At 51.2% G+C, this 222,227-nt stretch overlaps 1 protein-coding gene across 2 annotated transcripts; it reads right to left on the bottom strand.

The window, feature by feature from the left end:
- Window positions 1-80,813: 80,813 nt before the first annotated feature.
- LOC144817659 (uncharacterized) lies at window positions 80,814-220,091 on the bottom strand. Of its 2 annotated transcripts, XM_078674387.1 has the most exons (4): window positions 219,366-220,091; window positions 194,461-194,550; window positions 190,053-190,151; window positions 80,814-88,330 (listed from the first exon to the last, which is right to left on the bottom strand). In XM_078674387.1, the coding sequence occupies exons 1-4, from the start codon at window positions 219,859-219,861 to the stop codon at window positions 85,563-85,565; spliced, it is 3,453 nt and encodes a 1,150-aa protein (XP_078530513.1). In that variant the 5' UTR covers window positions 219,862-220,091; the 3' UTR covers window positions 80,814-85,562. The 2 variants fall into 2 exon arrangements, with proteins under 2 accessions (XP_078530513.1, XP_078530514.1); XM_078674388.1 differs by lacking the exons at window positions 190,053-190,151; window positions 194,461-194,550; window positions 219,366-220,091 and adding an exon at window positions 104,974-105,253.
- Between the last annotated feature and the right edge of the window lie 2,136 nt (window positions 220,092-222,227).

Genomic DNA, 222,227 nt, shown 5'->3' with positions numbered 1-222,227 from the left:
GGTATCTGCAGTCACTGAGGGATATCTGCAGTCACTGAGGGGTATCTGCTGTCACTGAGGGGTATCTGCAGTCACTGAGAGGCATCTGCTGTCACGGAGGGGTGTCTGCAGTCACTGAGGGGTGTCTGCTGTTACTGAGGGGTGTCTGCTGTCACTGAGGGGTATCTGCTGTCACTGAGGGTTATCTGCTGTTACTGAGGGGGTGTCTGCAGTCACTGAGGGGTATCTGCTGTCACTGAAAGTAAAAGTAAAGTCCACATTTGTAAAGCGCACAATCACCCGTAAGGGTCTCTAGGCGCTGGGGGCCGTCGGGAAGATTAAGCGAGCTATTGCCCAGAGTCACATGGTGCTGGGCTAACCTGCCGCCGGAGCTGGGGATCGAACCGTGGTCCCCAGATTCCAGCGTCAGTCGCCCTGGCCGCGGCGCCACACCTCTCCCCTGAGGGGTATTTGCTATCACTGAGGGGTATCTGCTGTCACTGAGGGGTGTCTGCTGTTACTGAGGGGTATCTGCATTCACTGAGGGGTATCTGCAGTCACTGAGGGGTGTCTGCAGTCACTGAGGGGTATCTGCAGACCCAGGATCTGTGAGCAGGAAGAAGCCAGTGAGGGTGTCTGCAGTCACTGATGGGTATCTGCAGTCACTGATGGGTATCTGCAGTCACTGAGGGGTGTCTGCAGTCACTGAGGGGTATCTGCAGACCCAGGATCTGTGAGCAGGAAGCAGCCACTGAGGGTGTATGCAGTCACTGATGGGTATCTGCAGTCACTGATGGGTATCTGCAGTCACTGAGGGGTATCTGCAGTCACTGGGGGGTGTCTGCAGTCACTGAGGGATATCTGCAGTCACTGAGGGGTATCTGCAGTCACTGAGGGGTATCTGCAGTCACTGAGGGTTATCTACAGTCACTGCGGGGCATCTGCTGTCACGGAGGGGTGTCTGCAGTCACGGAGGGGTGTCTGCAGTCACTGAGGGATGTCTGCAGTCACTGAGGGGTATCTGCTGTCACTGAGGGGTATCTGAAGTCACTGAGGGGTGTCTGCAGTCACTGAGGGGTGTCTGCTGTCACTGAGGGGTATCTTCTGTCACTGAGGGGTGTCTGCTGTTACTGAGGGGTGTCTGCTGTTACTGAGGGGTGTCTGCAGTCACTGAGGGGTATCTGCTGTCACTGAGGGGTGTCTGCTGTTACTGAGGGGTGTCTGCTGTCACTGAGGGGTATCTGCTGTCACTGAGGGGTGTCTGCTGTTACTGAGGGGGTGTCTGCAGTCACTGAGGGGTGTCTTCTGTCACAGAGGGGTGTCTGCTGTCACTGAGGGGTATTTGCTATCATTGAGGGGTATCTGCTGTCACTGAGGGGTGTCTGCTGTTACTGAGGGGTGTCTGCAGTCACTGAGGGGTATCTGCAGACCCAGGATCTGTGAGCAGAAAGCAGCCACTGAGAGTGTCTGCAGTCATTGAGGGGTATCTGCAGTCAATGTGGGTATCTGCAGTCACTGAGGGGTGTCTGCAGTCACTGAGGGGTGTCTGCAGTCACTGAGGGGTGTCTGCAGTCACTGAGGGATATCTGCAGTCACTGAGGGGTATCTGCAGTCACTGAGGGGTATCTGCAGTCACTGACCGGCATCTGCTGTCATGGAGGGGTGTCTGCAGTCACTGAGGGGTGTCTGCAGTCACTGAGGGGTATCTGCAGTCACTGAGGGATTTCTGCAGTCACTGAGGGGTATCTGCAGTCACTGAGGGGTATCTGCAGTCACTGAGGGGCATCTGCTGTCACGGAGGGGTGTCTGCAGTCACTGAGGGTGTCTGCTGTTACTGAGGGGGTGTATGCAGTCACTGAGGCGTGTCTTCTGTCACTGAGGGGTGTCTGCTGTAACTGAGGGGTATTTCCTATCACTGAGGGGTATCTGCTGTCATTGAGGGGTGTCTGTTGTTACTGAGGGGTATCTGCAGGCACTGAGGGGTATCTGCAGTCACTGAGGGGTGCCGGCAGTCACTGAGGGGTATCTGTAGACCCCGGATCTGTGAGCAGGAAGCAGCCACTGAGGGTGTCTGCAGTCACTGAGGGGTATCTGCAGTCACTGAGGGGTATCTGCAGTCACTGTGGGTATCTGCAGTCACTGAGGGGTATCTGCAGTCACTGTGGGTACCTGCAGTCACTGAGGGGTATCTGCAGCAACTGAGGGGTGTCTGCTGTCACCGAGGGGTGTCTGCAGTCACTGAGGGGTGTCTGTTGTCACTGAGGTGTATCTGCTGTCACTGAGAGATATCTGCAGTCACTGAGGGGTGTCTGCAGTCACTGAGGGGTGTCTGCTGTCACTGAGTGGCATCTGCTGTCACTGAGGGGTGTCTGCAGTCACTGAGGGGTATCTGCAGTCACTGAGGGGTGTCTGCAGTCACTGAGGGTTATCTGCAGTCACCGAGGGTGTCTGCAGTCACTGAAGGGTGTCTGCAGTCACTGAGGGGTATCTGCTGTCACTGAGGGGTGTCTGCAGTCACTGAGGGGTATCTGTAGTCACTGAGGGGTATCTGTAGTCACTGAGGGGTATCTGCTGTCACTGAGGGGTGTCTGCAGTCACTGTGGGGTATCTGTAGTCACTGAGGGGTGTCTGCAGTCACTGAGGGGTATCTGTAGTCACTGAGGGGTATCTGCAGTCACTGAGGGGTATCTGTAGTCATTGAGGGGTGTCTGCAGTCACTGAGGGGTGTCTGCAGTCACTGAGGGGTATCTGTAGTCACTGAGGGGTATATGTAGTCACTGAGGGGTGTCTGCAGTCACTGAGGGGTATCTGCAGTCACTGAGGGGTATCTGTAGTCACCGAGGGGTGTCTGCAGTCACTGAGGGGTGTCTGCAGTCACTGAGGGGTATCTGTAGTCACTGAGGGGTATCTGTAGTCACTGAGGGGTGTCTGCTGTCACTGAGGGGTATCTGTAGTCACTGAGGGGTGTCTGCAGTCACTGAGGGGTATCTGTAGTCACTGAGGGGTGTCTGCAGTCACTGAGGGGTGTCTGCAGTCACTGTGGGGTATCTGCTGTCACTGAGGGGTATCTGTAGTCACTGAGGGGTGTCTGCAGTCACTGAGGGGTGTCTGCTGTCACTGAGGGGTATCTGTAGTCACTGAGGGGTGTCTGCAGTCACTGAGGGGTGTCTGCAGTCACTGTGGGGTATCTGCTGTCACTGAGGGGTATCTGTAGTCACTGAGGGGTGTCTGCAGTCACTGAGGGGTGTCTGCTGTCACTGAGGGGTATCTGTAGTCACTGAGGGGTGTCTGCAGTCACTGAGGGGTGTCTGCAGTCACTGTGGGGTATCTGCTGTCACTGAGGGGTATCTGTAGTCACTGAGGGGTGTCTGCTGTCACTGAGGGGTGTCTGCAGTCACTGTGGGGTATCTGTAGTCACTGAGGGGTGTCTGCTGTCACTGAGGGGTGTCTGCAGTCACTGAGGGGTGTCTGCTGTCACTGAGGGGTGTCTGCAGTCACTGTGGGGTATCTGTAGTCACTGAGGGGTGTCTGCTGTCACTGAGGGGTGTCTGCTGTCACTGAGGGGTGTCTGCTGTCACTGAGGGGTGTCTGCAGTCACTGTGGGGTGTCTGCTGTCACTGAGGGGTGTCTGCTGTCACTGAGGGGTGTCTGCTGTCACTGAGGGGTGTCTGCTGTCACTGAGGGGTGTCTGCTGTCACAGAGGGGTGTCTGCAGTCACTGAGGGGTGTCTGCTGTCACTGAGGGGTGTCTGCTGTCACTGAGGGGTATCTGCAGTCATTGAGGGGTATCTGTAGTAACTGAGGGTTGTCTGTAGTCACTGAGGGGTATCTGCAGTCACTGAGGGGTCTTCTGAATAAACAGGAGTCAGTGAGCTAGTCATGGCCCTCGTCTCCCTGCTGAAGCACTGTCTGTCTGCAGGAGGCGCTCCTACCCATGCAGGAGGGATCACAGCTCCCCTGGGGCCTGCAGAGCGCAGGACGCTGATGTTGAAAAAGAAACTCCAATACTACGCAGGCGCAGCACGGGCAGCCCTTAGTACAAGGACCCCAGTGATGGCCGCCACGTCGCTAGACTAGACCGTAATGATTTTGTTACCACCACCAAGATGGCCCTCACGACCCTAGACTATAGCATTAGAGATGCCGTATCCCACGGAAAGATGGCCGCCGCCGCGTCAGAATAGACCGCGGGGATCCGACCCCTCACAAACATGGTCGCCGCGGCTCTAGAACAGAGCGCAGGGATCCCGTCACCTCACAAAGATGGCCGCCGCCGGACTGGAATGGACCACAGGGATCACGTCCCCTCACAAAGATGGCCGCTTTCCCTTCCAGGCCCCGCACGTCATCCACAGCGAGAGGTTCCGCTGGCGCTCATGCTCCAGGGCATGTTTGTTGGTCATGTGTGGCGGGTCCATGTGCACCCATGTGACACACACTGGGGTCAGGACAACAAAGCTGCGCCGTCCACGCAATGAAAGAAATATCAGAACTCGCTAATTTTAAGCTTTTTAAACAACAAAAGACAGCGCTGCCGGGCTTGAGGCGGACTGTAAACACAGCTGCGGCCTGACCCCTGACCCCCTGGGGCCTGACCCCCTGCGGCTTGACCCCTTCGGCCTGACCCCCTGGGGCCTGACCCCCTGCGGCCTGACCCCTGACCCCCTGCGGCCTGACCCCTGCGTCCTGACCCCCCTGGGGCCTGACCCCTGACCCCCTGCGGCCTGACCCCTGCGGCCTGACCCCCTGCAGCCTGACCCCCTGTGGCCTGAGCCCTGCTGACCCCCTGCTGCCTGACCCCTGCGGCCTGACCCCTGCTGACCCCCTGCCGTCTGACCCCCTGCTGCCTGACCCCTGACCCCTGCTGCCCGAGCCCTGCTGACCCCCTGCGGCCTGACCCCTGCGGCCTGACCCCTGTGGCCTGACCCCCTGGGGCCTGACCCCCTGCGGCCTGCACCCCTGCGGCCTGACCCCTGTGGCCTGACCCCTGCCCCCCTGCGGCCTGACCCCTGTGGCTTGACCCCTTCGACCTGACCCCCTGGGACGTGACCCCCTGCGGCCTGTCCCCTGCAGCCTGACCCCTGCGGCCTGACCCCCTGCGGCCTGACCCCCTGCGGCCTGACACCTGCGGCCTGACCCCCTGTGGCATGACCCCCTGCGGCCTGACCCCTGCTGCCTGACCTCTGCGGCCTGAGCCCCTGCAGCCTGAGCCCCTGCGGCCTGACCCCTGCGGCCTGACCCCCTGCGGCCTGACCCCTGCGGCCTGACCCCCTGCGGCCTGACCCCCTGCGGCCTGACCCCTGCAGCCTGACCCCCTGCGGTCTGACCCCCGGTGGCCTGACCCCCTGCTGCCTGACCCCTGCGGCCTGACCCTGCGGCCTGACCCCCTGCGGCCTGACCCCCTGCGGCCTGACCCCCTGCGGCCTGACCCCTGCGGCCTGACCCCCTGCGGCCTGACCCCCTGCTGCCTGACACCTGCTACCTGACCCCCTGCAAATGACCCCTGCAAATGACCCCTGCGGCCTGAGCCCCTGCGGCCTGAGCCCCTGCGGCCTGACCCCTGCGGCCTGACCCCTGCGGCCTGACCCCCTGCGGTGTGACCCCCGGTGGCCTGACCCCCTGCTGCCTGACCCCTGCGGCCTGACCCTGCGGCCTGACTCCCTGCGGCCTGACCCCCTGCGGCCTGACCCCCTGCGGCCTGACCCCTGCGGCCTGACCCCCTGCGTTGTCACCCCCTGCGGCCTGACCCCCTGCTGCCTGACACCTGCTACCTGACCCCCTGCAAATGACCCCTGCTGCCTGACCCCTGCGGCCTGAGCCCCTGCGACCTGACCCCTGCAGCATGACTCCCTGCGGCCTGACCCCTGCGCCCTGACCCCCTGCGGCCTGAGCCCTGCGGCCTGACCCCCTACGGCCTGACCCCCTGTAGCCTGACCCCCTGCGGCCTGAGCCCTGCGGCCTGAACCCCTGCGGCCTGACCCCCTGCGGCCTGACCCCCTGCGGCCTGACCCCCTGCGGCCTGACCCCCTGCAGCCTGACCCCTGCGGCCTGACCCCCTGCGGCTTGCCCCCCTGTGGCCTGACCCCCTGTGGCCTGACCCCTGCTGCCTGACCCCCTGCTGCCTGACCCCTGAGGCCTGACGCCCGGTAGCCTGACCCCCTGCGGTCTGACCCCCGGTGGCCTGACCCCCTGCTGCCTGACCCCTGCGGCCTGACTCTCTGCGGCCTGACCCCTGCGGCCTGACCCCTGCGGCCTGACCTCTGCGGCCTGACCCCCTGTGGCCTGACACCTGCTACCTGACCCCCTGCGGCCTCACCTGTGGCCTGAGCCCCTGCGACCTGACCCCTGCAGCGTGACTCCCTGCGGCCTGACCCCTGAGGCCTGAGCCCTGCGGCCTGACCCCCTGCGGCCTGACCCCCTGCGGCCTGACCCCCTGCGGCCTGACCCCCTGTGGCCTAAGCCCTGCGGCCTGACCCCCTGCGGCCTGACACCTGCGGCCTGACCCCCTGCTGCCTGACCCCCTGCGGCCTGACCCCCTGCGGCCTGACCCCCTGTGGCCTGACCCTTGCTGCCTGAGGCCTGACCCCTGTGGCCTGACCCCTGTGGCCTGACCCCTGTGGCCTGACCCCTGTGGCCTGAGCCCCTGCTGCCTGACCCCTGCGGCCTGAGCCCTGCGGCCTGACCCCCAGTAGCCTGACCCCCTGCGGCCTGACCCCCTGCGGCCTGACCCCTGCGGCCTGACCCCCTGCGGCCTGACCCCCTGCGGCCTGACACCTGCAGCCTGACCCCCTGTGGCCTGACCCCCTGCGGCCTGAGCCCTGCGGCCTGACCCCCTGCTGCCTGACACCTGTGGCCTGACCCCCGGTAGCCTGACCCCCTGCGGCCTGACCCCCCGCGGCCTGACCCCCCCTGCGGCCTGACCCCCTGTGGCTTGACCCCCTGTGGCTTGACCCCCTGTGGCCTGACCCCTGCGGCCTGACCCCCTGCGGCCTGACCCCGTCCGGCCTGAGCCCTGGAGACCCCAGGTCACACTGAATGACTCTAGAAGCCATCCCAGCATCATCGAATGATCATCCGACTACTGTAGACGTCATCCCAGCATCATCGAATGACCATCCGACTACTCTAGGCGTCATCTCATCATCATCAAGCTCTTGAAGTCAACAGCAGGGTTTAGAAACTCAGCTTGATGATTTCAGGATGACTTGAAAATGACTGTGATTACTTTACAGGGTGTGATTGCTCTTGATGACTTGAGGATGGTTCGGAAATGAGTATCTGATGATATTATCTTTGAGGCAAAGGGTAAACCTATCTTATTTATAACACAGAGAGGTATGGATACAAAGAGCACTCCAGTGCTTTTGAAGAATATACTTTCAGAACATACTGTTCGAAGTGTTCCCCAACATGTAATTATTAATTTTTGTTGCATTGAAGATCAGGATAGGTGGTATTGGTCTTACGCTTCTAACATCCAGAGTAAAGCAATTTGTCTAAAGCAAATAAAAAGTTGCACTTAGCAATCAATGCCCTCTAAAGCACGACTGTGATTCCCCCTGTGAGACTAACCTTCAGTGCTCACCGATGCCCTCTCCATCTATATTAATACAAAATTGCACGTAAAAATTGTCTCAAAGTATTAAAATACATCCAACGAGAATGATTACTTACTAAAATGTCTCAATCCTCCAATACAAGCCAGAATAGAGACATCAAAAGTCCCGTCTGCTAAATGTGGAGTGGTGTGGCTCACTGGTTAGAGGCGGCAAACCCAGAAGCAGAAGTCGGCCTGGGACCAGGGTTCTATCCCCGACGCGGCAGGGTCGTGGACCAGGGTCAGCGGACTCGATAATTCTCGCCTCGGTGCCTACTCTAACCAGGGGTCCCACTCGGCAACTCTGGGCATTAGCTTGCCACATCTCTACAACGGCCCCCCCACAGACGCCGGGGATGCCTGGCTCCACCTTGGGGATTCCCAGCAGGGACCATCCCACAGGGAAAGCCAGGACGGGTTCTCCAGCGGTATACAGCGCCAGGACGCCGGCTGGCAACAGGGCGCTTTACAAGTATACACATTACATTCTAAATAAAGGTTAATAAAATAAAAATAGGAAATACTTTTGTGGGGTTTCGGGAGGGTTGTCAAAAAGGTTGGCCGAAACAGGAACTCTGGGTAATGAAGCTTTTATTATTTTATATAGTCTGCGTTTTTGAACAGGTACTCTGTAGAAAGGGAGGGGTGGATCCGTCTCCTCCGTCGTGGTTCTTCCTGCTCCCGGCCGCCGTTCCCACTGCCTCCTGGGAGTCGTAGGCCGTCTCTCCGCCGTCTCGATAGCCTCTCGATACCGGCAAAGGAAAAATAAGAAGTCTGAGTCAGTCTGTCCTTACTTTGACTCGGTACAAGGAAAAAGGGGTGAGGATAACACACGTGCACTCAAATACCCTGAACGAGTGTCGGGACCCAGTGAGGGGGGGTTTAGTGCAGAGGGGATTGTGTGTGACCTCAGGGTGGCTTGTTCCTTCTAATGCCCGCCCACCCGCTGAATCTTGACTGTACCTGGTCAAGCCACACTTCTCGGGAAGTGTGGCTGGGCGATGCGTTATCCCGTTGGCCTCCTGGCTTGTTGAAGTAGCTGCCGTCACTGTCTCCCGCCTTCTCCGACGTCGGCGTCTCTATCCTCGGTTCCTCCGACCGCCGATCTTCCTGCTTGTACTCCTCCTCCGAACTCCGATCTTCCTGCTTGTATTCCTCCTCCGTCCTCCGATCTTCCTGCTTGTACTCCTCCTCCGTCCTCCGATCTTCCTGCTCGCTCAAATCCCACTCCGCTCCGCTCTCTCTCCAGTCTCGCCACCAGTCTCCTCCGCCGCCTCCGGGTGTCTCGCACACCTGTGTGGATTCAGGGAAGGGTTTTACCTCTGTACCGAGGGCGTATCCCCAGTCCGGCTCCGCCCACTTAAAGGTGCAGGGATGCAGCGTTTCCCACCCGGGTCGGCAACCGATGACGTCTGGGGTTTTCCAGGACTCCGTGTGCTGCACAAAGAGAGGAGACACATAAATAGGCAGGCCAGGGGGCCCCGCATCCGGGTCCCCCTCGTCACAACTTTGAAAATGGACATGTGTTTCAAAGAGAAAAACGTGGATCTTAATGTTCGGCAGAATCTGAAGGGACACAAGTAACTGGGCGTGTTGATTTCATTACCAACTCCACCCTAAAATACATGTTGGCAGTCACACTCACAAGAGATTAGAAAGTGAAAACATTTATAAGGTTGCCGACTGGCCGTATTTTTAATGGCCTGTCAGTAAAAATATTGCGAAAAGTCGTGATAGGTGGTATATTTTCTCTTTTGAAGCATACACCTCAAACAGGAAACCCGTGAAGAAATCAGCAGCTAATGATTTGTGATCTGTCTTGATAATTTCTAAACGATTATTAGAGCAAGTACAGGTATAATTGCAAAAGATTAGTGAATATTGTATATACAGCTAGATTCATCAAAGTCCCGTTTTGCGAGTCTGTTATAGCGATTCATAAGGAATCGCTATTAAGGACTTGCAAAACGGGATTCATGTAGGAATTGCAAAAAATATTGCGATTCCTACATCTTCCTTATTTGCGATTAGCTAATTGCTAATCGCAAATAAGGAATAACTCTGCATTCATTCCTATGGGCTAAAGGCTCATAGGAATGAATGGGGAGTTAATCCTTTTTTGCGATTAGCAATTAGCTAATCGCAAATAAGGATGCGATTTCAAGGGAGCCAGGGGTGCCCAAAGGACACCCTGTAGCACCCCTGAAATGCAAATGTAGCCAGATGTTGCGCACACACATGTCCAAAGGACATTTGTGTGTGTGTAACATACCACTCAGAAAAATGCACCAAAAGTGCATTTTTCTGAGTTTTCGCTATTTACCACGAAGTTAAAATTCGTGGTAAATAGCGGCCAAAAATTGCAAATTCGCAAATTAAAAATGGTTAATGAATTGCATTTAAGGAATCTCAAATAGAGATTCCTTAAATGCAATTCCTCGCAAAAATGCAATTTCGCAATTAGCGATTTTTGCATTTGGGATGATGAATCCCAAATGCAAAAATTGCGCTGGCAAAGGGCCGGATTCTGAGAATCTGGCCCTTTGTGAGCCGATTTTTCGTTCATGAATCTAGCTGATAGTTTCTATTTTATTTCCCAGCTCTTGGTCCTTCCAGGGAACAAACGTAAACAAACAGGCACCATTCTTCTCGCAAGCAACAGCGGCAGGTCGTTGCTTCATAGGGAAGGCCTGGGATACTGAGTGCCGTCATTAGGAGTGCTGAGCTTTGGCTTCTTCGCTTGCACGGAACACCCCAGGTCCTGAGCATGGTGTGTTGTCGCCCCGAGATCAGGGATAGACGTTTTAGTGACAGGAAAAATGAGAGATCGGGTCAGCTCTGTTGAGAGTCGAGCAGGTGCCCTGCAGGTACACACACATCTCTGCAGCAGGCGCAGTAACCCTCTGAACTTTCTCACCTGTTTCTGAGCTCCTGCCTTCGCTTACTTGCTTTCATGTTTGCAGGTCGAGGCGTGGGGTGGACATGTCACGCCCAGCGGCATAGGTCTCAATAATGCAGCGGGGGCAGTGGCACCGGGTCCGGAGGAACCCACTTCACCACACTTATGTCTGTCTGTCTTTCACTGCCAAAGCGAGTGACCCAATTGCCTGTGTTCCATTAAGGCCCGGGGCACGATTGCAACGTAACTGTTATCGCCCTTCTCGGTTTTTACTTACTGTGAAAACAAACCCTCGACTCAAGAATAGCCCCTTCGCTGCGGAGGTTAATCCCCCGCTGTGCTGGGGGGGAGGGGGCGCGCACAGCGCCCGCATACTCACGAGGAGCTCAGCTCGTCACAGGTGCACCGGCTCCCGTGGAACGCTCAGCACAGCAGGGGAATTATCCCCGCATGCGAGCGTTCCACGGCTCATGACGCACTGAGCACCGGAGCGCCGTGGCTCATGACAAGCCTCGAAGAGGATAACCAAATAGTGAAAATGCTCTCCAAACTGTTTTACATGATCTCCTTATTGAAAGTCCCGATGTTGCAGAACGCGGCAAATAACCTGATATAACATGTACTTCTAGGCGCTATACGGAAGAAGAAATACTATTTCCAAATGTTATTGATTTTTCAGTTAACCAAACCAGTAAAATAATTTTAGGCCTAGCTGTTCCTTTGGGGTCAAACAAGTCGTAGACGCATCACAGCAGCTGTCAGTGGTGAGCGCGTAACTCGCCGAGCAGTTCTCTATATATACCGCGTTACACTTGTCCAGGGACTTGGAAATGCGTCTAGACCCAGGGCTCGGATAAATAGCGGCGCAAACCCATATATGGGGCATGGGTGTCTGTGCCAGCTGAGACTTAGGAGTCGAACAGTTTCAGATAAATGTAAATGTCGGAATTTGTAAAGCGCACAGCTACCTCCACCGGAGGTGTCCCGGCGCTGTCCGTATACCGCTTAGGAACCCTTCCTGGCTTTCCTGGGAAATGTCCACTCCTGGGCACCCCCCAGGTGCAGCCAGGCATCCCAGCGCTTTTGGGGCCGTTGTGGAGACTAAGCAAGCTATTGCCCAGAGTTGCAGCGTGGGACCCATGATCAGAACAGGCACCGAGGCGAGAATATCCAGTCAGGGGAATTAATGAGCCGGAGACCTGCCGAGGCGGGAATCGAACCCTGGTCCCTGGCCAGAGCTCTGCATCAAGGTCTGCCTGCTCTAACCATTGAGCCACACTTCTCCATTACATTATTAGTGATAGATACATATTGGCAGGAAAGGAAGTTTTTTTTTAACCTTTCTAGGTGCTGTGAAAACAGGTTGTTCTATTTACAAATGAGAGTATTTGAGTTAATGGCCCTGTGATGATGAAAGGCTGAACGGGCCGCGTCAGATTTGGAAGCGGTGCCCTGCACCCCTCGAAGCCTGCAGTCGGGCTGGGGGTGGGGGGCCTGCCTGGGCCCTGGGAACGCTCACAGGCGGTCGCGCGCTTCTGACTCCCCTTGCTATGAATCCTCGGGAGATGGCACTACAATCTAACACCATTAAAACGTTATCGCACCTAATAAACAATCAGGTGGCACGAGCAGCGCCTCAGGTTGGTTTGGGGACAGTGCGGCTGTCGGCGTTGATGAGTTTGATTTTAGCGCATCGGTGTTCTGGGATATTTAGGGGCATATTTACAATAAGTGGCGCATCCCTGCATATCAGCAGGGAGGCGCCACTTATTGTGTGCCACGCCTACGCCAACATGGTTGCGCTGCATTTACAATGCGGCGCACCATGGGGCAAAAACGGCACAGATGTGTCACGCATCTGTGCCATAAAAGTGTTGCATTGCTGGAGTTGCGTCGCAATCACGACGCAGCTTCAGCAATGCTCGGGGGGGGCCCTATTATTCCACTGCTGTGTCATTCCTTACGCGTGCTTCAAGCAGGTGCAGGGTTTTGACGCAGCATGGGCTCAAAAGTGACTGAGTGAAATATTGTAGATTTCACTCAGTCACTTTCAGGAGGCGTTCCTGCGCCGGAACGCGCCCCCTGCGCAGGAACGCCTCCTTCTGGCGCAGGGCTTTACAACGTGACGCATCTCCCAGATGCGTCACGTTGTAAATACCCCACACCTTGGCGCATCTTTTGCGCCGCCGCTGCGTCACAAAAGTGATGCAACAGCGGCGCAAAAGTGGCGCAAGGGGCTTGTAAATATGCCCCTTAGAATGTGCACTGCCATGACGATGGAATCTGTCTGTCTCGCCGCCTATCAATGTCTCTGTCTGTCAATCCGTCTCTGTCCGTGTTTCTGTGCGTTTATCTGTGTCCCCGTCGATCCATCTCTCCTCATTATTGCTCCTTGTATTGTATAATAAGATAAACATAACTACAAGTCCCAGAATGCAATGTTGAAGTGCTTTGATATACACTTCCGTTGGCGCCAGAAGTGATGTCATGTCTGAGCGTCGGGCAGTCGCGTGAGGTCATCACGCGTGGGTCAGCCAGATGTTTCCAGAGTGGCCCTGGCGCCTTCTACAGTGTTGCAGATGTGTTAACCCTTTGCGTGCTTGTGTGGGAGAAACCTTTATGGGGGCAGGAGCAAGAGATCGGATTCCTGCTCCTCAGGTCATTGAGGGACATGTGTCTCTGATGCTTCGGGGAGGGTTCGCTTCCTTTGAATCCGCCTCTGATGGGACACGTGTGGCTCTGATGCTTCGGGAAGGGTTCGCTTCCTTTGAATCCGCCTCTGATGGGACATGTGTCTCTGATGCTTCGGGGAGGGTTCGCTTCCTTTGAATCCGCCTCTGATGGGACATGTGTCTGATGCTTCGGGGAGGGTTCGCTTCCTTTGAATCCGCCTCTGATGGGACACGTGTGTCTGATGCTTCGGGGAGGGTTTGCTTCCTTTGAATCCGCCTCTGATGGGACGTGTGTCTGATGCTTCGGGGAGGGTTCGCTTCCTTTGAATCCACCTCTGATGGGACATGTGTGTCTGATGCTTCGGGGAGGGTTCGCTTCCTTTGAATCCGCCTCTGATGGGACATGGGTCTCTGATGCTTCGGGGAGGGTTCGCTTAATTTGAATCCGCCTCTGATGGGACATGGGTCTCTGATGCTTCGGGGAGGGTTCGCTTCCTTTGAATCCGCCTCTGATGGGACATGGGTCTCTGATGCTTCGGGGAGGGTTCGCTTCCTTTGAATCCGCCTCTGATGGGACATGTGTCTGTGATGCTTTGAGAAGGGTTCGCTTCCTTTGAATCCGCCTCTGATGGGACATGGGTCTGTGATGCTTCGGGGAGGGTTCGCTTCCTTTGAATCCGCCTCTGATGGGACATGGGTCTGTGATGCTTCGGGGAGGGTTCGCTTCCTTTGAATCCGCCTCTGATGGGCCATGGGTCTGTGATGCTTCGGGGAGGGTTCGCTTCCTTTGAATCCGCCTCTGATGGGACACGTGTGTCTGATGCTTCGGGGAGGGTTCGCTTCCTTTGAATCCGCCTCTGATGGGACATGGGTCTGTGATGCTTCGGGGAGGGTTCGCTTCCTTTGAATCCGCCTCTGATGGGACATGGGTCTGTGATGCTTCGGGGAGGGTTCGCTTCCTTTGAATCCGCCTCTGATGGGACATGGGTCTGTGATGCTTCGGGGAGGGTTCGCTTCCTTTGAATCCGCCTCTGATGGGACATGGGTCTCTGATGCTTCGGGAAGGGTTCGCTTCCTTTGAATCCGCCTCTGATGGGACATGTGTCTCTGATGCTTCGGGGAGGGTTCGCTTCCTTTGAATCCGCCTCTGATGGGACGTGTGTCTCTGATGCTTCGGGGAGGGTTCGCTTCCTTTGAATCCGCCTCTGATGGGACGTGTGTCTGATGCTTCGGGGAGGGTTCGCTTCCTTTGAATCCGCCTCTGATGGGACACGTGTGTCTGATGCTTCGGGGAGGGTTTGCTTCCTTTGAATCCGCCTCTGATGGGACGTGTGTCTGATGCTTCGGGGAGGGTTCGCTTCCTTTGAATCCGCCTCTGATGGGACATGTGTCTCTGATGCTTCGGGGAGGGTTCGCTTCCTTTGAATCCGCCTCTGATGGGACGTGTGTCTCTGATGCTTCGGGGAGGGTTCGCTTCCTTTGAATCCGCCTCTGATGGGACGTGTGTCTGATGCTTCGGGGAGGGTTCGCTTCCTTTGAATCCGCCTCTGATGGGACACGTGTGTCTGATGCTTCGGGGAGGGTTTGCTTCCTTTGAATCCGCCTCTGATGGGACGTGTGTCTGATGCTTCGGGGAGGGTTCGCTTCCTTTGAATCCGCCTCTGATGGGACACGTGTGTCTGATGCTTCGGGGAGGGTTCGCTTCCTTTGAATCCGCCTCTGATGGGACACGTGTGTCTGATGCTTCGGGGAGGGTTTGCTTCCTTTGAATCCGCCTCTGATGGGATGTGTGTCTGATGCTTCGGAGAGGGTTCGCTTCCTTTGAATCCGCCTCTGATGGGACATGGGTCTCTGATGCTTCGGGGAGGGTTCGCTTAATTTGAATCCGCCTCTGATGGGACATGGGTCTCTGATGCTTCGGGGAGGGTTCGCTTTCTTTAAATCCGCCTCTGATGAAAGATGCTACAGCAGCAAACACTGTCCTCTGGTTTGTCTTAAGCACCTGCTGGGCCTAGAAGCAAAGGACAGGTAAACATTTACAAAAAGAATCTGAATGATATACATTAGTAAAGGAGCGAACCCAACGCGCTGCACTCAGCAGCAATATGGAGATAAATATTGTGCTGCATTTGCATAAAAAAAACTAAATAACTCGACATCTTCACCTCCGGATCGACCTGTAGTCATGCGCAACGCAAAGGGATTTTTTTTTTTTGGGAGGAAAGAAATAACTGTCCTGCAAGAAGATGATTCACCCCCAGTCTGCATTTGTGGGGCTACGGAACCGTGCCTAACAGAGCACAAGCATTGGCATAGCCAATAGGTCTCGCCTTCGGGGCCTTATAAGTGTTTAGCCAGAGCTATTGACTTTGCCGATGTCTTCAAGCTGTGCTGTAGAGAAGTGTGACCGTCCTGACTCCGTCAGTAGCGGTCGCTCCCCTTGCTCTCCTCGCTCCCTGGCTCCTGCAGAGATCGTAGCGCCTCATCTGTTACACTGATTGGTGCTGGTATCGTAGCGCTTCATTTACGCTATTGCCTTTTCATATTGTAGCGCTTACTGGTGCTGGTATCGTAGCGCTTCATAGACGCTACTGTCTTTGCATATTGTAGCACTTGTGTACCAGCGTAGCGCTTTTACAGGTCGCATTGTGTTGTAACTGTGTTGTAACTTTGTTGTAACTGTGCCTGATTGTGCCTGCGCCCCTGCCCACCCCAACCTCGTCCGGTCTCCTTTCATTATTGCTGCCATCTTGTTTGTTGTTGTGCCTTCCAGCCCGCCCCTCCCCCCGCTCCCGCCTCCCAGCCGACCCTCCCTCGCCCCTCCACTTTCCATTTATGACAGATGCTTTTGCGCGCAGCGTTCACGCGCAGCGGACGCGCCCTATGCGCACCGAAGGTGCGCCAAAGGTAAGCCCGTCTACGCCTGTCCGCGCCTGGACCGCGCCCAGCGCCAGACCCCCTGGTCCCCGCATTAGCCACCCCGCCCGCATAATGTATGACGCCGATACCCTCCTGGCCCTTAACCCCAGACCCTCTCCACAATGCTGCGTAGCTGCCCCAGGACACACCCACGGACCTTTCGCCTGCAACTCCTGCAAGTTCACCTGCATCAAGACCCACACCAAATCCACTAACTCTAAACACAGCTCTGACTCTAACAACCTGAAGTGCATCCTGTTGAACACCCGCTCGGTCCACAAACACGCCACGGAACTCTGGGACCTACTCGACACTACATCGCCGGACGTCGCCTTCCTTACAGAAACCTGGATGAACGCATCATCTGCACCCGACATCGCCATAGCCATCCCGGACGCTTACAAGATCATCCGAAAAGACCGCTCCAACCAAACAGGAGGGGGCATCGCCATTGCCCATAAGAACTCCATCCGAGTCACGACCAGCTCCGACAATAACCTCTCGACCGCCAAACACCTTCACTTCCAGATCCACACCGACCCCAGGACCTCACTTAGAGGCACCCTCATCTACAGACCACCAGGAACCCGCACACAATTCATCGAGGATATAACTGACTTCATCAGCCCACACGCCCTCACCTCCGAGAACTACATCCTACTGGGAGACCTCAACTTCCACCTGGAAAAGAATAACGACAACAACACCACCACCCTTCTGGACAACCTGGCCAATCTCGGACTCAAACAACTTGTTGACACCCCCACCCACGCGGCAGGACACACGCTCGACCCTATCTTCACCTCCAGCAAACACATCTCCTTCGATCACACCACAGCTCTCCATTGGACGGACCACAGCTGCGTTCACTTCAACTACAAAAAGACCACGACCCACATCCCTCCACAACATATCCCCCGAAGAAACTGGAACAAAATCACCACCGACCAACTCTTCACATCGCTTAATCAAAACCCCCCCGCCACACCATCGGACCCAAACCAAGCTGCCACTAAACTCACACAATGGATCACCCGCAGCGCTGACAAATTAGCACCCCTGAAAAACCACCAGATCAAACAAGGTAACAAAAAGGCCCCCTGGTTCAACGATGACCTTAAGAAATCCAAGAAGTTATGTCGCACCCTCGAGAAAACCTGGAAGAAAAAACCAACAACTAACAACCTGACCACCTTCAAGGACGCCACCCGCAAACACCACCAACTGATCCGATCCACCAAGAAGTCAGCATTCAAGGATCGACTCGACAACAACACCCACAACAGCAAGGAATTATTCAACATCGTCAAAGAATTCACCAACCCCACCGCCGGCACCAACGACATCACTCCCTCCCAAGACCTCTGCGACTCACTATCGTCTTTCTTCCACAACAAAATCGCCGACATTCATAACAGCTTTGAGAACCTGTCCAAAGAAGAACACACTCCACCCACCTCTGAACCAAAACAGCACTCTCACAACCTTTACGCCTGGAATCCAATCACGACTGAAGACACCATCCGTCTGATGAACTCCATCCACTCAGGGTCACCAACCGACCCCTGCCCCCACCACATCTTCAACAAAGCAGACTCCATCATCTCACCCCATCTCCGCGATGTCATCAACTGCTCTTTCAACTCCGCTACCTTCCCAGAAAGCTGGAAACATGCCGAACTCAGCGCACTACTGAAGAAACCCACAGCAGACCCCAGTGAACTTAAGAACTACCGCCCCATCTCGCTCCTCCCCTTCCCGGCCAAAGTCATCGAGAAAGCTGTCAATAGTCAGCTCGCCGCCTTCCTTGAATCCAACAATTCACTTGACCCCTCACAGTCCGGCTTTCGAGCCAAACACAGCACAGAAACCGCCCTCATCGCTGCTACAGACGACATCTGCACGCTACTGGACAATGGAGAAACTGTTGGCCTCATCCTACTTGACCTCTCTGCCGCCTTCGACACAGTCTGCCATAACACCCTCATACAACGCCTCAACAACATTGGAATACAAGGAAAAGCTCTGGACTGGATCATCTCGTTCCTCACCGGAAGAACCCAGAGAGTCCGCCTCCCCCCCTTCAAATCAGAGGCCACCGAAGTCATCTGCGGCGTACCACAAGGATCTTCACTCAGCCCCACCCTCTTCAACGTGTACATGAGTCCCCTCGCATCCATCGCACGCCAACACAACCTCAACATCATCTCCTATGCTGACAACACCCAACTAATCCTCTCCCTCACCAAAGACACTAACACCGCCAAAACCAACCTACACGAAGGAATGAAAAAAGTAGCCGAATGGATGAAGAACAGTCGCTTAAAACTAAACTCGGACAAAACGGAAGTCCTCATCTTAGGATCATCCCCCTCTGCTTGGGACGATTCATGGTGGCCACCAGCTTTGGGCACAGCACCCACACCTACGGACCACGCACGTAACTGGGGCTTCATCCTGGACTCCTCCCTCTCGATGACCAGACAAGTCAACGCCATCTCATCATCTTGCTTCAACATCTTACGCATTCTCAAAAAAATCTTCCGCTGGATCCCCACCGAAACAAGAAAGACAGTTACCCACGCACTAGTCACTAGCTGACTAGATTATGGAAACACCCTCTACGCCGGAACCACAGCCAAACTACAGAAAAAACTCCAACGCATTCAAAACGCCTCAGCCAGACTCATACTCGACATACCCCGTCAAGCTCATATCTCCGGTCACCTGAAAGTTCTCCACTGGCTTCCCATCAACAACAGAATAACGTTCCGTCTCCTCACCCACGCACACAAGGCCCTCTACGACCTTGGACCCGAATGCCTCAACAAACGACTGTCCTTCTACACACCCACCCGCCAACTTCGCTCATCCAATCAAGCCCTAGCCATAACTCAGCGCATCAAAAGATCCACCATGGGAGGAAGATCCTTTTCCTATTTAGCAGCCAAAACCTGGAACTCTCTCCCCACTCACCTACGCCTCACACAGAACCACCTCTCCTTCAGAAAGCAGCTGAAAACCTGGCTATTCGATAAGTAATACACCCACCCTCCCTCAAGCGCCTTGAGACCCTCTGGGTGAGTAGTGCGCTATACAAATTTATGAACTTGAACTTGCTGTGCAGCTGCTGAAACGTTGTAATAAAAAAGTGCCAGAAGAATTTTTGTTTTGAACAACCATAGTAAATAAGCATTGGCATAGCCAATAGGTCTCGCCTTTGGGACCTTATAAGTGTTTAGCCGTGCAACAGTTGATGTTGTTGCACCAAGGATATTGTGCTGCATAACTAAATACTTATAAGGTTCCAAAAGCGAGACCCATTGGCTATCCCACGAAGGCATGGCTAAGACGGAGTTAGGCGCCATCCGTGTTGCTGTGATATAGTAACTGTATCTAGGGGACCTCAACTTCCACCTGGAGAACAACAACGACCGCAACACCACCACCCTGCTGGACAACCTCGCCAAACTGGGACTCAAGCAACTGGTGACCACCCCCACCCACTACGCCGGACACACACTCGAACCCGTCTTCTCATCCAGCAAGGACATCGCCTTCAGCCACGCCACCGGACTCCACTGGACGGACCACAGCTGCGTCCACTTCAGCTTCGGTAGGACCACGATCCACCACCACCAGCTACAGGTTGCACGCAGGAGCTGGAACAAGATCACAGCCGACCAGCTCACGACCTCCCTGAACATGAACCCTCCCACCAGCACAACGAACCCTAGCCAGGCGGCCACCAACCTCACGAAGTGGATCAGCGACTGGGCAGACGAGCTCGCCCCCCTGAGGACCCCGCCCAGCAGACCCGGTAGCAAGAAAGCCCCATGGTTCACCGACGAACTCAAGAGCTCCAAGAAGAACTGCCGAGCCCTCGAGAGAACCTGGCGAAGAGACCCAACACCGGACAACATGACTGCCCTCAAGCTCGCCACCCGAAAGCACCACCAACTCATCCACGCCACCAAGAAAACTGCATTCAAGGAACGACTGGACAACAACGCACACAACAGCAAGGAACTCTTCAACATCGTCAAAGAGCTCTCCAACCCCAACGCCGGAAACAACGACATCACCCCTTCGCAAGACCTCTGCAACTCCCTCGCCTCCTACTTCCACAACAAGATCGCGGACATACACAACAGCTTCAGCACTCAACCGACGCACGCCACGACTGAACCACCGCCCCCCACCACCACCCTCCGCGCCTGGACCCCGATCAGCACCGAAGACACCGTCCGCACGATGAACTCCATCCACTCCGGATCTCCGACCGACCCCTGCCCTCACCACGTCTTCAACAAGGCCGACGCTGTCATCGCACCCCACCTGCGGGACATCATCAACACCTCCTTCGACACCGCCACCTTCCCGGAGAGCTGGAAGCACGCCGAACTCAGCGCCCTACTCAAGAAGCCATCGGCCGACCCGACCGACCTCAAGAACTACCGCCCCATCTCGCTGCTCCCGTTTCCAGCAAAAGTCATCGAGAAGACCGTCAACAAGCAACTGGCCGCCTTCCTCGAAACGAATGGATCCCTCGACCCCTCGCAGTCTGGCTTCCGAGCCAACCACAGCACCGAGACCGCCCTGATCGCAGCCACCGATGACATCCGAGCGCTACTCGACAACGGAGAAACAGCGGCCCTCATCCTCCTCGACCTCTCCGCGGCCTTCGACACTGTCTGCCACCGCACCCTAGTGCAGCGCCTCAGCAACGTCGGAGTCCAGGAGAAGGCACTGGAGTGGATCATCTCCTTCCTCGCCGGAAGGACACAGAGAGTCCGTCTCCCTCCGTTCAGATCTGAAGCCACCGAAGTCATCTGCAGCGTCCCTCAAGGCTCCTCGCTCAGTCCAACCCTCTTCAACGTCTACATGAGCCCCCTCGCAGACATCGCACGCCAGCACAACCTCAACATCATCTCCTACGCCGACGACACCCAGCTGATCCTCTCCCTCACCAACGACCCCGCCACCGCCAGAGCCAACCTCACGAAGGGATGAAAGAGGTAGCCGAATGGATGAAGAACAGCCGCCTGAAACTGAACTCAGACAAGACGGAAGTCCTCATCCTGGGATCCTCACCCGCCGCGTGGGACGACTCCTGGTGGCCCCCCGCCCTAGGCAGCGCACCCAAACCAACAGACCACGCACGCAACCTAGGCTTCATCCTGGACTCCTCCCTCTCCATGACCAGACAAGTCAACGCCGTCTCCTCGTCGTGCTTCAACATACTGCGCATGCTACGTAAGATCTTCCGGTGGATCCCCACCGAGACCAGGAAGACGGTCACCCAGGCCCTCGTCACCAGCCGTCTGGACTACGGCAACTCCCTCTACGCCGGAACCACCGCCAAACTCCAATAGAGACTCCAGCGGATCCAGAACGCCTCAGCGCGACTCATCCTGGACATCCCCCGTCGCAGCCACATCTCCGGACACCTGAGAGACCTGCACTGGCTCCCGGTCAACAAGAGAATCACCTTCCGTCTCCTCACCCACGCACACAAAGCCCTACACAAACAAGGCCCAGGATACCTCAACAGCCGCCTCAACTTCTACGCTCCCAAACGCTAGCCTCGATCGACCAGCCACGCCCTCGCCGCCGTCCCCCGCATCCGAAGAGCCACCACAGGGGGACGGTCCTTCTCCTACCTTGCCGCCAAGACATGGAACTCCCTCCCCACCCACCTCCGCCTGACCCAGGACCACCTCACCTTCAGGAAGCTACTCAAGACCTGGCTGTTCGAGCAGTAGCGGACCCCCCCAGCGCCTTGAGACCCTCTGGGTGAGTAGCGCGCTATATAAATGCGATGATTGATTGATTGATTGATACGCTATCATGCCACAGATTGCTTTGTACATAAAGGACGCCAGGCTCGCGCGGAGCTTGGATCGGCGAGTATGTTTCCATGTACAGCGTACAACATGGGATTGGCGCACTATATTCCAACTTAGTGCAAATCTTGATTCTGCTGCTGTGAAAGGTGCCGGGCTTGTAGAACAAGAGCCCGAAGGACCTGCAGGATTCTGACGGATGGACTACCGAGCTGCCCAGACTGGCGAGCTCAGAGGCCATGCATGACCATCCATTGCTTGGCCTCCCTGCTGAAGTGCAGAGCTTGTTGTGATGGTGGTTTGGAGGATAGAATGAGAGGCAGATGATGCTCCTGGCTCTGTAATGCATCTGATAACATTTACAGTCACACACTAAAGGGAAAGGGGGATACAAAAGTGTCCTGTTTGCGCCAGTGAGTGAAAGACGGGTAGAGGTAGTCAGCAGATTTCAGGCAGGAGTTAGTCTGACTGGCAGGACTCGAGAGTGATAGTCATAGTTCAGTCAGTTTGGTGAATTCAGATCTAAGTGAGGTCTCTGAAAGGCCTCTGGAGTGAGTTCTCTTTCGGACATGCGTCTTTGAAAGATGGGTAGCGCAGGTATCACCTCGACCCTTGGCGGAAGGCAGGCTCTCTTAACTTACTCGCTCCAACCAAACATCGGGCAGTATCCATGCCAAGAGTGATATAGCGCCAGTGTTGAAGCGGGTGGTGGCCTCCTAAAAAATGTTTGGGTACCTGCACTTATTTATATTTATTATTACGCACTGAAGTCCACGAATTTCATGGGGAATGTGAAAGAGGACGAGGCGAGTGGTGGACTGGGCAGGAGAGTGTGAGGTAGAATAGACAGGAGAGGGTCAGGTGCAGTGGGTAGGAGTGGGCCAGGTGCAGTGGGTAGGAGTGGGCCAGGTGCAGTGGGTAGGAGTGGGCCAGGTGCAGTGGGTAGGAGTGGGCCAGGTGGAGTGGGCAGGAGTGGGCCAGGTGGAGTGGGCAGTGGTGGGCCAGGTGCAGTGGGCAGGAGTGGGCCAGGTGGAGTGGGCAGGAGTGGGCCAGGTGGAGTGGGCAGGAGTGGGCCAGGTGCAGTGGGTAGGAGTGGGCCAGGTGGAGTGGGCAGTGGTGGGCCAGGTGCAGTGGGCAGGAGTGGGCCAGGTGGAGTGGGCAGGAGTGGGCCAGGTGGAGTGGGCAGTGGTGGGCCAGGTGCAGTGGGCAGGAGTGGGCCAGGTGCAGTGAGCAGGAGTGGGCCAGGTGGAGTGGGCAGGAGTGGGCCAGGTGCAGTGGGCAGGAGTGGGCCAGGTGCAGTGGGCAGGAGTGGGCCAGGTGCAGTGGGCAGGAGTGGGCCAGGTGCAGTGGGCAGGAGTGGGCCAGGTGCAGTGGGCAGGAGTGGGCCAGGTGGAGTGGGCAGGAGTGGGCCAGGTGCAGTGAGCAGGAGTGGGCCTGGTGTAGTGGGCAGGAGTGGGCCAGGTGGAGTGGGCAGTAGTGGACCAGGTGGAGTGGGCAGGAGTGGGCCAGGTGGAGTGGGCAGTAGTGGGCCAGGTGCAGTGGGCAGGAGAGGGACAGGTCGAGTGGGCAGGAAAGGGTGAGGTGGACTGGGCAGGAGAAGGTGAGGTGGTGTGGGCTCTTCCATACTTCCGTACACGTAGAAACCACTCACAGTTTCCAGCCACGAGAAATACCTGCTTAAACTGAAGCTTTTTAGGTTAAAAAAGTTACAGTCGCGTGACCTACCACTGCACAACAAGATGGTCAAAGGAATTCTGTGCTATCTATAGTAAATCCCACGTCTCTGGAAAGCAGAGTATTCTGGCCTCCCTTAAAATGTCCTGCTAAAATGTGGGCAGGATTCGCAAAATGAACAAGCATTGGCAACACCAATGGACATGACTTTACAATTGGAGTATCAACAAACGTAACAAAAATGCACGCTCCAGTCCAAAAGAATTGAAACAAAACGAATGCACTGTTTGTACATTGGCGGATGGGAAGAAGAGTTAAATGAAGGATGAAAGCGTTTCCTTTTCAGATGTAAAATAAATTCCCTGTGCATTATAAATAAGGCAAAAGACAGCTCTCAAACAGCCAACAGAATAAGGGAGTAGACGAAGATGCAACCAAAGAATATAACAGAGAAAATAATATATTTACCATGAATGACACAAGCACAATGTAAAGGCTTATCTAACAGATATTGGCAAAGTCAACGGAGGAAGAGATAAGAAAGGCAGATGGCGAAGTAATGGCCTGAAGGAAGAGATGAGAAAGGCAGATGGCGGCTGCGCGTGCACGCTCTCGTGAACGCAGGCATTAGGCCAGCAAGACCCTGTGGGTAGCACTTTGGAAACCCACTTACTATAGTTGAGCAAGCAGCGCATGCGCTGCTCTAGGCTCGACCTAAAAATTGGTTATTTCTGGCAGAACACTAGTCTTAATGATGACCAGCTAAAGGGTGATTTCATGCAGTCAACACCATGTTCTTTAACCGTCGTTCTGTAGGAGGGCATTGAATGTTTATATGATTTTTATACGCATTGTTTTACTCTTCTAGTCTCTTAGGCACTGAAGCCGCCTGCTGCATTATCTAGCTGGCACAACATGCACTTTGGTCTGGACAAGGAAGAGTGGACATTAACTTCTGGGTTTCGTTCTGTGACAAGAAGTAGGTGTTGCATATCTTGAAACACAGTTCCTGCAACATTACTGAAACGCTTAGCATTGCACGGTTTGATATCAGCGTATTTACTCGCTTCACCCATCAAGCATATTTGATGTTTGCATCGTATTACATTCAAATTGTTTCCCTTTTAGGTACTTGCGTAACTGAGATCGAAAGGTCCTTTCGGTGCCAGGGATGTATGACGTTACAACGCATACTTTTACAACGCCTACCTTTACAGCGCGGTTTTTACCACGCATACCATTACAACGCATAGCGCTTTGGGGTGCTGGATAGTGAATAGTTTAATTTACTATTCCAACTCCAGTCCCCGTGGATAGTAGGGAAGGTTATTGGATAGTAAATTAACCTATTTCCTATCCTAGAGTGCCCCCCAGAGCAATGCGTTGTAATAGTTTGCGTTGTAAAAGTTGCGTTGTAATGGTAGGTCGTTGTAAAAGTTTCATTGTAAAGGTTACATACCGGTGCCAGTTATGTTGACACTTGAATGTAATTATCACGTCACTCACTCTGGTATGCTTTTTCATGGACAGTGGCAACACCTTTTAACGCGCTCTCCTGGGGCTATTGGAACAGTGTGAGACCACATGTTGGCGTAGCTTGGACATGGGCTTTCGCGGTTCCCCAAGAAGCAAATTATAAACCAGTAGTGCTAGAGAACATTTTCTAAGATTTGAAAATTTGAGGATGCGAGGTATCACATATCCTGTATTGCATTAATTATTTAATGGCTTCAATATACACTTTTGTTGCTGAACTGTTCTATCTCATCATTGATAACTCATGAGGGCAATGTTTTGAGACTGAACACTATTAAGGTGGCAGGAAGCTACTAGAGAGAAGCATTCGTTATTTCTCAGTTCTCTCCCCATCCTTTTACAACTCACCTCCCTCTTGCCCCCTTTTCAGCTCTCCTTTGACTAAGATAGTATGACATTCATATAATTTTCTTTTAAGTAATGACGTGAAAATTCAAGCATTATGTGTCATTTATGTTTTGACACAAGTGTAATGTGAAATTTGAAAAATTGCACATGATTTAAATTTCACCCAGGCTTGTTTTTGACCCTCCACTCTCTCGAATGCAAATGTAACGGACAATTTCAATTGGAAATGTGTTGTCTTTAACCCCTTCCACGCTCATGACGAGCTGAGCTCGTCATGAGTTACGCCTGTCGTACGCTCATGACGAGCTGAGCTCGTCATGAACCGCGGCTTTTTAAAAAAGTCAGCGCACAGCGGGAAAACCCGCAGCGCGCATGGGGTTAACGGCAGTGTGCTATCACACCATACATACTCCACACTATGCCACTCCACTTGATACTACTCCTCCATACACCACTTCACTCCATGAAACTCTACTGTAAGACACTTTACAAGACGGCTCTCCACTCCATTGTCCTCCACTCTGCGACCCCACTCGACTATATCCAACTCCACCTCACTAAAATCTACCCCACTCCAATCTACCATACTCTAATCCACTCAATCTACTCCACTCCAATCTACCATACTCTAATCCACTCAATCCACTCAATCTACCCCACTCCAATCTACCATACTCTAATCCACTCAATCTACTCCACTCCAATCTACCATACTCTAATCCACTCAATCTACTCCACTCCAATCTACCATACTCTAATCCACTCAATCCACTCAATCTACCCCACTCCAATCTACCATACTCTAATCCACTCAATCTACTCCACTCCAATCTACCATACTCTAATCCACTCAATCTACTCCACTCCAATCTACCATACTCTAATCCACTCAATCCACTCAATCTACCCCACTCCAATCTACCAAACTCTAATGCACTCAATCTACTCCACTCCAATCTACCATACTCTAATCCACTCAATCCACTCAATCTACCCCACTCCAATCTACCATACTCTAATCCACTCAATCTACTCCACTCCAATCTACCATACTCTAATCCACTCAATCCACTCAATCTACCCCACTCCAATCTACCAAACTCTAATCCACTCAATCTACTCCACTCCAATCTACCATACTCTAATCCACTCAATCCACTCAATCTACCCCACTCCAATCTACCATACTCTAATCCACTCAATCTACTCCACTCCAATCTACCATACTCTAATCCACTCAATCCACTCAATCTACCCCACTCCAATCTACCATACTCTAATCCACTCAATCTACTCCACTCCAATCTACCATACTCTAATCCACTCAATCCACTCAATCTACCCCACTCCAATCTACCATACTCTAATCCACTCAATCCACTCCACTCCAATCTACCATACTCTAATCCACTCAATCCACTCAATCTACCCCACTCCAATCTACCCAACTCTAATCCACTCAATCCACTCAATCTACTCCACTCCAATCTACCATACTCTAATCCACTCAATCCACTCAATCTACCCCACTCCAATCTACCATACTCTAATCCACTCAATCCACTCCACTCCAATCTACCATACTCTAATCCACTCAATCCACTCAATCTACCCCACTCCAATCTACCCAACTCTAATCCACTCAATCCACTCAATCTACTCCACTCCAATCTACCAAACTCTAATCCACTCAATCTACTCCACTCCAATCTACCAAACTCTAATCCACTCAATCTACTCCACTCCAATGTATGCCACTCCAGCCTAAACTACCTCAGCCTACTCCACTCTACCCAAATCTCCCCACTCCCCTCCTCTAATCCACCCAATCTACCACACTCCACTCTACTTCAATCCATTCCATCTACCCCTCTCCAACCTTCTCTACCACACTCCAATCAAACCAGCTCCACTCCAATCTAGCCCACTACAACAGTCTGACTTCAAACGAATCCACCCTACCCCACTACACTCCTGTCTAACCCGCTTCAAACTACCCTACTCCAACCGTTCCCAGTCTACCCACTCTACCACAATCTACCTGACCCTACTCCAACCTACCCCACTCCATTCCAATCTAGAATCCACCCAAACTACCCCACTCTATCTGCCTTACTTCACCCACCCTATTCCATTCCACCATTCTGACCCTTAATATGAGAGATCACTGAGGCCAAGCACTTCCGGTGCATCGGTGGTATGTGTGTTAGGCGGCACGAATAACTCTCAGTACTCCTAGCAAGAGGTGAGAGGATGTAGCCTTAAGGCTAGAGAGGTCGACCTCGAAGCAGGAGAACTGGGTTCAAGTCTTGGCAACGACGCTCAACATCCTGTGATTCTGGGCAAATCACTTAATCTCCCCAGTGCCTAACAAAAATGAATGTGCCCATCTGTAACGAAACTGGTGCTCATGTAAAGCGCTCTGGTACCTGAAATCTTCGGGTCGAATCTGCGCTATATAAAACTCTTTAAAAAAAAAAAAGGTAAGTTATTACTTAACTTCCCAAGTTAGTTCTTCCTAACCCTACAATGCTACAATGTCCTTCATTTAGCCTCTTATACCTTTTTCCTCTTCACCGGGTACGTCTTCTTCATTTCTCTTGCTTCTTCACTTCCACTCAGTTGTTTCTTGCTAGCATTCTTCGGTCTTAGCCTCTCCTTCACTCCTCTTCAGCCTCCCTTCTCCCCCCTTCAGCCTCCCTTGTCCCCCCCTTCAACGCTTCTCTCCCCTTCTGCTCAGCTCTGCCTCTTCTGTCTGTAGTCCTTTTTAGGTCTCGGCTAGAAGCGCGCGAAGCGGGTTCTCGCCGAGAACTATAGTCGTCAGATCAGCCGACAAGGAGCGAAAGTGGAGACAAGAAATGGGCACGCGCAGCAGGATTTGGTTGCGCGCTTGAACACGCGCTTGCTGTGCCCATCTCCCGTCTTCACTTTTGCTCGTTGGAAGCCTCCAGTTGCTCGCGCCACTAAGACCGCCTCCCCCTGCTTTCTCACACACACACGCACACAAACACACACAGAGACACACACACACACACCTACACGCACGCACACACACAAGCGCACATATACAGACACACAGCACACCTCCCCCCCCGCCGCCGCCGCCGCCCCTGTCGCTCGTTTTATTACTTGTTTTTTCTACCAGTGTCGGCTTGTGCGAGCTGTATACGTCCTCAGAGGTAGAATATAGGCCGCCCCTTCCGAGTGTGGCTTCTGTGCACATTTGACATTTCTAGAAGACTTCTATTTGTTCTTTATCTCCTTATTTATCGAGCACAACGTAGGTTTGCCCTTATATTTTGCTTTGGGTTTGCAAATCATTAACGTGATTGTTTGAATCGAATTGCTTCACTTCATGCGATAGACTATGTTATGCAGATTTGTCGATCGTACTGTTACCCTGGATGGTATTCTGGTGCTCAGCAGGTGTGAGTCTATCTAAACCTAGGGCTTAGTGAGACTACTCAAAGCCATGTCTTAAGCTTCTTGTGGAAAACAGACATGAAAAGGGGGCTCTTTTATGCAGTGACACGTTGTTCCACACTTTAGGAACGCTGAAGGAGAATGCTAGACTGGCAGGTCTGGTTTTCTGTGTGCGTGGGGTGTGTTCAAGTAGAAGTCAAAGTGAGCGGAACTGGAAGTGTCTGGAATGTTTTGTGAAAGCAGATTCAATGGTTGAGGTATGCTGGGTTTAATCCATCACCGTTCTTTAGCCCACTCTGCCACCCGAGTTTAGACATGGCCATATGCAAATCAGTCTGACCCTGTGCCTCATGGGAACAGTCCAGCCCGAACTGCCAAGCCATGCCTTCCCTGGACCGGAAACAAGCTTCCGAGGACCGGTTTCTGGCATTACAGCCGTCTTCAGCCCGGCTTGCTTGAATCCAGTGGCAAAGTGAGCAAGGGACTCACGTCTGAGCATACCCTGCCACACTTAGGGCAAAGAAAGCAATCTCAAGGAGATAATAAACACAAACATTTCAGCGCTCCGTCCAGGGAAGACCTGGCTTGGCAGTTCGGGCTGGACTGTTCCCACAAGGCACAGGGTCAGACTGATTTGCATATGGCCATGTCTGAACTGGGGTGGCGGAGTGGGCTAAAGAACGGTGATGGATTCAACCCAGATCTGTGACTGGGGGTGGGTGTCGGGAAAGTTTCAGTGCTCTGTGCATCATCTCCTTGTGTTTGTTTTGTTTCCCTTAAACAACCTCCATGGACATTTGCCCCTGACTCTGCTGATGCGCGGCGGCGCTGATAGAGGCTAAACTAAAACCAGGGTGCTGCCTGGCTGGTGGGGGTGCATCTGACCTGTGTGCGCGGAAGGGAGGGGGTGGCTGTGTGTGTGCCCGGGATCTGTCTCATCCCGGGCTGCCACACACGACGGGGGGGGGGGGCTGAAGCCCGGTGAGTCCAATGGGTGTTGCGTGCCTGGCCTGGATGGTGGGGGTGCATCTGACCTGTGTGCGCGGAGGGGAGGGGGTGGCTCCCCTCAGACTCAGTAATTGCCTTTGTTTTGCAAAGGTGCAGGCTGCAGAGTGCTGGCACATCATGTGACATCCATTAGTACTGTGCACAAAAGGGAGGCATTGGTATTTTCCCTGTGGTTAGTATAATACTGATATAACCTGCTCCTTCTGTGCCCTACAAGTACATCAAAATATAAATACGAAGTGCCTCATATGGTGCCTGGTGCCCAATATCGTTAGTTGGACAACACACTTCGTGGCCCCAAGCTTGTCCATCATGCGTAGAAGGCCGTATTGAGTTTGCATAGGCAACATCCCTTTAACACTGTGTAGGTATCTCCTCATGTTTATCAATAGTACACAAAACGTCCCCCTTTGCCTGTCCTACGTTGGACCCTATGAAGCTTAAAACAAGCAGCCTATCCGACTGTGTATACATGTAGTGCAGCTGGGGGAACTACTACTTCCTCACTATTACTTCCTGGCCTGCGAAACTGCAAAAGGAACTCTACTTCGGTACCTGAAAAAACCACGAAATGAAATACTGGCAGGTAACATCTTCCCCGTGGACATCGCCACGGGCCCTCCCAGCGTCCCTTCTCGTACAAACAGCTAAAGCAATCGTCTACATGGCCGCGTAAGTGCCCACATGTGACCCACGGAATACAAGTAGAGGCTGAAACGTATCAGCCTGAACCACAGTGGAGCCATAGCTGAGAGGTCTAGGTGGGATTGAGCAGGAGGGGGAATGTGTGCAAAGCAGACCCAAAATTCTGTGTAAATAGACAATGCATCACCAGAGTGCCAATTTTCCGGGGTATAGAAAACGGTCGAAGCTGCCTACAACTAAGCGAGTGTCTCAGCGTGGGCCAGAAGAAAGAGTTATACGTGTGGCAATGCAGGCAAGATAATCTGCAGGGCTACACAGCTTGCTCGGGCAAAAGTGCTGAGAAAAGCTTGGTAATTGGCCGCTATGCCAATGCCTCGTTATCTTTACTTACAAACGGAGCGCTCCCATACAACAAGCCTGTCTGTTGGTTTAGTCAATGCTGCTTAGTGCATAAGATAACTAAGCCACAATTATATATTTCGTGCATAGCCAACCAAGAAATAGCCGTCCCCAACCATAGCTACCAAGGTGTCAACTGCTAAGTGTGGCATGTCCATCATTGCAGTGCACAACGAGTGACATGAAAGACCTGAAAACACTTTCTTGCCAGCAATAGAAAAGAGAAGCTGAGTGGGACCCAAATCAGTAAAGACACCCCATTTACTAACAAGAGACTCTTGGAGGCCAAGGAATAAGGCTGTTTAAGTCAGCTAATCCCGAGCTAGAAGGGTGCCAGTGTGAAACAATAACATATATACGCTACATAGGGAGTCAAAGTGCCAGGTATGGTCTGAGACTGCGTAGCTCAGAACGAGTAGGGTAACACAAACTTACACAATCAGCTGACCTGCCTGGCACCGTAATACATGAGAAGGGCAAATGCAAACTATGCCTTGTGTAAAGACACACCTTGCGCAGAAGGGGGAAAACGGCGTGCGCCGGCTTCGCCTCATCCTGAGCACGCCAACCCAGTCTATAATCAGCATGACGCCGACCAAGTCCATAATCTTCTCAACCTGTGAGAGTGGAAACAACACCAATGTTCGCACTACCGCCCCACAGCGTAAAGATAACCGAGCCTGGTATACCTCCCTGCCAAGCTGCCCGTTGCGCCGCCAGGGCAAAGAGTTCTACTCTTATAACATCCTTAAAGGTTTCTTTTAGATCAAAACTGAACCTCCAATGCAAGTTGGAAGAGTCACCCAGAATATCCATTACTATTAGTGACTGCTGCGTAAACGTGTTGCAACACGTAACCATCCCCGAAAACTGTATGGAAACACATTCTGAGATAGAAAGAGTATGCCCGGGCACTGTCAGTAACTCTTCCCAAAGAGGGCATGAAAGAGCTGGACTGTATCAAAACGGGCAAAATACATATCGGGCAATAGTGACTCCTGGTGAGAACCTGGGTGTCCCTTACCCTAGCTCACTGGCCACAGTGTGCTAAGACCCTTCTACCTGTTGATAGTGCGGGCGGCCCCAAAAGAGAGGGCGGTTCTCCAGCGCTGTTTCTGTATATGAGACAAAAAACAACCATTATAAGCCCCCCCGCCCTCCAGGTAACAATGAATTCTTTACAATGAGACTGGGGCAACTGCCCCCTTGCTACCAGGCCAAGCCTGTCAGTCAGATAGGAGAACTTATTATTCCAAGCACATTGTCGTAAGAGATGGGCGGGGCAAACCATAGCGAATCTACAGCGACTGACGCAGTAGTAAAGGGAAGTGTCATGCTACTAGGTCCAAAGTTCAAATACTAAGCTGAGAACGGCCATAGCACATGGGAGAGAGTGTAAGGATTAACTCATGCCTCGTCCCCTTCCCCTTCTACCCAGGACACCTCCTCATCCTAACATACAAACTGTCCTCACCGTACTCCTACTAAAAAGGCACTACCCAAATTCCAAGATGCCCTTTCTCTATCTGAAGGAATACTTGAAGTTATGGCCGGTTCTCATCTCCTTGACCGGGGAAGGGTCATCCTAGTGAGCACATGTGTTTAAATGTGTGCCAAATAATGCATCATACCTACTGCCAGTGTGGGGTACCCTATGTAAAATGCGCAAGACACTTAACTCTTGTAACACACTGATTGCTACATCTACATGAGTTCTGGGAGATAGTGGAGGCACAGGCTAAGATCAATGCTCGAGAGCTAAGTCAAGCTAGACCTTGTACTGGTTTACTCTTCCTCCCATAACCCCCTCCGTCTCCCAGGCCATCAGAACAGACCTCGACCTTCCACTCCTGCCAAGCCACTTCCAACTTGTCATGCCCTATTCTCTGTAAGACCTTTCATACTTGAGAAAGCAATTCTCATTGACTATGGAAGTGTCCTCCGAGTGGTTCCTCTTGTTTAAGAGTCTGCCAACAAGGTGTCAAACCTTCTCCCTGTGTTAGGTGCTCTAAACAACATGCAGACTACTCTTTACTCTTGTGCCGCACTGTTAGTTGCCTCGTGCATAGATAAAGATACGTAACTTAGCCCAAGAGCCGCCCTTGCCTACGTGATGTTTGACCTAGTGATTGAGGGCCCACCAATTCTTGCAGTATAACTCCCCTACTATTGTCACATGCATACCTGTCACCTTTCCTCCTGTAAAGCACCGTTTGCAACTCCTTAATGTTTGCACACAATATCACTAGGTACATGTAACTTATCTACAGCATGAAATGTGGCCACTTGTAGTGCCCTCAAGTGAAATATGAAACTTATTGTTGCATAACAAAAAATGTCATGCGCACGTGTCCCCCGAAAGTCTCGATGCGCTGACTGAGCGCTGAATCTTGTTAACCAACTCAAAGGTACCCAACTATCGACCTCAGACGGTTGAAGCTGGGTAGACCTACCGGGACTCGCTGAGGCCTCTAACACCGGCCCGGTCCAAATCCCGGCACAGCGACAGAAAGCTCCCGTCCCGTGTCGCCCCCGGTGCGCAAAACGCGCAAAATCCCCCACAAGGGACATACTAATAAATAAGTCGATGAGGCCAACGAGGGGACCGTGCAGGTGTCATAGCCCCCTAAACTCTCTTGCCCTACGCTCCCTCACCTTGGGAGCAGGTACTGTTCCGTAGAGCTCCGGAAACAGAGGACTTGCAAGGAAGATGGGGCGGCCGCCAACTTCTCACACACCCGGAGACGCGTCAAGAGTGACGGTGTGTCCCAACCTTGGAAATGCTTGGCGGGAGTTGGGGACAGTTTGAACCACTTAAACTCCCCTGTAGAGCCCGGAGTTACCCTTCCACCCAGGGAACACCGAGTCACAACCTGCTAACAATAGATGCCTGACAACCTACCATGCACAGACTGGCACTGCCCAAGAAAAGATAAAGGATATCTAAGGCCCGATCAAACAGGGTAGCAGAGCGGGTGGCGAAAGTCCCCTGCCAGGCTTTCGCCAGTCCTTCGTTGTAGCAATGCCGGGCCACCTCCTGAAATTAAACAACTGTTAGGCCAGCATAATTCCAACATGTTACCTGCGCGTTGCACATAATTCTGCCAGTGGAACCTTACAAAATGTTTGCGAAAGAATTGACCAAAAGAAGTCCCTTCTGCAAGATCCACTAAGCTAACTAACGCAGTTCTGGCAGGACAACATGGGATGTCCTTGGACGCACAGAGGGCATGGGATAAAAGCCTCACCCTAAGGAAACAAGACTAAGCAACCTCTTCGAAAGATAAACTGGCCGCGCCTGTGGCCCCTCCGACAGGTCGGTGTCGGTAGGCCCAACACTGTGAGAGGCGCAGGAAGCCCGGTTCCGGAGGCACCAAGCATGCCCAGGGGGAGGGGAGATGGCTGCCGCCCCTGGCGCCATAGCCCCCCCCCGAACGAGTGCGCAAGGAAGCACGAGAGCCGTGTGAGGCATGCTGGTCCAGCACGCTGAGCAGCATCCCGGGGGATGCGCCGCCACCCCAAAACATCGCGACTGGACAGAAAAAATTCACCAGGGATGACCCCGAAATCCCTAAAACCTTCCGGCACATGGGACTAAAGTGCCGTGCCCAGAATCGCCGGAAGAACACGAAAACACTAGTCTCGAACCCGGTTACCGGCCCAGCGTTCGTAGCTTACCCAAGGGGCCACCTGTATTGGGCATGAAAGACCACCAGATAAACAACCGACCACCTAGCGAAATTCCTGTGACCTCCCGCACGGCCGAACTCATACAAAAGCTGGCGACTGCATGGGAGCCATTTCCCCCATTTGCGCGTAGACTCGATAGAACGAGAGGCCACGAAGACAGAGTTCCGTCTGATAAGCTTGACCCCTTCGCGAGACACCGCCTAAGCAAACAGCGCCCAAGAAAGCACCGGACAAAGTAACGTAGTGCCTGGCGGTCGTGACCTGCCTAAAACCAGCTGCACGGCTCACGGGGGGGGGGGGTGGAAAATGGCCGCTGCACCTGTGCGCCAGTTCCCCAAGGTCACCAAGACAATGGAACCATCTAGGGGGCCAGCAGCCAACGCAGAAGGAGTGCCAACTTGCCCTAACGTACCAGTGGAGAAGATGGCCGCCAGGTGTGGGTGCCATTTTCCCCAGGCCATGCCAGGGCAGCAGCCTACCCCCTCCCCCGCGTGCAGCGCAATCCACAAATCGTGACGGTGAAGGGAGTGAGAGCTGATAGGGCCGGTCCTACAAATCAAATGCCCGAGCCTCCTCACCCAAAAGGGGAGGAGCCTGAACACAACCTGGCAGGTACCGGGCAATGTAAGCATGGTGGGAGGGGGAGAGGTGAGAGAAAAGACTACTTGCACGCTCCCGCCCTGATAAAGACGCTCCCCCCCCCCCCGTTACCAGGGGAGGCTCCTGTGGCGTAGCTAGAGCTCGTGGCGCCCGGGGCTACCCCTCAGAGTGCCGCCCCTTGGGGGGGGGGGCGGCTGCTGGGGAAAAAGGATGGTGAGCACTTGAAAGATGTCAGAGTCTCCGAGGAGAGACACGTAGTATTGCTACTAACAGTTACCTCGATCATGAAAGTTACATTTAGTAATTTATAAAGTTTTATATAGCGCGAACTTGAACCCGAAGGTTATCAGAGCGCTTTACAATTTGAGGCAAAGGTAACAAATCAGAACCTTAGTCTAAAATGGGGAATCTAATGGGCATTGAGATGTTTACTCCTCTCAAAATCGGAATGGTTGTTTGTTAGAAATGGGGGTCTCTAGTTAGCAATGGCTGGCCACTGTCCAACTGGGGACCCTTCTTCCTAAGTCAGAGTAAGGGGGCTACACCCTTTGATAACCCCTGCTCAACCCTGTGGTAACGTAGCACGAGCAGCTAGGCTTATCTCAGAGGCAGTGTGTAAAGCATTTATGATCATACACAGTAACACAGTGAAGAACACTACAAAGGGACACCACATAAGTAGTTATAAAAAAAATACATATCTTTATGCATAGACTTAACACAAGCCCAATAACCATAAAATGCAACAATACTGTAAACTAGGGATGCTCTTGAGATGATGGAAAAATAGTTCAAAGTGTGCAAAAATGCACATACATGACACGGTCAAAGGCTAGACAGTTGAATACACCGGTGACTGGCAGTACAAAAGAGAACACACAAGACTGCATGATCTATCTGGGGACTCAGAAAAACCACATGTGACATCCATCAGAGAGCTGTGTGAACAATTACCCCTCAGCACAAAGCAAACATGCACATACATGACACTGTTCAGGGATCCATCATCTACAGCTGACCATTAAATGACCATACATCATAGTCCCCCCATTAAAGCAGTGTGGATCTTGAGATGATGGAAAAATAGTTCAAAGTGCAAGATTAGCAAACTTTCCCCCTAAATTGCACACAAATGAAGCCAGAATATGACTGGACCAGCATTCACCATCCCATACTAGGTGAGGTGAACCAATTAAGAGGATCTCCATTTTATTGGCATTGCACTGAAGGTTTCTGGGTTGCATCCAATGGAAGACTGCTGTCAGACATGACTTAATTCTGCAAGGAAAACATTGGGGGCATTCCTCTCCAGACTCCAGGGCAAGAAGAAACTGAGTGTCATCAGCATGAGACACAATCTGGATGCCAACATATTCCACCAAAATTGACAGGGGAGTCGTGTACATATTAATTAGCGTTGGGATTAGGCCTGATTCCTGGGGGACATCAAACTTTAAAGGTTTGGAATCAGAAGCAAACTGAGCCATTCAAACTGAATGACTCCTGCCTGTCAAAAAGGAACAAAACTAGGCTAATGCTGATCCACCACAGCAGTGTTCTCTAAATGGTGTAAAAGCATGGGATGGAACACAGTATACTGTGTTACATTCCATTCTCCCACTCTGCAATGCGGCGAGCGCAAGGTAAGTGGTTTTACTTATTTTTTATTTTACTTTCCATATCCAGTTGTCTGTCCACTTCTGCCCCGCCCTGCCCCCACCTCGCCCCACCGGTTACCTTGGCCGTCCATGCCTGGTCAATGGTCATCAAACAATCATCCTGTTTATCATCCCTCCAAGGCCTGTTCAGTCTCCAAGCATGATGGGATGATATACCAAATCAAAATGGCGTCATAGATGAACTAGTACTTACAGGATCCAAATCACAACTGTCTGAAACATCACCAAGGGCAGTAAGGGGATTGAGAGTTTGAGCAAGTCGGATAGTTGTTCACACAAATTGAGGGAAGCCACTAATGGCTGGGATAAAGCACCCTGATGGGAAAACCTCTTCACTATTTTAAAGATATCTTTCGATTTATTGCTAGTCAAAACAATTTGGTTGGAGAAAAAGGCTTGGGCTTTCATGGAACGGTGATAATCAGACCGAGCTTTTTTGTTATGGACTTTATCGGCGAGAAGAATAAGATAATAGCTAGCCCTTCCTCCAAACTGTTTCTAATTAAATAAATAATTAAGATGCAGCCCTGTGAAGATGACGCCGTCAGACACTAGCGATTTGAAACCTTGGCAGTTGGCAGCCTTATGCATCATTCATCATCACCCCTGGTGTCTGCCCCGGGCGGCGGGCCTGGGCCCCCATCTGACTCATGGACTCGACTCTCCGACGTCCGACCCGAGTCACCCGTGACCCACCCGAGACAGACTCTCTCTCTCACCTCAATTAGCTGTTTTCTTTTCTCGCTGGGCCTGGCCTGTCGCGCAGAGTGCCGCCCACAGAGACAGACAGTACTGAGTTGACTGCAGTCTGCACTGCAGTAGTACTGTAACACTAGTAAGGGCCAGGGCCAGGGAAATGGTGGCAGGTGGTCTCGGTGACGGTCTCCCGAGTCCTCCACACTACACGACGGGAGGGGCTGGCTGGGGCGGGTGAGGTCACGTGAGCGCGCGCCGCGCAGCGCCAGCGCGTACCGCGTCACACCTCGCTACGAGGGCTGGCACAACATTTTTTACAGGGCCGTCATCGGTGATTGGTTAAGGCAGTGCGCACCGCGCACGCTACCACTGATTGACGGCCCTGTCTTCTGTTCTGAGCGAAGCTGGGAGGAGGTGGGGCGGGGGGCCCCAACAACGGTCGACTGGGCAGGCAGCAGGCTGCACATGAGTGTGAATATTTTGTAATCTGTAAACTAGAGCGCCACGGCCACGGGCCACCGCACCGCCTGCCTGCCGCCCTGCCTACAACAACGCACTCTGACAGCAGGGCGGCACGGCCAGGCTCCGCGGCCGCAACTCAGATGATGATCACTCTCCTCAGTCACAGAGTCAGTCAGTAGTGCAGTGCCGCCTCAAAAAAGGTGCCGCCTGGGGCGGACCGCCCCCCCCCCCCCCCTGCCCCCCCTAGCTACGCGCCTGGGAGGCTCGAAACGTGGACCGCCGCGATGGGGGTGCCAGACAAAGAAGAAGAGAAACCCCCGAGTGCTCCGCCGGCCAAAGAACTAGGCCGACACAACTAGATAAGCCGAGAAGCACCCCCCCCCCCTTCGGCGCCACTGCTCCCCTAGTCACAACCATACAAGGCAAATTTTCGCCGAAGGAAAGCGTTCCCCACTCACTGAAACATTCTGCACAAGACAAGGAAGCAATTAAACACAAGCGCGCCCTTTGCTCGGATGCAACCTAGCGCCTTGCAATAGTGCAGCACAAAGGTAGCACACAGCGTGCCACAGATAAAAGGAGACACATGTGCAGGACACAGTGTAGGGAAATACTGCCAAGCCCGGAGGGACACCCGGACAGTCCGTCATTACTCATAAGCCTCTGTGCATGCACCCGTCTGAAAGCCCCGCGTACAAAACGGCCGAGCCATAGGCGCAAAAGACCACCAAAATCCGGTATAAAAGCTGGGAAAACTCCCGAGGAGCAGGGCAGGAGCATCACAAAGGCATCCGAGCCCCCGCTGCCCCTTGCCATGAACGCGCCAAAACACACCTATTCGTCCGACTCATCGCATAAGAAAGCAAGCCGGCGAAGCACAGCCCCCAACGACAGACCAGGCCTCTGAACCAGCTTCCAGAGGACACACCAAACGGCATCAGGGTGAGGGGACGGCAGACAAAGAGGCTGTTAGGTGGGTGGGGGAGGAATATATACTCTCCCCCGCCCACACCAGACCGGAAGTGACGCGCGGGACCCTCCGGGATCTCGTAGCGCTGGGCTGCCCCGTGTGCCATCTTGTGGCACTAAGGGGGCCGCCCTCTTACTAGTGTCCCCTGCGGGGACGTGTCGGTCGGCCGCATTGGGCTCACGGGGCTTCAGCCCCCCCCCCCCCCCCGAAATTTGGCTCTAGTTGCCCGCCTGGGTGAGTGCACCAATAAATGAATTTAATTCCTCAAATAGCAAAATATGAAAGTGGTTTACTGCTATCAAACTGAATTGGTACTAATTCGCTTCTTAGCTGGGTGACAGACGGCTGGCATATTGAAGCATGATCTGGGCCCAGGTCATATCAATCAATCAATCATGCCATTTGTATAGCGCACTACTCACCCGGGAGGGTCTCAAGGCGCTTGGGGGGAGGGGTATGATACTGCTCGAACAGCCAGGTCTTGAGTTGTTTCCTGAAGGCGAGATGGTCCTGGGTCAGCCGAAGGTGGATGGGGAGGGAGTTCCAAGTCTTGGCAGCCAGGTAAGAGAAGGATCTTCCTCCGGCGGTGGCTCTTCAGATGCGTGGTACGGCTGCGAGGGCGAGGCTGGTGGACCGTAGCTGGCGGGTGGGCGTGTAGAAGGTCAGGCGGTCGTTGAGGTACTTGGGGCCCAGGTCGTGGAGAGACTTGTGTGCGTGGGTGAGGAGCCGGAACGTGATCCTCTTGTCGACGGGGAGCCAGTGCAGGTTCCTCAGGTGGCTGGAGATGTGGCTGCGTCGGGGGACATCCAGGATGAGTCGGGCGGAGGCATTCTGGATGCGCTGGAGTCTTTTCTGTAGCTTGGCTGTGGTTCCGGCGTAGAGGGCATTTCCGTAGTCCAGTCGGCTGGTGACCAGTGCCTGGGTGACAGTCTTCCTGGTCTCGGTCGGGATCCAGCAGAAGATCTTGCGAAGCATACGCAGGGTGTTGAAGCACGATGAGGAGACGGCGTTGACTTGTCTGGTCATCGAGAGGGAGGGGTCCAGGATTAAGCCCAGGTTGCGTGCGTGGTCGGTTGGCTTGGGTGCGGTGCCCAGGGCTGGGGGCCACCAGGAGTCGTCCCAGGCGGAGGGCGAAGATCCCAGGATGAGGACTTCCGTCTTGTCCGAGTTCAGTTTCAGGCAGCTGTCCTTCATCCACTCGGCGACGTCTTTCATCCCTTCGTGTAGGCAGGTTCTGGCGGTGTTGGGGTCTCTGGTGAGGGAGAGGATCAGCTGGGTGTCGTCGGCGTAAGAGATGATGTTGAGGTTGTGCTGGCGTGCGATGGCTGCGAGAGGTTTCATGTAGATGTTGAAGAGGGTGGGGCTGAGTGAAGATCCTTGCGGGACGCCGCAGATGACTTCGGTGGCCTCGGAGCGAAACGGGGGGAGGCGGACTCTTTGTGTTCTTCCGGCGAGGAACGAGATGATCCACTCCAGTGCCTTCTCTTGGATACCGATGTGGCTGAGGCGCTGGACTAGGGTGCGGTGGCAGACCGTGTCGAACGCAGCGGAGAGGTCCAGGAGGATGAGGGCCACTGTTTCCCCCTTGTCGAGCAGGGTCCGGATGTCGTCGGTGGCTGCGATGAGGGCGGTCTCGGTGCTGTGGTTGGCTCTGAAGCCGGACTGCGAGGGGTCGAGGGATCCGTTCGTCTCGAGGAAGGCGGTCAGCTGTCTGTTGACGATCTTCTCGATGACTTTAGCAGGAAAAGGGAGGAGCGAGATGGGGCGGAAGTTTTTGAGATCGGTGGGGTCCACTGTAGGTTTCTTCAGGAGGGCGCTGATCTCGGCGTGCTTCCAGCTCTCCGGGAAGGTGGCGGTGTTGAAGGAGGCGTTGATGATGTTCCGGAGTTGGGGTGCGATGGTGGAGTCGGCCTTGTTGAAGACGTGGTGTGGGCAGGGGTCGGTCGGTGATCCGGAGTGGATGGTGTTCATCGTGCGGGCTGTGTCTTCGGTGGTCACCGTGGTCCAGATGCGAAGGGTGGCGGTGGGGGGCGTTGGTTCGACAGTTGGGTGCGTGGGTGGGGCGCCGAAGCTGTTGTGGATGTCGGCGATCTTGCGGTGGAAGAACGAGGCGAGGGAGTCGCAGAGGTCTTGTGACGGAGTGATGTCGTTAGTGCCGGTGCTGGGGTTGGAGAACTCCTTGACGATAGTGAAGAGCTCTTTGCTGTCGTGGGCATTGTTGTCCAGTCGTTCCTTCAGGGATTTCTTCTTGGTGGTGCGGATGAGCTGGTGGTGCTTGCGGGTAGCGTGTTTGAGGGCGGTCATGTTGTCGGTGGTCCGGTCGAGGAGCCAGGCTTTCTCGAGGGTGCGGCAGGTCTTCTTGGAGTCCTTGAGGTCATCGGTGAACCAGGATGCCTTCTTGCTTCTGGGTCTGCTGGGAGGGTTCTTTAGTGGCGCGAGGTCGTCGGCGCAGGCGGTCAGCCACTGTGTGAAGTTGCGGGCTGCTTCGTTGGGGTCTGTTGTGTTGGCGGGTGGGCTCTGGCTGAGGGAGGTGGGGAGCTGGTCTGCGGTGATCTTGCTCCAATTCCTGTGAGGTACCTGTTGCGGGTGGTGGTGAGTCGTGGATCTTTTGAAGCTGAAGTGGACGCAGCTGTGGTCGGTCCAGTGGAGTCCGGTGGCGTGGCTGAAGGTGATGTACTTGCTGGAAGAGAAGACGGGATCAAGCGCGTGGCCGGCGTAGTGGGTGGGGGTGTTGACCAGTTGCTTGAGTCCGAGGTTGGCGAGGTTTTCCAGCAGGGCGGTGGTGTTGCGGTCCTTGTTGTTCTCCAGGTGGAAGTTGAGGTCCCCGAGGAGGATGTAGTCAGTGGAGGGGAGGGCGTGCGGGCTGATGAAGTCTGTGATGTCTTCGCTGAATTGTTTGCGTGGTCCCGGGGGTCTGTAGACGAGGGTGCCTCTGAGGGTCGTCTTAGGGTCGGTGTGAATCTGGAAGTGGAGATGTTCGGCTGCGGCGAAGGAGTCATTGGCATCGGTCGTGATGCGGATGGTGTTCCTGTGGACGATGGCGATGCCACCTCCGGTCTGGTTGATGCGGTCCCTCCTGATGATCTTGTACCCGTCCGGGATGGCGATGGCGATGTCGGGTGCAGAGGAGGCGTTCATCCAGGTTTCCGTGAGGAAGGCGACGTCCGGTGATGTAGCGTCGAGGAGGTTCCAGAGTTCCACGGCGTGTCTGTGGACGGAGCGGGTGTTGATCAGGATGCACTTGAGGTGGTTGCTGCTGGTGTTTGTCTTGGCGGGTGCGGGGCAGGTTCGGAGGCAGGTGAACTTGCAGGTGCAGCAGGTGAAGGGTCCGTGGGTGCGTCTCGGGGTGGCTCGGCAGCAGGCGTGGGTCCGGCCGGCATTGAGTGCGTTGAGAGTGGCGGCGTCGTAGGTCAGTCGGGTCGTCTTGCCTCGGCGGGGAGGGCCAGGCGCGGACGGGCGCAGACGGGCTTACCTTTGGCGCACCTTCGGCGCTCAATCGGCGCTCCCGCTGCGCGCGTCCGCTGCGCGGTCGCTCTGGGGGCGTCATAAGTAAGGAGCCGGGAGGGAGGAGCAGCTGGGTGGCGGGAGCGGGGCGGCGAATGGAATCACAGGGGGTCGGGGCCGCAGGGAGGCAGCGGCGGGAAATTCCAAGAAGCAGCGGGAAAACTGAGGAGCACCAGTGCACTAGGGCTTGCCTTCCTTATAGCCGTTGCGTAAACACTCTTGTATGTATCTTTAGTGATGCTTTTCTCCAGTCGCTGCTTCTGCCCGTTTTGATTCCCCGTCTGCTTTGCATTACAAAGCCCTCCCCCCACCATACGAGCGCTCACAGCAACTGCAGCCATCGTCTTTTCCCCCGTCATTGCTTAGGTTAATTTTTAACTCTTTCTGCCCTCTTCACGATGCCATGCTTCTTGTTTGGACGGCATTTGCCAATCTGTGTGTAATAAAGTAATGCAGCAGTAGCGCGGACGCAGCCTCCTTCTTTCCGAGCCCTTTCTTTCCTCCACAGCAGGTGGCAAGCTGCAACGGATGGGTATGATTGAGACGCCACCCAGCATGCCACGCCCACCCTGGCTTCTGGGAGAGGCCTTGCCCAGAGACCAGGCCGTTCGCAAGCACACTTTAGGTAAACCTAATCAGTGCAACCATTAACACATGCATTTCAGCTGTTGCACAGTTAAAATTGACATTTGCTGTGGCAGCGCACAGTTAATTATGTTTATAAAGCTAAAGGAAAAAACATTGCCTTTTAAATTGCACGAGAGGAGAGGCAAGTCAAGGTGGTGGCCCAAATAATTATTTTTATATTGGAAAAAGTGTGTATAAAAGCAAAAAGTAAAACTTTGTATTGTGATGCTGTCCTGCGGTAACTCCACTAGCCCCTACTCCTGGTATCAGGGCTGCTTCACTGAACGCAAACCAAAAACGTGGCACTATTTATTGTTCTTTTGTCCCCCTAAACGTTACTGTGTAACATAGGCTAGTTCTGTCGGTGAAGCCAGAGTATGAAGCACGGACCAGGGACCCAAAATGTGAGCTCGTGTCTGGCACAGATCAGTGCTCCACGTCTAGTGTATGTAGCATGAATTAAATGTGTTCTATGCAGCTAAGCACTGGTATATGGTACTTGAGCCTATGTTATGCACCTTCGGCCAGGGCCCTGCTTTTTCTTAGCCTGGTTATGCAGCATGGCTGAGGCCCCACATCCTTGTTTGCCTGGTTCTGCAGAATGGGCAGTGGCCCTTTTTTGTGAGCTTAGTTATTCACCTTATGGTAAAAGAAGTTAGATGTATAATTGCAAAAAACAATGAGAAGGACTAACCTTAACAAATGCCACGGTAGCACTCCATTAGACCCCAAAATATACATCCTAATTAACACTAGACAAACAAGATATTTTCCTAGATAGGATGTAACATGAAAATCTACACGAAAAAGGTGCTGGGTCCGATAAGAATAAAGCGTCTCCTTAAGAAATCAAGAAACTAACTTACATCTATTTTCTCTTTATATCCTGCCCGTGTTAAATAAGGGAAGCAAAAGAATAACCGTTTTTCCACTCTCGGTGGATCAGATAAATCAGATAGGTAACTATGTCCTTCTAACCATATATAACATCATCATCCTACCATATACCTGATAGACGAGGATTCTTTGGTTAAATATATCTTTCTTATCCCATTGTATTGGGTACAGGACGAGAGGCTGAAGAGATTCTGGTGCGAAGAAACAGAGCTACACAAGCAGGTACCTCCGGCGACGGGACATGGATGCGGACAGGAACCCGGAAGAAGAGATCAACAACTTGTAAGAGGAAGACCCGCATGAAGGAGCCGTAACATGTTAGAGACGTCCAATCAAGCAGTGGCGTAGCTAGGGGGGGGGCAGTGGGGTGGGGGGGCGGTCTGTCCCAGGCGGCACAATTTTGAGGGCGGCCGCGCGGCACTGGTGCATTCCTGCCAAGCATCACGCAATAGGTGCGGCGCCTGTGCACCGGCTCTGCTGCTCGGAGGACGTACTGCAGCAGCTGCTTGCCGGGTTGAGTTCATAAATAGTTAAGGAGCCATGATCTGGGCTCAGCTCTGAGGCGGCTGAGAGCGCTATAGTGTAACAATTCTGCCCGGCTGTAATGTGTCGTGCCTGGCTCCAGGCTGCTGTAGCGGCGCGCTGCGTGGTTTAAGTTTAACACACACTAACTGTTGGCAATTACCCGGGGAAGGGGGGAGCGGAGCCTGCCCTGTCGGCAGTGGATGCTGTCAATCACTGTGGCACACGGATAATAATCCGGATGTGACCGCCCGTCCCGTCCGGAGGAAGAGGAAGTGAGGCAGAACGGCGGGGGATTCAATCTGAGTCAGTCCTCGCCAGGTGCACAGTGCTGACTGTCTTGGCTCTGCGGTGCCGCAGCGCTGCAATAACCCCGGGCTTGCCGCCTTCACAATTCATAACTACTTATTAGTTGTCAGCCCAGACCGGCAGGGAGCCGAGAGTGACCCAGTGAATTAATTTCTCTCACCGGCGATGACACAGGACACTCACTGACTGGTAATCTTAATGTGTTTAAATTACACTCTGCTTGTAGGTCATTATAATCAGGGCCGCCGCTGCATCCCTTCTTTAGTCCATGTCCGAGCCGGCAGAGGGAATAAGTGCAGTGGGCGGGTTAACAAAGAGCCATGACTGACCGTCGTCACTGTGGATTTACAGCGCCGGCTGGACAGCCAGGAGGACAGCAGCAGCCCGGACCCAAGTCGAAGGCAGATGCCTTGGGGGAGCTCACTCGTGGCATGAGCACCCAGCAGCCCCCCTGCAGTGTGAGCCACCGACGTGCCAATCACTCTTCCGGCTGAAAACCATCACTGTAAGTAGACAGCTCTTTCAGCCACTTACCACCCTGTTTGTCAGTGTTAACCATCACTATAAGTAGACAGTTCTTTCAGCCACTTACCACACTGTTTGTCAGTGTTAACCATCACTAAAAGTAGACAGTTCTTTCAGCCACTTACCACCCTGTTTGTCCGTGTTAACCATCACTAAAAGTAGACAGTTCTTTCAGCCACTTACCACCCTGTTTGTCAGTGTTAACCATCACTAAAAGTAGACAGTTCTTTCAGCCACTTACCACCCTGTTTGTCAGTGTTAACCATCACTATAAGTAGACAGCTCTTTCAGCCACTTACCACCCTGTTTGTCAGTGTTAACCATCACTATAAGTAGACAGTTCTTTCAGCCACTTACCACACTATTTGTCAGTGTTAACCATCACTAAAAGTAGACAGTTCTTTCAGCCACTTACCACCCTGTTTGTCGGTGTTAACCCTCACTGTCAGTAGACAGTTCTTTCAGCCACTTACCGCCCTGCTTGTCGGTGTTAACCATCACTATAAGTAGACAGTTCTTTCAGCCACTTACCACACTGTTTGTCAGTGTTAACCATCACTATAAGTAGACAGTTCTTTCAGCCACTTACCACACTGTTTGTCAGTGTTAACCATCACTATAAGTAGACAGCTCTTTCAGCCACTTACCACCCTGTTTGTCAGTGTTAACCATCACTATAAGTAGACAGTTCTTTCAGCCACTTACCACACTGTTTGTCAGTGTTAACCATCACTAAAAGTAGACAGTTCTTTCAGCCACTTACCACCCTGTTTGTCCGTGTTAACCATCACTATAAGTAGACAGTTCTTTCAGCCACTTACCACACTGTTTGTCAGTGTTAACCATCACTAAAAGTAGACAGTTCTTTCAGCCACTTACTACCCTGTTTGTCGGTGTTAACCCTCACTGTCAGTAGACAGTTCTTTCAGCCACTTACCGCCCTGCTTGTCGGTGTTAACCATCACTATAAGTAGACAGTTCTTTCAGCCACTTACCGCCCTGCTTGTCGGTGTTAACCATCACTATAAGTAGACAGTTCTTTCAGCCACTTACCACACTGTTTGTCAGTGTTAACCATCACTATAAGTAGACAGTTCTTTCAGCCACTTACCACACTGTTTGTCAGTGTTAACCATCACTATAAGTAGACAGCTCTTTCAGCCACTTACCACCCTGTTTGTCAGTGTTAACCACCACCGGTGTCACACACTTCGCAGATTGGCCCCACAGACAGAATGACGCCGGCGGCATCTTTGTTTTTCTTTTCCACGCCACCGTCAGCAGATTTTGTGCCATCTGATCCGACCCTTACAGTGTGGTGGTGAGGGTCATGGTCGAGGGTGTTGGTTTGCAGCCTGCTGGGCCCATGCCTTCCTAAGCCCCCACAGATTACTTACCTCAGATTGTTGTAAAAAAAACGCTTCGCAGCTCTTGCCCTCCGATCACATATTGTTTCAGGAACGGGGGCGCAGCATTTGTTTATTCTTCCGATCCCGGGCCTTTTTCGGTCAGGAGACCGCACAAGCGTTTGAGTGTGACCTTGACCTGCCCTATCTGTCAACAGCCCCAGTCCAGGCTTGTGACGTGTACTGTGGTGTATTTAATCCAGTTACTACACCACTTACTAAAAAAAAGAGATTTTCGTTTTGTACCTTACATTTTCTTAAACCACTGCTCCTTATAAAGTATCACTGAAGGTGTTGCACAGGAGATGTGAAAATCACTTATACCTGACTTGAAAACATAGAAATGTTACTCGTGTATACTGAAAATTTGGCAGCTATGTTTGGGCCGCGCCGGTGATGGTCAGGTGACACTGGTCAGTGGTGAAGGAGATAGTGTCACTCATAGTCATTGAAATGTCACTCATAAAAACACTGAAATTATGAAAATGTCACACATAGCAGTCTGAAACCTTGGCAGCTATGCTGGTGGCCCGTTGCGGCCGTTATAATTTATTTGGGGATACAGTGTCCCCAAATAAATTATAAGGGCCGCCGCGTCCGCAACGGGCCACCAGTGCCACGCGCGCGGCCCTGGCAGTTTGAAAGTGCACACTGCACGCACATGACCTGTCACCTGCTTTTGTTCCCAGCTCGACTATTCATCCGTCCCAGCCTTCAGGGCCATCAATCAATCTTGTAGCGCACGAGCGCTACCAATGACGGCCCTGGGTAACATTAAATGCTTTATTTTGGCCGGGCCAGCCCTGCCCCTGTGATGAGAACAACGTAGCAGTGACGCGCACACTCTCTCGCGCTCATTCTGGCCTGTTGGGGCAGTCAGTGGCATTGCTGCTCTCTGGGGATTTGCTTGCTCTGGCTGCTGAAACAACCACCCAAACCTGCCATAGAGACCCTGGAGCGAGTCACGACGAGTGAGGTAAGACTGTCACTGGAGAGTTTTCAGAGGGGATATTTAGAGAGTGGCAACATAGCTGTCAACAGGGCTTTAAGTGGGATGAAAAAACTGGGGGGGTCTCTCAAAGGGGGTGGCCGATTTAATTAAGGCATGGCTTTAAAACACTTATGCTGGGGGGCGTGGCCGGGCGAGATGGCCGTGCGGACGTAGACCGTCTCGTCTACCGGTCCGCGGGCTTCTGGCGGGTGAATTTTGGCGGTCCTAGACGGCATGCGCGACAGGCAGTGGCACCCCCGGATGCGGAGAGAGTGCGGTGGGGGCTGAGCTTACCTAAATGCCCCAGTACCACGGGAACACAGAGTTTTTGTTCCCGGCTGCTCCGACGTGATCCAAGATGGCGGCCGCAGCTCCTGACTCCCCGATCGGAGCAGAGAGCTAATGTGGTGCAGGGGTTGAGGGGAGACCGGTGGAGAGGTTGCGACGTGCCTGGAGTGGGGGTGAGTCTATTGGTTCGCCCTGGAGCCCCCCCCCCGCGGTGCGGTGCACAGAAGGTCCCCACGACACTCCTGCCTGACCCTAAGATGGCGGCCGTGCTCCTAACACTGATGCAGCAGCTACCCCCAGAAGCATGGGGCTGCCTTCAGGCTGCTCATGGGGAGTGAGAGCCTCTGCTGTGCAGCATCTTGGGCCCCACGGGGTCTTGGGACCCCCTACTTGCTGAGCTACCTTCCATCGCTTCTGAGCTGGGGGCTCAGAGGGCTGTACTAGACGCCGGAGTCCTACCATATGCCTCTTGGCTGCCGACATGGAGTGACTGGACACGAGGCCTCTTCACACTGCTGCGAGTCCTGTTCAGGAGGGGGGCGGATGGCGGATCGCTACGAGGGCCCTACCATTCTGGAGTATCTTGCTACTACCACCCTCCCACGTACTGAGGAACCAGAGATGGTTTGAGCCGAACAGTAGAGACTAGCGAAGCGCCCGAGAGACACCTACGGCTCTCCTTGCGACGACCCCAAGGAGGGAGTGATCTGCCTGAGTGCCCCACGCTTCACTTCAACTGGGCGTTCCGCGGCAAGGAGTGGACGGGGCCGCTGGAGCAGCAAAGTGTGGGAGGCCTTGCTCATATGCCGCCGAAGAAAGTGACAAGCAAGAAGACCAGTGTTAGAAAGGCGAACCCGGGGGCGGCCGAAGGTGTCGGACTGACCACCCCTAGGTCTACCCCTCCTTCAGAGAAGGGACCAAGCGATGTCGAGGTGCCTCCGACGTGGGGGCCCTCTTCTAGAATCGTACAGCAGAGTAACTACACCACTACAAAAGTACACAACACGTAGATAGAGTTTTCAAGCTTTATCTGACAATAAGTATTGTTTCAATATATACAGTCGATCCTGGGACCGGGAAAGTCTTGTGACCAGGGGTCAGGTAGCGGGACAGTCTTATAGATGGTCGGTGGTAAGGAGACCCTACGCACAGCTCTCAATCCTCGAGCTGGGGGTTTCGGAAGGTTGGGCCGCGGCAGCGCCAGCAGGCTCTCAGATGGTTCAGCGAGGGTGGACCGCGGCAGCGCCAGCAGGCTCCAAGGCGGTTACAGCGAAGATGGACCGCGGCAGCGCCAGCAGGCTCCAAGGTGGTTACAGCGAAGATGGACCGCGGCAGCGCCAGCCGGCTCCAAGGTGGTTACAGCGAAGATGGACCGCGACAGCGCCAGCAGGCTCCAAGGGGGTTACAGCGAAGATGGACCGCGGCAGCGCCAGCAGGCTCCAAGGTGGTTACAGCGAAGATGGACCGCGGCAGCGCCAGCAGGCTCCAAGGTGGTTACGGTGAAGATGGACCGCGGCAGCGCCAGCAGGTTCCAGGTAGAGCAGCAAGGTGAGTTCGTCTCAGGGTCAGCCGACAGCGTCAGTAGGGCTTCTCGACTCCGGGATACAACTGCCGTCTTACTCCGGGGCTGGCCCAGATATAGGTCTGGAGTCCTTTGATGTCCGGACCCTCTCGCCTGGAGGTCAGAGGGGCCGGGATGATGGTGTCCAGACACCCAGCAGAGGGGTGGAGCCAGCACCCAGGGAGGCCGGAGGGCGATCGATACCAGGCATCCGGGAATGGTTGGAGAGCCATCGAAACTCCCCTCTCCTTGTCTCTGGTTGAGTGGCCAATCTACCACCCGGAAGTTCTTGGTGCCTCGATGGCGGGCTCGCTGGGGCTGTGGTCGCGGCTGGGCCGGGACCACGTGTCTGTGACGTGATGAGCCCAAGATGGCGTCGGGCCTGGAATGTGGGTCCTTGGTGGGCACCGGACCGGTAACACTTGGGCGGCCCAAGGGTGCCGTGTCAGTGGTGGTGGGCCGCCGGGGGGCGGATCTGGTGGTTTGTAGGTCGTGCAGAGGTGTGCCCAGGGCCGACCCGGGCTGGGTGGAGGGCCGATGTCGTCCGGGGCCCGCCATGCGGGAGGGGTAGGACCACGCCATGAGGCCGGGTCCAACAACCAGCAATCTTTCTGACTTTTTTACATCTCTTGATAAACGCCTGACTTTGAGGGGAGACGCTGGTGGAGAAGCAATGGCCCTCACGAAGACGGACTTGGTGGCTATGCTTAAAGACTTTAAGACGGAGCTACGTGCAGAACTGGGTTAAGACATTAACGCCTCAATTGAGCAGTTGCGATCTGATTTGACGAGCCGCCTGACCTCACTCCAGCAGGATGTGGACTCAGTGGGTACTAGAGTTTTGGACCTGGAATCTCAGACTCAGGAATTGGGTCAGAACTCCACTGAATTACGTGAAGACGTCCGTGTACTGAAGGAACAACTCCACCAGACCCAGCTAAAAGCAGAGGACCTTGAAAACCGGGCGAGACGTGAAAATATTAGGGTCCAAGAACTGGATGAAGGAGCGGAATGGGCCGGACCTGGGGGCGTTTATGGAAGGCCTTTTTGCAGAAATCCTGAGTCCACAGGTCTTCAAGATTAAACTGGACCGGGTTCATCGGGTGGGCCCCTCAGGGTCCGGTGACAAGAAACGACCCCAAGATGTACTGGCGAAATTCTACTCCTATAGAGTACAGGAAGCAGTCCTGCAGGCGGCTCGCTCGAAGGACTCCGTCTCCTTCCAAGGCTATTCCTGCACTGTTTTTCAAGACATCGCCCCGTCGACACTGATACGACGACAAACCCTCTGGCCAGTTACCACCAAGTTGCAGGCTGATGGCATCAGGTACCGGTGGACTTATCCATTTGGGCTCATCTTTGAGTTCCAAAATAAGCGACGCCATATTGTCGACCTGAAGGAGGGGTTGGAAGTCCTGGGGCTTTCCCCCGAGGTGGAGGGCCCATCATCTGAAGCATCCGGAGGACCATCGCAGGGTAAAAACTCCACTTCTACCTGGGTAACGAACGCGTGCAGAGGGCGCAGGTGATGGTCGAGGGGGAGAGACATGATGAGCTTTTTGGAGTTTTCACCCCACTACTGGAATTTTGCTGGAGCCTGTGGTCCTCTACCGGGAGCAAGGAGACAGGAGGAGCGGCATAAGGCTCGGACTCGCCGCTGATGCAGTGGCCCTTCCCTGGACTCTCAATGGGCCAAGTATTTGGAACGTTTGGGTCAGGCGCTGGCCTGGAAGAAAGGACAAGATTACTGAAGCGGCCTATACGAGGACTGTCGGGGACCTTTCCTACATTGACTCTATGTATGGGGGGATGTTGCCCAGCAGGGGTTTAGAGTTGAAGGGCTCCTGGGTGGCCACAATGTCTCAAGCTGTGGGGGTAGATTGGGAGAGATCTTGAACGCTGCCTGACTACTACGACAACCTGTTGCGATATCTTTGCCATCCCGCCGGAGGGGGGCGCGGACCGGGCCCTGGGCCTTGGTGCCCCTGTTGATCCATGTTGGGGCTTTTTAGTCCCACTGGGAGACCTACTCAAGATGTTTGTGCAATTCTTTTGTTCGTGATGTTAGTTTTTCTTCTGTGGGGGTTGAGGGGGCGGGGGAGGGACGTGGTGGCGGTGTTTTAATGGAGCTAGTTGAGGGGACCTTTAGACTAATCTGGGGCAACACTGGGAGGCACGGGCGGGGGGACTTTCTTCTAGGAAGCGTGACACTGGCGGTGGTTGGGGCAAGATGGCGGCCGCTTGAGCGGCCGATGCAGAGAGCTTGCGGCGAGGACCCAGATAAAATGCCAAAATGCCAAAAAGTTTTGAAGCTCTGAATATAAGATATACGGACTAACCTGGAGTCCATCTGGATAAGTTATGCGGTAAACCCTCGCTCGGTTTTGTTCCGTCGAGTCCTTGGGACGGCGTCTGTGGTTCATGCTACGGACGCTACAGGCGCTTGAAGCTGTCATCCCCGGCTGCCTCGAGTTGAGAGGTGGGCGGAGTCAGCATGCTCGGCGGCGAGGCACAGATCGGCTCAGGCAGAGACAGAAGCGGGGGAGAAAGAGTGATTCCTGCTGCCTCGAATGCGGGTCAGTTTCGACTCGGCAGAGTCAGCAAAGTGTTTGCAAAAGGATAATGGCCCCAAAACAAAACCTCGGGCTAAAATCTGGCAATACTAAAAAAAAAGCCCAGAAAGATGAGGAAGTGGCTGCGAGCATGGAACAGCAAGGCAAGAAACAGCTGTGTGCTCCTAAAACCCGCGCAGCTACTGCTACTGCTACTGTTCTGGATTTACTGGTAAAGGCGGGTAAGGAGAAGGGGCAGAGGGCTCCTGATGATAAACTACAAGATACATTGGTGACTGAAAATGCAATGTCGGAGAGCCCAGGCTTACCCCCTCAGTTGCAAGATCCTGTTGCAGTTTGTGGCCCGAAAGATTCACAGCCTAGTAGCACTGAAACTGCATCAGTATTGCGCAATTTGGAAGATAAACAGGCCGGAATGGTAGGAATGGGAGTAACCCCCGGTAAAGTGGTAATGATGCCAGAGCTCTCAGAGTCAGATCCTGAAGATAAGACAGACGGGGGAGGAGGTGCAGGTGATAAGGAGAGCGAGTTTAGTGAGGCTTTCTTCTCGGTCTCAGGAGGAGAGTGGTCAGAAGAGGGTGAAGAGCAGAGCTCAGGAGGAGAGTCGGATACTGACCCTGAGTATGAGAAGGACCTACCAGCGACGGCTTTGAAGGCGAAACAGTCTGCTAGGAAACATGTGCATGAGTCAGAGAAAAAAGAATTCGTCTGGGATCACTCTTCCACGCAGCCTTTAATAGGAAGTCCTTTACTGGAACAGACACAGCTGTCTCTGTTAGAAACTATCCATCAAGAAATATTGGCACACACGGAGGAGACGCGGCAGGATAGTAGGAAATCACAGGCGGCAATGAGGAAGATGCAGGGAGTTGTACGTAAACTCTCCAAGGCTATTGCCACAACTGGGGACAGAGTAACCAACTTAGAGGAGCGTGTAGTGGCAGTGGAAACCGAGGCTGCAGGGGCTGTTTCTAAAGTAGATGCACAATGTGGTCAGTTATCGGATATTCAGTGGAAGCTGGAAGCGATGGAGAACAGGCTTAGAAGAAACAATTTGAGGGTCCTGGGTGTCCCGGAGGGGGCCGAAGGCAATGATATAAGAGGTTACATGATTAAATTGTTTCAGCAAGCCTTCCCGGAGCTAGTCAGCTGGGACTGGTCAACAGAGCTGCAAAGAGTCCATCGCTTTCCCTTTAATTTAAGAAGAAATGCAAAAGAGGGAGACAAGCCCAGGGCTGTATTGATCTTTTTGGGCAACTTCGTTCTACGACAGGCAATCTCGGATAAGGCGAGACCCGACGCAAAGAGAACTGTAGATGGGGTGTCATTTTTTGTTCGCCCTGACTTTTGTCATGAGACTGTGGAAAGACGGTGGCATCTTAGAGAGATGATAAAGCCTTTTCAGGATAAAAAACTTCAGGCCTTTCTGATTAATCCTGCACAACTAAAAGTAATTAACGATGGGAAGACGCTGTATTTCTCTTCAGAAATTAAAGCCAAAGAGTATCTGGATAGTGTGACGAAATAGAATCTATAATCTTTTGGCTGTCTCTTAGAGAGTATATGGTTGATAATCCTGCTGTGATGGATTCCCAGATATTCTTTTTTGGGCTGGGAAGGAGCTTCAATGTTTCACGAATTCAAGTTTATTTTGGGTTTTTTTTGGTTTTGAAGTTTAAATGGCGGTATATTTTCAATGTCCTCGCCGTAAAATCTGCAATTCCATCACATGCACAGACTAGCTCTGTGCGTCTCACAGTTTGGGGGGCGGGGGGTGGAGGGTGTCGGGCTGGGTTGTAGGGGGGTGGGATGGGTGGATAGGGGTAGGTGGAGGGGTAGGTGTAGCAGGCAAAAAATCGAAAACGGGAATATAAAATGCACTACTGTTTTGGTGTTGAGAAAGTCCGGAAGAAAAAGGCAGATAACTATAAATATGAAGCAACTGGGCCTACATGGTAGTCAATGCAAAATATATGATGGCAAACTGTAATATTTGTACATTAAATGTGGGAGGTCTAAACGACTGGAGAAAGAGGCAAAGGCTGGCTCATTTTGTCAAATTTAATAAGATTGATGTACTCTGTCTCCAGGAGACCCATCTCCCTTGGGCGAAGAGGAATCTTATGTTCTTAAACGGTTTTGAGTTGATTGCATGTTCGTCACAAACCACAATGATTAGGGGGGTTGCTGTATTGGTTAGGAAATCGCTTGGCAAGGCTAAAAGAACGAAGGTCGATAGTCATGGGAGGTGGGTCATCATGGAACTAGAGATGGGTCTAACATTATGTTCAATTTACGGTTCAAATGGCGATGACCCAGAGATTTTTGATTTCCTGGAGATAGAGTTAGCGGGATGGCCAGGACCGTTAATAGTCTGTGGTGATCTTAATATTTCGGCCAATTGGCATGATAATTCAAAATATGGAGGTCGGAAACCTAGAGTGTTTAGGGCGATTAAGGCATTGATGAGCTCATTGGCACTAGTTGATGTTTGGGTCACTAAAAACCCATTAAATTCTGGCTTTACGTATTTTTCGAACCCAGCCCAGAAATATTCTAAATTGGATTATATATTTATCTCCTTATCAGAAATTAATAGAGTCACCATTACTAGATTACCAAAGGTGTTGTCTGATCACAATCCTCTGATAATTCAGTATAAAATGAATGGGCTCAGAAGAGCAAAGTCCTCGTGGACTTTTGAGAGAAGATTGTTGACGGATTCTAGGTTTGTAGCCCACTTAAAGCAGTGGTCCGAAGCCTTCTTTGATGCCAATCGATTTAGTGCCTCCCGGAATACAGTCTGGGAATCTTTTAAAGCAGCTTTAAGAGGTGAGACCATTAGCTTCTCAGCCAAATTGAAAAAAGAAGATAGAGTAGAAGAATCCAAAATAACTGACAGACTATTAGAGATCGAAGGGGATCACGTTAAAGTTATAGCTTCTGGTGGTGATGGAAGTCATTGTTATAATACTCTGACTGCTATTAAAGCAGAATTAAACAAAGTGATCACACAAAAAGCAGCAGGGGAGTATAAAGCAACTAGGGTCAATCGCTATGAGTCAGGTGAACATGGAGGTAGAGCCCTCGCTCTCCGCTTAAGACAAGAGAGGTCTAAAAATGCTATTTCAAAGATTGTGGATAACGATATTGAATATTCTGAAACCAGGGATATTTTACATGTCTTCAGAGGATTCTACCAAAAGCTCTATGATGACGAGAGTAGAGATTGTGAGCAACAAGAGGGTATTGAAGACCAAGGCCCGCTCCTAGATAAGGTATTACAAGAAGAATTAGATAATGATATTACTCAATCTGAGGTTATAGCTGCTTTACATGAGCTGGCCTCGGGGAAGGCAGCAGGACCCGACGGCATTCCCTTAGAGGTCTACAAAAGTATTGAAGCGGAAATTATCATTTTACTTGTAGATCTTTTTAATGGGATAGTTTACACAGGTCAAACCCCAGAGTCATGGAAAGAGACGAATATTATAATTTTCCATAAGAAAGGAAAACCTACCGAGAATCCGGGGTCTTACCGTCCTATCTCATTGATTAACTCGGATACCAAGCTCTATTCGAAGATATGGGCTGGGAGGTTGGGCAGGGTCATAGGCGGTCTTGTCTCCCACTGGCAGCATGGGTTTGTCCCGGGACGTGGCACGACGGACCATACTAGCAGAGCTATAGCCCTGTTTGATGCTCATGCTGCTACGGGGGGAGGGATGGCCATGATCCTGCTCGACGCAGAAAAGGCATTTGACCGGGTGGTGTGGAGTTACTTATGGGATATTTTAGCCGGTAGAGGGTTCGGACAGAAAATCATTAAGGCATTAAAGGCGATGTATCTAGATCCAGTCGCCAGTGTGACCGTTATGGGGGAGAAATCGACTCTGTTTTCTATAAAGAGGGGAACAAGCCAGGGATGTCCGTGTTCTCCGATCCTCTTCTCCCTATATATCGATCCGTTAATACAGGCTATATTGGGAAGCCCAAGGTTAAGACCAGTAATGTTTAATGGGCATGAAAATAAAGTTCTAGCTTATGCGGACGACATTGCGGTGTTTTCTCCAGTACCACAGCAGGCAATGGAGGTTTTGTCCGACTTAACAAAAAAATTTGGCGCTAGGTCAGGATATTTATTAAATGAATCCAAGACCCAGGTTATTTGTACGAAAAAGATCGTGAAGGCTGACTCCAGATTTGTAGAAGCAGCAGTTTATCTGGGGGTGACAATCAACGCGTCAGTCGAGAAAATTGTGGAGGAAAATTATACCCCACTTATCAAATCAATTAAATCTGAGCTAAAAAGGTGGGACGGGCTACATTTATCTCTGATTGGAAGGGTAAACGCAGTTAAAATTACAATGTTTCCTAAGATTCTGTACCTATTTCGAGCTATTCCTCTGTTTTTAGAGGAAAAAATTATTACAAACCTGGAGTCAACTTTTATTAAGTTTATCTGGCAATTTGGAAAGATAAGACGATCCACCAACCTGCTGTCTCTCCCCAAGGATAGGGGAGGCTTAGCTCTCCCTAATTTAAGGATCTATCACTGGACGTGCCTGCTGACACAAATGTCAGTACTTTTTCAGGCAGAGTCTAATGGCAACGACCCAAGGGGAGGAGTAGAACGCTCCCCTCCGTCCATATTTGAATTGCTGTTGGGCAGAAAGGCCCAGGGGTTAATGGTATGTGAAACAAATCGTAATTTCTTCAAGAAGACCAGATTCAAGATTGTAGATGGAGCTTGGAGAGTTTGGACGGCTTGTAGAAAACATTGTAATATTCCAAAAAATAACCCATACTTACATATTTATAAGTCCAGCCTTTTTTCTACAATTGATGCTGATAGAACTCTTGAAGTATGGAGAGAGCTGGGCATTAAAACTTTGCAGCAATTGATGGATGGAGAGGGAGTGGTAAGCTTTGGTGACATACAAAGTAGATATGGTATTCCAGATACACATTGGTTTGTTTATACACAAATAACTCGCATAATGAAGGCCCAGAGACCTAAACTGCTACCTCCAGACGTCTGCCCCTTAATGGAAGCGCTTACCAGAGGGCGCAGCAAAATTAATATCATATATAATCTTTTAATATCAGAGGTTAAAGATGATGTTGATAAGACCGAGGTAGCCTGGGCAAGCAAATTGGGGAATCCTGATGCAGATGTTGACAAAGCCCTATTTCTGAATAAGAAGATTTTCAGAGCTACTAATTTAAGGGCCCAGCACTACAAGACGGTGTTTAATCTTTATTACACACCGGCAAAACTTTTCTCTTTGGGAGTCAGGGCGGACGATACATGTCCAAGATGTGGGAACAGACAAGCAGACCTACTCCATATGTTTTGTAACTGTAATCTTTTAACACCAGTTAAAAAAGAAATTGAAAATTTTTGGGAGGGGCTGCTAGGACATAAGATCAACCTATCCCCTACCCTAATGATTTTAGGCACGGATTCTGAATTAAAACTTGCAAAAGAGGAGGAAGCTCTGATCTTTATATCCGTGGCCGTGCTTAGACTACTGATCTCAGCCGGCTGGAAGGATAGCGTGGCCCCTCCTTTCAAATGTGGCTTACTAGACTGCTGGGAATCCATAATATCGAGTCGGCACTCTATGAACTGAAAGGAACTAGAACTAGAGATTTTGGAAGAAGGCTCTGGGCCCCAATCACAGATTGGAGGAAATCAAAAATGTAAAAAGCCGAAACGTGGTAATGTCTTTTAGAGCCGGCTTTTAGCTTTTGATTGATCAGTGTACATAGATGTTGAAATTAATAACAGGATGTAATTATACTGAAATTGTTTTAGTCATATTTGATATCATGAGTATATATTTATTGCCACATAATTTATTTATTGAATTGTCTAGTTGCGTGATGTTCTGTCTGTTAGTATACCTTGTAAAAATTGCTGCTTTTCCTCCGGATTTTATATGAACAATGCTTCTTTTTATTAACTGTAACTGCACTTATATTCCCAATAAAAAAAAAAAAAGGAAGCGTGACACTGGCCATTGGAGAGGAGGGAGGGATGGGGCTTCTCATGGCACAGAGGGGTATTTTTTCATTATGATGCCGATTACTATCGAGACATGGAACATCAAAGGGCTTAATTCCCCCCAGATATGCCAAAAACTCTGGAAATATGTAATTGACCACCATCTAGACATAGTGGCCCTCCAAGAGACCCACCTAATCAAATCCGATGACACGTGTCTTAAACACAAACAGTTTCCACTTATTTATCGTTTCTCAGCCTCCACGAAGCAAAGGGGGTTGGCTCTTATGTTTTGTTCTGCCCTACAATTCCAACCCCTGTGAGTCCAGAGTGACAAAGATGGTCGATGGGTCATGGTTAAGGGACGTTTGCGGGGTGAAATATGTACATTCATAGTGGTCTACGCACCTAATTCCGGTCAGACAGGGTTCCTTCAAGCCCTTCTGGGGAAGATCACGGACTTTGCTGAGGGACCGTTGTGTCTCATGAGAGACTTTAACCTAGTGTGGCAGAAGGACCTCGACAGCACTCATCCGCATCGCTCGGATATGGGCTCGTTCTCCCCAGACATACAACAACGGTTTCGGGACCTGGGGCTATTAGATACATGGCGGGTCCTGTATCCCCAATCCCGGGATTATATGTTTTTTTTCCCCATGTTCATCGCTCCTACTCCCGCCTAGACTATATCTTTCTTAGCCAGTCCCTACAGGGTAACCTCCAGGATGCCAAGATTTTTCCACTGTCAGTCTCTGATCATAGTTTATTTTCTGTCTGTCTGGATTGGGGTGTGGGCAACCGCTCCTCCCCACGATGGTACTTTCCGGCATCACTAGCCAGAGACAAAGTCTCTCTTAATAAGTTGCGAGAAGCCATCACTGACTACTTTGCCCGTAACGATCCCGAGGACACGTCCATATACAACACGTGGGACGCCTTTAAGGTGTTTTTAGGGGGCAATGTGTAGCTCTCAATGCAGCTCTTAATAAACAACGTGGTCGAGAGAGAGAACAACTGGAGGGGGAACTGTCCACTCTTGAAAGGGCTCATAAAACGAATCCCACGAGACATACGCAGCGTAATTTGACGGCGGTCAGGTGCAAGCTTTGGGCGCTCTACAACAATAGGGCGGAGTATACCCTAATGAAATTAAGGCACCTGTTCTATTCACAGGGCAACAAGTTTGGTAAACACCTCGCCAGGCAGCTGAGGGATAAGAGATAGTGGGAATACATAGGGGGTATCCAAGGTCCTGCTGGGGATATTATACATAGAGATGAAGATAGGTCTGAGTTTTTCGGCGCCTTTTACCGAAACCTATATTCGGGGGAAACTTTGGATAAGACCACACAACAAGGATACTTGCCCATGCCTCTGGTCTCAGCAGAGTGGAATGAGGAACTCGCTGCCCCAATCACCAGAGAGGAAGTTGTCTCTGCTATTAAAGCTTTAAAACCCTATAAAGCTCTTGGTACAGTTGGCTATACAGCTATATTTTACAAGACATTCACCTCGGATGTTAGCCCATACTTAGTACGGCTTTTTAACTAAATGGCCGACGAAGGCAAGACTTTCGGTACTATGGCAGAGGCCACGATCTCGGTCATACCCAAGTCTGGGAAGTACCCTAGCCGCTGTGCCTCCTATAGGCCCATTGCCCTTCTCAACCTCGATGCAAAGTTATACTCCTCCAGCATCGCAAAACGGCTTAAGGACCTTATGCCGGCCCTCATTCATCCTGATCAGTCCAGGTTCATCAAGGGGCTCCAGACCCATGGCATCACTCGGCGTATTGCACACTTGATTGAGAAGGCTAATAAATTTCAGATCCCGGCTGTGCTCGTGGGGCTTGATGCCGAAAAGGCATTTGACAGGGTGGACTAGGGGTTCTTGTTCCAGACGTTAAGAGGGATGTATGACGTTACAACGCATACTTTTACAACGCCTACCTTTACATCGCATTTTTTACAACGCATACCATTACAACGCATAATGCTTTTGGGCGCTGGATAGTGAATAGTTTAATTTACTATTCCAACTCCAGTACCCGTGGACACTAGGGAAGGTTATTGGATAGTAAATTAACCTATTCCTTATCCTAGAGCGCCCCCAAGCGCTATGCGTTGTAATAGTTTGCGTTGTAAAAGTTGCGTCGTAATGGTAGTGCGTTGTAAAAGTTTCGTTGTAAATGCTGTTCACCGTTAACAGCATTTGGCTTTTCCTCGAAATTTCTAACTATGATTCGGGCTAACTATTTACTTCCTTGGTCCAGATTCGCGGTGAATGGGTGCCAATCCTCCTTTTTTAATCATTCCAGGGGCACTAGGCAGGGTTGTCCCCTCTCGCCCTTGCTTTTTGCTCTGAGTATTGAGCCCCTGGCGCTGACGATTAGGGCTAACCCTGATATACGAGGTCTGCCCTTCTCGGGAGAAACGCATAAAATTTCCCTATTTGCGGATGATGTCCTTTTATCCCTCTCCGCCCCGGCCACTTCCCTCCCGCAGGTGCAGATGGAGCTTGATAGATTTGAGGCGGTAGCCGGTTTTAAAGTCAATTTAGATAAATCATACATACTTAACCTCACTCGCCCTCAGTCGGAAGTTTGTAGACTACAAGCGGTCACTCCTTTACCATGGGATGCCTCCTCCATCCAATACCTGGGGGTACTGCTGACATCAACAGTGGAGAAATTATCCCCGCATTCACTCAGATTCAAGCTGAGCTTATAAAATGGAAGCCTCAGTTCTTGTCCTGGATGGGTTGGATTCATGCGGTAAAGATGTCCCTTCTCCCTAAACTATTGTATTTATTCCAGGCCCTTCCTATTGAACTTGATGGGAACTTTTTTAGGCAAGTGAAGACCATGATCCTTCGCTTTATTTGGCGAGGGGGTGGGCACGTTTATCCTCTTCTATTTTATGTCGGCCTCGCAAGGAGGGAGGGTTGGGTCTTCCGGATATCCTCATATATTATAAAGCGGCACAGCTGCGGGTGTTAGTGGAATGGACACAACTGAAATCTGAAAAGCATTGGCGGCACATGGACCGCAGTGTGTCAGGGAGGACCATTTGGGACCTAGTTTGGAGACCCAAGTGTGACAGACCCAATAATGCCTATATTAGTACCCCCACTCGCACGACTCTTCTAGTATGGGACTCAGTCAAAAGAGATGACAGATGGACGACCTTTCCCTCCCCATTCACACCGCTTCACTTCAATCCAGCTTTCCCTCCAGCGTTACACCAGGGCCCATTTAATGCGTGGAGAGAGGGAGGCTGTATAGCTGTAACACACCTTTTACATAATTTCGATCTGGTCTCGTTTGATAATTGCAAGCGAGACTATGGGATAGGAGACTCGGAACGGTACCATCATACACAATTGCTCCACTGGGCGCTTAACCCTCAAGTACGAGAGGCGACTACCAGGCCTCTCACGAAATTTGAGGTTTTTCTGACTAGGACTTCCACGATGAAGGGAATAATCTCATTTATATATGACTTCCTTCTAAGCACGGCACTCACACCCCGGCCAAGGTACATGCACAGGTGGGAGGAGACTCTTCAGAGGGATATTTCAGATGCGGAGTGGTGTCATTTGTGGTCCGATATCTCAAGATTTGATCACTCCATAGAACTCAGGGAGGCCCACATGAAGACCGTGATGGACTGGTTCTTACACCCTTCCAAGCGCCACCAGATTTTCCCCGATGTCTCGGATAGATGTTGGAGAGGTTGTGGGTTCCTAGGGGACTTCCAGCATATTTGGTGGGACTGCCCCATTATTCAACCCTTTTGGGAAGAGATTTTAGCCCAAGTTAAGGAGATGCTGGGTTATCCCATTCCTACATCCACGGGTGGTATCCTTTTGGGCCTACGAGATCCGTCCCTAGAGCATCAGACTAAAGCAGACAAAAAGATCATGTGGCTCAGTATTGGAGCGGCCAAGATAACCCTGGCGGCTGCGTGGAAAAGGAAACAAGCGCTGGCCATTTCCATTTGGCACTCCCGTTTCTGGAAGCTATTGAGACTAGAGCGCATGTCTCAGATTTTTTGAGTTGAGTTCCGATGGGGACCCCTGGTTTCCTTCCTCTCAAGGGGCCTCCCTTCAGCGGTTTGCCCGGCCAGTATTAGGGCTGTTCGTCTTTTTCAGCTCTGAAGACACATGATTGTGGGAGGTTGTTCTCCATGCTTACACTGTGCCGCCGCCACAGGGGGGGGGGGAGGGGTTCGGAGAGGGGTTTTTGGTTTTTCTTGTTCTGCCCATTCTCGTGGGTTGCACTCAGTAGGAGCCTTTTAGTTCTGAACCGCTGATTATGGCGGATGGAGGCTTCTGACCGGGAGGCGCTGAAATTGGCAACTGACGGCAAGAGTCTGGAGGGCATGTGTTATTAGGGCCTGTTCTCTCTGCGGGGATGGCTGCATTATGAGCCCCATTAAATGTTAGAAGCTGTAATCTTTACTGGGCCGCTGTGTAGGCTGGGGGTCGCAACTATTTTAGGCCTATGTGTACGGCACAGTCTCTGACTCTTTAGTTGAGCCTCGGGAAGCTCTCCCCTGCGAGGGTGGCTGTGCGGGAATGTCGCATTTTTCCTGTTAAAATCAATAAACATTTTGGATTAAAAAAAACACTTATGCTACAAATCTGTGTTTAGCATAGTGTGCCGCCTGACTTGTATTTTGCTGTTTCTGTCATTGCATCCAGAAATGTGATACAACAAGTAACATCATACCTACAACCAGGCCCGGTTCTACCACATCTACATTTTAAAGTTATGAGTGGGGACGTGTGGGTGGGAGAGCAAAGGAGAGAGAGCGAGAGAGAAAGAGAAAGAGAGGGAGCGAGAGAGAGAAAGAGAGGGAGAGAGTGAATAGAGAGCAAGAGAGAGAGTGAATGTGGTACTGCAAGGCTGAGAGTAAGTTAAATATTGACTGGACATTAAAAGATGAAGTGAGTGGGGAAAGAGAGTGTCAAACAAGGATTTAAGTGGGTTGGGTCTTAGCACCGGCCAAAATTAGAAAGAGCAACTGGAACGGGTTCTTTTTCAGGCTCTATATCCAGTGGCGTAGCTATGGGGGCGTCACTATTTTGCGGGCGGCGGTCGCGCGGCACTGGTGGCCTGTTGCAGCGGCCTTTGTAAGTTATTTGGGTCACTCACTGTCTGACCCTTTACAGTAGTGTCATTCAGTGTCCCCAGTCCCCAAATAAATTATAAAGGCCGCCGCAATGGGCCACCAGTCAATCGGAGTACAGCCCAGGACTGACGTCACCAGATCGAGACATGAGTGACACCTGCTGGGCGGTGCCTGCCCTCAGTGGGCCTGCCACCCCACCCACTCCCTATTATGCCATTGACAAACAGGATTTGCATAGCGCCACTTATCACCTGTGGGGTATCTAGGTGCTGGGGGGGTGGGGGTGATGCTGCTGATGAGGGACGTTAATCAAATAACCATGTTTTTAGGCCCTTCCTGAAATCCTGCAGGATGGCAGTCTGTGTGTTCTCCTTTGTACTGCTGGTCACCGGTGAATTCACAACTGTGTAGCCCTGGACTGTGTCATGTATGTGCATGCACCTTGAATGATCGAGGTAACTATTAACGACGGTACTACCTCCCCTCCCGCCCCCCAGGGGCGGCACTCTGAGGGATATCCTGTGCGCCACAAGCTCTAGCTACGCCTCTGCAATCAAGGTACCACGAATTCCAGACTGCGGGACAACAGGACCCGAGCAGGTCAGTCGACAAGACAAAGGGAGTGCGGGAAATGCCAGGCCGATCTGTGACTGAACGCGAACCACGTTCTTGTCACAGACCGACCAATTTATCCAGACTTGACTCCACCCAGCTCCCTGTCCGCAATAGGAGCGGGCGTGACGGACAGTGCCCGCCCCCGGCTCTCCTTGAGCCTTGTTCTGTCTAATGCTGGGTGTTTAGGGCCTTGTTTTTTGTGAACCAGCTTCTGTGTCGTAGATTGTGGCCATCTTCAGTTTTACCTGTTTTAGATGCTGAAAGGAGGATGCAGAATGGATTCTTGTTCAACGAATTTGAAATGCGTTGATAGTTAAGGGACAGATAGATCACTGGGATCCTGGAAAGCCGTCACTCTGCCCTGATAGTATTTCCAGAGGCATTTTGCTTGAATGAGTGGTGAAGGGGGTTGGTGCCATCGTCATGCAACTGTAAAGGGACAACATTGAATCAGTCAACTGTTAAATACAGAGCTCGTCACTTCCCCAAGCTGGAAAAGAACGCACAGGATGTCTCTCTCCTGTCTCTGGACGTCTATTTCTGACCTGCACCATCACTTGGCCACTGAAAGCCACTGCAACCGTGGCGGTGTATTGAGATTCAGTCTTACAAAAACACATGAACCCCTGCAGCGATAATATTACCTTTCTCATGCTACCTTGGCAACAATATTAAAGTATGTCCATGTGCTGATATATAGTAAACCCCTAGTTTTTCCAAGTTTTTCTCAGCCAGTAAGACTAAGCAACTTTCAACCTGGCTGCCTCAGGATGGTTTTGTAAATGAAATCTGGTATTGATTGCTTTCTGTTTGCAGAGGAAGCGTGACAGCGTCTGGTGAACAGCTGCGGTTTCTTCCCTCGGACAGGTGAGTCTTCTTTCTTTACCTCCTGCCCACCTCTTCATCAATGCCTTGCTCTCACCCGTACCTCTTTGATCAAGTAACCTTAATGTAAAACTTATGAACCCTTGTTACCATATCTCATCGGCACACTATATGAAGTAAAAGGATTGGAACATTTTAACGGCAGCCCAGCCCGATTAACAACCTAAAATAGTGGTGTTAACATGATACTGATGTCTGTTAATTTCTTTTTCCTCTAGACTCTGTTAAGTCTATGTGCAGGGATGAAGGCCGCCATCACTGGACAACAGAACTGTGAGACGGAAGCTGGCTAGAAAGATTTGCAATACAGGAAGAGGACTAACGAAAACTCTGAATCTAAAAACAATCATTGAAGTTGCTGGCTTTCATCAAGCCTTGTTGTTCTTTTTGTTTTATTCTGGCTTTTTTCCCCTCTTGGACAGTGTCCTGGGCTTTCTTTATGTTCTCGTGTTCAGTATCCTGTCTCCTATGGGGCCAAAGGTGTGTTTTAGATCAATAAAATTACAGGTTAACATATCCCCTTTGATGCTTTTTCATTTAATCGTTCCTTTTTCAGTCTTTTGCCGCTGGTCACCACATTAAACAGCTTCAGTTAATGCTCTGTACCTCAAAGTAAGGCAAGTCCCAGTGAGTCAGGAGTATGGGAGTGGCTGCACAAGTTGTTACTCTTATCCGAATGCAAAGTATACCTTTGTTGAAGCCACTACTTTTGTATGCATTTAATATTTCTACAGCACAAAGCTAGCCAAAAGGAATGTTTCTGAGATTTATGGAAGTTTTGTTTTTGGTTTGCTTAAGTTTTATAATGTGGACTTGAAGCAAAATCTTTTCAAGATTTATAAACCAGAGCAAATTGGTATTTGTTACAACCCTCATCCACAACGGAAAAAGGTTCAGGTTTTTCAAGGCATAGTATTTTTTTGTACTGCAAGGGGCCCTTTCAGTACAAAACCTAAGCTAGTCTTTCGCAGACACCTTTGCACCATAGTGCAAATGTGAGTGCATGGTGCTCGACTGCCTAACAGTGCAGTGGTGCAAGGGAGAGGGGTAGACATGGCACTTTCCTGCTCTCACCCTGTGATGCAACGCAGCAAATTTGAGTGTTGCGCTGCGCTAAGTGACACTTTTGTAAATCTAGGTCTTACTTTACAACTCATGGCATTGTAAATAATTCTTGGTATTGTATAAAGAAGGCATTTTGCTTCTAAGAGGCCTGTTTTTGACAGGAAGGTTCATTGAGGAGGTGATCCTGGGCTTGGCTTGGATGCCGAGGCGAGGAGAAGCGTGAGCGCTGAGCTCCGCTGAGGAATCCCACATTTATACTGATTAACGGACCCCCAGACACCCCCGCATACTAATTGGGGGCGGGTTAAGCGGGGTATTTTATTTATGAATTAAATTTATTAAGCGCAAGAGCTACCCATGAGGGTTTCCCGGCGCTAAGAGACACATTGACAACATAAGGCAGAAGATTTTAGAGATCGAAGAGCCAGGTCTTCACCACTCTGCGAAATCGCATGTGACAATTTTCCATCCGTAGGGCCAACGGAAGTGAATTCCACAGTCAGGGTCCTAAGTTCGCAAAGGAACTACCACCCATTCTGGAAAGTTTGAACTTTGGTACATTAAAAAGATGATGGGATGAGGACCGAAGAGAGCGAGCTGGAAGGTAGGGGCTGACTAGGGCCTGAAGTAGAGGGGTGCTGAACCGATTTTGATCTTGTGCATAAAGCTCAAAGCTTTAAACTTTATCAGGTTTTCAACGCGAAGCCAATGCAGCTCTCTCAGGCGTTCTGTAATGTGATCACGTTTACGACAGCCACACAGAAGCCGAGCTGCGGCATTTTGGACCAGCTGAAGGCGCCGTGTGACAGCCTTTGTAGACCCCAGATAGAGCACATTGCCGTAGTCTAATCTGGAGGTCACCAGGGCATTCACAACAGATCTCTGGGTGTTTTTGGGGAGCATCCAGAAAATTTTACGCAGCCATCGTAGAATGGTAAAACAGGTGGCTGTAACTCTGTTGACCTGATCTTTCATGGATAGTCCCCTATCAATAATTACTCCCAGATTACGCACTTGTTCAGATGGAGTTGGAAGAGGACCGCTGGTAGTGGGCCAGTGTCTCAGGTTCCAGAGATCGGGTTTGTTGCCAAGAATCAAGACCTCAGTCTTTCCGCCGTTTAATTTGAGTAAGTTGTTGTTCACCCATTCAGATATTTTGCTAAGTCCTGTTTGCAAAGGGGAAGGAGCCGTGAGGTCAATTTGAGAAAGTGAAAAAACAATTTGTGAATCGTCGGCATAAGAATAAAGGTTTAATCCAGAACATTGTGCAACATAAGCCAAAGGTGTCACATATAAATTAAAAAGAAGAGGGCTAAGGATAGACCCCTGGGGTACCCCATGGGGGGAGGAGTAGCTCTTAGAGGAAGATGACTTCGAAAAAAAATTGAAAAACCGGTCAGACAAGAAGGATGCGAGCCAGTCCAATGCTTTGTTGCCAATACCATTGGCAGCGAGGGATTTGAGAAGGATACTGTGTAACACAGTATCAAATGCTGCGCTGAGATCGAGTAGGATCAGTGCAACAGTTTCTCCTCGATCCAAGAGCAGCCGGAGATTGTCTGTCACGCCCAGCAGGGTCGTCTCTGTAGAGAAACCGGGGCGAAATCCAGATTGGGATGGATGTAACAGGTTGTTGTCTGTTACAAATTTTGAAAGATGGGCATGGATAGGTCGTTCCAGGACTTTAGAGAAGGCCGGTAGTAAAGAAATGGGACGATAATTGGCGGTTATTTTGGGATCCGCCAGTGGCTTCTTCAATAGCGGGGTGACCATGGCATGCTGGTAGAGCTGATCTGGCGAGTTTTCACCCCGTAAAACGGCAGAGAACGAGATATCTGTGCGGGCCTTGAGCTGTGACGACGGCGACTGAGGATCATAAAATGGCGGCGTTGCGGGCTGCTTCGGAAATGGAGTGGTGCCACGAGCGACTAGCCCGGCTGATCCGGCCTTGGTGACGATGCAGTGGGGTCCTAATGTGAAGGTGGAGGAAGCGCGCTGGTGCTGGAGCCCTGGGAACCCTGGGAGCCCCCCGGGCTGGGGATATTGCCCAGTCACAGTTGCGAAGTGGAATGGCTTTCGACTAGAGGTGGCACCGAGGGTGCGACACGCGCTGTAATGGAGAGCTAGGGGCGCCCCGAGGCGACGGGTGCTCGCTGCCTGATGCAGACTGATGATGCATTGCTGGGGGCCTGGCCTGCTACTACAGGGTCTCTGAAGATGCCCCCCCCTCCCTGTGACGCTCTGGTGGTGCGAGAGGGCCCGGGCACCGTCTGGGCATTGAGGTTGGTGGCGAGTGGAACCGGTTGCCCTGTGGTGCAGGCCCGGTGAGTGGGCCCCAGCGGCCGGGACTATGGTCAAGCCCAGGAGAAAGGATGAAAAACGCCAGCCTTCCGATGCCGAGCACCCACCCCCGATGGAAACGGAACAACGGGGACCGCCGCAAGAATCGGGGCTGCAGCAGCAACTTGATAAGATCTTGGTGGCAATTGCGGAGTCTCGGACTACCCTACAGCAGGACATTGTGCAGGTGGCGACGGGCCTGGGCCTTCTGCGTGCTGACCATGCCAAGTTGTCGGATAGGGTCAAGAGCGTGGAAGATACCGTCCGGGAGGTTGCACTGGCGCACACGGCACTGGCGGTCATGATGACGGGTGCGTTGGACCGGATTGCAGTGCTGGAAAGGCGCGCTGAAGCCGCGGAAGGGAGGAACCGGCGAAACAACATCCGAGTGGTAGGCCTGCCGGAAAAGATCGAGGGATCGGATATGGTGAGCTACCTGGAAGACTGGTTGAGGATGGTGGTGACCCCTGAGGGTTTGTCGACATTCTATACCCTGGAGCGGGACCACCGAGTTCCTGCGAGACCCCCGCAGCAGGGGCGACCTCCCCGGCCTGTTGCATTTTCGGGACAGAGACATGCTTCTCCGGAAAGCACAGGCTGATGGCCCGTTTCAGGTCGATAATAGTAGGGTCACGCTATTCCCGGACTATTCCTTTGAAACCCAGAGGTGCTGTGCGTCCTTCCAGGCGGTCAAGAACGAGCTGAGGGGATTCAGTATTCCCTGTTCTTCCCGGCCAAGTTGCGCATAATTTTGAATGGGAAAACCCACTTTCATGAAACACCGGAGGATGTGTGGGCCTGGCTGGAGGCCTATGGAGCTGGCAAATATGGACAGGAGCAGGAGGCACGGGAACTGGCTGCAGAATCACAGCCCCGCAGGTCGCAACGCATAAGGCATAGGAGACGGGGGCTGCGGAAACCATCTATTGCGCGGGCGGAGGTGGAGCGCTGAGAGGCACTAGAAGCAGTGACGGCGTTATCCGGCGAGAAGCGGCTCCCCTCGCCTGGTGGCCCGGGCCTGGGCACGGACAAGGGCCAGTCAGAAGCGGATTCTACGGCATCAGATAGTGTACACTTGCCGCTGGTCACCCCGGGAACGGCGGATGGACTGCTGGATGAGTAGACTTTGAGGCTGCAGAGAGGGGGGAATCCTGCTGTGACTACCTATTGAATAATGCGGGCCAGGGCAGACTAGTAATGCGTCGGATATTGGGCTATCTGTGCACATGTGACTCGGAGCTAAGCATATGTACATGTGGAGGATGTAGCCTTATGGGGGGGCAATGGAGGGGGGTCATTGTAGGGCTTTTCTGGGGAGGGGGTTTTCAGTGGCAGCGTTCGGATGCTGCATTGATTGTTTGTGGGTTATTTGCAGGGCTCTACCTAACCCCCACCGGATGTTTCCCAGGTAGTTAGACTTGTATCGGTTGTGCGATAGTTGGGCTGGTTTGGATGGGATTCACTATGTTAGTGCCTGTTCTTGGGGGGGAGAATGACTTTGTAGGTGGGGTGGGACGGTAGGGGGATGGGTTTGTGCGGGATGGGGGGAGGTATGGGCTGGCGCAGCTCCGGGGAGGCAGGATGTGGTTGAGTTTCGTTTTGAGTTGGTGTCATGGGGCCATTACCTGATGTAAAGTGTGTGACCTGGAATGTGCGGGGCTTGCACTCCATGCAGCGCAGATACAAAGTCCATTCCTATTTGGTCCGCAGGGGCGCACAGATAGCGTTTTTACAGGAGACGCATTTGACCAGGGCGGAAGGATTGGCGCTACAGCGTAGATGGAGAGGGCAGCTTTATTACACCACTTATTCAGCTTTTGCACGGGGGGTGTTGATCTGGATTAGAGCTGGGGTTCCCTTTCAGATGACTGATCAGTTGATAGACCCAGAGGGCCGCTTTGTGGCAGTTAAAGGGAGGTTGAATGGACGGGAAGTGGCGCTTTGTAGTATTTATGCCCCTAATGTGGAGCAGGCGGCCTGTTTTGAGCATTTGTCTGAAGCCCTGGCAGCCTATTTTACGTTTCCATTGTTGCTTGGTGGAGACTTTAATTCTATAGCGGATGTGCTGTTGGATAGGTCGCACCCCCTGTTAGCAGGAGCACCGGTCCATAAATTGGCGAAGGCAAGGGCTCAGGTTCACTGGGGGCTGGTGGATGTGTGGCGGGCTCAGCATTTGGTCGAACGGGACTATTCGTATTTTTCTGCCTTGCATGATCTGCATGTGAGACTCGATGCGATCTTGTATAGCCCGGGACTGGCTGCTATGGTAGTCAATAGCAAGTATTTGTCGCGCACCATCTAGGATCATAATCCGCTGCTGGTGAGTTTCTGTTGGGCCGCGGATCGATCTGCGATCCCGACGTGGCGCATGTGCCCGGAGATGTTGGAAGATCCGGTCTTCTTCGCCGAGTTGGGGGAGGTGATCGAGAAGTATTTTGCTGAGAATGAGGGCACGGCCTCTACGATGGCCTTGGAGTGGGACGCTTTTAAAGTAGTAACCAGAGGGTTCTGTATAGCTAAGCAGGTGGGAGTCCGGAAGCTCTTATTACGAGAAATAGAGATGGCAGAAACGTCCCTCCGGACGGCTGAGCGGGACCACTCTGCTGACCCTGAGCTGCGGGATACGGTCCGGACATTAAAGGAAGCGGTGGTGGTGGTCGTGGAGCGCCTGCGGTGCTTCGATTACGAAGCTTACTTGGACCGCGCGCATGCCGAACGGGATAAAGTGGGCACTTTGCTGGCGTGGTTGGTCAACCCTCTCCCTAGATGTGCCCCTATCTTGGCGTTGACTACTGAGACGGGGGCGTTGGAATATACATTAAATTAATGATCGGTTTAGCTCCTTTTATGCTGATTTATACAAGAGTCGCTTGCGGACCGGGGAACGGGATATACAGGCGTTCTTGGAGAACTTAGAATTACCGGTGGTGGAGGGAGAGCAAGCAGATTCTCTGGGACAGGATATCTCAGTAGCTGAAATCCGTCGCGCCATCAAACAATTGGCGCGTAACAAAACACCGGGAAGTGATGGGCTGCCTATTGAGTTTTACTCTGCTTATGTCGATGCTTTAGCACCTAGACTGCTTTCAATGTATAGGGAGGCTCAGCGAACGGGAGTGCTGCCGACTTCGACTAGGGAGGCCATTATTATTCCCCTCCTTAAACCTGGGAAAGACCCCACGGACCCAGCGGCATATCGGCCTTTGTCCATGCTCACCACCGACTATAAGATCTTGAGTCGGGTGCTGCCCTCTAGACTCCTCCCCCTGATGACGCGGTTGATTCATCCTGATCAATCCGGTTTTATCCCTACACGCAACACGGCTGGTAGCGTGCATAGGTTGATACGGATACTGAGTGGGGACTATGGCGAGAATGACCCGGCAATAGTCCTCTCGGTGGACATTGCGGAGGCATTCGACAGCCTGGATTGGCCTTATTTATTTTCGGTCATGAGAGCCTTTGGCCTTGGTGAAGGCTATATCCGCTGGACGGCAATATTGTATGCCTCCGTGAGCGCTAGAGTGAGATTGGGTAGGACCATTTCTTCCTCGTATTCGGTGGAGCGTGGCACCCGCCTGGGTTGCCCGCTATCCCCATTGCTCTTTGCCCTTGCTATTGAGCCTTTGGCGGCGCGAGCGAGACTGGGGAGGGATTTTCGAGGCTTGCAGAGTGGGGGCAGCATGCATTATATTTCGTTGTATGCGGACAACCTGTTGCTTTTCCTGGAAGACGCAGGAGAGGCGTTGGAGGGAGCACGAGACCTACTCCGCCGCTTCGGGGATATATCTGGTCTGCGTGTGTATTGGACGAAGACTTGTGTGTTCCCGGTCATCAGGGCACGACCCAGCCCGATGCATCTTCCTGATGTAACGTGGGAACCTACGTGTCTTCCCTATCTGGGAACACATGTATACCATACCCAGGAAGATTTATTGGAGGGTAATATAGGTCGAGCACTGAGGGGTCTCAGGGGCAGTATGCAGTTCTGGGGCACCTTGCCATTGTCAGTAGTGGGTCGGGTGGCTTTGTTAAAAATGGTGGCACTCCCCCAGCTGCTCTATTTTTTCCGTACTTTGCCTATACGAATACCCATCGCACTGTTCCGTCGGCTCCGCTCAGAGGTTGGAGGCTTTATCTGCGGAACGGGTAGGTGCCGAGTGGCACTGGACACACTGATGCGGCCGTGAGCAGATGGGTGCCTTGCAGTCCCTGACTTCGAGCTGTATTACCTGGCTGCACAGTTCCAAGGCCTTACTCAGGCGGTGGCACAGGAATTCTGTGGTCCGGAACGAGAGCATGACCAGGATATACCGAGGCATGTACTGTTGTATGTGATACTGCAGCAAAAGCTGCGCGCAGCTGACCTATCGGTTGAGGAAAACGCTTTACGGCACTGTTGGAAGCGATACCATAATAGAATAGGAGTACAGCGACCTTATGCCCCGGCGATACCACTGGGGATGTGTATGGCTCTCCCACATGGGGGTGACTGGTCGGTGCTAGCGGAGTGGGAAAGGTTGGGACTGCAGATGATAGGAGATCTGTTCGGAGATGGCGTGTTATTGCCTTATAGTGAGTTACAGGAAAGCTTTGGGCTCCCAAGGGGTCAATTCTTATCACATGCGGCCCTGATTGCTGCCATCCAAAAATACTGGGGTATGGGTCTGTCGGAGCCACCAGTAAGTGCAGCGTGTCAGTATGTGGTGATGGCTGCGGGCACCTATAAGGCGGTTACCTGCATATATAGGCGCATGACTGACGAAGGGCTGACGCCATTACAAAGGCTACAAGACCAATGGGCGGCGGACGTTGGAAAGGAGATACCTGACTCTCAGTGGAGGCACATCCTTAAGAGGGCGTGGAAGAGTACTAGGAACGCCAGGTTTCAATTGGTCCACTTTATTTTACACAGGGCTTATCTTACACCGGAAAAAATAAATAAATATTTCCAAGTAGACACTGTACGGTGTCCCCGTTGCACGTTACAGGGTGCGGACCTGGTACATATGTTGTGGGATTGCTCGCAATTGGGCAGGTACTGGGAGGAAGTGGTTGAGCTGCTTTGTAGGGTAACTGGACGTCAAATTGCTCTGGATAAGGGGACCTGCTTGTTGCATTGGTTTCCGCACACCAGCAAGGTTTCGTCGTGGAGTTCTATGGAGCCTTGGAGAAAAGATGCTACAGGCGACCAGGAGAGAAGAGTCCGGTTGGATACAAAGGTGGATCGAAGATGTAGAGTACCTGAAAGCAGAGGGGACAGAGTCTGGGTCACTAGCCAGTGACCACCAAGGAACCAGGAAGGAACCAGGCGAAGTTGGGTTGCAATCAGGTGATGTCGTGAAGCTTGTCTCCGCTGCCACGTGGACCAGGAGGTGTCGACTACGACCAGGAGCTGGGCACGGACTGTCCCACGAAGGCTCTCGCTGTCGGCGGTGTCGGATCTCGATTCGGAGTCAACAGGTTTGGCAAATGCAACCCACGCAGGAATCGAAGATGGCTTCTGGATCAGACCAGCAAGGTCTGAGGGGCTGCTCCTTTTTGGGGAGCAAGGGCCAGTCTGGAGCAACCAGACCAGTGTTGAAAATTCGAAGGTTTGTCGTCACAGAGGCCACTAGCCAATGGGCAAGTGACCGGACAGACGCGTCGAGCAGGAAAATGCAAAAGGGCCCCACGCAGCATTCGGTGAGTGTGGAGAGATGATCTTCGGTGCAAAGGATGCTCGGGGTTGGGGCTTCTCAATCCCCAATGCACAGCTTCGAGGGTGCCTCAGGAGCTGCACAGAAAGAACTTAGCTGGCTTTTCAAGATGGCCGGTCCCACGTCTCTTGTCGCCTCCACGGGTCTCAGCTTTGCTGTGGCTGTGGATCGGGCTGTTGGATGTCTGGAAGTCCGGTTCTTGTCGGTCTCTGTCGTTCGAGCTCCGGCAGGAGCAACAACAAAGCAAACCGTTGATCGCTTGATGGTGCCTGCTTGCACAGGGTGGTCACTCCTTGACCACAAGGGAGATTCTTCAGTCTTCTACGTCAAGTAGGATGTCGAAGGGTCCAGAGTTTCGTTTCAAAGTTTCAGTCAGGATTATCTAAATTGCATTGGCACAGCTCCTACCTTTATTCCAAATCAAGGGGCTGGATTACCTGCTAGGTCCCTCCTATGGGTGGGACCCAGGAAGGGGGTGGTTACACCCCTTTCCCTTTGTCCAGTTTCGCGCCAGAGCTGTGGCTGGAGTGCCCCAGCACCGGTTCGAACTGGACTATGCATGGGACACCTTGTGTGCCCCAGGCAGTGTCTCGTTTCATTCAGCCCTCCCTGCCCCAATCCACTATCTCCTGTCTGGGGTGGTGCTAGCACCTCCCTGTGACAGGAAACCTATTGTCCAAGCCTCCCTCGCTGGAAGGGCTTCCAGCAGCAGGAGGTCAGACTTGTGTCTGTGGCAGCAGCATCCATATTGCGATGCTGAGGCTCTGGTTAACTTTACCGGGATTAAGGAAAGTAACATGTCTTCTCCCAGAACTGGCGAGGGGGTAGTATTCCAAAGTGTATGACACCTTACACTACATGTTTTGATAAAGCCAAACCAAAGTTAGCAATAACCGCGAGGATATAATGCACTTAAGAGTATATGGTATGGCAATATCCTAGAACAGCTATAAGGACATGGTTCCGAAAGCTGCAGACAGGCTCAGCTCATGCTAGAGCACCATCTCACATAAAACCAAGCACTCTGCCTCCAGGATTGTTAAGGCCTGCCACAGGAGTGAATTATAGGTGCATATGTGTCTAGATTATAAGGTTAGATATAGGAATACTATACCTAAGCAAGGGGTGATTACACGACCTTGCCCCAGCTGAGGGATCAGCCAGTTGTGTCAGTTTGGAGGGCCAGCCAGGGGTGGCAAAAGATATGCTGCAGCCCCTGGTAGACCTTGGGTGCACTTATACCCTGGGTACACTGTACAGGGACTCATAAGAGTGACCCAAATCCCAATTGGTGATGTACCTAAAGTATATGGTGTGAAATTTAGAGAGAGAACAGCAGGGCGGTGGGTCTGATTAGCAGGCCCAGAGCCACATTAAGTCAAAAACCAGTGAAGCAAAAAGCAAAACATGGGGTGACCATAGGATAGCAGACCCTACTCTCCTACATAACCCCCCCAAACGCAGGGACATTAAACTTAACCTTGATCAGATAAGTCTTCATGTTCTAAGTGGAAGTACCTGGAGAGACCATCTACATTACAATGGTCAGTCCCTGGGCGGTGCTCCACTGTAAAGTCCATCCCCTGTAGGGAAATGGGCCACCTGAGCAGTTTGGGATTTTCACCATTCATCTGATTTAGCCACAAGAGGGGCTTATGGTCGGTCTGAATCTTGAAGTGAGTGCCAAACAAGTATGGTCTCAACTTCTTCAGGGCCGTAACCACAGCAAAGGCCTCCCTTTCAATAGCTGACTAACGTTTCTCTCTAGGGGTCAGCCTTCTGCTAATAAAAGCAATGGGCTGGTCTTGACCATCTACATTAAGTTGTGAAAGCACAGCTCCCACCCCCAACTCAGAAGCATCTGTTTGGACAATGAACTCTTTGGGGTAGTCAGGACTCTTTAAGATAGGTGCAGAGCACATGGCCTTCTTCAGGTCATCAAATGCCTTTTGACAGCTGACTGTCCACTGAACCTTTCTTGGCATTTTCTTGGAGGTCAAGCCATTGAGTGGTGTCACAATGAACCCAATATTCTTGACAAATTTTCTGTAGTACCCAGACAGGCCCAATATAGCTCCGACCTGTGTCTGGGTGGTTGGAGGAGCCCAGTCATTTATGGTCTGGATCTTACTCTCCAGTGGTTGAACCTGACCCCCACCTACAAGGTGGCCCAGGTACACAACCTTACTCTGCCCTATGTGGCACTTTGTGGCCTTGATAGTTAGGCCTGCCTTTTGCGGGGCCTCTAAAACCTTCTTCAGGTGGATCAGGTGATCCTCCCAGGTGGAGCTGAAGACAGCAACATCACCCAGATAAGCTGCACAAAAGTCATCCAACCTAGCAAGGACGTGGTTCACCAACCTTTGGAAAGTGGCAGGTGCATTCTTCAAACCAAAGGGCATCACCACAAATTGATAATGACCTCCTGGGGTTGAGAAAGCAGTTTTGGCCTTGGCATCCTCAGCTAACCTGATTTGCCAATAGCAAGCTGTCAAATCAAATGTGCTCAGAAACTTGGCAGAAGCCAATCTATCAATGAGCTCATCTGCTCTTGGAATGGGGTGAGCATCTGTCCTAGTGACAGCATTGAGACCTCTATAGTCCACACAGACCCTCATCTCTCTCTTACCATCTTTGGTGTGAGGTTTTGGTACAAGGACTACTGGCCTGGCCCAGGGGCTCTCTGGTGGCTCAATTACTCCAAGTTCAAGCATTTCCTGCACCTCAGTCTTTATACAGTCCCTGACATGGTCAGGTTGCCTGTAGATCTTACTCTTCACAGGCAGACTGTGACCAGTGTCCACCTCATGGGTGCACCAGTTAGTCTGACTATGTGTTAATGGAAACATGTGTCTATGGGCCTGTAGAACTTGTCTGCAGTGCCATTGCTGCTGGTCAGTGAGGCTGCCTGCCAAGGCTACTCCATCAACTGAACCATCATCAGGGTTCTGGGTCAACAGGTCTGGGAGAGGGTCACTCTCTTCCTCCTGTTCCCCATCTGTAGCCATGAGCAAGCCCATGTCTGCCCTGTCAATATATGCCTTCAATCTATTGACATGGAGCACCCTGTGGGGGCTCCTAGGGGTCCCAAGGTCCGCCAAGTAGGTGACCTCTCCCTTTTTCTCAACAATGGTGTGGGGTCCAGACCATTTGTCTTGGAGAGCTGCTGGGGCCACTGGCTCCAACACCCACACCTTCTGTCCTGGCTGGTACTCAGTCAGCACAGCCTTTTGATCATGCCAAGCTTTCTGAAGTTCTTGGCTAGCCTCAAGGTTTTTGGAAGCCTTCACCATATACTCAGCCATCCTGGAGCGGAGACCAAGTGCATAGTCCACTATATCTTGTTTAGGCTTTTTTAGAGGTAACTCCCATCCTTCCCTCACAAGACACAGGGGTCCCCTTACAGGATGCCCAAACAAAAGCTCAAAAGGGCTGCAGCCAACCCCCTTTTGTGGGACCTCTCTGTAAGCAAACAGAAGGCAGGGTAAAAGGATGTCCCATCTTCGCCTAAGCTTTTCAGGTCACCCTTTTATCATCCCTTTTAGGGTCTTGTTGAACCTTTCAACAAGCCCATTGCACTGTGGATGGTAGGGTTTAGTGAATTTGTAATTAACACCACACTCCTTTCACATAGCAGTCAAATATCCTGACATGAAGTTTGCACCTATGTCAGAGACAACCTCCTTTGGAAACCCCACTCTGGAGAAAACTCCAAGTAGGGCAATTGCCACAACAGGTGCTGTTGTAGTCCTCAGGGGAATAGCTTCTGGATACCTGGTGGCATGATCCACTACCACCAGTATAAATCTGTACCCAGATGCTGTTTGGGGGTCCATTGGGCCAACAATGTCTATCCCCACTCTTTCAAAGGGTACCCCCACCACAGGTAGTGGTATGAGGGGGGCCTTTGTTGTGCCACCTGATTTGGCACTGGCTTGGCAGGTCACACAGGAGCGACAAAACTCCTTGGCATCTTCTGACATATGGGGCCAGTGAAAGTGAGGGACAAGCCTGTCCCAAGTCTTGTTCTGGCCTAGATGTCCTGCTAAGGGAATATCATGGGCCAAGGTAGGAAGGAAGTCCCTAAATTGCAGAGGTATAACCAACCTCCTGGAAGCACCAGGCTTGGGGTCTCTAGCCTCTGAATAAAGGAGCCCATCATCCCAATATACTTTATGGGTACCTTGAGCATTCCCAGCAGCCTCAGCAGCAGCCTGCTGTCTGAGGGGTTCAAGAGAACGACAAGTTAACTGAGCCTGCCCCAGGTCTGCCCTTGAGGGTCCCCCTGTCCCAAGAAACTCAACCTGATCAGGTTCAAGCTCTTTTAGGACAGTTCCCTCTTGGATCACAGAATCATCCTCCTGGAAGGGCTGATCCTCTACCTAAAGCAGGGGGGAAGGCACTGCCTTAACCCTCTTGCTCTTTTTCTTGGGTTGTGTCTGGTCTATAGTTTCAAGATCCAGCACAGGTTCAGGTAAGCACTTTTTGGCCTGTGACCTGGTCACAGCAAGGATATGTGCTGAAATACCTATCATCTCTGCATGAGTCCTATACTCCACTTCTGAGTTCTCTAGATCATTGCCCAAAATACATTCAACTGGGAGGTCTGCACTTACCACAACTCTTTTGAGGCCAGTTACCCCTCCCCAGGAGAAATTAACAACTGCCACACTATGTGTAGTAGTGACATTGCCAGCATTGGTCACTAGGTAATTATCACCCAGTACAATCTGACCAGGGTTCACAAAGTTAGGTGTCACCATAGTGACACTGGCACATGTGTCCCTGTAGGCCTGAGCCACTTTGTCATTTATCAAAGGTGTCTGTCTGTACTTGCCCAAAGTATTGGGACTCACAGTAGTGGACATAGCCATGTCCACATCACAGATCAAGACAGCCTGAGTGGGAATCCTGACTAGGCCTGGATCCACCTCAGTACCCATGGTTAACCCTACTATAACCTTGGGTTGGGAACTACCACTGCTGACTGTACTAGGGGGTGCAGGTGCCTTAGGGGCTGCAGTGGTAGGGGCTGTACCTTTCTTGGTGCACTCACTAAACCAGTGAGAGGCAGTTTTACAGTAGTTACACCAAGGTTTCTTTGGACCTTCTTTCTTTTTCTTAGAGTTTTGGGACCCCCCCTCCTTAGAAGTGTTTTGGCGGCCTGAAGAAGACTTCTGGTCTTTTTGTTTCCGATCTCCACCCTTTTGGTCTACCTTTTTCTGGTCACCACCTTGGTTCTGGGGTCTCTGCTTAACCCTGGTTCTGACCCATTTGTCTGCCTTCTTTCCCAATTCTTGGGGAGAGGTCAGATCTGAGTCAATCGGGTGTTGGTGCAACAACTGGTTCTGACAATTATTAAGGATGTGTTCTCTCATTATTAAATTATACAATCCCGTATAGTCCTTAACTTTACTGCCCAGTAACCAACCTTCCAGAGACTTAGTGGCACAATCAACAAAGTCAGTCTAGTCCTGAGTCTGTGTCTTCCGGGTATCTCTGAACTTTAACCTGTACTGTTCAGTGGTTAAGCCAAACCCATCAATCAGAGCACTCTTCAGGACAGTGTAGTTTTTAGCATCCTCATGGCTAACAGTGAGGAGTTTGTCTCTTCCTTTTTCTGCAAAGGAGAGCCACAAGATTGCTGCCCACTGACCTTGGGGAACCTGCTGTACTTTGCAGGCCCTCTCCAAAGCAGTTATCCACTTGTGGATGTCATCCCCATCTCTGTAGGGGGGTACAATCTTACTCAGGTTTCTTTGATCATAGGACCTGTCTTTATCTCTAGGGATATTGCTGCCACCAGTGGAATCTAATCCACTTAATTTTTGCTCCCTTGCTAAAGCAAGTTTAGCTTGGGCCAGGGCTGTTTCCTCTTTCTCTATCTGAAGTTGGACAGCTCTCATCCTAGCCTCCTGTTCTCTTCTCTGGGGGGAAGTCATTCCACTTTGAGAACCCCTTGAGGCATTAGAGAGGAGAGACTCACCCCTGTCAAAATAAACAGATGTTTCCACCGGGCACATGCAGCCTGCCCTGGGTGCCAGGCTCTCAATGCTGATCTCATACACATGCTTTGGGCTTGCCCGTATTTACACACTTACTGGCGCTCGGTCAGTACTGTATGAACGTCTGCACTGCCGTGCCCTAATGCACACCTGGGAGGAGTACATACTACAACTCTACCCGAGAGGCAATCCACTGAATGCCACCTCCCGCTTCCTTGACCTGTGTATATTGGCGCTAAACGCTTGATCCTGAGGAGATGGAAGTTCTCTGACCCCCCCCCCCCCACCTTAATAAGTCGGAGACAGTCGTGCCTGGTGGGGCTAGTGTAGAAAGTGTGAGATTCCGCACTGAGTACACCCCAGGCCTTCGCAAGAATCCTACAGCACCAAGCTGGGATACTCTGTGGCATGACTATCAGGGGGCTCAGGCTGGTGATGTACAGCTCTCTCTACCCCTCCAAGGCAAGCTAGATGCTGCCAATGCTTCGCCGGCTCTGGCGTAACTGGGGTTGATGGCAGATGTCCTTACCCCCATACATCCTTCCCCCTCCACGGCACTGCGAGCGTGCCTGCCATATCCATTGGCACCCTGGTGGGGACCAGTCGACATTTAAAACAAACCTTGACCTATCAGGTACCCTTTTATTTGCCCATCCCCTATAGAATCCGCGAAGAGTAACGAGTGGTAACGGTGGATACACTCTTCGCCGACACACACTCAGCATGGATGCGATAAGGCGCCATTTCTTATGTAGACGTAGGTCAATCTTCGCAGCCTCCTTACACTCTAATAGAATTACTGGACACCATTTACATTTTTGTTTTTTATTTTTATTAAACATTTTTCAGCAAACAAAAAAGGAAAGAAAACATATCACTCACAGAATTAGATAGAGCAGTCACTGCATGCATACAGCTTGGTATTACAGCATATATTAGTGGGAGGCGTTACAGGTGAGCTCCTCCTGGTTTGCCTGTATACACTTTGCTGACTGTCGTATGTAAAGCGATGATGGTTGCATTGGACTGTCTACTTCCTACGGATGTGCCTGTTCATTCTCTCACGTGCTTGAAACAATGCGTAAGAGCACAACCTCTGCACACAAAGTAAAGGGAGGAAACAAAAACGAGGCAGGGCGGGTCAATGTATGGACAGGGCCTGTCGATCTTATGCTTTGTTTTTTGCTGTTCCATTTACTGATTTTCGTGTTCATTGACAAATATACAGATACTTTCCTTATATATTGTATGTAGTGCCCGGATCACACACAGTAGCAAAATGTAAGTGGCATCATGCACAGATGTTTTCACCTACACAACCTCTGGATGTAATTGACTGCTCAGTTTCAAGTGATATGTACGAGGTGCCCGAGTTTTAATGTAAGGGCAATGCACACTACACAAAATATGATGGAGACTGTGTAAACTGTATATCAGGAATATAACAGAAAATTCAATAAACTTATATTTAAAAAAAAAATGCAGAAATGCTGAAGGAAGGGTATTGCTGACAGATTTGGGAAAGGGGTCTTTCCTTTCCAGTCGCTCCAAGAGCCTTGCCTTCATTTGGCCCCAAACAAACCTCTATGGTTCGTCCCTAGCCTGGGACCCTTAGTCTAATCGTTGCTGCAACAGGAAGGCATCGAGGTAAGTCCTGCACAGCTTTAAGTGCCAAAGTAAGTGGTCAAGGGGAAGGACTTCGGAGTGAAGTCCAGGGACAAGTCAGTGTGACCCTCTTTTCAGGCATTTGTACAGTTTAGCTGAAGGCAGTGGGTCTCTCGTCTTACTGTGGCGACCCTGGCAGCTTGGCAAATCAATCAATCAATCAATCATATAATTTGTAAAGCGCACTACTAACCCATGAGGGTCTCAAGGCGCTGGGGTGGGTAATGCTGCAACTGCTTGAAAAGTCAGGTATTGAGGAGTTTTTAATAGGTCAGCAGGTCTTGGGTCTGCCGTAGGCGGATGGGGAGGGTGTTCCAGGTCTTGGCGGCGAAGTGTGAGAACAATCTGCCGCCTGAGGTCACTCTTCGGCAGGCGCGCAACACCTATTGGACTCACCGGGCTTCAGCCCCCCCCCCCCCCGTCGTGTGTGGCAGCCCGGGATGAGACAGATCCCGGGTCCACACAGAGCCGCACCCGAACGTTTCACAGGTCTTTAAAAGACCATTTGAATGTTAATTAGGCCTTGCAGTTGTTTCACCCCTTCTAAGAGCCCCTGCAGCTCTACTCTGCCTACTGATCAAAGGTTCAGCCCACACCGAAATTTTTTCTTAGCCCCCCCCCCCGAAATTTGGCTCTAGTTGCGTCTCTGCTCTTTGGAAGCGGTGGACTGTGGCGAGGGCGAGGTCGGCGGAACGGAGCTGGCGGGTGGGGGTGTAGACGCTGAGTTGTCTGTTGAGGAACGTTGGTCCAATGTTGTGCAGTGCCTTCTATGCATGGGTGATGAGCTTAAAGGTGATCCTCTTGTTGACCAGGAGCCAGTGCAGGTCTCTCAGGTGGGGTGTGATGTGGCTGCGGCGAGGGATGTCAAGGATCAGGCGTGCAGAGGCATTCTGGATGCGTTGGACCGTCTCAGGAGTTTGGCCGAGGCTCCTGCATAGAGGGCGTTTCCATAGTCCAACCTGCTGCTGACGAGGGCCTGGGAGACCGTTCTTCTCGTTTCAGTGGGGATCCACTTGTAGATCCTACGGAGCATGCGGAGGGTGTTGAAGCAGGAGGAGGAGACGGCGTTGACCTGTTTAGTCATGGAGAGGGTGGAGTCGAGGATAACCCCTAGGTTGCATGCGTGGTCGATGGGTGTTGGAGCAGTTCCCAGTGCGGTCGGCCACCAGGAGTCGTCCCTGGCCGAAGGGTTGGTTCCGAGGATGAGGACCTCCATCTTGTCTGAGTTCAGCTTCAGTCGGCTGTTCTTCATCCATTCAGCAACAGCCTTCATTTGGCGGTGTGGGGGTCCTCGGTGAGGGAGAGTATCAGCTGGGTGCCATCGGCGTAGGAGAGGATGTTGAGGTCATGCCGACGGGTGACGTGGGCGAGCGGTGCCATGTAGATGTTAAACAGAGTTGGGCTCAGGGATGAGCCCTGGGGTACGCCGCAGATGATCTTGGTGGCTTCGGAGCGGAAGGTGGGAAGGCGGATGCTCTGTGTTCTGCCGGAGAGGAAGGAGGTGGTCCAGTCCAGGGCCTTCTCTTGGATCCCAGCATTGTGGAGGTGTGATCGTAGTGTGTGGTGACAGACCGTGTCGAAGGCAGCTGACAGGTCCAGGAGGATGATGGCCGCCGTTTTTACGTTGTCCAGCAGGGACTTGATGTCATTGGTGGCGGCGATGAGGGCAATCTCGGTGCTGTGGTTGCTGCGGAACCAGGACTGGGAGGGTCCAGGATGTTGTTCTCCTCGAGGTAGCGGGTTAGTTGTTCGTTGACAGTCTTCTCGATGACCTTTGCCGGGAACGGGAGCAGGGAGATGGGCCGGAAGTTCTTGAGGTCCTTGGGGTCTGCCTTGGGTTTCTGGAGTAAGGGGTTGATCTTGGCGTGCTTCCAGCTCTCCGGGAAGGTTGCTGTCTCGAATGAGGTGTTGATGACTTTCCAGAGATGGGGTGCGATGGATGTGCTAGCTTTGTTGAAGATGTGGTGTGGGCTTGGGTCTGACAGAGATCCGGAGTGGATGGTGTTCATGATCTTGATGGTGTCATCGTCGTTGATGTTGGTCCAGTAGAGCAGGCAGTTGGTGTGGATGGTGGTCGTGGGGGCGGAGGTCTCAGTGGTTGTCGGGGTGGCGTTGGCGTTGAAACTGTCATGGATGTCTGTGATCTTGCTGTGGAAGAAGTTGGCCAGCGAGTCGCACAGGTCTTGCGAGGGTGGGACGTTGTTGGTGTTGGAGCTGGGGTTGGAGAGTTCCTTCACGATGTTGAAGAGCACTTTGCTGTTGTGCGCGTTGTTGTCTAGGCGGTCTTTGAAGGAGGCCCTTTTGGTAGATCTGATTAGGTGATGGTGTCTGCAGGTGGCATTGTTGTGGGCGGCGTGGCTGTCCTGTGTTCGTTCACGGAGCCAGATCTTCTCCAGCTTTCGGCAGGTTTGCTTGGACACCTGGAGGTCTTCAGTGAACCAGCTGGCTTTCTTGTTGGTGTGACTGTTGGAGGGTTTCTTGACCGGGGCGAGGGTGTTGGCGCAGTCGTTGATCCACTGTCTGAGGTTGCGGGCGGCGGTTTCGGGGTCGGTATGGTCGGCGGGTGGGCTCTGGGCGAGGGTGGTGGTTAGCTGGCCTTCGGTGACTTTGCTCCAGCAGCGGTGAGTCATCTGTTGGGTGTGGTGGTGCGTGGTGGGTTTCTTGAAGGTGAAGTGGATGCAGCGGTGGTCGGTCCAGTGGAGTTCGCTGGTATGGTTGAAGGAGACGTGGGGGCTTGCGGAGAAGATGGGGGTCAAGCGTGTGACCGGCGGAGTGGGTGGGTGTTGTGACGAGTTGTCTGAGTCCGAGGTTGGCTAGGTTGGTGATCAGAGTGGTGGAGTGGGACTCATTGTTGTTCTTGAGGTGGAAGTTCAGGTCCCCGAGGAGGATGTAGTCTGTGGAGGCGAGGGCATGTGTGCTGACGAAGTCGGCGTTGGAGTCCCTGAATTGTGGTCGGGGTCCGGGGGGTCTGTAGATGAGGGTTCCTCTGAGGGTGGTGTTGGGGTCGGTGTGGATCTGGAAGTGCAGGTATTCGGCGGTGCTGAGGGTGTCGTCGGTGTTGGTCGAGACTCTGAGAGTGTTCCTGTGGATGATGGCAATTCCTCCTCCTGCTCTGTTGGTGCGGTCCCTGCGGGTTATCTTGTAGCCTTCCGGGACGGCTATGGCTATGTCGGGTGCCGAGGCGGGGTTCAGCCAGGTCTCCGTCAGGAAGGCGACGTCTGGGGAGGTTGAGTCGAGTAGGTCCCAGAGTTCAATTGTTCAAAGTTAAGTTAAACGTACGCTTTTAGGAGCCATTGCTGAAATAGTTTAACATTCTCACACTTGGACTTCATCAGGGTGGGTCACACTCTGCTCTTGTAGAGTTCATTGATCAATACCAGGTTCAGGTTTGAATTTGTGGTGACCCAACGGCTAGTTAGAAGGTCACAGTGGCGGACTGAAATTCAAAATCATTAGTTATTAATAGATTTGGGCAAGATTGTGGCAATGCATAAGTGCCCATTCAACCTCCTCCACTATGCACATATTGAATAGAAATTAGAAATATGCTTAAAATGCTCCCTATAGACTATTTTTGCATAATTTGAGAGCTGACATTTTGGGCTCATACACAGGGGGCAATTGTTAAATGTTTTTGCTATGTCTTAGAAAAAAATGTGATACCCACTAAAAGGTGGTCTATCAAATATACACAGCATTGGCAAGGAGCGTAGCGGACAGGCTGACTTTATTCTGCATCAGTCTTAACTTCAATAGAAATTTAATGTGAGCTTTTTAAACTCATGTAATGTTATTTGAGTCTATTTGCCTGTATATTCTTTCGGTAGCATTAACTATATACCATATACTACCCAAAGAGAAAGAAGTATTGTGCATTTTGGCGAGAGCGATAGTTGGCATCACTGATCATCCATTTCTTCCTTATGCAGTTGCATGTGTTTGGTCAGATCTCTACGGTCAGAATATGTCTTCCCACATTTATGGCACACAGAGCGATGCTCTCCAGTGTGCGTTCGAATGTGGCTTGTCATGCATCTAGAGTCAGCAAATGTTTTCCCACATTCAAGGCAAGCGTAGGGTTTCTCGCCAGTGTGCGTTCGAATGTGTATTTTCATGGATCTAAAGACAGTGAATCTTTTCCCACATTCAACGCAAGCGTAGGGTTTCTCGCCAGTGTGCATTCGAATGTGTTTTGTCATGGCTCCAGAGTCAGCCAATGTTTTCCCACATTCAATGCAAACAAAGGGTTTCTCTCCAGTGTGCGTTTGTTGATGTACAAATAGGTTTGACAAGAACTCAAAGCCCCTCCCACATTCATTACACTTATGAGGTTTCTCCCCGGCGTGCACCTTCTGATGTGATTTCAATGAAGATGACACACTGAACCCGCGTCCACATTCAGCACAAATATATGGTTTTTCGCCTGTGTGAATTCGCTTGTGCTTAGTCAAATCCCCAGAGATAGCAAAACTTTTCCCACAACTGTTGCACAGATAGGGTTTCACGCCTGTATGGATTCGAAGGTGTTCGTTTAGGTTTTGGGCGAATCGGAAACTCTTCCCACACTCTGTACATTTGAAGGGCTTCTCTCCTGTGTGCACTCTTTGGTGTGATTTCAATTCTCCTGATGAAATAAAGCTCTTCCCACAGTCACTGCATGAAAATGGTTTGTTTCCTGAGTGTATCATTTGATGTTTCATCAAATTTCCTAGCTGGCTGAAACCCCTACTACACTCACTACATATAAATGGCTTTTCTCCTGTGTGTGTTCTCTCATGCTGTCGGAGGGTTCTCTGGCGTCTGAAACTCTTACAGCATTCTGTGCACTTAAAGGGCTTCTCTCCAGTGTGAATTCTCTCATGATTTTGAAGAGATGTCTTGGAACTTAAACTCTTCCCGCATTCAGTACATTTGAAGGATTTCTCTCCTGTGTGCAATCTCTCGTGTGATTTCAATGTTGCTGATGAAAGGAAGCTCTTCCCACAGGCACTGCATGAAAATGATTTGTCTCCTGAGTGTTTCAATAGATGTTTTGTCAATTGATCTAACATGCTGAAACTACTACTACATTTACTACATGGAAATGGCCTTTCTCCCGTGTGTGTTCTCTCGTGCCTTATCAGGGATGACTGAGAGCGTAAACACTTCCCACATTCGATACATGTATGAAGTTTCACTGTTTGGGTACGCCGTTTTAGATGAGCTGAGTCTCTGGATAGCTTTCCACGCTCATTACATGTGTATGTTTTATCTGTCTCACCTGTCGACACGGTGTGCTTTTTCTGGTGATTTGTTAGGAGATCTTTTCGAGAGAACGTCTTTTCACATTCAGTGCAAGGGTATGGTTTCTCTCCTGTATGTATGCGCTGGTGTTTTTTCAGACTGTCTAGCCGATTAAAACGCCTTCCACACTCACTGCACTCGAAAGGTTTCTCTCCTGTGTGAATCTTCAAATGGGTAGCCAGGCTTGCGGAGTAGTTGAAACATTTTCCACATTCAGTGCATCTATATGGTTTCTCTCCTGTGTGAAGGCGTTGGTGAACCGTCAGATGAGCTGAAACCACAAAACGCTTTCCACATTTATCACATTTAAAGGGTTTCTCTCCAGTGTGCACACGATGGTGAGTTTTCAAACCTATGGCATCGCTGAATCCTTTGTCACATTCTCTGCATATATATGGTTTTTCACCAGTGTGTACTCGCTTGTGCCTTATTAGGTGTGATGGCTGCCTGAAACTATTCCCACATGTGTCACATGAATAAGGTTTCACCCCTGTGTGTATTCTCTGGTGTAGACGAAGAAGAGATAAAGTATAGAAACTCTTTTCACATTCACTGCATAAGTATGGTTTCTCTCTTTTCTCTCCGGCATGTTGGAGCCTGTGGCTTTTCAGACCATCGGCTCTATTGAAACGCCTTCCACACTCACACTTGTAAGGTTTCTCTCCTTTGTGAATTTGTCTATGGGAGTTAAGAGCTTCGGGAAGGCGGAAACATTTTCCACATTCATTGCATGCAAAGGGTTTCTCTCCTGTGTGAAGCCGCTGGTGAACCTTCAGAAGAGAAAGAAAAGTAAAACTCTTTCCACACTCATCGCATTTATGGGGTTTCTCTCCTGTGTGGACTTTATGGTGCACATGAAGATTGGACAAAGATGAAAAACTCTTTTCACATTCACTGCACTTATATGATTTGTTCTTGAGTTTTCTCTTCCGTTTATGGTTTTGATTACCAAGAGAACCCTTTTTCTTTCCTGATGTAAATGACTCTAGGTCAGAGTGTGCCGATGTGTGTCGATTTAAAACTGACCTACTTTGGAATGTTATTCTACATTTGTCACAAGAATACCCTTTCGCATTGGTCTGAACCTTCTTTTGTTCCGTGAGAGTACCCTTTTCACTGACGTTTTTTCCATTCTCAGAACATGTAATAGTTGTGATCTTTTTCTGGCCAGTCAGCTTCAATGTATTGGTATCACTTCCAGTATATTGATCAGCTCTGTTTTTTCCAGGGGCTGTATTCACTTTCCTTGTTTTTTTTTTATTTTTATTGCTATCTCTCTGCATAACCAACACTTTATCTTCTCCCGTTAATGCTGCCTTTTTCCCGGGTTCGCCACAGCGTTCTTCATGTTCTTGGTTCTGATGCAAACTCCTGCTTTCCATTTCTGTTCAAATGAAGAAGAATGTGAGATTATGTTTATAATGTGACAGTAGAGATCACTGGAACAATAAATAACAACACAATTAGAGGACAAGCTACATCACACAATGGAGAATAAATATATATCTCAGCTGTTTAGAGCACCTTGAGTTGACAGAATAGATAGTGTAAATGTTGGACCTGGCCCTTTTGGCAGGTTCACCACGAAACTTTTTGCTTTTTCCTAGCCTGTTTCTGGAACCTAGTGTTGATGGTTTTAGGCCTTTGCGCACTTTTTCACTGTGGTACAGTGTAAAGTGCGTGAGCTCTCTGTGTATGTGTGGTGAGTGACCTGCCCTCCAATAGGAATGCATGGGGAATATGTATGCCCATGGTAGTTCCTGATGTGTGGGGAGTGCAGGGTCGAGTTTGGTATGTGCGAACTCGTGAGATTGAATGCTGCTTAATGGTGTATGCAGCATGATTGTGTCTAGTCTAGAAGTGCCACTTTTAGAAGTTGGCATATTTGTGTAATCTGTGGCTGGCGTGTGATTGGCTGGTGAGCCTGGCCCAGGAGTGCCTGGGCCTGCTTGTGGATTGACTGTCTGGCTTGAGGGTGACAGGGGCTGCAGAGCCCCCAGGAGGTTGTCTGAGTCAGCCCGTGGATGAAAGGCTGCATCTGCTGCCAGGGAAGTGGGAGGAGATAGCACCTAGGAGTGAATGAGGCTGTGCCTGCCTGCCACAATGCTGGCTCCACCTCCCCGCTGGGCGACTGTCACCTCTGTCCCTGACACTGAAAAGAGTTCCCTATAACCAGTTTTAGCTGGTTCTCACACTGCCTGCACAAAGACTTCAAAGACTTTTCTCTGTATAAGAAGGGGCTGTGTCCCCTTCCAAAATTGTTCTTGTTTTTGGACTTGAATCTGCCAGGGGCGTGCTGCTGCTTGGGCCCAGGGGAATCCCTGGGCCCTGCCCAGCCCCTGGACACCTGATGGGCTGCTTGAGGCTGGGACCCCTTTGCTATGGGAGTCTTTGCCTTGGGGGCTTGATGGACTTTGCCCCCTTAGCCCCTGGGAAGTGCTTTGTTTCAGGAAGGACCTTGTCACTGGACCTTGCAGTGTTTTGGAGCACTGTATTCACCCCTGAAGTGCCTGGAAGCGCTTTATCTTTTCATAGCGCTTGGGAGCGCTTTCTGCTTTATATCGGGCGTTTCTCCGCCCGCATTTTGCGTGAGGAATCGCAGGAGCCTACCCTGCGTTATGCCCCGCATATTTGATTATTTTTTATGGATGGGTGCCACCCCACTTATTTAATTGCCTAACGGGTGCTCACCCCGTTTCTACTTTTATTTTGGATTTCGAGGGTGCCCACCCCTCGTTATGGCCTCGAGAATCCCACCGCTGCCACCAATGTTAGAACTAGCTATTTCTGGTAGGCTAAGGCTGACGCCAAAGCCAGGCAGAAACCACCATTCTAGTCAGGGCAAGGGAGTCACACGCCAAGATAACCCCTGCTCACCCCCTTGGTAGCTTGGCACGAGCAGTAAGGCTAAACGCGGAGGCAATGTGTAAAGCATTTGCGCCAGCACACAACAGCAACAACATCCTAGGCACACCACAAAAGGAACTCCACACAAGGTTATATGAAAATAACTTTTGTATTGTCAAAACACATCAGATAAAAATCACACATGTACATTGTGCCAACTGGCACGGGCAATATTCATAAGGGATTATTTACAGGACAGGGCCACATGGGCCACTGTCAGAATCAACACTTTTAGAAATAGAAATACTTTCAGAAATTAGAATAAAAGGATATAAAATCACTGTAGCACAAAGTAATAGTTATAAATCACAACCAGTAACTACTGGTAAAGGTAGGTACACACTACGCAATACTAATAACCATAGGCCTAGAACACGCATGGACACATAACCTCTCTAGTATAACTATACGCGGCAAAACACAACCACCTAAGAATAAAATACATTTAGGGGTAGAAGCAAGAAAACATTACACATTGCCTCCGAGTTTAGCCTTACTGCTCGTGCCAAGCTACCAAGGGGGTGAGCAGGGGTTATCTTGGCGTGTGACTCCCTTGCCCTGACTAGAATGGTGGTTTCTGCCTGGCTTTGGCGTCAGCCTTAGCCTGCCAGAAATAGCCAGTTCTAACAGTAAAGTATTGACAGTCCTGTTTCCAGAGTCTTTATCCTGAGTTCTGCTTTGGCCACTCCCTGGGAATGTTTCCATTTTCCCACCCGTTCACTTTTCAAGGGCACCTTCCCTGCGTGAAAGAACTGCGGCTACTACCTTCTCTGTTGCAGATCTACATCAAAATGTGTGGGAGATACTAATCATCTTAGTATAAAATCAGCTTAGAATAAAATAATTTGTCAAGTAATTTCAGTGCAAAAACAATTGGGAAATAATTGTGAATTATTTATATATATATATATTCATATTTATATTTAGTAGTGTGTTATTTACACAGGAGATTGTTATATAAACACACAAGAATATATGAAACTTAGTTTACATAGAGCTGAATTATGATATAACAATATTTTTGTACATATGGTCAACTTAAAGTGCACAATAAAGAAAAGTAAAAACTGGGTATTAATCTGAAGTTCCGATTGCGAGTGTGATCATGTACAATATGAAAAACTGATAAAGCTGGAAAACATTCAAAAGAGGTGTCAAAATGCCATCCTGCACCTTATAACAAAAAGGTATCCCAAATGACAGGCTGGAGGAACATTACGTAGAAAACATTTGTGCTTTGTTCTCTCACAGCAGCCACATAGACCCAATGCTTTGCTAGGCCACAAATCAGATAGCAGCCAGAATTTAGAAGCAGAAAATATTTGACCAACCAGTCCGAAGGATTCCTCACTGCACTTGCCTCTCATGACACAGGTACGATGTAGACATTAATACAAATATTTCTAGTTATCACGTCAAGAATTTTTTTATTCTATTGTGGTATATAAATAAATAATACCGGGACTATTTTTGAATTACATTAACAATAACAGATAGCTCAATAAATAAGAGGCAGGATCCGATGTGTCCGAGTCAGAAGGATTTATTCAGGCAAAAGGGAAGGGACTGGAACGGGACAGCCTGAAATAAAATGAAAAGGAAGGCAGCTGCAATGCTTCATCGACAGTGCAGCATATATATAGTAATACATTTCCAATACATTACATGCAGTAGGCGTAACTTATGACAAACATATGATAAGAGTGCATGGGTGGAGAAAGGAAGGCGTGTACGGGGCGTGTAAGGAAACATGTGGTATGAAACGTCACAGAAGTGTCATGAATGGGGCGGAAATATGGAGGGGGCTACTCGAGCAGCTGGGACCTTTAACCTAGTGGTGCGCGCAAACGGGCAATGACGTGTTACCAGGGAGAACTGGGGGCTATGACTTCTGCGCTAGAAGAGGAGACTAAAGTCTGCGGTGTCAGGGCGACATGTACCTATGGCATATCTGGTATCTGGTGATTGGAGTACATGTTGATAGAATCCAAAAGTTATCAGGGCAAAGGCTACTTGACACTAAGACTGGTGCATGCATTATTCTACATGTATTGCGTGAACTAGGAATATTCTATCAATCAATCAATCAATGGCACTTATAGAGCGCGCTACTTACCCGTAGGGTCTCAAGGCGCTGGGGGGGGGGGGTGCCGCTACTGCTCGAACAGCCAGGTCTTCAGCTTCTTCCTGAAGGAGAGGTGGTCTTGGGTCAGGCGCAGGTCGGTCGGGAGGGAGTTCCAGGTCTTGGCGGCCAGGTAGGAGAAGGACCTTCCTCCTGTTGTCGCTCTTCGGATGCGGGGGACGGCGGCGAGGGCGTGGTTGGCTGATCGGAGGTGGCGTTTTGGAGCGTAGAAGTTGACTCGGCTGTTGAGGTAGCTCGGGCCTTGGTCGTGTAGGGCTTTGTGTGCGTGGGTGAGGAGGCGGAAGGTGATTCTTTTGTTGACGGGGAGCCAGTGAAGGTCTCTCAGAGGTCCGGAGATGTGGCTGGTTCGTGGGATGTCGAGGATGAGTCTGGCTGAGGCGTTCTGGATCCGCTGGAGTCTCTTCTGGAGCTTGGCGGTGGTACCGGCGTAGAGGGCGTTGCCGTAGTCCAGCCGGCTGGTGACGAGGGCCTGGGTGACGGTCTTCCTGGTCTCGGTGGGGATCCACCAGAAGATCTTCCGTAGCATGCGTAGGATGTTGAAGCACGCCGAGGAGACGTTGTTGACTTGCCTGGTCATGGAGAGGGAGGAGTCCAGGATGAAGCCCAGGTTTCGTGCATGGTCTGTCGGTTTGGGTGCGGTGCCCAGGGCGGGAGGCCACCAGGAGTCGTCCCAGGCGGAGGGTGAGGAGCCCAGGATGAGGACCTCCGTCTTGTCCGAGTTCAGTTTCAGGCGGCTGGTCGTCATCCACTCGGCTACCTCTTTCATCCCTTCGTGCAGGTCGGCTCTGGCGGCGGCGGGGTCGTTGGTCAGGGAGAGGATCAGCTGGGTGTCGTCGGCGTAGGAGATTATGCTGAGGTTGTGTTTGCGTACGATGGCCGCGAGGGGGCTCATGTAGACGTTGAAGAGGGTGGGGCTCAGAGATGATCCTTGGGGGACGCCGCAGATGACTTCGGAGGCCTCTGACTTGTACGGTGGTAGGCGGACTCTCTGTGTTCTTCCTTCGAGGAAGGAGATGATCCATTCCAGCGCCTTGTCCTGGATTCCGATGTTGCTGAGGCGCCGTACTAGGGTGCGGTGGCAGACCGTGTCGAATGCCGCGGAGAGGTCTAGGAGGATGAGGGCCGCTGTTTCTCCATTGTCCAACAGGGCTCGGATGTCATCGGTGGCGGCGATGAGGGCGGTCTCGGTGCTGTGGTTGGCTCGGAAGCCGGACTGTGAGGGGTCGAGGGATCCGTTTGTCTCGAGGAAGGCGGCCATCTGCTTGTTGACGGTCTTCTCGATGACTTTGGCTGGGAACGGGAGGAGCGAGATGGGGCGATAATTCTTGAGGTCGGTGGGGTCCGCTGTTGGTTTCTTGAGTAGAGCGCTGAGTTCGGCGTGTTTCCAGCTCTCCGGGAAGATGGTGGTGGCGAAGGATGTGTTGATGATGTCTCGCAGGTGGGGTGCGATGACAGCGTCGGCCTTGTTGAAGACGTGGTGAGGGCAGGGGTCGGTCGGTGATCCGGAGTGGATGGAGTTCATCGTGCGGATGGTGTCTTCGGTGCTGATCAGGGTCCAGGCGTGGAGGGTGGTGGTGGGCGGTGGTTGTTCGGTCCTGGTGTGCGTTGGTTGGTTGTTGAAGCTGTTGTGTATGTCCGCGATCTTGTTGTGGAAATACGAAGCGAGGGAGTTGCAGAGGTCTTGCGATGGGGTGATGTCGTTGTTTCCTGCGCTGGGGTTGGAAAGCTCTTTCACGATGTTGAAGAGTTCCTTGCAGTTGTGTGCGTTGTTGTCCAACCGGTCCTTGAATGCTGTTTTCTTGGCGGCGCGGATCAGCTGGTGGTGTTTCCGGGTGGCAAGTTTGAAGGAGGTCCTGTTGTCCGGTGTCGGTTCCCTTCTCCAGACTTTCTCGAGGGTTCGGCAGTTCTTCTTGGAGCTCTTGAGTTCCTCGGTGAACCATGGGGCCTTCTTGCTGCCGGGTCTGCTGGGCGGGGTCCTCAGTGGGGCGAGTTCGTCCGCGCAGTTGCTGATCCACTTCGTGAGGTTGTCGGCGGCCTGGCTGGGGTTCGTTGAGCTGGCCGGAGGGTGCTGGCTCAGGGAGGTGGCGAGCTGGTGTGCTGTGATCTTGTTCCAGCTTCTGCGGGCGGCCTGTTGCTGGTGGTGGTGGGTCGTCGTTCTCTTGAAGGTGAAGTGGACGCAGCTGTGGTCCGTCCATTGAAGCTCGGTGGCGTGGCTGAAGTCGATGTCTGTGCTGGATGAGAAGACTGCGTCGAGTGTGTGTCCGGCGAGGTGGGTGGGGGTGGATACCAGTTGCTTGAGTCCCAGGTTGGCGAGGTTGTCGAGCAGGGTGCTGGTGTTGCGGTCGTTGTTGTTCTCTAGATGGAAGTTGAGGTCTCCCAGGAGGATGTAGTCAGCGGAGGGGAGGGCGTGCGGGCTGACGAAGTCGGCGATGTCCTCGCTGAATTGTGTGCGTGGTCCAGGGGGTCGGTAGATCAGGGTGCCTCTGAGGGTGGTGTTCGGGTTGGTGTGGATCTGGAAATGCAGGTGTTCGGCGCTGGTCAGGGTGTTGTCGGTGCTGGTCGTGAGATGGATGGTGCTCCTGTGGACGATGGCGATGCCTCCTCCCATCTGGTTGGCGTTTCGGTCCCTCCGGACGATCTTGTAGCCCTCTGGGATAGCGATGGCGATGTCGGGAGCTGAAGAGGTGTTCATCCAGGTCTCCGTGAGGAAGGCGACGTCAGGGGCAGTGGTGTCGAGGAGGTTCCAGAGTTCGATGGCGTGTCTGTGGACGGAGCGGGTGTTGAGCAGGATGCACTTGAGGTGGGTGCTGCTGGTGTTCGACTTGGCGGGTGCTGGTGCGGGGCAGGTCCGGATGCAGGTGAACTTGCAGTCGTGGCAGCTGAAAGGTCCGTGGGTGCGTCGTGGAGTGGCTTGATGGCAATCAGGGAGTCGGCCGGTGTTGAGAGCGGTGAGGGTGGCGGCGGAGTACGTCAGGCGGGTCGGTCGGGATCTTCGAGGTCCAGGGGTTCTGGCGCTGGTCGCGATCCGGTCGCGGACGGGCGCAGACGGGCTTACCTTTGGCGCGCCTTCGGCGCACAATCGGCGCGCCCGCTGCGCGTGACCGCTGCGCGTGACCGCTGCGCGTTCGCACGGTCGCCATTTAAGGCGAAGTGCGCGGGTGGGCGGAGCAGCTGGGAGGCGGGAGCGGGGAGGGTTACAGAAGAGAAAAGGGGCGGGGACAAGCGGCTGTGGCGGGAAGGGAGGGCGGAGGGCGGCGAGGTAGGCGGACAACAAGGAAGGAGAGCAAAACTCGGGCAAAATGAGATTTAAGCTCAACAGGCACAATTGATCGACAAAACAGGGGAAAAATGAAGTGAAACGCAGTTAAACAGAAGCAGGCACAATTGATTGACAAAACAGGGGAAAATGAAGTGAAACGCAGATAAACACAAGCAGGCACAATTGATCGACAAAACAGGGGAAAAATGAAGTGAAACGCAGTTAAACAGAGGCAGGCACAATTGAATGACAAAACAGGGGAAAAATGAAGTGAAACGCAGTTAAACAGAGGCAGGCACAATTGAATGACAAAACAGGGGAAAAATGAAGTGAAACGCAGTTAAACAGAAGCAGGCACAATTGATTGACAAAACAGGGGAAAAATGAAGTGAAACGCAGATAAACACAAGCAGGCACAATTGATCGACAAAACAGGGGAAAAATGAAGTGAAACGCAGTTAAACAGAGGCAGGCACAATTGAATGACAAAACAGGGGAAAAATGAAGTGAAACGCAGTTAAACAGAAGCAGGCACAATTGATCGACAAAACAGGGGAAAACAATCCCCGCAGCGGAGGCAGCCGGCAACCGGCAGACGAGGCAGCAGCGAGGCAGGGGCAGGCAGGGGGCACACGCAGCAGCTGGTGGCCGTGCGGCGCGGGGGTGTCCCACAAGTGGGTCACCTGCGGCGCGGGGGTGTCCCACAAGTGGGTCTATGAATATTAATACAGTATTTCTCTTACATGGAGACAGAAAGACTAGACCATGGCTGAAACTGTTGATGCAGTTCAGTAGCTTAGGAATGCAGAGAAGGAGGGCTGGACTAATAACTAGAAGCATAACATACTCTTGGCAGACAGGCAGGCAGAGCCAGGCCGGGCCGGGCACCGCGAGGCAGGGAATAAGTGAAGGGTCAGGGATGCAGGTGGGGGCTGCATCGCTCCTCGGAGAGGGTTCAGGAGACTGGAGCTTGAATCTGATGTCCGGGCCCTTTTGAGGCCTAGGAACGGGGACAATGCGATGAATTAACGTGCACACTGTGAAACATGGCAACATAGGCCTAATACTCGTTGCTTTCACGAGAACTGGAAACTGGCATACTAGAGTTGGACACAACTATGATTGCGTCTTTAATCGATCATGAGGGAATACATGCATATCGATCATGCACATATAACATAGAGTGGGGAACACGTAGGCACATACAACATGGCAAAATTTTACTTTTCCACATTCCCTCCTTGTGCCCTACGTTTCCATCAGGAAACATCAATAATCATGATACCATCTATCTGTTCATATAGCATCATTTGCTCGTCTCGAATTGTCTTGGAACGGGACTTAGGACTAGGAATACAAGAGGTAGCACACATGCCGCAAATCGCAGGGCCACATTGTAAACAGAGGCAGCAACTGAATATGATCATTACTGCTATACCTAGGAATAACAATACTTTCCATCCCCAGGCAGATATTATACTCCAGAGCCAACCGGACCATGTCCAGGTGCCTGGATTCTGGTGTAACTGATGGGCAATTTTATGAAGTCTGGTTATAGCTGAATAAACAGACGGCGCGTTATTAGGAATGAAAATGCAGCAACTAGATCCGATGACTCTACAAGCTCCTCCTCTATCGGCCAGTATGACGTCAAGAACGAGACGATTTTGGAGCACAACAAAACGCATAGCAGATTGCTCTTCAGTTAAGTTACCTAGAGCGGAAGTAGTCTCATTCACTACTGCTTCAAGGGTTCTGGTTAACCTACGTATTAACTTACTATTCTGGACAGGTCCTATAAAGAAAAAGAAGCCTTTATTGAAGTCTTGATATTGTTCTAGAGAAGTTTCAATTTGGTCGACAATTGGGGACTCGGTCTCCCTTCTATGTCTAACGTGTACTAGATGTGTGTTTCTGTGATAATCAGATGGTGCTAGAAAAACTGGTGGCAGTAGGAAGGCAATGTAACATGTTCCATCCCAATCGAGGGGCAGACGAACATATGCGGTCTGACCACAAACAAAATAAGAATGACGTGAGGCTTTGAAAATAGATTTCCCACTGTCACTATACTCGACAATAGTAGTACAATCACTATGTCCTACATGTGCGGAACCATTCTTTCTGACACATAATTCGCCTTTGACTGGAAGTACTGAAATAGCAGGCAAATCTGGAGTAGTATCGGACTGGACATTCAAGACCATGAAATTCGAGGAATAATTACCTAAATCATATACTTCATTTTCTAGATCTAACCCTGTTCTATGGGAAAGACCTTGCTTGTCTGGGAAACATGTTCGATTCAGAAGGGACATATCAGTTGAGGATGACGTTAACGTGGGCCATGCTCCACACGAACCATTATGTGAAAACGGATAGGGAAAGAGTGGCAGAACTCCCTTCGGTGTCTGGAAAGGGGGGAGTCGACCACACACCCAACAATTAGTGGCATTGCTGGTCTGGTGTGAATAATGCAACATTCGGATAAAAGTGTTGCTACGCATAGCAAGACGATAAGATAACTCGTGAGGAGGCAGATCACTAAATGTGTGCTCTACTGTAACATTAGGAAACATATGTACATGTGAAATAGGAAAACATAAATGTAACGCATAACTTATGCATGTAACCATAAGACTAAAGAACAATAAAAAGAATAGAACGATAATACATCTCTTAGAGTTTTGACTAACTCTCTCACTGTGTGGGTCTGTCTCATACATGTCAGGAACCTGTCTAACCGTTTCACCCGAGAGGGACTTAGACAATTAAACTGGCTGACTTATTTTACTAGACCGGAGTTTTGCTTTATACTCCTGCTGCGGAGTTTTCTCTAACAGGGGTATTTTAGATTCATAGTCTGGATAGTCCTTGGGGACGGGGCAGTCCTTGAGAAATGTCTTATTTCTGAGTCCATGAAATTTCTTAACGTGGCTCATATGTAGCCACCCTTTACGATTTTCCAGCTTTACTGCAGTCCGGGTGGTGAGGAGGACAAGACGGGGCTGCTTCCAACGGGGCTCCAGCGGACTTGAACGATCAAAATTTCTAACCAAAATGAAATCCCCAGGAACTAATTCATGCGGTTTCACTTCGGTGTTGTCTGGAAATGTAGCGGCAACCTGTGAACGAAAAGATTGTAGTGCAGACATCAAGGAGGCAAGGTAATCTGTCAGCATATTACTGTCAACATCGATTATGCTACGGGGTCTAGGAGTACCCCACATGTTAGGGGGGCGGCCAAATACTATCTCATAGGGAGATAGACCTGAACGGGAGTGAGCAACCATTCTCATATAGAATAGGGCAACTGGCAGTGCTACTATCCAATCTACACCTTTCTCTGCACATACTTTGGCGATGCGGATTTTCAGAGTCTGGTTATGTCTCTCTACGAGACCGGCTGCTTCAGGATGGCGTACACAATGGACCTTCCACTGGTACCCTAACAAAAGGGAAACTTGTTTCATGAGCTCGGATGAGAATGGCTGGCCGTTATCTGAATACACGACCCTAGGTAGTCCATAGCGAGGAAAGAACTCACGAACCAACTGCCTGGCAGTGGTCGCGGCTGTGTAATCTGGAACTGGATATGCTTCTGTCCACCTGGACAAAGCACATACAACTACGAGGACATACTTGAAACCTCGACATCGCTCCATCTGAATATAATCCATCTGGAGGACTTCAAAAGGGTGGTCAGGAGGATGGAATCCACCTTGTTCCACCGGGACACTTTTACCTGGATTGAACTGACAACATATCATACAGGTACGTACTTTCTGCTTGGCTGCTGCTCGTAAATGCTTGTTGAACCAAAGGTTCTGGATACTGTCTAACATGGCTTTTTCTCCTAAATGTGCTGGACTATGTGCGGTGTTAATAATGATTTGAACCATAGAGTCGGGGAGAAACCATGTGGCTTTTCCCTTCGGCAACCATCCTTGATCTGTCTGGACCCCTCCTTGTTCGGACCATTTCTTGATTTCATCGGGAGTAGCATGTAACTGTATATCTAGTACATCTTGTGTAGGGTCCTTAACTGTCATACAAGTCGTCTGTTTTGGAATGTCTGTCTGTGTCGTGTTAACTGGAATGTCTGGAGTCTGAGCTGTAAGCTTGGCTGTGCGATCTGCTAGATCGTTACCTTGGGAAATGATATCAGTGACTTTCGTATGTGCCTTGCACTTCATGATGGCGATAGCTGTCGGTAAATGTATTGCATCTAACAGAGCTTGAATGAGGAGACCATGCTGGATCTTGGTTCCATGAGAAGTCATGAAACCTCTTTCCTGCCAGAGCACTCCAAAGTCGTGTACGACTCCGAATGCGTAACGTGAATCTGTGTATATGTTAACTTTCAGGTTCTCGGCACGTATGCAGGCTTGGGTCAGAGCGACAAGCTCTGCTGCTTGAGCAGACAGGGTGTCAATACGATGTGTTTCTATAACTTCGGTGTCAGTAGTCACTGCATACGTGGCTACTAGTTCTCCTGTACTTGTTCTCATACATGAACCATCCACATAAAGTGTCAGGTCGGGATCAGGTAATGCAATATCTGTCAGGTCTTGTCTTGGCTTTGTCATGGTGTTAACAACTTCCACACAATCATGTGTGGCAGGATTTGAAGTAACAGACGGTAACAGTGTAGCTGGATTTAAAATGTTGCAGCGTTTGATTTCTATGTGTGGCTGAAACAGTGTCAGTTCATAACCTGTTAAACGTGCAATTGTCAAATACTGAGTCTGTGTTCGGTTTAAAAGAACTTCCACGGAGTGTGGAACTTGTACTGTCAGGGAGTGTCCTAACACTATGGAATCACTCTGTCTGATGGCTAGAGCTGTGGCTGCAACTGACTTGAGGCACGCAGGCAGAGCCTGGGCCACTGGATCTAATGTGCTAGAAAAATAAGCACAGGGCTTGTATTGTCCTGCTTGATCTTGTGTGAGAACAGATAATGCAGTACCATCACGTTCTGTGACAAAAAGTGTAAAAGGCTTACTGTAGTTCGGTGTTGCTAGAACTGGTGCATTACATAAAGCTTTCTTTAACTCATTAAAAACAAGTGTATGTTCCTGGGTCCAAGGGAGGACAGTCGATACGGCTGCCTCCTGTGTCGTTAACTGTATCAGTGGCTTGGCTAGAAATGCATACTGCGGAATCCTTTGTCTGCAGTAAGAAGTGAGGCCGATAAAAGCTCGTACCTCCTTCTGTGTCTTGGGCTGTGGAAGACATGCTATTAACTGGATACGGTCAGGTGTCAACTGCCTACCCCTCTTGGACAGTAAGTGTCTCAAGTAGACCACTTGCTGGACACAGAATTGCAATTTGGAAGGGGACACCTTGTGCCCCATCTCGGCCACAAAATACAGAACTGTAAGTGACGCACGTTCGCAGTCACGTTCAGAACGGGCTGTGATCAGTAGATCATCGACATACTGGAGCAGGGCAGTGTCAGTTGGCATGTGAATATTGTCTAGTTGTCTCCTAAGTGCTTGACTGTAAATGCTAGGACTTTCTGTAAAACCTTGAGGAGCTCGTGTGAATTTATAGCTTCTTCCATTTAAACAGAATCCAAAAAGGAACTGGCTGTCTGGATGAATGGGGACACTGAAAAATGCGTTCTTGAGATCGATAACTGTAAAGAACGTAGCTTCAGAATCAATGGCTGTCAATAGAGAAGAAATATCTGGGACCACTGGGTACTGAGGTATAATACACTTATTAAGTTCTCGAAGGTCGATCACTAATCGATAAACTGGAGGTGCATTTGGATCAGTACGTTTCAGGACTGGAATGATAGGAGAATTACATACATTGGAGTCAGTTTCTACAACCACTCCTTGAACAATAAGTTCGTCAATAATTTTGGATAAGGCTGCTACAGCCTCAGGTGGCAATCTGTACTGTCTGATTCGTGGTAAAACAACACCTTGCTTCAGAGTCACACGATGGGGTGTGATATGCATACAACCTACATCCGTTGGACCTAGCGCCCATAAATGCTGTGGTACATTCAATAATCTTGGATCAAAATCACGTAACACATAATGACCTTTAAAATCACGCAAGAACAGGCGGACCCCTTCTGGGGAACAGCATATGACTGCTCCTAATTCTTTCAAAGTCTTAATGCCTAACAAATTTTCTGGGCAAGATTTCGTGAGTAACAAATCTGTAGTTCGGGACAATGGACCAACTTCTAGAGTAACTGGTTTCGATATTTCATTAACAATAGGCTTTCCTGAAAATCCAAGGGAAACATTTCTAGAGCCTGAGAGCGGAGCCCCTGGAACCTCGTCATGACTGATGGTAGTCCTACTTGCCCCTGTATCAATCAGAAACTTTCTGTCTTTCCCTAATACTTGACTGTGTACATAGGGACCCTCTTGATCTACAGGAATCTCGATGAGAGGCAAGCCTACCTCCCTCTCTAGGCTGTTTCATGAATATGGCTGATAGTCTGGATACTCTGACTGTGCATACTGGTACATCTGCTGTGTAACATGCTGTGTTGCAGCTATAGGCTGCGGTACCGTAACTGACTGGTGTGCATTCTGTGTTGGCTGGGAAGTCTGTGAAACTTGTTCTTGTCTAGGCGGACGTGGTCTTTCTTTAGTTTTACCAGTAGCTATATTGTGTTTCAGAACTGCACATTCGTTTATAAAATGACCTGGCTGTTTACAGTAATTGCATGTCCCTTTAACGGGAGTTGTAGGATGACTGGCTTGATTCGGACCCCTCTTCTGACTGTCTTGTGGAACAGATTGTGCAACTAGTACTTTCATTTTCGTGTCTTTCATACGTCTCCTTTCGTGTTCCTGCTCTTCCCTGATTCTGTTCTGGTGGTACTGGAGCATTTGTAACATCTGTGACGGAGTGTTAGCTTGCCAGGTACTTTCGACTTTCAGGACTCGATTTTTAACTTGTGGACTTGAATTCTCGACTAGTTTGGTAACAAAAAGATGAGGGTATGACTCACTACTTGTTTTCAGACCACTATTAATAATAAAACATTTTTCAAATCTAGAATAGAAATCACTAGTATCTTCGTCTTGTTTCTGTTTACAGGCTGAGATTGCATCCCAATCTTCCTTTTTCGTGGCTAGTAATCTTGGCAAAACTTGTATCAATAACTCGGGCAATTCTTTAGCTTTATCCCCAAGACCGGTACCTGGTACTCGTATATTATCTTCAGTTTCTAGAGCTGTCCAATCTATCTTTTTCTCTCCCACCTCCCATTCTTTTTCTTTGAGTTTTTCATATATGCCCGCAGGCAACAGGACCTTTAGCATTTTAATGATATCAGGATACGTGTATTCTCCCATACGGAGCATGTCCTTTAATTCACGGTGGAACCCTGCTGGATCTTTGTCGTGACAGGGAATTAACTTTTTCATCTCTAAGAGTTCCATCTTTGTGATAGGGGTGTAAACAAATACTCGTTCTAGACCACCACCCTCTTTCTTGACTGGATGTACTTCTCGTAACAGATTCTGTCTGTCTATGTAGAATGGTTTACTTTCTGGGGGTGAGACGTGAACAAAATGTGGATTCAGAAACGTTCGGTATTTGTGGCGCTGTTCTAGAATGACGCTAATTAAATCGGTACCTAGACCTTTCCATCTGTATTGGAGTAACTCGTTCAATACATCATGTAGAGGACCTGGATCAGAATGCTGTTCCTCATACAGTGTAATGAGGTGCTGGATCATATACATACCCACCAGACGTTGCTCGGCTGGGGGCAGTTTCAGAAACATTTGTGCCACTATTTCGTCAGGAAAAGTGGTAGAATCACTAGTCCATCGGACTGCTGATCGGGCTAGTTCTTGTTCATGTATGGTACTGAGCTCGCTATACCCTATTCGTGATTTCAGAATGTGATCGGTAGCTTGGAATACTTGCTCAAGAGAACACTGTTCTGGTGCTGGAGGAGGAAAAACTTTCTTGTAATCTGGGCGTGAATGTCGGTCGGAAAGTCTAGTTCTACCTACATACGCTATTCTAGAGGGATTCTCGTCGTCTACCTCTTCAGTAGAAGAGTCATTCTCTTTCTCGGTTGCTTGTCTTGCTTCTTGTTTCTCGTGTAACTTTATGATTTCCCTACGGATTTTCTTGTACATACTCTCTATACAATTTTGTGTCTTGTGTTTTCCCTCGGCTATATTGTCACTCCACCTAGTCAGGACCTTCATTTCTTCCGGATCTTTTTCTGGAGTATCGTGCTCTCTTATTAAACAGTTAATCAAAAACTTTAGAAGCATGAGCTGAGTCTCGACTTTTCTTTGAACCATGGCTTCGTGAATACTTTCTGGATTCACTCCTGTACGGATAAAACAATATATTCTGTCTAGATGTTCTCCCATATCGGGCAGGGTGTCCAAATAGTCGACAACCCGTCTTAAACGTAATGAATATATGACCATATGACCTTCGCCTGGAACTGGATCATAACGGCATTCAGTAAGGGCTCGCTTGATATCTGCGTATGTAGTCATTTTTGGCGTACGCTGTAACGCTAGTTCATGTAGCGTCAGCCGTCTGGTTTGAGGCGGGGTACGAAGAGAACCTCCCCCCGCGGCTCCTAAACTAGAATCGTCGGTGTGTACTGTACGTGCTGGTAGAGTGACTGGCAAAGCGGGTACATGTACTGTGGGCTGGGTCGGGGGTGCTGTAACAGATGTTGTAACGGGTGCTGTAACCTGAACTGAACCCACGGAACCAGCGGCTGGAGGAACAGGAATTACATTATTAACGGGAACAGGCGGAATAGGATTTGTATATTCTGGGACTGTATCGTCCAAATAGGACGAGAGAAAAATATCAGCTGCGGTCGGTTTGTGACGTAGCTTAATCGGGACCAATGGCGGCGGAAAATTACAGGGTGCTTCCGGGGTTGCTTTTGGCAAGCCCTCGGCAAGAAGAGGATACATACCCTTAATAAGGGCATTTCTCTGTCTGTCTGACTGTTCTGCTCTAACTCGTTCACCTTCTTCGATTAATTCCCTTTCTTGGGCTTTTTCTGCGGATTCCCTACTTAATTCTGTTTTTCTGAATTCTTTTTCGGTTCTTTTATGAGATTCTTTGCGCCATAACTCGATGGCATCTTTCTGGGACTGTCTGGCTTTCTTTTTCCATAATGCTTCTTCTACTCGCATGATGCACTCGGCATCCCATGTACCTGATACGGGCCATCTATATTTCTCTTCTAATTCCTTGGTATAGTCCGCCCATAAGTCTAGATATATTATGGCATCTAAGCCATGCTTGTGATACATAAAATGTCCTGGACTGTCCCTAGGAGGGACAGGAACTGCTTCTTCGAGCAACCCTTTTCTGGTCTTTAACTGACGTAATTTCGAGAATAAAGGCATTACAAGAATATACTTGGAACACAATACACAATAATCACAGTAATAAAACAGCGAACAAAGCACTCATACCACAACATAAAAATACATGAATAACAGTTCGAACAGAATATTACCTGATACACTGAAAACAGAACACATGAATTTCTCGAGAACGAAACTTACTAGAATTACTGGATGCACTGCTAAAACAGTACAGAACATACCGGTCCCATAAAGAGACACGTCAGGACCCGTATCCACCTAGGTGAATACTTCGTACTGGATCTGCGTACCCAAACCCATCGGACCAGGACCAACTAATGGTCCTGTCTAGATACTTCCCCTGCGACGGTACTCACCGGGAAAGCAGAAACTGGAAGGCCTCGGACTGGACTTGACTGGACTGCTACGACGTCGGACTACGAACTTCGGAAACTTCGGTTACAGGTGGGCCTCCGGATACTTCGGACCTTGCTCTCTCGGCTTGGGCTCTGGTCGGGACGAACCGCATTCCACACCGCTTCGTCTGGATGTCGGACCGCAGACTCCGTTTCCTCCATGGGCCTGAGGGAGACTTGAAGCAGAAATATCTGCCGGTGCGCAGTAGAGTTCCGTCACGGCTGTAGAGGGTCAGGGGACCTGCGTGGCATCGCCAGCGCGTGAGGAAGGGGCTCGTTCCTGTTCGGGCGCCATTATGTGGTATATAAATAAATAATACCGGGACTATTTTTGAATTACATTAACAATAACAGATAGCTCAATAAATAAGAGGCAGGATCCGATGTGTCCGAGTCAGAAGGATTTATTCAGGCAAAAGGGAAGGGACTGGAACGGGACAGCCTGAAATAAAATGAAAAGGAAGGCAGCTGCAATGCTTCATCGACAGTGCAGCATATATATAGTAATACATTTCCAATACATTACATGCAGTAGGCGTAACTTATGACAAACATATGATAAGAGTGCATGGGTGGAGAAAGGAAGGCGTGTACGGGGCGTGTAAGGAAACATGTGGTATGAAACGTCACAGAAGTGTCATGAATGGGGCGGAAATATGGAGGGGGCTACTCGAGCAGCTGGGACCTTTAACCTAGTGGTGCGCGCAAACGGGCAATGACGTGTTACCAGGGAGAACTGGGGGCTATGATTTCTGCGCTAGAAGAGGAGACTAAAGTCTGCGGTGTCAGGACGACATGTACCTATGGCATATCTGGTATCTGGTGTTTGGAGTACATGTTGATAGAATCCAAAAGTTATCAGGGCAAAGGCTACTTGACACTAAGACTGGTGCATGCATTATTCTACATGTATTGCGTGAACTAGGAATATTCTATGAATATTAATACAGTATTTCTCTTACATGGAGACAGAAAGACTAGACCATGGCTGAAACTGTTGATGCAGTTCAGTAGCTTAGGAATGCAGAGAAGGAGGGCTGGACTGATAACTAGAATCATAACATACTCTTGGCAGACAGGCAGGCAGAGCCAGGCCGAGCCGGGCACCGCGAGGCAGGGAATAAGTGAAGGGTCAGGGATGCAGGTGGGGGCTGCATCGCTCCTCGGAGAGGGTTCAGGAGACTGGAGCTGAATCTGATGTCCGGGCCCTTTTGAGGCCTAGGAACGGGGACAATGCGATGAATTAACGTGCACACTGAGAAACATGGCAACATAGGCCTAATACTCGTTGCTTTCACGAGAACTGGAAACTGGCATGCTAGAGTTGGACACAACTATGATTGCGTCTTTAATCGATCATGAGGGAATACATGCATATCGATCATGCACATATAACATAGAGTGGGGAAAACGTAGGCACATACAACATGGCAACATTTTACTTTTCCACACTATTAAGGACACGGAGGCAAGGATTATGCTTCTCTTTCTTTACTCAAGAAAACACAGCAGCGAATGAAAAGATCACAAAAAGAAAAACTACATTCCCATGAACCACCCTCTCCACCAGTCACTGGGGTCATGTGTAGTATATAAGTCAGAGTCACTATAGATCCTCCTCTTTGTCTGTCAGTAATCTGCATGAATCATTTCAAAAGTCATTGCAAACTCCATACTCGAACCCTCAAAGAATCATGACTCGTTCGCCAACCGCGTGAGCCATAAAACAGTCGAAGGGAACTTCTGCTCCGATAATCATCAGCACTGGATGTGAAGAGCCAGGCCGCCTCAGGTTGCCTTGGCATCTGCCCCTGGAAAATAAAAGAAGAGCAGTAGCACTGTATCTGCTCTGCGTGTGGCAATTGACATCAAGGGCGGGAATAAATATAACATCTCACTAATAACGATAACATCATTAAACATTTAGTAACACATGCAATCCCTGTGCGGGATAATCCTCACCTCTGTGTCCTTAATAGAATTGAAAATTCTTGACTTGATAGCTCGAAATGTTTTTATTCTATTTAAAGACCGGAGGTTTCGGATTATGCTAGTTGAACATTGTGCTACAATATTAGATGCCACATCCATAACTGGTTTGTGATAAAACACTTTAAAAGTGGCGTCAGAAGACCAGTTCGCTGCAGTCATAATGTCCTCAAGACCAGAACCAGTAGAAAAAGCTTTGGAGGCCATGGCTCCCAGCACAGAATGCACTCCAAAACAAGACACATCAATTACGGCCTCGGCCAGAATCCACCTGACCCATCGTGCCAAAGTTGCATAAGTGACCGAGGGGAGAGGGGCGTGGCCTGGTAGCCTAAGATGGCGGGCGTGCTTCTCTAAAGCTCTGTCCGGGCTGCCTGCGTAATCCACGCCAAACGATCCCGGGATCCTCTCCCGGCCCTCCGGCCATAATGCCACAAAGCTCGACACCTCAGGAACCTCCCAGGGCCCCTGAAGTGTGATGTGACGCGGGGTTTCCACGAGAGCGGGACAGCCGATCTGCGGCAGAGGTGAAAAAGACGGCGCCTCTCAGGAAGACGGACGGCGCGATCTAACGGCGGCGATATCAAGCCGCCTCGCAAGCGAACAGGAGTTCCTCCCGGATGCAGGTGTGTCCCGAGCGGAGGGGGGCGGCAGCTGGATCAGAGCCCCCGATGTCCCCAAGAGGCAGGTGAGAGCGCGTACTCCAGCAGCGCTCCGGGCCCTGCCGGCAGTGGGCGGCCCGTACGTGGGGCCTAGCTCTGGTGCCGAGAGACCGGAGCCGTCGTGGGAGACCCCACTGGCCTACAAAGACTGCCAACTCCTCCGCCTGCTGCTGGAGAGGTCCAGGTACGGGGCACGTTCCAGGCAGTGGACCAGCAAGTAGGGTGCGAGGGCCTTGCTCCGCATGGCGCCCTCGGCATTGAACTGGTGCCGAAATCCCTCGCCACGACCCCCGCTGGAAGTCACCAACCTAACATGCAACACAGCATCGGCCACAGACGTATGCCCCACTAAGCCAGCGCAGCTCCGGCGGCACTACGACCCCCCCTTATCGGCACTGGGATTCAGAGTGCGGGGGGCAACGAGGCCTAAATGTGAGGGCACCGGCGGGGGAACAGAGCGGGAGGCCCACCACACAACACCCGCCATTACTCAGGGACAGCAGAAACCCCTGTGCGGGCTGCGACTAAGAACCCAGGTACCCAGCAACAAGCCACATACTGAGAGGCAGCATGGACCTGTAGGTGGGGTGCCAAATATCACCAGGGCCACACGAACATGCCCAGGACCCTGTGTGCACAAGACGAGGCCTACAACAGCCACACAACACACGGCCTTTGAACTCCCTGCACACTGCCTCAACACATTGCTGACTCTGGGCCGTGCCCCCGGTCCTCCCTCCCGCACGGCACTAGGACTCGGGGTGCGCAGTGGGGGCCCCCGGCACGGGGCAAGTGTGTAGGACGGTACCAACTGGCGCGGTGGGGTGACCCACATAGATAAAGCAGCCACAACAACTATCAGCGACGGGGGGCGAAAGGGACGAGGCAGACATGTGCTGGGCCCGACACACAGCATTAAGACCAAGCGCGGGTGGAGACGGACCCCCAATCATCGCAACGCCCTGACACTGCAGCAGCAGTGACTCGACAGCCATCCGCAGCTTGTCACACCTTACAGGCCCTAATCAGACGGCGACCCCGGTGACCCCCCTGCTCCCGGCGCTGGGACTCGAGGCGCGAGTCAGGGGCCCAGATAGGAATTATTACATACTACATCATGGGACGCCAACGCATCACGGGGTCCACACCGGCGCCGAGTCGCTGGCAGGCTTCCCCGAAACCCACGAATTCCTTCGCAGAAGAAGGGCCCTCCGACGCAGCATCCACATTAGACAAACGGGATAAAGTACTCGCCGCCATTGAACACTCTAGGGTAACGATGGAGAATAAGTTTGGAGAATTGGCAGTAGACATCAATATCCTGCGAGATGACCATCAGAAATTGGCGGACAAAGTTAAGCATACAGAAACGATGCTTCAAGTAATAGAACCACAGGTACGGATGCACCAAGATGCCCTGAAAGACCTCCAGCACAGAGTACAACTCCTTGAAAATAAAACGGATGATTTGGAAAGACGCTCTCGGAGGAGTAATATGCGCATCTTGAACCTGGCGGGAGACTCAGAAGGGACCCACCCAGTTAAACATATGGAAGAATGGATAAAGTCATTTACCCGACCAGAAGATTTGACTCCGTTCTTCTCCATAGAAAGGGCACACCGAGTACCGGCTCGTAAACCAATACCAGGTTCACCACCTTGACCGTTTCTCCTGAAGCTACTCCACTTCCAGGACAGAGACACTATTCTCAGGGCATCCCGGAAGAAGGGTGCGCTTCACGTAGAAGATAAGCGCGTCATGCTGTTCCTGGACTACTCACGAGCCGGCCAGCAACAGAGAGCCACCTTCCTGGCGGTCAAGCGAACCCTGCAACAGAAATAGGTGCAATACGCTCTCCTCTTTCCAGCCCGTTTAAAAATTCTCCATAAAGGCTCTACACATTTTTTCACCGACCCAGCGGAGGCAAGTGACTGGATAGACCAGCAGCTACCCAGGCCGGATGCCCATGAGAACACACAAAGCCGCCGGCAGTCGAACTGCCCCAGGCGTCAACAGAAAAAGATCACCCTCACACAGCTCAACTCCCGCTCGGAGTCACTCACGCATCGCTCCAACAATCTAGAACAAATTATAGGAGAGCGCAGGAGGGCCCTACAGGCGGCAGCGGCGAGAAGGGCAGCTGAGAACAACTCTGATATGGAAAAAGCTCCCCACATCTTTACGTTGGACGATGAAGCCAGTGATACACATACCTCTCACAACGGCCACTAGTCACTACGCAAACAGCAGACACGTTGATATAGACGGCGATGAGAGTGGCAAGTCATGCTAAAATGTAGCACCATGGCCGATGTCCACCCCCTAGACTTTCAGTGTACACAGGGCAGTTATGGATGGCAAGGCTAAATAACCCCAAGGGCGACCCGCCTGGGCTTGTCACAACACGAGCGGACACATGAGCTACACCATGAGAGACCACTTCCCCAGCAACATGAACTGGTCGCTATAAAGCGGGTTTTAGACCTGGCACCATGGCGTGAATCTCCCTTCCACTTTTTGCTGATGTGCCTCAGATGTTTTGCTGGTATTCGATGCTCAGGGCACTGCGCCACGGCCAATCCGTGCCGCAGTGCAAGTGCTCCCAATGTAAAGTGTATATGTAATTGATTTCCACAATTGGCTTATTTGGTTTACTATCAGTCCCTAGTAACGCGCACGAGGAGTGCCGGGGCGTGTAGATACAAATACTGCTAGTGGGCCTGCAGCGCTGGTTGCGCCACCCACAGAAGCGGCCTCGTAAGACGTGTCTCGGGTCCGCCATTGCAGACCCCGCGTACGGTCTCGTACTGTCACGCTGACTGCGCAAGTGCCCACACTTGCCAGTCCCTGAACCTTCCCTAACCTTCATATCAGTCACCCCTGTGGTAGGCCTACGGGCAGGGTGCATTGTAAGCGTAAGGTAGGACAAGCCTAGAGTGTGGCATGTCCTAGTAGTGAATTACAGCCCTTTTCGTTCTTCACTATTGAAGGGCTACCTGTTCTCGTAGGCCAGATGAGCTGCCAGAACTATTACATGCTATAGTCCCGGCAGGCTCAGGGAACACGGTAGCACGTCGAGTTTAGTATGCCTGAACTCAGAATAATAAAATACTTCCTTTAGTAAGGTTTATTTTAATATCCTATGTTTGCAAAAGCTACTTTTAGAAAGTTAGCCTTTGCGGGCCTAACTGTTTCAGCCCGCCTCTTCCAGGATGTGTATCTGCTGTCTGGGTTTGTGTGAGTGACAGGGCTGGGAGATTCCCGGGGACAGTCGGGGCCCCCAGGTGGTGAATAGGGTGCTTACGCCAGGATGGGTGGGCGCAGTAGTCCTTGACTCTGAATAGGGTTGTGCTCCACCACCACAATGCTGGCTCCACCTCCTGCGGAGCGTCTGATGTCTCTGCCCTGCGCCCTGAAAGAAGACGGCCGCGTCCTGTCAACAGAGTACTCCAAAACCGGGTTGAACTAGGCTCAGGCCCCTGGCCTGCAAAGACAAAAGAAACGCAGCATAAATATAGGAGCTCCGCTCCTTACAAATCAGATCCAGTTTTGACCACGACGAACCTCTGCCTGACCAGAAGGACCAAGAGAAGCTGAAGGACGGAAACCAGTCCGTATCCTGTAAGACTGGCCTGCAGTGGTGCCTTACTGAGAAAGGAGAGCAAAGGACCAGAGAGGACTTTGTAGACTTGTGCCTGAAACGATCTCCAAGGGCTTGATCGAGAGCTTGCCCCCTGAACGGAACCCCAGGACCATTGGGTTCTATTCTGCTTGTGCCCGTCTGCTGTTGGGCCTTAGTTCTTATTCCCTCGCCAGAGTTGTGACTCGGGTGCCTTCGCCCCCTCCCAGGCCGTGACAGCTCGGAGCCTGGTCGCCCCGCCGCAGAGAGCCCCGCTCATCCCTGAGTCGCTCTCCGCTCCAGTGCCGGGCCGCCCGCTCTCCTGTCACCTCGCCGCTAACGGAGCGCGTTGTGCGCCTCTCATCTTCTCCCGCCAGAATCTTTACGGAGCGCATTCCGTAGCCTCGGACGGTCCGTACGTTGTAACGTACCCGACTGTCTTGCTTTGCCCTCCTGCATACCAAGGCTCGTGCCGCACCTCAAGAAAGGCCTCCCCGTACAGTGGTACCGGAAGCCTGGTGCTGCACCCGTCTACCTTGCTGAACAACGAACATTTAAAGACTAAGTGCCTATTGTAATCTGGTGGCCTCCAATCGCTAAACGTTATATGGTCTTCTGATAATCCTGCTTGAATCTATCTTTTATATAAAGTATACGTATTTTTGATACAACCATTTGACTGGTGTCCATTTGTGGGGGGTCAGTGGGTTTACTGTGTGTGATCATAAATGCTTAACTAACTATCGCCCTGAGGATTAGCCTTGTCTGCTCGCGCCACACTACCTAGAGGGTGAGCAGGGGTTATTCGAAGGAGTAGTTCCCTTGCCCTGACTGGAAGTGGGGGTCCCTGCTTGTCACGAGTGCAGACCTGTGCCAACCAGAGACCTCCGGTTCCAACATTGGTACCAGCGGTGAGGATTTCGAATTTGCATTTATGATTCATGTACAGTGAATTACTGATCACCACGTAGTGAGAGCAGACCTATAACGAAGCCACATATTTACGTTCTTGCCGAGAGATCTCCAATCTCCAAACCATGCCTGGTTCACTCCCCGAAAGAGCACCATCTGTTATCTCTGGATTTGACGAAGTTGACTGGGTAGGGCTTGATAAATGCAAAGCCGATCATTTAAAAGCCCTCTGCGTAAAGTTTCGAATCGCCCACTCCGGGTGCAAAACCAAAACCCAGACCATCAAGGCACTGAGAGCCTGGAAAGAGTTGAGAGAACCAGAAAATCGGGTGGAAGTAGATCCACCAGAAAGCCTTATCGAGGTGCAGGGAGGCCCGTCGTCAGAAGAGCTGGCGGACAGGGCCGCAACCAGAGCGCATGAAGTAGAGATGGCCAGATTGAAAGGACAGATGGCAACGGAGGAGAAGAGACTCCAGCTGGAGCATGAGATACGCCTAAAATAATTGGAGCTGAAAGCAAAGAGCTTGGACGCAGCTCCTGGTGGCAGCACAACGCCAGCCCAGGTAGAGTCAAGGGTCTACGTACCGAAGGATGTGGTGAAAGAGTATTTTAAGGGGGATGACATAGGGCTGTGGTTCCGGGCCTACGAGGTAGCCATGTCCTCCCACCGGGTCCCTGAGAGAGATTGGGGAGCGGGGTTTTGGGGACGGTTCCTGACCGAGAGGCGGGATACCCTGCTAGATCTTCCTTCTGAAGAGTCCAACTCCTACCCGCACATGAAAGATGCCCTGGTGAATCGATTTACCGACAGCGGTTTAGGAATTGTGTGAAGATTCAAGGGGGGTACGTATGTGGAGTATGTTATGTTATGTTATGTTATTGGTTTTTATTGTGCGCACAGCTACTCCAGCTAAGGAGCGTCCTGGCGCATTGACAAGAGAGTGCATAAAAAACATAACACAGCTAAAAAAAAGAGAACCAGAAAGGACCACTCTAAGTACATAACACAGACTGGGGGTTGAAGACTAAAACAGGAATGTTTTCAAGGCTTTCCTAAAAGCCATAAGATCCTCTAACAGGCGCAATTCCACCGGGAGGGAGTTCCAAGCTGATGCCGCCTTTACACCAAAAGAGCGGCCGCCCATGCGGCAGAGCCTGTATCTAGTGACTACAACCAGGGCCTGGCCCTGGGAGCGAAGAGTGCGAGTAGGGACATAAAGGGAAAGAGAGCCAGACAAGATTTCAGGGCCCATGCCTCTCAAGATCTTAAAAGCGAGGCAGAGTATCTTAAAAAGAATACGCTTCCGTATTGGGAGCCAGTGTAGGGAGCGAAGAACATTCGCAACCGAGCAGAATTTAGGGAGGCCGACAATCGCCATGGCTGCGGCATTTTGTACCCGTTGTAATCGAGTAAGCTCGGCCTGATTGGCCCCGGCGAGAAGAGAACTCGCGTAATCCAGGCGAGAGATGACAGTGGCCTGGATTACAAGCTGTCTGGTTGGGGCATCAAAGTACTTAAGAACGGGTCTTAAGCTTCTCAACAGACCAAAGCAGCAAGCCGCTGTTCTTTTAGTGTGCCCTACGAAAGTCAGACCCGAGTCTATCCACACTCCCAGATTTTTCAGCTCCAAAACCGGCGCCGGGGATGGTCCCAGCTCAGATGGCCACCATTGGTCACCCCAGAGTTCCGCTCCCCTACCGACAACCATAACTTCTGTTTTAGTGGCATTCAGCTGGAGACAGTTCCCTGTCAACCAGCTAGCCACCGCCTTCAATCCATCCTGAAACCTGGGGGCATCCACTTCCGCGTCCCCGCTGAGAGTAACCGCCAGCTGTGTGTCGTCGGCATATGAGACCAAGGTTAGGCCCCACTGCCTAGCGACATCAGCTAGCGGTCTCACGTAGAGATTAAACAATGTGGGACTCAGCGAGGATCCCTGTGGAACCCCCATGGCCAGTGGTTGGAAGTTGGATTTGAAGGGAGAGATGGAAACACAGAAGGAACGATCGCCAAGGTAGGAGCGGAACCATTGCAGAGCCTGTCCACCGACACCTATCTCCTCGAGCCGATGCAGGAGGATGCTGTGAGAGACTGCGTCGAAGGCGGCGCTGAGATCTAACAGTATCAGCGCCGCCGTCTGTCCAGCATCCAACACCGCACAGAGATGTTCCACCATCACAAGGAGGGCGGTCTCCGTGCTGTGCCCAGCACGGAAGCCGTTTTGTGTGGGGTCGAGGACATTGGTTCATGTGAGGTACTCAGACAGGGCCAGGTTGACATGGGCCTCTGTTATCTTCGCCGGCCAAGGCAGCAGCGAGATGGGACGATAGTTCTCGGGCATAGAAGGGTCCAGGGAAGGCTTTTTGAGGATGGGAGACACCACCGCCTGCTTCCACTTAGTTGGAACCACCCCTGTCTCCAAAGATAGGTTGACAAGGGAACACACCGCAGTGCGCCCCATAAAGGCCTGCTCTCTAAACAGAGCGGGCCTAACTGGATCGGATGGAGAGCCAGATTTAACTCGCAAAGCGAGTTTGTCAAACCCATCTAAGGGAAGAGGGGGAAAGGAGAGCAGGGTGATAGAGTGTGGCGTCGCATTAGAACTTCCCAAGTCGATCCCTGTGTTAGGGAATGCCCGATAGATTGTTTGGACTTTCCCCAGGAAATACGCAGCCAGGGATTCACAGTGGGAGATGGAACTCACCACTACAGAGGAAGTTCACTTCGCTACCAGATCCTTCACGGCCTTAAAGATGGTCTTCGACGGTTTTGGGCTACAGCGAAATTCTGCAGCATAATAAGCTGCCCGAGCTCGACAAATGGCCCGATGGTAAATCTTGGTGGATGCAGCATATGCAGCTTTTAAATCAGCTCCATATGTCTTTCGCCAAGCTCTTTCTGCCCGTCTAGAGGCTCTCTTCAAGGCACGCAGGGCACTGTCGTACCAGGGGCTCGACTCTCTAGTACTGATTTTACTCGATGTAATGGGAATCAGAGTGTCGAGAGCCCTGGTAGTCCAGGAGCAGAAGCGGTCATACCCCTCCTCCACATCTTCCAATGGACCCAACGGATCTTCCGCTAGAAGGTGGTGAAAATCCTCTAGCCTAAGTTTATTCCACAACCTCCTTGGAACACATCTCACCGACGGGGTGGAAGGAGCCGCCGGGATGGGACACAGAATGGTCACCAGAAAATGGTCAGTCCATGTTAGCGGAGAGATAGATGTGATATTAGTCCCCGGCAAGTTGGTAAAAAAGGGGTCAAGGATATGACCCCCTATGTGGGTAGGCTGCGAAACCAGCTGAACAAGCTGAAAGGCCTCTAAGTCAGCGGTGATGCTGCGAACCGCCAAGTTGGAGGGTGCGTCGAAATGTAAGTTCAGGTCGCCCAGGATGGAGTAATTGGCACACCCTATGACCAGTGTGCCAAGGGCATCCGGAAACGAACTTCGAAACACCACATCGCTACCCGGCGGACGGTACACCACCATCCCAGAGAATGTAAATTCAGGGCTGACAGTGATTTTAAAAGAGGCGCTTTCACAGCCGGCGATGTTAAGGCCATTCCACACGCATGCAAAGCAGGACCTGACTATAAGCGCTATACCGCCACCTCTGGACGGTCTGTTCAGAGTAAACATAGAATAGCCAGGAGGACAAACCAGATTTGGAATAGCTACATCCGTGTCCTGAAGCCAGGTTTCCGTGATGGCTAGGACATCTGGGGCACCATCCTCAACTAAATCATAGATATTCTGGTAGTGGCTCAGAGCTGATCTAACATTTAGGTTGGAAACCCGCAGAGAGGGCAAAAATCCCTTAAGCCGATGAACCGGCACTGTAGCCTTCCGAAGGATTGTCCCTGGTAGATCCAGCGCCCAGCCATTACAGCGGCACCGATACGGGCCACAGAGCGGGTGGACAGGCGGCAGAGGACACCTCTGACCAGCCTGGCCAATGTTGTAAAGGCTCTCTCTCGAATAGGTTAGCATGATGACACGCCAAGGGAGCCTGCCTGAGCCCAGATACCCGCAGCGCCCCGCACGTCCTTAGCGCGGACGGGCGCAGACGGGCAGGACTCTGGCACGACTCCGGCCACGCGAGGGCACGCCCGCTACGCGATCCCGCTACGCTGGGGGAGGAGCGTTAAGTAGGCGTCCCGTCGCAGGCTCATGCGCAGTCACGCGCTGGCGGATAGAAACTCCCCTGCCCAGGCAAAGATGGCGACACCCGGGAACCAAGCCCGCCAAGCGGCGGTGGGGGCACAAATTAGAATGCAGGTAAGGGGGGTTTTAAAAACGGACAGCCCAAAGGACCATAAACCAAATAACAGTTTTAAAATGGTAAATAAAACGCGAGCGCGCAAGACGCTCAAAGCAGCAATGCGCTCCGCTACCTTGTCAAGATGGAATAGTCAGGACTCGCCTTAAGTAGGCGTCCCGTCGCAGGCTCATGCGCAGTCACGCGCTGGCGGATAGAAACTCCCCTGCCCAGGCAAAGATGGCGACACCCGGGAACCAAGCCTGCCAAGCGGCGGTGGGGGCACAAATTAGAATGCAGGTAAGGGGGGTTTTAAAAACGGACAGCCCAAAGGACCATAAACCAAATAACAGTTTTAAAATGGTAAATAAAACGCGAGCGCGCAAGACGCTCAAAGCAGCAATGCGCTCCGCTACCTTGTCAAGATGGAATAGTCAGGACTCGCCTTAAGTAGGCGTCCCGTTGCAGGCTCATGCGCAGTCACGCGCTGGCGGATAGAAACTCCCCTGCCCAGGCAAAGATGGCGACACCCGGGAACCAAGCCCGCCAAGCGGCGGTGGGGGCACAAATTAGAATGCAGGTAAGGGGGGTTTTAAAAACGGACAGCCCAAAGGACCATAAACCAAATAACAGTTTTAAAATGGTAAATAAAACGCGAGCGCGCAAGACGCTCAAAGCAGCAATGCGCTCCGCTACCTTGAGTATGTGACCTTTTTCTGCAGAGCGCTGGATGGTTGGGTGAAGGGCAGTAAGGTAAATGATTTTCAAGGGCTGCTTGATTTAATGGCATGGTAGCACTTGTCGCTTAATTGTTTTCCTGAGTTACACCAGCACCTGATCGATAGCAAGCTGTCCAACCCAAGGAAGCTTGCTGAGGAAGCACCAGGGTCCACAAGGGTCCAGTGGGAGACTCAGCCACAGGTGGGCAGGGTCCCCAGCAGAAGAGTGGGGGGGACAGGGGAAAACAGAAAGAGTTCCACAAAGGCCCCCAAAGTAATCCCCAAGGGAACCAAGGGAAATTTTCTCAGCCTCCTCCACCCCCGAAACCGACCGGTCCCTGACAGGTAAACCTGTTCAAAGAGGGCCCATCACCTGCTTTAGGTGTGGCGACCTGGGTCACGTTGCCTCTGACCCTAAGTGTCGCCTGTTCGCAAAACCCGCACCCACTGGTGCTCCACCCCGGCAAATAGCTAGTGTTAATTTTGGGGAGGAAGTAGCCTGCCAAATGGGTGGGGATCCCGTACAGTTTACCCTAGTCTCGCTAGGAGACAGTGAGATGGTGCCCGAGAACTACCTACCCAGTAACACTAAGAAATATGGGCAGGTAGTGACCATCAATGGTAAGAAGGCGGAGGCTCTTCGAGATACAGGAGCCAGCGTGACTGCAGTGAGGCAGCACCTGGTGTCTCAAGAGCAGGTAGTACCGCACGCCAACTGTAGGGTTGTCAATGCTGACAATTCTGAGAGCCAGTGTCGGATGGCTCAGGTTCCCTTCTAGTGGGGGGGGGGGTCGCTGGTACTCTGCAAGTCGCTGTGAGGACCTTCATGCCTGTAGATTGTCTGCTAGGAAACGATTTGGAGAACTCCCCTGGGGGAAAGGTGGAGAAAACTACTCATCTGCGGATGGTTGGTCTACCCGACTGGGCGTGTGTGACCACGCGGTCCATGGCAGCCAGTAGGGGTGTTGAAGAAGTCCTGGAGCCTGAAGGAGAGGCCCAGGAACCGGCCTTAGAGAGAAGGCACAGGAGGCGCGGACAGCCCGCCCCCGAAGTTCCCACGGCCCAGGAGGAAGCAGACCTCGAGGGAGATGCCCTGGAGCCTACCGGGGAACAGATCGCCGAACTGGGAGACCTGCCTGAGCTGACCCATTGGCAGCAAAAAGGAGGCCCCTCCAGGGAGGAATTCTGCAAGGAGCAGAAAGAATGCCCTTCTCTCGTGGGTATGCGGCAGCAGGCTGCAGACCAGGCCAATGGTGTTCGGTCCGGAAAACACTTGGTATACTGGGAGAACGATCTCCTGTATTCAGAGCCTAAGGCTGCTGAACCTGGGTCAGCCCGTGCGCTGGTGGTACTCCAGAAGTTCAGAGCCTTCCTACTAGGTTTGGCTGACGATGTGCCTTTAGCAGGACATTTGGGGATGGACAAGACCTATGACAGGCTTGTCACCCACTTTTATTGGCCCCAAAGGCACAGGAGCTCCGACGCTCACTGTAGGACCTGCCAAACTTGCCAGGCAAGTGGTAAGTGCGGAGGGAAGAACAAGGCTCCCCTCCAACCATTCCCCATCGTCACTACCCCTTTCCAGCGAGTGGGAATTGACATTGTGGGGCCTCTGGACCCCAAGACAGCCCTGGGCAACAGGTTCATCCTGGTCTTGGTGGACCATGCCGCCTGGTACCCTGAAGCCACTCCTCTGAGGACAGTGACGGCCCCCATGGTGGGACGAGCACTGATGGAAATTTTCTCACGAGTGGGATTCCCTCTAGAGGTGGTGTCTGACAGGGGCACCAATTTCATATCGAAATATATGAAGTCCCTTTGGCAAGAGTGTGGTGTAACATACAAGTTCACCACCCCTTACCACCCCCCAAGGAAACGGGTTGGTTGAAAAATTCAACCGAACCTTAAAAGGCATGATCATGGGCCTAGAAGGACCAATGAGGCGTAAGTGGGACGTCCTCTTGCCATGCCTACTGTTTGCGTACCGAGAGGTGCCGCAGAAGTCGCTCGGGTTCAGTCCCTTCGAGCGTCTGTACAGTCACCCGGTCCGAGGACCTCTGAGTCTGGTTAAGGAAGGCTAGGAGCAATCTCCCAGGAAACCTCCCCAGAATGTATACAGTTATATGCTGGCCTTCCGAAACCAGACCAGGCGATTCAGGCAACTTGCTGAGGCAAACCTGGAAGCCAGCCAGGAATAGATGAAGCGGTGGTACAACCAGAATGCCACTCTGGTGGAGCTTCAACCTGGACAAAAGGTGTGGGTCTTGGCCCCAGTGGAGCCCTGTGCACTTCAGGATAAGTGGACGGGTCCATTTGAGGTTGTGGAGCGCAAGAGTCCTGTCACCTACCTGGTGAACTTGCAAACTCCCAGGAACCCTTTAAGGGTCCTACATGATAACCGTCTTAAGCCCCACTTGGAGAGGTCCAAAGTGGGCAAGCTGTTGGCAACCGATGACGGAATGGAGGAGGAGACCGAGCCTCTTCCGGACCTCTTGGTGGCCTAAGAGAAAGATGGGTCAGTGGATGGAGTTAACCTCTCACCCTCCCTGACCCCTGAGCAGCAGAGTGATTGCCGCCAGCTGCTGGGGCAATTCTATGACTTGTTCTCCCTGGTTCTGGGTGTCACAGATTCGTGCGTCCATGATGTGGACACGGGAGACAGTTTGCCGGTAAAGCACAAGGCTTACCGCGTGACTGACAGGGTACGAGCCTGCATCAAGGAGGAAGTCTCGAAGATGTTTGCTCTTGGGGTGATTGAGTCCTCCAGCAGTCCATGAGCCAGCCCAGAGGTCTTGGTCCCGAAGGCTGCGACGCCGGGAGCCACACCCGAACTACGGTTCTGTGTGGACTATCGAGGACTCAATTCGGTCACGAAGACTGACGCGCACCCCATCGCCAGAGCTGATGAGCTCATCGGTCGGTTAGGGGCTGCCCGATACCTCAGTACGTTTGACTTAACGTCTGGGTACTGGCAGATCGCCTTAACTGATGGGGCCAAAGAGAGGTCCGCGTTTTCAACCCCAGATGGGCACTACCAATTCCGAGTCATGCCCTTCGGGATGAAAAACGCCCCTGCCACCTTCCAGAGGTTGGTCAACCAGGTGTTGGTTGGGCTGGACGCGTTCAGTGCCGCCTACCTGGACGACATCGCAGTGTTCAGCTGTGTTCTCCTTTCTCTCCTCTCCTAATGTATTGCTGATTGTTTGATATTATGTTTACTGGCTGATCTTTTTCTGCTATATGGTTGAGCCACATTGTTGCACCTCCTTTCGTCTCTCCTGTCGGCTCGGCCCGCATCCTCCTTCTATGTCTCTCCTTTTTTTTTTTTTACTTTTTTTTTGAAGTTTTTTAGATACAGTACAACGTCAAAGAGTGCATTTACTTGTACACATTTAAATCCATAATCCACATTACATGCATAAATCAGGTGACCAGAATCAAGTATGTAACACATCAGAGGACTCACTGAGCTCCGCACCACATGTGGCTGTAGTGCGCAATTCAGTTTTCGACATTTTGCAACCAATAACACATTGCTACAATAGGAGACAATCTACAAGTGAGCAGTATCGAGGTGATTAGCTCAATATAAGCCATCGCAAAGTATACATCTCATCAGAACAGTCAAATCAGTGCCTGCCAGTATAGCTACGTAGTACCCCTCTCCGGTCAGGACGGTGCCCCAGACCTCCCTCCACAACTCAGGTTCCCATATTCTGCATCTAGGACATAATCATGCATTGGAGGACATCTTAATGAGGGCAGTCCATGGGTCTTCTAAGTGGCCACCTCATCAGTGGCATCCTCATTCCCTTGTATTAGGTAACATTGCAATGGGGCCCATGTATCCCTGGGCCGTGACGCTATTGGTAACAATTCGGAGTATGTATTTAACTGTTCCTGACAATAAGTAAGGTCATGGATCCAATCTTTGAATTTGGGGGCTCTGTCCCTGCCCCACCAACACGCAACCCTTCTTTTGGCTACCAAAAGGGCCAAAGCAATAAATTTGCGGTGTGTGCCGCCTGTAGGGGCTCCACATATCCCAGAAGAGCCAAAGTAGGGGAGGGGTCCAACTCAACATGGATCATTCTGGATAATGCTACAAATACTTGGTCCCAGTAACGCCGGACCTCTTCGCACCCCCAAGCTAGATGCAGAAAATCAGCCCCCGGGGCCTGGCATCTGTCACAGTTGTTGGTGATACGGAGTTTAAATCTACACATCCGCACAGGGGTGTAGTACAGTCGGTGTAAGAATTTGTAGTGTATTATTCTATATCTACTGCTAGCAGAGATGCGCTCTGTTTGCTGGAGACAGAAGTCCCATTGCCTGTCCGAAATTGGTGTTTCTAATTCCTGGTCCCAGCGTAGTCTAGCTGCAAGTGGTGGGTAGTCAATTTGTGTATGTACTGATCTATATATTGTCGAAACCAGTTTGCAAGGGGTGTCAGTTTGCAGCAAGAGTTGCAGCGGGGCGAAAGTCGGGGGCTCATGCGGAAAGTCAGGGGTAAGGGCCTTCAGCCCTTGGCGCAGTCTAAGATATAGGAATACATCCAGCGGAGACGGCTGTATGCCTTCATAGAGGTGCTCCATAGAGCGAAACGTCCCATCATGGTATAGGTCTCCCCATGTTGCAACCCGTATACTCTGGATCAGCCTGCGAAATCCCGCTTCTTGTAGTAATGGCATACTGGGGTGGTAAGCCAGAGGCAATAGAGGCACATAGAGCATGCTTGTCCCCAACTTATTGGCAATGCGGGACCATGCAGTAACTGTGCTCATCACTGTCGTGGGTCTCTTTTCCCTGCCTGGAATCAAGGCGTAAAATGCACCCTCTATGGGGATCGGATGTGCGAGCCAGTGCTCCGCCGCTAGTTGAGGCATGTACCTGGGCTGATGCACCCAAACATATGCATAGTGAGCTTGGGCCGCTTGGTAATATAATTCAAAGTCTGGTATGCCAAACCCGCCCTAATTATAGGGTCTAGTCAAGGTGTCCCAAGTCCGAAGTTGCTGAAAGAAATACCTGCCAGGGTAAAAAGGGATATTCAAGAATAGATATAACAGTTGGGGGAGGAGCACCATCTTAATTAAGGACGCCCTACCAGCCACAGAGAGCGGCAGCGTGATCCATCTCGTTATATTATCGGTAATGCGATTCATCGTGGTGCCATAGTTGGCCCTAAGCAATTCATCTCTGTCCCTCTCTATGTTGATACCTAAATATTTGAAATCCCCCTCGCACCAAGTGATGGGGTAATCCAGCGCGAACCTCGCAGTGGATGCCGTGAGTGGAAATATGCACGATTTACCCCAATTGATTTGAACTCCGGAGAGCCTACCAAACCGTATAAACTCTCTAAGAATTGGGTTCAAATTCTCGCTCGGGTCACGCACATACAAAGTGATGTCATCTGCATACATTGATATTAATATTTGCCTCTGAAAGCAGCGCAGCGCACTGTCCTTGTGATGTTGCCGCAATTTTGCAGCCAAGGGTTCTGTTGCTATAGCAAATAAAAGTGGCGATAGTGGGCACCCCTGTCTAGTTCCTCTGGAAAGGGGAAATTCTGAGGAAAGTTTGCCATTAATTAATACTCGAGCCACACGTCTTTCAAACAGGAGCTGTATCCACGATATGAATATCGCAGGAAAGCCCATCCGCTCCAGAACCCGGAACACATAGTCCCATTCCAAGGAGTCAAAGGCTTTAGTGGCGTCAAGGAAGACGGCAGCCATTGGCTGATCATCGTGTACCGAGTTGAGGACAGAAAAAAAAGTACGCAAATTGTGTGAAGCGGCTCTGCCCGGAACGGAACCTGACTGGTCGGGCAATATCAGTGTAGGAAGCAAGAGGCTGATGCGAGTGGCAATCAATTTGGCAAGTATTTTAACATCGCAGTTTAACAGGGAAAGGGGCCGGTAAGAATCACATTTGTTCGCTGGTTTCCCTGGCTAACCACTTCCATGCTAATGACAAGGTCAGCTCGTCATGGAGTGCCCATTCATTTCAATGGAAATTACAGTAAATTTGTGTTAATGCCATAGCCTCCAAGTGGTTACGTAGCGAAGTAATCAGTGCTACCCGCATACTGGGTGGCAGGTGCCCCACTTCAAGGGCGTCCTCGTAGACTTCCCGCAGGACCGGGGCCATAAACTCTATGTATGTCTTATAAAATTCTATCGGGATCCCGTCGAGGCCTGTGGCTTTCCCCGACTGCATGCTCATGATTGCATCACGCACCTCGCCCAGCTCGAAAGGGGCACTTAGAAATGCTCTCTGCGCATCACTAAGCCAACCAAGTGAAACATCGGCCAGATAATCCTGTAAGTGGAGGTCTCCTGCCCTAGTGGAAGTGTATAACAAGCTGTAGTGTTGCACAAATGTATTGAGGATGTGTGTAGTGTCTATCAGCATTGCCCCCTCCGGGCTTTCAAGTTCTAAAATGACATTAGATGTCCTTGCCAGTTTAATTGTAGCGGCTAGGGCCTTTCCCGGTCTCTCGCCCTCGCCATAGCGGCGAGCAGTCCAGTATTTGCCCCGAAACTTCGTTTCCCTAGCGGCTTCGTCCGTGTATTCAGAGATTTTTTCACGTATTGCCGATAGGGTAGCATCATCCTGCCCTGTAGCCAATGACGCTTCAAGGCGTTTGAGTTCCGCCTCCAGTGTCGTCAATCGTGTCATGATGCTCCTCAAAACCCCAGACCCCTTAGCAATGCAATATCCTTTCAAAGTCACCTTGAATGCGTCCCAGATCGTTTCTACATCATTAACCGAATCTTTATTCCTGTTAAAAAAATCTAAACATTCAGTGCGTAGTTCTTCCTGAAAGGCCGTGTCTAGTAACATCGTAGCTTGCATACGCCAAGCAGTCATAGGAGGGCCTAAATCTGTCGAGCGTAGGGTGATTTTTACAGGGGAGTGATCAGAATATGTCCTGGGGAGATGCTGTGAGTCAACGAGGGAGGTGTAAAGTTGTGGTGTCACTAATATATAGTCGAGCCGTGCCCATGAACGTGCTTGTGCCGTGAAGTGTGTACCCTCTCGCAAGTCAGCATGCAAGTGCCTCCAGGTGTCTACCAGATTGTGATCTGTTAGTGCCAAACACAGTGCTGCCCCTGCCCTCGTGTAATGGTGAGGGGAAGGGTGTGATCGATCTAATATCGGGTTTAGTGTAGTGTTGAAGTCACCCCCCCAAATGATATGTTGCGGACCTGTTCCCACAATTGCCGCCCATAGTTCTGTGAAGAAATGGGGATCGTCAATGTTGGGGGCGTAGCAGCACACTAGCGTCACTGCAATGTGGCCTAGTTTACCCCACATCATGCAGTATCGCCCTTGGGGGTCTATTTTGGTGCCAACCAGAGCAAAGGGCGTACCCCTCTTTACCAGGATTGCTGTGCCTCTAGCATATGTTGAGTAAGACGCAAATACCGTGTGAATCGCCCATTTCTTGGCGAATGTCTGGGAAGGCTGCACCTTAAAGTGGGTTTCTTGTAGAAAGGCTATGTGCACCGAGTGGCGGTCCAAATATGACAATATCTGACGTCGCTTCCTATGGTCTCCCAAACCTCTCACATTCCATGTCAAAACATTCAAATCAGTGTCCCCCATAAGCAATACATTGGTTTATCACAAGGCCTCTTATGCGGTACTGGCCCGGGAGCCAACACTCTGGCCCCTAATCCAACATACATGCCAATGCAGTGCCATGGAGCAATGTTCGTGTGTACAAAATGCTTCGCGAGAATACATTCCCACAGAGTACTTTTACGAAATCCCATCGGATCTAGGTGTAGCAACTCTCTGACAGTCATAACAGTGAACTTCTTACCACAGTCCTTAAACAAACAGTCCCTCCCTCCCCGCCCCTTGAACAACCCCAACATAGTAAAGGGAGAAGGCACAAGTACCTTACCAAGTGACACTACAAGGGGTCCTACCCCACTCAAAACAGGGGATACACCAGTGTCATTAGGAGTAAACATGACAAATGAAACCTGCGAAGAATGTTTCCCAATTCCATAGGTTAACAGGATACAGTCATCAACTGAGGACCATTCATAGTCATGCATACTTGTCAGCAATACCATAAAAACACTGCTGGGATCATGCGGCCTCAGGTCAAGCAGTATCAACATTTCCCCACCCACCTTCCACTGAAGCAACCCCAACGTGCCAGAATCCCCGTCCCACCCTCCACCCCAAACAATTAGCAACCACCCCAACAACTGCAGTGCAGTAAACATGTCCAAAGGGGTATACCCTGTAGGGGTCAACCAGGGAGACACAAAGCCACCCCCCACACCTTGCCCTTCGTCCTATGCAGCCTCAGGCGGGCACAATCAAGGGAAGGGGGTGGTGCCTGTAATACTTTACCACCAACAGTACAGTCTGTGTCCACGGTCTACTCGATCAGCAGCGGCGAGCATGTCAAATTGAAGTAATCGTATTGGCCCCCTGGCCAGTGCCAGCGAGTCATACATGCATTCCACCAATCAGATCTCTCGCCTAGCCATCTCCATTCATCGAGTGTGCTTCGCTTTGTTCTTCGTCGTCGATCCTTTTATTACCAGCTCGTGCATGCCGTAGAGTTTTCAAAAAATCCTGCACCTGCTGCGGATTGGTGAAGAAGTGCTGCTTTGCCTGGTGGGTCACTCTGAGCTTGGCCGGGTACAGTAGTGCGTAGTCGATTTGCAGTGCCCTTAGTTTCTTCTTGACATCAAGGAATTTGCGTCGCTGTTCCTGCACGACGGGCGTGAAATCCGGGTAAATGGAAAAGCTGACACCATCGCAAGATAGATTTTGGTTAGTGCGTGCCGCTTTCAGGGCAGTATCCCGGTCTCTATAGTTTAAAAGCCGCGCAATAATTGGTCTTGGTGGGGCTCCAGGTTTGGGCTGAGGGCCAAGTGATCTGTGCGCTCTTTCAACGATGAATTGTTTGGAGAATGCGTCGGGACCAACCGCTGCAAGTAGTATCCTCTCCACATATTCCTCTATTCGCCCTGTGTTAGTGGATTCGGGCACTGCTACGACGCGGATGTTGTTGCGGCGACTACGCGCTTCCAACTCCTCATTTTTGGCAGCTATGATTCTGAGGACATTGTCCATCCGTGACAGTTGTGCTGTGTGGGAGGCCGTGGTATCGTCATTGTCAGATATTCTCCGTTCCGTTGCTGTGATGCGCTCTTCATGGACATCAATCTTCTGTGCAATGGCGTCCATTCTTGACGAGATCCGATCTACTTTGTCTACTATTGTGGCAAATCCCTGTCTCATTTCCTGCATTAATTGCTGTATGTCCGCTGGAGGGGAGCTAGAGCTTGCTCCGGAGTTCACTGGGCTGTGGGCCTCTCCTGTGTCCGGCCCATTGCGCAACCCTTTTTTGGAGGCAGCGGAGTCGAATGACAGCTTCGATTGCCGATTATCGGGTTTTCCCATTGTGGAATACTCAATATCTTGCGTTGGACGATTGAGGTGCACAAATCAGGGTTGTATCTGAGAGAGGTCAGAGGCAGGTTCACATGAGCCTAGTGCAGAACTATAGGGTGCACTTTTCACTGGAGCGCCAATCCTAGCAAACGATGCCCACCGCGGCGTGCAGGCGGGAAGGGAGGCACAGCATTCTTTATGTAGCGAAGTGAGATCGATTTTGCGTAGCCCTGAGGGGTGCCAAGCAAGGAGGCCTCTGATGCGCCAGTCCTCAGCTCCAGGCGATAATTGAGGCCCAAGTATGGGGGGTATATGTGCAAGTGGAGGATTCAGTGGAGCTTCGTTTGCAGGAAGCAGGTACCCCAGCCAGCAATGGCAGCTATGTATGCACACAGCAACGCGGTATCAGGGACGGGCCAGCGGGACACTGTGGTAAATAAATAAATAATACCCTATTTTTGAATGAATAAATGAATAACAGATAGCTCAATAAATAAGAGTCAAGATTCGAGGTAGTAGGAGTTTTGCAGGTTTTAATACAGCATAAGGACAGGAACAGGACGACCTGCACAGGAATAGGATGGCAGCTGCCGGGGACAGGATCGGGAATGACGGAATAACGGCTAACTTTTAATAACAGTACAAGAGCATATATACATAACGCAAACACATAGCATTACATTGCAATAGGCGTAGCGGTGGGTGGAGCAATAGGCGTGACGCGTAGCAGTCGCGAAAGATAAGGGTGAAAAGAGGTGTAACAGGGCGTATACATAGACATGTGATGCAAACGTAACAGAATATGTCATGAATGGGGCGGAAACCATGGAGGGGGCTACCTAAGGAGCCGGGACCTCTAACCTGATGGTGCGCGCAAACTGGCAATGACGTATCACTAGGAGAAGCTGGGGGCTTCGAACTCTGTGCTAGGAGCAGAGACTGAAGTCTGGAGAGTCAGGGCGACATGTACCTAAACAGTATCTAGTATCTGATGTTTAGAGAACATGTTGATATAAACTAGAAGTCAGGAGGGGAAAGGCTAACAGACACTAAGACTGGACCATGCATTATTCTACATGTAGTGCGTGATGAAGAATATTAAATGACCATTAATACAGTATTTCTCTAACGTGGGGCCGTAAAGGCTAGACCATGACGGTGACTATTGATGCGATTCAGTAGCTTTAGGAATGCAGAGAAGGAGGACTGAACTGATAACTGGAATCATAACATATTCTTGGCAGACTCAGAGGCAGAGCTAGGGTGAGCCGGGCACTGCGAGGCAGGAAGTAAGTGAAGGGTCGAGGATACAGGTGGGGGCTGTATCGCTCCTCAGCGAGGGTTCAGGAGACAGAAACCGGATCTGGTGTCCGGGCCCTTTTGAGGCCTAGAAACGGGGACTTTACAATGGAATAACGTGCACACTGAGAAACGTGGCAGCGTAGCTTTACATAGGCCTAATACTCGTATTATTCACGAGAACTGGAAACTGGCATACTAGAGGTGGACACAACTGTAATTGCGTCTTGAATCGAACATGGGGAATAACATATGCATATTAATCATGCACATATAACATATGATGGAGGACGCGTAGGGACACAGAACATGGCAAAATTTACTTTTCCACATTCCCTCCTTGTCACTACGATTCCATCAGGAAACATCAATATTCATGATACCATCTATCATTTCATACAGTATCATTTGCTCGTCTCGAATTATCCTGGAACGGGATTTAGAACGGGGCTTGGGACTAGGAATACAAGAGGTAGCACAAATGCCGCAAATCGCAGGGCCACATTGTACACAGAGGCAGCAGCTGAATATGATCGCTACTGCAATACCTAGAAAGGACAAGACTTTCCATCCCCAGGCGGAAATTATATTCCAGAACCAACCGGACCATGTCCAGGTGCCTGGATCTTGGTGTAACAGATGGGCAATTTTATGGAGTCTGGTTATAGCTGAATAAACAGACGGCGCGTTATTTGGAATGAAAATGCAGCAACTAGATCCGATGACTCTACAGGCCCCGCCCCTATCGGCCAATATGACGTCAAGGACGAGACGATTTTGCAAAACTACAAATCTCATAGCAGATTGCTCTTCGGTTAAGTTACCTAGAGCAGAGGCAGTCTCATTTACTACAGCTTCAAGGGTTCTGGTTAACCTACGGATTAGCTTACTATTCTGGATAGGTCCTATAAAGAAAAAGAAACCTCTATTGAAATCTGTATACTGTTCTAGAGCAGTTTCAGTATAATCGACAATTGGGGACTCCCTTCTATGTCTAATGTGTACTAGATGTGTGTTTCTATGATAATCAGATGGGGCTAGGAAAACTGGTGGCAGTAGGAAGGCAATGTAACAGGTTCCCTCCCAATCGAGGGGCAGACGAACATATGCAGTTTGACCACAAATAAAATAAGAATGACGTGAAGCTTTGAAAATGGATTTCCCACTGTCACTATACTTGACAATAGTAGTACAATCACTATGTCCTACATGTACGGAACCATTATTTCGGACACATAATTCGCCTTTAACTGGTAGTACTGAAATTGCAGGTAAATCTGGAGTGGAATCAGACTGAACATTCAGGACCATGAAATTCGAAGAATAGTTACCTAAATTGTAAACTTCATTTTCTAGATCTAACCCGATTCTGTGGGGGAGACCTTGCTTGTCTGGGAAACATGTACTGTTAAGAAAAGACATATCTGTTGAGGATGACGTTAACGTGGACCATGCTCCACACGAACCATTATGTGAAAATGGATAAGGAAAGAGTGGCAGAACTCCCTTCGGTGTCTGGAAAGGGGGGAGTCGACCACATACCCAACAATTAGTGGCATTGCTGGTCTGGTGTGAATAATGTAACATGCGGATAAAAGAATTATTTCGCATAGCGAGGCGGTAAGAGAGTTCATGAGGAGGCAGATCACTAAACGTGTGTTCTACTGTAGCATTAGCAGACTTATTTACATGAAGAACTGGGAAACACAGGTAAAATGCGTAACTGGTGCAGGAAATCATAATGCTGAGAAATAATATGAAACATAGAAAAACGATACATCGGATTGAGTTTTGACTAACTCTCTCACTATGGGGGTCTATTTTATACATGTCAGAAACAGTCTAACCGTTTCACCTAGGGGAGGACTTAGACAATCAAACTGGCTGACTTATTTTACTAGACCTTAACTTGAGTTTATACTCCTGTTGCGGAGTTTTCTCTAACAGGGGAGGGTTTGTAGCAATGTCTTTTGCGGGACAGTCCTTGAGAACAATATTTTGGCAATCCTTCAAATCCTGGGAAATGTTCTTTGAGACCGGTTTCAGTCCATAAAACTTTTTCACGTGCGAAAGGTGCACCCAGCCTTTGCGACCTTCCAACTTCACGGCTGTACGGGTGGCGAGGAGGACCTGTCGGGGCTCCTTCCAGCGTGGCTCCAGCGGACTTGAGCGGTCAAAATTCCGGACAAGGACCATGGATCCTGGAACGATTTCATGCGGTGCCACCTCGGTATTGTCTGGAAATGCGGCGGCAACCTGTGAACGACAAGAGTTGAGGGCAGACATCAAGGAAGCTAGGTAATCTGTCAGCATATTACTTGAAACATCGGTAATACTTCGGGGTCTAGGTGTACCCCACATGTTAGGGGGGCGGCCGAAAACGACCTCATACGGGGACAGACCTGATCTGGAATGTGCGACCATGTGCATATAGAACAAGGCAACTGGCAGAGCTACTAGCCAGTCCACACCTTTCTCTTTGCATACTTTGGCGATGCGGATTTTCAGGGTCTGGTTATGTCTCTCTACGAGACCGGCTGCTTCAGGATGGCGTACACAATGGAACTTCCACTGGTATCCTAACAAAAGGGAAACGTGCTTCATTAACTCAGATGAGAATGGCTGGCCGTTATCAGAATATACGACCCTAGGGAGTCCATAACGGGGGAAGAACTCACGAACTAACTGCTTGGCAGTGGTCGCGGCTGTGTAATCTGGGACTGGATATGCTTCTGTCCACCTGGACAAAGCGCATACAACTACAAGGACATACTTGAAACCTCGACATCGCTCCATCTGAATATAATCCATCTGGAGGACTTCAAAAGGGTGGTCAGGAGGCTGGAATCCCCCTTGTTCCACCGGGACACTTTTACCTGGATTAAACTGACAACATATCATACAGGTACGGACTTTCTGCGTGGCTGCAGCTCGTAAATGCTTGTTGAACCAAATGTTCTGGATACTGTCTAACATAGCTTTTTCTCCTAAATGTGCTGGACTATGTGCGGTATTAATAATGACTTGAACCATAGAGTCGGGGAGAAACCATGTGGCTCTACCCTTCGTTAACCATCCTTGATCTGTCGGGACCCCTCCTTGTTCGGACCATTTCTTGATTTCATCGGGAGTAGCGTGTAACTGGATATCTATGACATCTTGAGTAGGGTCCTTAACTGTCATGCATGTAGTCGGATCTGGAGTGTGTGTCATGTTGACTGGAATGTCTGGAGTCTGTGCTGTAAGCTTGGCTGTGCGATCTGCTAGATCGTTACCCTGGGAAATAATGTCAGTAACTTTCGTATGTGCTTTGCACTTCATGATAGCAATGGATGTCGGTAAATGTATGGCATCTAACAGAGCTTGAATAAGGAGACCATGCTGAATCTTGGTTCCATGAGAAGTCATGAAACCTCTCTCCTGCCAGAGCACTCCAAAGTCGTGTACAACTCCGAATGCGTAGCGTGAATCTGTGTAAACATTAACTTTCCGGTTCTTAGCGTGTATGCAGGCTTGTGTCAGAGCAACTAGCTCTGCTGCTTGAGCGGACAGGGTGTCAATACGGTGTGTCTCAATAACTTCGGTGTCGGTAGTCACTGCATACGCGGCGACTAGTTCTCCTGTACTTGTTCTCATACATGAACCATCCACATAAAGTGTCAGGTCGGGGTCTGGTAACGGAGTATCTGTCAGATCTTGTCTTGGCTTTGTCGTAATGTTAACTACTTCCACACAGTCATGTGTGGCAGAATTCGAAGTAACTGATGGTAACAATGTAGCAGGATTTAAAATGTTGCAGCGTCTGATTTCTATGTGTGGCTGGAACAGTGTCAATTCATAACCTGTTAAACGTGCAATTGTCAAGTGCTGAGTCTGTGTTCGGTTTAAAAGAACTTCCACGGAGTGTGGAACTTGTACTGTCAAGGAATGTCCTAATACTATGGAATCACTTTGTCTGATAGCTAGTGCTGTGGCTGCAACTGACTTGAGGCACGCAGGCAGAGCCTGGGCTACAGGATCTAATGTGCTCGAAAAATAAGCACATGGCTTGTATTATCCTGCTTGATCTTGTGTGAGAACAGATAATGCTGTACCTTCGCGTTCTGTGACGAAAAGTGTAAAAGGCTTACTGTAGTTTGGTGTAGCTAGAACTGGAGCTTGACATAGGGCTTTCTTTAACTCATTGAAACTGAGTGTATGTTCAGATGTCCAAGGGAGGACAGTCGATACGGCTGCCTCCTGTGTCGTTAACTGTATCAGTGGTTTGGCTAGAAATGCATACTGAGGAATCCATTGTCTACAATAAGAAGTAAGGCCGATAAAAGCACGTACCTCCTTCTGGGTCTTGGGCTGAGGAAGACTCGCTATTAACTGGATACGGTCTGGTGTCAACTGCCTACCCCTCTTGGACAGTAAGTGTCCTAAGTAGACCACTTGCTGGACACAGAATTGAAGCTTAGAAGGGGACACCTTGTGCCCCATCTCGGCTAGGAAATACAAGACTGTAAGGGATGCTCGCTCGCAAGCACGTTCAGAACGGGCTGTGATCAGTAGATCATCGACATACTGGAGCAGGGCAGTGTCAGTTGGCATGTGAATGTTGTCTAGTTGTCTCTTGAGTGCTTGACTGTAAATACTAGGACTTTCTGTGAAACCTTGAGGAGCTCGTGTGAACATATAGCTCCTTCCATTTAAACAAAATCCGAAAAGAAACTGGCTGTCTGGATGAATGGGGACACTGAAAAACGCGTTCTTGAGGTCTATGACAGTGAAAAATGAAGCTTCGGAATCAATGGCTGTTAATAGGGAAGAGATATCTGGGACAACTGGATACTGGGGAATGATACATTTATTAAGCTCTCGTAGGTCAATCACTAATCGATATACTGGGGGTGCATTTGGATCAGTACGTTTCATGACTGGAATGATCGGAGAATTGCATACATTGGAGTCAGTTTCTACAACTACTCCTTGAGCGATGAGCTCGTCAATAATTTTGGATAAGGCTGCTACAGCCTCAGGTGGCAATCTGTACTGTCTGATTCGTGGTAACACCACACCTGGCTTGAGAGTCACACGATAGGGTGTGATTTGCATATAACCAACATCAGTTGGACCTTGCGCCCATAGATGCTGCGGAACATCAGACAATCTGGGATCAAAATCTCGTAATACATAGTGACCCTTAAAGTCACGTAGGAACAGACGTATTCCCTCTGGGGAACAGCATATAACTGCACCTAACTCTTTCAGTGTTTTAATGCCTAATAGGTTTTCTGGACATGACTTAGTAAGTAACAGATCAGTGGTACGGGACAATGGACCTACTTCTAGAGTAACTGGCTTTGAAATTTCATTTACGATAGGTTTTCCTGAAAATCCAAGGGAAACATTTCTTGAGCCTGAGAGCGGAGCCCCTGGAACTTCGGCGTGACTAATTGTGGTCCTACTTGCCCCTGTATCAATCAAAAACTTTCTGTCTTTCCCTAATACTTGACTATGAACATAGGGACCTTCTTGATCTACAGGTATCTCGATGAGAGGCAAGCCTACCTCCCTCTCTAGGCTGTTTCATGAATACTGTTGGTACTCTGGATACTCAGACTGTGCATACTGGTACATCTGCTGTGTGACGTGCTGTGTTGCAGCGATAGGCTGCGGTACTGTAACTGTCTGTGGTGTATTCTGTGGCTGAGGAATCTGTGAAACTTGTTCTTGTCTAGGCGGACGTGGTCTTTCTTTAGTCTTACCGGTAGCTATGTTATGTTTCAGAACTGCACACTCGTTTATAAAATGACCTGGCTGTTTACAATAATTGCAGTTCCCTTTAACGGGAGCTGCAGGATGACTGGCTTGATTTGGACCCCTCTTCTGACTGTCTTGAGGAACAGATTGTGCAACTAGTACTTTCATTTTCGTGTCTTTCATACGTTTTCTTTCGTGTTCTTGCTCTTCTCTGATTCTATTCTGGTGGTATTGGAGCATCTGCAACATCTGGGACGGGGTATTTGCTTGCCAGGTACTTTCGACTTTCAAAACTCGATTTTTAATTTGTGGACTTGAATTCTCGACTAATTTAGTAACAAAAAGGTGAGGGTATGACTCACTACTTGTCTTGAGGCCACTGTTGATGCTAAAACATTTCTCAAATCTAGAATAAAAATCACTAATATCTTCATCTTGTTTCTGTTTACAGGCTGAGATTGCATCCCAGTCTTCTTTTCTAGTTGTCAATAATCTAGGTAAAACTTGTATTAATAATTCTGGTAATTCTTTACATTTCGCTCCAAGACCGGTACCTGGTACTCGTGCCTTGTCTTCAGCTTCTAGAACTGCCCAATCGATCTTTTTCTCTCCCACCTCCCATTCTTTTTCCTTGAGCTTTTCATACACCCCTGCGGGCAGCAGAACCTTTAACATTTTAATTATATCTGGATACGTGTATTCTCCCATACGGAGCATGTCTTTTAATTCTCGGTGGAACCCTGCTGGATCTTTATCATGACAGGGAATTAATTTTTTCATCTCTAGGAGTTCCATCTTTGTAATCGGAGTGTAAACAAACACTCGTTCTAGTTCGCCACCCGTTCCTCTAACTGGGTGGACTTCTCGTAACGGATTCTGTCTCTCCATGTAAAATGGTTTACTTTCTGGGGGTGAGACATGAACAAAATGCGGGTTCAAAAACGTTCTATATTTGTGACGTTGTTCTAGAACGACACTAATTAAATCGGTACCTAAACCTTTCCATCTATACTGGAGTAACTCGTTCAGGATATCATGTAACGGGCCTGGATCAGAGTGCTGACCCTCATACAATGTAATGAGGTGCTGAATCATATACGTACCCGCCAGTCGTTGCTCGGCTGGGGGCATTTTCAGAAACATTTGTGCCACTATTTCGTCTGGAAAAGTGGTAGAATCAGTAATCCATCGGACTGCTGATCGGACTAGTTCTTGTTCATGCATAGTACTCAACTCACTGTAACCGATTCGTGATTTCAGAATGTGATCAGTAGCTTGAAACACTTGTTCTAGAGAACCTTGTTCTGGTGCTGGATGATGGAAAGTAGACTTGTGTTCTAGGCGTAAATGACGATCTGGAAATCTAGATTTTCCTACATACGCTATTCTGTCGGGATTCTCGTCGTCTAACTCTTCAGGATCAGAGTTACTTTCTTTCTCGCTTACTTGTGCTGCTTTACGTTGTTCGTGTAACTTTATTATTTCTTTACGGATTTTCTTGTACATACTCTCCATAGCACCGACGGTCTTGTGCTTACCCTCGGCTATATTATCACTCCACCTTGTCAGGGTTTTCATTTCAGCCGGATCTTTAGACGGGTAATCTTGTTCTCTTATTAGACAATTGATCAGAAACTTTAATATCATGAGCTGGGTCTCAGCTTTCCTTTGAGACATGGCCTCGCCAATGCTTTCTGGATCTTCCCCTGTACGGATGAAACGATATATTCTGTCTAGATCTTCTTTCATATTCGGTAGGGTGACTAGATACTCGGCCACATTTCTTACGCGTAATGAATATAAAACCATATCATCCTCGCCTGGGACTGGGTCATAGCAGCATTCGGCAAGGGATTTTCTTATTTCTGCAACAGACTGATGTCTGGGCGTACGTTGTGACGCCTGCATATGTAATTCGGCTGTCGTTAAACGCTTATGTGGCGGCGGGGTTCGAGGAGGACCTCCTCCTGCGGCCCCTAAACTAGAATCATCAACTGATGCTTTTCGTCTTTGCACGGCAGGAAGTTGAAATGCGGGCTGGACCTGTATGGCGAGCTGGACCGGGGGTACCTTAACAGGTACTCCGGTGTCTGGAGGAGCGGGAAGTGCCTGATTTACAGGGACTGGCGGAGCGCGAACAGGATTTGCATATTCTGGGACTGTGTCGTCCAAATAGGACGAAATAAAAATATCAGCTGCGGTCTGTTTGTGACGTAACTTGGTCGGAACTAATAGTGGCGGGAAATTACTGGATGCCTCTGGGGTCGCTTTTGGCAAGCCCTCGGCAAGAAGAGGATACATACCCTTAATAAGGGCATGCCTCTGTCTGTCTGACTGTTCGGCTTTAACTTGTTCACCTATCTCGATTAGTTCTTTTTCTTGTGCTCGTTCTAAGGATTCTCTACTTAATTCTGACTTTCTGATTTCTTTTTCGGTTCTTTTATGAGCTTCTTTGCGCCATAACTCGATGGCATCTTTCTGTGACTGTCTGGCTTTCTTTTTCCATAATGCTTCTTCTACTCGCATGATGCACTCGGCATCCCATGTGCCCGATACGGGCCATCTATACTTTTCTTCTAACTGTTTGGTATAATCTACCCATAAATCTAGATACAATATGGCGCTTATGCCATGCTTCTGATACATAAAATGACCTGGACTGTCCCTAGGCGGAACTGGAACTGCTGCTTCCAGCAGACCCTTTCTAGTTTTTAACTGACGTAACTTGGAAAACAGGGGCATGACTGGACTGTAATCTAGACACAATACAATACACAATGAACACGATACTTATTCCCCATTCATACCACGACATTAAAATACATGAAGAACATTTAAAATAACAGTTCGAACAGAATACTACCTGGAATACGGAACACAGAATACATGAATTTTCTCGAGAACAGAACTGACTAGAACAGAAACCAGATGCACTGCTGAAACAGTACGAAACTTACCGGTCTCATAAAGAGACACGTCAGGACCCGCATCCACCGAAGTGGACACTTCGTTTGTGAGTCTGTGTACCACCAACCCACAGACCAGAGTCAATTAAATTGACCCTGTCTAGATACTACCCCAGTAATGGTACTCACCGGGCAGCAAGAACGGAAGGCCTCGGACTGGACTGGACTGCTACGACGTCGGACGGACGAACTTCGGACTTCTGTTACGGGTGGGCCTCCGGATACCTCGGACCTTGGACTCTCGGCTTGGGCTCTGGTCGGGACTCGCCGCGTTCCTCCACCGTCTCGTCTGGATGCTGGACCGCCTCCTCCGTCTCCTCCGTGGGCCTGAGGGATACTTGAAGCAGAAATATCTGCCGGTGCGCAGAAGAGTTCCGTCACGACTGCAGAGGGTCAGGGGGTCGGCGTGGCTTCACCGACGCGTGGGGAAAGGGCAAGTGCCTGTTCGGGCGCCATTATGTGGTAAATAAATAAATAATACCCTATTTTTGAATGAATAAATGAATAACAGATAGCTCAATAAATAAGAGTCAAGATTCGAGGTAGTAGGAGTTTTGCAGGTTTTAATACAGCATAAGGACAGGAACAGGACGACCTGCACAGGAATAGGATGGCAGCTGCCGGGGACAGGATCGGGAATGACGGAATAACGGCTAACTTTTAATAACAGTACATGAGCATATATACATAACGCAAACACATAGCATTACATTGCAATAGGCGTAGCGGTGGGTGGAGCAATAGGCGTGACGCGTAGCAGTCGCGAAAGATAAGGGTGAAAAGAGGTGTAACAGGGCGTATACATAGACATGTGATGCAAACGTAACAGAATATGTCATGAATGGGGCGGAAACCATGGAGGGGGCTACCTAAGGAGCCGGGACCTCTAACCTGATGGTGCGCGCAAACTGGCAATGACGTATCACTAGGAGAAGCTGGGGGCTTCGAACTCTGTGCTAGGAGCAGAGACTGAAGTCTGGAGAGTCAGGGCGACATGTACCTAAACAGTATCTAGTATCTGATGTTTAGAGAACATGTTGATATAAACTAGAAGTCAGGAGGGGAAAGGCTAACAGACACTAAGACTGGACCATGCATTATTCTACATGTAGTGCGTGATGAAGAATATTAAATGACCATTAATACAGTATTTCTCTAACGTGGGGCCGTAAAGGCTAGACCATGACGGTGACTATTGATGCGATTCAGTAGCTTTAGGAATGCAGAGAAGGAGGACTGAACTGATAACTGGAATCATAACATATTCTTGGCAGACTCAGAGGCAGAGCTAGGGTGAGCCGGGCACTGCGAGGCAGGAAGTAAGTGAAGGGTCGAGGATACAGGTGGGGGCTGTATCGCTCCTCAGCGAGGGTTCAGGAGACAGAAACCGGATCTGGTGTCCGGGCCCTTTTGAGGCCTAGAAACGGGGACTTTACAATGGAATAACGTGCACACTGAGAAACGTGGCAGCGTAGCTTTACATAGGCCTAATACTCGTATTATTCACGAGAACTGGAAACTGGCATACTAGAGGTGGACACAACTGTAATTGCGTCTTGAATCGAACATGGGGAATAACATATGCATATTAATCATGCACATATAACATATGATGGAGGACGCGTAGGGACACAGAACATGGCAAAATTTACTTTTCCACAACACCAAGAACGGTGATGTGGGGCAATAGTCCAATAGCGTGCGATCTCCCGACACATACAGGTCTGGCCTTGCCTCGAGGCGCAATCCAACTAGTCAATTTTTATTTATTTATTTACTTGAACTTTTACCGCGCACAGCTACCCACAGTGGGTTTCCCGGCGCTAGGGATAGACTGAAGAAGAAGATGTCAGATAAGCCAGCATACAGATACCAACTACTTATGTGAACAACAACATTTTCAGTGCTCTGCGAAAGCGAAGAAGACTGGTCTCTAATTTGAGGGCTGTCGGAAGGGCATTCCAATATTTAGGACCAAGATAGGAAAAGGAGCGTCCCCCCATCCTTACCAGCTTAAATCTTGGTACAATGAAGTTCCCAATTTCCGAAGATCGTAAGGTACGTTTGGGCCCGTAAGGTTGCACCAGCTTTTTTAAGTATGTAGGTGCAGTGCCTTCCTTGATTCTAAACATGTAGCACAGTGTCTTGAACTTTATGCGACTAGAGACCTTAAGCCAATGGAGATCATGCAAGGCCGATAATGCCGAAGTTCTTCTAGGAACATTCTTCAAGAGTCGCGCGGCAGCATTTTGTACCACCTGCAGTACTTTGACAGTGGCTACATCAGCGCCCAAATATAGTATGTTCCCATAGTCCAGGCGGGATGTTATCAATGCCTGGACAACCGTTCTACGGGAGGGAATGGGAAGCATCCATAGGATCTTTTGTAGCCACCTAAGAGTAGGAAAACAAGTTGCTGCGACCTTAGTGGCCTGCTGCTTCATTGTTAATTTGTCATCAATTTGGACGCCTAAATTACGTACAGCATGTGTGGGCACAGGAAGTGCACCCATCTCATTTGGCCAGTGCTGAGGGCCCCAGAGGTTCTTGTTTTTCCCCAGAATGACCACCTCTGTCTTCTCCCCATTCAGTTTGAGACAGTTCCTCTGCATCCAATCAGCCACAAGAATGAGGCCAGATTTTAGTGCTGAGGGATTATTCTCGTCTCGCCCTGATAGGGAGAAGACAATCTGGGTGTCATCTGCGTAGGAGAACAGAGTCAGCCCCGCCTGCTCTACGATGTTAGTGAAGGGTTTTACATAGAGATTGAACAATAGGGGGCTGAGTATTGACCCGTGGGGGACACCACGCGCTGATGGACAAACCGCTGATGCCGCCTTGGCGGAGAACACTTGGAAGGTTCGCTCCCCAAGAAAGGAGGCGACCCAGGCTAAGGCCATACCAGTCACACCAAGAGACCGCAGAGAGTCAAGAAGGATGGAGTGTGACACGGTGTCGAAAGCTGCGCTCAAATACAACAGGATGAGTGCCATAGCTTCACCCTGATCGACACCGTGTCGAAGACTCTCTGTCACCCCAAGGAGGGCTGTCTCGGTCGAATGGCGAGTCCGAAAACCCGACTGGGATGGATGTAGAAAACCAGAGCTTTCCATCAGTTCAGTAAGCTGGGTGTTAATGTGTCTCTCTAACACTTTAGAGAAGATGGGCAGCAGAGATATAGGACGAAAATTCGCAGGATTTGAAATGTCAGCACCAGTCTTTTTTAACAAGGGCACTACCATAGCGTGTTTCCATGGCTGAGGGATATGTGCCTCAGTAAGTGAGGCATTTAGCAATTTAATAAAGATCTGATGGGTGGAAGAGTCAAGTTGTTTCAGTATTTTGGCCGGAAGTGCATCGCACGGGGAACCAGAGCGCACACTGTTTAGACAAGAGGAAAAAGAAACATTGTCTAGTGGTTGCCATACAGAGAGTTTGGCGACAGCATCGACACTAGCAGATAACTGGTTAGGGCCAAATGCAGTAGATGTCACCTCCGATGACGGGGTAAAAAAATCATAAATCATGTCGATTTTCTTGATAAAAAAGTCAGCTAAGGATTGACATTGAACCGCGTCAAGCGCGGGAGGCATAGGAATAGAGTCTGCACCCGTTAATTTTTTTACAACTGAAAAAAGCATCTTGGGGCAATTTTGTGCATCTGAGACTACTTTTTTAGTAAAATCTGTTCTAGCTGTTTTGCAGCTTTTATGATAGCCCTTTAGAGCTTCTCTATATGCTGTTTTGCGAGTAGGGGAATAGTTGTGCCTCCACTTTCTTTCTAGCGTCTTACATTGAGTGCGAAGGTGCTTAAGCTTGTCAGAAAACCCTGGTGCAGGGGGGTGATGAGGCATAGATTTCTTAGATGTCAGAGGAAGCGTGGAATCAACAGCATTATTTAGCCACTGACTGACTGCAAAATTTAATGCAGAGACGGGTAGGTCAGTGTTAGGGAGTGTCCTCAATAATTGTTTATTAAGTTCTAGCATGTTAATTTTCCCCCAACTACATGTCAGTTTATCAATTCCCTTTGCGATCCTTGGTGCTGTCCTAGTAATATCTAATGAGAAAGGGACAGCATAGTGATCGGACCATTCTATTGGGAGCAGTCCAACTGAAGATTTGACATGATGGGATCTAATAGATGCCCAGCATGGTGTGCAGGGGCAGAATTCAGTAACTGAATATTGAAAACTTCAAGAATAGAAATGAGCTGTTTACTAGATGTGCAATCAGTATCTTCGAGATGGATATTTAAGTCCCCAAGAATCGTAAAGTTGGCTGCTCTAAGGAATAAGGGGGCCAGGAAATCCGGCAAAGAAGAAACCCAGGGATTAGCATTCCCAGTAGGGCGATAGATTAGTAAGCCTGTCAATGTAAACTGAGGGCTAATAATTAACTTGAACAAGGCTGCCTCACAACCTTTAAGAGAAATATCTTCAAATTTACAGGTATACTTAGATTTAAAAACAATAGCTATCCCCCCCCTTACCAGAGGCCCTGTCCTTTCTTACGATAACGTAATTAGGGGGAATTGCAGCGGCAATATCGGGGCCAGAACTGTCATGTAACCAGGTTTCTGTAAGAAACACTGCATCCGGTTGTTCATCAATAATGAAGTCATAAATGTTGTACTTGTGTTGTGGGAGAGATCTGCAGTTGACACTCCAGAACTGTAAAGCGGAGTGTGAAGAGACAGTTTTTAATGAAACAGGCCTACTGCGTCTGCAATGGCGCCTTAGTGATCTGCAGCTCGCCGGCATTCCCAGAGCAAATCTGCACTGATGACATTTAAATTTAGGAAAGGGCAGTGTACATACAGAGCAGTTCTTACTAGGAGTACGGCGCCATAGATATAGTTCCTCTGCAGAATATGAGAGAGACATAGTGTGGAAAAATTAAAGTGAAACACAAAGTTACTTACAAATGAAATATAGGGGACTGGCCAGAGCCCGAAGCTCATCAAGCGCGGACGAGCGCAGACGGGCTGACTCAGGCGAGACTCCGGCGCTAGGGACGGCGCTTCCGCAAACGCGACCGCTAGCGCGATAGAATGACCGTATCCTTTTATGTGTTCCACTAGAGCGCTCACACCGCTCTGGGCCACACCAAAGATGGCCGCCGTGGAATGATGTTCCTAACCTCAATTAAAGCCAAAACGGCCGCTATAGCCCTAAAATGTTGGCGTAAATGCGTGCAGGTGGCCTAGGGGTATGCTGTCTGCAACCACAGAATGAACAAATACAATTTTAAAATCACGAGTAAAACGAGTAAAATAACTCGATCAGTTAACAAATGCTGAATTAAATGTTGTCCTTTCACTAATAGCGTTTCCGGATGGTAGCAGGCAAAGAATCTGTGTTATGAGGAGTCGCGCCCTGGCACTTCAGTTAGGACTCCCGCCTGGCACAGTTCTCTTCTGCTGGTTGCAGCCTGTAGTTTCTAGGCCCATAATCGCAACGCACAGTCACACTGTAGGCAACATATATCTTGCTGTCCACGTTCGTGCCAGGTCACGGGACGCCTCTGTGCTGTGCTCAGTCACCACCCGAGCATGCCTTACCACCGCTCTCGGCCGTGTCCCCTCAATTGCTGTTAGACTACTTTACACTGGGCCTATGGATCGCCAGCAGTCGAAAATAGCGTAAAATTCCGCAGCGCAGGTCACTTCCACTTCGGGCCGAGCCCAACCCTTCGTCTAGGCCCAACCGCGATCAACGGGTGCAGGCGGACACAGGCAGTTGGGTCTACCAGGCGCAGTACGCCCTCTTCGATGCCGGTGACGGGGGGAAGAGGGGGAGGGGGGAAGCCAGGCCTCTTACCCAGTCAGCGAGCCCCCCAGCCCGGGACGATCCCCTGCAGGCCCCGTGTCTCACCGGTTCGCCGCACAGCAATGCTCCGGCCAGCCCAGGGGGGTCGTGTCTTCACCCCCACACGATGTTCAGGATCTTGATGTTGGTTGTATATCCCTCAGCGCCGGTGCCTCTGCCCAGCTACGCCGCGACTCGCGGGTGCGTTGGCGCCCTATCCGCCGCGGCCTGCACGCCTCGTGGTCCGCCTCGGGCTAGCGTAGCTACAGGTCCCAGGCAGCGCATACATGCAGGCTCCAGCACTGCTCTCGATCCCACACTTCCACGGCTGTATCTTCCCGGCAGAATGTCTGAGCGCTCCCAGATTTTCACCGAGTCTGCAGAACGGTACACCTCGCAGTTGTGCAGAGTTTCAAGGAGTTTGGTGTCGGTGGTAGAGGATCATGAACGGATCAATGGAACAGGCAGCAGGAGCCTCACTACAGTGCGGCCATTCTGCGTGTGCGCCCCCTAGCGCCCCCCCTCTATGTCTCTCCTTCTCTCCTCTCGCAATGTATTGAGACTGAACTATTTTGTCTGATACCCGATAGAGCTACTTGGTTTAGCTATAGGGGAGACGGGCCGTGGATTCCCTCCTTGGTCGTCACCTACCCAGTCGGTCCTTAGACAGACTTCCTTTCGTCTCTATGGTTGTGTCTTCCCTTATCCTCACTCTCTCTCCTCTCCTTCCCCCCACTACTTTCTCTCTCCTTTCTCTCCTCCCCTAATGTATTGCTGACTGTTTGATTTAATGTTTACTTGTTGTTCTTTTTCTGGTATATTGTTGAACCACATTGTTGCACTTCCTTTCATCTCTCCTGTCGTCTCCTCCCGCATCCTCCCTCTATTTTTGTCTCTCCTTCCCTCCTCTCTCAATGTATTGAGACCGAACTATTTTGTCTGATGCCCAATGGAGCTACCTGGTTTAGCTATAGAGGAGATGAGCCATGGATTCCCTCCTTGGTCGTCACCTACCCAGTCGGTCTTTAGACAGACTTCCTCGCGTCTCTACGGCTGTCTCTTCCCTTATCCTCACTTTCGCTCCTCCTCTACCCCCCACTACTTTCTCTCTCCTTTCTCTCCTCCCCTAATTGCATTGCTGATTGTTTGATATAATGTTTACTTGTTGATCTTTTCTGGTTTATTGTTGAACCACATAGTTACACTTCCCTTCCCGATGGAGCTACTTGGTTTAGCTATAGGGGAGATGGGCCGTGTATTCCCTCCTTGGTCGTCACCTACCCAGTCGGTCTTTAGGCAGACTTCTTTTCGTCTCTCCTTATTGTCTCTTCCCTAGCTCCTATCCTCTCTCCCCTGAATCTCGCCCCTTGTCTGCCCTGGGATCACACCTTACTGGACTTTGGACGTTGCCTTGACTCGTCTACCGGTTTGTGTCCCCATCACCCTCCCTCTCCTCTTCCCAGGCTGTGTCTCTCACCACCCCCTCCCCTTTCCGGTCCTCATTATCTGTCTACTTCCCGTGCTCCCATCCCCCTCCCCGGAATCTCTCACCTTGCCTGCTTTTCCCCTTACTTATTTGTGCTTATTCTTTATCTCGACCTTACATGTAACTATGTTGCCATTCTCTAAGAACTGTGTAACCTTTGTAATGATGTAACCTGTAACTATTATCTGATGCTCAAGTAAAGCGCTCTGATACCTTTGGGTCTAGCCAGCGCTATATAAAACTTTTTAAATAAATAAATAAGAACACTTGCGACACCTGTGGGAAGTGTTGGCGGCTCTGCGCAAGGCAGGCCTCACGATCAAGGCAAGCAAGTGCCAGATCGGGCAGGGTTCGGTGGTGTATTTGGGACACCAAGTTGGGAGCGGCCAGGTGGCTCCCCTTCAACCCAAAATTCAGACCATCCTGGCTTGGGAAGCCCCCAAGACCCAAACGGAGGTGAGGGCCTTCCTCGGACTCACCGGGTACTACAGGAGGTTTGTCAAGGGATACGGCACCATCGTTGCCCCCTTGACAGAGCAGACTTCAAAGAAGCAGCCCCGGAAAGTGATCTGGACCGACGCTTGTCAGGAAGCCTTCGACACCCTGAAGAAGGCCATGTGCACGGCGCCCGTGCTCCTGGCTCCTGATTTCTCCAAAGAGTTCCTAGTGCGGACAGACGCTTCAGAGCATGGGATAGGGGCTGTCCTTTCACAGACGACTGAGGAGGGCTGGGATCAACCTGTGGCTTTCATCAGTCGGAGGTTACTTCCACGGGAACAGAAGTGGAGTGCGATTGAGCGAGAAGCTTTTGCTGTGGTCTGGGCACTGAAGAAGCTAAGACCCTACTTGTTTGGGTCTCACTTCGAGTTCAGACTGACCACAGGCCCCTCAGATGGTTGATGCAAATGAGGGGTGAGAACCCGAAACTGTTGAGGTGGTCCATTTCTCTACAGGGTATGGACTTTACGGTGGACACCGCCCTGGCATAGATCAAGCCAACGCTGACGGTCTGTCAAGGTTTTTCCGCCTTAGTGTTGAGGAACTCCCTGGGGAAGGGTAGTTCCCCCCACATTTCAGCTGGAGGGGACACGTGTTAGACCTGGCACCTTGGCGTGGGTTTCCCTTCCACTTTTTGCTGTTGTGCCTCAAATGTTTTGCTGGTGTCTGCTACTCAGGGCACTTCCAGGACAGAGACACTATTCTCAGGGCATCCCGGAAGAAGGGTGCGCTTCACGTAGAAGATAAGCGCGTCATGCTGTTCCTGGACTACTCACGAGCCGGCCAGCAACAGAGAGCCACCTTCCTGGCGGTCAAGCGAACCCTGCAACAGAAATAGGTGCAATACGCTCTCCTCTTTCCAGCCCGTTTAAAAATTCTCCATAAAGGCTCTACACATTTTTTCACCGACCCAGCGGAGGCAAGTGACTGGATAGACCAGCAGCTACCCAGGCCGGATGCCCATGAGAACACACAAAGCCGCCGGCAGTCGAACTGCCCCAGGCGTCAACAGAAAAAGATCACCCTCACACAGCTCAACTCCCGCTCGGAGTCACTCACGCATCGCTCCAACAATCTAGAACAAATTATAGGAGAGCGCAGGAGGGCCCTACAGGCGGCAGCGGCGAGAAGGGCAGCTGAGAACAACTCTGATATGGAAAAAGCTCCCCACATCTTTACGTTGGACGATGAAGCCAGTGATACACATACCTCTCACAACGGCCACTAGTCACTACGCAAACAGCAGACACGTTGATATAGACGGCGATGAGAGTGGCAAGTCATGCTAAAATGTAGCACCATGGCCGATGTCCACCCCCTAGACTTTCAGTGTACACAGGGCAGTTATGGATGGCAAGGCTAAATAACCCCAAGGGCGACCCGCCTGGGCTTGTCACAACACGAGCGGACACATGAGCTACACCATGAGAGACCACTTCCCCAGCAACATGAACTGGTCGCTATAAAGCGGGTTTTAGACCTGGCACCTTGGCGTGAATCTCCCTTCCACTTTTTGCTGATGTGCCTCAGATGTTTTGCTGGTATTCGATGCTCTGTGCACTACGCCACGGCCAATCCGTGCCGCAGTGCAAGAGCTCCCAATGTAAAGTGTATATGTAATTGATTTCCACGATTGGCTTATTTGGTTTACTATCAGTCCCTAGTAACGCGCACGAGGAGTGGAGGCTTATAGATACAAATGACTGGGTGTGAGTGTTTGATTGGTTCAGATGCTCCGTCCATCACCACCCCCTTTTGTACCGCTTTGGCCGCCATAAGTGTGGCAGGGTATGCTCAGATGTGAGTCCCATGCTCACTTTGCCACTGGATTCAAGCAAGCCGGGCTGAAGACGTCTGGAATGCCAGAAACCGGTCCTCGGAAGCTTGTTTCCGGTCCAGGGAAGGCATGGCTTGGCAGTTCGGGCTGGACTGTTCCCATGAGGCACAGGGTCAGACTGATTTGCATATAGCCATCTCTGAACTGGGGTGTCAGAGTGGGCTAAAGAACGGTGATGGATCAAACCCAGATCTTTTGACTGGGGGTGAGTGTTTGATTGGTTCAGATGCTCCGTCCATCACCACCCCCTTTTATACCGCTGATGGGCCTGTAGATACAAATGCTGCTAGTGGGCCTGCAGCGCTGGTTGCGCCACCCACAGAAGCGGCCTCGTAAGATGTGTCTTGGGTCCGCCATTGCAGACCCCGCGTACGGTCTCGTACTGTCACGCTGACTGCGCAAGTGCCCACACTTGCCAGTCCCTGAACCTTCCCTAACCTTCATATCAGTCACCCCTATGGTAGGCCTACGGGCAGGGTGCATTGTAAGCGTAAGGTAGGACAAACCTAGAGTGTGGCATGTCCTAGTAGTGAATTACAGCCCTTGTCGTTCTTCACTATTTAAGGGCAACCTGTTCTCTTAGGCCAGACGAGCTGTCGGAGCTATTACACGCTATAGTCCCGGCAGGCTCAGGGAACACGGTAGCACGTTGAGTTTAGTATGCCTGAACTCAGAATAATAAAATACTTCCTTTAGTAAGGTTTATTTTAATATCCTGTGTTTGCAAACGCTACTTTTAGAAAGTTATCCTTTGCGGGCCTAACTGTTTCAGCCCGCCTCTGCCAGGATGTGTATCTGCTGTCTGGGTTTGTGTGAGTGACAGGGCTGAGAGATTCCCGGGGACAGCCGGGGGCTCCAGGTGGCGAATAGGGTGCTTACTCCAGGACGGGTGGGCGGAGTAGTCCTTGACTCTGAATAGGGTTGTGCTCCACCACCACAATGCTGGCTCCACCTCTTGCGGAGCGTCTGATGTCTCTACCCTGCGCCCTGAAAGAAGACGGCCGCGTCCTGTCAACAGAGTACTCCAAAACCGGGTTGAACTAAGCTCAGGCCCCCCGGCCTGCAAAGACAAAAGAAACGCAGTATAAATATAGGAGCTCCGCTCCTTACAAATCAGATCCAGTTTTGACCACAACGAACCTCTGCCTGACCAGAAGGACCAAGAGAAGCTGAAGTACCGAAACCAGTCTGTATCCTGTTAGACTGGCCTGCAGTGGTGCCTTACTGAGAAAGGAGAGCAAAGGACCAGAGAGGACTTTGTAGACTTGTGCCTGAAACGATCTCCAAGGGCTTGATCAAGAGCTTGGCCCCTGAACGGAACCCCAGGACCATTGGGTTCTATTCTGCTTGTGCCTGTCTGCTGTTGGGCCTTAGTTCTTATTCCCTCGCCAGAGTTGTGACTCGGGTGCCTTCGCCCCCTCACAGGCCGTGACAGCTCGGAGCCTGGTCGCCCCGCCGCAGAGAGCCCCACTCATCCCTGAGTCGCTCTCCGCTCCAGTGCCGGGCCGCCCGCTCTCCTGTAACCTCGCCGCTAACGGTGCGCGTTGTGCGCCTCTCATCTTCTCCCGCCGGAATCTGCACGGAGCGCATTCCGTAGCCTCGGACGGTCCGTACGTCATAACGTACCCGACTGTCTCGCTTTGCCCTCCTGCATACCAAGGCTCGTGCCACACCTCAAGAAAGGCCTCCCCGTACAGTGGTACCGGAAGCCTGGTGCTGCACCCGTCTGCCCGAGAACGCGATGCCCGTCACACATCCACGAGTACGACCCGGCGTGCTAAGAAGTAGTACGTCCCGCAGGCCTGAGCGGCGCCTCGCCCCGTGAGCTGCTTCGACCCCGGATCGCCGCAACCCTTCACAGTCCTGCTCCCCCGCCTCGCTCCTCGAGGGGGACCAAGTCGGAGAGATCCTCTGGAGAACCGTCGGCCTCGTCCCGGGTCCACCCTCACCAGTAGCTGCGCCTGAAACGCCTCGGACTTCCACAAGCAAAGTACACTCGAACTCCGTCCCGAGTTCATATCGGATCCAGGGTCCGCAACGTTCTTATTTCCCTGTCATCGTACCTTGCTGAACAACGAACATTTAAAGACTAAGGGCCAGATGTAGGTGGCCGTTTCAGGCCATTTACCGACCGGTAACGGCCGATTTTGGGTGTTACCGATCAGTAAATGGGTGACAGGTATGTAGGGGGCATTTTTTTACCGATTCGGTAAAATTACCGAATCGGTAATTTTACCGATTCGGTAAAATAAAAATTCTGTAAATTTACCGAATCTGAGGCACCCAGATGTAGATGGGACTCTTCTGAGTCCTAGAGGCCTTACCGAATCGGTATTTTACCATCAAATCCAATTTGATGGTAAAATACCGATTCCGGTGTGCATGTGACAGGCAGACCTGCCCTTAGGGCATGTATGCCTGCCACATGGCACCCGAGCCTGTTTTGGGGGGGCCAGAGGGTTTCAAAGTGACACCCCCTGCACCCTTGTGAAAATCGGTATTTACCGATTCGGTAAATACCGAATCGGTAATGCCCATTCATTCCTATGGTCTTCAAAGCTCATAGGAATGAATGGGCATTACCGATTCGGTATTTACCGAATCGCTAAATACCAAATTTTTCCGATTCGTTATTCCAGCACATCTGGAATACCTACATATCCACCCCTCAGATTTACCGATTATTAATTACCGAATCGGTAAAATTCGGTAATTTTCGGTAATTAAGAATCGGTAAATCTATTCTACCTACATCTGGCCCTAAGTGCCTATTGTAATCTGGTGGCCTCCAATCGCTAAACGTTATATGGTCTTGTGATAATCCTGCTTGAATCTATCTTTTATATAAAGTATACGTATTTTTGATACAACCATACGACTGGTGTCCATTTGTGGTGGGTCAGTGGGTTTACTGTGTGATCATAAATGCTTAACTATCGCCCTGAGGATTAGCCTTCTCTGCTCGTGCCACACTACCTAGGGGGTGAGCAGGGAATATTCGAAGGAGTAGTTCCCTTGCCCTGACTGGAAGTGAGGGTCCCTGCTTGTCACAAGTGCAGACCTGTGCCAACCAGAGACCTCCGGTTCCAACAGCGGGCGTCCGGGCCTCTGGAGACAGCCGCAGTCGAGCAACCACCCCCTCTCACAGAACAATTTAAAGACAGTATATGAAGTACAGTTTGGACATCCCGTTTCTGACGCTGTGTCCCTCCAGTTGGGAAGTTTCCCGGACATCCAAGTTTTGCTTCCCCGTTTTGCAGGCTCACCCTATATCCCCTGTGGATCAATCTAGTAGAACCATATGTAACCAATGGACTGTGGGCGAACGAAGGAGTAGGGTACAGGAGGGAGGTGAAAGGATGATACGCGGGAGTGGCAGGCCCGCGTTCTCTACATACCATGACCCATAGAGTCCCTAACACGGATATGAAGATCATTACCATAAATGTTAGGGGTATGCACACGGCTAGCAAGCGATACGCTGTCTACGCATACATCAAAACGACAACAGGCACAGATAGCGCTCCTACAAGAAACACACTTGTCAGCACAGGAAGTGGCCTGGCTACATAGGAAATGGCGGGATATTGTGTGTGCCACTACCTACTCGGCGTATGCCAGGGGTGCCCACATCTGGATCAGGCCGGGAGTCCCGTTTAAAGAGCACACACGGGTCACGGATAAAGAAGGCCGATACGCCCTCATAGAGGGCTTGGTGGAAGGCCAGACTCTCCTGCTGGGAAGTGTATACGCCCCTAACGTAGATCAAAACCACTATTGGACACGCCTCACGGGAGTACTTACCCAATACACCTCAGTCCCATGGCTCTTAGGCGGAGATTATAATTGTGCTCTGAACATCCGGCTCGATAGGTCCCACCCCCTACCACTACACTCCCCAGCACACAAACTCAATATCAAGCATGGGTGCAACACTGGAACCTGATAGACCCGTGGCGGGAGCAAAACTCAGACGCTAAACTATACTCCTTTCACTCCATACCACACAACCTACGCGTCCGCCTCGATAGATTCCTCTGCTCCACCACAATTCTCCCACATGTACAACACTCTGATTATCTCAGATCACGATGCCCATATACTGACACTCAGATGGAGACCTCCACACCCCCGTGCCCACATGGAAACTGTCACGTGATTGCCTTTCCGATCAGGTATTCCGACAGGAACACAGCTCCTATATCTGGGAACACTTCACGCTCAACTCAGGCACAGCAGGGTCTAGCCTAATAGAATGGGACGCGTTTAAAGTAGCAGCCAGGGGTCACTGCATACAACAAATAGTGGGGGTTCGCAAGACACTCGACAGAACTCTACAAACAGCGGAACTGACAGTAGCGACACTAACGAAACAAACGGACACCACTGAAGCCACTACCGAGCAAATAGCGGAGGCCAAAACCACCTATGCAGAGGCACTATGAGACCTACGTAAATATAACTTTAGGGCCTATGCCGCCGAGACACACAGGGAAGGCAATAGGGCAGGTACACTATTAGCATGGTTAGCCAGACAGGAAGTGAACACAAACCCGTTCACGGAACTACTAGACCACTCAGGTACCCCCAGGCACTCGCAAATCAACATTTTGCACATCTTCCGAGATTACTACTCAGAAATCTACCAAGCCCCAGGGCAAACGAATCAATAGGAAATAACACAATTCCTCCGCCCACTACACATCCCCCACATCCCAAGAACCGCCAGAAATGACTTGGATTCCAAGATCAAAGCCCCAGAGGTCACTCACGCCATTAGACAACTAGCATGACATAAAGCCCCAGCAATGGACGGCTTCCCACTCAAATACTACAGCACATTCTCGATGCATCTTGCTACCAAGGTAGTGACCGTCCTCGTCGAGGCACTGGTCAGGGGAGAACTCCCAGGGTCACTACGAGAGTCCATCATTGTAACTTTTCTCAAGTCACGTAGGAACCCCGTCCTACCCGCCTCATACAGACTGATAACACTACTAAATACAAACTGTAAGCTATTAGGGAAGATTTTTGCAAATCGATACACCCAAATCCTGGTGCCACTGGTACACCCTGACCAAAACGGGTTTGTTCCAGGACGAAACACCTCACAAAACATACGTAGGCTGTTCTATATTCAAGACAGAGCGAGAACACACTTCCCAAACGCAGCCTGCTTGATCCTAGATCTTGAAAAGGCATTCTATAGGACCTGTTCCGTTGAAATACACCAAACTACTCTTCAAGGGCCTCACATCTCGAGTGCGGATAGGCAAATATATATCAGCCCCATTTCAGATAGAGAGAAGAACAAGACAAGGGTGCCCCCTGTCCCCCCTCTTGTTCGCTCTAGCAGTCGAACCGCTTGCAGTTAAACTACGACAGGATGGACAGGCATGGGGAATACCGATAGCAGACATAACACACTGCGTATCACTTTACGCAGATGATCTTTTGATCTATGTCAGAGACATTATGAGTGACCTATCTTCGGTCTGGTTGGCACTACAGGACTGTGCGGCGGCCTCAGGTCTTAGGGTCAACTGGACCAAGTCCACGATCTTCCCTTTGAACCCACACCTAGCTCCACACGACATACAGGTGGGCACCCATACGCTCACTTGGAGTACGGCAACACCTAGATACCCGGGGGTACAATTATATCACACTCCCACAGATTTATACAACGGGAATCACTGCAAGGTCTTAGCGGGACTGAGAGCGTCAGTACAATTCTGGAAAACGCTACCCCTTGCCCCCATAGGCCGCATAGCACTTGCAAAGATGATAATGGTCCCATGACTCCTGTACCATTTCGCCAACCTCCCGGTGATACTGCCACATTCCTTTTTCAAAGAACTAAACACGCTCCTCACAACCCTTATCTAGGGAGACGGGAGACGCAGGGTAGCCTTGACCACGCTTTACCTATTGTATACAAAAGGAGGGAGAGGAGATCCTCGTTGGGTGGGCGGTGCAATACCCTACGGGCAACACCTCAAAGATGGGCTCTTTGGCGGAGATCTTTTTATCCAACTGCCCATGGGTGAAGTGTGGGTGAGGGGCCAGAGAACTGTAGACGGAATTGTGAATTAAAATGACACAAGGGTACCGGAAGTAGCTTTATTCGGGTGGTCCCAAGCGTCAACTAAAAGAAGGGTAGTTAGTCTGGGAGGTCTGGAAAAATAATGTTTTCCACGCTCAAGACTATACTAACAAGTTTAGATAGTGGTCGACACGTTTCACGCTCAGGGTGCATTCACCGGCGATTCATCAGGACCTATCAATAGTGCTCGCAGTCTACAATATAGCTGATCTATCTAGGTATCAGTGCTTATATTTATAATTGGGAATGAAGTACCTGCATATACATTGTTCCATGCCTGGTTTTGGAAACAAAAAGAGGAAGAATGGGGATTACATATCAGAAGCAGGTACGGTACAGTGATCCGCACACATAGTGACCTGGTGCATACTGAGGCATGCTAGTGTGGGTGCCTACTAGCATGGAGAGGAAGGTAAAATCACACAAGTGAGTCATCTCCAGAAGGAGCAATAGTGAGTGTCATGCTCAGGTGGAGAAGTTTAAAAATAAAACATTTCTAGTGTCATTAAAAACATTAGGAGCAGCAGCATTCATCTGAATTGGTCATGGAGACCGGACTCACCTAGAGGTCAACATTTAAATGTAACAGCAGCGCCTGGCGGGATGAACATCGGTGAGTCAAGCCTCTGTAGCTAAGGCTAGAATGAAAACAAGGGAGGAATGGGGACAACATACATATTGATCTCAAAACGCAGTGCATCTACCTCGTTAGATCATCTGTTCTCGAAGTCCCTTTATCGTAAAGGTGTGTGGTACAACTGCCCTTGGAGGTCTGCTATATTAGCGTGTTCACCCTTGAATCTTATTCCATTGTGTAGTAGTGGTTCTATTAGCTGTCGATACAGTCAGCCCATAAATTTGCTTTTTGTTTTGTTTTTTAAATAAGGTGCTAAGCAGCTAGACATGTGGAAGGATTTGAATTTTTGTATTGCTTAACCTTACATCACCTTACATAAAGTGATCCAGTATACCGGGTGAAGCACGTCCCCCAACTTGTACATGAACGTGGTCATGCCACCACTTGTAATTGGGTAAGTATCATGTGTGCGCCTCTGTCGCGACCCAGGGTAGGTAGAGGGATAAACATAGTGTCGTGTCCCTTTGCTATAAGCATGGGTTGTATCCAAATCGTTATCTAGTGTGGTGGTGAATTATTATCCCCTCGTGGCTGATCGCCACAGTCACAGTATGGCCAGTGCGCTCCCCTCGTAATCATGCGGCTAACTGCATATGCGCTCACTTACTTCATGCTCCCGTGTCAGCGTCGGCTTGCCTACCCCTCTCCGCCAGGTCCGAATAGAGAGGACTCGTTTGGCGTCCGCGTTATTTATTTCCGTAAAGGGCGGGGTCAGTCAGGAGGGTTGCCCGGGAATCTGCAGATCAAGTGATCAACGCGGTAAATGGAGCGGCCATTTTGGAATGGTGTGAAGGGCGCCCATTACCTGTTGCTTCAAGCACTTGACCAGGGTAGCCTCATGCGTATTTGTTAGGTATAGGGGTAAATGTTTGTAAAATATGGTGCCTGCATAACTAACGCGTGGCTAGCCGTTCGTGTAATGATGTCTTAATGTAAGTCCAGTAAGGGTCTGCAGTGTTCGCTGTAGTTGTTGCGGGCATATTGTAATAGTACTCGAGTGGCGATCTTTCGATTGTGTAAGATGCCAAGATCGGGGGGGTCGGGCGTAGTGCAGTGTGTTAAGCCACCCACCGAACAACATAGCCGGCGGCCGCCAAGTACAGTACCACCTTTCATCATGCCAAATGACAGCACCACAAGTTCCTGCCAGGGGTAGAACGGTCGGTGTTGCATTAATGGAACGTAATACATTGTACAGAGCTGCATTGGTATTACTTAATGAGAACTCCAAGTGTTAGAGCGATCAGTGATTCATTAGTGGAGCGTTATACGTTGTCTAGAGCAGCATTAGTGTTAGCTTTACCTACCCACGACTCAGGGAGGACTCGGTGCCCCGTCCTTTGAAGCATACTTTCTGGCGGCGCAACTCCAATGGTTATCGTACTGGACAGCGGAGCGCCATATCGGGGAAACACTCACGGAACAAGGGCGGATCCCCCTTCCAGCTATACTCAAGCTATTACTCACAGGTACAAAGCCCCTACGTACATACCCCTTGCAGGTGACAGTTGCACGCACATGTATGCTGAGGATCTACCGACTGGCCAGAGGGAAACTCCCGTACTCACCATTACTTCCATTGGTAGGCTTCCCCCGTAATGATATTTATTATACCACATGCGCCCTCCAGGTTTGGACGGACCACTCTATCACGGACTTGGCATCCCTTTTCGACGACGGATAGTTAATGACATACGCCCAATTGACAGATCTCTACGACCTTCCTCCTGGGCAATTTTTACTACACCGACAGCTAATAGACAGTAGCCGCCCGTTCTGGAACGCGCAGGAGGGTGAACCCCCAACACACCCGGTAATACACACCATCATACATATGGGAGTGGGTGGGAACCTGGTCACATGGTTATACAAGGCAGTCCGAGAGCTTCTTCCCCATCCCATGGACACATTACGACAGACATGGGAGGACGAAGTAGGTTGGAAAAAAGCCCTAGAGTATCCAAAGAAAGTCTCCAGAAATGCCCGTTTCCGAAACATTCAATTCTATATACTCCATAGGGCATACCTCACCCCACAACGTCTTCACCGGTTCTATCCTGACACACACTTCGCCTGCCCCCAATGTCAGGCCCCCAAAGCTGACTTCAAACACTTGTTTTGGGATTGCCCAATCGTTAAACAATATTGGAACCAGGTACACCACACACTCTAGGAGGTTACTAGTAACTCGACCCTGTCTTCATGGGAAGCCAGAGCCCTAGATTTGTTACGCAAACGGAAAACCGAGAAGGTACCATGCCGATTCACTTCATTAGCCATTCTCCTAGCTAAGAGAGGGATAGCCATGCACTGGCGAGCCCTGGATGGACCCCCTGAGGCAGCATGGATAGGGGCAATGAGGAAATGGGGGGCGGCAGAAGAGGAGGCGCTACGGGATGAGGAGGGGAAAGGCATGCGAAAACACCCAATCTCCCTTGAATGGGCGCAACTGATGGACCAATTTACACAGCCACCCTCCCCACCCACCTCCCAGGCACAGTCCCCATTGGGCTCCCAGCAGAGACAGATAGGAGATAATCCACAAGTAACTACTGGTCCCTAGAAAGAAAGATAGCATGACGCCAAACCTACCTCCCGCAAGAGATATATAGCGGTTGCCTTCTGTAATTGCCACCCATAACGAACCGACCGCAGTCCACAACACATACCCAGATTACATTCTTTTCACACTAGAATCTCAGCAGCACCATCCCCCAGTTCATTCCCCCAGCACCATCCCCCAAAGTTAACAGTTCTTCTCTATATCGAAGGTTCCGATTCTGATGGATAGTTTCTGGGAACACATGCACCAAAGGCCTGGTGAGGGACACCACAAGGATATATAGAGGTACCACACTGAGTCCCTGGACACCCAGACAACACTGACCCAATGGCCCATACACTCCATAGCGTTACATCAGAGGGTGGGCTTGGGATCTTTCCACAACGGGTAATTATAACAGATGTTCAAGGAGACCATGTGTAGGAGGACAATTCCATCCGTCAAACTTGTATCCTACCAATGTTCAATGTACAGACACTCGTCATGGATTGCTGTTCCTTTATGTTAAAATAGTATGCGCTCACCAGGATACTTGATGTAATGTAATTCAAAATCTTAATAAAAACATTCAAATAAAAAAAAGAAAAAGTGACAGAGTGGAAAGGTTTCTGCAAAGAAATAATTATCTGTCCTGCCTGATCAGTTCTCAATTCACGAGTACACTCCTCATAACATTCCAACCTTTTAACCACACATAGTTTAAGATGATGAGGAAAAGAAGGGTAAACAATGCATCTTGAATCAGGCTTAGTATGTTTCAGATATGGAAAAAATTCAACACAAGGAGATGATGGACGGAGCGCTGAAACTTTTCAAACACTCCCCCCAAAGTCACTATTAGATCGGGGTTAAATACATCATCGTTCCATCATCGTTCTTTAGCTCACTCCGCCACCCCAGTTCAGATCCAGCTATATGCAAATCAATCTTGACCCTGTGCCTCATGGGAACAGTCCAGCCCAAACTGCCAAACCAGGTCGTCCCTGGACCTGAGCAAGCATCCTGGGACAGGTTTCGGGGGTAACCACTCTCTTCAGCCGGGCTATCTTGAATCCAGTGGCAAATTGAGCAAGGGACCCACGTCTGGGCATACCCTGCCGACTTAGGGCAAAAAAAGAAAACACAAGGCGATGATGGAGGGAGCGCTGAAACTTTTCAGACACTCCCCCCAAAGTCACTATTAGATCGGGGTTAAATACATCATCGTTCCATCATCGTTCTTTAGCTCACTTCGCCACCCCAGTTCCGATTCAAGCTAGCATGACTGATATGAGGTGATGCCCAGAACCCGGCCCCAGGATGCTTGTTTTCTGGTCCAGGGAGGACCTGGCCTGGCAGTTCGGGCTGGAATGGTTCTGTGGGGAACAGGGTTAAGGCTGTTTTGCATATGGCTGGGTCCAAACTCGAAAGGCGTGGTGAGGAGAATAAAGATGGATTAAACCTAGATCTGTGACCGGGTGTGAATGTTTGACCACGTTCAACATTCTGTCCATCATCTTTTGTGTTGGATATGGAAAAAGACACCCCCGAGGGAGTAAACACTCCTTCTGCTCGAACATCTGAAACCCTCCTGCAGGATATGAAACACAACAATAAAAGTAAGCTTCGCTGATAACTGCTTACGCAAATGATATTCATTAGCCAGCCAGGTTCTGAGAAAACATAGAACAACATCCATGTCCCATTAAGTAGAATACTTTAGTTGCGGGGAACGCACCATCCTTATTCCTTGCAGGACTTTACACACAAGGGAGTGTTCCCCCACGGGCCCACCATCAATCAATCAATCAATCAGTACATTTGTAGAGCGCGCTACTCACCCATGAGGGTCTCAAGACGCTGAGGAGGAGGGGAGGGTGCTGCTACTGCTCGAGTAACCAGGTCTTGAGGTGTTTCCTGTAGGTGAGATGGTGCTGGGTCAGTCGTAGGTGTGCGGGGAGGGAGTTCCATGTCTTCGCTGCAAGGTAGGAGAACGATCTTCCTCCCGTGGTGGTTCTGTGAATCCGTGGGATGGTGGCGAGGGCAAGGCTGGAGGAGCGGAGTTGGAGGGTGGGGGTGTGGAACGAGATGCAGTTGTTGAGGTATTCGGGGCCCATGTTGTGGAGCACTTTGTGTGCCTGGGTGAGCAGCCTGAACGTGATCCTCTTGCTGACTGGGAGCCAGTGCAGGTTTCTCAGGTGGGCGGATATGTGGCTGTGGCGGGAGATGTCGAGGATGAGTCGTGCGGAGGCGTTCTGTATGCGCTGAAGGCGTTTCTGAAGTTTGGCTGTGGTTCCTGCGTATAGGGCGTTCCCGTAGTCCAGTCGGCTGGTGACGAGGGCCTGGGTGACCGTCTTTCTGATTTCGGTGGGGATCCACCGGAAGATCTTTCGGAGCATGCGCAGGGTGTTGAAACACGAGGACGAGACTGCGTTGACTTGCTTGGTCATCGTGAGAGAGGAGTCTAGGATGAATCCCAGGTGGCGTGCGTGGTCAGTGGGTGTCGGTGGGGTGCCCAGCAACGTGGGCCACCAGGAGTCGTCCCAGGTGGAAGGGGATTGTCCGAGGATGAGGACCTCCGTCTTGTCTGAGTTGAGCTTCAGGCGGCTGTGCCTCATCCATTCTGCGACCTCTTTCATTCCTTCCTGGAAGTTGGCTTTGGCGATGAGAGGGTCTTTGGTGAGGGAGAGTATGAGTTGGGTGTCGTCGGCGTAGGAGATGATGTTGATGTTGTGTTTGCGGGCGATGGTGGCGAGGGGGCTCATGTAGATATTGAAGAGAGTTGGGCCGAGTGAGGAGCCCTGGGGTACGCCACAGATGATCTTGGTGGCCTAGGAGTGGAAGGGAGGGAGGCGGACTCTCTGGGTTCTGTTGGAGAGGAACGATGTGATCCAGTACAGGGCCTTTCCTTGGATCCCAGGGTTGTAGAGGCGGGGTATTAGGGTACGGTGGCAGACGGTGTTGAAGGCCGCCGAGAGGTCCAGGAGGATGAGAGCGGCTGTCTCTCCGTTGTCCATCAGGGTCCTAATGTCATCGGTGGCTGCAATGAGGGCGGTCTCGGTGCTGTGGTTGGCTCGAAATCCGGACTGGGATGGGTCGAGCGATCTGTTTTCTTCGAGGAATGCAGTCAGCTGTTTATTGACGGTCTTCTCAATGACTTTCGCCGGGAAGGGGAGAAGAGAGATGGGGCGTAAGTTCTTGAGGTCTTTGGGGTCCGCTGTTGGTTTTTTCAGAAGGGCGTTGATTTCTGCGTGTTTCCAGCTTCCCGGGAAGGTGGCTGATGTGAAGGAGCTGTTCATGACGTTCCGGAGTTGGGGTGCGATGATGGTGTCGGCTTTGCTGAAGATATGATAAGGGCATGGGTCGGAGGGGGAGCCGGAGTGGATGGTGTTCATGACGTGGGTGGTGTCGTCAGTGCTGACGGGGGTCCATGCGCTGAGGCTGGTGGTGGGGGTCGTTGGTTTGGTGGTTGGAGGCGGAGTCTGGGGTCCGAAGCTGTCGTGTATATCTGCGATCTTGTGGTGGAAGAATGTGGCAAGGGAGTTGCAGAGGTCATGTGACGGTGTGATGTCGTTGTTGCTGGCGTTGGGGTTGGAGAGCTATTTGACGATGCTGAAGAGTTCCTTGCTGTTGTGGGCATTGTTGTCCAGCCGCTCTTTGAATGATGTCCTTTTGGTGGTGCGGATCATCTGGTGGTATTCGCGGGTGGCGTTCTTGAGGGCTGTCATGTTTTCTGATGTCCGTTTGTGGTGCCAAGCTTTTTCGAGGGTTCGGCATGATTTCTTTGAGATTTTAAGGGTGTCTGTGAACCAGGAGGTTTTTCTGTTGCTCGTCTTGCCTGGGGATTTCCAGAGGAGCGAGGTCGTCGGCGCAGTTGGTGAACCACTGTGCGAGATTGTGTGCTGCGTCGTTGGCGTCGGGGGTATTAACAGGTGGGTTCTGGCTCAGCGATGTGGTCAGCTGGTCTGTGGTGACTTTGCTCCAGCATCTGCGGGGGATCTGTAGCATCTGGTGGTGGGAGGTGGTCTTCTTGAAGGTGAAGTGGATGCAGCTGTGGGCTGTCCAGTTTGGTCTGGTGGAGTGGCTGAAGGAGACGTGGTTGCTGGCGGAGAAGATGGGGTCGAGCCTGTGGCCGGCGAGGTGAGTGGGCGTGTCCACTAGTTGCTTGAGTCCGAGGTTGGCGAGGTTGGCGAGCAGGGTGGCGGTGTTGTTGTCGTTGTTTTTCTCCAGGTGAAAGTTCAGGTCACCTAGGAGGATGTACTCTGGTGAGGCTAGGGCGTGCGGGCTGATGAAGTCGGCGATGGTTTCGCTGAATTGTGTCCATGGGCCCGGGGGTCTGTAGATGAGTGTTCCTCTGAGGGTGGTTTAGGGGTCGGTGTGGATCTGGAAGTGTAGGTGTTTGGCAGCGGAGTGTGTGTCTTCGGTGTTGGTCGTGACGCTGATGGTGTAGATAATGGCGATTCCTCCTCCAGGATTGTTGACGCGGTCCTTCCGTGTGATTTTGTAGCCATCCAGGATGGCTATGGCGATGTCGGGGGCCGAGGAGGCGTTCATCCAGGTTTCTGTGAGGAAGGTGACGTCTGGTGCTGTAGTATCAAGGAGTTCCCAGAGTTCTACGGCGTGTTTGTGGACGGAGCGGGTGTTGAGGAGGATGCACTTGAGGTGGTTGTTGTTGGCATTGCTGTGTTCGGTGGGCGGCGTGCAGGTTCGGAGGCAGGTGAATTAGCAGGCCTGGCAGGTGAAGGGTCCGTGGGTGCGCCTCGGGTGGCTTGGTGGCAGGCGGCAGGTCGTCCGGTGTTGAGTGCGATGAGGGTGGCGGTGTCATATCTCAGTTGGGTGCCCTGGCAACGGCTGGGGCCAGGGGTTCTGGCGCTGGGCGCGGTCCAGGGGCGGACGGGCACATTCGGGCTTGCCTTAGGCGTGCCTTCGGCGCGCCGCGGCCGCCATATAAGGGTAGCTGGAGAGGAGGGGTCAGCTGGGAGGCGGGAGGTCTGGACGGCGAATGGGCGTGGGGGGGCAGGGCCGCATGGGAGTCAGCGGCGGGAAATGATGAGGATGACCCACAGAAATAGCGGAATGGAAATGATTCACCATCCTATATGCAAAACCTTGGGTGGCCAGATCTGACCGAAAATTCACAATGGTATGGATACTGGACCCCATGAGATCCACGTCCCATTCACTGCACCAAGAAACTCAGCGACGCCGGACTGAGTCATAACGCTTGTAGAGGGAGCCCAAGATTAGGATAAGAAGAACAGTGTATCTGGTTAAACTCCCGGCATTTGCTAACGTCGCTGGACAGTTTTCACACCATGAGGGACAAGAGCCCCTGAATCACTAGTGAATGGTAAAGATCAGCCGGATCCACCAGAAGGTCCGGCCAGGTCTGCACTTGAATTGGAAGGGTGCAGGATAACTCCATCGCCACAGGTAACCACGACTGGGCCTTCCAAAGAGGAGTAACCAGGACCACCTCCGCCATCTGTCTGCTTACCTGTGCTAATATTGTCTGGATCATTGAAAAAGGAGGGAAAGCGGACAAGAGACCCATCGATCAATCTTGGAGAAACACATCTGCGCTCTGTGCTCGGGGGTCTGGTCTCCTACTGTAAAACAGTAGAAGTTGCACCGTGAGCCATGAGGCAAAGAGATCCACTGTGGTGGGAGCCACTCACAGGTTCAAGAGCTGAAACACCTGCGGATGAAATCTCCAATCGCTGGAGTCACGGAGAAAACAGGATTTCCAATCTGTTCTCACATTGGACGTGCCTGGGATGTATTTGGGTGTCACTGAAATCTGATTCTGGACCCAATAGTGCCATAAGTCTTTGGCAATGCTCCTGCCGTTCCAGTCATCCATGTGCTCCAGCCACTAAGACATCTTCGTCTTGACCTCCTCAGACAAGATCTTTTCAGGATAAGACAGACCCTTGCAAAGGTGTAGAATCTTCAACTGTTGAAGGGCCCGATAATGTAGGGGACCCGAAAAAATGGCCTGTATGGAAGAAGTCAATAGTCCTTCTAGGCGAGCAAGGGTCTACAATGATGTAGTCAAAGAAGCAAGGGCTCTCCTCAACTCCTTCTTGAGGGACAATCGTTTGCGTAAGGGTAGGAGAAGTTGGGCCTGAATTGAGTCCACTTGAAAGCCCAGAAAATCGGATAGTTGCGACGGTATATTGACGATTTTTCCCTGTTGAGGGCAAATCCCAGATCCAGAAGGAGCAGCCCGTCCAACATGAGTGAAGGAGAACGGTCTCTCTGTCCTGCGCTATGATGAGAATATCATCTAAATAAATAAAAATGAAGAGTACCCCTTGCTCCCGAAGAGATTGAACCACTAGATGAAGAAGCTTGGTGAAACATCAACGGGCTGAGGATAGGCCGAATGGCATAGCAGTGAACTCGTACCACCGGTGTTGCCATTGGAACCACAGAAACCTCAGATGAGGGGCAAAAATGTAGACGTACTAGCCAGTCTTCTTCCAGTAGAAGATCACAAAATAGATGTATGCCCTCCACTTTGAAGTGGCAATACACAACCCAAGAAATGAACTCTTTGAGATTGAGAAAAAGACGGACACCCTGATCCTTCTCGGATACCAAAAAGACTGTACTGATGAATCCCCTGGGGTGTAAGGACGTCTATGTCACTGTCCCTTTGGTTATAAAGGATTGAATTTAGTACATGAAAGACTTCTCTGTTTGCGAAAAATGGAGAGGGAACTGTAGTATCTCATGACGTGGAGTTGAGGAAAACTTCAGTTGAAACCCCTGGACTGTCTGTAATACCCATAGGTTCTGTGAAATAGTCAGCCAGTTGTGGTAAAACAACTAAATCATTCCTCCCACCATATCCTCTAATTGAGGAAGTATGCTTACCTATGTAAGAGGAATCTGTGGTGTTGTCTCCACCTCTGTAAGCCCCAGGGCGGGTAGGACCTCGCCCGCCTCGATTGCAATGTTAAAGAAGTTGGAGCTGCACTGGGAGGGCGCCCCTACCTTTGCGTGTGTAGCTGTTAAAAGTTAGGCTGAAAACCGTCAACATTATCGGCGCCCTCTTGCTCTCCTTAAACCTTTTGTGCGCGTAAAACAGCCGCCATTTTGGACACCATGGCTTCCCTGCTCTCGCCGAGAGCCAGCGCGTCTCTCTCTCTCTCTCCTAACTTCGCTGGCAAACCCCCCCCCCCTGCTTGCACCTGCCTTGAGTCATAAACCCCTCTTCGGCGCTGCTCTGCCCCAGGCCCTCATCCTGTTCCCAGCGCGACATCTCCCTGCTTCCCCGTCATGACCTCCGGCCCTTTTGATGCAAACCCCTTTTCCCCGTGTGCCCGTTTGTCTTCCCCGTTCCCAGGCCGACACCTAGCTCTGCCGATACCAATCTCTTGCCCCTCCCCATACAATAGGAAGCTTCCCTCCTCAAAGGACCCCCGAGATGATCAAAGCCCCCCCCCATCCTACGAGATCCGATCGAAACCCGCACACTCCGTGAATCGGCGGAATACCCAGCTGCGCAATGATCATCACCTGTTGTGAACGGGGCGGGGACTTCCACTGTAGCCTTGCATGGGAACGGGCTGGGAAGGGGGGATTCTGAGGATGTCTTTCCGTACATCAAAGTATCAACGAGAATGTGTTACATGTAATAAAGAGATAAACTTGTGTATAAGAGGCCAGGCCTCCGGGATGCAGTTAGAGCACCTCAGAACGATACCTTCTGTCCGTTTCGTTGTGTTCTCCTCCGGAGAGAATAAAAAACCTTGTTTCCTGCCTTCCAGTCTCCAGCGCCTGCCTCTTCAATAGTTTAACTTCTTTGTGGGTTCAAGAGGCGACATCGCCGGGCAATAATTAAGGATCTTATATTCTGGTTGGTAGTGCCCCCCCAGTTTGTATTTTTCCACAATTGGCGTCCCAAGCGTGGGGCCCATCAGCGACCCATGGATCCAGTGGGAGAGGTCCTGACGACAAAGTGAACGACTGCAACGATCGGGAACGCGTCTGTCCGATAGACCCTCGTCTGACAGCCGATCATCCGAACTTCACTGGTTCCGAACAGACCTCTCTCGAGTGATCTACGGTCCTGACTGGGAACCATCAGGAGTGCCGCGAGGATAACGAAGAAGAGAGGACGATCGGGCGCTGGATTCGGAAGTCAGGAAACTGTCCATGCGGTCCGGGTAAGGTCGTGTTACCACGACAAATTGCGAAAAATTGCTTGATTGCTTGTTTGTTAAATACTAGTATTGCTCTTTTTGTTTATTTGGAGATTCACTGTCTGCAAACGGAGAAACAACAGGCTCTCTCTTTGCAAGCAGTGGAGGATAGGTAGGGCAGACAACCGTGCTTATTTTTCTCCCCCACTCAATAGTCACCTGAAACTGAGCTGTTGTTCACAAACTATTGTTTCCTGGAGATTCCCTGTCTGCAAACAGGGAAGAGACCACCCTTTTTGCAGATAGTGAAAAGGGTAGGTAACGCAGATCTTTGCGGACCTACTCATTCTCCCCATTGTTATTTATCGGTCTTTTGTTATCTTGATCTATGAGGGATTCACTGTCTGCAAACGGAGAAACAAAGGTCTCTCTCTTTGCAAGCAGTGGAGGATAGGTAGGGTAGCAGCCGTGCTTATTTTTTCTCCCCCACCCTATAATTGCTTGAAACTGAACTGTTGTTCGCAAAATTATTGTTTCCTGGAGATTCCCTGTCTGCAAACAGGGAAGAGACCACCCTTTTTGCAGATAGTGAAAAAGGTAGGTAACGCAGATCTTTGCGGACCTACTCATTCTCCCCATTGTTATTTGTTGGTCTTTGGTTATTGTGATCCATGAGGTATTCACTGCCTGCAAACAACGTAGAATAGAAATATTCTGTCTAGTCTTTGCACCTAGTGATAAGATAGGCAGTGCTGACTTTTTAGTCCCTCGTTACGAGCCGTCATGTCTGTCTTCTCCCCACTGATTAGTAGCCTGTTTAGCCCGGACCGCTTATTAGAGATGGACCATCCAGCCCCACTGGAAGGCACCCCTAATAAGGACATGTTCATGAAGCATGGATTGACCGCTATTGCCTATAGTAAACTATGGCATAAATATACAAAACAGGGTCAAGAAAGTCAATGGCCCCTGACAGGATCCTTCGATGATGATAAAATAAAAATGCTAGAAACTGCCCTAGGTAAAAACAAGACAACACCCACTATGCTTGATAGCTTCGGCATGTGGCGAAAAGAAACTGAACAGCGTAAAAAGAAAACTGAGAGTAGGTTGGAAAAAGAGCTGCAAAAAGCAGCCCACCTAGCTGCTCAGAAACTAAAAAAGGAGATAGAGGAAAGAGAGAAAGCTAAACAGAAACTAGAAAGGGAAACGCCAAGCCAGTGTCCGGTTAGAACCCCCTCCATGCTCTACCCTGATTTACCCTCGAAACGACAAGCCAATGAGGACCTGCTGTTAGGTCCTCCTATCATCTACATGCCCCCTCCATACGCCCCTTCTCGACCCTTGGCGCAGCACGCGCCACCCCAGGTACAAACGAAGGTACCGCCGCAGCGTCGGCCCCAATGGCCTCTGTGCCAGCCGAACCCCTTGTATTAAAACCCGCATCAACGACAACGTTAGACGAGCATGAGACTCGAGGGGCTGGCCTTGCAAGAACAAACAGGCTAGACAAAGATGAGCGAGCGGGGATCGACAAAATAGCAAGGACACTGGTAGAAAGGAAGGATGATGAAGAGTACATCACAGATATGTTCAGCTCGTATACAGGGAGTCACAGACGACATTTTACCGTACGACTGTGTTATCATGTCTTGAATACATACGAGGACCGATATCGAGACAAAGGTCCCGAGAGCCTAAGGACTCTGTACCGGAAGGTCGATATCGGGGATGAGGGCGAGTGTGATGTGTCGGACCTCCTTACGCGTACGCTTGAGGTTTTCCGCCACCTCACTGAACGAAAGCCGGGAGCTAAATCCGCGGCCCCCGTAGTGACCGAACCACCAACCGAGCAATCTAACACCATGATGCCGATACGTGAGGCTGCCCCTTACTGGGTTCCTCCTCGGGGTACAGGGACTCACGATGATGCAAACAACCAAGATGCGAAGGGAAGGGTAGTATACAACTGGGTCTACCAGCCATGGGACCGGCAAGAGATACTGACATTCCGGAAATCTCTACCCGACCTACGTAAAAACCCCACTGCCTTCTATACTGAATTGGGTACAGCCCTGGGTTCAACTATCATGACCCTGGCTGACATCGACTTGTTCTTCGGGTTATGTCTACCAGCTGATGTGTGGAAGCAAATCCGGAAAGTCGACCACCTTGAGCTGTTCGGACATACCTGGTCACAACTCGATGACTTGGACAAACAACGGGGACCAGGACAAAAGCCGTTGAAATCCATTCTAGACCTCCCAGATAAAATTGTAGAGAAATTAAAAACCCTAATCCCAGAAAAGAAAGTGGACTGGTCGATAGTAACAGCCTGTCGCCAAAAACCCCAGGAGGATGTATCGGAATACTTCTCCCGGTTTGAAACGGTGTTCTCCGATTACAGCGGCCAGGACATGACCACTGCAACCGGACACCATCTGTTTGTCCAGAATTATGTTAAGGGCCTATCATTGGACATCTCCCAGAAACTACAGGCCAGCGAGAGTAGTTGGGCAGCCTCCAAACCTACAGCGATTCTCCAAATGGCCCAATATTATGAGCATCAGAAAAATGAAAACGATAGGGCGACAGAGAAAAAGAAGAAAGACTTAAAAGAGAGGGTGATGATTGCCAAACTGCAAGGGGTGACTATAGGACGAGACCAATACCGGGGAAACTACCAGACAAACGTCCCTAAGACTGCATTTCCCCAGGACCGCACTCTGACTCCCTACAGTGGACGCACAGACCTTAGAGATGACCAGTGCGCTTTCTGCAAAGGGACTGGCCATTGGAAATCCCAGTGCCCAGTTCTCCTGGAAATGATCAGGAACAGAGACCCCAGGGATGTAGCAAACGGACCGAGACCTAAGGGACCACAACGAGGGCCCCCAAATGACGCGACTAATGACAGATCCAGCAGACCGAATACGTTCGACCGACCCAGACAGAACCAATATCAACAATCTGACTATGACGACACTCACACCTTTGCATAGGACAGCCAAGGGCGAGGGAGGGATCCAGTCGAGCTCTATGTTGACCAGCAGGGCCCTTATGTCACTGCTAAGGTCCTGGGTACCAAGTCTCCATTTCTGGTAGACACTGGCGCAACACGTAGTGCGTTATCTAAACGACTGATTCCAAGGGCACCCTTGTCTGGCTCACTCATAACATCGACAGGTTTCGATGGAACGCCCTCCACCAACCCTTTGTCTGCCCCGATTCTCTTTGACGTAGAAAACAACACCACTGACACCACGTTCTTGCTTTCCTCCAATAGCCCTGACGCCATTATGGGACTTGACTTACTGAAACACTTCCGAGCGACGATTAGGTGTTCTCAAGATGGAGTTCGAGTGTTTCTTTACGACAACCCCGTTCTGCTTAAACATTGTTCCCCCCGACACATGTTTTCCATCACCGACGTCGACGCGTCCCTGCTTGACACCCTACCTCCGTATCTGTGGGCCAAAGCGGATTCGGACGTAGGGCGTATGTTAATTGACCCAGTGCACATTACTGTCCGACCAGACGCAACACTCCCAAAACTCCCACAATATCGGATATCGCCAGAGGGCGAGAAGGCATTGGTAATGATTATCCAGTCACTGATAGACGCAGGAGTGGTAGAGGAAGTGGTTAGCAACGTTTGCAACAGCCCTATCTTGCCCATTATCAAGAAGCAGGGAGAGGGAGATGAGAAAGCATACCGTTTCATCATCGACCTCCGAGAGATCAACAAAGTGGTGGTGCCCCAGTACCCTGTGGTCTCAGACATCACCACCATCCTGACCTTGATTCCATCCACTGCCACCACCTTTTCCGTCATCGACCTCAAGAACGCTTTCTTCTCCATCCCCATCCACCCAGACAGCCGATATCTCTTCGGCTTTACCCTAAAATCCCGCTCATATAGGTTTTGCCGAGCCCCTCAAGGCTACACGGAGAGCCCTAGCATCTACAGCCAGGCCCTCAAAAGGCAACTAGACCAAGTCCGGTTACCCGACGGGGTGGTGTTGGTACAATATGTCGATGACATCCTTTTGGCAGCCGACACCACCCCTCTAGCGGTTACCGCCACCATTCAACTCTTGCACTTCCTTGCGGAAAATGGCCACAAGGTCTCCAAGAAGAAGTTGCAATTCTGCCTACCCCAGGTCACTTACCTAGGCCACCTTCTGTCCAAAGATGGAAGGAAACTCACCCCTGATCGAATCCAGACCATTCTAGACACCCCTGTCCCTAAAACCCAGAAGCAGGTTCGCTCCCTATTAGGCCTCACCTCCTTCTGCCGACAATGGTTGCCAAACTTCAGCCTCGTTGTAAAACCACTGCTCTCTCTCCTAAACAAAGACGTCCCTTTCCCACTCCCTTGGACTCCTGAGTGTCAAACCTCCTTCACAGAACTACGAGATGCCCTTTGCTCAGCCCCTGTCCTGGGTACCCCTGATTACAGAAAGCCCTTCTCCCTTTACACTCACGAAAGGGAGGGGTGCGCTTTATCTGTCCTGACCCAGGCCATCGGTCCTAAGCAACGACCGTGCGCTTACTTCTCTGCCACTCTTGACCCTGTCGCCAGAGCCTTGCCTGCCTGCCTTCGAGCTGTAGCTGCTGCTGCAGTCTCTATCCGACAGAGTGAGGGGATTGTACTCTCGAATTCCCTCACGGTACTGGTACCCCATGCAGTCGACACCCTCCTGAACCAAACCAAGACGCAACATCTGACGAGTGCACGACTGACTGGATACGAACTAACCTTGCTTGCCCCCCATATCACCCTGAAAAGATGCACCACACTGAACCCAGCAACTCTGTTACCCTTGCCAGAGAACGACCCCAATGTGCACCCCGTACATGACTGCGTGACTCTTACGGACGAACAGACCAGGAGTAGGGTCGATCTCAGAGACACAGCTTTCCCTGACCCCGACGGGGAGTTGTGGGTGGACGGTTCTTGCATCAAACTCTCCGATGGTACCACTTCCGCTGCCTATGCAGTCACCACGGCTCGAACTGTAGTAGAAACAGCCCGCATCACCCAGCGATCTGCCCAGGCAGCGGAACTGATTGCTTTGACGAGAGCCTGCATCCTGGCAACAGGAACCACGGCGAACATTTACACCGACAGCCAGTATGCCTTCGGGGTGGTTCACCATTTTGGGCTCCTCTGGAGGGAGAGAGGATACTTGACCTCACACGGCACGCCCATCCTGCACGGGGATTTAGTCTCCGCCTTAATCGAAGCTGTCCTCCTCCCCAACAAACTTGCCGTTATCAAATGCCAGGCACACAAGAAGGTGACAGACATTATTGGAAAGGGAAATGCACTAGCCGACATCACCGCCCGAACGACAGCTGAAAATAGAACGACAACACGTATGTACGTGACCAGGTCACAAGCAGAAAACTGGATTGACGCCAAGGACACAATTAGAGACATACAAACGGCTAGCACACAACACGAACTGACTGAATGGGCACGGGTGGGATTGAAAGACGATGAAGGCTGCTGGCGGACAAAAGACACGAACAGATGGTTGCTACCTGATTCATACTTGATTCCCATATTAACCATGGCACACTCCCCAGCCCACATAGGATCAGCCCCCATGATCGAACTTGTCTCCAGGGTTTGGCACAATGACAAGATCCCAGATTCCGCCAAACGCCTGGTCCAACAATGCTTAATATGCCTGCAACACAACCCCGGGAAGGGAACTGTAGTACCCCGGGGGGGATTTGGGGTCCCAAACCACCCATTTGAAGTCCTGCAGATGGACTACATCCAGCTAGACAGATGCCAAGGCCTGAAATATGTACTTGTCGTGGTGTGCGCATTTAGCAAATGGGTGGAAGCATATCCAACCCGTGACAACACCGCTATGGCCACTGCAAAGGTCCTGTTAAAAGAGTTTTTCCCCCGTTATGGCCTCTGTCGTGTTTTATGGAGTGATAATGGCCCCCACTTCGTAGCCAACGTTATCCAGCTCATCCTAAATGGGCTGGGTATCAAACAGAAATTCCACGCAGTCTTCCACCCTCAATCTGCTGGGCTTGTCGAACGACACAACGCCACACTAAAGCTTAAACTGGCCAAAATAGTGGCTACGACGGGCCTGAAATGGCCAGACGCCCTCCCATTGGCATTGCTATCGATGCGCTCTACCCCCACCCGACATCACTTAACCCCTTATGAAGTTGTCTTCGGTCGACCCATGAGCGTCTGGTCTGCCCCGAAACCAACGTCCATTCATGACGTTCCGGATGTCCTAATGTCTGATTATCTGTACAAATTGACTGAAACTTTGTCTGTCCTTCATCAGCAGGTGCGGCAGGCCATCCCCGATGCTTCCAGGGGTCCGGGTCACGCCATCCAGCCGGGGGACTTCGTGCTGATCCGAAACTTTCAGCGATCAAAGAGTTTGGAACCCCGGTGGACGGGCCCCTGGCAAGTGCTGATCACCACTCGGACCGCACTTCGAGTGGAGGGGAAGAAACACTGGCTGCACGCTCATCACTGCAAAAAGGTCTCTCCAGCCCTGGCCACGACAGACACCGTCAACACCCAAGAAGAGCTCCTGAACCGGGACCGACCATCGTTGAACTGCTACCCTGATACAGAGACACTTGAACTTTCAAAACATCCTGACCCCACTGTGCCATCTCGAGAAGGGTATTTCCTGCGCCGAAAGGAGGGAGCTTCGGCTAAGTAGGCCACGGACTAGGTTAAAGAATCTCAGAACGGTGACCCAAACTACCAAGGGTTACCTGGAGAGAAGCTAAAACTGAGTCTGTGGTCCTGCCCACTACCGAGCACCTTGAAGACGAAGATGATGGAAGCGCCAGATAAGAAGATGATGGAAGCGCCAAACAAGAAGCCGACTGAGACAACAGGAAATACCCACTACAGAAATCCGAGAACAGACAGACTCCATAGCTCAAAGACAATTGCACTCTTCATCGTAATCCTCCTCTGTTTTCTCCTCATGACTACGCTCTGGATTATGGAAGAACACGCACCTGCTCACGAAACATTCCTAACCACTGCTCAGCCTACCACCATGAAGGAACATTATCTAATTTCGCTCTCTCCTCAACTAAGAGAGAGGCGAAAGGAGTTTTGGAACAACTCTTTCGTGCAGCTACTTCACCAGCACAATCTTGCCACCAACGCCACCAACTGCTGGATCTGTGGGTTGCTACCCCATGCCACTGGACATTCAATACCATTCATCCCTTCACCCTTCTCCGTCCACGGCTCCTGCCTTGCCTGGCTGATCCTCCTGCAAGAGAGCTATACGGGAAATGCCACCTCCAGCAGAGCTGCAGCACATTCTTCTCATGGGGCCGGGCGAAACAAGACAAAGACACACTTCTGCCCGCTGACCCCCAGCGACTCAATCCAAATGGACATTCCGGCCAAAGAACGAATCGAAATGCAGGTGTTCAACAATCCAACCAGACCCACCTTCTCCTATCTGCGGAAACGAACGGCTGCCACTCTGACAGTGGCCCTGACGGTCATCAACGTCACAGGCCACATGTGTGTAGAAGGACTTGGGACACAGCTGGTGGGTCACAGCGCTTGCCGCTTTACCAGAACTTTGGACTCCACGGATCCACCTTCCTTTGTGTCATCCCCAAACATGTATTTCATCTGTGGCACGAAGGCCTACACCTGGCTCCCCAAAGGCTGGGGGGGCACTTGCTACATCTCCTTCGTCCTTCCTCCAACTTATGTGGCCCCAGCGAATCACCACAGACAAAAACGAGCCAAAGACGTTGAGCAAGCCGACTCAACAGGGGCACAGTTCCTCGATGCTATGAAAGGACTCGTCCCCCTCTGGGGCCCGATGGCAAACAGCCGTGCCATCCGACATTTGACTCAGGCAGTCGAGACAACCATGAACATCACAGCGGGCATCTTTGCCAACAACACTGCCGAGCTCCAAGCGGTCCGTTTGGTGGCTCTTCAGAACCGCCTCGTTCTAGATGTGGTTCTGGCGGACCGTGGAGGAGCATGCCGCATTATTGGGGCCAGCTGTTGTACATACATACCGGACAACTCACCCTCAGTGTACAAAGCCATCGAACATCTTCACAGACTCTCTTCGGAAGTTCACCAAGAGCAAGAAGAATGGTCGCTTGGTGGTTGGTTCTGGGACACCGTCAAAAGCTGGGGCTGGAGACTGCTCACCATTATCCTGATTCCCGTAGTTGTAATATGTGGCCTATGCTTAGGAATTCAATGTTTGCCACCTATGTGTTCTTTATGTGCGAGTTGTATTTTTCCCAAAACTGTGGACATTGGAAGCGAACATATGAGGGCATTATATGATACCGAAGTTAGGAATTTGATGAAAATTGACATTGAGTAAGCAAGTTGGCTAGATATGTTGAAAAGGGAGGACTGTTAAAAGTTAGGCTGAAAACCGTCAACATTATCGGCGCCCTCTTGCTCTCCTTAAACCTTTTGTGCGCGTAAAACAGCCGCCATTTTGGACACCATGGCTTCCCTGCTCTCGCCGAGAGCCAGCGCGTCTCTCTCTCTCTCTCCTAACTTCGCTGGCAAACCCCCCCCCCTGCTTGCACCTGCCTTGAGTCATAAACCCCTCTTCGGCGCTGCTCTGCCCCAGGCCCTCATCCTGTTCCCAGCGCGACATCTCCCTGCTTCCCCGTCATGACCTCCGGCCCTTTTGATGCAAACCCCTTTTCCCCGTGTGCCCGTTTGTCTTCCCCGTTCCCAGGCCGACACCTAGCTCTGCCGATACCAATCTCTTGCCCCTCCCCATACAATAGGAAGCTTCCCTCCTCAAAGGACCCCCGAGATGATCAAAGCCCCCCCCATCCTACGAGATCCGATCGAAACCCGCACACTCCGTGAATCGGCGGAATACCCAGCTGCGCAATGATCATCACCTGTTGTGAACGGGGCGGGGACTTCCACTGTAGCCTTGCATGGGAACGGGCTGGGAAGGGGGGATTCTGAGGATGTCTTTCCGTACATCAAAGTATCAACGAGAATGTGTTACATGTAATAAAGAGATAAACTTGTGTATAAGAGGCCAGGCCTCCGGGATGCAGTTAGAGCACCTCAGAACGATACCTTCTGTCCGTTTCGTTGTGTTCTCCTCCGGAGAGAATAAAAAACCTTGTTTCCTGCCTTCCAGTCTCCAGCGCCTGCCTCTTCAATAGTTTAACTTCTTTGTGGGTTCAAGAGGCGACATCGCCGGGCAATAATTAAGGATCTTATATTCTGGTTGGTAGTGCCCCCCCAGTTTGTATTTTTCCACATAGCCACGTGTGGCCTTGTGGAAGCCATTGCCTGGTGCTCGGCCACAATAGCGCCTGGCCCAGACAAAAAGGCCCCTGTTGAAAACCTTCTTCAAAGAGGTTTGTGCTTTGTCTTACGCTGGAAAGTTTGACACTTACTTTCCGAAGTCCTTGATGAACTTGTCGCTGAACAACAATCCATTGTCCAGTGTGCACGCCTCCACGGAGGCCAAATCAGCGAGTTGTGGATCAATACTCATAAGAACAGATTTGCACTTTTCGGTGAACAATGTGCAGTTGACGTTTTCTAAAAGACACTGTACCCTCTGTGCCCACTCCTGGACCTCACCAGCATCCAATCGGGACTGGTTGTTTTTTGCCGGAACCGCCAGATCCAGTATCTTAGTGAGGGGACTGGAAATATTAAGTAGTTTGTCCTGACACCCCAGCCAGGCCCTATCCAGACGCTTCTTATGATCTTTAGAGAATGTTTTGCAAAAACATGGTCACTGAATTCCAGTATATCAGCCACTTTACCGAGGAGAGATGGGCGTGGGCACTCCGGAAGTAACGTACTGCGCACTTCTCATTAAAAGCCCTGTCACAAGTTGTTCTGCACATAGTGACCCTCCGTCCAGGGCACCCATTCCGTGGAGTGAGGGTGGATAATGTCTCTTGGATCAAACAACCTATTTTTGTTGGCAAGAAAATCTGGACCCACATGCCGCACCTTGCGCTTCCGTTTGGCGGCTGGTTCAATATCCTCCTGGGGGGACCTTCGTATCCAAGTGTTAATCTGAGGAAGAAGAGGTAGCCTCCACCATGAAGGTAGAGCTTTCAGCGAATCTTGTCGGTTGAAGAAAATCAGTACTTCCATATTCGTGGTTAAGCATAAACGAATGTCCATCTGGGAAAGGACCTCAGCGAGGATCCTTTAGAGGAAGCACCACAGGCAAACCCCGCACTGAGGATCCGGAAGATGTTCAAGGGGGAGAGACAACCCTGATTTGGGTGCAAAAAAAGTCTGCAGACCTACAGTAAGAGCAAAAAACAAGCCTTAAATTGTTGTCACAAAAATATATTCAAAAGGTGGAGGGAGGCACCCTCCTCTCCTGAGGCAAAGCCACTGCTCTGCTTTTTCGTCCCATCGGGCGTTCACCGGAACGAGTGAAGACACAGAGGGGCAGATTTACAAGTCCCTTGCGCCACGTTTATGCTGCCTTGCGTCACGCAACAGCGGCGTAAACGTGGCGCATCCTTGCGAGGCATTTACAACGTGACGCATCTAGGGAGATGCGTCACGTTATAAAGCCCAGCACCACAATGGGGGCGTTCCGGCGCAGGCTGGGCGTTCCGGCGCCTGTGTGCCTCGCAAAAGTGCCTGCGTGAAATCTACAAGTTTTCACGCAGGCACTTCTGCGACGCTGCTACCTCAATTCCTTACGCCTGCTTGAAGCAGGCGTAAGAACTGACGCAGCATGGTAAGTATTGGGCGGCCCTGAGCATTGCTGGAGTTGCGTCGTGATTGCGACGTGACTCCAGCAATGCATCTCCCGTACACCACATGATGCATCACGCAATTGCCCTTCCTTGCACCATGGTGCGCCGCATTGTAAATGCGGCGCATCTGTGGTGGCGCAAGGAGGGAATTGCATGACGCATCGGTTCTGGCGCATCCCTGCTGATTTGCAGAGATGCGCCAGAAGACGTAAATATGCCCCAGAATTTCTCGCTGCTTGAAGCACGATGAAGCGATCGACAAGAGCTTCTGAATCGGCTTCACCGAGCATGCGCGAGAACAGACAGCGAAAGAGGAAATGTCCTATTGCACGTGTACCGCGCGTCCTGCTCCCACGCCACAGCAACAGCAGTTAAATGGACGGCACAGTTGCTGAGCGAATGAACGCGCCATCGCAGACGCCAATTAAGCAATCTCTGCATCAATAACACCCAAACGTTTCACATACATATTTCAACAAATACAGCAGCTCAGCTGCGGCAGCAGCAAAGAAAGAGGAGGAACTATAGTGACCTGCCTTATATACTACACTTGAGCCCAGTGATTGGTGGAGAGCGTGGTCTGCAGGGGTTCATGGGAAGTGTAGTTTTTCTTATTGTGATGTTTTTCTTGGCCGCTGTGTTTTCTTGAGTAAAGGAGCGAAGCATAATCTGAAGCCTGTGTTCCTGACGTAGAATTTCAGAATGTTCTGTTATTTTTCTGTTGTTTTAGATCTTTTCTCAGAGTCCTGGAGTTTGCCTTATTCCTACCTGAGGCGTCCCCAATGTCTGCTTTGTATTTTGGTGTGTACGCTCAGATGCGGTGCGTCACCTGTAGCAGCAGATTATTCGAAGCCTTGGGCCCACCACTTGCACATCTGGAATGGTTGGTGTCAAGGATTTGTGCAGAGTAGAGATGCAAGTACTTGTGCCCATGTAGGCCATCTGGACACAACACTGCTGTCTTCCAACGTTCTGCCCCTTTTCCTGCATCTCTTTCATTTGCTGCTCTGCTTGTATATATGTATTGATTTATAAGAGTAGTTACAGCTCGCACACTCGCTGCAGCAAAGCTCTCTCCATCAACAACAAAACAATGGCGCCGATTCACAAGGACGTTTTATACGCGAGTGGAATACTTGCATTCACTTGTTCGTGCCTTTTTCAATTATTCCCAAGACATGTAAAACAGCCAAGGTGTAAAATGGAATGTCAAGGAAATATTCATGGACAATTAGTACAAACGGAAAGGACTGTGCCATCTTTGCACTTTACTAATAGAGAGATGGGCACTTTGAGGCCAATTCACGAACAGATGCCAGTGCACAGAGCACCACAGGAGCAGGTTTCGATGAACTCTAAAGGCCTCTGTGATCAGGTCTCAGAGTACAATATAGAGCACTTACTGATGCAAGGTAAGTGTAGCATGGTGTTGGAAAATAAATACTGCCGTTACTTATCAAATGATATATTTTAGAATTACTTTTTTAATAGATGTTCAGAACAGCTTCTGTGACGCAGCGGCGGCGTAAATCACGTGTCATGTTGCGCCGCATTTACAACGTGACACAGCTAGGTAGATGCGTCACGTTGTAAAGCCCTGCACCACATAAAACCTGCGTCAGGTTTCATGTGGGCGTTCCAGCGCAGGGTGGACGTTCCCTCGCAGGTACGCCTTGTAAAAGTGACGTAGAGAAATCTGCAAGATTTCACTGAGTCACTTTTACGGCCATACTGCGTCAAAACCCTGCACCTGCTTGAACGCCCTAACGGCTAGGGCGCTCGACCTCGGACCTGGGATCTGGGTTCGAGTCTCGGTAACGACGCCAAAACCTCCTGTGATTCTGGGCAAATCACTTAATCTCCCCGTGCCTAAAATGAAAGTGTGTCCTCATGTAACGTAACTGCAAAAATATGTAAAGCGCTCTGATACCTGATTCGGTCCGGGTCTAGTTCGCGCTATATAAAACTCTGGAAAAAAAAAAAAGGAGTGATGCAGCATGTTAGGCATCGGGCACCCCCGAGCCTTGCTGGAGCCGCGTCGCGCTTGCGACAGAATTCCAGCAATGCTCTGCATTTCCGCCGGGGGAGGCGACACGCATCTGCCCATCCATGTGCCACAAGGTGCCGCATTGTAAATGCGGTGCATCAGTGGTGGCACAAAGGTAGTTTTGCCTGTCGCAAGTGTTCTGGAGCATCCCTGCTGATTTGCAGAGATGCTTCGGACCTTGTAAATCTGCCCCTAGGAATCTTAAGAGATGTGACATCCTTGCTGATTTAAAGTGTTTCATGGAGGCACTACAGGCTTCGAGACACTCGATCCAGAAGGAAGACGAGCGTCAATCATCGCCGTTCCTCATCGATGCTTACTGCACTCAGCGTTCATTTGTAGATCACAAACATACCACCGGTTCCCCTTTTCAGCTCTCACAGTTGTCAATGAATCAACTCAAGGATTACTATCATAAGGCTCAGGTTCACTTTAAAATCTGTTATTTTACTGAAACAATGTATTGATAAATTCTGAATATTGTAGGGATCGTTCACTACTTTTCTATGGCATTTTTTCAGAATTAACTTGCGATTGGTGTAATGAAGCCCCCTAACTGCCCATTTTTTTTACTTAATTTATTTTATCCTTCTCTCTCTCGTTGTATTTGATATTTTATTTGAGGTAGCTTGGTATTCTTTTGTATGTGTGGCAATTTTAACAATAAAAAGAAACTGTCTGCCACTTACTTGCAAGACAAAGTAAAGATTATTGGTGTTAAAAGGAGAAGTCATCATAGAGTGGGCTGTGGTGGCCATTGAGAATTAAACAGCATCAATCGTACTAGAGTTCTATCAAAAAATTGCATTTAGTTCAACTCATTTTTTTTTAATTGACATTTTTTCTAAATGTTCAAGAGTCTTGCTAGGGGTTTGGTGAAGTCCCTTTTAGCGTTCCAAAAGTAAAGTGACTGATGCACAGAATGTGGTTGAGGAGTTCGACCGCACCCCCTACCTCCACCTGGATATGAGAGAGCTAAGGTCTCTGTGCAAACTTAAAAAGATTTCTGTGGGGTCCCATCCTTCCGAGTCCAAGTTCACAGAGCTCTCGGCACAGTACGGTAAGAACCTTCCCTCAGAGGGAAGATCCCACCTCAGAAATGGATGAAACCAGCGATCAGGAGGACATCACCCAACCTCGCCCACTAAATAGGGAGAACGGGGCCCCTGACAAAGGGTTAGACTCACAGCACCTCGAACTCACACAGGTGGGTCAGGACTCGGTGAGATCACCGAGGACAACCTCAGTGAATAGGAAGCCTTCTAGCAAGGTTGACCAGAAGGTTGGACCTAGAGGCCTGTTAGATTTGGGGGTCTCTAGTTGGCACAGGTAGGTACTTGTGACAAATAGGGACCCTCTCCTCTAGTCAGGACAAGGGAATTACACTCCCAAAATAACCCCTGCTCACCCTCTAGGTTGCGAGGCACGAGCAGTCAAGGCTTATTTCAGAGGCGTTGTAAGTTAAGCAGTTGTGATCACATACAGTAACCCAGTGTCAACACTACAAATGGACACCACAAGTTTTATATAAAAAATAAGTAGACTTTATATAGAGTTGCCACAAGACCATAAACGACAAAAATACACACCATGATTACTTTAAGATGGTAGATTTAAGCTTAGTTCAGGTCTCGTTTCTTAGATGCGACACTCTGCATCAATGTACCTTAAGTTGCGTTGCGCTTCCACGACAAGCAATGTCGCAGCGATGGGAAATGCGGCAAAGTTCAGATACAAAGAAATAAAGACGTGAAGATCTTCCAGATGAGGCACGCTTCTCGGGGATGCAAGAAGTTCTCGGTTCAATGCGTGGACTGCAGCGGCGGCACCCTTACGATGCGACAGCAACAGCTCCTGCAGCGACGCTCTTCTCCACGATGCGTGAAGCTTCCGATCGATGCGACAACTACAGCGGCGACATCCAAGATGCGACGGCAGCAGCTCCGACGGTGGCGCACTTCTCGGGGATGCGAGGTGATCTTGGTCGATGCGGTGCAATGCGACAGATGCAGTAGCGACACCCTCCTTCTCCGGAGTTGCGACGGCAGGCACAGCGACGGCGACACGCTCCGACCTCGTTGCGAGATTCTTCTCCTGATGCGGTGCAGTGCGACAACTACAGTGGCAACACCCTCCTTCGGAGTTGCGACGGCAGCAGCAGCGACAGCGACACGCTTCCTCTTCGTTGCGGCACGCTTCTCTCCGATGCTGTGCAATGTGACAGTTCCAGCGGCGACACCTACCTTCGGAATTGCGACAGCAGGCACAGCGACGGTGACACGTTTCTTCTCGTTGAGTCGCGCTTCCAGCTCCTTGTGACACGCAGTTCCTCAGAAGGCCCAAAACAGCAGCAGGCACTGTGGCCTGATATATAGTGCTCACTATTCTAGTGATCACTTTGTATCATACCAAACAACCCTTATTGATGATTGGTTGTAAGTCAACCTTATTAGACCAGCTATCCTAGTAGCGTGGACAAGAGCAGTCTTTAGGCTAAACTCTAGAGGGCGTGTTAAGCCAGCTGTTTTACCATCACATATACCCCTTGAACACCAAGTGAAAGGACACCACACAAGTTGTTATAAAAATAAAGGATATTTATTAATAACAAGTCTACCCTGAACTCTTTATGAGTCAGGGAGCTAAGCACAATACAAAACTCTTACGAAAATACTACAAGTTGCACAATTTACACAAATGCCAGAGGGGCACGAAAAACAATATACTCTGAAAGTGGAATGCGAAATGCTAGCAGGTAAGTAACACGATCCAGAGGCCTCAGGACCGCTAGGACTACCTTACTGAACCCTCAGGTTAGGAGCAGGAGCCTAGGGAACCCGGGTGCAGAGTGTGAACTCTTACGCGGGATGCGGGACAAAGTCTATGGATGCTAGCAGTTCTTAAAGTTACTGTTTCCGGACGAATCCGACTAGGTAGACTAAAAACGAAAAAGGATCTGGACACTAGGATAGTGAACCTGTGCTGGAGCACCGAAATGCTCGGGTTACCTAGCCCAGGGGCTGCGGCTGCATAGTGTTCAAATGTCGTCGGGAATCCTCGTTGTAGTCTATGGAGCCTGAAAGAAGATGTTGCTGGCAGGCGACCAGTGAAGATGTTCGGTGTGATCAAAGGCTGGATCAGTGAAGGAGACGACCTGAAAGCAGAGGGGACTCAGTTCTCAACCACTAGCCAGCGATTGTGTGGGCACCAGGATGGCACCGGGCGAAGTCACCTCAATCAGGTGAGTGGGCGACGCTGGACTCTGCAGGCACACGGGCTAGGAGGCGTTGTCGGCGTCCAGGCTGGAGGTGCGAGCTGTCCCACGAGGGTGTCTGCTGTCGGCGATGCTGGATCCAAGATTGGAGCAACAAACCTTGGCAAAGGCAAGCCCACGAGGTGGAGTCAAAATGCCATCTGGAGTGGACCAGGAGGGTCCAGGGCACTTCTTGTTGGACAAGAAGCAAGGGCCAGTCTAGGGGACCTAGACCAGCGGTGAAAACGTCATGGTACGTCGTCAGGAGGGTCACTAGCCAACTGGCAAGTAACCGGACAACATGGCAAGCAGCAAAGAAGCAGAAGGGCCCCACGCAGACCTCATGGATGCTGGGGGGCTGGACTTCGGTGCTGGAGCTGCTTAGGGTTGGGGCTTCTCAAACCCCAGTGCACTTACTCGAGGGTCCCTCGGGAGTCGTGCTGGGGAAGCGTCGTGCAGGTCTTGAAGATGGCCGGTCCCACAGGTCTCGTCACACCCACGAATCTCAGCTGGGCTGATGATGTAGGTAGAGGTCAGAGATGGCGGGGAATCCGGGTCTCGTCGAGCTGGGCAGTCTTGATCCGGAGGATGGACGTGCAGCAAACCGCAAGCGCTTCGATGGTGCCTGATGGTGCAGGGTGGCTACTCCTTAGCCACAAGGGAGAGTCTTCAGAGATGACAAGAGTTCCTTTCGTGGAAAGTAGTTCAAGTTTCAAGATGATCTAATTTGGGAAGGGTGCCCGCTCCTACCTTTATTCTAAGAAAAGGGGCTGGCACGCGACTAGGTCCTGCCCATGGGTGGGACCAGGAGGGGGGTGGTTACACCCCTCTCCTTTGTCCGGTCTCTCCCCAGCTCAGGGGCTGGGGTGCCCCTGGAACTGGTTTGAGCCGGCCTATGCACAGTGAGCACCGGGGTGCCACTTGCAGTCACCTTCCTTTCAGCCCTGCCTACCTGGGATACACAAAATCCTGTCTGGGATGGTGCTGGCACCGCCCCTGACAGGAAACCCTTTGTCCAGGCCTCCCGCGCTGGAAGGACTCCCAGCAGCAGGAGGGCAGACTTGTGTCTCGGTGGCAGCATCCATTTTGTGGAGCTGAGGCTGTGTCTGACTTTAACCGGGGTTCACAGTTACACACATGTCGTGTTCCTCTAGAGGGGTGGAATGCTACCCCCGTCGCCAGAATTGGCGAGGGGGTAGTATTCCAATTCGTATGACACCTTACTCGACATGTTTTGATAATGTTATACCAGAGTTAGCATTTAACCGCGAGGATTATAATGCCCTTAAGAGTATATGGTATAGCGTTATCATGGAACAGCTATTAGGACTTGGTTCCGCAAGCTGCAAATGGGCTCAGCTCATGCCAGAGCACCATCTCACATAATTCCAAGCACTCTGCCTTCAGGATTGTTAAGGCCTGCCATAGGAGTGACTGATAGGAATATATGTGTCCATTTTTAGGGTTAGATATAGGTATGCTATATCTACAGCAAAGGGTGATTACACCACCTTGCCCCAGCTGTCGTGCAGCCAGTTGTGTCAGTTTTGGATGGCCAGCCAGGGGTGGCATAATACATGCTTCAGCCCCTGGTAGGCCCTGTGTGCACCTATGCCCTGGGTACCTAAGGTACACTGTACAGGGGCTGATAAGGTGACTCAGTATCCAATTAGGTATGTACCTAGGGTACATGGAATCCATTTTACAGAGAGAGCAGTGGGTCTGGGGTCCTGAATAGCAGGGCCCCAGGTCAACTAAGTCAAAAAACCAGCAAAACACCAGGCAAAAAGGTGGGGGCAACCATAGTCAGATATCCACCTTCCTACAGGCACTTCCAAAGAACTCTGGGGAGCTGGGGAGGTTGAAGTCTGTTGTCCCTGAGACTGCAGCAGGAGGCATGCTCTTTTCCAAGCCCTTGGAGATCCTTCACAAGTTGAAAGTAAAGTATACAAAGTTCCTTTCTCCTTACTTTGGCAGTAAGGCAACCACTTCAGGCCAATACCCCAAGCAGCACTTCAGCTCGGGAATAGTCTCTCCTCAGTTTCTTCAGGTTCCTCTCCTCAGTAAAGGTTTCTTCTTGTAGTCCAAAGTGATCTAATTTCTTGGGATCAGGGTCCCAATATTTATACCCCAAAATCCTTTGTTTTCTGAGGGGAGAGGGGCCTTCGCCCAGTCCAAACCAGTTCTGGAGCACTCTGTTTACCAGACTTCTCCTTTCCTTTCACAGTGCAGGGCAGGCACATCAGACGCCCCACAGGAGGTGGAACCAGCATTGTGGAAGGCAAGTACAGTCCTGGAGCACTTTGTTTACAGGACTCCTTCTCCTCTTTCAGTGTGCAGGGCAGAGACATCAGCCGCTCCCCACGGGGTGGAGCCAACATTGTGGAAGGCAGGCACAGCCATATTCAGAGTTCATGTGCACTCCTCCATCCCATCTAGATGCAGATCTCTCTAGTCACCACTTGGTGACTCAGCCTGTCTCCTGGAATTCCCCAGCCCTGTCACTCTCAAAACCAGACATAGGAATACACAACCTAGCAGAGGCAGGTTTGTATGGTTAGACAAACAAATACCCACTTTCTAAAAGTGGTATTTGTAAACACAGAATATTAAAATAAACTTTACTAAAAGATGTATTTTATTAAACTCGAATTTCTACCATGTTCTCTGAGACAGTTAGGATTATAAAATGCAATAACTCTAACAGCCCATTCTGGCCTATGGAGAACAGGTAGCCTTGCAATAGTGAAAAATGAAAATGGTTGCAATTCACTATTAGGACATGCCACACACACCAGGGCTTGTCCTACCTTATACTTACAATGCACCCTGCCCATGGGCCTACCATAGGGGTGACTGATATGAAAAAAAGGGAAGGTTTAGGGACTGGCAAGTGGGTGCACTTGCCCAGTCAGTATGACAGTACCAGACTGCACGCAGGCTCTGCAATGGCAGACCTTAGACACATCTTACAAGGCTGCTTCTGTAGGTGGCACAACCAGTGCTGCAGGCCCACTAGCAGCATTTGGATTTACACACCCTGGGCACACTCAGTGCACTAGACTAGGGTCTGACAAGTAAACCAAATAGCCAAACATGGAACCACTGTTTAATACATCAATTTACAGTAGGGAGCACTTACACTGTGGCACTGGATAGCAGTGGCACAGTGCCCAAAGCATACAACATCAGCAAAAATACATGAGGCAACAGCAAAAATGGAAGGGAGACCCACACCAATGGTGCCAGGTCTAACAAGTCCAGACTCCTGGCTCTAGAAAAAGAAAGATTGGAGCTGGGCTTACCCTCCCTCCATCAATGGTGGCGGCAATATCAAACCTAGGGAGAAAGAAAACACGAAGAATCCTAAAATCCCCCAAAGGAGTGCCCCAAATATGAGGAAGGTGATAACATCACCAAATGGTTTACAACCTTTGAGAGGGTTTGGGGAATGAGGCAAGTGAAGAAGTCCCTCTGGGGGGCTTTACTTTGGGAACTGTTCTCTGGTAACTGCAGATACAAACTGCTGACCCTCACTCGGCCAGATGCTGAGTCCTAGGACCTCATGAAGGGCTCCTGACTGAGGGCTTTGGACTCAACTCTGAGGAATATAGAATTAGATTCAGGGGGGCTCAAAAACCCCAAGCCAATCCTGAGTTGACTTCATGGACTTCTCAGTAAAACACTCGATGGTCGGTTGACTGGACGTGACGCACATGACTGTTGCGATTTATAAACTCCTGATGAAAGAACACGTTATGTAATTGCACTAATGAAAAGTTGCATCAGTATCTGGTGGACCTCGGTATAATTTGTCCACAAGAACTGGGAAAAAAGGCAGACCATTGGGTCAAGACAAGGATGACAAAAACAACCACTGGGGGTGACCAAAAGAAAGGGGTTACAAAACCTCCCCAGGGGAAAGGGGGTGATCCCACCTAAATATAAAACCAAGAGTCTTCTAAAGGCCCCCAAAAACCTGTTCAAGAGGCTGCGCCGCAGAGGTCTTCCCAGTCCACTGGGGGATACAAGGGTAAGACTTTTGATCACCTAAAGGCCGGGTGTCATAGCTTTAAGAAGGTTGGACACGCTACTGGAGATGGTGCCTGTCCCAATAAGAATGCCCCTAGTCCCCCTCCAGCACTGGAGAAGATAATCTCGAGATGGGATCAACAGTGTGCCCAGAGTAAATCAGCGTTCACACTGAGGCTTTTCTAGTCTCTGAAGGAGAGGGAGGGTTAGCCCCTCAGGCTGTCTGCCCATTAACTTGAAAAGTACTTACAATAACCCTTAGTGAATGGAAACATGAAAGAAGCCCTTAGGGATACAAGTGCAGTGTCAATATGGTGATAGATTCACTCGTGTCCCCAGAGCAACACCGACTGGAAAAACCTATCAAGTCACCAACACTGACAGTGTCACCACTAACCATGCCACGGCTAAGGTGACATTAGACTGGATCGTTGCTGGCCTGAAACAGGTAGTGATCTACCCACAACTCTCAGCTGCATGTCTGCTTGGAAATGACCTGGAGACCTCAGCATGGGCAAGGTAGAAAGGAAGACACAAGCAGCCATGCTGCAACCCCCTGAGGCAATGTGTGTGTTAAGACTAGCACAAACTCAAGAACAGGGTGAAAATGGAGAGTTGGAGCCTTAAAGTGCGGCACAGCCTTCCAAGAGGAAGGGTAAGAAGACTGGGGGACCATCTTCTACACAGCAACAAACTCAGGACTCCTTTCCTCATGGAGAGGACGTGTCAGCCCAAGAGGGATCGAGCTCCTGGGCCCAGGGGACCCTCTAGGGACCTCCTGAGCCACGGACAGCAAGTTTGTCCCAGTCGTGAGAGCCTGCAATGAGGGATAGAATTGATTTTCCTGTAATCACAGTAATCTTTTGTTAGTATGATATATCTATCTGTATGTGTAATCTCCGTTATTTGCTATAGTTTTATCTACTTAGTCAAGTTAATAGGGAATTCCTTTACCCGTTGTTTTCTTTATTCCTTAAACATGAACCGAAAATCAGACAGACGCCATTTTGTTTGTACACACATTAGATTCGGCAGCGGTCACGTGCTGTCCTCCAAGTAGTCAGTAGGCCCCTGCTAGTTGAGTTATAAGAAGCAGCTGAATGCACACTATTCTTTCTCGTCTTGAGACCCAAGGTCGCATCTGGTTTCAGAGGTGATAAGTGCATTCCTGAAGGCGCCGTGCCTGTGCTCCCAGGCACCGAGACGAAAGGGAGTCACCCCTCCTGACCCTCCCCAATAATAGTAGAAGCAGACTTTCAAATTAGCCTTGTGTGCCATATATGGTCTTTCCTTCTAGCTTCAGTGCCAATTAGTATCTTTCCATGTACATTGATCTCATGCATCATGATAAAGGTATATATGCCATGTATTGACTATGAACTGTCAGTCTTCTCTGCGCACCGGCTGGGTGATGACGGAGGGCTCCTCTATAGAGTATTTTGCTTAATAAACGATTGACTTTTCTTCACTGCCAACTGACTGATTGTTTTGGTAAAACGGTATTGGGGCTATTGGTAGGTATAGCTCCTTATGTTATTTTTATAGTACATCAGTTGGCGACTCTGGTGGGACTCAGCGTTTGGGGTAGTCCTCCCATAGACGGGGCACGAAGGACAAACAAAGGGGAGCTCTGGTCGAGGGGGTGGACTGATTAACGATTCTGGCTGAACTCCGCTCTCGCAATCAGAGAACCCCAGCTGCTTGTGACCCTCGCCGGAGTCCCACGGGCGTAACCCAGGAGTTGACTGTGTTGGTCATCATGAGTGGGCAGTGGAGAACACGCAATTGTACCTGTGTGCACCAGGTGAGTGTATGGATGTTGGTGTTCTTGGATTACGCTGTTGAACGGCGTTTTGGAAAAAGTGAACTGTATTGGATTTAGTGGTCGGTGTATCACGGAAAACTTTGGAGGTCTTATGGGGCGGCGTAGTAGCTGTACGGGCAGATGCTCCACGGACTTGTTTGGTGAATAATAGAGGTTTCAATCTGATGCCTAAGTGTGGCACGTGTGGTGTGCACCCGGCCGGACTGTTCTCGGAAAGGCCCACGGTTGCACCTAGGTAGCCTTTTGGACACATCTGAAGCGGCGCTAAGGCAGCAGGCTCAGTCAGAATAGTCCTGAAGGTGAACCAGGAAGATCTTGGGTTGGTCTGTGGTTAATTCCTGTCTGATGGCCTCTTTGTAGTCTTCGGACTGCCTGATTTTAGTATCTGTCGGTCTGGTGTTTCGAATCAACGAGTTCTCCACGAACGGGAGTCGGCGGGCTCCGTTCCTTGGTTTTGGTTTTGAAAAAGGCATGTCATTTTGAATATTGTATGTTTTTGTTTGTCCGTTTTGTGAGTAATATTTTGAAGAAAGATTGAAAATGTATGAACATGGCCATGTTTGAAAGACTGTTTTCTTGTAAGTGAGTGTATTGCTAGTGAACAAGGATGTCTTGTTTCAGTAAGGTGTGTTTTGAATGTTGTTGCCGCCGGGACTGGGTCTGAATGAAGACTAGTGCCAAGAAGGGACTGGGTCTCAATGAAGACTGGTGCCAAGAAGGGACTGGGTCTCAATGAAGACTGGTGCCAAGAAGGGACTGGGTCTGAAGGAAGACTGGTGCCAAGAAGGGACTGGATCTCAGTGAAGACTGTTGCCAAGAAGGGACTAGGTCTGAATGAAGACTGGTGCCAAGAAGGGAATGGGTCTCAATGAAGACTGGTGCCAAGAAGGGACTGGGTCTGAATGAGGACTGGTGCCAAGAAGGGACTGGGGCTCAATGAAGACTGGTGCCAAGAAGGGACTGGGTCTCAATGAAGACTGGTGCCAAGAAGGGACTAGGTCTGAATGAAGACTGGTGCTAAGAAGGGACTGGGTCTCAATGAAGACTGGTGCCAAGAAGGGACTGGGTCTCAATGAAGACTGGTGCCAAGAAGGGAATGAATCTCAATGAAGACTGGTGCCAAGAAGGGACTGGGTCTCAATGAAGACTGGTGCCAAGAAGGGACTGGGTCTCAATGAAGACTGGTGCCAAGAAGGGACTGGGTCTGAATGAAGACTGGTGCCAAGAAGGGACTGGGTCTGAATGAAGACTGGTGCCAAGAAGGGACTGGGTCTCAATGAAGACTGGTGCCAAGAAGGGACTGGATCTCAATGAAGACTGGTGCCAAGAAGGGACTGGGTCTGAATGAAGACTGGTGCCAAGAAGGGACTGGGTATGAATGAAGACTGGTGCCAAGAAGGGACTGGATCTCAATGAAGACTGGTGCCAAGAAGGGACTGGGTCTCAATGAAGACTGGTGCCAAGAAGGGACTGGGTATGAATGAAGACTGGTGCCAAGAAGGGACTGGGGCTCAATGACGACTGGTGCCAAGAAGGGACTGGGTATGAATGAAGACTGGTGCCAAGAAGGGACTGGGGCTCAATGAAGACTGGTGCCAAGAAGGGACTGGGTCTGAATGAAGACTGGTGCAAAGAAGGGACTGGGGCTCAATGAAGACTGGTGCCAAGAAGGGACTGGGTCTCAATGAAGACTGGTGCCAAGAAGGGACTGGGGCTCAATGAAGACTGGTGCAAAGAAGGGACTGGGTCTGAATGAAGACTGGTGCCAAGAAGGGCCTGGGTCTGAATGAAGACTGGTGCCAAGAAGGGACTGGGTCTGAATGAAGACTGGTGCCAAGAAGGGAATGGGTCTGTATGAAGACTGGTGCCAAGAAGGGACTGGGTGTCAATGAAGACTGGTGCCAAGAAGGGACTGGGTCTCAAGGAAGACTGGTGCCAAGAAGGGACTGGGTCTCAATGAAGACTGGCGCCAAGAAGGGACTGGGTCTTAATGAAGACTGGTGCCAAGAAGGGACTGGGTCTCAATGAAGACTGGTGCCAAGAAGGGACCGGGTCTGAATGAAGACTGGTGTCAAGAAGGGACTGGGTCTCAATGAAGACTGGTGCAAGAAGGGACTGGGTGTCAATGAAGACTGGTGCCAAGAAGGGACTGGGTCTCAATGAAGACTGGGGCCAAGAAGGGACTGGGTCTCAATGAAGACTGGCGCCAAGAAGGGACTGGGTCTCAATGAAGACTGGTGCCAAGAAGGGACTGGGTCTCAATGAATACTGGTGCCAAGAAGGGACCGGGTCTGAATGAAGACTGGTGTCAAGAAGGGACTGGGTCTCAATGAAGACTGGTGCAAGAAGGGACTGGGTCTCAATGAAGACTGGTGCCAAGAAAGGACTGGGGCTCAATGAAGACTGGTGCCAAGAAGGGACTGGGTCTCAATGAAGACTGGTGCCAAGAAGGGACGGGGTATGAATGAAGACTGGTGCCAAGAAGGGACTGGGTCTCAATGAAGACTGGTGCAAGAAGGGACTGGGTCTCAATGAAGACTGGTGCCAAGAAGGGACTGGGGCTCAATGAAGACTGGTGCCAAGAAGGGACTGGGTCTGAATGAAGACTGGTGCCAAGAAGGGACTGGGTCTGAATGAAGACTGGTGCCAAGAAGGGACTGGGTCTCAATGAAGACTGGTGCCAAGAAGGGACTGGGTCTCAATGAAGACTGGTGCCAAGAAGGGACTGGGTCTGAATGAAGACTGGTGCCAAGAAGGGACTGGGTCTCAATGAAGACTGGTGCCAAGAAGGGACTGGGTCTGAATGAAGACTGGTGCCAAGAAGGGACTGGGTCTCAATGAAGACTGGTGCCAAGAAGGGACTGGATCTCAATGAAGACTGGTGCCAAGAAGGGACTGGGGCTCAATGAAGATTGGTGCCAAGAAGGGACTGGGTCTGAATGAAGACTGGTGCCAAGAAGGGACTGGGGCTCAATGAAGACTGGTGCCAAGAAGGGACTGGGTCTCAATGAAGACTGGTGCCAAGAAGGGACTGGGGCTCAATGAAGACTGGTGCCAAGAAGGGACTGGGTCTCAATGAAGACTGGTGCCAAGAAGGGACTGGGTCTCAATGAAGACTGGTGCCAAGAAGGGACTGGGTCTCAATGAAGACTGGTGCCAAGAAGGGACTGGGTCTCAATGAAGACTGGTGCCAAGAAGGGACTGGATCTCAATGAAGACTGGTGCCAAGAAGGGACTGGGTCTCAATGAAGACTGGTGCCAAGAAAGGACTGGGTCTGAATGAAGACTGGTGCCAAGAAGGGACTGGGTCTGAAGGAAGACTGGTGCCAAGAAGGGACTGGGTCTGAATGAAGACTGGTGCCAAGAAGGGACTGGATCTCAATGAAGACTGGTGCCAAGAAGGGACTGGGTCTCAATGAAGACTGGTGCCAAGAAGGGACTGGATCTCAATGAAGACTGGTGCCAAGAAAGGTCTGGGTCTCAATGAAGACTGGCGCCAAGAAGGGACTGGGTCTCAATGTAGACTCGTGCCAAGAAGGGACTGGGGCTCAATGAAGACTGGTGCCAAGAAGGGACTGGGGCTCAATGAAGACTGGTGCCAAGAAGGGACTGGGTCTCAATGAAGACTGGTGCCAATAAGGGACTGGGTCTCAATGAAGACTGGTGCCAAGAAGGGACTGGTCTCAATGAAGACTGGTGCCAAGAAGGGACTGGGTCTGAATGAAGACTGGTGCCAAGAAGGGACTGGGTCTGAATGAAGACTGGTGCCGAGAAGGGACCGGGTCTGAATGAAGACTGGTGCCAAGAAGGGACTGGGGCTCAATGAAGACTGGTGCCAAGAAGGGACTGGGTCTCAATGAAGACTGGTGCCAAGAAGGGACTGGGTCTGAATGAAGACTGGTGCCAAGAAGGGACTGGGTCGCAATGAAGACTGGTGCCAAGGAGGGACTGGTCTCAATAAAGACTGGTGCCAAGAAGGGACTGGGGCTCAATGAAGACTGGTGCCAAGAAGGGACTGGGTCTCAATGAAGACTGGTGCCAAGAAGGGACTGGGGCTCAATGAAGACTGGTGCCAAGAAGGGACTGGGTCGCAATGAAGACTGGTGCCAAGAAGGGACTGGGGCTCAATGAAGACTGGTGCCAAGAAGGGACTGGGTCGCAATGAAGACTGGTGCCAAGGAGGGACTGGTCTCAATGAAGACTGGTGCCAAGAAGGGACTGGATCTCAATGAAGACTGGTGCCAAGAAGGGACTGGGTCGCAATGAAGACTGGTGCCAAGGAGGGACTGGTCTCAATGAAGACTGGTGCCAAGAAGGGACTGGATCTCAATGAAGACTGGTGCCAAAGGTCTAATCTATAAGGCAGTCATTCTGTTTGCAGTTATAGTATAAATTCACAGGAAACCGTGCACAAAGACGTTCACTCACCAAGTCGCACCAGTGGAACAGTCCAGGAGCCCTCCTCGGATGGAACAGACTCGTCAACCAGGTTTCTTCTCTGCGTTGGCCTCACATATTCTTTGGCAGCTGCGAAATGTAGAAGACAAAAAGCTGTTATGCCTTATGATGAGATTAGCATAACAGAGTAAACTGGGGCTTTCTGAGTTTCACCAAGGCAAGTGAAACCTTACCAGAACTCTGTACAGAGCCACAGGGCAAACAGGAGCAACTAGGCCCCTCGTGTAGGATGCCTTTTACTGCTTATGCTCCAGGTTCCGACCTACTATGTATCATAAACAACTGTGCCAAGTACCCCTTCAATACTTGACTCTCAATGGTAGCGTGGGTCAGGCAGTCGTCGACTTTCCTCCTCACAGAGGCTATGGCCCCATCGTCACGGCAATACACTTCACGGCGGCCCACCTGACATAAGGGGTCACCAACTTTTCCCTGCACATGGGCTACAGCCAGATTGTTACGACAGTTTACTTCACAGCAGCCCCACCTGGGGATGTATGACGTTACCACGCGATCAAAATGATCGCGGTACATCACAGCGCAGCTTTTACAACGTAAGTCGTTACCACGACTTGCGCTGTAGGGTACTGGACTTATGAATAGTATGATTTACTATTCCAACTCCAGCCTACGTACAGTAGGGAAGGTGTTGGAATAGTAAATCACACTATTCCGTAGTCTAGAGCGCCCTCCAGTGCAAGTCGTGGTAACGACTTGCGTTGTAAAAGCTGCGTTGTGAATGTATTGCGGTGTTTTGACCGCGTAGTAAAGGTTTTTCCCCCCACCTGGCATACCGAGTTGCTGACATTCCTCTGCACACGGGCACAGCCCAATCAGCATTGCAGTATATTTCATGTCAGCCCATCTTGCAAACTGGGTCGCTGACTCTCCTTTGTACGGGAAATATCCTTTACAACGGAACCGTTACAACGCGGTACCGTTTCAACGCAGGATTTACAACGAAAGTCGTTACAACGACTTTCACTGGAGGGCGCTCTAGGATAGGGGATAGTTTAATTTACTATCCAACACCTTCCCTACTATCCACGGGGACTGGAGTTGGAATAGTAAATTAAACTATTCACTATCCAGTGACCCCAACGCAAGTCGTTGTAACGACTTGCGTTGTTAAACCTGCATCGTAAAGGTACGCGTTGTAACGGTACGCGTTGTACCATCATACATCCCTCTGTACACAGGCAACCACCAGATCGCTGCAGCAGCCGTCTACTCATACCTCATTGTAGAGATCCACTCGCCAGGATCCTCCACTTGACCTAGCTCCTTCTGGCGCTCTCCGCTTCCTCCAAGGACACACTGGTGTTGGGAAGCATTCAGACACTGGTGCTCCAAGCTCCAAGCTCCAGGAGCAGGTGGCCTTAAGTTTCTTCTGATGGGTACTTTTACCTGCAGATTCCTCACCTATTGAATATATTCCACCAGACCAGACCAGATTTATCCAACACCAACCCAAGGCAGGACTCCAGATCCAGCCGGATCAGCAGATCCTCTCCACTCTGCACCCGACGCCCGCAGCTCAAGTTCATGTAGTCCAACATCCCAAAAGAGGTCCCCCAACGATCCTTACCTGTGATCCAGCATTGGACGACCTCCGTCAACCTCCGTCAACCTTCTCCTTGGTGCCTGCAGCCTCATCCTGAAAGGTCCCCCAAACCGCGACCAGAATCAGTGAGAAGAACCCATTACGAAAGGACACCCCTGCACCCGCCGCTCCCGAGTCCTGAGGGGCCTGGCCAACCGTGTCCTGGTGTCCAGCAACTCTTCAATTTCATCCTCCAGTCATTCGTTTCCTTCGCACAATCTTCTGGCTCCATCCTGCAGTCTTTTTCGCGACCGACATCCTCCAATGAAAAGCCCTGGGCTTCCGAGACCTCTTGGGCACCCTGCACCCGGCTGCCCCTGCGTCGCTGGTGGGGTGGACTTGGTGCCACCCTGGGACCCGCTTTGCCCTGACCTGAACCCCAGGAGCTTGGCTACTGAGAAGGAGTGGCCTGCCCGTGAGCAGCCCCTAACCGAGGAGACCCTTAGCTCAATTGGCTATCATTGGCACCCTGCATCCAGGCGCTCTAGTGCTGCTGGTGTTGCCCCTAGAGTGTCAACCTCTACCCCCCAAAATGCCTTACACAAAACCATTTACTTACCTGTAAACTTAACACTTTATTTTTCTCCATAGGATTGTACGGTGGGTTTTTCTCGGATGTATGACGTTACAACGCATACTTTTACAACGCCTACCTTTACATCGCAAGTTTTACAATGCATACCATTACAACGCATAGTGCTTTTAGGAGCTGGATAGTGAATAGTTTAATTTACTATTCCAACTCCAGTCCCCGTGTTGGATACTACATTAAACCTATTCCCTATCCTAGAGCGCCCCCCAGCGCTATGCGTTGTAATAGTTTGCGTTGTAAAAGTTGCGTTGTAATGGTAGTTCGTTGTAAAAGTTTCGTTGTAAAGGCTGTATACCGTTTTTCTCTAAAGCATCATGTCTTGAACTCTTTTTTGTGATGCAACAAAAGTAACTTAGTGTCGTTCACAGAAATAACTTATTTATTGACGTCCTGTGTTGCTTAAACTGTGTCAGTAGTTTGTTTCATGCCAAACTAGAAAAGTAACGACCAAGTCATCTGAAAATAATTCCAAGTGCTTTTGAACAGTTTACAAATTTCTCACCTGCAAACGTAATCTGACTGTTCCTACAAACCCAGTGATCACTGTATTTCGAAAAGTAACATTGTATGAAAGCATAACTTACCTACCACTAAGTAAATCTTGGTTCTTGAAATAAAACAACAAAATACCTTTTTATACAAACAATTGGTCTGGATTCAGTCTTTGATTGTGTGACATCATTTCTTGCCTGAGTGCGTACAACAAATGCGTAACACTGCCCTCCTGATAAGTCTGACTGCTCGACCACAAAAGAGAGTGAGGTGTTATCTACTTTAGCCTCGGCTGTAGGTTTGGGGTTCCACCAGACTGTGTGCACACCATACCCTACTTTGGTATAGTTTATACTGAACCAGCTCCTTACACACGGCTTCCAAAACAACTCATTTTTCAGTGGTGGATTCTCTGGTGATGCCTCTAACCCAGCACAAGATCCTGAGGCTGTGTCTGACCCTGGCTGAGGAGCCACCTGTTGAGACAACCATGCTGAAATAAAACAAACATTCAGCATCAGCAGAATGAGCCATCACCGTTTTTTAGCTCATTGCACCATCCCAGTTCAGAACCTGGCTACATGCAAATTAATCTGACCCTGGCCCAGTGCATCATGGGAACAGGGCAGACCAAACTACCAAGCCAATTCTTTACTGGAAAGGAAACAAGCTTCCGGGGACCGGTTTCTGGCATTACAGCCAGATGGATGGTGCAGTGAGATAAAAAACAGTGATGGATCAAGCCCTGATCTTTTGACTGGGTAGGAGTGTTCTGCTTAATTCAGATGCTCTGTCCATCACCACCCCCTTTATGAACCGTTTTGGCCACCACAAGTGTGGAAGGGTATGCTCAGATGTGAGTCCCTTGCTCACTGCTCCATCAGGATTCAAGCAAGCCGGGCCGAAGACGGCTGCAATGCCAGAAACCGGTCCCCGGAAGCTTGTTTCCTTTCCATTAAAGAATTGGCTTGGTAGTTTGGTCTGCCCTGTTCCCATGATGCACTGGGCCAGGGCAAACTAATTTGCATGTAGCCAGGTTCTGAACTGGGATGGGGCAGTGAGCTAAAAAACGGTGATGGATCAAGCCCTGATCTTTTGACTGGGTATGAGTGTTCTGTTTAACTCAGATGCTCTGTCCATCACCACCCCCCTTTTCTGAAATATTATATGCAGACACAAACACTGGGTGGGGCAGTGACTTCAACAGTCTTTGATGTAGAAATACGGTAAACAACCTTTACAACGCAACTTTTACCACGCAGTGCCTTTACAACGCAACTTTTACAACGCAAACCATTACCACGCATTGCGCTGGGGGGCGCTCTAGGATTACTGTCACTATTGCCAAAATCCAGGGACATTCTGAGGACGGCTGGCACTTTGTAAGGGACACACTATGCTGGGGGCATTCTCTTCGGTAGCACCTGAGGATCTCAGGGACAATCGACACAACAGAGTGGGCTTTGGTACAAGGTCCGGCCAGTTAGCATCAATCGAAGAAATTAGCCTGGAGCAGTGTCGTACGTTCCATGACCCCAGCAGATGCCTTCCTGCTAATTCAAATCAACTGACTCCGCTTCTAGCATCTTCCAGTGTTCTTCCCCCTTGAAGTGCCCTGTAGGTGGCCTGCAGTGTTATAAAAGTCTGCCTTAGCCCATTAGCGTTGCTTGGTCTCCCTGCTTACCACTCACCTGTTTCCTGTGGTCGGCTCCTCTCCTGACACTGCTCCAGCTTCCCCATCGATCCGCTGCAGACTCCAGCTACCGGCTGAACCATGATCTCTGAACCAGAAGAAAAAGATTAAAGGTAAAACAACTCCAACTTCAAGGCATTCTTGTTCACAAATGATATATGCATATATTTAAATGCTCTGAGATCAGGAGCCCTCCTGAACAATTCCACTAAAGGGCAATATTTTAAGGGCAACATCTAATCTCCTCTGCTAGGGCTCTGTCAGACCCCGGCTATTTTCTGGATACCCCTCAAGTGTCTGCACTATAAATAGGCGGATGTCCCCAAGAATTTTAATATTGCTACAGAAATCGACTCCTTACAATACTGAATTGTAGCCCAGTTATAAAGAGAAGTCAGGAACTCTTTTTTTACGCGTCTTAACATCCGCTGGACCGTAGCAAGATTCCCACCTCCAGTTAAGTGAGTTCAGAAGGCTCGTTCATCGGAAGGGCAGTGCTTGGTAGATGCTTGTTTAAGGTATGGTCACAACTAATGTGCTACATAGTGCAAGGGGGAAAAAAGGCAAAAAGATTGGGGGCTTAGCGATTCTCTCATGCCTCACAGGTACTTCTTAACCGGTGCACCGCAAGATCTGAGGTGGGCCCATGGGAGGTTCACTGCAGTCACCCCGGAGGAGACCCTTGACCTTGCCAGGTAGGTCGCTCCCCGACCACACAGCTCCACCTGTGCTGTCCTGCCAACCGCTGTTGCTGGTAAGTTCGCCCCTCTGCCAGCTGTCTCTGTGCCCTTATCGGATGTCCCCCTCGCTGCCCCCGGTCTTCTTTGCCCGTCTTCCTCTGCTTGATTGCCCTTTTTTTGCCTTCTGTACCCCTCGTGTGCCCCTGATTCTGGGACCTTTTTCCCTCTGTTCCCCTCGTGTGCCCCTGATTTTACGCCAGTTTTGCCTTCTATGCCCCCGTTTCTGCAACCTTTTTGCCTTCTGTACCCCTCGTGTGCACCTGATTCTGTGACCTTTTGCCTCTGCTCCCCTGATTCTGTGCTCGGCTGCCACCGGTTCCCGCTGCTGCATCCCCTGTGGCCCCACCCCCCTCACTGACCATTCGCTGCCCCAGCCTCCCACCTCCCCATATATGGCGGCCGCTGCGCTGCCGCGCAGCAGACATACTCAGCGGGCGCACCGGTGGCATGCCAAAGGCGCACCTAAGGCAAGTCCGTCTGCGCCCGTCCCCGCCTGGACCACGCCCAGCACCAGAACCCCTGGTCCTCGTGCCCCCCTCACCCGCCATGACGACCGCCGCTACAATGCCAGCACACTCCAGGCTCTCAACCCCGGACGGACCCAAACCTGCTTTAAGGCTGCCCCGAAACGCACTCATGGTCCCTTCACCTGCCGGAACTGCAGCTACACCAGCCTCAGAGCCACCAAAGCACCCGCCAAGAAGGACCTCAACCACCTCCGATGCAGCTTACTGAACACCCGCTCCGCACGCAAACACGCCGTCGAGCTCTGGGACCTGCTCGACACATCATCACCGGACATCGCCTTCCTGACAGAGACATGGTTGAACGACTCCTCCGCACCCGACATCGCCCTCGCCATCCCAAACGGCTATAAGATCACTCACAGAGACCGCACCAACGGAGTAGGAGGAGGAATCGCCATCATCCACAAGAACTCCATAAGGTTCTCGCAGCAGCAACGACACTCTCTGCACCATCGAACGCATGCACTTCCAGATCCACACTGACCCCAACACCACCCTTAGAGGCACCCTTGCCTACAGACCTTCGGACCCCAATCCCATCGCCAACTTCATCAGCTCGCACGCCCTGAGCTCCACCGACTATATCTTCCTCGGATACCTGAACTTTCACCTGGAGAACAGCAACGACAGCACATCCACCACCCTGATTGCCAACCTCGCCAACATCGGACTGAGACAGCTCATCACAACACTGACCCTTTCCGCTGGCCACACACTAGACCCCGTATTCTTCTCAAGCTCCCACATCTCCTTCAGCCACACCACCGAGCTCCTCTGGACCGATGACTGCTGCATCCATTTCACCTTCCGGAAACCCATCACACACCACCGCACCCAACAGATCCCACGCCGCTGCTGGAATAAAGTCACCGAAGACCAACTACAGGCAAACCTCGCTCTCAGCCCACCCACTGAACTCTCCAACACCGACGACGCTGTCCACAACCTCAGAGGATGGATAGACGACTGCAACACCCCCCTCACCCCACTGAAAAAAAAACATCTACAGAGACACCAGCAAGAGAGCCAGCTGGTTCACCCCGGAAATCCTAGCATCCAAGCATACCTGCCGGAAACTAGAGAATAAATGGCATAGTGAAAAGACACCTGGCAGCCACGCAGCCCTCAAAAACGCCATCCACAACCCCCATCACTTCATCAGATCCGCCAAGAGGATCTCCTTCAAAGACCACCTCGACAATAACGCACACAACAGCAAGGAGCTCTTCAACATCGTGAAGGAACTCTCCAACCCCAGCTGCAACACCAAATACATCCCGCCGTTGCAAGCCTGGGCGATTCCCTCGCCACCTTCTTCCACCGCAAGATCGCCGACAGTTTCAACACCCAGGACAGCCCCAACAGACACCGACACACCAGACTCGCCGTACACCATAGACCACAACCCCTTGCCAGCGTGGACCAACGTGAACATCGATGACAACATCAAGACCATGAGCACAATCCACTCCGGCTCCCCGTCAGAACCTTTGCCGCACCACGTCTTCAACAAAGCCAGCAGCTCCATCGCACCCCACCTGCGCAATGTCCTAAATCTCTCCTTCGAGACCTCGACCTTCCCAGAGAGCTGGAAACACGCCGAGATCAACGCCCTAATCAAAAAACCCAAGGTGGACCCAAGAGACCGCAAGAACTTCCTGCCCACCTCCCTGCTTCCATTCCCAGCCAAGGTCATTGAGAAGACCGTCAACAGACAGCTAACCCGATACCTCCAAGAAAACACTATCCTGGACCCATCCCAGTCAGGGTTCCGCAGCAACCACAGCACCGAGACTGCCCTCATCGCCGCACCGAAGACATCAGGACCCTGCTGGACAACGGTACGACCGCAGCCCTCATCCTGCTGGACCTCTCCGCCGCCTTCGACACTGTCTGCCACTGCACTCTATGCGCACGCCTCCATGACGCAGGGATCCGAGACAAGGCCCTGGAATGGACCACCTCCTTCCTCTCCGGCAGAACCCAGACAGTCCGCCTCCCTATTCCGTGGAGCCGCAGAGCATAGGAGCAGTGGAGCCACAGTGCATAGGAGCAGTGGAGCCGCAGTGCATAGGAGCAGTGGAGCCGCAGTGCATAGGAGCAGTGGAGCCGCAGTGCATAGGAGCAGTGGAGCCGCAGTGCATAGGAGCAGTGGAGCCGCAGTGCATAGGAGCAGTGGAGCCGCAGTGCACAGGAGCAGTGGAGCCGCAGTGCATAGTAGCAGTGGAGCCGCAGTGCATAGGAGCAGTGGAGCAACAGTGCATAGGAGCAGTGGAGCTGCAGTGAATAGGAGCAGTGGAGCCTCAGTGCACGGGACCAGTTGAGCCGCAGTGCATAGGAGCAGTGAAGCTGCAGTGCATAGGAGCAGTGGAGCCTCAGTGCACGGGACCAGTTGAGCCGCAGTGCATAGGAGCAGTGGAGCTGCAGTGCATAGGAGCAGTGGAGCCTCAGTGCACGGGACCAGTTGAGCCGCAGTGCATAGGAGCAGTGAAGTTGCAGTGCATAGGAGCAGTGGAGCCGCAGTGAATAGGAGCAGTGGAGCCGCAGTGCAGAGGAGCAGTGAAGCTGCAGTGCACAGGAAAAGTGGAGCCACAGTGCATAGGAGCAGTGGAGACGTAGTGCATAGGAGCAGTAGAGCGGCAGTGCATAGGAGCAGTGGAGACCCAGTGCATAGGAGCAGTGGAGCCGCAGTGCATAGGAGCAGTGGAGACCCAGTGCATAGGAGCAGTGAAGCTGCAGTGCATAGGAACAGTGGAGCCGCAGTGCATAGGAGCAGTGGAGACGTAGTGCATAGGAGCAGTAGAGCCGCAGTGCATAGGAGCAGTGGAGACCCAGTGCATAGGAGCAGTGGAGACGCAGTGCATAGGAGCAGTGGAGACCCAGTGCATAGGAGCAGTGGAGCCGCAGTGCACAGGACCAGTTGAGCCGCAGTGCATAGGAGCAGTGAAGCTGCAGTGCATAGGAGCAGTGAAGATGCAGTGCATAGGAGCAGTGGAGCCGCAGTGCATAGGAGCAGTGGAGACTCAGTGCACAGGGCCAGTTGAGCCACAGTGCATAGGAGCAGTGAAGCTGCAGTGCATAGGAGCAGTGAAGCTGCAGTGCATAGGAGCAGTGGAGCCACAGTGAATAGGAGCAGTGGAGCCGCAGTGAAGCTGCAGTGCATAGGAACAGTGGAGCCGCAGTGCATAGGAGCAGTGGAGCCCCAGTGAATAGGAGCAGGGGAGCCGCAGTGCAGAGGAGCAGTGAAGCTGCAGTGCATAGGAGCAGTGGAGCCGCAGTGAATAGGAGCAGTGGAGCCGCAGTGAATAGGAGCAGTGAAGCTGCAGTGCATAGGAGCAGTGGAGCCACAGTGCATAGGAGCAGTTGGGCCGCAGTCCATAGGAGCAGTGAAGCTGCAGTGCATAGGAGCAGTTTAGACGCAGTGCATAGGAGCAGGGGAGCCACAGTGCAGAGGAGCAGTGAGGCTGCAGTGCATAGGAACAGTGGAGCCGCAGTGCATAGGAGCAGTGGAGACGTAGTGCATAGGAGCAGTGGAGCCGCAGTGCATAGGAGCAGTGGAGCCGCAGTGCATAGGAACAGTGGAGCCGCAGTGCATAGGAGCAGTGGAGCCACAGTGCATAGGAGCAGTGGTTCGCAGTGCATAGGAGCAGTGGAGCCGCAGTGCATAGGAGCAGTGGAGCCGCAGTGCATAGGAGCAGTGGAGCCGCAGTGCATAGGAGCAGTGGAGCCGCAGTGCATAGGAGCAGTGGAGCCGCAGTGCATAGGAGCAGTGGAGCCGCAGTGCACAGGAGCAGTGGAGCCGCAGTGAATAGGAGCAGTGGAGCCGCAGTGAAGCTGCAGTGCATAGGAGCAGTGGAGCCGCAGTGCATAGGAGCAGTGGAGCCGCAGTGCATAGGAGCAGTGGAGCCGCAGTGCACAGGAGCAGTGGAGCCGCAGTGCATAGTAGCAGTGGAGCCGCAGTGCATAGGAGCAGTGGAGCAACAGTGCATAGGAGCAGTGGAGCTGCAGTGAATAGGAGCAGTGGAGCCTCAGTGCACGGGACCAGTTGAGCCGCAGTGCATAGGAGCAGTGAAGCTGCAGTGCATAGGAGCAGTGGAGCCTCAGTGCACGGGACCAGTTGAGCCGCAGTGCATAGGAGCAGTGGAGCTGCAGTGCATAGGAGCAGTGGAGCCTCAGTGCACGGGACCAGTTGAGCCGCAGTGCATAGGAGCAGTGAAGTTGCAGTGCATAGGAGCAGTGGAGCCGCAGTGAATAGGAGCAGTGGAGCCGCAGTGCAGAGGAGCAGTGAAGCTGCAGTGCACAGGAAAAGTGGAGCCACAGTGCATAGGAGCAGTGGAGACGTAGTGCATAGGAGCAGTAGAGCCGCAGTGCATAGGAGCAGTGGAGACCCAGTGCATAGGAGCAGTGGAGCCGCAGTGCATAGGAGCAGTGGAGACCCAGTGCATAGGAGCAGTGAAGCTGCAGTGCATAGGAACAGTGGAGCCGCAGTGCATAGGAGCAGTGGAGACGTAGTGCATAGGAGCAGTAGAGCCGCAGTGCATAGGAGCAGTGGAGACCCAGTGCATAGGAGCAGTGGAGACGCAGTGCATAGGAGCAGTGGAGACCCAGTGCATAGGAGCAGTGGAGCCGCAGTGCACAGGACCAGTTGAGCCGCAGTGCATAGGAGCAGTGAAGCTGCAGTGCATAGGAGCAGTGAAGATGCAGTGCATAGGAGCAGTGGAGCCGCAGTGCATAGGAGCAGTGGAGACTCAGTGCACAGGGCCAGTTGAGCCACAGTGCATAGGAGCAGTGAAGCTGCAGTGCATAGGAGCAGTGAAGCTGCAGTGCATAGGAGCAGTGGAGCCACAGTGAATAGGAGCAGTGGAGCCGCAGTGAAGCTGCAGTGCATAGGAACAGTGGAGCCGCAGTGCATAGGAGCAGTGGAGCCCAAGTGAATAGGAGCAGGGGAGCCGCAGTGCAGAGGAGCAGTGAAGCTGCAGTGCATAGGAGCAGTGGAGCCGCAGTGAATAGGAGCAGTGGAGCCGCAGTGAATAGGAGCAGTGAAGCTGCAGTGCATAGGAGCAGTGGAGCCACAGTGCATAGGAGCAGTTGGGCCGCAGTCCATAGGAGCAGTGAAGCTGCAGTGCATAGGAGCAGTTTAGACGCAGTGCATAGGAGCAGGGGAGCCACAGTGCAGAGGAGCAGTGAGGCTGCAGTGCATAGGAACAGTGGAGCCGCAGTGCATAGGAGCAGTGGAGACGTAGTGCATAGGAGCAGTGGAGCCGCAGTGCATAGGAGCAGTGGAGCCGCAGTGCATAGGAACAGTGGAGCCGCAGTGCATAGGAGCAGTGGAGCCACAGTGCATAGGAGCAGACACTTTTCTACCGTACCTTGCTGCTGAGGGAGGAGCGTGCTGCATCGGCTGCCCAGCGGACCTACTGTTGACCCTTCGACTCGCCGGACCCGCTTCGCGGGTCCCGCAGCGCGTCGTTTGCCGTGGGATCACCTCGAGGAGCCAGTGAGGAGGACTGCGGGGGTAGGCAAGAGAACCAGCGGGGCTGCGAGCTAAGCAGGGGACTCCAGCGACCAGGAGCCCCTGCGCGCCCAACTAGCAACACCTGGGCTGCTCTCCCCGCTGGCCACGCCCCCCCGCCAACGGACTAAAAAGCTGCTGCTGTCCCTTTGTCTGCGGGACACTTTTCTACCGTACCTTGCTGCTGAGGGAGGAGCGTGCTGCATCGGCTGCCCAGCGGACCTACTGTTGACCCTTCGACTCGCCGGACCCGCTTCGCGGGTCCCGCAGCGCGTCGTTTGCCGTGGGATCACCTCGAGGAGCCAGTGAGGAGGACTGCGGGGGTAGGCAAGAGAACCAGCGGGGCTGCGAGCTAAGCAGGGGACTCCAGCGACCAGGAGCCCCTGCGCGCCCAACTAGCAACACCTGGGCTGCTCTCCCCGCTGGCCACGCCCCCCCGCCTATCACATAGCTGCAGTGTTAAAAGGAGTGCCGGACCCCCGCTGCGCGGGAGCGCGCGGGAAGCGCCCGGGAGAAGCCCGGGACAAGGGCGGGACCGTCCAAGGCCGTCACCGGCCGGAGTAGGCCGGGCTGGGCCCACTTTCTTGGTTTTTCATATTGTGCAGGTATTTTCAGGATTTATTATTTTGTTGCACCCGCCTGGGAGGCATAACTGACTGACCCTCCCGGAGCTTAATTATGCCCTCACCGACAAGGGAGAGTATCCCTCAGAAGCCGGGTGGAGTGAAAAGCGGGACTCTTGAAAAGTATTTTGCACGGGCTGTGGGGGAGGCGGACAAAGAGGGAAATTTGTCAAGGTTAAGGGCGGAACGGAGACGATCAGTGGACAACCTGAAAAACACCCCCATGGGAGAACAATCTATTACATCAAGGGAGGAGTTAACTCGAATTGAGGATGTTCCACTCCTGTTAAGGGAGGGTATGAACACCTCCCCAGCTGAAATTACGAACACAGCACTACCTATTAGCTCCAGCCCCATTAGGGGGACTATTGTTTTAACCTCACAACCGCCCGTAGCCCATAAAGATAGGCATCCTAATTTGAAAGTAGTCACTACACAAGTAATCCCGGGACCCCCCCCAAAAAAACGCAGGAGAAGGGCAAAGGGAGCGCAGGGTGGTGGTAAACCCAAAAATCTACACTTAGACTTTGGTAAATCCCTAAAACATCCTGTACCCACTGTAAAACCACTGGCAGAGTCACACTCTAAATCTAATGTGCAGGAAGTTATAGTTCCTGCCTTGAGCAAAGATGTAGGAATTAGTAGTGTTAATGTCCCCCTCTCTGTTGTGCCGCTGGGAAATTTGGAATTTCTCTTAAGATCACTGTTACTCCCGATCAGCGAAAGCGTAAAAAAGATCGAGATCAGACTAACCATATTGGAGGCCACATTGGGAAGTCTGAAAACCCGCAGAGGTCGACAGGAAAGCGATCCAGCACCCACCATCACCCCTGTAGCCTCGCAAGGGTCAAAACATAGGGTAGCCAACCCAGCGCCAATTCCACCTCAGGCTGTAAATGGGGTAGCCCTCCAAAAACCCCTACAACCAAATTCTGTAGCTACCAACTTAACTCATGCTAACACGTCTAACCCCCCCCTTGCATTAGTACCTCAGGCACATACGATAGACAATAACATTCCGGACCACCAAAAAAAGCCCCCTGCAAGACCCCGTCGCCCTAACCTACCCCCCGAGACTAACGACCTTACAGTAGTTATGGCAGGGGTCCCGCCACTTGATGAAGGAGAAGTAGAGGATTTTTGTGCCCTAAAAACTAGGGTTATTAAGTGGTTAAATAGAAATAGACCCCTCCCGAGACACCTTAACAATGAGATTATAATGGTAAGAAGAGTCCCATGGGTGGGGAGAACTCAGAAATCCATCACTGGGGACTGTGTTTTGGTGAGTTTCAGGGACAAGGGTACGGTGTCGCATATATGTCAAGGGGAAAATATATCAAGGGAATCTACTATCCATACCCTCCGCGTGTCTTTCTTCTTCCCCATTTCCCCAGGCCCACACCACCCACCCCCAAATCATGATAGATGGGAGAGAGTCGGAAGAAGTGGGCATCGCCAGGCTTCTCATCCCTGGCCACTTTTGGGTAGACTGGCACCATTTCTCCCAATTTACAATCGGTTTAACTGTCTAAATGGCCTAGAGGGGGTGGATTGACAAACAGATAAGGCCTCTAAGGGGATTACAGAAAAGGGCGCCCAAGCAGAAACATCAGAGGGGCAAAGACACTCGGCTCTGCAACCCCAAATAGTTAGGGTGGAGGATCCTATGCTTGCAGTTAACAAACAACTAACATATACCCAGACACCGCCTTTAGCTTTATTAGGGGAGGTGGAACTCACTCCATGTCGGTTCCTTAGCTGGAACGTGGCGGGCACTAGAGCTAAAAGACTAGATCCCACATGGATAGACTTCATAGCCAGTAACCACGTAATTGCCCTCCAAGAAACATGGGACACCTCACCAACTTTCTGGTTGGATGGGTTTACAAGTTTTACTATACCTGCAACTCCAAGTAGTGCAGGAAGAGCTAAGGGAGGACTAGTTCTCCTCTTTTCACTTAAATTGGCAGGGACGTTTAAACAACTAGAGTCTGGCTCCCCAAATATTTTAATGGTAGAGTGGACTATCGCACCAGGGCGGGTCCTAGTGGTCTCAAATTTTTATAATTCTTGGGTTAGACAAACAGACACAGCCCATGTGGATCACTTGGAAAATGTTCTTAACGATTACAGTCATAAATCTTGCACTAATTTCGATTTCATAATTTTAGGTGACTTCAACATTCAAAAATGTGTTTTAAAATGTAACTTAGGCAACCTGGAGGGTCAGACTGAAAATGGCAATCTGCACTTCGTTCACACCAAAGCGGGGGAAGCGCTTGAATTTTTCCTTGCTAGCCTTAATATGTTTGAACCCCTCAGCACTGGTAGTGACGAATCTTTGCCCACTTACAAAGGGTCTGAAAGTGGGTCTGTGATAGATTTCATTTTTGTTTCTCAGGGTTTAACCTCTAAGATGGGGATATATGAGGTAACTGCCTCCCCACATAGTGACCACAATCCAGTTTCTGCACAGGTTCACTGGAGTGACTTATGGAGCAAACACCTGGGTCTTCCTAGGGCTTGCACATCGACGGTGCCCAGCGACCAGGGCAGACGGCTTAAGTGGGGTAAGGTGGTCCAGGAAACCTTTATGGCTTCCCTGTGCCCAAAGATAGAGGAACCCATGTGTATTTGTCTAGACCAAAATGCCACTAACAAAGAGATTGTTTCAGCTTTTAACCTTATTTGCTCACAAACAGCTGAAGAACTCACAGTTCCCAAATCCAATCGGCCACCCAAGCCTCATAAATGGTTTGATAGAAATTGTTCTAAAGCCCATAAAGACCTGAAAAATGCACTTAAAACAAAGCCGAGGGATAAAATCTTAATCTCCAAATTAAGACGGGAGTATAAATTGGCTATCAAAAATAGGAAAAACACAATTAAACAAAATGCCTGGAATGACTTGCTTGACGTGGATATACTACGTAATAGTAAGAGATTCTGGGACATTATAAATAACCAATTCTTCTCTGGGGAGACTAATACAATCTCCGACTGCATTATCAGTGATGAGAAATGGGTTGATCATTTTAATAACATATATGGCGGTAATGACCCTGTGAATGGAAACGATATAGGACTGACCAGGGGGCTAGCGGCAGTAGAATTCAACGAGGAGGAGGTATATAAAGCTATAATGGACTCCACGAAGAATAAGGCTCCGGGCCCAGACGGAGTCCCGGTAGACTTTTTTATATACGCCCCAACCACCTGGTCTAAAGTCCTCACAAATGTTTTTAGGGCTGCAAATGATGGATGTTTTCCAGAAACTTGGAATACATCTGTCATAGTACCCATCTTCAAAAAAGGAGATAGGGAGAATCCGGGATGCTACCGCCCAATTTCTTTAATAGACTCTGCCTTCAAGATCCTGGGCAGAGTACTATTGACTAAATTGAGAACAAGCCTGGAGCTTTGTGGGGGCCTCGCAGAGATTCAATATGGCTTTAGGGAAAAACGGGGAACCTTAGAGCAATGTTCAAATTTACATCTCCTAATATCCAAGTACACGGTGGCCGGGGAGGGCTCACTATATTTAGCCTTTATGGACCTCTCCTCGGCCTTCGACTTGGTTAATAGGGCTAAGCTCTGGGCTATACTCCGTGAGCTTGGCATCGAGGATTCCTTGGTGGCCCTTATAGCAAGTTTGCATCAAGGACTTACTGCAAAAGTCCGGGTAACCAGGGAAGGGCGATGCTCTGACAGCTTTAGGTCAAATAAGGGTGTTCGCCAAGGCTGCATTTTGGCCCCACTTTTATTTACCATTTATATTAATGATCTAGGGAAGTCCTTATTAGCAGGCAACGCTGATGTCCCGCGGGTAGGTGGGAAGCAGATTCCGGCTCTCCTATATGCGGATGATGCTGTTCTCATCGCCCGCACGGGCATTGGTCTACAGACCCTTTTGGAGCGTTTTTTGGTTCTTTTATGGCTAAATTAGACTTAAAAATCAACGTGATCAAATCGCACACAATGATTGTGGGTCCGCAGAAAAACAGATCACATACAAAAACCTTCTTCTGTAATGGCGAGGTTCTCTCCAGGGTCCCGGTTTTTCCTTACTTAGGGGTCCTGTTTGACGAGAAGGGCTCCTGGGTTCCGCAAATAAAGGCCAAGCATATTTCTTTAGCCCGGTCCACAGCAGCCCTGATGGATTTTACTAAAAGACTAGGGGCTAAACCAATGGAAGCTGTGATAAAAGTTTACAAAAGTAAATGCATTTCTATAGCTTCATATGGCGCAGCATTGTGGGGTTATACCAACCTGGACAGTATACAGAGGGTAGAGAACAAGCTTATTAGAAGAATCTTGTCGGTTCCAAACTCCACACCTACCTACTCCATACATGAAGAAGTTGGCCTACCTTATATCATAGATGGACTGAAAATGGCCCCTTTACTTTTTTGGGCCAATACCTGGTTAAATACTGAGTTGTCCTTAAACCACACAATTCTTAAAGATGTGACTGCAAGGGATGGGGCAATGAAAATAGCCTGGCTGAGATATATAAAGGCATCATTCACTGCCCTTGGGAGACCTGACCTATACACAACACCGTCAATAATTAGGAAAGCGGATATTGCATGGATTAAGAAGGAATTCCAGGGGAGGACACGCTCAGAGAGAGAAGAGTCTGAAGCTAACAAACCACTAGTAAGAGCACACTTGGTTTTGTCCTCTTCCCCCTCGATGGAACCATACCTGCAATATGTTTCTAAACCCTTGCACAGATTTCTGTTAACCAGATTTAGAATGAATCTGATCCACTATTCATTAGGCACCTTCCCTACGTGGGGTAAACCGGAGCATGCACCACCCTGCGAGTGTGACCAGTTTTCTAACCAGGAGACTCTCCATTTTCTGTTCTTTTGTGCATTCTATAACGCGGAGAGGAGAAAATATCTAACCCCCCTCCTGAAAACTCTTGGCTTTATACAAGTGAGACCAGCCTTGTTTTATCTTCAAAGATTACCGGATGCACACGTCACTTTTTGTGTAGCAAGTTTTCTAACAGCCGCATACAGAGGAAGAAACAAAAATATCCCTAGAACTGTACTGTTTTAAACTAATAACCAATATATTAATTGTAAATTCATTTTATATATTATGGTGATTAATTAAGTGACTCTTTGACGGACACTGGGTAAAAACAAAATGAATTGTGGGTATTTTTAAAATGTTTTTAATGTATGTATTTTTCATGTCTTTTGTGATTTTAACAAAAATCGAATAAAGTGTATTTTGACTGACTGACTGACTGCATAGGAGCAGTGGTTCGCAGTGCATAGGAGCAGTGGAGCCGTAGTGCATAGGAACAGTGGAGCCGCAGTGCATAGGAGCAGGGGAGCCGCAGTGCATAGGCGCAGTGAAGCTGCAGTGCATAGGAGCAGTGGAGCAGCAGTGAATAGGAGCAGTGGAGCTGCAGTGCATAGGAGCAGTGAAGCTGCAGTGCATAGGAGCAGTGAAGCTGCAGTGCATAGGAGCAGTGAAGCTGCAGTGCATAGGAGCAGTGGAGCAGCAGTGAATAGGAGCAGGGGAGCCGCAGTGCAGAGGAGCAGTGAAGCTGCAGTGCATAGGAACAGTGGAGCCGCAGTGCATAGGAGCAGTGGAGCCGCAGTGAATAGGAGCAGTGGAGCCGCAGGGCAGAGGAGCAGTGAAGCTGCAGTGCATAGGAATAGTGGCGCCGCAGTGCATAGGAGCAGTGGAGCCACAGTGCATAGGAGCAGTGGAGCCGCAGTGCATAGGAGCAGTGGAGCCACAGTGCACAGGAGCAGTGGAGCCGAAGTGCATAGGAGCAGTGAAGCCGCAGTGCATAGGAGCAGTGGAGCCGCAGTGCATAGGAGCAGAGGTGCTGCAGTGCATAGGAGCAGAGGAGCCGCAGTACATAGGAGCAGTGAAGCTGCAGTGCATAGGAGCAGTGAAGCTGCAGTGCATAGGAGCAGTGGAGCCGCAGTGAATAGGAGCAGTGGAGCCGCAGTGAAGCTGCAGTGCATAGGAACAGTGGAGCCGCAGTGCATATGAGCAGTGAAGCTGCAGTGCATAGGAGCAGTGAAGCTGCAGTGCATAGGAGCAGTGGAGCCGCAGTGAATAGGAGCAGTGGAGCCGCAGTGAAGCTGCAGTGCATAGGAACAGTGGAGCCGTAGTGCATAGGAGCAGTGGAGCCGCAGTGAATAGGAGCAGTGGAGCCGCAGTGCAGAGGAGCAGTGAAGCTGCAGTGCATAGGAGCAGTGGAGCCGCCGTGAATAGGAGCAGTGGAGCCGCAGTGAATAGGAGCAGTGAAGCTGCAGTGCATAGGAGCAGTGGAGCCACAGTGCATAGGAGCAGTTGGGCCGCAGTCCATAGGAGCAGTGAAGCTGCAGGGCATAGGAGCAGTGGAGACGCAGTGCATAGGAGCAGGGGAGCCACAGTGCAGAGGAGCAGAGAAGCTGCAGTGCATAGGAACAGTGGAGCCGCAGTGCATAGGAGCAGTGGAGACGTAGTGCATAGGAGCAGTGGAGCCGCAGTGCATAGGAGCAGTGGAGCCGCAGTGCATAGGAACAGTAGAGCCGCAGTGCATAGGAGCAGTGGAGCCACAGTGCATAGGAGCAGTGGAGCCGCAGTGCATAGGAGCAGTGGAGCCGCAGTGCATAGGAACAGTGGAGCCGCAGTGCATAGGAGCAGTGAAGCTGCAGTGCATAGGAGCAGTGGAGCTGCAGTGAATAGGAGCAGTGGAGCCGCAGTGAAGCTGCAGTGCATAGGAACAGTGGAGCCGCAGTGCATAGGAGCAGTGAAGCTGCAGTGCATAGGAGCAGTGAAGCTGCAGTGCATAGGAGCAGTGGAGCCGCAGTGAATAGGAGCAGTGGAGCCGCAGTGAAGCTGCAGTGCATAGGAACAGTGGAGCCGTAGTGCATAGGAGCAGTGGAGCCGCAGTGAATAGGAGCAGTGGAGCCGCAGTGCATAGGAGCAGTGGAGCCGCAGTGAATAGGAGCAGTGGAGCCGCAGTGCAGAGGAGCAGTGAAGCTGTAGTGCATAGGAGCAGTAGAGCCGCAGTGAATAGGAGCAGTGGAGCCGCAGTGCAGAGGAGCAATGAAGCTGCAGTGCATAGGAGCAGTGGAGCCGCAGTGCATAGGAGCAGGGGAGCCGCAGTGCAGAGGAGCAGTGAAGCTGCAGTGCATAGGAACAGTGGAGCCGCAGTGCATAGGAGCAGTGGAGACGTAGTGCATAGGAGCAGTGGAGCCGCAGTGCATAGGAGCAGTGGAGCCGCAGTGCATAGGAACAGTGGAGCCGCAGTGCATAGGAGCAGTGGAGCCGCAGTGCATAGGAGCAGTGGAGCCGCAGTGCATAGGAGCAGTGGAGCCGCAGTGCATAGGAGCAGTGGAGACTCAGTGCACATGAGCAGTTGAGCCGCAGTGCATAGGAGCAGTGAAGCTGCAGTGCATAGGAGCAGTGAAGCTGCAGTGCATAGGAGCAGTGAAGCTGCAGTGCATAGGAGCAGTGAAGCTGCAGTGCATAGGAGCAGTGGAGCAGCAGTGAATAGGAGCAGTGGAGCCGCAGTGCAGAGGAGCAGTGAAGCTGCAGTGCATAGGAACAGTGGAGCCCAAGTGCATAGGAGCAGTGGAGCCACAGTGAATAGGAGCAGTGGAGCCGCAGTGCAGAGGAGCAGTGAAGCTGCAGTGCATAGGAATAGTGGTGCCGCAGTGCATAGGAGCAGTGGAGCCACAGTGCATAGGAGCAGTGGAGCCGCAGTGCATAGGAGCAGTAGAGCCACAGTGCACAGGAGCAGTGGAGCCGCAGTGCATAGGAGCAGTGAAGCCGCAGTGCATAGGAGCAGTGGAGCCGCAGTGCATAGGAGCAGAGGAGCTGCAGAGCATAGGAGCAGAGGAGCCGCAGTACATAGGAGCAGTGTGAGTCTAGGCCCAGTGTGAGTCTAGGCCCAGTGTGAGTCTAGGCTCAGTGTGAGTCTAGGCCCAGTGTGAGTCTAGGCCCAGTGTGAGTCCAGGCCCAGTGTGAGTCTAGGCCCAGTGTGAGTCTAGGCCCAGTGTGAGTCTAGGCCCAGTGTGAGTCTAGGCCCAGTGTGAGTCCAGGCCCAGTGTGAGTCCAGGCCCAGTGTGAGTCTAGGCCCAGTGTGAGTCTAGGCCCAGTCTGAGTCCGCTGCCAGTGTGAGTCTAGGCCCAGTGTGAGTCTAGGCCCAGTGTGAGTCTAGGCCCAGTGTGAGTCTAGGTCCAGTGTGAGTCCAGGCCAAGTGTTAGTCCAGGCCAAGTGTGAGTCTAGGCCCAGTGTGAGTCTAGGCCCAGTGTGAGTCTAGGCCCAGTGTGAGTCTAGGCCGAGTGTTAGTCCAGGCCAAGTGTGAGTCTAGGCCCAGTGTGAGTCTAGGCCCAGTGTGAGTCTAGGCCCAGTGTGAGTCCAGGCCAAGTGTGAGTCTAGGCCCAGTGTGAGTCCAGGCCCAGTGTGAGTCTAGGCCCAGTGTGAGTCTAGGCCCAGTGTGAGTCTAGGCCAAGTGTGAGTCTAGGCCCAGTGTGAGTCCAGGCCCAGTGTGAGTCTAGGCCCAGTGTGAGTCTAGGCCCAGTGTGAGTCCAGGCCAAGTGTGAGTCTAGGCCCAGTGTGAGTCTAGGCCCAGTGTGAGTCCACGCCCAGTGTGAGTCTAGGCCCAGTGTGAGTCTAGGCCCAGTGTGAGTCTAGGCCCAGTATGAGTCCACGCCCAGTGTGAGTCTAGGCCCAGTGTGAGTCCAGGCCCAGTGTGAGTCTAGCCCAGTGTGAGTCTAGGCCCAGTGTGAGTCTAGGCCCAGTGTGAGTCTAGTCCCACTGTGAGTCTAGGCCAAGTGTGAGTCTAGGCCCAGTGTGAGTCTAGGCCCAGTGTGAGTCTAGGCCCAGTGTGAGTCTAGGCCCAGTGTGAGTCTAGGCCGAGTGTTAGTCCAGGCCAAGTGTGAGTCTAGGCCCAGTGTGAGTCTAGGCCCAGTGTGAGTCCAGGCCCAGTGTGCAGAGGCCCAGTGTGAGTCTAGGCCCAGTGTGAGTCCAGGCCAAGTGTGAGTCTAGGCCCAGTGTGAGTCTAGGCCCAGTGTGAGTCTAGGCCCAGTGTGAGTCTAGGCCCAGTGTTAGTCCAGGCCCAGTGTGAGTCCAGGCCCAGTGTGAGTCTAGGCCCAGTGTGAGTCTAGGCCCAGTGTGAGTCTAGGCCAAGTGTGAGTCTAGGCCCAGTGTTAGTCCAGTCCCAGTGTGAGTCTAGGCCCAGTGTGAGTCTAGGCCTAGTGTGAGTCTAGGCCCAGTGTGAGTCTAGGTCCAGTGTGAGTCTAGGCCCAGTGTGAGTCTAGGCCCAGTGTGAGTCCAGGCCCAGTGTGAGTCTAGGCCCAGTGTTAGTCCAGGCCCAGTGTGAGTCTAGGCCCAGTGTGAGTCTAGGCCCAGTATGAGTCTAGGCCCAGTGTGAGTCCAGGCCCAGTGTGAGTCTAGGCCCAGTGTGAGTCTATGCCCAGTGTGAGTCTAGGCCCAGTGTGAGTCTAGGCCCAGTGTGAGTCTAGGCCAAGTGTGAGTCTAGGCCCAGTGTGAGTCTACGCCCAGTGTGAGTCTAGGCCCAGTGTGAGTCTAGGCCCAGTGTGAGTCTAGGCCCAGTGTGAGTCTAGGCCCAGTGTGAGTCTAGGCCAAGTGTGAGTCTAGGCCCAGTGTGAGTCTAGGCCCAGTGTGAGTCTAGGCCCAGTGTGAGTCTAGGCTCAGTGTGAGTCTAGGCCCAGTGTGAGTCTAGGCCCAGTGTGAGTCTAGGCCCAGTGTGAGTCTAGGCCCAGTGTGAGTCTAGGCCCAGTGTGAGTCTAGGCCCAGTGTGAGTCTAGGTCCAGTGTGAGTCTAGTCCCAGTGTGAGTCTAGGCCCAGTGTGAGTCTAGGCCCAGTGTGAGTCCAGGCCCAGTGTGAGTCCAGGCCCAGTGTGAGTCTAGGCCCAGTGTGAGTCTAGGCCCAGTGTGAGTCTAGGCCCAATGTGAGTCTAGGCCCAGTGTGAGTCTAGGTCCAGTGTGAGTCCAGTCCCAGTGTGAGTCTAGGCCAAGTGTGAGTCTAGGCCCAGTGTGAGTCTAGGCTCAGTGTGAGTCTAGGCCCAGTGTGAGTCTAGGCTCAGTGTGAGTCCAGGCCCAGTGTGAGTCTAGGCCCAGTGTGAGTCCAGGCCCAGTGTGAGTCTAGGCCCCGTGTGAGTCTAGGCTCAGTGTAAGTCTAGGCCCAGTATGAGTCTAGGCCCAGTGTGAGTCTAGGCCCAGTGTGAGTCTAGGCCCAGTGTGAGTCTAGGCCCAGTGTGAGTCAAGGCCCAGTGTGAGTCTAGGCCCAGTATGAATCCACGCCCAGTGTGAGTCTAGGCCCAGTGTGAGTCCAGGCCCAGTGTGAGTCTAGCCCAGTGTGAGTCTAGGCCCAGTGTGAGTCCACGCCCAGTGTGAGTCTAGGCCCAGTGTGAGTCTAGGCCCAGTGTGAGTCTAGGCCCAGTGTGAGTCTAGGCCAAGTGTGAGTCTAGGCCCAGTGTTAGTCCAGTCCCAGTGTGAGTCTAGGCCCAGTGTGAGTCTAGGCCTAGTGTGAGTCTAGGCCCAGTGTGAGTCTAGGTCCAGTGTGAGTCTAGGCCCAGTGTGAGTCTAGGCCCAGTGTGAGTCCAGGCCCAGTGTGAGTCTAGGCCCAGTGTTAGTCCAGGCCCAGTGTGAGTCTAGGCCCAGTGTGAGTCTAGGCCCAGTATGAGTCTAGGCCCAGTGTGAGTCTAGGCCCAGTGTGAGTCTAGGCCCAGTGTGAGTCTAGGCCAAGTGTGAGTCTAGGCCCAGTGTGAGTCTAGGCCCAGTGTGAGTCTAGGCCCAGTGTGAGTCTAGGCTCAGTGTGAGTCTAGGCCCAGTGTGAGTCTAGGCCCAGTGTGAGTCTAGGCCCAGTGTGAGTCTAGGCCCAGTGTGAGTCTAGGCCCAGTGTGAGTCTAGGCCCAGTGTGAGTCTAGGCCCAGTGTGAGTCTAGGTCCAGTGTGAGTCTAGTCCCAGTGTGAGTCTAGGCCCAGTGTGAGTCTAGGCCCAGTGTGAGTCCAGGCCCAGTGTGAGTCCAGGCCCAGTGTGAGTCTAGGCCCAGTGTGAGTCTAGGCCCAGTGTGAGTCTAGGCCCAATGTGAGTCTAGGCCCAGTGTGAGTCTAGGTCCAGTGTGAGTCCAGTCCCAGTGTGAGTCTAGGCCAAGTGTGAGTCTAGGCCCAGTGTGAGTCTAGGCTCAGTGTGAGTCTAGGCCCAGTGTGAGTCTAGGCTCAGTGTGAGTCCAGGCCCAGTGTGAGTCTAGGCCCAGTGTGAGTCCAGGCCCAGTGTGAGTCTAGGCCCCGTGTGAGTCTAGGCTCAGTGTAAGTCTAGGCCCAGTATGAGTCTAGGCCCAGTGTGAGTCTAGGCCCAGTGTGAGTCTAGGCCCAGTGTGAGTCTAGGCCCAGTGTGAGTCAAGGCCCAGTGTGAGTCTAGGCCCAGTATGAGTCCACGCCCAGTGTGAGTCTAGGCCCAGTGTGAGTCCAGGCCCAGTGTGAGTCTAGCCCAGTGTGAGTCTAGGCCCAGTGTGAGTCTAGGCCCAGTGTGAGTCTAGTCCCACTGTGAGTCTAGGCCAAGTGTGAGTCTAGGCCCAGTGTGAGTCTAGGCCCAGTGTGAGTCTAGGCCCAGTGTGAGTCTAGGCCCAGTGTGAGTCTAGGCCCAGTGTGAGTCCACGCCCAGTGTGAGTCTAGGCCCAGTGTGAGTCTAGGCCCAGTGTGAGTCTAGGCCCAGTGTGAGTCTAGGCCAAGTGTGAGTCTAGGCCCAGTATGAGTCTAGGCCCAGTGTGAGTCTAGGCCCAGTGTGAGTCTAGTCCCAGTGTGAGTCTAGGCCCAGTGTGAATCTAGGTCCAGTGTGAGTCTAGTCCCAGTGTGAGTCTAGGCCAAGTGTGAGTCTAGGCCCAGTGTGAGTCTAGGCCCAGTGTGAGTCTAGGCCCAGTGTGAGTCCAGGCCCAGTGTGAGTCTAGGCCCAGTGTGAGTCTAGGCCAAGTGTGAGTCCACGCCCAGTGTGAGTCTAGGCCCAGTGTGAGTCCATGCCCAGTGTGAGTCTAGGCCCAGTGTGAGTCTAGGCCCAGTGTGAGTCTAGGCTCAGTGTGAGTCTAGGCCCAGTGTGAGTCCAGGCCAAGTGTGAGTCCAGGCCCAGTGTGAGTCTAGGCTCAGTGTGAGTCCAGGCCAAGTGTGAGTCTAGGCCCAGTGTGAGTCTAGGCCCAGTGTGAGTCTAGGCCCAGTGTGAGTCTAGGCCCAGTGTGAGTCTAGGCCCAGTGTGAGTCCAGGCCAAGTGTGAGTCTATGCCCAGTGTGAGTCTAGGCCCAGTGTGAGTCTAGGCCAAGTGTGAGTCCACGCCCAGTGTGAGTCTAGGCCCAGTGTGAGTCCATGCCCAGTGTGAGTCTAGGCCCAGTGTGAGTCTAGGCCCAGTGTGAGTCTAGGCTCAGTGTGAGTCTAGGCCCAGTGTGAGTCCAGGCCAAGTGTGAGTCCAGGCCCAGTGTGAGTCTAGGCTCAGTGTGAGTCCAGGCCAAGTGTGAGTCTAGGCCCAGTGTGAGTCTAGGCCCAGTGTGAGTCTAGGCCCAGTGTGAGTCTAGGCCCAGTGTGAGTCCAGGCCAAGTGTGAGTCTATGCCCAGTGTGAGTCTAGGCCCAGTGTGAGTCTAGGCCCAGTGTGAGTCCAGGCCCAGTGTGAGTCTAGGCCAAGTGTGAGTCTAGGCCCAGTTGAGTCTAGGCCCAGTGTGAGTCTAGGCCCAGTGTGAGTCCAGGCCCAGTGTGAGTCTAGGCCCAGTGTGAGTCTAGGCCCAGTGTGAGTCTAGGCCCAGTGTGAGTCTAGGCCCAGTGTGAGTCTAGGCCCAGTGTGAGTCTAGGCTCAGTGTGAGTCTAGGCCCAGTGTGAGTCCAGGCCCAGTGTGAGTCTAGGCCCAGTGTGAGTCTAGGCTCAGTGTGAGTCTAGGCCCAGTGTGAGTCCAGGCCAAGTGTGATTCCAGACCCAGTGTGAGTCTAGGTCCAGTGTGAGTCTAGGCCCAGTGTGAGTCTAGGCTCAGTGTGAGTCTAGGCCCAGTGTGAGTCTAGGCCCAGTGTGAGTCTAGGCCCAGTATGAGTCTAGGCCCAGTGTGAGTCTAGGCCCAGTGTGAGTCTAGGCCCAGTGTGAGTCTAGACCCAGTGTGAGTCTAGGCCCAGTGTGAGTCTAGGCCCAGTGTGAGTCCACGCCCAGTGTGAGTCTAGGCCCAGTGTGAGTCTAGGCCCAGTGTGAGTCTAGGCCCAGTATGAGTCCACGCCCAGTGTGAGTCTAGGCCCAGTGTGAGTCCAGGCCCAGTGTGAGTCTAGCCCAGTGTGAGTCTAGGCCCAGTGTGAGTCTAGGCCCAGTGTGAGTCTAGTCCCACTGTGAGTCTAGGCCAAGTGTGAGTCTAGGCCCAGTGTGAGTCTAGGCCCAGTGTGAGTCTAGGCCCAGTGTGAGTCTAGGCCCAGTGTGAGTCTAGGCCGAGTGTTAGTCCAGGCCAAGTGTGAGTCTAGGCCCAGTGTGAGTCTAGGCCCAGTGTGAGTCCAGGCCCAGTGTGCAGAGGCCCAGTGTGAGTCTAGGCCCAGTGTGAGTCCAGGCCAAGTGTGAGTCTAGGCCCAGTGTGAGTCTAGGCCCAGTGTGAGTCTAGGCCCAGTGTGAGTCTAGGCCCAGTGTTAGTCCAGGCCCAGTGTGAGTCCAGGCCCAGTGTGAGTCTAGGCCCAGTGTGAGTCTAGGCCCAGTGTGAGTCTAGGCCCAGTGTGAGTCTAGTCCCACTGTGAGTCTAGGCCAAGTGTGAGTCTAGGCCCAGTGTGAGTCTAGGCCCAGTGTGAGTCTAGGCCCAGTGTGAGTCTAGGCCCAGTGTGAGTCTAGGCCCAGTGTGAGTCCACGCCCAGTGTGAGTCTAGGCCCAGTGTGAGTCTAGGCCCAGTGTGAGTCTAGGCCCAGTGTGAGTCTAGGCCAAGTGTGAGTTTAGGCCCAGTATGAGTCTAGGCCCAGTGTGAGTCTAGGCCCAGTGTGAGTCTAGTCCCAGTGTGAGTCTAGGCCCAGTGTGAATCTAGGTCCAGTGTGAGTCTAGTCCCAGTGTGAGTCTAGGCCAAGTGTGAGTCTAGGCCCAGTGTGAGTCTAGGCCCAGTGTGAGTCTAGGCCCAGTGTGAGTCCAGGCCCAGTGTGAGTCTAGGCCCAGTGTGAGTCTAGGCCAAGTGTGAGTCCACGCCCAGTGTGAGTCTAGGCCCAGTGTGAGTCCATGCCCAGTGTGAGTCTAGGCCCAGTGTGAGTCTAGGCCCAGTGTGAGTCTAGGCTCAGTGTGAGTCCAGGCCCAGTGTGAGTCTAGGCCCAGTGTGAGTCTAGGCCCAGTGTGAGTCTAGGCCCAATGTGAGTCTAGGCCCAGTGTGAGTCTAGGTCCAGTGTGAGTCCAGTCCCAGTGTGAGTCTAGGCCAAGTGTGAGTCTAGGCCCAGTGTGAGTCTAGGCTCAGTGTGAGTCTAGGCCCAGTGTGAGTCTAGGCTCAGTGTGAGTCCAGGCCCAGTGTGAGTCTAGGCCCAGTGTGAGTCCAGGCCCCGTGTGAGTCTAGGCCCCGTGTGAGTCTAGGCTCAGTGTAAGTCTAGGCCCAGTATGAGTCTAGGCCCAGTGTGAGTCTAGGCCCAGTGTGAGTCTAGGCCCAGTGTGAGTCTAGGCCCAGTGTGAGTCAAGGCCCAGTGTGAGTCTAGGCCCAGTATGAGTCCACGCCCAGTGTGAGTCTAGGCCCAGTGTGAGTCCAGGCCCAGTGTGAGTCTAGCCCAGTGTGAGTCTAGGCCCAGTGTGAGTCTAGGCCCAGTGTGAGTCTAGTCCCACTGTGAGTCTAGGCCAAGTGTGAGTCTAGGCCCAGTGTGAGTCTAGGCCCAGTGTGAGTCTAGGCCCAGTGTGAGTCTAGGCCCAGTGTGAGTCCACGCCCAGTGTGAGTCTAGGCCCAGTGTGAGTCTAGGCCCAGTGTGAGTCTAGGCCAAGTGTGAGTTTAGGCCCAGTATGAGTCTAGGCCCAGTGTGAGTCTAGGCCCAGTGTGAGTCTAGTCCCAGTGTGAGTCTAGGCCCAGTGTGAATCTAGGTCCAGTGTGAGTCTAGTCCCAGTGTGAGTCTAGGCCAAGTGTGAGTCTAGGCCCAGTGTGAGTCTAGGCCCAGTGTGAGTCTAGGCCCAGTGTGAGTCCAGGCCCAGTGTGAGTCTAGGCCCAGTGTGAGTCTAGGCTCAGTGTGAGTCTAGGCCCAGTGTGAGTCTAGGCCCAGTGTGAGTCTAGGCCCAGTGTGAGTCTAGTCCCACTGTGAGTCTAGGCCAAGTGTGAGTCTAGGCCCAGTGTGAGTCTAGGCCCAGTGTGAGTCTAGGCCCAGTGTGAGTCTAGGCCCAGTGTGAGTCTAGGCCGAGTGTTAGTCCAGGCCAAGTGTGAGTCTAGGCCCAGTGTGAGTCTAGGCCCAGTGTGAGTCCAGGCCCAGTGTGCAGAGGCCCAGTGTGAGTCTAGGCCCAGTGTGAGTCCAGGCCAAGTGTGAGTCTAGGCCCAGTGTGAGTCTAGGCCCAGTGTGAGTCTAGGCCCAGTGTGAGTCTAGGCCCAGTGTTAGTCCAGGCCCAGTGTGAGTCCAGGCCCAGTGTGAGTCTAGGCCCAGTGTGAGTCTAGGCCCAGTGTGAGTCTAGGCCCAGTGTGAGTCTAGTCCCACTGTGAGTCTAGGCCAAGTGTGAGTCTAGGCCCAGTGTGAGTCTAGGCCCAGTGTGAGTCTAGGCCCAGTGTGAGTCTAGGCCCAGTGTGAGTCTAGGCCCAGTGTGAGTCCACGCCCAGTGTGAGTCTAGGCCCAGTGTGAGTCTAGGCCCAGTGTGAGTCTAGGCCCAGTGTGAGTCTAGGCCAAGTGTGAGTTTAGGCCCAGTATGAGTCTAGGCCCAGTGTGAGTCTAGGCCCAGTGTGAGTCTAGTCCCAGTGTGAGTCTAGGCCCAGTGTGAATCTAGGTCCAGTGTGAGTCTAGTCCCAGTGTGAGTCTAGGCCAAGTGTGAGTCTAGGCCCAGTGTGAGTCTAGGCCCAGTGTGAGTCTAGGCCCAGTGTGAGTCCAGGCCCAGTGTGAGTCTAGGCCCAGTGTGAGTCTAGGCCAAGTGTGAGTCCACGCCCAGTGTGAGTCTAGGCCCAGTGTGAGTCCATGCCCAGTGTGAGTCTAGGCCCAGTGTGAGTCTAGGCCCAGTGTGAGTCTAGGCTCAGTGTGAGTCCAGGCCCAGTGTGAGTCTAGGCCCAGTGTGAGTCTAGGCCCAGTGTGAGTCTAGGCCCAATGTGAGTCTAGGCCCAGTGTGAGTCTAGGTCCAGTGTGAGTCCAGTCCCAGTGTGAGTCTAGGCCAAGTGTGAGTCTAGGCCCAGTGTGAGTCTAGGCTCAGTGTGAGTCTAGGCCCAGTGTGAGTCTAGGCTCAGTGTGAGTCCAGGCCCAGTGTGAGTCTAGGCCCAGTGTGAGTCCAGGCCCCGTGTGAGTCTAGGCCCCGTGTGAGTCTAGGCTCAGTGTAAGTCTAGGCCCAGTATGAGTCTAGGCCCAGTGTGAGTCTAGGCCCAGTGTGAGTCTAGGCCCAGTGTGAGTCTAGGCCCAGTGTGAGTCAAGGCCCAGTGTGAGTCTAGGCCCAGTATGAGTCCACGCCCAGTGTGAGTCTAGGCCCAGTGTGAGTCCAGGCCCAGTGTGAGTCTAGCCCAGTGTGAGTCTAGGCCCAGTGTGAGTCTAGGCCCAGTGTGAGTCTAGTCCCACTGTGAGTCTAGGCCAAGTGTGAGTCTAGGCCCAGTGTGAGTCTAGGCCCAGTGTGAGTCTAGGCCCAGTGTGAGTCTAGGCCCAGTGTGAGTCCACGCCCAGTGTGAGTCTAGGCCCAGTGTGAGTCTAGGCCCAGTGTGAGTCTAGGCCCAGTGTGAGTCTAGGCCAAGTGTGAGTTTAGGCCCAGTATGAGTCTAGGCCCAGTGTGAGTCTAGGCCCAGTGTGAGTCTAGTCCCAGTGTGAGTCTAGGCCCAGTGTGAATCTAGGTCCAGTGTGAGTCTAGTCCCAGTGTGAGTCTAGGCCAAGTGTGAGTCTAGGCCCAGTGTGAGTCTAGGCCCAGTGTGAGTCTAGGCCCAGTGTGAGTCCAGGCCCAGTGTGAGTCTAGGCCCAGTGTGAGTCTAGGCCAAGTGTGAGTCCACGCCCAGTGTGAGTCTAGGCCCAGTGTGAGTCCATGCCCAGTGTGAGTCTAGGCCCAGTGTGAGTCTAGGCCCAGTGTGAGTCTAGGCCCAGTGTGAGTCTAGGCCCAGTGTGAGTCTAGGCCCAGTGTGAGTCTAGGCCCAGTGTTACATACAAACTCTCCCAGAAAAGCCTAATGGCAAGGAATACCACCTCCTGGAGCCGCACAGTGAGGGCCTAAAAACAGCATTTAAAATATCTCCAACAAAATGTCCCTGATGCTCGAGGGGTTCGGAAGGAAGTTTGTTTCTGCAGCAAACACAGAAAGAAGCCAGGTCTCCTCATCGCACAAACTGAGACAAAAGTTTCAGGAAGTTCTGTTAACCCTGTGATCTTGTACAATTAGAGGAGGAAACAAACCTACCAGTGCCAGGGGCTGCTCGTGTCCAGCAGAGGCAGATCTGATGCCAGGAGAGGCTGCTGGACTCAGGAGAGGCTGACACCGCCGGTGACCCTGGAAGACCCCAGGAGAGGCTGACCCAGGGGAGGCTGGCAGCACCGGTGACCCTGGCAGACCCCAGGGGAGACTGACCCAGGGGAGGCTGGCAGCACCGGTGACCCTGGCAGACCCCAGGGAGACTGACCCAGGGGAGGCTGGCAGCACCGGTGACCCTGGAAGACCCCAGGAGAGGCTGACCCAGGGGAGGCTGGCAGCACCGGTGACCCTGGAAGACCCCAGGGGAGGCTGACAGCACCGGTGACCCTGGAAGACCCCAGGAGAGGCTGACCCAGGGGAGGCTGGCAGCACCGGTGACCCTGGCAGACCCCAGGGGAGACTGACCCAGGGGAGGCTGGCAGCACCGGTGACCCTGGCATCCAGGGCTGCAGATCTGAGCCCAGCAGAGGCTGGCACCGCCCATGAGGAAGCAGTGATGGAGCCACAGTTTCCTGAGCCCAGCAGCGGGTGGGAGGGGCCTCTGAAAGCAGCCTGGGGGGGCTCTACAGGGAGATGCAGCCTCGAGGCTGCGAAAAAGAAGATTGAAGTGAAAGTTTAAAATAGAATAAAGTGCAGCTGCAGTGCCCCCCCCCCTCCCCCCCCCCCCCACCGAGCCCTGCTCAGGTCAGGTCTATCAGGAGGGTTTGTTGTTCTGGCCTCGAGGCTCACAGCAGGAAGGAAATGAGGGGAGGGCTGGGGGGGGGGGCAGGAAGCGAGAGTGACGCCCCCATGGGGGCATGTGTGATACTGAGAGGAGGGAATATACGAGGCTCAGAGAGTTAAAGAGACTGAGGGGAGAAATGGACATTACATGTGAGCCCAGCTCTGATCTGCCAACTACAGATCACACACAGCACCTCTCACTCACTGTGACCGATGGACAGAGCAGAACAATGTCACACACTCACTGTCACCGATGGACAGAGCAGAACAATGTCACACACTCACTGTCACCGATGGACAGAGCAGAACAATGTCACACACTCACTGTGACCGATGGACAGAGCAGAACAATGTCACACACTCACTGTGACCGATGGACAGAGCAGAACAATGTCACACACTCACTGTGACCGATGGACAGAGCAGAACAATGTCACACACTCACTGTGACCGATGGACAGAGCAGAACAATGTCACACACTCACTGTGACCGATGGACAGAGCAGAACAATGTCACACACTCACTGTGACCGATGGACAGAGCAGAACAATGTCACACACTCACTGTGACCGATGGACAGAGCAGAACAATGTCACACACTCACTGTCACCGATGGACAGAGCAGAACAATGTCACACACTCACTGTCACCGATGGACAGAGCAGAACAATGACACACACTCACTGTCACCGATGGACAGAGCAGAACAATGACAGACACTCACTGTGACCGATGGACAGAGCAGAACAATGTCACACACTCACTGTCACCGATGGACAGAGCAGAACAATGTCACACACTCACTGTCACCGATGGACAGAGCAGAACAATGTCACACACTCACTGTCACCGATGGACAGAGCAGAACAATGACACACACTCACTGTCACCGATGGACAGAGCAGAACAATGTCACACACTCACTGTGACCGATGGACAGAGCAGAACAATGTCACACACTCACTGTGACCGATGGACAGAGCAGAACAATGTCACACACTCACTGTGACCGATGGACAGAGCAGAACAATGTCACACACTCACTGTGACCGATGGACAGAGCAGAACAATGTCACACACTCACTGTCACCGATGGACAGAGCAGAACAATGACAGACACTCACTGTGACCGATGGACAGAGCAGAACAATGTCACACACTCACTGTGACCGATGGACAGAGCAGAACAATGTCACACACTCACTGTCACCGATGGACAGAGCAGAACAATGTCACACACTCACTGTCACCGATGGACAGAGCAGAACAATGACACACACTCACTGTCACCGATGGACAGAGCAGAACAATGACAGACACTCACTGTGACCGATGGACAGAGCAGAACAATGTCACACACTCACTGTCACCGATGGACAGAGCAGAACAATGTCACACACTCACTGTCACCGATGGACAGAGCAGAACAATGTCACACACTCACTGTCACCGATGGACAGAGCAGAACAATGACAGACACTCACTGTGACCGATGGACAGAGCAGAACAATGTCACACACTCACTGTGACCGATGGACAGAGCAGAACAATGTCACACACTCACTGTCACCGATGGACAGAGCAGAACAATGTCACACACTCACTGTCACCGATGGACAGAGCAGAACAATGACACACACTCACTGTCACCGATGGACAGAGCAGCACAATGTCACACACTCACTGTCACCGATGGACAGAGCAGAACAATGACACACACTCACTGTCACCGATGGACAGAGCAGCACAATGTCACACACTCACTGTCACCGATGGACAGAGCAGCACAATGTCACACACTCACTGTCACCGATGGACAGAGCAGCACAATGTCACACACTCACTGTCACCGATGGACAGAGCAGCACAATGTCACACACTCACTGTCACCGATGGACAGAGCAGAACAATGTCACACACTCACTGTGACCGATGGAGAGAGCAGAACAATGACACACACTCACTGTCACCGATGGAGAGAGCAGAACAATGACACACACTCACTGTCACCGATGGACAGAGCAGCACAATGTCACACACTCACTGTCACCGATGGACAGAGCAGAACAATGTCACACACTCACTGTCACCGATGGACAGAGCAGAACAATGTCACACACTCACTG

The sequence above is a fragment of the Lissotriton helveticus genome, chromosome 2_1 (genome assembly GCF_964261635.1).
Source record: "Lissotriton helveticus chromosome 2_1, aLisHel1.1, whole genome shotgun sequence".
NCBI lineage: Eukaryota > Metazoa > Chordata > Amphibia > Caudata > Salamandridae > Lissotriton > Lissotriton helveticus.
The sequence above is the reverse complement of the archived record's forward strand: the minus strand, read 5'-3'. Positions and strand labels throughout refer to the sequence as shown.

Excerpts from the sequence above, each read along its gene's own strand:
- LOC144817659 (XM_078674387.1), bottom strand. The coding sequence starts at position 219,861 with ATGGGCGGTGCCAGCCTCTGCTGGGCTCAGATCTGCAGCCCTGGATGC. Across the intron at positions 194,551-219,365 it reads ACGAGCAGCCCCTGGCACTG|AGATCATGGTTCAGCCGGTA; the intron begins GTAGGTTTGTTT and ends CTTCTGGTTCAG. Across the intron at positions 88,331-190,052 it reads TGTTCCACTGGTGCGACTTG|AAATGGAAAGCAGGAGTTTG; the intron begins GTGAGTGAACGT and ends TCATTTGAACAG.